The 226,609-nt window shown below is 41.1% G+C and overlaps 4 protein-coding genes and 1 pseudogene across 9 annotated transcripts; 3 read left to right on the forward strand and 2 right to left on the reverse strand.

Moving 5' to 3' along the window:
- The first annotated feature begins 506 nt into the window (after nucleotides 1-506).
- LOC137877951 (uncharacterized) lies at nucleotides 507-1,787 on the forward strand. Its single transcript, XM_068718137.1, has 4 exons — nucleotides 507-554; nucleotides 713-949; nucleotides 1,060-1,411; nucleotides 1,504-1,787. Exons 1-4 carry the CDS (start codon nucleotides 507-509, stop codon nucleotides 1,614-1,616), a joined length of 750 nt encoding a protein of 249 aa, XP_068574238.1. The 3' UTR covers nucleotides 1,617-1,787.
- Nucleotides 1,788-10,298: 8,511 nt separating this feature from the next.
- Nucleotides 10,299-10,931, reverse strand: LOC137877952 (piggyBac transposable element-derived protein 4-like; annotated as a pseudogene).
- A 3,882-nt stretch (nucleotides 10,932-14,813) lies between these two features.
- Nucleotides 14,814-22,026, forward strand: hhipl1 (HHIP-like 1). The gene is made up of 9 exons (XM_068717649.1): nucleotides 14,814-15,253; nucleotides 16,398-17,044; nucleotides 17,129-17,272; nucleotides 17,490-17,818; nucleotides 19,084-19,210; nucleotides 19,537-19,682; nucleotides 19,807-19,888; nucleotides 20,695-20,777; nucleotides 20,895-22,026. The coding sequence occupies exons 1-9, from the start codon at nucleotides 14,960-14,962 to the stop codon at nucleotides 21,452-21,454; spliced, it is 2,412 nt and encodes an 803-aa protein (XP_068573750.1). The 5' UTR covers nucleotides 14,814-14,959; the 3' UTR covers nucleotides 21,455-22,026.
- An 11,188-nt stretch (nucleotides 22,027-33,214) lies between these two features.
- Nucleotides 33,215-38,066, forward strand: dio2 (iodothyronine deiodinase 2). Its single transcript, XM_068717656.1, has 2 exons — nucleotides 33,215-33,448; nucleotides 35,111-38,066. The coding sequence occupies exons 1-2, from the start codon at nucleotides 33,215-33,217 to the stop codon at nucleotides 35,750-35,752; spliced, it is 876 nt and encodes a 291-aa protein (XP_068573757.1). The 3' UTR covers nucleotides 35,753-38,066.
- A 14,916-nt stretch (nucleotides 38,067-52,982) lies between these two features.
- Nucleotides 52,983-207,341, reverse strand: nrxn3a (neurexin 3a). Of its 6 annotated transcripts, none has more exons than XR_011103564.1 (26): nucleotides 207,156-207,341; nucleotides 200,190-200,343; nucleotides 186,176-187,351; nucleotides 177,053-177,073; nucleotides 176,126-176,152; nucleotides 174,316-174,327; nucleotides 128,112-128,413; nucleotides 122,604-122,765; nucleotides 105,499-105,792; nucleotides 104,632-104,779; nucleotides 102,372-102,755; nucleotides 93,100-93,303; nucleotides 91,121-91,147; nucleotides 87,340-87,459; nucleotides 86,931-87,051; nucleotides 86,052-86,312; nucleotides 84,603-84,793; nucleotides 83,650-83,823; nucleotides 79,473-79,592; nucleotides 74,149-74,330; nucleotides 72,140-72,311; nucleotides 70,295-70,384; nucleotides 69,063-69,370; nucleotides 66,768-66,849; nucleotides 58,600-59,144; nucleotides 55,685-55,774 (listed from the first exon to the last, which is right to left on the reverse strand). XR_011103564.1 is itself a non-coding variant. In XM_068717646.1 (25 exons), exons 3-25 carry the CDS (start codon nucleotides 186,858-186,860, stop codon nucleotides 54,832-54,834), a joined length of 4,392 nt encoding a protein of 1,463 aa, XP_068573747.1. In that variant the 5' UTR covers nucleotides 186,861-187,351; nucleotides 200,190-200,343; nucleotides 207,156-207,341; the 3' UTR covers nucleotides 52,983-54,831. The 6 variants fall into 6 exon arrangements, 4 of the variants coding, with proteins under 4 accessions (XP_068573747.1, XP_068573745.1, XP_068573746.1 ...); XR_011103563.1 differs by having other exon boundaries at nucleotides 66,759-66,849; XM_068717646.1 differs by lacking the exons at nucleotides 55,685-55,774; nucleotides 58,600-59,144 and adding an exon at nucleotides 52,983-55,136.
- Between the last annotated feature and the right edge of the window lie 19,268 nt (nucleotides 207,342-226,609).

Genomic DNA, 226,609 nt, shown 5'->3' on the forward strand with positions numbered 1-226,609 from the left:
AAAGAGCGACACATAGATCATTAAATAATAATCCTTGTTACTACTGCATCCTTGTGAAGCACTTTATTTTTTCTTTCAAACATTCATCTGATCCTGAATTATGTTTGTAAAAATGGCTAACTGTAATACGATGTCTTTGTCGAGCACTAGTCCGTAAAAAGTGTCCAGCAGTTGGGAGATGGACATGCTCCACAATTGATCATCCCATTCAAGTGGATGCAACTTCATGTGGCGTGTTTGTGTGTAAGGTAACAATGTGATGTCATTATTAAAAAAAAAAAAAAAAAAAGGAAAAGAAATCGGACTAAACTTATTGGACTTTTTAGCTGTAGATTGTATTAAATAAAAAAAACTCAGTACCCTGTGGACCATGAGGGGGTGGCCAAGTTGAGACTGGACATTGCAGTGACTGCTGAATAACTCGGGTATACATGACTAACAGGTATACATAAATGTTGTTTCTGTGTCGGCATTAACCGACATTAACAGCTGTATTATTTTTACAGATGACCTATCCCAGCTGTGTTGGGCGTGGGGCTGAGATTGACGAGTGGGTAAGAAGAAGAAGAAGGTCCAGGCTGCCAAGGCGGAAAATCAATCCCCCGCAGACGACTGCTTCGTCATCTGTGTACGTACCAGGTTCTACGCTCAAGTGCCTCATCAACTGTGTGATTTATTTGAAATGTTTGATGTTGTTTTCTGAGTATTGCAGGTCAGTGGACACAAGACAAATAAGGACTTTGGGCTAGCCCAGATCTACCTCACGCCAGAGGAGTTTGCCTGGCTGGAGCTGCGGGCCCTCTGCCACCAGAAGAACAATAGGGTTCTGTTAACAGCCGGCCACGGGCCCGTCAAGAATTTTGTCCGCTACATGCAGACGGCGTGGGTGGAGATGAGCATGTCTGGGAGACCTACCTTCACTGACATAAGAACAGCTGTGTCGGGACATGCAAGTTTATTTTTTCAGTCACTCTCCCCGTGGTGCTTTATGTAATAACACTTGGCTGTCTTTACTAACAAGTACAAACATTTTGTACACCTTTTTTTTGCTGTGTCCAGGCAAAGAATCACCATGACGACCATGTGCGGCATAAGATAGCAAAGTTTATGTGCCACAGTACGAACACTGCCGACAAATTTTATGCCCTGGCACTGGACAATGTGAAGGCCAGAGAAATGAGGGAACAATTTCAGGCTGTGATTGCCTCCTCCTCCTCCACCACCACCACACCTGCCCCAACCTCTGCCAGCAAGTCAAGCTCACCAAAAACAAAGGCAAAGAGGGTGGAACCAGAAGAAAGTGAGGATGAGACGGAGGACATTTATTTCCAGGAGTCAGGAAGCTCAAACTCAGAGGAGGAGATGGCTGACCAGGAAGGCGAGGACTTCACCAATCCGGTGGAACGTGCAAGTAAAGCTATGTTCTTTAAAGTACATGACAGTTGTGTGAAAACCAAGCCTCCAATGATAAGACTAAATGGGTTTTTGTTTGTGCTTCCTCAGACTCCAGAGAAGAAAGCGCCGGCTGTGAAACGGCTCACAGCCATGATCAAGCTGAGCCCATTGCAGATGTATGCAAGAGCTTCCCGGCAGACAGAGGGCCAGGCAACGGCTGACATGGGCAGCAATTGCAAGGATGAAAAAAAAAAAAAAAAAAAAGATGCGGCAGAATGAAAACAGTAAATAGTTCTTTAGATATTTTGTTTTTATATTACAATGTAGTTATGATGTTCTATTATGCAATTTGTTAATCGTTTTGTTCAATTTTTTTCAATAGTTGTGTTTTGTGTAAGTATGTTAATGATAATGTTTGTTAAATAAATAATTTCGATAATGCTAATCACTGTCCTGTTTATTCACACAAATAAGGCATTTAGTCAAAATGGCAGTGTTTGGGATGTTAGGGAACGGGCCTTTTTGGAGAAGTTATTTGAGATTCAGTCTTTAGAGTTAAGAGGGTCATGACATTGCCTTAACAGAGGACACTCTTTAAGGTTCAATTGGTCTCAACTCATTAGCATGCTGTTAATAGAAGATAAGCTCCTCAGAGGGTGTAGAGATAGGGTTCTGAAGGAGCAAGTTCAGTACCTGGGTGCAATTTCCAGACTGTTTATTTATTCAGTTATTATGCATGTTGTAGAAATGGAGGAAAATTTGGGGCAATTACTGCCATTTGGGTTGGGATTATTGCCCTACATGAGAGCCCCTTAAAATGTAGTTAAAATTACACTTTGAGTTATAAGGATTAATTCCCTTTAACTCAAGTGTAATTTCAACTGGCCAGCCAGCGTTTCTCAGGTTTGAGTGAGAAAAGGTGATGTCGTGATCTTCGCAATAAAACATCTTTGATGTGTCGAGTCTTGGTCACACGTCTTTCATTTCCCTCCGTTAAAGTTACATTATGTTCGGTTACAGTTCAGACTTGCTGGGTTAAGGCTAACTTCCACTGCATGCAGAGACAGAGAGCCAATCACACCAAATATTAATAAATAATCTATTAAATTCACATTTTAAGTATGGAAACAGAAAAAAAAAAAAAAAAAGTTAAGGAGAATTTTGTAACATGAGAATGGAGCTTGCACAATCTGACATCGGAGACGAACAATAGCCTCAGTGGTGGGAAGAAATCAGTGCTGTCCATCCTAAATTAAGAGGGGTAGGTTAGGTAGGACACCATGGGGGTGCTCGACCTGATTAAAGAAAACTGGACTAAAGTTCTGACTGGGCACTGCGCGTTTTACGACACTGGATTTGACCAAGGGCTATTGGCAGATTCCTCTGTTGCCAGAGTCCAAGGAAAAATTGGCCTTCTCCACTCCATTAGGTTTGTACCAATTCACCACACTTCCCTTTGGGCTGTTCGGGGCCCCAGCCACGGTCCAACGCCTCACGGACCAGGTGCTGCGTCCTCACGCTGCCTCCTACTTGGATGATGTGATGGTCCACAGCACCACCTGGGCGGAGCAAGTGCAGCAGGTGCTGGAGTACCTGAGGCAGGCGGGGCTCACCGCCAACCCAGGGAAGTGTGCAGTTGGATGGAGGGGAGGTGCGCCAAAAACTGGACAAAACGGCTGCTATCGCAGCCTGTTTAATTATTGTTCAACTCTTTCAAGTAACAGAGCCATTTGAGTGGGTTGGAATGGATCTTATGAAGCTCACTGTAACAGAGGGTGGGAATCAATACATTTGTGTAATGGTTGATTATTTCAGTGGGCAGAGGCCTACCCTCAGAAGAATAAATCTGCAGAGCTGGTGACCAATTGTATTATTGATTTTGTATACAAATTTGGTGCAACTCAGAGACTTACAGACCAGGGGACAGAGTTTAAAAATCAGGTAAAGTAATGACAAATGTTAGTTATTAAGCCATACTGTAAATGCTGACTTGTTTTCTGCTAAATGCAATTTAAGGTGAACGCTAGACTCTGTGAAGCCCTTAGCACTAAAATAAGCTTCTGGTCAGCTTATCATCCACAAACAAATGGTTTGGTTGAGAAGCTTAATGGCACCATACAGAAGTAAGTTGCATATTCTGAAATTGACATACTTTGAATGCATTAGAATAAATTGTTGACATGAAATGGCTGATGTCAACTGTCATTTTTCAGGTCTCTCAGCAAACTTGCCAGAAAAAAAATCCCAAAAAATGGGATTAATACCTTCAGGCAACAATGTTTGGACTTAAAATGAAAAAGCAATTAAAAACCCAACACAGTCCATACCATTTAATGTTTGGAAGAGAGGCAAGGTATCAACCGGAGGTGCCAAAAGAGTATGAGGTAAGTGGCTCCATTTCTTTTGGAATGAAGGGGTTGTGGTTACTTGGATAAATGGCTTGGAATATAACTTGTCTGTCTGTCACCTGAAGTAAAAAAAAAAAAAAAAAAAAAAAACAAGTGGAGAGTTTAGTTTTGAGGGAGGACATTTTTGAAAAGGACTGATGCACCAACAAAAGGTTTACGCAACATTGCAACAAAATTTGCAGAAAAGTAAGGAGAAGATTCGGAAGCGCTAGCTGGAAAGTGGTTGGGAGGACTATTTTAATGTAAAGCAAAGAAAAAGGGGGGAAAATAAAGAGTGACATGCTGGGTCCATTCACAGCAATACAAGGGAAAGTTGTTCATTAGGCCAACAATAGCACCAAAGTCATGGCCAACATCGACCAATTAACTGATTTTAAAGAACCACAGGAGAGGATTCCATCAACGTTAACGAAAGTTAGCGACTCCCTTTTGTTCCCCCGTCCCCACTACCACTGTCCAGCCCTGACAACCTTGCTCCTCTCTACAGGTCTGACCCTCCACCAGCCAAATTTCAAGGAGAGAGTCAACACATTCATGGTAATGTAGCCCATTCAGTAATATGATATAAAGTATTAAAATGCTACTCTTTTAAATGACAAAAATGTTCTGTATTTCCAGCTCTCCCGGATATCTGTCGTACAAAATAATGGTCTCTTTTAAAGGGTGTCGGTTACAGTTGTACAATCTTATAAACTATTATGTCACTTTGCAGCTTGATGTAAGTGAGTGGGATACTCTCATTGGAGCTGTCTGCAAGAACCACCATTGGACTCTAGTGGTAAGTGCACTTAAACCAATGCAATTAATGCAACTAAATATCAAACTCATAGAATCTTGCACATTAAACTATCCTTCCTGTATAAGGCCATGTATCCAAAGGAAGGGTGGGCTCCGTTTGTGGATCCATTTGGAGCCACTTCCACTCAACTGAAACATTGTAAAGATTCTACAAGGTAAGCATATCACGATTTATTCTCATTGGTCTCATGTATGTTAAGTAACAATGATTTTTGCTTTAGGGCTTTCATACGGAAAAAAAAGTAAATTTATCAAGATGGATGTGCGACACAGTCTCACATCTCCTTGTGCAGGATTCCACATCCTGTGGAGTGCCTAAGGTAGCCGAGCTGCTGTTAAATGGAGGCAGCATTGACTTCACTGTGGACGAGGTTGCCATCAACCCTATGCAAAGAGAAATGACTAGACTGTTGGATGACTCTGGTAAGCGTCAATCAACTGTATCTAACCCTCACTGAACATTTTCCTATACTTAACCCACTAAATTGGAATATCTTTTAAAAGACAACCTGACAGAACTTTGCCGTGTGTGTGTGTGTGTGTGTGTGTGTGTGTGTGTGTGTGTGTGTGTGTGTGTGTGTGTGTGTTGAAAAGAACTCTGCAGACACCTCGGAGCCACCTGTTGATCACTAGGGAGGAAGCGTTAAAGTTCTGTAGATAGAGAGTGCATCTATTTAAAAAAAATAAATAATAATAATAATAATAATAATAATAATAATAATAATAATATCTATGTCTTTCAGATTTAATGCACATCGTGTCCCCGATGGTTCCACTGGGTGTGTAGCCCAGCACAGACAAGACTATTTGTGTCCAGCTTGGTCATATAAAATTATGCAAAACTTTTTGTATCAAATGCTATTCGTTAACCTTGAGTGTACCCACCATGTATTGCATATTGCGATGCTATGAGAGTCAAATTGAATGAGATTATGTCTTTCACTTATTAAACTCAATTTGACATATTTGCGTTGTTGGCTTGTTGAATTCTTAAATTTTATGGCTTTTCTTTTCTTTATTATTGTCCACATTGTATGACAACGTCACAAACCTCTGCCTCATTAATTTGCAGCGCTACAAAGATTTGTTTCGGAAACCAACTGTATTCAAAAGTGCTGCAGAGTACACGTCAAAATGCTGCATGGTAAATACACAGTGTGGTCACAAGTTGATCTGGTTTCCCTCTGCTCTTAGAAGCGACTGTCACGAAGTGGTTCTGAAGCCATCACACCAGTAAGTGAGATGCAGACAGCTGGCAAAAGTAAGCGGTTTATTAAACGTAATACAACATCGAACTCAGTGTGGTGGTGGTGGTGGTGGTGGTGGTGAACGAGCTGTCCTCGTTGCTCCACGGAGTGTAAAGAGAACACTGGCATGTTGCTGGGAAGGCGGAGCTTTATACTGGAGCATCGGGCCCAGGTGTCTCCATTTAGTGATTACCACCTCCGGGTAACCTGCTGGCTTAAAGGAACACACGCGAACAAGTAACCAAAGCAGGGAACCAGTGTTGCCAACTTGGTGACTTTCTCGCTAAATCTGGTGACTTTTTTTGACAAAAGCTTCTAGCGATACATCTAGCGACTTTTTCTGGTGTTCTGAAGACTTTTCTGGTGTTTTGACTGTCGTGAAAGCACGTAGGCTACTGTTTTACAGTTACTGTTGTGAATGAGCGGCAGGCATTACTGTGGGCTGGTCATTCACTTCTAATGAATCGCACATGTGCCGCCGATCCCACTATGGCTTACGGAGCGGGAGAATATTTTTAAAAACAGAGAAACTCCGGGGTATACGGATTGACAAAGCCTCTGTTATGACGGTGATTAACAATGGGCTCCATAAGAAGTGATGGCCTAATTCAATGGCAAAAAAAAGAATCGACAGAAGAAAGTACATTTGTAGTTTTAAACATATTTAGGGTGTTTTTTTACTCACTTTTTACAATTATGCAAATTAGGCAATGATGTCATTTAGCGACTTCTAACGATTTTTAGGACAGCCAATAGCTACTTTCTTACTGAGGAGTTGGCAACACTGCAGGGAACCGTCACACTGTTTTACTTTATATTGTGTGGCGTAGTGGTACTGCCTCTCATCGCTAATTATTTTTCCACTAAATGATATGAGTTCGAATTCCGTATATACATTTTTATTTTTTTTTATTTTCACTGTGCTACAGAGTTCTTCTACGTAACACATGTTTTCACAAAACACGCTCCAAAGACGATTATATGGGGGGTTTTTTATCAACTTTATTATTTCAAAGGAAGGGCCTTCCTGTTTCAACATAAACAACAAGCGACGTTTCAAACTTGAGTGGACTTGTTTCCTCAAAAGACTCCAATGTGGAATCCGGTATGTTTTTAACAAAGACTGTAAATGAGAAGGTTTGACACTGTATTGCAAAATGAAACAATGTGGCATTCACGAGGACAGCGTGTTCTCTTCCCATTTTCAATGGCAGCCACTGAGTTATTACCGTGAGCGTTTAACAACACGTTTGTTAAAATGATCGGTTAAGTATCGTGACATTTGTAGTTGACAAGCTAGCTAACGTTACCGGCAGCTCGTCTGTCTGCATCTGACCATAGTTTGTAAAGTAACTTTTAATGCCTTCACTTTTAAACGTCAGAGGTTAATTAATATCTTACTAAGATTATGACGATTTTACAGATAATTTATACTTCATATTATGTCCATAAACGGACCAACAGGAGCTCGGGTAGACAGGTTGTGAACCTGAAATGTCGCTTCAAGTCCGGTATCGTATACACACATGGACAAAGTTGTTGGTACTCCTCCGTTAAAGAAGGATAAACCCACAGTGGTCACTGAAGATTAACTACACGAATAAACTGAATTTGGTTAAAAAAAAAGGGACAACGTATAGAAAAAATATAAAGTGTGTATATGTGTTACTGCAATTAATGAACATGTTTGCTGACATTTGTTGTGACATATATATATATATGTATATATATATATATATATATATATATATATATATATACACACGCACCCATGGAAAATTGTTGGTACCCTTCCATTAAAGAAGGAAAGACCCACAATGGTCACTGAAATAACTTGAAACTGACAAAAGTAATAATAAATAAAAATGTACTAAAATCAGACATTGCTTTTGAATTGCGGTTCAACAGAATCATTTTAAAAAACAAACTAATGAAAATGGCCTGGACAAAAATGTATAATAAATTAGTTTTTAGCTCAAAGTAAATATTGTGTAACTGTCAAAGAGACATGAGTGATTGTGTAATCAATTGAGTTTACAGTTGAGGCCAAAATTATTAGCCCCCCAGGAATTATGGAACATTTTCCTAAAATTCTCCCCAATGTTTGCAGCATTGATAAAACTTGATATAATCAAACATTCACCAGTGCTATTTAGTAGCTTTAGTAAATTTTGGAATATAAAATACATTTTTAGGCTTGCTATATCAAATATAGTGAAAAACGGGGTGGTCAATAATATTACCCCCCCCCCCATGTGAATTTCTGCTTTCAAACACACCTAATTAACCAATCAGCTTACAAGCCACACCTGTGCAGTCAATTAGCTTCCTAACAATACCTGAGCATTCAATCAGGATAAAAAGACTCCAAAAAACAGAACACTTGAACACATTATTGAGAGGGACTACTTTTACTCACCATGCCAAAGACAAAGGAAATCAGTCTTGAGCTCAGAAAGAAGATAGTGGAGGCTCATGATAAGGGGGAAGGCTATACTGCCATTTCCAAGCGTTTCACAGTGTCTAGACCCGCTGTACGTTGCATCATTGCCAAGTACAAGGAAACAAATTCTGTAAGAAACAAACCTGGGCGTGGACGTAAGCGCAAGATTTCAAGAACTCTTGAGAGGAAAATAGTCAGAGATGTCAGCAAGAAGCCCCGGACATCTGCCAAGATGATTGTTGCTGACCTGGCCTCTTCTGGAGTTGATGTTTCAAGGAACACAGTTGTGAGGGCACCAGAATGCTACATTTTAAAGCTCATATTAAAATAAATATGATGTCCAATAAAATACTGCTACTTTACTACAATTTATTACATATTTGAGGGTTTGATCATTATTTCATTTAAATTACTTTTTTCACATCTTCCTCTTATTATCTTTCCTTTATCTTTAATTATTAACTTTTATCATATTATCTTTATTTTGTTATTATCTGACCTCGTTCTTTGGTTTTTGTGTATTTCATCATTTCTTGGGCTAGACACTACTTCCTCATTAAGGACATCAACAGGCATGATTGAGACATTTGTGACCTCCAAGGATGACTTCATGAGACTGGAGGAATGTGTATGGTAGGCAAGCATGAACTGGTGTTTAACAGTAAGTGAACGTGGTATATTCTTAAAGCAATTAGTATAACGTGCAACCTGCTTGAAGAAGCTATGTTTAGCCTGAAATCTCATAGACCACGGTGCAATTAGAGGTCTGAAACAACGAATCATTTGCGGATAGTGCTCTAAGTAGTGATGTTTTGGTAGGAGTTCTAGATAGTGCTGTCTGTGATTATGGATCTTGGCCTCAAGGTGAACAATGGTCTCTTTTGTGTGAACTGGGGCCACAACCAACTAAACTATGTCCTTATGATCACCTACCATGCTGGCTCATCTACTGGTAAAATTGTCCCAATCACAAAGGGAAGCAATCTTAGCAATTGCTAGATGGTTGTGAGATGTGTTGCAAGATGGGAAAGAACGTGGTATGGCATGGGGGCGATTGGTTTTGTCCCCCCATTTGTATGGAAATGTCTGGATCAATGTGTTAAGGCCATCACGAGTGAAGATTCTTTTTGGAGATCAATAGACGGCATGCAAGTTCAACTGGAACAACACCCTCAAAGCGATCATGCACAATGTCAGGAGGATAACCAGTGCTAACTTGATAATACGAAAGGTGCTCTGTTAAAACACATTGGGTTTTTTTACACCACAGCAAATAGTTGCATTCTCCTGAGCAGCCTGGACTTGAACATCATGGATGTCTCTTATTCGAAGTTGGAAAGCACCTGATTTGACATCCTTAGTCTGAAATTCCGATTTATCTCCAGTACAAAACCTGCATATTGACCCACCAGAAAAACTCTCAACAAATCCACCTGTCCCATGGGCTCCAAGATTGTCAGCTATTTCACACTGGACAGACCCTTCAACAAACTGACCAAGTTAAGAATAAAGACACCATGCTGTTCTAATATAATTAAGTCTTGCAAATTACCTTAAACCCAGTAGACACCACAGAGTTTGTGCTTCTTCCGAGATGTCCCAAGAGGGTTACAAATCTCAAAATCATCTACATATAGATTAACTGCTATTCTCAAACCTTCACCTGACAGAAAAGGGTTTTGTTTATAGTACTCACCATCTCTTATGGTTCTGTACTCTTGGGGACAAGACAATAGCTGGTCTTGTATTGTTGGAGTTTTAAGGTGTTCAATGACAAATTTATGAGAGAGACAATGTTGCAAAGATTGTAATGGAGGGATATATTGTGATGTCCTATTTCTCTGGGCATCTAAAATGTACTCAACCGGATTTAAGACACCAAAATGAGAAGCATAGTACCGTGTATGTTTATATGCAGTAGCAAGAGGGCCATCTGTTGCATTAGGTATTCCCAATGGATTAGATTTTGACGAGCAATTTTGGAGAGCAAGCTTTTTTAAAACCATGTCAGGTCATGGAGTTATTTCTGTTGGGACAGACATGGCACCTGCCACAATTCCTGCCTGCAGTTTGACCCACTGGAGGAGTTGGGGTGTGTGTCTCTGTTGGGATGTCCTTCACAACAGTTGCAGCAGCTGTTGATGCTCTTGGAAGGCGCCGTCTTCTCTCGATATGAGGTTTCACCAACGTGTAACTCAGCTGCTCCAGGAAAATCCTCCTTCGACTCAGTTTTCCACTGTTCCAGTCCTTGTGTATTTCACTCCATATTACAAAGGCATTGTAGGTTTGTAGGCTTGTTTTTTTCTCACTGTCCCCAACATGGTAACCTTCCTTTCCAGCAGTTCTTCACCCAGGGCGTACGATGTAAAAAAATCACATGTAATGTTATGACCATTCAGTCCTTCAGCCATGTCAAGTACCACCCTCATGCCCTGATTTTTTCAGGGGATTTACCAGTGTACACCTGCATATTCTAGGGATAGCTGGACTGTGCATAACATGTTTCCCATATTTTGATAACGTATTTGGCCAGTTTGCTCGAATGTATTGTCTGAAGGGACACCGCCCACGAAATGCAACCAGACATTCATCCACAGTCTCATGGGGGGCTTTTATTGAAAAGAAAGGGTATTGCCCCATACATCCCGTTTTGCTGCAATTTTGTCACACTCAAGTCAAGTATGTTATAAACAAAATGTACCTAAAATACTAAAACTACTTGACTACGTTGACATAATATACATCTATGAACGATTTAACTCCCTACTGTTATTAACAGCGTGTTACATTGCTCACAAACTCTGGATATGAGCTGAGGTGCTGTGTCGGCAAAGTTATTGAGTTGGAGCATTCATTGACGACAGGAAAGCATATGGTGTGTGTGTACCATAGCGCACTCTACAATCGTGGTCAAATTCAATTTGAAGCTTGAATTGCTCTCTCTCTGTTGAGGTGATGGGAACATGTGTCTGTCCAGTAAGCCATTGCAGGAAGCAACCGACAGTGACCTTGTGTTTCTCCTTGATCTCATCACCATCAGTCTCCATTCCACATCCAACTTAAAGAATACTCTCCATTGTGTTGACGGTAGTCCTCCTCTCTTCTTCCTCTGTAACAAGTTAGCATTTAAAGAAGTCAGTACAGAGACATGTTTTACTGTACCTAAGCAATGTTAATAAAATTGCATTATTTATAAATACAACTTTTTTTAAAGCATGTGGATATTTTCAAGAAGAGACGCTAATTAGGCATTGCTGCTGGAGTGCAGCATCCATTACACTGTAATGCCAGGTGACAGCAGTCACACTCTGGCCTCCACCCCTCTGCCCGTTGGAGGGGTCCCTAAGCTCCTGAAAGTAGGGTATTATTTACTACACTGTGAAGCTGACTGTTTGAATGTATTCACAGTCCCAAAGAACACCCACTGCATCCCTGTCGTCTGTTGGGTTTCACAATTGGCCTGGCAAATTACTCTTTTCAAGGAATCACATTAAGTATATCTCAGTATATAATACAAAGCAGAGATTACCTTGTATTTGTCCTTTTAAATTTCTTCCTGGCCTGTTTCATAGTTACCGTCAGGCCTGACTTGGTAACAAAGTCCCTGGGCATGACATATAACCACAGTTACACGTTGCCACTTCAATAACACATTCATTATTTCAGATTGAGACTGCACAAGGCTCCATCTCTCCCCTAGACATACACATAAAAGCTCTTTAAATCAATACTCACTCCCATCCAGTCTTGCAGGAGTAGCGCCGGCCTGTAAAATGGCTCTCGTTGGCCGCCCGCCATTCAATAAGGGCCCGGGTTTCCTCAGTTGTCCCTTAATTAAAATATTGCTTAAATGTTAGTCATAATGCACAATGATAGACAGCATAACCAGTCTGTATAATATGGATCGAGACAAGCTAACGAGTAGGTCAAAAGTTAAAAGACAGCAAGTTCAACGTTAGCGTTAAATTCATATATTAAATTATGAATCTTAACTTTGCCCTCACCTAAACTGATTTAACGTTACCTGTAAACTAACAATAGACTATTGAGTCCAAAAGATTGTTTGTTAGATTCAACCAAACCGAAGTATAGTTCATGTTAAACCGTACAACGGAGACGTCAATATCAGCGGCAAATTTCAACAAGACTTGCCAGGATGAGGCTGTTCTAGGCGGGCACCATGAGCGCTGAGCCCCCGGTGCTGGTTTACTGCCGATCACGCTAGCAACACCAAACATCTCCGACAGCAACGGAGCTAATTTTCACGTCTGCTGAATCTTGACAAACCGACCACAGATTTCATGCTTCAACAACTAACTTCTTGCCTGAAAACATCCTAAAATGACTTTCCGGGACTTAACAACAGCAGTATTTAGAACATTTAAACTTACAGTTGTGTGACTTCTCCTCCACCATTGTTTCCTCTTGCTGGAGTGAAATGTATTCTGGGATATTTGGCTGTCCCAAGTACACACAAGTCACCTTTGATGCATCCCCGGTAAAATGGGCGGAGCAAGCCACATCGGGGCATTTGGACCGTGCTTGACTCGATGCAACCTTTTGAATTGGAATAGTACCTGGGCTGAGATTGAGTCCACGAGAACAGAAGTACAGACAAGAACACATATTAAGAAAGGCCACTAGTTATTACTGCACTACTAGGCATTTCCATGGTACAACAAACCCTCCAGCTCACAAATTATATTATCCCAAATATATACAAGGAATATGAGGGCGCTAGCTGTAATATATTGTCATATTTAAGGCCAGGTCCTATAGGGCTATAGAAGTGTCTATGACCAAATAAAAAAAATGGAAACTTTTGCATATAATATGTGTCCTCTCTCTGGATTGTCGCTCTATGTGACTCTGCTCCACCATCAGGTGACCACCTGCCTGCGCTGGATAGCATGTTTTGTCTAATGTGGGACAGTTATATATGTGTTTACATATATATACATATATTTATACAGAGTGTGTGTGTGTGTGTGTGTGTGTGTGTGTGTGTGTGTGTGTGTTATTTAATTGAGAAAGTAACCATTAAGTAAAATGTTTTGCTTGTTGTGCAGCTACTGTATTTGATTGAAGATCAGGCTTCACAACCTGATTGGTCAGTTGGCTTAGCGTACCGACAAGCTAACTAGCTAGATAAGTCAAAGCATAGCTTTTATAGTCACACTGACATCAAATATAAGACGTTTTTTTTAATCTACATACCAGTTAACTATGCGAATGGAACAAATGAATTTACTTATCCATATATTGACTAACTAGATTCCTCCAAGCAATGTTTTAGCCTACAAACTACAATGGCAACGCAGAGAGACACCTTAACTACAATGTTACATTTGACTTCATCACATCTTCATTTTTATTGTTAATCCGACATATTTGTTGTAGATAATTTGTTAAATTATGTGTTTTCTATGTAGGTCATATAGTTAGACATAGACATTATATAACATACAGACTATGAGCTGTTAAGTATATCTGATAGACAGTAAAACATTCCTTTGTATAGATTAAGGTAGGCTTTTCTGAGCCTTTTAGTGTCCCAGAACTCAGCATTAACTGTCCCAGATCAAATTCTGAAAAGATTTGGCACAAGGAACACTGATATATGTGACATTTTCCCTTTGAATACAATACTGAAAAACATATTTTATTCATCAGGAAATACCAAGCAAGCGACATATGGAACATAGGACACATTTATAAACGGGATTGCAGAAGGTCACTAGTCTCAATATAGGCTTGTGATCTGTTAATGTGCACTGTTGCTCACAATATGAATGTAGTTATGTTCCACACACTACTCCATCTGTTTTTAAGCTCACAAAGACCTCCATCGGACATTCCTTTCTGTCAAATGATTTATTCACCAATTTATCTTAAAACAATATTAAATAAGTGCACTTTATCAATTAGAGGTTGAATGTAGGCCTTTGCGTGAAGAGTGCCCCGCTTCATTAAGTTAATTTATATTTTAAATACATTCATCTTCCAACTTTCCGTGACCTGGATTCAAACAATAGGCTGCCTGTAGTGTGCAGCCTTTCAGTAGCCTAGGTATTATTATCAGGATTACCATCATTTATATAACCGTTATGGCGACGATCCAGGAGGGAAGAGATTCACACTGGGTAAGGTCGCCCTCTGCTGGGCAGCAGGAGATGACATGCATGAGTATTCAACAATAATATGTTGCGAAAGATAAAAGCTTATGACAAGAAACTACAATAACAGAAGAACCCACTGTCCCACAATGCACGCGCGCTCTAATTATGATGGAGCAGACTGGACTCTCAATGAAAACAAATGTCAAGGCAATATAATACTGGGCTTATTCTTGTAGATTGTAACGTCACTGTTATTATAACATTACTGGTGATGCTGTCAGTGTTATTAGCGGTGTTACACAGAGAGCAGCCTCTCCGCGTGTCCTGTAGCTGCTGAGCAGCCTCCGTCGTCGGCTTCCTCCCCTTTTTTAGTGCGCTACGTTCCGGGACAGCGGACACACACACACACACACACACACACACACACAGCCCGGGTTCACCACGTCAGAGAGCCACATAACGCGGACGACTGAGGCAGAGCAAAGTGCACATAGGAAGTCGCTTCTGCACAACTTCACCTTCCATGAGCTCCAACCAACGCACGCCATAATGCAGCGGCGTTACGGCAAAGTCCCGGGTCGACCGTGGGTCTCGCCGATTGGCGTTTGGTGCATTTTTGCGGTGTGCGTCGCACCTGTAACGTTACACCCGCAGTGTTTGGACTTTAAGCCGCCCTTCCGACCGCTAAGGGAGCTCGAGTTTTGCGTAATGTACAAGGAGTTCGGCTGCTGTGATTACCAGAGGGACCAGGAGCTGAAGACAAAGTACTACCAGATTATGGATCATTTTGATTATAATGGATATGCCAACTGTGCTGGGTTCGTGCTGGAGCTGCTCTGCCAGGTAGGCAATGCATGGACAAAGGTCGTCCAAACAAACGTCTCCATCATGCGCCAATAGTCTGACCGAACAGTTTAAATCACTGACTGAGCAGAAGAAGGCATATGATCACTAACCAGTTCAACATAATGATTTGATCTTACAGTAAATGTACAAAATGTCAAGGCGTCCTCTTTTCCTGTAGTTAACTGAAGCGCTGAATGAAGGTACCGATGACCGATCTCTCTGTAAACTCCTACAGCAGTCACACACATGAGATGCAGAGACAGAGAGAAGGGTTTAAAGCTGTGAGACCTCTGAGATGTTGATTATGCAACTGGGCCTGCAATTTATTATCAGGCAGATGTACCCAGTGTTACACATTCCCTTTTATTTCTGGCATCATCTGATCCCACAACAGGCTCCCACTGTGGGCTCCTTACCATGTTTCTCTCTCTCTCTCTCTCTCTCTCTCTCTCTCTCTCTCTCTCTCTCTCTCTCTCTCTCTCTCTGTTCATTACTGAGGAAGATTTGGGACGTCCTTGTTTTTATTTATGCACGTTTCTCCGTCGGGGCAAAGACCAATCAACCGGAAATTGCTTGTCACGTCACCAATGTCTATTTGTCTTGATGATGCTTTGGCATAGCATACACTTAGAAAAAGGGAACTTCCCCTTCATATGTAAAGGAGTTTCACAGAAAGGTTTGTCAGAAATATGCCTTAATTACTACATTTATCTGCAGGGAAATTGACACCAACATATTGCAATAACTTTACCTCAGTATTCTGTGTAATTCAAACTTTAAAATGTAAACATGTCAGGATGACAAATAAACTAAAAACAACTAATTCTATTGTCTATTTTGAGGGTGACAAACAACATTGCTTTCTGCAACTTCCACCATGATGTCATGCATGCTTATCATATGATAAGCATGCATGCACTTAAATGTGATATTCATCAGGTGGACAGAAACATGACTTCAAATGAATACAAATGTAGATCTTGCTGGATGTGTAATCAGACCATCGTGTGCTACAAAGTTTCAACTTGGTAGGCGATGAAACAGGCCAAAAAACAGTTAATGCGGGTTTAATGAAATCTCTACTACACATCATACTCGGTCTTCCTCTGTATTGCCTCACCTCTCTTCTTCATCTGCTCAGGAATGCTCTCCATATGCAGCGCACCTCTTTGATGCTGAGGACCCAAGCACCTCAGTCAGGACCATTCCTGGCCTCTGTCCTGACTACTGCTCCCAGTTTTGGAGCAAGTGCAGCTCTACAATCCCTTTCCTGTCTGACGACCCACACACAGCCGAAGTCAAAGAAGACCAGACGCGTCTCTGCCAGCATCTGCAGCTTGCCGATGTGGACTACTGCTACCCTCACCTGCTCAGCAGCCAGAAGCTCACCCAGAACCTGGGCCGGGTTCAGTCAGACTCCGACGGCTGCCTGCAGCTGTGCCTGGAAGAAGTTGCGAACGGGCTGCGGAACCCGCTTGCCATGGTGCATGCCAACGATGGCACGCATCGGTTCTTCGTGGCGGAACAGGTAGGCCTGGTGTGGACGTACCTTCCTGAGCGGTCCAAGCTGGAGAGACCATTTTTGAACATTACCAAGGCGGTGTTAACGTCCTCATGGGAAGGTGACGAGAGAGGCTTTCTGGGACTCACCTTTCACCCCAAGTACAAATACAACGGGAAGCTCTATGTGTATTACTCAGTGGAGGTGGGTTTTGATGAGAGGATCAGGATCAGTGAGTTCCATGTGTCAGCCAATGACATGAATGTGGTGGATCATGCCTCTGAGCGGTAGGTGTGGACTGATCCAGGCTAGCAAACGGCAATGGTCCAATACCAGCTCTTTGTCTTTTTCACGTCCACTTTTCATTCCAGGGTTATTCTGGAGATTGATGAACCAGCATCCAACCACAATGGAGGGCAACTTCTATTTGCAGATGATGGCTACTTGTATGTTTTCACAGGGGATGGTGGAATGGCAGGAGATCCCTTCGGGAAATTTGGGAATGCCCAGAACAAGTAAGATGTCCACAAAACTAAACACCTCAAATAATCTGAAGCAACCAAAGATACTCCTAATTCTAGAATATCTGGCAAAGAACCTTATAGAGCTACGGTCTGATCCATATTTTAGTCAAACTATAGAAAGTCAGTGTAGTTTTTTTAAAAGTAATTGCATGTTTCTTTGCATTTGAGATGAAATATGACTTTTTCCATATCACCACGTCTACTTTAGGTCAGCTCTGTTGGGTAAAGTTCTCCGCATCGATGTGAATGACAATGAGAGAGGCCCGTTGTACAGAATTCCTCCAGATAACCCCTTCGTACACGAGCGGGGGGCGCGACCTGAGATTTATGCTTACGGCGTCCGCAACATGTGGAGGTGTTCTGTGGATCGGGGCGACCCGCGGACCAAAGAGGGCAAAGGACGCATCTTCTGCGGGGATGTGGGCCAGAACAAGTTTGAAGAGATCGACATCATTGAGAAAGGTCGAAACTACGGATGGAGAGCCAAGGAGGGCTTCTCTTGCTACGACAAGAAGCTGTGTGCCAACAGCTCGCTAGGTAGGCATGCTCTGGTCAGTCAAATGGTTTCCTGCTTTTTTTTTCCTCCTTCGACTGCAGACACCACCTCACTCAATACATAATACACCAGATTTCATGGCTGCAAGTACACACTTTGCACACACATCACTAAGGCTTATATCATTAACAATAGGGCCACTCACACAACTCAACTATGCCCTGCAGCAGAACACACACTGCCCTCTGCCTCTCTCTCTCTAACCCGACTCACGGACCTTGGCTCAGCTTCTTCTAGTTGCCAGTCTGATATCCATGAAGAGGAGAGACAATGTCCTTCCTCAATCCAGGTTGTCATGGATCAAATTTGTCCAAAGAGTACGTTTAGGTCCACAAACAGACATGAAGACAGGCTCGCTATTCGCAACCTGTTGCGTCTCTGGCCGGCCGTGTCGTTTACGTCAGAAAATCGTATCTCGCACTCACTATTCAGAAATGCGAATAAATGTTTTGCAGTATGAATAATGAACGTTTCTGAGCATTAGGAAGCTTTTAAGAGATTTTTGTGAGAATTGCAAGTTACAATTCATTTTGCTATTGAGGCTTTCAAGGGGTCTGAAGTGTCAATCGCCCCATATTTTACACATTGACCATAACCTCTGACATGATTTACTTAACTGTAACTCCTGGCCACACTGCCTCAGGTGCCGCTTGGCTGTGTGTCGGCTGCTTCTCTTCTAGAGTTATTTTTGACAGTATACTGTCAAACATTTCTAAATTCTTCGATGTCTGTACCTGTGGATCATGTCACAGACATGAAAATAGAAAAATATTTATTTTTAATTTAATACTTCCAGTTTCTGTTCTAGAAATCAAAGCCCTCTCACGTCTTTCCGTGGACAGAATCCCTTCATATGTTAATACTCGGCTTTTCTTCTGAAATATTGGCAGGACAGTGTTGTGGAAAAAGCAGTGACTTTCACAGATCCATAAATTACAGTACAGGTTTTTAAATGTGGATTAGTTTTATTAAAATAAATATAAATTACATTGATAGTGAATGAAATGAAACATTCTGGCAATTATAAAAGACAAACTATGTGGAAGGAAGGACTGGCTGCAGCAGTTGGACGTTTAAATATTAGGTATTATCATATGGACTTATTCATTAAGATTATATTTATATTCACCTTTTAAATTTACTTACGCACACGTTTAATTAAGTAAAAAAAAAAGTAAAGAAATGGCTAAAAGTGATGAAGTAGAACCTCGACAATACTAATAATAACCCTTGGGATATTTCACAGATGACGTCCTCCCTATTTATGCCTACCCTCACAAGATGGGCAAGTCAGTGACTGGTGGCTATGTGTACCGAGGCTGTGAATACCCCAACATGAATGGCATGTACATATTTGGAGACTTCATGAGCGGGTAAGGTTGAATCCGGTGAATAGCATATTTTTCTTGAAAATAACACCAACCTCAGAAGCTTCTGTTGCTATTAAAACGCTTATTAAGAATGGTAACAACGGGATGTCAGACACAAACCTGAAGATAACTACTGATAACTAACTTTACTCACCGTAAGTAAACATAGGATCTGAATACTTCTCCCACCACTGGTCATGGTGGAGAGGAGCCGGTGTGGCTCAGGTTCTGTTTGGGGACATCTCGCTGTTTGACATCCTCCAGGATCCATTTTCTTCACATAGGTTCACGTTCTATGTATCCTCACTGTAAGTCGGTTCCTTTTGCAGGCGTTTGATGAGTCTGCGGGAGGACAGAAACACAGGGCGCTGGATCTACAACGAGATATGTATGGGGATGGGCCTAACCTGTGCCTTTCCTGGACTCATCAACAACTACCACCAGTACATCATCTCCTTTGCAGAGGATGAAGCCGGTAAAGCATGAACACATGCACACCCCCCAAAACTCAGAAAGCGTCTTGAGTTTTGCACTAGCTGTAATTTCTCTTCCTGTGTGATGTCATCTGAATGTATTGTTTTGTTTTTCTCCTCCATCAGGCGAGCTGTACTTCATGTCAACTGGGATAGCGAGTGCTACGTCACCTTCAGGAGTCATTTATAAAGTAGTGGACCCCTCCAGGTGAGTAATAGGAGCTCTGCAGCTAAGTATTGCTGCCTGCTGTTAGAAGGTGTGATGAAGAAATGTCCACGGTCTTCTCCAACAGGACTATTTCAGGTTTATTTCAGTTTTGGTATGGTTTCTTAGCGTACACCACTCAGTCAGTTCAACACCGTGGACGTGTCCGATCCATCCTGCTCACACAGACCGGGGACAAGATGGTTCAGTCCATTACTGTCACTGCTAGGGGTGACATGGACAAGTCCAAGTTGCGGCAGAGACAGGGTTCTATACAGTGAGCAACATCATCATTACTTTGCTTTTTTTTTACTCCACCACCATAACACAAAGGAAACGTGTGTAATGTGTCATGTACAGTAACTGCTCACTGCGTAGAGAGTAGGTGCAGCTCTTTGAAATGGATGTGTAAGACACACATCTGCTCCTTATTACAAGCACAGACATGTCATTCTTCTCTGTGAGCCTGAGGGATGTGCAGTATCGTGATCGTACTTGGTCTGAATGTAAGATTTCGATCAGTGTTTTTCCTCTGCTGAATGTGGAGATGTCTCTATTTCGGTACCCTAAATCTCCCTCCTCTGACACTGCTTTGGACGGCTCGAGGCTTTCTCTGACATTTCTCTCAGCAGTGCATCACCTAAATTGTATCCCAGCCAATTCAGCTCGTTTAATGGTTCCTCGCTGTTGTTGTGACCAGAGCTGCTACATATTAAAAGACTGGAATATGTTCTTTTACGCGTCCGCCTGCTTGAATTCTGTCTTTTATGTGCAACGATATTTAATTCGTTTTTTTTACTCGTTTTCAGACGTGCTCCACCGAGACAATGTCACTATGACCCTCTTCCTGTCAGAGTGAAAAGCAACCTCATCAAGTTTGTTCCCCAGGAAAGTGAGTCCACTACCTCACTACTGACTGAGTTACAAAACAAATTCAATCTGTGACATCCATGGGTAATTCATAGTTTATATTCACATTTGGTCTTGTTTTTTCATCTTTCTCTATTAGCATTAATTGGCCTTGAGCCACCAAACAAAATCATGCCTGAGCCACAACCCACAGAGTCCTTCGACTGGCTAGAAGAGCTCATTTATCGTCTAGGAGGACCAGAAGTGACCACCCCGTTACCAACAACTACCACCAAATCACCAAGACATTCGAGGCGGAAAGGCAGAGGCAGGAAGGGCAAATCCAGAACGGAGAGTGCACCCGAGCTCCAGAACGGAGTTGTGAGGCTGGTTGGAGACGAACAGGGCCGCAGCGACCGCGGACGGGTGGAGATCTACGTCAACGGGCACTGGGGCACCGTGTGTGACGACCTGTGGAACACCAAGAACGCCGCAGTGGTTTGCCGGCAGCTGGGCTTCAGGCACGCTCTGAAAGCAGCCAAGAACTCAGAGTTCGGGGAGGGGAAGGATCTGCAGATTCTTCTGGATGATGTTCAGTGCGAAGGAACCGAGTCCAGCCTGCTGGACTGCAAACATGCCGACGTGGGGACACATAACTGTGCCCATTATGAAGATGCTGGGGTGATCTGTGGCAACTCTGACTACGTTATCGAAGTCTGAATGGTTGACTGCTATGAAATCAAGACTAGTTATCAGCAACTGAACCTTTTGTCTTAAAAATCCACCCCAAATGTAAACGTTAAAAAGTGGTATTTTCAATCTGCTTTTGGTGGAGAATTTTCTCATTCCCATGAAAGAACACACCAAACATAGACCACATAACTTTGTGCCATAATATTTCCAGGTTTAGACAACTGGGAGCACCAATAAGGGCAATCTTTTCATCAAAGGGTGAACCTACAGCTGGGATACTTCTAACTCTGTAACCATATGTAAGGGTGGGCTTTTCCTTCAGTAATGTTTTGCTTGCCAGTAGTGTCTTATAGATCTTTGTCAAAGGTAAATGTTCATATCAGAGTTTATTTTTAATTTCCCATCACACACTTGAATGTTTAATATGAAGGTTGGAATTTGAAAGTCTGTTCTTTCTCAGTGATTTGTAATCCATTCGACATTTAGTATCCGAATGTTAGAATTCCTAGTGAATGTCCAATGCCCACTGACTGGATGTATGGCTGTATTATGATGTCATGATTTCAGTAAATCATTTTAATAAAAAGCTTTCTAGTCTGGACTGGCTTCCACCCACACTTGGACCAAACAGTCTGACATAACTCGACATCTGAAAGCATCATTAAAACTCATACCCATGTAGTGAAAGGACACAAGGTAACAGTTTCTCAACACCTATTGATGGAAAATAATAAGGAATCTTGAAACAGCCTCAAACAAAAAAAAAATATGAAAAATAAACATGTTAATCTTTCACAAATATACTTCAAGGGAACACAAAGCAAAAAAACATCCCGGATTAAAATATTTAATAATTTAATAAATTTAAAAGATATAAATAATCTTATCTATGGATAGTATATAATCAGTAACTAGGAATGTTTTGAATACTAATCTATTCATTATATCGCACAGGTCTTGCATAAAAGACGATATATTGAGTAAATTCAAGTTCACAGGGGCAACAAACATTTTCATATTGCATATTATAAACTCTAGTAGACATATCTTAACTGAACTCACTACAGAATTTTCTTTCTATTTTTTTCTCCACTTTTCTTCTTCCTCCTGTTTACCCACAGTCAGCTCCATATGGGCACCTTGTGGCCTTTTGCATAGCCGCAGTAAATGGATGACTGAACAGAATGGATGTTGAAACATTTTCTTTTTTAAATTGTTAATATTGCATGATAATTCAAGTCTACCTATACAATCAAAACACAACCTGAAAATAAACCTTAAAACTTCCATAACTGCAGGATGTGGTGTAAATACCAAGACCAAGCAAGTCTAAATGGCAGCTCTTTTATTCTGAGCAGTCTGGGCTTGTCCAAAGAATGCGTCCTCTGTGTTGTGATGGTCATTGACATGCTGAGCGGCAGACCTCAGGAGCTGGAGCCAGGCTTGACCAACCAGCAGCCTGCCAGTGTGTGGCCCTTGCCTCTAGTTCTCACCCTGGTTCTCTGACCATATCAGCCCCCGGATCTGCTCAGTCTCCTCATTCTGTGTCACAGTGGGACTCAGACTGCTTCATTCGCTTTATTTGGCATTACAAGACAGAGAGAATGACATCACACACACACACACACACACACACACACACCTATAACAACACCAAGGACAACACAAGAAAGTAGAAGACTTGCAATCGTAGCCCTCGATGTGAATAGAGCCCGGATGACTGGGAGAAGTCATGCTTCTAACAAAAGCAACATAATTAATAACTGTTTCATCAGCAATATGTAAACATACATAGAAATATGAACTAGGATGGGAAGCTGGATTCTCTGGCTTTATAGTGTTATCCCAACTTATCACATGAAAGACATGGAGTGATTGGTGTGTACATTCAAAATAACAATGGTCCAATGTAGCTACAGATAGAACTAAGAGTTAAGAATATGCAGCAAGGTGTGCCCCAGTAGGTCACCTGTGGGAGGAGTCCTTACCGCAGCAAACCCGGGTACGAATCCAACCCCAACACCTTTGCTTCCCCCTTTCTTGCCATATCCTATCCAATAAAGGCCAAAAGATAATGTTGAAAAATAAAGCCAATGAAAACCTCAATACAAGGAGGATATCGTCTTTGGGTCAAATTCTTGATACAGGTTGAAACCAAAGACAAACCAGGGGGACCAGCCAGCTGAGAACAAGGAAGTTGCATCACAGTCATATGAAAGCACATCCTGATATTTGGTAGAGTTTGCTACAGAAGGTGTGACACTCCACCAGATGGCAGTGTTGTTTCATCCTAAGAGAGACTTTAGCACAGTTTGTAATATGGGAAACTGGACTAATTGAAGGCGGAACAATTAGCTGTGTGTTTGCCTACAGCAAGAGGACAGAAGAAGTAGCAGATGCTTTTAAACATCTCTGTATTAATAGTTTAGTGTCAGTCTGTTACATTCTTCACAACAATGAAAAGGACATGAAATCTTAATGAAATTGGATTCTTTGTAAGCTTGTCTCTACAAATGGTCACGGTGTTGAAACACATGTCTGGCTGAAGTTGCTTTCGAGTACGACCCTGGAATCTGCAGAACTTTCTCTCTACAGGAGCTAAGAAAAACAGTCTGGTTTTTTACCTTTGCCTTAAGTAGAGCGATGGCTTGAATCGAAATGTCTTATGTCTTAGTAACTTTATTACTCCTGTAATAAATCATCAAAGTAAAATAAATGGTGAGTAATACTCAGTAATGTAAGTTCAGTGTAAACCTCCTGCATATCGTCCATCTCCTCCTAAAAATTATAGGCGCTGTACTTTAACAAACTCTTCCTAGGGAACTTATCAGATCAACTTCAAATGTGGGCAGTACAATGTAAAGACCTTTAGTGATTAAAACTCATGGAACGGCGTGGGAGTGGTGTGGCGGCCATTTTCCATGGTTCGCCATCATTCATCAAGCTGTTGTAACTCGACTGTACTTTGTCAAAACTCTCCCAAACTTGACCTGCTTGAAGAGAGTCGTGGCTTGAAGACTTCTGCATGTCAATATTAACTCATAGTCATAGCGCTACCGTAATTGGATAACAATAGTTTTCATTAATAGTACAGTGAATTTGTTTTGTTTGTTTTGGAGCCAGGCCGTAATGTAACGTAATTTAATGCAACGTGACCTTTTGTTAAATAAAATCAAACTGAATCCAGCCTAATTCATATATTATAGATTATATTACATGGGCTCACCTTATGGTTTAAATATATTTCTCTAGAAAACAATGTTTTTTTTCCCACATTTCTCCTTCACTCTTCCAGCTTTGAGTCACTCAGCAGTGATTGTCAGAGCTACCTGCACAAACAAACGAGCTGTATTTACTTTGACAGTCTGTTATGTTACAAACACTGAAGCGCATTCACACACATTCTGTTTTTTGTCGATCTTTACAGGCTTATATTTATGATTGTATTCGGAGCTACGCTCAAAACATTCAAGGCTTCAGACCTGGCAAAATGTCTGACTAAGGTGCGAGGGCCCGATCAATGCTGCTCGCAGCTTTAATATTTCACTTGTATTTGAACTATGTTTTATTGTCTTGTATTTCCATTTTTCTGGCTACTATGATGCAATAACAATGTGAGAAAGTGACCCCATGTTGACTCTGTGAGTTATAGTAAATTAATGTTATTTATATGAATCATATGATCAAATATGTTTGGTGAGGGACTGAGAAGTCTGAGGCGGTTTGCTCTTAAATTAGAGGATTTCCTCATAGATATGGCCTCAACAACTTTTCACTGCAGACGGGGTCATCATTTGCCTTGCTTTCCACTTTGAGCCATTGTGCTGGCAGCCATTCAGAGTCTGTGTTTGTGTGTGTGTGTGTGTGTGTGTGTGTGTGTGTCTAGGCTGGTTAGAATGACCTCCGCTAATCCCTCGTCTGAAGGGGAGGAGCAGGATGAAAACAAGACTTTGCCCCTGACTCATGCCCTCTGTGCCAGCATAATGCTGACCATCCAAGTGTGTTTGTCTTTGTGTCTCCATGTCTGCACATGCTATATCATCATGTTTTATCATTAATGTCAAGTTCTAAATTGGACCAAATATCAATACTAAATAACTTGTCAGTAGTCTGAAATAGAATATATATATTTTTGATTTATTGTCATCACCAGCAGCAGTAGGCTGTCAGGACAGTCACATATCTGATGATGTTACATGATGTGACGATACATTCCATTAAAGGTGATATTACACTGTCGAGTACAACAGAGAATTTTCTCCCAAACAATGACTTGCATAATGACCCTGAGGCACGTGATAGTTTGTTCATGACAAAATACTTAATGGCATTCATACTTCATTAATTTAAAAACAAAAACAAAGATTCAACCTGAAACAGAGTCTGGATTATAGATGAGGTGATGGCTCCACCCACTTCTCCATATGGCAGCAAGTTTATTGTTTCGAGGTACAGGATTGAGATGCGGCAAAATTCAATGACACATCATGATGAGCCGGGAGAGGAATGGACTCTTTGAGAATTGTTAATTGTTTAAATCTATGAAGCGATACTAAGAGAAATGGAGGTGGTTGCACCATCCCGCCGACGCTCTCTCCTCCTCACCGTTGCTTTGTTATGCTTCGCATAGATGGCGTCTAGGGTAGATGGCATTGAAACGCCCAACACAGCCAAGTTGTTTGCAGCTACAGCTAACTGTGCTCCCAGTTGTGATATTTAGAAAAAAAAACTAGGCAAAAATAGCTCGTGGAGGGGGGGGCAGCAAAGGCCCATCACGCTGCAGTGGTCATCACTGGCAGGAAGTCCCAGTGAAGAGATTACAGCAGTGGACTCACCACATTTACAAATTACATAGTTTCCCTTTAATATAATATAAATGCTTTCACTTGGGTGTGTTGGAGCCACTGCTGATACATTTTTATTCAACAATGGTATCAAATCACCAACAAGGTCAAACTGTAGCCAAACACACATCAGATAGTCGGCGGATGAACTCTTTCAATCCAACCCAGCTCTTTTGTAACATTATATAAGGTTATGCCAACGGCGCAGACTTACGCTTTGTTACATATTTGCCCAGCTGAGGGTTGGTAATAGAGCCCAGCGCACTGTGTCACACTTATTGATTCCTCCTCTTCCAAGCACAATCTCCCATATACACACTGGTCTTTTCCCACATAGTATTCTGATGGCAGAGGGGAAAACAGCACAAACACAATACAGTGAATTTCTATTCAAAAAAATTGTCCCGCGAGGTTCAAGCTCAAGTTAATTTTGAAAAAGTTAAATTGGATTAAATCGGTCATTTACCACTTCATCTGAAGCACAGTTCATAGGTGTGTGTTATTATAACCTCACAAATGGCGATAGAGTTGAAGCAACACATCTCCGTATTCAAGGATAACCTCATCTAACATTGCATAATCTCACTCTGTCAACATATCCTGCATGTTGCCTCTGGCCCTTGTGAAAGAAGACCAGTCAGTTTTAGCCCACTTGGACACGAGCAGGAGTCAGCGCATAATTATGAACTTAAAATCTTGAGGTGCTAGTCCGAATTTAAGAATATGAAAAGATTGTTTCCCAGATCCCATCAGTGAGACTATGCATTCGTACTTAAATCCAGGAGGTAACAATAGTTAAAAAGGTTATTGATGTCACACCACAGTCCTCCGATATGTGCTTTAACAAGCTGTGTGAGGTGTCCAGCTGTCTGTTAATCAATACTAATTCAACTTTAATGAGTAACAACTCCAGGTTTTTTTTAGGAGTCTGAATTTTAGGCTCTACACATTGGGTTTGTTTTCTCAATATTAAAACATATTAAATAAACCCTTTGCTTCATGTCACAAAGGGGGTTTTCACAACATCTGACCTTGTGGGACACAGTGTCCCATTTGGTGAGATGTTGGCACACAGTGCCAGTCTTCATGGTTATGGTACCTGATCTATCAACAATCTCAGACAATGTCTGCTTTCAGACTGATACGGCCTGTTTACTGAGTACACATCTGGCATTGGTATGGGGACTGGTGCTGTGGAACATTCCAGTTAATCCATTCACAGAATATATGTCATACTGAGAAGTTTGGCGATACCTGGAAAAGAAAGCTGGCACAGAGTTGAAGGATTCTCATCGTCAATATGTGGTGAATTTAAAAACATGCTATAGGCAGGGTTTTCCACCATCAAATTGGAAAGTCGTAAAGTATTGTATTTCATAAATATTTCTGGAAAAGATTCCTGAACGTCCTTTGTGGATGTAATACTTGTGTTTATTTATTGATTTATATCTGAACATGGTGATATGTGTTTTGGCAGATATAATACCCTAAAGTAGATTCTCAGAATTGGCAAATTCCAAATTTAGTTAATGGAAAACAATTAAGCCTGGCTTGGTCTCAAGACGACAAAATGGGTTCCAGTGTACACAATTTAAAAAATCCTCAAAACCGTTCAAGAAATATATAGTCATTCTGGTTATTGACTATTTTGAGAAGGTTACACAACACTTTACAAGCTGAGTGGATGAGGCTCAGATGTAGAGCGGGTCGTCCTTCAAACAGAAGATCATTCGATCCCCGGCTCCTCCAGTCCATGTCGATGTGTCCTTGGGAAAGACACTTAGTCACCTTGCATGGTAGCCCCTACCATCAGTGTCTGAATGGGGGTGAACGATGACATGTAGTGTTAAACCTTTGAGAAAGGCACAATAAGTCCATTTACCATTTACATGTTCTAGGTTGTTTTTGTGACGAAAATAAGTTACACAGTTTAAAATGAATGACTCTTTCCACCTTATGTCCACAGATTTCATCACAGGGCAAATATCTATGTAAATGAATTGATAGAGAATATTATCAGCATTACAAGAATATAAGACTGAGACCTGTGTGAAATGATGTACTAAGTACAAAACAAAACAAACCTATAATCTTTTTTTCTGTTTTTTATTTGGGAGAAACTACAGTTTCCATAAATGCAGATGATCATCTACATTTTAGCAAATGTGCACAAAGAAAAGTCATGTTTCCTTCATGAGTAGCCGTTCCTGTTTGCACTACAACCATTGATGTACAAACAATAATCTAATTATGACTAACTAACTAAAGAAAACCTCTAATCGCAGAAGAGCAATGACCGCAAGGGCGAATCAGGTTGTAACATTTCACTTCATGGGTACCAGAAGTGCAGCCGCCAGGTCTGCCAAGTCGACCTTCATCCAAGACTGGCAGCGGTAGAAAAGGACCGACATTACCTGATCTGTCTTTAAAGCCAATGAAATCTTGTGAAAAAATTCAAACAGTTGCTGTGGAGAATATTATTTTCACACAGGACAGGGCCTGGTTATGTAGATTGCGTGTGAAGTTGTGGTGGAGATGGTGGTATCAACAGGTAAGTACACTGAAGTATAAACTCAGCTTCACCTGCAGGGTAATATATTACTAGGTTCTGTGAATGAAATGCTGATCCCCACTTGCTTTGAACTTTGGCAGCCATTGCTGCTAAGGCCTAAGCTGCATGGTTAAGGGGTCAGTATACTTCAAATTGAGTTTGTCAGATCATCAAACTTTTGTAGAATGAAATTAAATCTCTTGACAATAATCACAAATAATTTAAGGATGGCTATATCATATTACACAAACGCCTGTCCCTGAAAAATAGGCAAAGATTTAACAAAGTGCTGTTTTTGGTCCAGGCTAGGGCGACATTAGGCGAAGGTATGGCAAAAAAAACGTTGCATCGATAGAAAGGAGTACAGTCTATGGAAGTAACTTGAGGACGTAAGATTAGATATAGCAGAAAAGTAATTCTGAGCACTACTCAGTCTGCAAGTCAACATTGGAGTGTGCATCGACACAGAGACTCCAAGAGGACCGGGTACTCCGAACTGCTGTTCGGTGCATCGGCACAGAGATTTCCTCTCGACTCGCATAGAGGCGACCTTCTCATTCCCCGGGGGAAACTCCAACCCAGCTAGTTGATATCGCTCCGGAGACCTAGGCACCCGACCCCAATGCCTATCCCCGCAGGTGGTGGAACCGCAGGGCGCCCCCATGAAGAATTTTCAGGGTGTGCCTGACCAAGCCCCATGTGCCAAGGCCCGGACACCAGACCGGTTTACCGGCGAGCTCTGGCTGGTAGGCTCCAGAAGGGGGCCCCAGTTTCTTATTCCTGTGCGAGACATTTCCGGCCAATTCATTAAGGGTCAGTGACTTTGTCTCTTCATGCCACTTTTAAATACTGTAAGTCAGTCGGCCAGGACAGGAGGCCTGGCTTATTCTACCACCAACTATGCGTCAGTTGGGATAACTGCATAACTTGAGCTGTGCATGCCTCTCTCGCAAGTTTCCCTCGGATGCCCTCCGTCTGTGGGTTTTGGTGGGCATTCACATACCTATTTCCTCTAGCATTTCTTCCTTGTCACTACAGTCCCAAGCATTTAAGGTGGAGGTACTTCACCACCAGTATGTATATAACTGGTGGTGGTCGTTTGGCTACACAGCTCTTGCTCTCACTGTCGCCTCACGATTTATTAGGGCCAAAGCACAAAAGTGCTCGGGCCAAACGGTCCCTGGCACTGAACTTGCAAGGAACCTTTTGTTTTTATGGGGATTCATATTTTTCTGGTGCGTAATCGCATTACTGAGGGTCTTGGGCTGCTCAAAAAGTGCTAAAAATTGGCCAATGGGCTCCATAGTGCCCCCAAACCCACGAAAGGGTTGGGATAAAGTTAATTTGATGGTCACAAAATTTTGTGTGATTATTGTTGTTATCTTTAAGAACATATTAAAAAAAAAATTACGCAACAGGTAGACGACCATGTTGGATTTTGTGCGTACATTTCCATTCTATCCCTCACTCTGGTGGCAGTCTGTCCGGCTTGCTCTGTCATCTTCGTGGAGGTTCGGCTTGACCTGGTTTTTTCCGTCTCACTCTCAGCGTGATTCTGAATCTGATGTCAAACTTCATGTATGTATCTGTATGTATGTGAAGATTCAAATAAATCATACAGTTAACATTTACATATCTCAAACATCTTTGTTTTATGCTAAACTCTAGAGATCCATTGACAATTTGAATAATCCACAGACCAATCAGTGTTTTTATCCTAGTTTGCTGAGTCATCTCATTTTATATCAAAGTATGACGACGTTTTTATTTTATGTATGCTGCCTTTCTCAGACTTAAGTCACTGATTTTATGGATACTATGGAATATTTGAATCTCAATGAGGCATTACAGCAAAGTGCAGACAGAGAGGTGGAACAAATAAAAGTATCTCATCAACAAAAAGATAATGAAGCGAGCGGTGAAGGGTTGATGAAGGGAAAGGTTGACATGGGATAGCAGAGCACAACTGATGAGATGATTGGCGAGCTGTGTGCTGATCACTGATTGTAGGCAGGAGTGTGAGCAGGGTGAAGCTGGAAGCCAGGGAGGTGACGACCGGGGACCAAATGAAAATATTCAAACAGAAACTGAAAACCCATCTATTCAGTCTGGCTTCATTATTTTATGTTTTTTATTATTGTTTGTTATTATTAAATGTGTTTTTATGCTATCATTTTAGTATGTATACATATATTATTTCTTAATTTATTGTATTAATTGTACTTCTTTACTTTTTACCATAATACATTTATTCAGTGTTTTAATATTTATATTATTTAGTTTTCTTAATTAAATTTGGTGTGAATTAGTCTCTCTACATTTCCGTCTTGTTTTCGTCGTGACAACCCTTTGTAAAGCACTTTGAATTGCATTTGATTCGTTTGAAAGGTGCCATATGAATAGAACTTGAACGACTGAACTGTGCAGAAATATAGAATGAACAGAATGAATAGACAAAAAAAAGAAGCTGTGCAGCATTCAAATGTTGATGTCAAAGTTCGGAATGATTTGAACTCTTCGGTTATTGTGTGCAAACTAAGAACATTTCTACACACATATAGTGAATGAGACTTTCCGTTGCTACGTAGATGATACACAGGTAAAGTAAAAAAAAAGTAATTCATTATTTTGTCTTCTGAAGAGGGGACTACTGTAACTCCATCCTTTCTGGCATCAACCAAAAGCAACTCTCTCACATCAAAATAGTAGAGGATGCAGAAGCAGCTGGTGTCGGCCAGACACAGGTGGCTAGATAGACTGAAAGCTGCGAGGACCTCCCAGGACCAGGAGGGTTCCCAGGGATGGGTGTGGGGCTGGAGCGGGCCCAGGACGAAGCAGCGGCGGACTTAAGAACCCAAGGCCTATGAAACGGAGTGGAGGCTGGCTGCTGGCAGGCGGGGGTCAAGGTTGGTTTCAAGACTAGCCGACTAGAGACTAGCTGGCTGGAGGCGGCAGACTGGAGATTCAGAGGTAAGAAAAACAACATTCAGCCAGTCTAGGACTATAAAATGTGTTGTGTGTCATTATACATTAAGCATCAACCTTACTAGCATTGTCATTGTTTGTGTCTTACTTTAGGAAATACTCCAAGCGGTAATACAGAAAAAAAAAAAGGAAAGAAAATAACAATTCTATCATTTTTAGAAACAGTATAATTCAAGTTAGTGGTAGAAAACAGACACATCGACAAGTCAAGTTTCTCATGTATTAGTGACACATAGCTTCTGCACAGAACGTTACCACTTCTAAATGTTGATGTATATCATATCACACCCATGCTTGAGGCTTATATCTGCATCCGTGTGCACATATTGATAGAGCACACCATACTATACAAACAACATGGTGACCCACCTGTCAAACATTGCTTTACAGCACTACCCATAGTCAAATATCCCACATGGTAATTTTAAAGTGGAATTGAATCAGCTTGGGGCAAAGAACAATACCGAAGTTTCAAGTGGAACAAGTGCAGAGTGAGAGAACTGATCTTCAGTCCTTACTAGGATAATAGGAATATGATAATATAGGATAAGGTATATACATAACCAGGTGTCTGCTGTGAAATATCCTTGTTTTTCAGTATTAAATAAGCAAACTGTTATCCAACATTAAAAGGAATATAAGACGGGTTTTATTTGGAGATACTGATGCATCATTTTAGACAAAAGCCGGAAAACGATACTCCTAAAACATGCTCATTCCATATACTTTCATACATTGCAAAAGTGTTATTCCTAATGTGTTTTGAAAGAAGAAGAATTACTGTGTGGATAATGTTCACATGCAACGTTTTTTGTTGTCTTAAGAAGAAGTTGGTGTGCAGGACTTTGACAGTGTAGACTGGGGTTTCTGTCCTGCATCCCGCTTCTGGTTATAGTTTTAAGCTACTAAAAGGCTGTGGTTTAGGTCAGGGAAAGATTGAGCTCTACATGGTATGAGTGTTTGTATTATCTTTTTCCACAGGGTTATAAAAAAAATGACAAAAAACCTCATAGAAGCCTACACACGAAATAGGAAGAAGAAGAAAAAAGAAGAAAAAAGAAAAGATGGCCTGCAGCTTTGTTCAGTCACTATGTTCAGTCGTGGGGGGGAGGAGAGGGAGGAGGGGACATAGTGACGTAAGAATCTTAATAATAAGTATAATGTTCGTCCTATTTGGAAGAGTGGTCGAGCGGCGGCAGCAGCAGCAGCAGCCTCGGGTAGTGCGCACACCACAGAAAAACGCGCATGGCAAGATACACCTGGTACACCTCCTTCATTTCTGCACAAAGTGTGGAGCAGTCCGAGGGGCAGAGCCGAAACTATGAGGGTCCGACTGAGACCTGCGGTACAGAGCTGCGCGTAATGAAGGGCAGTCTGAAGTAGTTCTGCTGCGGTCGTAAGTGCAGAATGGCAAAAATGCGAATGGCGAGTGAGGATCTGCTCGTGACGCTTCAGATACTACCTGGTTTCTTCTCAAACTGTCTCTTCCTTGCCCTGTACGACTCCGTGGTCCTCGTGAAGCGCGCTGTGTCGCTGCTCAGCTGCTCCAGGTCCGCCGGTTCCGGAGAGAGGCGCCGTATGTTGACCTCAGCTGGGCTGCGCTCGATCTGGAATAGCTTCCTCCTCGACGCCTATAAACAGGTAAAAGTGTTCAATTAATGGGGATCGCTGCTTTGAATCGACCACTGTCATTTGAATTAGTCCACTAAACTCCAACTGGAACTGTTGACATATCAGTTCCCACCTCAATATAGGACGCAGACATCTTCGGCAATGTTCCGGATGACATCTTGTCTTCACACATGTATAGCAAAATGTTTATAATCATTATAATAATGTATATTACCTTTTAGTTAGAGGGTGTGTGTGTGGGCGTGTGTGTGTGTGTGTGTGTGAGAGAGAGAGAGAGAGAGAGAGAGAGAGAGAGAGAGAGAGAGAGAGAGAGAAAGAGAGAGAGAGAGAGAGTCAGTCCCTTCCTGCTCTCTGTGATCACCCAATGGCCTAACTGTGTTTTAATGCAGCCTAACATTGTTAGTCTCATTTATTTCCACATCTTTCTGTCTCTGTTGACGGACGGCTGAACGAGTATGAAATATAGGCTCATAAACAGGCTCTGTTGTGTCGACCAGCAGATACAAATCATTATTTTATGAGGTAATCGTCAGACTAAATAAACAACAACAAAAACAGGTTAAAGAGCAGCACATGTAGATCATTTATGAGTTAGCCTTGTATTTTCCACTTTCCCCAACTTCACTATAGAGTGCGGTCTAGACCTGCTCTATAGGAAATGTGCCCCGAGATAACTCGTTTTCAGATTTGGAGCTATAAATCTGAATTGAATTGGTATGCGGAGTTCTGCTGGGAGGCGTGCAGACATTGTGCTGATCTCTACAGTTTGAAAAAAGGGATACAGTTTTCTTTGTTGGGTTCATCAGTGATGATCAAAGATCTGAAATCTATAGTTTATGAACATTTCGCAGCATCAGTATTTCATTTGACTCAATAGAAGTAGCATTTCCTTGATTGGTCTCTAAATATTTCTGACGTTTTAAGCACGTCACACAGTTATACTAAACTGTTATTCTAAAACGACGTGTCAGAATCACTCTGTCAAGTCAAAGCCCATCAAATTAAGTAAATGCAGATAACACCATTGTATTCCTATTACAGTTTAATTTGAAGTGTCCTTACTGGATAAGAGATTCAATAATATTTATATTTGATATATATATCTATATATGTACTTAGTTAGATCAATGCCAAACTGAATTTAGCAACCTCATCAAAGTCCCAGCCTCACGCTGCAGTTCTTCACTAACAGCAGAATAGCAAGAACAACAAAAACAGCTGTTATTCCTCACAGGTGTTCATGAATGGTGATTCTACCTGGACCATGCCTGACACTCACTGCTACTATTGTTATTATTATCATTAATCACATTACTATTACTGCTTTCATTATTATTTTATTATGTCCACTGCTGCTGCTATAATTTCATCATTGTCATCATTTTTCTATTACTGCTACTGCTATTACTACTCTGATTATATGTAACATTTCTCTCATATTGGTTGACTGTGTTGTCCAAGTACAGAGGATATTTAATGCTCTAAATATTGTAAAGTCATCTGAGGCCAATTTGTGATTTTGGGCTATACAAATAGATTAAAATGAATTGAATTCATATATAAAAAATACAAAAATGAGTCTGTTAGAAGACAAAGGCAAAGCCCACTTTAAATCTCCCTGATGTGTGCAGTGTGTGAGTACGATTTAATCCCTATTCATTATAACCGTAGGTGAAACTTGGCCTCGAGGCACCTAACGCTAAAGTGGTGAAGGTGCCTGACAGCCCTCGATGGAGCAGCGCTCTCAGTAATATGACTAATGTGCCGCCTGGTGCCATGACCGCAAATAAAGAGGAGTGTCGCCTTCTGGATTTTGAGTCGTCGGACCGCCCTCTGGTGGTCAACTTTGGCTCGGCCACTTGACCCCCCTTCATCAGCCATCTGCCAGCTTTCCGTGAGTTGGTGGAGGGCTTCAGTGATGTAGCTGATTTCCTGTTAGTGTACATAGATGAGGCTCACCCGTCCGATGGCTGGGTGGCACCTCCTATGGGCTCTTGCTCCTTCGACATCCCCAAACACCAGAACCTGGAAGAGAGGTTGGGAGCGGCACGCAAACTCATTGAGCACTTTTCCTTACCACCGCAGTGTCAGCTGGTGGCAGACTGCATGGACAACAATGCTAATGTCGCTTACGGTGTGTCCAATGAACGGGTGTGTATAGTGAAACAGAGAAAGATTACCTACCTGGGCGGTAAGGGGCCTTTTTTTTACAATCTGAAGGATGTGCAGCAGTGGCTGGAACAGAGCTACGGTAAGCGGTTATCAAGGACGAGTACAGAGAAGGACATGTCCCATATTTCATTAAGGAAATAATAGATCATTCAGTTTTGCGTAAGCATAAAAGCCATGATCAAAAAGGTGTATCATGGTGATAGCATCTTCCAAAAAGCTGTAATGAATTAAGTTCCCGAATTGAGGAGCAACTTCTTTACCTTTTTGAAATCAGGCCAATTTTTCACACACCAGTCCATTCAGAGTGGGCTGATCACAATTATGTAAAGGTTACATCAACTCAGTCCATTTGGGACATGGTCACGAAATGCAATCTATCGGTGTCATTAGAAAGTCAATTAGGATCGTATTTTGTGGCGGACACACAAATCAAACGCATACATAGTATCCAATATCGCCAAAGACCACTTATGGTGGGCTGGTGTGGAGGTGGATGGGTCCAACAAACTCAGGACATTCTCCCACAAGAGTGTTGTTTAACACCACATGTTCCAAAGTGTTGTGGGTTTGTTGCCAAACCTAACTGTAACATTGCTATTTTAAGCCCAACCATGATGTTTTTCCTAAACTTAAGGAAGTGGTTTTGTTGCCGAAACCTAACTTTTGTTTTGGAACGTAATGTCCTTAAAAAAAAAAAAGCAGTTCCCGAGCAACACGAAAAAAAAAACAAAGATCAGTTCACGCCCCTCTACTTTAAACCAGTCGATTGCATTTTGTGTCTATTTCACTTAGTTCTGTGAGACTTTGTTGTAACAAGGCAGCACATTGATTGGAGGCAACAGTGTGTGAGCTTCATCTGTATTTATGCCCACTTCTGCTGCTAAAATCATGTCGAAAGTGATTTTCATTGAAAAATTAAAAAAGCTCCCATTTTTTAAAAAATGTTTTATAAAATAACACATCTAAAGCGATGCTGTAATTGTTTTGTGGAGATTTTAATATTCATCTTCCTTTTCACTGTGGTCATGTTTTTATGCAATATGTCAAGAACTTAATTGTATGTGTAATGTTTATCTACCCTCCTTTCTTTTTGGATAAATGTTCTTTCATTACGTACATTGTTCTCCATTTGACAGCTTTTTTTTCTTTTCTTTTTTGCTTTATAGTGTCTTTAACCCCTTAGAAGTGTTTGTGTTTACACTGTTGAATAAAAGTAGATAGAATGTGGATTTTAACACAACAGACAGAAATACATAATCTCATGTAGAAATCAAAACTTAACCGACAAAAAGGTTTTGGCGTCGTCAGACAAGCCCCGATGTAATGAGAGCAGCTTTCTCTTTGCCACTCTCCCATAAAGCTGCAGGGTGCTTCATGGTGTAGTCAGGATACCGACGGCGTCAAAAAAGCCCCACTTAAGCTACTCTGGTGTACTTTTTCTCTGGATCTTGCCCTGACTTGCTGTTTTGGGCAGCCTGAAAGAAATACCTGTAGACATTACTCAGGGCTGAAAAAGCCCAATTCTATATACCCCTAGGCAGGGAAGATGGTTTGTATTCACAACAAAATCAGTGCCCAAACAATATCATCAGCATCACAGTTGTATTATTGTTACGCGCGGTAGGATAATTTGTATCTGGCTTTATATCCCTAACATGATAATGGCAATGTCAGCAATGCCACTGCCAGATAGCAATTACTGTTGGCATTTAGAATGAATGCATGCATTCATTATGTGGAGAGTTTCTACAGGGATGTCAGGGTTTTCAAGGACTTTTACAAATGTTCCAAAAACAGAGACCCGGTCCGAGAGTCACTCGGCTTGGGGATAATTAGACCTGATCCAGACGTGGGTTGACAGGCCTTAATAGAGAGAGAATACCAGGCCTCTGCTTGTCATGTTTTATAAAATAGATTCAATATAGATCATATTCACCTTCAAGTGTGTTATATGTCATAAAACTAAACAGCTCAAGTTCAAATCTTAGGATTTTAATAACCATTAAATATCCTTAAATATTAAAATTGTCTTAACATGTCAGAAAATGTTGAAAGTCAGTGGGTTAGTGTGGTTGAGAGGGGTGTCATCATCATCATCATCATCATCATCATCATGCTGGAGTGATAGCATTAGAACCCCGTAGGAAACACAGATGGTTTGTTCTTGTCGCAGTGACAAAGGTGTTCTAATGAAAACCTTTGACGAAAGAGTCCCCGACTCAGTCTCTGGTTGGAGAGTGAACCGCACCTGGTCAACATTACACAGAACTATTGCATCTGTTTTAACTGCCAATCTGCTAAAGGACTCATGTCTCGGTAACTGATACACACAACTCTGTTTTTTTTTTTGTTTTTTTTATGTCATTTACTGCGCTTTTTCATTACTGCTTAGGACAATGTTTCTTTTTCTAACATGTCAAAGAAGAGAAATAAAGGAGAATGTTTGCTGCTGAAACTGCTTTATATATTGTCTTTATGTCCCAAAGAAATCTTGTATGTCAGAAAGAAGAGGACAGGCTTATCAAAAGAGAGGGAATAAGTATTTTTAAAGAATAACACTCAACAAATTCCAACTACAAATCTGAAAGCTTTTCAGCCTCAATACAAAGAAATAATAATAACAACTGGTTTTTGTGTCCTGTAGTGGCATAACTACATCCAAGGGTGTAATTTCCCCCCTTACTTTTCAATACCCTGTTCCTGTCAACCCTACTTTAATATTTTGTTCAGTTGATATTCTAATTACGATCTCTCTGAACACAGAGATTTCATCTGAATCTCATTCAGCTATTGCCCTGAGCTCAAAGCAGCAAGCTGAATGAGCAGCAGTGAGTGGTACGGTGTAGGACTGCATTTAGGCTGAATACAGGCTCCCTCCATCCATTCACTCGACATGTCATGCTTACCCGTGGGCCGGGTGGCGAGGGGAGCAGACTTAGGAGGGTATTCCAGACGTCCCTCTCTCACGCAACGCTTTTCAGCTCTTCCTGGCTGCCCTACATTGTTGGTGGAGGTATTGGCGTCATATGGAGCGTGAAATGAAGACCTGCAGACATATTTCAGGGCTGAACAATACTCCTATCTCCTCTGCATGTTTTTTGGATAAAAAAAATAATTTCAATCAATATACTTCACACACATGTCAGGTTCAATTCTTCGGCCAGAACAGCAGGGCAAACATGATGCAATATGCTTATATAGGCTTTATTGTTTTTGACATTCATGCAGAGTAATTCCAAAGTGCACGAAAAGAAACTTCCAGTTTTCAGTTTCTGGTTGTGTGCTTCCAGTAATGCGATACTAAAGTAGACCTCTTCACTTTTCAGACGTAAATGGACTAGATAGTCAACCCTGTGTTCTGCATTTGGCCACTGGCTCTCATTCATATCACACCAGATGTCCTCTCTTGCAATAACACCTGCATGCTTCTGCAGATGTATCCAGACATCCAGCAGTAACTGTGACCAAGAGCGACATCCGATCATGTGTCCTCCTTCCTCCGAGGTTGAGGAACGGACGGTAGAAGGAAAAGTGACATCATCCTGGGATGGACAGTAAAAGAAGAGAACGGATCCTGCCGCCCACTTTCCCCCTTTTACTCAGGCCAGTGGTGGTGATGGTACACTGAGACGTTACACAAGGAGGTGAGGGGTTATCATTGCTGTGTCCACTCCCAGAAAGAAAAGCGTTTTTGGACACTTCTTTTCATCTTGCATTAAATGACACGTCTCAGTCGGTAGACAATTTTCAAATACTGGGGGAAACAGCAAACAAACAAATACACTACCGCTCAAAAGTTTGGGGTTATATTGAAGTTTTTTTCTGTCCTTCAATAATGACTATTTCAACAGGGACAAAAATAGTGTAATTCAGACACCAAATATGGTAAAATACAGTATTATTGAAATTATAATTACAACTTTAATTTAGTTGATTTATTACAGGCCAGAGGAGGTTAAATGGTAAAATAGTAAATGGTCTGTACTTGTATAGTTCTTTTCTAGTCTTCCGACCACTCAAAGCGCTTTAACACTACATGTCATTCATCCATTCACACCCATTCATACACTCATGGCAGAGGCGACCACGCAAGGTGCCACCTGCCCATCAGGACTATCTAACATTCATACAACATTCATACAACATTCATACACCGTAGGCTCAGCTACGGGAGGAACTTGGGGTTAAGTGTCTTGCTCAAGGACACGTCGACATGAGACTAGTGGAGCCGGGGATCGAACCGCCGATCTGCTGATTGAATGACGACCCTGCTCCTCCACTGAGCCACAGCTTCCAGTTTCTTTTACCAATGAATGCTTATTTCTTCTTTTCTTATTCAACTGTTGGTCAGAAGGATCATTGTTTCTTTCTGCTTTTTCAACTATTGTACAAAACAAACCCTTTATAAAAAATATATATTTGTAAAGACAACTTTCTGCACCCTATTAGCATTAATGACAATACAAATATATAAAGTATTTCTCTCAGCCATCTGACTAACACATCAAGCTTTTGTATCAGTTGACTTTAGCGGTGGTGTTCATTGATCACTGAACTACAGCCCATGCAAAATGGATACGACACGCAGTAGCAGCAACTATCATCCACACCAAATAAGCGGAAAAAAGACAGCATCCACAAACACTAGCAATCTTCACAATTCATAAAATGAGGCCAGTATCCGTATATAAATAAGGACAACTGATAGTAAGGTTGTTAACCTTTAAAAGGAACAATGAAATAAAACACAACTCAAGCCTTGAATTTATCCACAACTACGTCAGAATGTGGCCTGTATTACAGGGTACACAATGTCCCGAAGCACTTCAAAATGTCTGAGTACCTCATATGCTGAAGTAATTGATCTCATCACATTGCTTGAATATTATTTCCCAGCTGTGCCTTTTCTGGGAGCCAATAGTGCTTGCGTGGCTTCTGCTGCAATAAAAATCTCTGGTTTGTGGAAGATTTTTTTTCTAGAAATGTAGTCTCTCTCACAGCTCAGGTTTTGGCCTTAGAGTTCATGTGACATAGAAGTTTGTGAAAGTCTGCCCTGGCAGACCCTCTGTTCGACCAGGCTAAACTTTTGTTCATTCAGATATACCGATTAATTCAAGGAGAAAGAGCATGGCTGAAGGAGGACAGAGAGTAGTAAAGAATACATTAAGGAAATGGAGGGAGGGGTGGGTGCATTTAGTACACATGCCACATGCAAACCAACCCCTCTCCCAGTGTCAGTCCAGTTTTTAAGCTTTTCTCCCAGCACCTGTGACAAAAAATTCCTCCATACAAATTTTCCCTCATTCTTCCATTTTCCCCCCCCCCCCATTTCCACACCCTTACCTTCTCACCTTCACTTGTGTTGTGCTATTTGTGGCAACACATGTAAGATGTAGTATAGCGTGTGTGTGAAAGAAGCTTTTGTGGCACAACTCTGGGCAATCACCCTAACCCTAAATGTATTCCTGTGTCCTCTTACACTTGAAAAGCACACAAGGTCCAGCCAGACATTCAGTAATGCTAGGAAGTGCAACAGAATGTGACAGTGGAAAGGATGAAACTAATAAGTACCAAAGACAAGAAGAAGGGAGCTGGTGTGTGTGTGTGTGTGTGTGTGTGTGTGTGTGTGTGTGTGTGTGTGTGTGTGTGTGTGTGTGTGTGTGTGTGTTTTAGAGAGAGTCTAAGGGAGAAAGAGACAGGCACACAGCTTGGAAGCACATGAGAGTAGAGTGATGCAGTGGTTTTCACAAAGTTTACAGTATTATTGTCTGCTGGACAAACGTGGACTACAGTATAGTACTAGGCTTAATAGATTTATTGAGACTGGATTGAGCTTGGGTTTAAGGGCATCAAAAAGAATAGACTCATGCTATATTGGACTGACGGGACCGTCCACTCCTGACAGAGCTCAAGCTTTTGCCATGGGGACGTCGTTCCAGGGCAGCCGTTAGGAGCACTCAACAATTCCACGTCTCCTTCATCCCAAATGCTATTATTATGCTCAATAGCATGTAGCACTGTGGCTGCACTCTTTGCACTCTTTCACATTTTGACATATAGGAGAGAGAGAGCAGAGAGCACAGGATGGAATATAAGGCTTAAGGAGATCAGACAGGAATGAAGGGGCGGGCCCATTTATAATTCTGTAAATCTGTCCGCTTTCAGTAGGTCAGAAAGAAAGCCAGTTATCAACAAAACCAAATCCATGCTCACATCAATAACATACCAGTTCATTGAAGTAAACCTATATCATCATTACCCCTCACGTGTAAGGGACCAGATGCTGATCGTTCTGGCAAAGTCACTCAATCACTCTGGCTGTCTGCAGGCCAGGCCACACAACGGGTGCTTGCTGCTGCCAGACTCCCCATACCGTTTGCACAGGGATATTTTCAGTGTCGATCATTTGCCGCCAAGGCTATGCTAATGCAATTACTAAAAATCGCCGGAACAAGACTGAAAGCTGAAATCACGAAGGTAAAGAGGAGGCGTCAAGAGAGACTGGAGAAACCTCAACCTCAACAACACTAAAGATACGTGGCAGGAGATCCATAATGTCGCGGGCTATGAAAGCAGGAGCTGCCAGATGAGCTGAAGAACTTTTATGCTCGCTTTGATCTCCTCAACAAAGAGTCAGCTGTGAAGTCTGCCCTGCCTCCAGAGGACCACCCACTGTCAGTATCCCCAGAGGATGTGTTTCCTCAGGCTGTGAAACTCTTTTACTCATCCTCCACCCTCCACATGTTATAGATATTATAGATTTTTTTTTTTTTGTGTGTGTGTGTGTTTTTGTGTTTTGTTGTGTGGAAAAACGTGACTGTAATCTGCGTTCTGTTGTGCAACCCTGTTGCACAATGACAATAAAATAACCTTGTATCTTTCGAAAAAGATCACATCAGTATTCAGATTTCTTTGCAGCCATTCAAACCTTTTCAGGCAATTCTCAGATGTTCTGGGAGTTCTGGTACATCTTGTTGCCATGGTAACTCCATGTCATATAGCCTTTTGCAGTACCTGACTGATCTCATGATCTCAAGGTTTTGGTGGACCTTAATGTCCGAACCATCTGTGGGAAAGAGCTCTATCCATTCAGCTGAATTATTATTATTAGCGTCTGTTCAATAAATATGATTTTAATATTTTAAGAGTTTTCTCATCTCGGTTATTCCTTACAGGGAGGTTAAAAAGATAATTTTCCACAGTAAATGGTGACGAGGATGGGAGTGGATGAGTAATCTGGACTCTGTTGGTCGACTACTAGCTGATTCCTCCCAGAAGGTGAGAGACAGGGTTCGAGATTGCCGCTCCGATAACTGGAAAAAGAATCCCACCTGGTGAGAAATTATTTTGTGATGGAATAGACACTTTGAAGTGGTAAACGTGATTCTCGCACATAAGGGTGCTGGACATTAGAGTCCTAGTTAACTTGTATATACCGTAAACAACTAACTAGAGAAATGGGTAAAAGTCAAAGTAAGTCTGAGCCTAGGCAGCCTGAGGCCAAGGTCTTACCTCCACTAAGGAAATATACACAGTATATGTGGGACAAAGATAATCAGACGGCCAAACAATTGGAAGAATGGATAAAATTGGGGTTCCCTTAAAAAGGCAGTTTTAGTTTTTTAGCCTCAAAACGTGTTTGGAGTGGAGAGAGAGAGAGGCGAAGCAGAAAAGCATGAAAAAATGTCCAAGAGGGAAAGAAAGAAATGTAAACTGGAAAGCATATAGTATGTGGAGAGAGGAAGCACAAGTAAGAGAAAGTAAGAGATTAAGAAATGAATGTCAGAAAAGCACATTAGGGAAAGAAACAGTGAACAATAGGATAGATAAAAGAGAGATGACTGTATCCTTCTTTGTTTGAGGAACATGGTCGGGGGGATCATGATTTGGACTCGGTGCCGCCGCCATGTGCTCCTCAACCACGGAGGACCAACCACCAGTCCAAAGAAGAAAGGAATGACAGCTTGAATGAATCAACATCACCAGCTCAACCACAGGAGACCAAAGGTGAAGACAACAAAAAGAGTCGTTACAACACACGACAAACAAAGCTCAAAATGGGTGCCTATCTTTCCCCAACTGGAACTCCATCCTGTGTATTGCCCATGGTGGAGGTAGCAGGACATGATGGTCCTATGCTGGTTTTCCGTCCATGGGGAGAAAAAGACATTGAGGAAGCAATGGATCATGTGATAAGCCCAAAGATCAATTTGACAGACTTTGAAAGATCCCTCTCCTGCTTTGTCAGTGAATTCAGGCCAACCATGACTGAATTATGCCGACTGATGAGCAAAATACTCAAACATGACTTTTATAAAATTGCGGCAATGTTTACCCCCGAGGTTTCAACCCGACGATGTGCTGAACATGAACACAAACACAAGAACAACAAGCCGTACAGACACGCTGTCGCAGAGCTCATCGACCGCTGCAGAACGGCTTCCCCAACGGCTTCCCAACGGCTTCCCAACGGCCACGAGCTTGGCGAGTATTACGTCAATGCAACAGACAGCGGATGAGTCATGCAACATGCTGAACACGCTGAGGAGCAGTACAGCAACAGAGAACAAGCAAGCGTTAAAGTTCATCAGCGCAAACTCTGACGGTGTAGCAGGCCATATGATGCAGGAGACAGAGACAAAAACAGAGGAAGATGGCGTGAAGGAAGAGACAGAGGCAACAGGGGCGGTAGAGGGAGATGGAGGGAAAGAGAGTTTGAAAAACACATCAGAAAACTCTGTGTGTCATCAATGTGGCCAATCTGGACATTGGAGAAGAGACTGCCCACAAGCTCCATGGAACATCAAAAGGACTGGTGGGAGGGCTCAACATCAGCAGTCAGACTGAGGGGAGGAGCAATGAAGGACCCTTCGACACACACACACACATTTCAACACAGAGGGTGAGTCAACTTTGGATTCTGACTATGACAAACTTGTACTTGCAATACACAAATTAGAAACTGAACAAACACCACTCACACCCACATACCATGTGTATTCAAACGAAAATGAAGTCACGTTGACTATTAAAAGTAGTGGTTGACTCAGGAGCCACGCTTTCAGTTTTGCGTACGTCTGCTTTACCTGTCCCTCCCAAAAAGAGTGGAAGGTATTGTGGGACCATTGGCTCAGGAGGCATAACAATTAGTGAGCCACACACAAAGCCCTTGTCCTGCACACTAGATTATATCACGGTTAAACATTAATTTTTTGCTGTCTGCTGCCCAATAAATTTGTTAGGAAGAGATTTGATGTGTGTACTTGGAAAAATCCTCACATCGGGCCCTGATGGCCTGATAGTGAGCAGACAAGAATCATACAATCAAATGATGAAATATGACCCAACAGAGCTGTTGTACATCTACGACTGGTTTTTAGTACCATCTGTAAGCGATACCACAGCATCACACCTCACTGGTTCCACACATGCAGAATGTTACATGCAGGCTGATTCACTACATTGCACGGCACACATGTCAAAAGGACTAGATGAGAGATTTGAGGAAGTATGGTTTGGAGGAGAGAGTGAGATAGAGAAGTTATGTATGATGGACATTTATTGGACAGAAAATACTTCTGCTGCCTTTGTTTCTCTGTCTCCCACACAATCTGAGTTGTTACAGGGGTGTGTCCGCATGTATCGTTGGCACGGGGCCCAGGAATGGAGTAGAAGGGCATGTCTGACTGGCTGGGGAGGCAGACTGAACTCACTGACTTCAGTCCCACGGAGGATCCTGATACACTGCACAGTATGGAAGGCGACGTATACTAAACAAGGTGTACATCATTGCCAACGGTAAAAGAGTCACTCATCTTATGTTTGATAAGAACACACACCATGGTTTCAAATGTTCCATCTGTCAACATGGCTGAACTGTTCGAGGTGTCCTCCTATGGTCTGCAAACAAATATGACGTAGGACTGGTGAGGGGAGCGACACCTCTGGTGGTTCTCCCAAAATCTGATTTCCATCCATACATGAAGCAATATCCACTCAAACAAGAGGCTATTGATGGTATTACACCTGTTTTTGACTCTTTATTGAAGGCTGGTGTAATAGTCCAATGTGATGATTCACCGGTGCGCACACCAATTTTTCCGGTAAAGAAAATTCGAGACATGGGGGGACCGACTGAGTGGCGATTTCTTCAAGATTTGCAAGCAGTTAATGCTTCGGTGCAACCGCGAGCGCCTCGAGTTTCTAATCCACACACCATTGTGTCACTCATCCCTCCTAACACACTTGGCCAATGCATTTTTTCCAGTACCTGTGCACAAAGACAGTCAATTCTGGTTTGCTTTTTCATTTAAAGGAAGAGGCTCTACCTGGACCAGGTGTCCCCAGGGATATTCAGAAAGCCCTGGTGTATTTCACAGTGCCTTGAAAAGAGCCAAATGGTTCTGCCTTGTTACAATATGTTGATGACATCATGATTTGCAGCCCCACAGAAGAAGCATGCAGATTAGATACAGTTATCCTACTTACATTTTTGGCTGCAAATGGTCACATGGCTAGCCTGTCCAAATTGCAATTTGCTCTCCCTAAAGTTTCATATCTGGGACATGTGATCACAGCAGAGGGCAAAACCCTCTCTCCCAATTCCAAATGTGCTTAAACCTCAATGACATCATATTGTACACAATGGATCCCGAACTACTCAGAAAGAGAGGCAGCCCTCTCTTCCATGATTCATGGTAAACATCTTTCTGCGCATGACAAACTGACTGCTGCCTTTAATGACATAAAGACTACACTACTTTCAGCTCCGACACTTAGACTGCCTAAACTTGACACACCGTTCACACAGTACGTTGACCAAAGAGACGGTTACATGACATCAGTTTCGACTCAGGAACATGGGGGGATATTTCTCTGCTAAACTAGACCCTGTAGCAGCTGGTCTTCCACTGTGTCTGCATTCTGTAGCTGCTGCAGAGAAAGCAGTAGTGACATCACGTGACATTGTGGTGAGCTCACACTCATGGTTCCACATGCAGTAAGTTGGCTTCACACTTTTCTGCTCAAGCTGCAGAACTTGTGGCTCTTACAGAAGCCTGTAAGCTCGCTGCCGACAAAACAGTTAACATTTACACAGATGCACGATTTTGGCGCAACATCCGGCAAGTCCATTTCTCACCACCATCTTGTGGCCGACTTGCTAGAAGCCATACTGCTCCCTAAAACAGTCTGCGTTAAGAAATGCGATGCTCACACTAACGCTTCTGATGCTATTTCAAGGGGAAATGCTGCAGCTGATGCTGCGGCTAAACAAGTCAGGTTAGACTTTTCAGCTCACAACACTTAATGTAGGTGTGCCTACAGAAATATCCCTCACTGATGATGTTCAAGTATTGCAAACATTAGCTACCCCCGCAGAGCGAAAGTGTTGAGCCTCATCTGGTGCAGTTTACACAGATAAGGTATGGATGGGCCCAGACAATTAACAGTGTTTGCCACGCGCTCTCTTTCACTGTTACGCTAAATTTGCTCACGGGCGAGATCACGTGGGCGAGGGGGGATTATGTAATGCTATAAATTCAGTATGAGGGTTCACAATTTTTACCCATGAATTTTGTAGAAAATGTATAGTTTGTGACTTCTATGTGCAGGGACAACGCCATCTCAGTGAAGACGATGGAAAGCAGATCTCCAGTACCATGGTACCTATCCCGCGGTCCAGTCTCCTGTAGTTGGTGAGTACTTCCAGGCCTCTCCAAACTGACGAGGGTTGGCTGGTCTTTGGCTGAAAACTTTTTTTCCAGCTTTCCAGTGTAGCTCCTCTTAGCTACTTTGATCTCCCTCGCCAGTGTGTGTCTGGCCTGGTCCCCACTTCTGTAAGCCTCCTCTTTAGCCCCACAAAGCTGCCTGAGTTTTTCAGTAAACCAGGGTTTATTGCTGTTGTATGTGCAGATAATATGTCTTCACAAAAACTGATGTACGATGTCACAGTGTCAGTGAGCTCATCCAGGTCTGTAGCAGCAGCCTCAGACCTCAGCCTCCTGCTCCATTTGCAGTCCGCCCACCTACTTCACCCCTACACTCCAACGATAGATGCATGGTGGTATTGCGGCAGCACTCTCAAACCAAGCCTCCCGCTGAGATGGAGAGGCCTATGTGCCATGGTTAGACTAATCCAACCGACATTAATTGTGCCAACTGATGAGCTTAAAAACAGGGGGAGATAAAACGGGAAAAGAGGTCATTCACTGAGGACCCCAGAGTATGGATCGACTCCATAGGAGTCCCCAGAGGCATGCCTGCTGAATTCAAAGCCCGGAATGATATAGCAGCAGGCTTTGAATCTATTTCCTACCTGGTAACGATCAACACAAATGTAGCTTGGTTAAATTATATCTATTTTAATATAATGCATTACGAGATAATGTGCATATAATACTTTGTTATACTATTCCTTGTTGTTAGACCTCCGAACCATCTGTGGGAAAAGAGCTCTATCCATTCAGCTGAATTATTATTATTCGTGTCTGTTCAATAAATATGATTTTAATATTTTAAGAGGTTTATTTCTCGGTTATTTCTCACAGGGAGGTTAAAAAGATTATTTTCTATAACACTCCTTACTCTCATTGTCTTCCGTCTCGATTGCCAAGTGATGTGATGGTTCACTTTTACACTGTGATCTGTTGGCTTTAGCTACTATCTTCATCTTTTTAACCCGATGCGCTGCTGAATCAGTTTGACATTCTAGATATACCCTTCAAACACAAATTCTAACCCTTCTGTCTGCATCTCTCTGAAATCGCTTTTTGTTTCCCCCCCCAAAAAATGGATATTATTATTTAGTAAGTGCAGTTGGTGACAGTGTGGGCTCTGGTAGCTCTGACAGCTTGATGGAGAAGCAACGGGGGGCGGAGCTTAGCAAAGGGTCAATTTAAGTTCAGCCACACTTATTGCCAAGTTAAGCATATATTCATGCGGTCATGCATCTAATTAGAAAATATGTTTAAATCAGTTTTAAAGTAATGTAAACTGGTTGAGTTAATCAATTACCATCAATTAATTTAACATCTAAATGAAAACACAGATTCATTAGTGATGACAAAAAAGAACTCGGAGGTGGTGACCTCAAGCTGCACTGGGTCTGTTTGCATCTGAATGCAGAGCAGTCTGGGATCCTGGCCCTGAGGTCTGAGGCTCTGGTGCTCTGCTCCAACACAGTGGATTTGAATGAGTTGCTGCCAAGTAAAGGATTTCCGTATCTTGAGCTTTTGTCCACAAGTGAGAGCAGGCTGTAGAGTGAACTCAGGGAGACCCGGTCAAACGTAGACAATAATGAGGATGTTTTACCAGACTGTCAAGGTGAAGAGAAAGCTCTTAAGGTGAAGCTGCAAGTTTACAAGAGAATTTTAATCCCAATCCTTTCCAATAGTCAAGGAAGTCGTAAAAATTAGATCACAGTTACAGGCAGCCAATGGTGGCAGGGCTCACTCTTAGCTATAGGACAAGAAGGTTGAATATCTGGAAGCAGCTTAGTATAGAGTTTATGTTGAAGGAAGTCCATTGCAAAGGATCATGATTTAGTCCCATATATATTGAAGTAGCCTAGAAGTTGTACCACCCTATGGACATAGTCAACAACTGACTGTCAAATCAAATAAAGAAAGTTTAACTGAATAATATCTCAACAATATTTCTTGTCAGATTTATATATAATAAATACATTTTATTTTCTAATTTCAAGTAAAACAAGGGTTGGATTAAAGTTAAGTTTGATCAAAGGAGTTGTGCTTTACCTCGTAATTGCGCTTCACATTGCTGCTTTTAATAATTGTCACATCTGAACATTTGAGATGCTTTTCGGTAAACACATATTTGATTGACTGAGAAGCATCACGTGAGATAATTTACAACGCAAGTAATTGATCGGCGTGTTTCCTGGACCGCTGAACGAGTGCCTTAAAGGCTAGAAAATCTGCACCGGTTAAAATAGAAGCGCTCAGTTGAAATTTAGTAATTCTCAATTATCGATTATAGGTCTAAGTTTTGGATACAGCGCTGTCTGGTTCCAGACCCGGACAGCGGTCTGCCTATTAGTGACCCCTGTTTTAGGCGATCAAAGGAAGGGTTACAGTTGTGATGTATACATCCCAGCTGAACGTACAAAGTGATAGCGTGACTGTGTTATGTTAATCATTGTCCTGTCCTTCCGTAAACCCTCTGCTCTAAACAATTTCTATTTAATAACTCGACAAAGAGAAGAATGATATTAAATCAGCTTATTGGTTTACCAGAACTTACAATAACAAAAATAAAATCACACTTTTAGGAGTCAATTAGCCTATACTAACCTGACAAGTATCTACAAAGGTAATACAAAAATGAAAAGAATCAGACTCAGAATCATAACCGTTTAATTGCCAAAGTATGTTGCACATACAAGGAATTTGACTAGGTGGATGGTGCACAACTATCAACGCAATGCAAATTAAGAAGATTGTATTGAAAATTGTCTTGGGGATGTAAGTGTCAGAGTTAGTGGGGGGTCCCAGGCTTTGTTGATGAGCCCAACTGAAGACGGGAAGAAACTGTTCATGTGGCGTGAGGTCTTGGTCCTGATGGACCGCAGCCTCCTGCCAGAGGGAAGGGACTCCAACAGTTTGTGTCCAGGGTGAGAGGGGTCAGGGCTACAATCCTTCTTGCTCGCTTCAGGGTCGAAGAGGGACGGCAGTTTGCAGCCAATCACCCTCTCAGCAGAGCGAATGATATGCTGCAGTCTAAACTTGTCCTTGGCAGTGGCTGCAGCATACCAGACGGTGATGGAGGAGCAGAGGATGGACTCAACAATGACAGTGTAGAAGTGCACCATCATTGTCTTTGGCAGGTTGAACTTCTTCAGCTGCCTCAGGAAGTGCATCCTCTGCTGAGCCTTCTTGGTGATGAGACCACTTGAGGTCTTGGGTCATGATGGAGCCCAGGAAGCGGAAGGACTCCACAGCGTCGACGGGGGAGTCACACTGGGTGATGGGTATGGCTAAAGGAGAGGCAGGTACCCTATAAACCTGTAAACCTGACTGAAGGTAAACTTATGACGCCTTTAAACCACAACGCTTATGATATCAGTCTTTAACCTGGCAGGAAATACATAATACGTTTAAGCTGATATGAACAGTCAACAGATATAACCTCTTTTAACTAACATTAATCAACAACCACAGCAATCTACGGCATTAACTACTGGGGGCACACAAAGGAAAACAAAACTCAAAGCCGACAATAAACAAATAAAACAAGGCCTGAATGTAGCTTCGGAGCGACGAGTGTGTGTGGTAACTTAAACCGGTACCAACAGAGTCCACCTTACCAGAGACTGGCCCTGACTGCCCTTAGTGAACTTTTTGCTGAAGAGGACAGGGCCATCACCCCGATACACATGGCACAAGTACCATCATGTTCACTGACACAGAGGGAAACATGTGTTGGACTTGTATAAGAGCCAACCTGTTGTGGTGACCTAAACCAAGTAGTCTGGTGTTGGGAAAGGAAATAGACTCCACCCATCTTGTTTAACTTAAGTACTTAGAACTTGTGTTCCAATCCTCCTCAACTCCATCGCAGCAAACCTTCCCAACAGCTAAGGAAGACCATCAGTGTGGAAACGTCCTGTCTCGTACCAGAAAAAGCATATAATCTTCCTCAAAAAGAAATGCTCACATACAAACCTGTTCCTTGATATTCGTTGACCTTAAACGTCTGGGTCTTGCACACAGATACACACAAACACACACACACACACACACACACACACACACACACACACACACACACACACAGACAAGAACATTCACTCAGTAGGTATTTTTAGGGTAGGATAGTTCATACATTTTTAACTAAATGCATTTGTAGTTCGATTTTTTTATGTTGCATTAAGTCAAAATTGATGTTTTGATTACATGGACTTTATTTTCTTTTGATGTCAACATAAGCAATTAGTTAATAAGTCTATTTACATAACAAACTGAATTTGACTGTTATAAAATAAAATGTTTCCACAATAAACAAATTTACATATAGTAGAGAAAAGAGCTGTAGTAATTTATAGAAACATAGTTGGTCCAGTAATGAGGCAATGAGGTTTTTATTTGCACATATCGTAAAAAGTATCGTTGTGGTATCAGTATTGAATTTAAGGTCTCGATATTGGAAGCAGTATTGAACATTTTCAAACAATACACAACCCCAGCTAAGAGCAATCAGTTTGCCGTGTTTCTCTCTATCGCTCTGGCAACTTCTCCAACCTCTTAAACAAGTACATTATGGGGATGTAATGTTTTTTCTTTATGGAACAATCTGGGGCAACACAAATAAAAACACTCTGAGCATAAGCAGATATTCTGTCTCACATTGGGTCGCCTTTCAAACAATCTATGAACATCTTAAGTGACATGGCCTACTGTTGTCATAACTGTAGTATTTCTACTGCTATGCACATTTTAACTCTGGGGATTTACCCAGAGTCCCTACAGACCTGCTATAGAGAGTTTTGAACGGTGGGGTTTGAGCTCCATTCACACAGTTGCGTATCCTTTGATGTCAGTGAGCTTTACGGAGAATCCCCACTGATGAAGCGGTGATGCTTATTAGGGTCGAGTCTAGATAGATACCCTGCAGCATGACAAATAAACAACATCAAAATTAGCTCTGCTGCCAATACAGTAGTTTGCATCAAATGGCACATTCATACTGGTGGCGGTGCAAATTTGCAACAGTTGTAGCACTTCTCAATGAAAATTTTGAATGGATTTGCGCAGGCAGAGTACCGACTGAATAGCCACTAGCACAGGACCTCAGCTCGCAAGAAATAACTGACCTCATCTTAGATCAGATCGTCTACCTACAAGAGTTTGAAAGTACATTTACTGTAGAGTTGCAGGCAAACTAAGGGTACAGTCATGGGGTCACCCGTCTCCTAGACTGAAGCTAACTTGTGGATGGAACATTTTGAAAAAAATTCCCAGATGATGGCCTCAACCCCCGATCTGATACCAGTATGTGGTACACATTCAGTAAACTGCACTACTCCAGTATGAACAACTTCATCCAACTAATCAATAACATCAAGCCGCATATCAACTTAACTGGTGAGCAAGAACCACACCCACACAGTGCTGATGCAGCAGATAGCTCAACTTTGATTGTTGCTTATTTAATCACTAATATTGAATGTCATACAGAAGGACTAAATATTCAAAACCAATTTTTCTGGGCCTTTAAAACAGTCTCACGTTCTCTTTTCTGTTAAGTCTAGATGATTTGGTTCTTTGGTAAAAACAAATGAGGGACAAATATTAAAGTGCTAGGGCATAGCCAAAAGGAGTTGCATTACTGGATTTATCCAAGGACTACAGTATAATTTCAGAGAAAAAACAATGTTTTATTTGTTATCAAACTGATGAAAAAAGGTTATGAAAAGTAACAATTATAACACAAAAATGTGAATTTCAGGCAAGTAATAGATTGCACCTTCACATCATTAAATGACAATGGCAGATAATGGAAACACAAATAAACAGTAAAATATTGTTAACTAATGATAAAAAGGTGACAAAACAATGATTTGAGGTGACCAGTCCCACTTCAGCCCCGACCCCCACCCCCCCACCTACACACACCACCACCATTTTAGCTCTTTTGAACCGTGAAAACCCATCCATTACAGCCTCTTTGTCTTCCTGTATTTGTCATAACTCGGACTTTATTCTCTTTCCAAAAGAAATATCACTAGTGTAACCCAGAACAAGAAAGCCATGATACAGAAGGAAGGGCACCTTTGTTGGACAACTGCAAGTAGTTCAATATTCATGCAACTTTAGAAACATCTCAGGTTAGAACTCTAGGCTAACAATACATTTTATTCTTTATGAAATATCAATATGATTCTCCACATTCCAGCTTTTTCTCCATTTAAATTAACAGTTAATAGATTCTTTCATAAAATACGTCGATAAATCATGTGTTCAGTCTGTACAATAGAAGTACTAAAAATTACAACTGTCATGATATATGTACAGTTTTCTACCTACAAAGTACAACAGCTAGCATGTAATAAAATATGTAAACAAATTTTATGTTTTTGACACAGTTTACTGTGACAGCAGATAGAATTCACACTTTCAACATTTGATTTATTTCTGTATACACATTTGTTAACAGTGTTTAGTACTGCATTTATCTTTCTCCTCACTCCTCCATAGAAAATGAGAACAGCAACGGACCAACATACAGTTTTGCAAAAAGATAAAACCACCACTGGCTGTGCATCAATAATAGATTTTTTAAGAGATCATTTTTTCCATGTTTAACATTTTTGAGGGTTTCAAAAAGAGGATAGGGTCTAAGTTCTGATTGGATAATGAAGAAATTGTTTGGCATCAACGAAGAGAACATGGTCCAAGTTGAACACTGTATACTGGACTTTTACTGTACTGGACTTTACTGTAGCATTAGGATGGCATGCATTTAACAATCAGTTGCTTTTTACCTAGAGAACCAGCCACTTCTTTCCACAAGGTGAGTCTGTCAAACAATGACAAGAATTGTGGTGAATCAGATGCCAGAGCGTTCGGATTTTAGGAGATCTGTCCATGGCAATTTGCTCACTTGGTATCATTCATACACAGAAATAGTCTTTTCTTGGTGTTCTTTTTGTCTTTTTTTCCCTTTTGCTTGAAGCAAAATAAGTCAGACACCACACTTGTATTATGTATAAACCATAAAAAATGTGTCATACTCTGATGCATCAAGAGTCCTTTTTTAACTTTTACAATGACAGTGTGCCTGACCCCCTCTTGTTAAGCACTACATGTTGCTTACATGCTGAAAATGTAAAGATTATGAGCCTTTTGTAATTAACAATCTTACAAAAACAATTTTTGTTTAATGCCAAGGATCACATAGCTCTAAAAGTCACTTAGGAGAATGATGTAGCTGTGAAATATTTCTATACTGATAACGTCTCGGACCAGATAGAAGAGTAAGGTCTCTAAAGTTGCTAGTTAGCCTTGTCGTTATGCTTACAATAGTAAGTGTGCTTTATATTACAGTACATATCATCATTTCAACTACTCAGCACAGTATAAGATTATTCAAGTTCCATGTTATACCATCATTTGTCATAGCTCCTCACAAGGAAACTGATAAGTAAATGTTCTGTTAGTGCTTTCTTTCTTCACTCTCTCATGCTCACAAAAGTCTCACAGTCACACATAGTACTCCTTATCCTTATTTTTCTGTTTCTTGTTGCTGCCTTTCAAGCTCTGCTGTTTGTCCTTCATGACAGCGCCATTGCTCTGCACAGCCGAGTTGGTTATGTAGTTCCTGCTCTCGTCCACCTGGTAGGAGCCTTCATCCCTGTTCCTGTACTTATACATGGCATACAGAAGGATGAGGATGCACAGGGCAGCGGCCGCCACTATTCCGATGACCATCCCGGTGGTGCTGCTAGATTCACGGACCACTTCCGAGGGCCCTGGAACTCGCCTGACGCCCGGCTCTGTGGGGAGTGCTGTGGGTATATTACGGAACATTGGGGAGGTTATTAATGGGCCCCTCAGCTTGGTGCTGTCTACCTCAAAGGATGTGGGCAATGGAAGCAACACTAGGTCGGGCTGGGGTTTTAGCTTGCGGTTATTCATTTTGCCGGCTGTTTGGCCGGAGCATTGTTGAGGGGTGCGGTGGAGGCAGAGGTGGCGGTGGTGCGGCTCTGGTCGGCGGTTAGTAGTATGGCGGTAGTGGTAGTCCTAACGCGTCTGGAGATTGGGATTGAAGGTTTGTTAGGTCTAAAAGTCTTGGGTGCGTGAGTATTGTAGCCACCTTCAAAGCCTGACGTGGATGAGGTCTTATCTGTTACCAAGGAGAAGGTCGTGTAAAAATCTTCATCATCAGTAGGGGGCAGGTTAGACTTGAACGCTTCCCCAGAGCCATACCCCGATATCACCAAGCCATCATCATCACAATCATCGCTGCCTCGGTTCGACAAGCAAGGTACCCCCGCCTCAGTGGCCTTGGACAGGGACTCTTTGGTGGTCTCAACAATGGTGAGGAGTGAGTGGTGTGTTGAGGGAGTGGGAATGAAGGGTGCACAAGGAGCTACAGAGGGGTGCACTAATGGATCCTGAAGTACTGGGATGACTAACTCAGCTCCTGGGGTTGGAGACAGACAGGCAGTCATGTTAGAGGCCAGCATGGGGATTTTATGAAATATACTAAAATAAACACAACCGGACAAAACAACAAAACAGGCAACAACTAAACCCAAATTAATGAAAATAAACTTAGCATATCAATTTAAGACTGCTAAATCAAGAAAAAAGAAATTAAAATTGGCATATATTATATATTGCAAAAGGCTTAAGAGGATGAGCCAGAACAATTGAGTTAAATATGCATTAAATTGAATATGCTTGCTAGAGTTAAGTTTAATTGTTTTTTACTAAATATCCTTTCACAAACTTTGAAGGGAAAGTATACAATCTTCAACTGTAAACTGATAAACTGCATTACTAAATACAAAAATAATTCTGAAAAAGTATTAAGCCGAATAGTTACAGTCAAAATACTATAGTTATTCTCATCCCTTTATTCCCCCATTTATTAAATAAGAAGTAAAACTAGACTTTCATGCAGTTTAATTAAGCCAGATCAAATAAAATGTATTATCCAAACTGCAGATTGCTATCATAATGGAAATGGAAAAGGCTCTTCAATCATCTTAAACCTATTGCTTTATTCACAGAAAATTGTAGTTATAGTTCTACAAACATTTCTCAGATGCAGAGCTGTTCTGGAGGTAAAGTTATCTCAATCTTAAAGTCACCTTTCAGTGAGAAACTTCAAATAACCAGTTTGTTTGTTGTAGCCACCTTGAACAGTGAAGATGGAACTGTTTGTAAAAACTGATTTAGAGAGAAATGAATTAGATGCAAATTACTGATTTCTTCATTCTCAAGATAACAGTCTGGTTAATCACGACTGATTAGATGCATTTTCCAGGCAATTTTTCATGATATTTATGACAAATAATTCTATAAAGTCAACCGCTGTATTGCCATGTGCGAACCATTTGTGGAAACAAAAAATCTGAAAGTTTGCATATCACAACCTAGAGTTCACTACCAAGAAATGACATTTTAGTTTTGTCAATTCGTTTGTACATGCAAACTTTTCTTGTAGCTAATTTGTATAAACTATCAACAGGTCAGGATCAAATGTGTGCAAATGACATGGAAGGTATTCCAGAGAGTGGAACGCTAACAGACTAGATAGCTACTTGGATTGTAGAAAGCTTTTGTCACAGATCAGGGAGACTGATCATGGAAGTGTCATTATGCTGACATTCAAATGTTTACGGCTTTATGAACTTTCTCTTTCTTCTCCATTGCCTTTCATTGGTTTGTTGATGGCTTATTTGCGTTTCATTCAACATGGACATTGATTTTGTTGTAAAAGCAGCTCTGCGACCAAGAAAAAGCTGTGTAACTATAACGGCTTTAAGTTCATACTTTATCAATGGCAGAGCAAAGTCACCTGAATGCTCACCCTTTGTGAAATACTGGCCTGAGTGAAAGATGTCATGACATGTACCTTCATCCTTCATACCTTCATTTTGCAGTTAGCTTCTTGTTCACCAGAAGAACAGGAGACCAGGTCCCCTAACAAATGCTCTTACTTTATACTACAATAATCAAAAAAATCTTCTTAAGCACTAGTAATCGTAAAATATAAAATCAGAACAATTATTTTCAACTGTATTATATAATGTCTGAGCAAGCTCACCAGATCACTTTCTGTTGAGTTTGCTAATTATAAGCCTTTTTAGGGATGTGTTTATTTCACCATAATCCATGAATCCTTGTTCCATTTGACAATCTTGATAAATAACCCTCTCTTCTTTTTTTCAACTGTATGAACAGTCTTGGTAGAAATGACTTACTACTGAAATTAAAACTGCTATACACAATACAACAATATCTGTTGATACTTCTGAACAACTAGCACCTGGCAAACAACATTATCATAACATGTATAGTACTTTTTTTGAACAGTTTGTCAATAATCGCCAGAGTTCAATTTGTCTTGGTGTGGACTGTAAATTGTATACCGCTGCTTGTTAAACAATGAAATCTCATTGTCCTTTCTGTCAAAAACAGAGGATGTAACATAGAGCTGGGCTTACTAAGTTACCCAACACTACAATTCAATAACAACAAAAAGGCTTTAAATTACCATATTTATTACACTGTAGTAATGCTGCTCTGTATGTTTCCCTATGTGCTGTATCAGTACCGCTTCAGTCATTGCAGATTCTTTATGAAGTGTTGAACGTCTTTTTTTTTTTCTTTTTCTATCTGCATTACCTTCAGTGCTAAACAGCACATTTATGAAGTAGATGTAGATGTTCTGGTGACATGGGCCCTCCTTACTTTGAAGAAGTGCAACAAAGTTAGATGTATTCATCATGGAAATATGATCTCAAGCAGGTATTATTGGAGTGAACATTCAAAGTATCCACTGCCATCAAGCATGTGCATACTGAATCTTTGATGCACATTGCATATTCTTAAAGCAAACTGTTGAGTAAACTCACCAACTATCACAAACACCAACATATGCATTCACAAGCACAACACTCTGTGGATCAAGGCCGTTTTATTCTATCATTTTAAACTGTTAAAGATGCATTCACTTCTCAATGTTCACAACTCGATTGGAGATGCAGTGTGTAACCTTTTTGAAACCCTCTTTTAACAGATGCTGTAGTAGGTAGGTGAAAGTAAATTTAGCATTTTATATTCATATATAATAGAAGTATTGAGCTTTTAAATAATTCAGTGATGTGTAATTGCTAAAATTGCTACATGTAGCACCAACCACGTTAATTAGCACTATTCACATTTTACAGACTGCATCTTGAAAAAACAATTCAAAGAGAGTGTAGTAAACATACATACTGTATATTGTCAACTTACATCAACAAATTGCCCACATGATTTAGGCATGAAGAAAAGAATTTACAAAGGAAAAGTTGTGTAAGAATGTTGGATAGCCACTTGGTACCGTTAAAGATCATTTTTATCCATTGTAGATTGTGTTCTATCTTAAACACGACGGTACAGGGAGGCAACAACACATACATCCACAACACATAACATAAAAAATAAACACCATAATTCTGTTTTTTATGTTTTGTTTTTTCCTGGTAAATAGTTTGTTTGTATTTTTTTTTTTACAAAAAAATGTGTATCTACATTTTTTTCATTGCAATAGACTTCAATAGTATCTAAAATCTATTCATGTTACAGTTTTTGCTTTAATTGTAATTTGATCTTTAATGTAGAATGGATGGATGACATTATACTTTAATATCTCTAAAGACAAGGGAGAAGGTGAAGAGGGGGTGGGACCTATGAACATACTACATAGGATATGAGGGTGATGAGGGTGACAGTGTAAGTCAGTTGCCATGTCCATGTAAAGGCAGTACGAAGCGGTCGGGCGGCATTAGAGCTTTTGGCTGTAAGGAAGGGATGGGGATATACAAACAATGAGCAATATACATGCCCATCTACAGAAAAGAACAGAAGAACTCTAACACTGACAAGTCTGACAAACCCTAAACTGCAACTTCTTAGCCATGCAATTAATTTGTTTTTTGTCTTACAGTCAAAATATTATTCAACAAAGATTAATTTGTTTTGTCAAAAATAGATTTTTAGAAAAATCAGACAAATGGAAGATATATGTGAGAAGAGGATCGGGAACTGCTCCACCTACTAATTTGTGGGCTTTTGTATATGTTTAAAAATGCATGAAGTTGAGTTGATCGAGCAACTGTTGTTGCTTTTAACTTTCCTCTTTTAATTTAATAATTGACAGGAAAGCATACTGTAGGAAATAAAAACACACAAGTTAGTCACTGAAGTAGTTCCAAATAAAAAAAAAAAAGTCTAATTATATCAAGAAATATTTCACACTGAGATTTAAATATTATCTGATTGACAATAAAACAAACCAAACATACATAATAAGCCAAAAACCATAATCAGAACCAAAATGGCAGTGATCAATTGGATAAATACAAAAAATATGACCAGTTAAAACTGTCAAATGAAAAATGTTAAGATGAAAGAACAAAGCCAAAATATTGCACACACTACAACCAGATGCACACAATATAAAACAGACACTGTTGAGAGAGGCACTCGACTGGAGGACGAGCTCCTCTCTCATGTGTTTCTTGATGACAAGTCTATCCGTAATGTTAGTCTTTAAACATGAACCGGCCGTGCATTCTGGGTGTACATCAGAGAGAGACGGTACTGGCTGAGAATGGGTTATTATTATTCTTTGGTTTTGTTTTAGTTGTACTGCAGGATGTTGATGCATGCTTGAAGTAAGTTGCATTTAGGGAAAGTAGAAAAGAAACAACACAGCAAACTGGGAGCAGGTAAGACTGACCAATGTTAGAAAAATAGGAGACGGACACTGTGTCCCAATCCCTTACTATTAATGAATAGTGAATCAAGGTTGTACTGACAAGAAACCATATGTGATACTCATGAAACAACATGTGTGCAGACAGACGTCATTCAAAGTGCAACTTTGTAAAGCTACAGCCAATTCTTCTCTATTTCTGTTGTGCGTTGCATTGCCATGTGCATCACCACACTCAACATCAAGTGAATTCTGTATGCAAACTGACATGTTTGAGTATACATCATTTTGCCACTTTTCCAGCGTGAACACACACCCTCCCCCACCCCCCACACCAAAAAAAAACAAAAAAAAAAACTGGTTACTAGAGTGTAGTATGCAATTGGGACACAGCTCAAGATTAACTAATAGCATTGGGGAAGAGGGACAAAATAAAACCACAGAACACATATTATCAATATTTTGTTATGTACTGTATATGAAATGCAATTTATTCGGGATTCAAGTATGATAAAGAGTCAAAAGAAAAAGCTTAAAGCTGATACCCATGACATTGTGCATGTTGTCGCCCAAGTTGAAGCTGCAGTTTGTGTGAAAACGTGTAGTCTGTCTTAACCTGCCAAAGCAAAGCTTGTTCCCACTAATGAAATGAGATACTGGTGGACTTAAGCCTTTGAGTTTGTTGCATGAACATACTAACATGTTGACCAGCTCGTCAATATTTCTCATTAGCAGTTTACACAGTAGGTCCATGGATGCTTTCACACTGGCATTTAAAGCTAGGGTAGGTGATGTTAAGGGCTGAAAGTAGATTGAAGTACTAGAATGCACACACACACACCGTTATGACAGCAGAGTTACAGACGTTGCATCTATTTGACCTGCTGTCATGTTGTTGGAATGAAACTGAACATCATGAAACTTCACGTCTTATTTCGTCATTTTACTTGGGAGATTTTTTGCAAGAAACGACCGCCTGCCAAAAAACCCCACAGCACTCGCTATCAGACAGTCAGCTGCAGCAGGAGTTGACGTTTGCCACCAGTTGGCCAACTAAACAGTTTTGAAAAGGCAGCATGACACAAATGAAAAGCTGCAGATGTGTGCTGGAGATAAACACACGGGAACTCATTTGTGCAATTATTGCGAAACTACATGAATGCAGCCCAAATGACCCCTATCTAACAATGTTCATGATTGTGAAACATACTGTAATGCGTGTACAAACAAGCTGAGAATATCACCTGATTTGTGGATTTAACTATCTGTATGTTGGCCTAACGTTAGCAGATGTGTTTTGTTGTTGAAATGCGACGGTGACGGCTTGTTGTTCGTGGGTTTTGGCAGGTAGCTGCTGTCCCCTCTTCCAGGTATTGCGTACCAGCACTGAATCTTTTAATGGTAAGGAGTACTGGACCGTACCGGCCGACGGTCACCCCTGGTAACGTCTTTTAGAAAGTGTAGTTCTATTTGTTGGAACACTCTTCATATCCTGACAGCATCAATAAATCAAAAGCTCCAAAAAGTGAAAATGAAAGATTCCACCAGCTGCTAGCTTAACAGCTGTGAGTACTAACAGCAGCCATGTTGGTTGGCTACCTTCATAATGATAATGTTGGGGGCGCGGCATTGAAGGAAGACTTTAGTGTTGGTTACTTGACGACTTTCTCGGGATTCATAGCGCTACTGCTGCTAGCTACCGTCATAGGAGGAGAGTTGTCAACACTGGGTTTTTACGTTGGATTATTTTTAATATCTTACATAATATCTTGCTGGTTTCTCCAATGTTACTGACCCAAGCTTTGAGTTCAAATCATAAGGGGTTTGAAATATAGTTTTTGTTGTGTTGTTGCTAATGCTCACTAAGTAGAACTTGACTCTGCACATTACTTTTACCCAGGCAGGTAGTGAAAAAGAGGTATTTGATTTACATGTATTGGACGGTGGGGTAAATTGAGCACGCATTGCTCTGACCATACGCCAAAACAGGGGCCGACGTTTCCTCACATTTGTGTGTTTAGGAACACGTGAATATATATCAGAACAACAGTTATCCAGTGTGAAAGCATCAGTGGTCAGACTCAGATTAAGACTCAAACAATCAAACCTCGTGTGAAAACAGTGCCACTGTTTGCATGATTTACAGTGACTCCATCACTTCGAAGGATGTATAAATGCTTGACCAAAAAATATTACGGATACCAGCTTTAACCCCATAGTGTCTTTTGACTTATGATTCAATACTTTGCCTGATGCAACCCACATGGTTTTTCCATGTCGGTAAAAATAGAATCGGAGAGGAATTCCATAAGATGGCATATGTCTGACTAGTCTATGCTCAAAGGGAAATAAATGGAGACCAGACGGTCTGTTCACCAACTGTTTTTAAAACACTGGTCAGTGAACACAAAGCATACGTGGAGTATAAACATTTGGGTAAAACTGCTTTAATGGGAACTTTTCATACTTTAGATTTAATGTTTGATTTATTCAAATGGCAGGAATTGAATATAATATTCATAACTGTGTTTTTATTAATATAATGACCTGAAACTAAGAATCATTGTGTTTTTGTTAGCTTAGACAAAGCCATTTCTATCTACATAGGGAAAGTTAATACTTCATATCAATATATATTTTCAACAAGTATGAGAAACCTATTTGACTCTGCTCTGTCCTCAGTCTCTCATCCACCACCACTATGTTTACACTAACAGAACGCTAGCTAACTAATAGCACATTGTTACAAACAATCTAAAGCAAAAGCTGTCTGTCTGTAGTTTAACTGTTGTGAGACAAATCAGCCAGGAGGACAGAGGACAGAGGACAGAGGACAGGAGGACAAGAGGACAGAGGAAAGGAGGGCAGGAGAACAGAGAAAAGAAGGACAGATGACAGGCCAGAGGACAGGAGGACAGACGACAGAGGACAGGAGGAAAGAGGATAGAGGACAGGACAAGAGGACAAGAGGAAGGACCGATACTGACTGATGTCGGTGTTCTTCATTCTTTATAAACTTCACTCAGAAATGTGATTTCATTTATTGACATTTTAGATTTTTGTTTCCAGTGAGATATTAATAACTTCATATAGTGACTTTGCTGTTGTAAACATTACTGTTGCTGCTCTAGAAACTATATTTTCTTATATCTTAATCGTAAATAAATTGTATTCCTGTTCTGAATTGACTTGTTTTTGAAATTCTATTTATGTTTTTAAAATCAATTATTTAGCCATGAAGAAGAAGAGAGTAGTAGTAATAAAATCCTGAAGTTATCTATCCCTACCTGAAGGCCACCGTAGTTCTCACGCTTTGAAAGGGAGGGGGGAGCAGAGGGGTGTTCAGTTGGCTGCAACTACATCTCTCTCTCTCTCTCTCTCTCTCTCTCTCTCTCTCTCTCTCTCTCTCCCTCTCTCTCTCTCTGAACAGATGCTGTGATCATGTGTTTTACTGTATAATGGGGCTATGGAGCAGCTGTTTGGAGGAAATGTGTTCAACATGCTGGGCCGTGCAACTTGGCATCATTTGTTTGCTTTGATTATAATGGATCTTATACATATCAGGCCACAACATAATCTCATCTAATTCATATTCATTTTTAGGCCGTATCTTATAATTATACAACAAATGTTGACTATATTATAGCGCTCAACCCCTTAAACTGCCACAGAGACGATACCTGTTCACGGTTCACTCTGGCTCTGGCTCTGGCTCTGGTTCTTTCTGTGGCACCAGGCGTGAGACTCCTACAGCCTATACAATGTTGTGTATTGTCCCCATTCTTGTCACTATTAGATTAAGTGGAAAAAGAAGGACTCTGTTTCACACCAGACCAGATGCATTTCACACTTCTGAGGAGTTTTCCTAGTTTTTGCCTGGTAGTCAGTGTGGTCAGAGATCTTTAAGAATTGTGGATGTGCTTTTAAGAATAAGCTGGTTTAGTGAGGACATAATCTAAACCAGCTATAGTTCTGACTTGTGAGAAGCACATTTTGATCAAGAGAGGTCTAAGAGCTTGGCCAGACACTATCCCACCTTTCATTTGCCACTGTATTTAAAAAAAAGTATTGCATTATTAGATATGGTTGTATTTATGAGTGACACTTGCAGCTTTAAGACATTAACCTGGACATTAATAGGAACATATGCATTATTTATCATTGGCAATGGGGTGTTTTTGTAGAATCTATGGTCTCCAAGAAAAGATATCAATCCTGTTCACTTGGTCATCAAATATCTAACAGTTTACAGTATTAGGTAATCCCTCCCTAATTGCCATCTTATGAAATTAATTAAACGGAAAGGAGAACACAACAGATTTACAACAGAGAAATAACTTGATAACTTCTCCAGACACACAACAGCAACACTGACAAAATAAAGACGGGGTAAGATATTCATTGGTTTCCAATTTAAACACGAATGTAGACAAAGCAACCAAGTTAGTCTAAATATGGGGGCATGGAGTCAAGGATCAATCAAAAAGCATGCAAAGAAATGATAAAAGGTCACCCTGCAGAGAAATATTAAAGTGGAAAATACTAGAACTTGTGGCAAAAAAAAAATGTTTTTAAGCCATCCGCACTAAAATAGGTTCAAATGCAGTGTAGCAATAGGAGGGAGTTGGCAGGGAGGAATTAAGAGGGTACAACAGTATCCCAAACTGTTCTTGTTAAAGATGAAAAAGTTGATGGTAAAAAAAGATTTATTTTTTTGCCTTTTTATTTGCTTTGAAAATTGAAATAGGGATGTTTTCATTAAAAGCCACCTGGAACCCCCGAATATATATGCAGAAACAATTATCACCCACCAAAAAACATCATGCCACACATGATGAGGCCAAAATACAACTGCATGTTTTTGGATGATTGGCGAATAGACGAGAATGATGTCTCGATAACACAATTTAGAATAGACATAACAAAACAGGAAATAGCATTTACTCCCAAAATAATACAACGAAGGAAATTTGAAATAATAGCATGCAGTCAACGTCAAAGTGATGTTAGGGTTAGAATGACGTGAATTTCTGTGTAAACACATGATTGGATGACTGGGGCCCTGTCTTTGTCTTTCTTCACAAATTCCCATGAATCTCATTCTACATACTAGAGCGTTGAACCCACTTACACCTCAACCTTTCACATTCTCTTTGAAACAAAATGGGAATGACCATCAAAAGGGAGAACCCACTGGAGCACCGAAATCCATTAGGTATATGACTTAAAATATATTCCACCATATGGTGTTTGTGCTTGACAGCAAAATATAAATTTTCTTATGAAATGTCATGGAGCATCTCATTTACCCAGCTTTTTATTTGCAAGATAGCTCACCTTGATTTGTTGATCGATTCAGATATTATTGAGAAACAAGTCTGGTTGTTTGGTTGATAATAATACAATTGAATAAATATATAATGGTTTGTCTGATGATGTATTTTAAGCAAGTTTGTCAATGGGAGTCCTGTAAATCTGTAAGTAACAGAGGAGTTGAGTATGTGAATGTACTGTAACAGGAAGGGTTTTACAGGACTGGGACTGCTTCAACTAAATACTGAAGCTCAGGTACCGTTTAAACCCAGCAGCAGCACTTTAAAGGCATTCCGTTTGCTGTCTGGGTGGATATCGTCAATTGAATTACTTAAGAGTAACATTTCAACATTTCAACTACAGTGCTTTGAATGCTTCAAATAAGCACTGTAGTTGAAAGGTTGTGTTGATTTGTTTTAAATGGACTATAACTATACAGAAACATCATGTTGTGAACAGGCTCAAACTAAAAACCTTCAGAAAGGTGTGTGACAGATTATTCAGTATGGAAGTGTCAACATGACTGTTTGCTGTATCTTACTAAATTGATGTCACTTAAATATGGAAATTCCCAAATTCTTTCAAACTAATTCCCTAAGCTATCACAAGGCTCAGACGTTTCAGAATTTCTAATATTTAGATACAAAAAAGACAGAATAACGAGTACACCTGAAAGCAAATGTATGACCCAAAAAAAAAGGAAAAACTGACAGAATACACAGAAATTCAATGATATCTGTTCTCTACTACATGTACCAAAGTAAGCCAAAATGGAAAAAACACAAATGAAAAGAAAACATCACTGTAGTCTATACAACACTTTGCATTTTAGCTGAAAATAAATTGAAAATGAAGGACTGTTGTATACAAATGAAATCAGTAGAGCAGTGAATGGCAGGAGCAGTGGACTCAAACATGATGGGATATATTTTGCAGCATCAGTGCAGAGAACATGATTCACCCTCATACAAATTGTGCACATTTGTGATGTCATGTACGAACCCTTATTATTCCTCTCAGCAGGCAGAATTTGTATGCATATTAGTGACCATGTTAACCACTTCAGAAGACCCCATGTGCAAGTGTAGCTCATGCTATGAATGGCTTTCTGGGTTAGTGAATGAAACTAAACAAACGTTCTCTGTGACTGACACAGCAGTTCAATCTTTCTTTTGCAATCTCAATTTGAACTTTGCATTTCATAACTCAGCTCTCCTTGTGTTGGGTAATGTGTAGTGCAGCTATGTGTACTGTTACTACATTGGCTGTTTTTATGAAGTTACACTTTGTTTAACCATGGGGGTATGATGCTTTGAGGATACTGTGATCCTCTGGTGCAGATGAGTGAAAGCACATAAAAAGCAAGCAAATGCAAACTAACCTAGCCCACCTGCATGGCTAGTTTCACACTCCTCCAGATCTTCGTCATCGCTCGAACACTCTGCAGATGACACAATTTCATCTCCCGGATGCTTCACGGGGCAGAATGTGGTCATCAGAGGTCACAGCCCCAGCAGAGATACCCAAAACACAAAGAGCCACCAGCAAATAACAAAGAAGACACACAAAGACAAGGAAAGTATACGAAAGGAGTTAGAAGGTGAGCAAGACAGTTCATTTGACCTGGGAAACAGCAGTTTGACAAAAAGATCTGAACTCATCTGTGTCTCGCAGTCTCCCTCTTCTTATGTTTGCAGAGTTATCAAAGTGCTGATCACATGACAATGGTCATATATTGGTGGAGATGGTAGAATGACTCTGGTTTGGACTGGTCCATGACATTGGATGTTGTCAGTGGTTTTGATGTGATGTTCAAAAACAGCTGATGTCTGTTTGCAGTGTTCAATCAATCCATGTTTTTCCCGCCAACTATATTTGGTAAGTGCATAACATTGATTTCTGATTTGTTTTACGTGTAACAGAATATTTTTACACTGTGCTCCAGTATATAATTTACTATTCTTAAATTATAATTAAATCCTTGCACACCGCCCAGTTAACAATGGTGCCGGGAGCAGGGAGCTCCGTCGAAGGGAGAGAGAGCGCAGCGACCACTGAGTTCACGGCCCGACAACAGCAGAGCCGGAGCCGCGAGCCACTTCCTCTTTCTGAGCCGAACCACAGCCTGTTGCTGAGTAACACTGTGGAGGAAATACGCACTGAGAGGGGCCAGCCAGCCCACCCGTTGAGAAGTGCAAAAATATTTTCAGTTCATGTGGCGGAAGGAAATAGACTTTAGCGAGTTGCAAAAGATTTCACTTACACAATATTGGGAAATTGTCCGGAACTCAACATACACAGAGGTAAAAAAACACAGGAGATCTTGTTCCAGTCGCAGACATGTTGCTATGAAATCAAACGGTCTTACATTGGCAAATACCACATAAAACTCAACGTTAACTGGGACACAAAATCTCCAATTTTTCACAATAACATCAACAGGTTCCGAAGAGTTTTGTTTCTCGGATAATAATAATATTTTGGCAATGGTGCTTTTTGACTGGGGAGCAGGGATTTGACAGTTAATTTTGTACAAAATTCATTGTCGTCATGGTGATGTCACCACTTCAGTCTTCCTATAGGGAATTTCTAACTGAGCTATTGGTATGTCTTAGTGGGTTACACTGTGGTCTTTATGCTCCCACCAGCAACTCACATACACACCGTTGTCCACGAAAGACTGTGGTTGAAAACTTGAGAAAAAGCTAGTAATCGGACCTTGAGTTATGATTGTTTTGTCAACAAACCTGATAAGTAAAATGTAATGCATGACAAAACAATTTAAACAATAGCAATTGTACCAAAGCATGCATTTTCTAAAGCCTCCACTTGGTCTGCCAGTGGAAAGCTTCTAATGTGAAGCAGCAGCAGTTAATTTAATATAACCAAATAATAACTCCTGTACAGCCGCCATGAGTAAAGAGAAATTAATCTGATATCTAGAAGTTCCATATGTGAGCCCTGTCTCTGTCACTCATGAGCCAATCACGTGTCACTCAAGAGACCATAGAATCCAAATAATATCAACAGGTATATAATGAAATAACTAATATCATTCCCATGTCACTGTATGTCCAGGGCCCAAACCCAACTTTTCATTTTCACTAAATTCAGCATAGTTAGAAAGGAGACGCCATCAACAGGAATTGGAGAATCAGATGGGTTCACCAGATGTGGAGACTTTACACCAAGGTGACATGTAGTGTCCATGGGGCAGAATAAGAGTCAGCCACAGTACTGATGTGTGGTTGACCATTTACAAAACAAAATAAGTTGGGACGTGTGGGGATGCAATGTTATGCACTAACCAAAGGCCTATTCTCACAGGCACTGTCCTGATCCACTCCTTGGGCTGCATGCATGGATGATATAGCCTCTGATTGGTTGATTGGTTAAATTCTTCAATCAACTTTAAGCAGGCCAGTTTAAAATTCACACCGCCATATTAGATTTGTAGCACGAATAAGAATGAACTCTAATCACATGCGTCTGTCGGGTTACTAATAATTAAGTGAATCGAGTTAATATGTATTACATGTAGCACGTACATCAGTATTTATTTTGTTTAATTCTTTTTCAGCCTTTGGGTTGCATTCATTATTTGACGCAGTTATTCCTTCAGTGGATAATATGAGTTTGTCATCTGTTCCTCATATGTATCGTTATTATAGAAGTCTATCCTTACCTGTACAGTTGAGGAGGATCTGTGTTTCCGTGTGGTAGTGGTGGACATCATGGTAGTAGTCTCAATGAAGGTAGTGGACATCTCTGGAGACATGGCTGTGGTCCTGGCTGAGCCTGCTCCACTGGGTACATCACCTACCAACCTCACACTTCCATTAATCTTGATGTTGGGGTTCCCCCCAGCAGCCATGTTCAACACTTTGAGGCCATTGTAATAAAGGCCAGACAGTTGACCCTGAAAGGGCCGGCCTTGATCACTACCGCCAATTGCGACTGTTGCTTGAGTGTTGAAAATTGTTAGCTGCCGTCCTAGAAGAGACATCCAGATGTCAGACATTTTCAACAGAGAAAAAACACATTGCAACACTTCAGCAGCACTATTCATTTACAAAAAAGACCAAGAGCATTATTTTTGTGGCTGCGGAACGACGACAGAAAGCAGTACTTCAAAGTATGGTATTTCCACATTAAACTGAGAATTGTCTATTTCTAGTGCAATATCACTCCGCTGACAATTTGGTGATTGTATTACCGAGAGCAAACTCAATACTTGTAGGAAATAATGGAGTGATGCTTGAAATGTGTAAACAGTGTAAACAGGGATATATTTTGATGCAATCTGCAACCTCACTGCTTGATGCCACTAAATCCCACACGATGGTCCTCTTACATGCTCACAGACTATGCGCTGGTTGTTGCACTTGCACAATAACAACAGGAGCCTCAGAGTCTACAGCCATGCCAGTGGCTACAAACATATTTTTGAAAACATTTCATAATACTGAGAGATTTATTCTAAACTCATTACCATGATTAATTAATTTCTTTTTTTTATTATACATTGAATTATTTTACCAGTTATTGGTTTTACAGTTATTTAGTTCCTTAAGTAGATATGTATTTATCATTTTTAGCCCACAACAGGTTCCACATGTAGATGCATGCATGTGTTTACATTTATGTTCATGCTAGTGACAATCAGTTTAATGGTACCGTTAGAAATGGAAAGCATGATTTTGGACTGACAACTTCAAAGGAAAGTTTGTATGAATATCTTATGACCTGCATTAATGTGGTATCGTAGAAACAAACTCAAATCTAAAGTTTAATAAGGCTGAAATAGAGTAAATGAGCATTCATTTATTCTTCTCATTATAGTGCAGATGAGGCTTTTCACATCATATCAGTATAGTGAACACACATAAGCATAGAAACACTTTTGTTTGAAATTACCTTTCTCTTGCAGCCACTCTTCTACTGGTCTGGCGTATTTGAAAGGAATTTTCTTATTGGCCATTTGATAGCGTTCAATGTCACTGTTCCCTTTAAAGTTTAAAAGACATTTATAAAGACTTTTATTGATCATCACCATCATGTCACCGTGAGCAAAAATCACTTTCCCTCTAACATTTACAATATGTTTAAATGATTTTATCTGACGATTACATTTTTATATTAAACTAAGTTTCTTTTGTCACAGCATAACTAATTTCTCCCTCTTTGTTAACAAAAAAGATACAAAATAATAGAACAATAACCATATTATTATTAAATACATGAAGCAGACAAAATGTCAATATTTCACCACTCCAAACACAACAACAAATAGCTTTGCATCATGTCATAGCTTCAGCCTTCTCATTCATTTCATTCAGACCCTTGGTTGACACAGCAACAAAGAGGCTCGGGCAAAATAGTTAAACTTGACAACTGTTTGACTTTTACACTTTCACTGCAATGCAACACAATACTTCATTTAGGATTTGGCAGTGTGTGTGTTCAGTCTCACGTTATAAATGTTGTCATATATTGACATATTGTACTTCCTTTTTTAGTTTAAATGTGCTCTTTACTAGTTAGAATTGTATCCTTTTATCCTTTATGTATGAAAGATTGAGACCCAAATTATTAGATGTTTTGCATAAAGTCTTATCAAAAGCAAATATCACATTTACATAGTGTAGGATACTATAGTTGCAATATTTGCATTTTTTTCCCCCATATATTTAATTTATCGGCCCAAAATGTGTTCCAGCTACAACTACTACGATAAAATGAAACTTGTGGAAACTGTTGTAGCTCTGGAACAGTTTACGATGACAAGTTTATGAAGCTTGAACAAGAGGATATGACATGAGCGTGGGGTCCACTTGCTTTTTTTTTGGCTGGGACGACTGCAGAGTCTTTACCAAAGCGGCAGTATGATGGAAATATTACTTATTAAACCGTCCACATAGGATTTGATAGCAAAGACTCAGTGAGCGGCTTATTTGTCTCCTCCGACTTCCAAACATCCACATACAACACTGAGCATCAACCCCACAAAGGTTCTATATGACTTCAAGATGTGTCCAATAGTAGTATTTGTTTTTGTCCTGTTGTGGTCTATAGGCTCATGTGGAATGTTGCTCGCATTCTTCCCTGCAGTTCTTTTTTCCTATCTATATGTATATCCTCATTTTATGTTCTCTCCCATGTCTCCTTCTTCCTCCCTTTCACTCTGCAAAAACAAATTAGCTACAGACCCAATGTACATCCATTTTTCTTCTCCAACTGTCTTGAACATCACTTCCAAATTATTGTCCCACAATTCCTTATGTTCCTTGAACAAGGCCCAATGGAAATTGTACAATTCTGAATCCCATGTCAAGCCGACAACGAAGGCTGGGTCCTAGTTAAAGGAATACTTCACCCACGAAATGTATATATTGCAGTTCCTGCTGGAGACCAACAGAAGTCCACAGAGTTCAGAGATTACCTAATAACTCCTCGAGCAGCTGCAAATCTGAGTGGAATAGCTCAGAAAATGAAGAGTACCAAAAAAGTGAAGGAACAGTGGCGGTATGGACAGGTTTTTTGTGGTTGTTCTTCTGTTTGAAGCAGATGCAACCCATTGACCTTCTCAACTGTTTCAAGACTTGATCCCATTGTCTCATCATATATCCTATTGACACTAATTGTTATATTTCTAGCAGTAGGTTTTCATTGTGAACTGTCAGATTTGCTAACAATTAGGGAAGCCAACATGTTGTACAGTAAAGACGTAAAATAAAGATGATTGATTGATTAGTTTTGTACCTGTTGGGAAGTGCTCATTGATCGACCAGTTATCCACCTGCAGTGTAGCATTGCCACCATTCCTGGTGAAGCGAACAACATGATACTTCCCGTCATTCACTGGGGTACTGCTCTCCTGAACACCGATATCCACCGTGCCAATGTTGAATGTCACTCCAATTTTGCCTTGTTGCTGAAATGAGAAAACACGGTTAGTCATCTATACCGCTCAGGTCACGGCTGCACAGTAATGTGGTGGCTAGCGCCGTCGCCTCACAGCAGGAGGGCCCGGGGTTCGATTCCCAGGTTCAATGGCCCATCTGTTTGGAGTTTGCATGTTCTCCCCATGTCAGCGTGGGTTGTCTCCAGCTTAGGTTCATTGATAAGTGATTGTTGATTATTGATTGATTACTCTAAATTGCCCATAGGTGTGAATGGTTGTTTGTGTCTATGTGTCAGCCCTGTGATAGCCCCCCAGCAACCCAGAACAGGATATGCGGTTAAAAATAATGGATGGATCTTACATTTTAACTTGTCAGCCAAACACACCTCACTATCAATGTACGTGTTTACTTGAAGAAGCTGCAGTGCGTTATGATTCCGTTATTAACTATTTAGCCCGTTTAATATCGAGGTTCAGTACCTATCCCTGCCTTTAGGAAAATAAAAACGTGAGAGAATCTCTCTAGAGCCAGAGTTCAGTTTGTCCGTTCTGGGCTACTGTAGAAACATGGTGGACTCTGTGAAGAGGATGATCTCATAGATAGGGAGCTAACAAAAACACATTGATTCTTAGTTTTAGGTCATTATACACGAATGAAAACATAGTTATAAATATCATATTCCATTTCTGCCAATAAACCGTAAATGTTACAAATTGTTCCTTTAAGCTTTTCACTGCACTAACTCTGAGAGTTTTGTCTTTTTTCAGGGGGGATTGGAGGGATTTAGGGGGATTGTCAGTCAATGTGACAGTATGGCAATGATGATACATAAAAATATGTTTATTGCCTGACTATAGTATCATACATGAAAGAAAAAATTGTTGATCATGAAGATGAACATCTTTGTCATTAATTAATTAATAAAGTTGTTTATGGTTCTTTTTGATGATCAGGCCTACAGTTAATACATTTCTTGTATTTTGAACTAGATGGTGAATCAGGAAACAAATATAATCTAAACCTTGGAAGAAACACACTTTTGTTCTGTTATTTGCTATAAAACTGTGTCAAAACAGTCCAATCAGCTGCATCAAGAGACATCCAAAAAAGGAGAGTGTGCCAGTCTGGTAAAAGATTCGCTCATGTCTCCATCCTCAACAAGTTCTGGATCAAGCAAGGAACGAGGAATGATCAAATAAAGGTATTTGTTTTGGGATGTAGCCTATGACTTGAGTCTCTATCAGCTGATAAGCAGCAGCAGAGATGCTGTAGGGAAACTTTCAAGGAACTACAAACAGGTAAGCCTAAGAGAGAGCAAAGTGAAACTATAGAAATACGTTAAACCAATGTCTACAAAGGTGTCTGCAACTTCTGCAAAATGTAAACAAAGCATTCTGGGGAACAAAATATATTTTTCATTTTTTTAAACTAAAGCTGCTGTGGGAGGTGTGGAAATGGACAACGGAAAATCCCCATCCTTCTAGTCTGAAGGTTTTTAAGTGCTTGCTGTCACTGGCAGAGTATGTAGCTTTTATTGGGATCTATCTATTTATCTAACAAGGGGGAAAGTTAAAGTCGGTTGCAAATCCCACACACTGCACCTTAAGCCATGTACTTCTCTTTTGCCACTTTGTTCTTCTTTAACTACTTCTCTCTACTGCGTTTCAGAATATGTGGTCGTGAAACTCCATCCTTTCAGTCCATTAATTCTTCCCTTTTAGAGCATTTTAGCACCGCGTCAACTGATGCCCACGGCACACACAGTAAAGGTATAGTAGTTATGCTATAATAAATATATAATAAACACAGGAAAGCTAACACTACCAAACATAAAATGAGACAAGTAGTGTGTGTGTGGCAACTTACAATGTGCAGCATTAGATAGTCCCCCAGACCAGGTGCACTTTCAATCCTGACCAGGATGCCATCTTTCAGGGAGGTGCTGAAGCCGACGGTCAGCCTGTCCGTCCTGGTGCTCGGTCTCTCATTAGCTGGCCACTTGAATGTAATGAGGCCTCCACCTTTGCCAAAGATGTACGTCGTCCCAGCTGAACAGAGCAGAAGGAGTAAAATGAAGAAGCAGCTCAACTCTGAACTACTGTCATGAACTAATGTCCTGTAGTGGTAAGGTGCTGCAAAGTGAGTTAATACAAGAATAGCAGATTTAGGGGTTATGTGTCTTGCTCAAGGACACATTGACATGAGACTAGGCAGGAGCCGGGGATCGAACCGCAGACCCTCTGATTGAAAGGCGGCCCTAATGTCCACTTAGGCACAGTCACGGTATAGCATGTGGACTAACGTGCCCCTTTCTTTGTTTTAGCTCCAACAGCTGTCATCCTCCCAAAGCCCCAACCTTGACATTTTTGATTTGAACCCAATTTTTTATTTCAAATGAAATCAGGCATGTCTGCATGTCTTGGGCTATGGAGTACCATGACTACTGCTTTCATTCAGGCTTCCCTGTGAATAGGTGCTCCAAGACCTTTTTCCACACCCTCACAGTTTGGGGATTGATGTTGTCTAAGCTTGTTATGACATCAGGATGTCCCCCCCCCCCTCTAAGCTTCCAGCTTGATCACCATAACTCCTGAATGCCAGTAACAGGGGCAAGAATTTTCTTGCCCTGTTACTGTGTTCCTGTGTGAGTCCCAATTTGAATAAACTTCCAAAAATCACATTTTTGTCACATTTAGACACTAGCTGTTCAAAGGATGGTAGCATTCCATTCAACCAGGTCTTCCATTAACATTAATCCTGCTCTCACCAGATTTGTCCTCTGTCCTCTACGCTCTATCCTCTGTCCTCCATCCTCCTGTCCTCGGTCCTCCTGCCCTCTGTCTTCCTGTCCCCCTGTTCTCTGTCCTCCTGTCCTTCTTTCCTCCCTCCTCCTGTCCTCTGTCCTCCTGTCCTCCTGTCCTCTTTCCTCCTGGCTGCTTTGTCTCACAACAGTTAGACTACAGACAGACAGCTTTTGTTTGTTTGTAGTTTGTTGTAACAATATTCTATTAAATATAATATATTCATTATTAAATAAAAACATGTAACTTGAGAGCCAGTGTAAAGTTTGGCCTTTCTGGGCCGCTGTTGAAACATGGCAGTGCAACACTGTGGACTCCGTGAAAATGACCCGATACACTAATAAGAACATAGTTATAATTATTATATTATATTTCTGCCAATTAAACCCCCTAAATGTTAAACACTCTTCTGTTAACTGCCTGTTAGAGTACGAGCCTGAAACTAGTGCCACCTTTTCTATTTATTGAACAAATTGATTCTGAACCAAACCATGACACCTAGGATCAGAGCCAAATCCAATCAAATTGTAAGATTCCCAAAGATTCCCACCCCTAAAGTTAATGATTTTTAAATGTCTGTTTTTGTCAAAGCAACACAGGAAGGCAGCAAATGCCAACACTGGACAAACTGGACCCAAAGGATGTTTGGCTGTTTTTGCTAGATATAGAGAAGAGATACTCCACTCAGAAATCTGGAAACCAGAAATAAAAGACAAATAAGTAAAGACTTGGTGGCTTTGATTCAAGAAGTTGTGCATTAATCAAATTCATATCACCTCTGCAAATTTAAGGCACAATGCCCTCTGGTATTACGCCAGTCATTCCATTGTGACTTAGAACACAAGGTGGAATGTCTCATTAGTCTAATTTCAGCTGGTTTTAATTTTTGAGTAGTTGGCTGAACATCTGGGTTTTGAGAAAGTGGGGCCTGTCAGTGAAACAGGTGCACACTTTGATATGACAATTTCAATTATAGAAAGACTAATACATAACAAATGTCTTCTTCTATTCTGCTTTTATTCTAATTTTCAGCTTAAAAACTAACACGTTGTCTCAGTTCATTTTAGGTGATTTTATTTGTCAGAAACCATGTGTAAAAATGTGTATTCTCATTCAAATAAAAGGGATGTATTGTACCAGATTTTGTTATTTACATCTGCAGTCCCTGGACAAGTAGAATAATTCAGTTTTCATTGCCTTCATGTTTGTCTTTCCATAACCAAACAGTCTTTTATTTTTAGATTTTACAGAGAGAGAGAGATAGATAGAGAAAGAGAGAGAGAGAGAGAGATCGAGAGAGAGAGAGAGAGATAGAGAGAGAGAGAGAGAGAGAGAGAGAGAGAGAGAGAGAGAGAGAGAGAGAGAGCCAGGCTGAGAAGAAAGCATATTAAAGACTCTGTCGAGCAGAATTCACATTTTGAGATTATATTATTTGTTTTTGGCCAAGAACTTTGTCTGTATTGTCCTTGGTTATGTCTACATAGGTGATAAATAATCAGAGGATGTCCTCTGCTCTATAAAAACAGCTCATTCGGGGAAGGTCTAAGTCCCTGAGGTGGCTGTTACTAAACAACAGTTCCATTAAAGCGAAATTAAGCTCCACAAACATGGTGACCTTTATTTATGCAAGGCGTAACAAAAAGGTGCAAAGCTTACAACAACCTAGCCAGATGGGCAAGTGAAGGTCAACAAACACATTATCCCCTTATCAACAGTATAGCAATACTGCTCATTCCACTCTTGCATTACACAGGTACAAACCACATCCCATCAGCCTCTCCTTCTCCAACCTCACCTATCTGTGCCTCCCAGGGAAGAAATACAATAATTAGGTTTAACTCCTTCCCCTTTTCAAACTACTGCTATCCTGCCACTGAGATGCATTCCATCATAAAGAGCAGGAGTGGATGGAGAGCTAAGACAGAATTTAAGTTGGAGCCGCTGTACATAGAGAAAGACGCACGCTTTGTGGCATGCTGATGGTAGGGGAGGGGAGGTTGGGGGATCAATGGGAATGATCTAGGACACAGCAGAGCAAATACAAAGATCTATTTATATCTATTTATCTGCACACAGCAGAGCAAATATAAAGACGAGTGAAGGTGAAAAAAATAAACTCCTGTCACCCCGCCGACGGCTCTGATTGCCTGCTAGCCTGCTAGCCTGCTCGCTGGTGACCAGATGGCCTGCACCCATCAATGCCTTGTGAATACCTGTAGGACCCCCTGGACCTGGCACCTGTCTCTGTCACACACTTAACTATCTTCATATCAGGGGCCATCCGTGCATATTTTAATGCATTGGTATTAGCTAAAGTAAACCTGATGCCGCTGCTTACTTTATTTAACCAGGAGATTCATAATCTCTTCTGCATGGGAGCTGGCCTTACTATACTCTCCTGTGTTTTGTTCACTTCAGGCTGCTATTGTTACAATTTCACAGTCCTGGCCTGTTCCACGGCCAGGACTTTGGACCAGCTCTTAACCCTTGCAGGTCTGTTGGAGGGGTCATGGGAGTTTACCCATTCAGTCTACATGTGTTTTGTGGACTTGGAGAAGGCCCTCACCTATGCTCATGAGCTTTGGGTAGCGACCGAAAGAATGACATCACGAATATAAGTGGCCCAAAATTAGCTTCCTTTGTAGAGCGGCTTGGAGATTTGAGAGTTGAGCCGCTGCTCCTTTGGGTTGAAAGGGGCAAGCTTAGATGGTTCGGGCATCTGATCAGGATGCCTCCTGACCTTCTCTCTTAAGAGGTTTTCCAGGCACGTTCAACTAGTAGGAGGTCCCGGGGTAGACGCAGAACACGCTGGAGAGATTACATATCTCGTCTGGCTTGGGAACACCTCATTGTTCCCCAGGAGGAGCTGTAAAAGCGTTGCTGGGGTGAGGTCTGGAACATCCTGCTGCCCCTGCAACCTGGCCTCGGATAAGTAAATAGATGGATGGATGGATTGCGTTCCCCGTTCTGGCTATGAGAAAGAATGCAAGTTTAGGCATCGCCGCAAGGCTTCACTTTCAGACCCAAAGGTTGCGTCCTTATTTGGATTATTGTGTCACCATGTTACCCACGTCTTTAATACTGTGACCGTTACGTTTAGGTATGAGGACGTGTTGATCTTCTGCCATCGGTAGGGGCCCTAATTTAGGTAACGCTCCTGTGGGCCGTATCAATTCAAGTTTATTCCATTTTGTTCATAAAGCCCAATTTCACAAATTACTTTGGCTTTACAATCCATAAACTTTCATTGTTATGCAGATAATATCCAATTATATCTTGCAATAAAGCCAGACGAAACCAACCTTAGCTAAAGTCCAACCATGCCTGAAGGATGTAAAAACCCGGATGACCTGCAAGTTCCTGGTTTTAAACTGAGACAAAACTGTTATTCTACTAACACCTCCGAAATCAATTATCTAATGATGTAGTTATCTGGCTATGATTATGCAAACTTTTAGTGGGGGCGAATGGGTGCTTGTGATTTGATGAGAGCATTAATGAAAGAGTCCAGTAGAAGGTGGAGCCTGTTAGAAAAGTAATTATACCTTGCCAATGAACTCTCTAAGGCCTTAAAACTTCCAAGTACTGCATCCACCGATTAACATCTCAGACATGTGCACCAGCCATCACTTACCTCTCACAAGGCACATAAAATCTAAATCACATAAAGACTTGTAATCAACATTTTGCATCTTGTGTCTTCGGAGGAAATTGTGGATTATTGTGGGTGTAAATATTCAGAGATCACTGCAGATGTCTTGAATTTCAACTGCACATAAAGCTGTAGGTGCACAGCTGTAGGAGCAGGCTACAGAAGAGTGTGAGCCTAAAGTTGCAGCCTCATATAATGCAAAGATCTTTTTTGTCATGCTGAATTAATGTGGGGCTGCATGTGGTGGCTAACCCTGTCTCCTCACAGCAAGAAGGGTTCGATCCCCGGCTGAACGGGAGTTTGCATGTTCTCCCCCGTGTCGCCGTGGGTTCTTCCTCCCAAAGTCCAAAAACATGCAGCTCAAGTTAATTGATGACCGTACATTGTTGGTGAGTGTTGTCTGTCTCTATGTGTCAGCTCTGTGATAGGCTGGTGACCTGATCCCCGCGACCCTGAATAAGATAAGCGGCTAGCATAATGGATGGATGAATTAATGCGAGTTAACCTTTGGAGTCTTTGTTTTTTAGACACAAACTTCTGTCAATACAGATGTTTGCTGTGACTCTAACCTAAACTTCTGTACATTCATGAAACGCATGTTACCTTATCTTTATTATCACTTTCATCATCTAAGCACTCACTGATGGAGCAAACGAGGTGTTTAGTTGGTGGGATTTTGTCCAATCTCTGTCGTACATGTGTGACATTAGATATTTAATGGTGAGATTAATACTCACGGTCATTGCACTGTGTGCCAGTGTAGGAGGTCATGGAGCAGTCACAGGTGTAGTTCTCCCACTGCTGGATACAAATACCCATGTTGGCACAGGAGTCCTCCTGACAGGTGGTGCTAGGACCTGTAGAAATCCAGCAATCCCCAGAACCACACACACACACATACAGAGAGAGAGAGAGAAAGAGAGAGAGAGAGAACTGGGTGTAATACATAACCATAATCAGTACATGAGTGAAGTGAACCCAGAGCCTACTTTAAAAGGAACACCACTTTGTTTACAGCTCTGATAGCGTGTCTTTCCCCCACACCCAGCCCCTCCTGACTGATTCTCTAAAATATGTCATAATACAATTTGGGTTTTCATCCACATGGATGAATGTGATAAGAGCCACAGCTTGTTTGTTCTCACTCATGGCTGCTGGTTTCTAATCAGCTTTGGCTTTATAAGATATCCGCCTGTTACAGTGGTTTAATATAGATTGGACAAGAGAAGTGCATTCAGACTTCTGCATGGCAGGTCTTAACACAAAATGTGTCTATTCAGAGTGGCATACTAAAATGTAGGGACCAAATACAGCGTCTCCCTTGTCCTCTATTGGGCACTCCCCTCACCCTGATTGTCCTGAAGCCACATGACCATATATCTAACCCATCTATGTGTGGGGGGATTGGCTCTTCCAAATATGGAATTATATGACATAGCATTTGAAATGAATAAACTGGTAGGGAACTATAGGCAAATTATGAATGAGTAAAAATGGAGGGGATAGTTGCAGCACTATCTCAGGTTATGGATTTGTTATCACAAAAACACACACCAAAACAGAACAAAGAAATCTAATGGCTCCTTTAGATCACTCGAGGACCTTAAAGAACATTTAAATGAAAAGAGGGATTTTTGGAAAAATGTAGTTGAAGAGCAGCATGTAGGGTCAGTGTTCAGACTGAGAAGAGAAGGAAGAGAATAAGATTCAAGAGTTTCTAAATGCTTCCTATACCTTACACTCTGCCTCAATATTCAAACTAGAATCCGCGAAGGCCTGAAATTGACTTGGCAAAAGGATCTTGACAATGAGATTAGGGAAGATGTATGGCAAGAGATACAACTGAATGTAGGCTACAAGGGATGCAAGTTTATCCATTACACAATTGTATATATTATTGTCCACTCCTGGAACTTTTAAAAATGGGCTTAATGCAGGATAGCTAGAAGGGTGGCTCAAACGGCCTTTACCAGACTCCCCACAATTATCTCTACTAGGAGACAAATCGCTTGTGCCACCTTGCAGCTGGTGTTAAGTGTATTCTTTGTATTACTGTCTGTGAATCCAAATTTTTGTATCTATGTATGATGTTAATATGTTGGGATGTATGTTCCGTAGATGTCCCCACAGTGTTACACGTAAGGAGAAAATACTGTTGGAACCATTCTTTCCCCCCAAACAGCCAGACTGTTTTCAGTCCAGAAAAGCGTCACCGACCATCACTCAGCTGGGCTATAAGCTGTTAGTCCTTTGTCTCTGTACCCTTGCAGTCTACTCAGTGGATAGATTGAAGAGGGTTAAACTGTAATTTGTCAGCACATGTTCAGCTGATATTCTGTGATCCAGTTCCAATAGTGCTAACCCTGGTTGAACCATTGTAGTCTTGTGTTCTATGTGCACAAAACAAACCCTTCATACCAAAAAAAACATTTGTAAAGACGACGTTTTACAAACTAGAAGCATGAAAGGCGATTCAAAAATATAGAGTAGTATTCTTAGACATCTGACTGTAACAAATCACTTTTGTAGCGGTTTGAACGGCAGTGCAAATGAGGGGTTGTGTTTTATATTTTCAAATTGATTTCTGCTCCATACCTACGCTGTTTAAATGCTATTAGTAATGTCATGATGACCCTGACCCCATATGAGCCAAAACGAGTTGTATCTCTGCAGACTTTTTCCTTCTCCATGCACTTTGGAAGTAGGTGTAGTTGTGTTGGACATCTCTACTCTGACTCTACTATTGTGGTTATGTGTACATTTCTAAATATATCTGCTTTAATGTAGGTCCATAAATGGTCACAGCATGCCCAGGGTCAGTCTGCATCAACTCATTTGACTCAGGTCAATGTGTTCAGTTGAGACTTACCTGGTAAACTGATGCAAGCTTCTCTGTTAAAGAGGATGTTCAGGACCAAGTGAACTGCTGATGAGTTGGAGGAGTAGATTGAATTTTGGATTTTACGGGGACAACGCAGGAAAATCCCGCAGCTGATCCGCTGATCGGGTTCAGGTTTTAATGTATGATGTAACCACAGTGAAAAGCTTATTCATGCTACTGCTGGTACTGCTCTGCTAAATGTTTGCCAGAGTGCAGTATCACCATCTAGTGACAGTGCAACATATAGCTGACTCAACTAGCATTACTGGTCATCATGTGATAAGGGCTCACTGGCTAAAGAAACACAAAGCCATTTATGCGATGAAAGCTTGTAATGAAAAGCAGGCCGTGCATGGCAGTATAGTCAAATGACCAATCAACTGATCATGATACATAAGCAAAAAAAAAAAGAAAGAACAGAAATCACACAAGCACAAAAAAAATGAGACAGAATGCCATGGAGAAGACCAACATTGTGATTGATGACATTTTATTTTGAAAAATAAATTAGTCAACCATTACTTTCTTGCAGTGCATACAGTACAGTAAAAAGCATTGTTTTCTAAAACCCCATTCAGATTGTCACAGCGAGGAGGACATACAGTACACAACGTAATTGTCTGTTTTGATTTAAATTAAACTTAAACTAACACATGTATTTGTCTAACATGGAGCTCTGTAAGTTAATGTGAGACAAAAAAAAAACATACAGTACATTCAATGTCCAACTGAATGATATGGCAAGAATAAACATCTGTACAGAAAATGATTTCCATGCAACAGGTTGTGGACGCCCAGAACCTTAAGAGCATGACAAAAACAACTACAAAAGAATGACGACTAGCACAGGAAGATGGAAACATTTTGTCCACAGTGACGTCTACTTGCTCTAGCAAAATGTTTCAACAGCCCCTTTTGATGTAGCTACAATATGCATGAACTTTTGGAAATCAACACAAAACAAATTAAACCATTAGGCAAGTTTTGCTTTGTGAAAAAAAAGGGTATGGACTGAGTCTGGGTATGGCCTGATGAAGATTTCCAAAGCTGCTGTGATTTCATGGCCTGCTCTAAACCTGCACATCCATAGACCTTTTATGAGGTAACCATTTTTTTTTTTTATTGACATTGTTAGTTTGTTCTACTTCCCTGTAATTGACCATTTGCTAAGCCCCTACCCCAAACAGTGAGGCCAAAAGTTAAGGCTTTAGCTTTAGTTGTCTGACAGAAAAGTTACGCGTCTAACTATAAAGCAACTGTGTGTATGTGGGGGTTTCCTCTGCATGTCTCCAGAACCGTTCATGAACGGTTCTTTGTTTGAGGGATTACATCAGTACCATTGTTATCATATATGCAGTGTTGGAATGCAAAGCTTGACAAGCATAGCAACAATAACTAAGGGGGACAAGACTTAGTGGAGGGTCAATTAGATATGTAATAGAATTTTAGAATTGATTCAAGTATTTTCTTTATTTTGGAGAAATAAATACATTTTTTTTTAATTTTGCACTGAATGTGAATGTATCTCTCTACAATCAAATCAATACGGCTTTGTATCTACACACCTGAACCAGCCACTCGTAAGGACCTCTCTATTACCTTCTTTTTATATTTATGATATTGCATAAGACTCTAAACATTCACAAAATTCCAAACAAAAATGAAACTTTACAAAAGCAAAAGAGATAAAAATGGAGCTTCTGGCAGTATTGTTTGTCACTGCACTGGCAAAAACTGCTCTGACGGTGATCGCAATGACACTGTTGGGGGGGGGGGGGGGGGGGGGGGGTGGCGACCAATGTGGCCGATAACAGGTGGCAGTGTCGTGGGATTGTTTAATGTTTGGCCTGACTAGTAGTGGGTAAGTGAGGCTACAAGTACAGTTATTAGAATGGAGGGGATTCCGTATGGATGCAGGGCTGTTGAGCTACTGTTTGCATTGAGCAGGAAGAAAGGGCTGCTGGAGCTGGAGTTGGAGTTGAAGTTTGTGTTGTAGAAGTCTAATTCAGGCTCAGATTTGAGGGACGGTGTACCTTCGCATCCACGCTCTATCTGCCCGCTGCGAAACAAGGCGTCACTGAGGAGATCCGGCAGGCGACCGTTAAGGTCCACCGATGCCAAACAGCCCTGGTAGCCTTCTCTGGAAGCCACCAGTTTAGGCAGGTTGCCATACATGCCTGGACCCAGTCCTGCGATGAACAGATCACCTGGGGTGTAGACAAGAAAGGGACACTGTGGGAGGATTTCATTTCATATGTCTATGTTCTAAATCCCGTCTTTAAATATCAGGTTTTTTTTACAGATCTGTGGCATCTTCATTTGACAGGGTAGAGTATACTTTTACCAAGTATAAAGTAAATGTACAAAGTTATAATACACAACTGCAAAGCACAACCCGTAGACCCATTTTTTAGGGTGTCATGGGGTCGGAAGTTACGCTGTAAAATGCAGCAGAATGTAATCATGTGACAGTTTGGCGATCAAACTGCCCAAAGCCAGTGTTACATTGCTACCAGTTTCTAATTAGTCAGAACCAAAACACATAAGCTTCTAGGCAGCCTGTCCATAGCTATTCACTTTAGAAATCAACACAGCCAGCATCAGCGCTTGTGCTTTATTTTCATTCCTCCTAATTGATCTAATTTGCTGCTGGTTATTTTTTCTCTAAAAAGATGGATATCTCGCTCCACCTGATGCATAGAATGAGCTCTCAAAACCACTTACCATACCTTATGTCCAACATTTTGAACTTTTCCTTTAATGATATGACGGAAAAACATTTTCCATGGCAAATAACATTGTAAGAAGAATGACCTTTACCTTGTTGAAACACAAAAGAATTGGGGGAAAAAACGTTATGTGGGTTGCATGTTGTAAAATGGACCCATTTCAATGCACAGTGACAGTTTTTCAGTAGCTCAACAACATGCTGGACACACAAGAAGACGTGCACATGTAACGTGTGTACGTCATGTCATTTGCATACCTTTCAGGTCCAGATTCTTGGCCCCATTGATACTCTGACTAGTGGCTGTAGCGTCTACTTTCAGTGTGTGGGTGTTGCTGTTGTCTCGGGTGATGGCCACATTGTGCCACTGGTTGTCATTCAACGCCCTGTCACTTTTGCCCTTGATGAGGTTGGGCCCATTTCCAAGGTCAAACACATAGTGGATGTATCTGCAAGAGGAAAGTTATGAGAGTTACAGATCGCTTCAGAAAGCTTCAGCCGTCTGCTTTTAAAGCTATTCTTTGAAATGCTCACAAACTGGCAGCCCTGAACCAAAAGGTGGGACATTTTTGAAGAGTGAAATAAAATATATTAAATCAAATCGGCTGTGGCTCAGGAGGTACAGCAGGCCATCCGCTAATTAGAGGGTTGGTGGTTCCATCCCTAGCTCCTCCATTCTGCATGTTGAAATGACTTTGGGCAAAACACTGATCCCACAGATTGCTCCCAAAGGATGTGGCGTCATTGTGAGTGTCTGTGAATGAGCATAGACCTCAACAGTGAGGTTCCTGAAGTGAAAATCCCATTCATAGTTTCAATCGACCAACATGTTGGCTCGTTTGGATAGTTTCTCTTATATTACAAAAATAGTTCACCGAAATATGTTTGAGGCGAGAAGACATGTAGTTGCTGTATCTGTCTTAATTTTTGTTCGACAACGATTACTTTTGCTCCCAATCAAATGTTTTATGTTCATGATTCATCTCGTACGTTGGCTCAGTTCTATGCTTAAAACTCTTTATATAAGGATTTTCTGAAACATTAATGGAGTGATTGAATGGCAACTTCACTTCCGGCTCTAGTAGATTAGATTCTGATTAGCAGTGTGGCAGTCTGTGCCATAGGCTTAGGGTGGGTGTGTGAATGGGTGAATGTTGACATGTAGTGTAAAGCGCTTTGAATGGTTGGAAGAGTAGAAAGTCCATTTACTGTTGAAATATTCTAATAATGCATGTACCTATAAAATGGAGATTTCTCTTAACATTCCATTATGTTACAGAGCAACATGGTCATTCATTTGGTGTTTGTGTCCACCTGATGAATATATGTCCATTATTCACGCTGGTGTAAGCTCTGCTTTTGGTTGCTAACTGTGTCTGTCAACTGTTGACTTAGTGCTGAGTAAGTGGTTTTTAGAGTGTTTTCATTGGTGGCAGGCATGATGCAATGAGAGACGTGTAAAGTAGCAGACGGTCAAACCCTGAGATGAATCTCACTATAAAGCTGTGAGTAGCTGCAGATTCAGCTGAGAACTCTCTGTAGGTTCATCGCTATGAGCGACTTCTTTACATTGTCACTTCTTACATTGTTGTTCCAAAAGCATTTATGATAGCAGCTTTAAGTTGGTAATCCAATAAGGCTACTCCTAAACCGTCACGGTTCCAATGTGTAAAAGGTTAACAAGCGTCCTTTCAAAATAAGACTTACCCTTTTACCAGTTCTACAGCGATAAAATCGTTGCCGTCTCCAGAGTTGAAGATTATGAAGCCGTCTGGGGAGGTTGTCTTGAACTGGAAGAAGAGGTGCATGGATGTGTAGGCCTGCAGGGTGGCCAGGCTCAGATAGCTGCTCTTGGATTTGAAGGTGACGGGGTCGGCGATGATAGAACGAACCCCAAAGCGTGCATTGAGCTCGCAATAATCAATGTCACCATTCTTGCACAGGTCGATGTAGAGCATGCCGTTAAATCTGAGGAAAGGACAGGAACAGACACTTGACATGATCAACTTCAAAATAAGGTTCTTCTTGTCCTTCAAAGCCTGGTGAACAAATGTTGGTCAAGGATAATTAAAAGTAAGGAGAACAAAGTTTGGGGTATGGGAGACCCGTAGCTAAATAAAGCTCCAGTTTCTTTCTTGAAAAAAATAAAGCCATTTGGGGGGCAGCAGAACTCCACAACAAGCTGGCAAACAAAGTGCCTGACAAATCATATGTCTTACAAAGTAATCCAGCATATTTAAATATTTGAATTTACAGACGGCATTCATTTTGTCTTGTGTCTTAACAAACGTAAGTCTCACATTAATTAAGCAATTTGATTTGGACTCCACCAAGTCCTGAGATAAATATCTGGCTCTTTAGTTACTCAACGTTCTTCACCAGCTGCTCTCTAAATGTGCCTTATGTACAGTTGGAGAATGCTGAGACTGGAGCAAACAGTAAAACCATACCATAATTACCTAAAAGAGGCAAAATGATTCCGTAGAGCTACATCATTTTGGGTGGCAACTCTCTGTTATTAGTAAAACGTTAAGCATCTACTAGTATACATTTAAAAAGTAAAGTAAAAGTAGGTTATCGGAGTACCTAAGGCTCTGCAGATGACCAATGAAGCTGGATGGGATGCTGGAAACAAATCGACGCTCTGTCATGGTGCCTGTTTCGATGTTGTGGAACTCCAGGCGAGTGTGGTCGCCCACCATTTGGCCTGAAGACGGGGAGGGTGGAGGGGATGGGTTGAAAAGAAAGACAAAAACGAAAAGAAAAGAGAACACTGTCTGACACTAACACAAAAGGGCTGATTTAAGGAGAAAATTACATTAACAGTATTAGATGGATGCAAAGTGCCATCAAAGATTACATATCTACACGCTTTCTCTGTAGCAGGATTACATACTGATTTTCTCAGTCTCTATGGCAACACACCTCAGCATGGTGTAATACCACTGACAAGGCAACACTAAGAGCATTCCTTCAAGCATGAACCGATAAGTACCTTCTGCTACATCATCGTCAACAGTTAGCTTGTAGGTTTTGCCGCGACGCACCACTCGCACTGTATGCCATTCATTATCATTGAGCTTTTGCCCGGCATACAGGGTCTCCGGTCCCTTGCCTGAGAACAATGGTCAATCACAAAGTTAAAGACATCCTGAGGCTCAAACCAAACCGTTGTTTTCCCAACTGTCAGCCTTGAATCGTCGGCAGAATTCTACAAGCAGCTTAGCTTAGCTTGAAAATGGCTTTAAATATAGGTCAAAGTAGTTCTTATGCTTTTGGGAAACAAAGGTTTGGTTTAGTCAGTGAAATACACAGAGAAAAAAAACACACAAAATACTTGACATTTATAATTCTTATCGAATACACCTCACCACTATACTGCAGAAAAGAAAAGAGGCATGGCTCTCAAAAAGAAAGGGTAAATACAGTGGGACAAATTGCTTTTACTCATCATAGGCTTTCAGAAATTCTTCCCTTTCACTTATTCCCTTCCTTGCGTCCTTACATTTCTCTCCTCGTTGCTTTGTCTGACCACGAAATCCGAACCAAAGCCACCAAAGTAACCTCAGCCACATCAGTCTCCAGTCCAATATCAAATGTCATTCTTGCCTATTTGTTACCTATCTAATCCTTTTGATCCATGACTTGATGAAATACATCTATTACTCTCATTTAATGAGAGGTTTACCAACAGAAAACACATGTGGACGCTAGTGTATACAAGATACCAACAAGTCCTCCAAACTAAACAACAAAATATGTAGTTTTTTAGTTCCCTATAACACCTGGAAGCACAAATGAGATCCAGTGCGTGAAACTCAAACAGCCGCAGGCGCATATTACCTTTGAGAGCGCTTTCACATCACTGCATGCAGAATATCGCATGAAAAACATGCTTTGAGTGACTTCTTTCACTGCTCTTTTGCTGGCAAAACATTCACCTGCTCGCTTGCGAGTGTTTTTTTCTATTTGACAGTAAGTGCTGACCCGATCACCTTTGTATCACTAGATTTAATTGGTTACAATCCTCGTCTTTGGATTGGCCGAATATCACTCCCGACCATAGACTGTACATAAGAAGTGGACGTAGTCATCGTGACGACACCCATTGGTTTGTGGACTGCCGTTATGAAGCCTCCACTTTGACCATTTCGCCGACGCCATCTTGAATTACGGCCATCGCCATGTTGTTTTTTTCTCTCCACTGTTGCCCCAGTGGTTGCTTATGGGTGGAATGTTGGGTCTCTGTAAATGAGCACGGTCTATACTTGCTCGATATGAAAAGTGTCTCAAGACAATTTCTGTTATGATCTGATGCTATATAAAGAAATTGAATTAACCTAATCTTACCTTACCCCCAAGTTTAAACCTACAAGAGAAGTCATGCCTAATTGTAACTTCAAACAGAGATGATTTTTGTAATCATATATTTACGGAGATACACCTTAGTTGTTGCTCCTCGTACTGCTGGCACAGCTGCAACAGCGACGGACATTAAGACTAGATTTTCAAATGACTTTTACCTTAATTCTCAAACTGACCATCCTAATGTTAACCCAAAGAGCAATAACTTGACTCACTCTCACTCACATTCACACACATAACTCAACTCATACACTCACTCACCGAACAGCTAATAATAAGGTAAAAATCTCAATGGCCTCATTATGAGTAAAAGCAATCTGTATCATAATTAGAAACAACTTTATGTTGTAAAGAGAATCACCATTCCTAAACTTTGATTGGGTAGAATGTAACCTGACATAATAATACATTGGATTAGATCACATTTTGCGAACAATAAAAAACTTTCCTGCATGTTCTGCGTAATTTGGGAATTCAGTTTTGATATTCAGTTAATAATCTTTAGCAACTGTTTAAGTATAGTAATATGTCGTTTCTCTCTGCTGGGACTGTGAGGACTGTTGCATCTGTTTTGTTTCAGCCATGTTGATAAGGTTTATGTTACAACAAAGTTTTACAGCTGGAATAAAATATCTTTTATCAATTACACACACATAGACTGTGCACTGGACTCCATGTACAGTATGCTAATATAATTAATTTTTTTATTTAATTAATTAAAAAACAATTGTTAATACTGTATGTTGGCTTTTCTTCTGAATGTGTCAGCTGTCTAAACAACTGACTATGTTTACATGCACCAAATATTTTTGCCCTTATTGTGAAAAAGACAATACATATTTCACTTATGTTCTCGTTTACATGCAGCCGTTCATATCCCGACTAACGTAAAACGACCCCATGACGCACCCTCATCACCATGGGCAGGGAATCCCGCGTCAACGCCGTTCTCGGCTGTGTTTGACGGGTCGATGCCAAAACCTGTTGTTTATCACATCATAATATGAAATAAAATTAAAAGGCAGGAGCCGCTTGTGCCATTTTGCTTCTTTGCTTCAAAATCAGTTTTTTCAAAGTTTTTCTCCAGTTGAGGAAACAGCCTCCCTCTTTCACTCCTTCAAACACCTTCTTCAAAAGGTTGATGTTGCAATATTTGCCCCAAATATATGTCCCAAAAGCTGTGATATCCAAGTCCTTCATCATGCTTAAAAGCAGGTGTGTTTCTCCTTCAGACCAGAGATGTGGGCTTCTCCTTTGGACATGCATCTCTACTCCAGCTTTGCAAACTATTGGCTAGTTGGTTTGTGTTCAACGCACAGAGCTGATCATAAACAGGTAAGAAGCCGTGTGTCGCACAGAGCGGTAAAAACCTCCATTGAGACGCATATTCTGACTGCGCTGTATACGTACATGCTCCTAAAAACGGAATAATATCACACGTCTTAATCGGAAAACGCTCCATTCGAAATAACGCCTAATTCAGAATATACAAACTGAATATGGTGTTTACATGAACCATATACAATTGTCAATATTGTTCTATTCAGAATAATAGTGGAAAATGAGTGTGCATGTAAACGTAGTCATTGTGGTCGATGTTTTAGTCTAATGGAATGTGGCTTCTCATTTGAAGTGGGTTCTTGAAGCATTAAGTAAGTACTGTTGCATGCACTATAATGAAATGTACCCGTTATTAAAATGAACATTACTGGATGGAAGTAATTATGTTGTTTTGGTGTTAGAAAAAGGGAGTTCTGCAGCATTGAAGATGGGGTCAGTGTTCAGGTTATATGGCCTGTGGAGGTGCACCAAATGTTGTTGACAGTGTTGAACAGCTACATCTACATTATTAAAAATGATCAATAGACCATCCAAATTAAGTGCATCAGTTACTGGGACCAACGTGTTTCAGTACAGGCAGGATATTTGGTAAGAGGGCCTAAGTAGCACTCAGCTACAACTAAGTTCTGTTTGCAAAAACCTGCCTTTCAGATTGTAATCACATGTCATCACTTACAATAAAAAGTGATGAATCGGAAATTCCTACACTTACCTATAAGTTGTGAAGTGAAGTACAATACATGTGTATATTGTTGCTAATTGATTACAAATAACAGAATACGACCGTACACCTATAGAGTAAAGTGGTGGATTTAAACAGATGTTTAGATTTGTCTAATAATTCAAATGAATCACCACTCATTCCATTTGACTGGGGCTATTTATTTTGGTTCCTGTTGAATTATGGGTAGTCTAACCAACTGAGTGAACTCATCCTAAACACGGTAGGCTTAAAAGAAAGTGGAGGGCAGTGCAGGACTCACATTTTAAAAACACATTTCCTTAAAAAAAAAAAAACATCAACATACCATCAACATTAAAAGCAAAATGAAACTTGAGTGTTAACTTACTGGAGTTACAGTTTATCCTGATACAGTCTAGATGGGGAAGAATAAATGACAGATGAAATTGCATCCTTCAAGGTTACTGCTGCAGACATCCAAAAACAAAAAGTCCACCCTTCCGGGGACGTACACATGCAGGAAGGCAGCCATTTTATTCATTTAGTATTTAGTCAACTGTATGCTAAATTACCATGAAATAAATGATATACTTTAAATATTTCCAAAAACATCATTTAATGGTAAATAAGATAATGCATGGATTTGTCATAGAAATGTGCTGGTTGTAAAAAGCTGCTTTTCTAGAGCTTGTGCTCTTTTGTTACCCATAGTACCAGAGTTGAAATTTATTAATTGTTTCGGCAAAGTATTTACAGTAAAATGGCCACTTGTAGTACCAGCTACATGAGTTTTCCAACCCAACACTGACTTGTTCCTCTTGAGGCTTGAATGTTAAGAATAGAAAAGTCAAAGCCTCTGGCTCCAAAGCCTCCGCACCAGCAAGGTGGTAGCAGCCATCTGATTTAGAGCCACGGACCTTTGAGAAGTCAACAAATGAAGACTGATAATTTGTGAATTTGATATGCTATTAAAACAGCAAAACGATCGATTTTGTAAGTCAGTAGTGTGATAGACAGTGGAAATCCAAAGTATCTGAACAGAGGCCACAATAACCGCTGTATGCAGTTGTGAAGACAGTGAGGGTTGGTCACCATGTGGCTGGTGGTTTCATGTGTCGTCAACCGCAACAGAAAAGTGGGAGCAAACAGCCACGATCCAATCAGCACCAGCACCATGCAGAGGCACAGGAACCCCAACCATCAGATCCGGAATGCTACACTATGTGTTACTAAGGTACATCAGAGGCTAGACCTTTAAAATAGTTTTACAAACGTTCTGTAGGAAATCACACAGATTAACAAGGGCTAAGCAATCATATGAGCGCTGACCAATTGGAGCTGCGCAACAAAAACATGTCGACTAAAATCTGGGGTATGACTTACATGACACACATTCATATTAGTGAATGAGTTGTGTAAATGTGGCTTGGCAAACCAGCTGACGTCTGTTAATATTGCCATTACTCTTACGATTGTTTTTACAAGACATGTCATATGTTATATGCAACGTATAAATTGATTAGTGTGACTTATAATTCTCATACTTCTTTACAAAGTATGATTGGAAGTATTTGGGGTCGCAGCCAGCTGTAGGTTTAGCTGGGCTCTGTTCTCGGGCTGTTCGCCTGACGGGCCGCAGGCTTAAGGCCTTTGAAGGGGTGAATACCATCTTTTGACAAAGCATGATGGAAAATGGAGTTGACAGGTAAACATAAAAACGAAACACTGAAAAAAGCATCGACTTCCAGAAAAGACATCGTTAGCAAAGAAAACAACCACCCAGGAGAAGAGGAAGGTGACAGAGAAATGACTCGATGGCAGACAGAAAATGAGAGAAGGTTAGTGAGAAAGTTTTTTTCTAATATCCTGTTGGATGATGGACTGAAGATCAGTGGGCATACTTGGTGAAAGTCACCTCTTAGAAAGTCTCAGTACACTTTGGTCCTTGAAAAGATGTACTAGAAACCAGTCTTTAAAGCACGTTGTCTCTACATTACTCTACTTGTTGTGCTGTGACTGAAACGTTCTGTAAACGACGGGTATGACTTTGTCTGTTTCAAAGATGGTTCGGATGTGTAGCCTAAGATGTTAGAGTGGTTTTCAGTAAGCAGTCCATGGTTATCTGTGTGTGTAAAAACTGCATGAACACCCATGCAAAAAAAAAAAAAAAAAATCTCTTATCTATGTTCTAAAGCTGGGAAAACCTTTAAGGGACCATAGTGATGAGTAACTGATGAAAAACAAACTGTGCATAAAGACATAGAAGTGAAAGGAGAGGAGAGGCCACCGCTCAACAGTGAACTGTCTCAGGGTGAAGGTGGAGGTGTGGAGGCAGATGGGTGGGGGTGGGGGGTGGGCATACGATACCTAGGTTGACCGTGAGTTTGACGCGACCTCCGTCCAACTCCAGCCTGAGCGTGTCGGCTGATTCTCGAGAAGTGGTGGCCATGAGGAGGCCGTAGGCCCGCTGGGAGCGAAAACGCAGGGACACGTCCTCAGCCTCAGTGTGCATGATGTTGGGCATCACCACCTTCATGTACATGCTGCCATCATAGGAGAGGATGGAAGCCTCTGTGTGAGAGAGTCAGGAGCATTGACAGATGTTAGCAATAGCACTGGCAATGGCACAGCCTCCTAAGAACACTCCTAAGGAGGAGCACAATAAGTCACGTTTGGTTCAGTAAATAGAATCATTTCTTGGGTGTAATGTAAGATAAGAGAGTCTGTTATGTTTCCTATATGTGTTCATGAGGAGGAAGTGTTCATTGTAGTTCAAATTGGGGGTACTGTGTTATTTATCACCAGCTACATTATGTTTAGGCCAGCTTTAGATCACCAGTAGGTGTCAGCGTTGCTACATGAGCGGTGTCTGTGAAGGTACAGTCACAGGGAAGTCTCGCGTCAGTACGCGAGATTATGACAATCTCTGTGTGTAAAATGGAAGCAGAAAATGCTGTGTAGCAACTGTATACCTAAAGGCATATTTTTTTGTAGTTTGCAGAACACTTTCATTAAATGTGTAGCACCAGATTCAGCCTGTGTGACGTCACTCTGTGCACCGCTACAACAATATAATACATGGGATCCCAGCGTGTTATGGCAGCAGTTCTGCGGCTGACAAGAAGGCTCTGCGGAGATCCATCCACGCATCCCAGAAGATCGCCCACACCACACATGAAAGACATGTCCTGCACCTTAAAGGACCCAACTCACCCGCCCATCACTCGTTTGTCCCGCTACGAATCAGGAAAACGCTACAGCTCCATCTGAGCACACAAGCAGTTTTCTACCCAAACTCTAAAAGTAAACCCCTCCATAGACAACATCTATACTGTAAAACATCTACCTCTGTGCAGTAGTGATACATGTATTTGTGTAACACTATTCTATGCAATATCTTACATGCTGGAATTATCAGCAGAATACATAAGGGTGCTAGGCATAACGTTAAGTAGACATAATGTGTGTGTGTGTGTGTGTGTGTGTGTGTGTGTGTGTGTGTGTGACTTTAGTATGAGTAGTTTTTACTCTGTTATTGTTCATTTTTAAATCTTGTATAAGCTCCACTCAGGCATTGCGCTTTAATGTTGTTGCACCAGTGCAATTACAACAAAGAAATCCTTTATAAGTCTATATTTAGATCTGAGTGAGGGGAAATATACACAAACAAAAACAGAGACAAAGGATTTGTTTGTTTGTGTGTCTCAGTTTATTTTATTTACGGAAGAAGTGAGGAGCGATGGTTATTCTTAAATGATGTGAGAGCATTCAATAAGAGAGAGAAAAGTGAGCGTCCCTGTGAAAGCCTTTTAGTTCTGCTTCTGCAAGATAGTGGATGATAGCGGACCAGTTCCAGTTTAGAGGAACAGGGAACGTTTGGAATGGGAAGGAGAGAGATTGCTGAGAGGAGTTTTCTCTTGTCTTTTTAAAGACCAGGTGTTCATAAGAAGAAGAAAGACTATCATGCTATGAGAAATGAATGGACAAAAAAAAAAAATCAGCTATCCAGTGTTCTAAGGTAGCATATAAGGAAGCCAAGTATAAAGCTGACTTTATGTTTATAATTATATTGCACACATTTGTCTGCTGTTTTGTAGGTGTTGTGATAGAAACTGAGAAAGACAGGAAACATGTCAAAGGAGCAATCATCATCCCGTTAGTGTTTAGTTATAGTCAATTAACAAATACACATTTTAATTATGAATTATGTTTTATATTATATTTGCCAGTCGACAATTATTTGACTGTTTACATATATGTTTGGGCGTATAATGACCCTAAGATGAAATGGAGAAGATCAGTCCATAAAACTCAGTCACAAAATAGAAAAAAAACATTTAACTATAACTTTTAATGCTATATTTAAATGCTTATTAAACAATTTTAGCTGAAATAGCTTTTTAAAATCAATCAAACCACAACAATTGACCCTTCGCTAAGTCCCGCCCCTCGAACACTGACTGGCCAATTATAGCGTAGCATCGGCCCTATTCCAATTGGGATCCCTCAACTGCGTAATTATGATCCCACTGCTTTTCTTGGTAAGACACATCCTTACACCTTAGCTTCTATCTTTAGCATGTATCATATATCCGTCGAACACATATTGCTGACCCTTCTGTGAATCGCTTTTTCATTTTTCCAAATATTTGATAACATTTAGTGTGGGCTCCATGGTAGCTTTGACAGCTTGAAGGAGTAGCAGCGGGGGCGAGGACAAGAAAAGGGTCAATTATGCTACAACTATCACTACAGAGGACTATAAATACAATCATTCAGAAGCAAGTTACACACATTTTAAAATGTGTTCCCAGGACTCTTTCTTACAGTTAGGGCTTACAAGGATTGAAGATATTTTCTTTAGCGTATGCTCAGTCTCACGGCATGGACCACAATGCCTCAGCAACCGAGGATGGAATCTTCTCAATCCCTAGTGGGTGTGTGGCCATCGCAAATCTTAATCTTCCAGCCGCTGATACTTTATAATTATATCATAGCATTGACAGTGGGGAGGAGGGGCAGGGAGAGACCGGAGAGATACGGAGGTATAGGAGAGCACGGGAAAAACAAAAAGCTAAATCACAGAAAATAAAAGAAGTAAATGATAGTGGAGTTGCAGGAGGAAGAGACAGAGGCACTGTGTGGGTCTGGTCAGTGACAGAAGTAATGAGAAAAAGAAACATAACAAATTTCTCAACCGCAGGGAAGCTTTGATGGATGGCGATGTGAGGAAGAAGGTCTAGACCAGGGGTCACTAATAGACCTCAATGGACCTTCAACCGATAGATAATTAAGAATTATTACATTTTGACGGAGCACTTCTATTTTAACCGGCGCAGCTTTTCCAGCCTTTACGGCACTCGCTCAGCGGTCCAGGAAACACACCGACCAATTACATGCGTTGTGAATCATATCATGCGATGCTACTCAGCCAATCAAATGTGTGTATTCTGATAATTATCGCCCTCGACTCGAGTGAGATAAACACACACACGGCAGAGACGAGAGAGAGAGTTGTTTCACATGACGTTCTCCAAGAAGAGAAAAGTGGACAACGAGACCAGAGAGAGTCTTTAATGAAGAAGGGACGGACTCTTATATGTTCATAACCGTTCAGAGACCGTGGCGATTATTAAAAGCGTTGATGTGAAGCGTCTACTACGAGACAAAGAACAAATCTTTTCAGCAAATAAACCAAAAACAAACCTAAGAGCTCAACATGATCAGAATCCTAACATAACATGTGTAACTGTCCAACAATGATGTTAACAGAGAGGAATAGAGCTGAAACAAGTGGTTTCAATAACCACAGTCATAATCTGTGCACACAAATGTCTCTCTGTGCAAACAGCAGAGGAGACAGAGAGGAGCACATGCACATGAACACAGCGATTTACCAACCTGTTAACAACCCAGCTAAAGGGGGACTTGTGTCCATGGATGCAGTGCTTGTGCCTCAGTATCAGACATCGAGGGGAGAGACAAAGCGGCCGTATTCGCACATCCTGCACACTTTTATTGGCTCGGGGTTGAAAAAAAAATGCTGGTAAGTGGGTTTTTAGTTCACAGTTTTATGTCAAAAACATTTTAGTTCTTACTTTCACAAAATAATTAATGCTGGCTGTTACTTCACATAAAACGGCTATGTTATAATATTGTTTAATAACAAGTCATGGTAATGTAATATGTAATGCATATTTCTGCATTCAAATTCAGGGTATTGTGATATACTGCTTTTAAAGATAATTGTGATTTAAACAATGACATATTTAAATGTTGAGAATACACATAATTTAATATGGGCTGGCAGCATATGGCGGAGAAGCATAACACAACAAACGACATACGGACGTATGCATAATATGGATCTTATTTGCGCAACATAATGTTTTCTCTTACATTACTTAATGCACCCTAAAACGTTTTTTAATGACGATGAGGTGACACCATGTCTGTTGTGTGTTCACTTGTGTGTTCACATGCTGTACATGTCAGCTGCACATTAAATAAGGGACTGTGATTGGTCACACAGATGCCTAGGACTGATGTCTAATTGACAAGGTGTCAGATTACAACATGGTGTCACATACACAATTTAACTTCTCATTAAAGCTCTGGACTGGGCTGTCAGATTAACTCTGACATGTAATATTTCTTGGCTGTATCTGCGTGTGTTAGAGTGTGTGTGTGTGTGTGTGTGTGTATGTGTGTGTAATGACCTGCATGTGAGACGGTCTCAATAGAGTGTGTCCAAAGGATTTATACACTTTTATCTGACTGACCTTGCCATGTTTAAACCACCGAGAAGAAGAACTTAATGCATTTTGTTTGAGTTCCAGGAAGACACTGCCTCTCTGACCGGTTCATATTTCTTGTATTAGTGACATTCAGCTCAGTGAAGTAGCAGAAAGGTACAAGAGAATTAGACAAGTATTTGTGTTGAGTATGACGTGACTGGGTCGCTGCTCGAATGAAACACGTCCTGTGGAAATATGCATCATGATAAATTGATCATGTAAGCAATTTCAACTATTAAGGAGAGGTTCTATTTGTGTGTGTGAGCTGACCGGTGATCAGATTGACAAAAGCCTTCTTTGGAACCTTTTGGATCACATGATTTGAAGAGATTAGAATTTGTCAGGGACAAGGCAAATAAAAGCAGCACTAACACCAAAGCAAGATAACACAATGGTAGAAGCATGTTTGCTGGACATGATTATTAATCATAATCAATTATTGATAGATGACCATCAACAGCAGCAGTCAGTCCACTTGGAAGTTCCATGATACCAAGATAACATCAACTTTATTGATACCTCAAAGAAACAGTTGCTTGTTGCCCAAAATATGTTGTTGCAGCGCTAAATCATTGGAATCGTGACTTAATAAATATAAATGTATGCTCTATAGTTCCATGGTGCTGCAGAGTTATAGTTATCGTAAGAGTACTGGGAACTTAACTGAGCCAAAGGTGTGTCTACATAATTTATACGCTGACCTTTCTCTCTTCAATAAATCTATTGTAATTAGACCAACTGGTGGCTTGGCTCATGCCAAGCGTTAGAGGAGTGATGCATTTATAAAAACCTAAATATATCCTCAGTCTATTACTGACCAGTGACGACTGAGTGCTGTGGCTCTTTATCTTGCTGGACAAATTGTTTGAAGCCAGAGCCAAAGACAGATGCCAGGTAACCCCATGCAGAACAGTTAACATTAACTGGACGCATTGTTGGCAATATATAACGGCTGCACACACACGCGCACACACACACACACACACACACACACACACACACACACACACACACACACACAGTACAGTACTCAGATGTTTTTGTCCACACCTTCAGGACATTGCATCAGTTGTAATGTCTTCGTTTTCATACTATTCAAATGAACTAAAAGAACAATATTTATACATATATCTAAATATATGAAGCCAAATAGTCCCAATATCAGAGACCCACTGATGCCCGACAACTTTTCTTTTCAAAAGTAAAAATATTAGATCTAGATCTAGATTAATAGATTCAGGTTACATTATGTTACAGCGGCCCACTGAGTGAAGAAAGAGAAATGAGAGATATGATCAGAAAGCTGTTCTTTGATATGCTAAAAAGTAGTATGAGCAAAATATGGGGGTTGGGGACGTGTTTCCAACTCCTATCAGTTGTTTTTAAACTTTCAGCACATCACAATGGTCAGAAGTGGAATGTTCTCTGGCAGACAGCTGCCTATGTGTGAAGATGGTAGAAGATGTGGCAGGAGAGCAAGGACTGTCCACTCACCACCAGGTCTGGGATCTGTTCTTTCCCAAAACATCAAATGTCCCAAATCTATAATCTACAATAATAATAATAATAATGATATGAATAGGATTAGTAATAATGATAACACATACATTTTGTGTTGCCCTTTTCCAGAACTCAAACTCATTTTACACTGAGGAGCGCTGAAGAGACAAACAACAGACAATGTGACTCAGATATACAAGGACATTGTAGTTGATACGGTTGGAGACAGGAAGACAGTATGTGATGATCAGACAAAAGACTAATAGCAAGGATCACACGAGAATAAAGTGAAGTACAAAAATCCAAAAGTTTACTGAGAGCTTTGAGTCACAAAAGACAAAACAGGCAGTCAGCGGAATAGTCACGCTGCATACAAAAAGAAAATCCATAAATAAAAACCTAAAGATCTCACTAAGAACAAGGCAAAACAAAGAAGCAGGCTACAATTAAAATCCAGAAACAGGCTGAGGTAAATCACTAGGGATGTACAAACGCGCTAGTCTTGTACAAGGAACTGAGACATTCTGGCTAATGGGTAGTGAACAGCTGGGGTATAAGTACTGGGAGGTCTGATGAGCTAATGGAACACATGTGAGGAATAAAACAGGTGGGAAACTAAACAATGGCAGGAAGTAAAGCAACCTAAGAAGCATGGGTAAGTGAATACAAAATAGAACAGGAAGTGAAACTAACCAGAGTCCAAATGAGTCGTCACACGGCGGAGGTCTTTAATGAGTGGTGGCTGGATTTGGTGTGATAAGTTGCAGTCTGTGGATGGAGCTAGCACTGATGCCGTAGATGGGGTGACTTGCAATGATCAAAATGGCAGGAAATGAAAGTGTGGATAAGTGCGTCATCAGCAGGGCATGCGAGAGAAAGCCGGAACTCCAAGTTGATAAAAGGGGGATTAGACAATTTGATGGATTCGAGGGAGTTTGTGGAGTCAGTGATCATGCTAAGCTTGCGTGCCTGGGAGGAAAGGGGAGCCAGTGGGGCCTTCAAGGGTGAGGATGGGGTCTTTGATTTTGTTGTGGGAGCAGTTTGTGAGTGTGACGAAGTGAACAGGGAGAGGTGTTTTTTTGTTTTTGTTTAGTTTTTTTGGGGTGGGGGGGCATGGAGGGGTAGGACTGGCAGGAGTGGGGGCTGCTGGGTCAGGCACAGGGGGCAGTGATGTATTAATAGCGGTGATTTTGTAAAATGAGTTGCATTGTTATAGAGGTGTAGAGGCATAAAGGTACATCAGCACAGGGCTCGAGAAGCTTGTTGACTGTAGATAAGAGGGCTTGGGGGTTATGGCTGAATTCATTGATGGGGATGGAGACGTAGGCAGACTTGGCAGTGAGGACATCTTTGTGAGCAGAGAGGAGTTTGTAGGCTTCTTGGTGGACAGTGAATGTTTTCGTTGCCACTCATTCCAGTTGGGGGCCAGTCTATTTCATTGTGTGGAGTTTAGCTTCATGTTTCTTTGGAGCATCAGGATCTAAAAAGTCCACTGACGCTGAGAGGAGACAATAATGTCCTGCTGTTGAGGTTATTTACGAGATCATCAGGTGAGGTGAGGGCTGATTCCAGGGGGAGAGCACTCGAAAGCATATCTCAGTGTTGGAGGAGATTGATGGATTTAGTGTATTGGAAGGTTATTTCTCTGATGAGTTGTGGACAAAGGGTTGGGGATGCAATAGTGAACTGGATGTGATTATGATCAGACAAGAAAATTGGGACAGGTGGATGTTGTGTACCGGTAATGCACCAGTACGTCTCTCACTAATGCAACAATGACCTCCCAGAAATGGCCACTGTCCTTCCTTAGCAACTGTAACTAGGTGCAGGAGGCCTGTCAAGCTTTAAGCGGTATGTATGGAACCTGCAAGTCTTACAGCAGTTAGTTTAACGGAGAGTGTTGTAGCAACAGGATGACGGATATAGATTGGTAAAGGGTCAAAAAAGACAAACTCTCACACAAGTCGTGCAGCATAATCTCATTTATCCCATCGTATGCTCAGGCATCTTCACTAAAACCTCAATATTTAAAATACTTCCACATAAACAGCACTCGCACATACATGCCTATGTGAGAATTTTCTGCTTTTTGCAAGAAAATTGTTTTCTTCATGCATTCCAGGTAACACAGGGTGAGCAAGTGGTATACAATTGATCATTTTGCGGGTGAAGTATTTCTTTAAATTGGACACAGTTGGTATCTATCTCCTACTACCAGAACCAGTCTGTACAAAGCATGCAATCTAGACTTCCTTTATTATTGCTGCAATGACTGCTTCCCCCTTGCTGCTCCAGTCCTCTGGGGTGTCTGGCGTTTTTTAAACACTATTGCCTCTGCCTTTGAGATATTTGAGATAGTATCAGAATGGTCTAAGGCAGGGGTATTCAATTAACATTCCAGAAGGTCCGGATTGAGAAAATCTCCTCGGGCAAAGATCCATAACATTACAATAATATGTAACTTGCGCTATTTAGTGCCATATATATATATATATTCAAGAAGCCTAGTAGTAGTAACAATGTCTCTGTGTAGCCAACAACTGTCAAATCAAATAAAGACAGTACACATCAATTATATTTTAACAATTATTATTCTCAAATTTAACTGGATGGATTATAAATAATACATATAAATACATAAATACATGTTCTTCTCACTTCAAGTAAAATAAGGGCTGGATTAAAGAATAACTGACATAACAGAAAGCTTTTGAAAAATGTGTATCTTAAAATAAAGCTCTTAGGTTTATTTTCTGTAACTTAATTTCAGATGTGAGTTGGTACGTTTGCTCAAAAGAGTTGTGCTTTGTCACATAGTGGCGCTTCACTTTACCGCTTTTAATAATTGCCACGGTCTCTGAACATATGAGACATATTGGTTTTAAACTGTCCGTGGGAAGAATTGACCTATAAGAGTCTGTTGATTGTTGGTTAAAGGTTCTGGTCTCTCTGGTCTCTCTGACCACTTCTCTCTCTTTGGAGAACGTCATGTGAAATAACTTCTCTGACTCACGTAATAATTCTCCTCCTCCATGTTCTCTTTCCTCGTCTCCCCCGTGTGTCTACATCTCACTCGAGTCAGGAAACTTGTCAGAACACCCATATTTGATTGGCTGAGCTGCATCACGTGATGTGATTTACGCTGCTGAACAAGTGCTGTAAAGGCTGGAAAAGCTGCGCCGGTTAAAATAAAAGCACTCCGTCAAAATTTTATAATTTTCAATTATCTATCGGTTTTAGGTCCTGGGTCCGGATACAACGGCATCTGGGTCCGGATCCGGACTGCGATCCGCCTATTAGTGACCCCTGGTCTAAGGTTTATGAAAGAGAAAAATGCCTTACCTCTCTCACAGGTGCGTGACCAGTAGCCAGTGCCAGTACAGTCACAGATGAATCTATTCCAGCCTTCTTTGCAGACTCCTCGGTTCTTGCATGGGTAGCTCTCACACTGCTTGCCAGGTTGCTTGTTGCACGAGGGTTTGATGCCAGCGCCATTTTGTGCCTCAGCAATCTGACGGATGTCTTTGCTTCGACCGTCAATGAAAAGGTCACGGATACAGCCCACATAGCCATAGTTGAGCATCGCTGTCCAGAGCTCAGTGGGCAGGATGAGGTTGGTGCGGTCACTGGGAAGCCCCCCCAAATACATGTCGCCCTCCAAGTCCAGAATCTCACTCTCACCACTGGCTGTGAATGGGGTCCTTCTGCTGTTTACGGAGATAGTCCCTGTGGTGGGGATGAAGGGAGTAGAGATCGGGTACAGAGCTGAATGGATAGCAACAGTGGCACAAGATAGAATGGTGTTAACCAGGGAAGAAATCAATTCAATTTTCAATTCAATTTATTTTGTATAGCCCAAAATCACAAATCACAAATTTGCCTATGAGAGAAATCATACTGTATACACAATGATGGAAGCAATAAACTATTATAAAGTCAGTTGTTGCATTGTATAATTTAAAGGGGACATAATATGGTAATTTTGTCATTTTGTTGCTAAAAAAACCCAAATATTGTTCTCAAACTGTCTGTCTGAATATACCTGTATTCCCTTTTTGTCTGAAACGCTCAGTTTTAGTGCCCTCCCTAAAAAGCCCAAACCAATCAGAGCCCTCTGCTCTGATTGGTTTGGGAGAAAAGTATGGCGCACCTTTGTAAAGATAGTTCTCAAGCTGGAGATTGCCAGATGGGGGGGGCAACATATTCTAATACATCTGTTTGTGAATTAGGAAATCAAAGCTGCCCTGAAACTAGAAAGAATTCTAGAAATAGACGCAAATACAGAAAAGGATGAGGAGGCAACAGGAAATATGTAATAATGTAATGATGAGTAAACTTACAGTGTGAACTCAAAAAACAGGCAGGAACACAGATAAACTCAGAAACTGTCTGGACAAGGTTAGACGACCAACTAACACAGAAACAAGGAAAGCACACACCGACGGGACACAAGGAGCAGGTTGGACTGCCTCATGACACGAGGAACAGGCTTGATGTCCGGATGCTGGGCATCGATCATGGTACTGAGAAACAGAGAAACAAACTGGGCATCTTGGAGGATCGATGTCCCCTAGACCCACACTTCCCTCTAGGGACTGACAGGAGGGTACCCAATTGGAGTCTAGCATGCCAAGATGCAGGCTGAGATTGAGACTAGGGTGCAGACCGGAGGATAGCTGGGAGAAGGCAAGCAGACTAGAAGCTATCAAGACCTCCCAAGGCCAGGCCGGTTCCCAGAAAAGGGTCTGGGGCTAAAGCAGGCTCAGGATACAGGGACAGCAGACTCAGGAACCCAAGGTCAATAGACTGGTATAGGGGCTGGTTGCTAGCAGGCTGGAGGTTAGCAAACTGGGGTGTAGACTGGGGGCTAGCTAGCTGGGAGACAGGCAGCGAATCAGGGGTGTTTATTAAATCCAAAAGCCAAAAGCCATAAACCAGTTAACAAAGCTCATCATCAAATAAATCTGCTGGGTCCATTATTGGTCAGTTGGTACTGTCAAGGTTCAAGTATGGACCCAAACACAGAAAAGGATAAGAGGGCAGCAGGACCTGACGTCCAAAATCAGGTAGGAAACTGAGGCAAAAGCTAAATAAACCAGGAACACTGAGAAACTGGCTGGACAAGGTAAGACGATGAATTGACAAAGAAACAGGGGAAGCACACAGAATGAATGCACAAGGACAACAGGGTGATTACACACAGGTGGAAAAAATCAGGGCACAAAGGCAGGAAAACACACAGAGGCAAGTAAGTCAAACCAGACATGACAAGAAAGTTAACTTACAAAAAGTTTGTGAATTGGTCGACACTCAAGATACCCAAATGTATATACGCAAGCACTGGAATCCTGAGTTTTCATTATATGACCCCTTTAAATGTGTTTTAATATCATAGTCAGTTTATTATTTTTTTTGCTATGTGAGGGTAGTCAACAAATGTACAGGATAATTAATTAAAAGTACAGTGTTTGTTTTTTTGTATTTTGTAAAGACAAGTACTGAAGAACTTTAAAATGCACTTCACATAGGGACTTTTATAGAAAAAAGTTATTTAAATTTTATTAGAGGTAGTAAACCTCACTGATTCACAAACACAACTGACCTGAGCGTCCGTCTCTCTGGATGTCCACGTGATACCATGCACCGTCATTGACCTTTGTCTGGGTGGCCTTTACCTTGATGGTCCCTGAGCCCATGTCCAACAGAAGGTACAGGCTGCCATCCAGCAGCTCTACTGCAAAGAAATCCACCTGGAGAAGGTCAAAGGAACACATCAACAGATGTTTAGCAATCAATCAAAGTCATTTCACTGAAAAAGGGAACGTAAGTTGTGGTTCTTATCTGTGAATATTTGACTTGCAATGAAACGGCAGGATATGTATCAAATACACAATACAGTTTAGTTACACATATTAGGATGTCGCATGTTGTAAATCCCTCTGAGGCAACTTTGTGATTTGTGATTTGGGGCTATACAAAATAAATTTAATTGAATAGAAGAGGTTATGTTTTACGTCATGTGTGTGACTGAGTGAGTCTGTGCACCTCTGTGTTTTTCCACTGCTAATCTTGCATTCTGCTGCATCAATCTGCACAATATTGTGAGTGCCCAATTCATACAGTTAATTTAGAAAAAAAGAGGTGAAAACCCACACCCCTGTCTATATCAATGGAGCTGAGGTGGACCAAGTGAACAGTTTTAAGTTGCTGGGAATCAGCATCACATCCAACCAGATGTGGTCTTCACACATCAATCAATAAATAATGTGTAATCTTACACCCTTGTAAGGTTCTCAGTCATTCAGGTCATAGGACGTCAGGAAGTAAAAAGTCAAATGCTGTTTTGTCGTAAAGACATTTTGCCAGTCATCCAAAAGGATTCATCTGTCCACCTTCCAAACAACAAGTGTGGTTGATTTTTACCTTAAGAGTTAAAATCAGCCAGTGATCTTGGGGATTATGGACTGACCTTGGTGTTCTTCTGGCTGCGAGCAGCGTCTTTGCGTTCCTGAGGTTTGCCATGGGTGAAGAGGATGAGGCCGTTGGGCTCGGTTGTGCGGAAATCGAAAGAGATGGATCCCATCCGCTTGGTGTTCCACTTTGGAAGGCTGATGTAGGCCTCGGGAGTCTCGAAAGAAATGGGGTCCAGAGTGGCCACATTCTCACACTTGTAGGACACCTCACCCTGGATTTTCATCTTTGGGTCCACAATGCGAGCCAGGCGGGACAACTCAAGACGGATGTCATTGTTCTTATACACCACCTGTGATAGGGCAAGGATAGCATTACAGTTAATCTTCTGTTGTGGTATTGTGGATATATTTACTCTTTTCACTTAACCAAGTAAGTACCTCTAGACAATTTAATAAGGTGAGGATTAATACAACAAGCTGCTTTGTCACGTTTCTCTTCAAACTGAAGATGTTCCCTGACAGAGAACATCAAAATGTTCCCTGTCAGTGTTTTACTCTGGACCCCCTCTCCTAAGGATGAGCCAGATCGCTAAGGGCGCTTACTTTTCTGGTGTGTCACACCATAAGAATAATCCCAGACTTGTTGTGTCACAAAAACTGGGTCAGATCCAGAGGGAAGTGGGAGCTCCTCGGAAACCTAAAGGAGTTTCTTGTCAAAACAGAAATCAGAAATTCCCCAGTAAATGCTGGTCGACTGCATCAATGAGGCCGTTTTGAATTTTTTGAAAAACATATTTTTGACATCTCCCCCAAACCATGGGGTCTATTTTTGTGTGGAACATTATTGGACGAAGCTTATCAAATACAATCAGAATCTTAGTTTGTTTTCAAGATATTGAGCAATGAACTTCAAAATGGCCTGGTTCAGCACACACTGTACCTAGACCAAAGTCAAGAACCGTTGCAGGAGAAACCCCAAATATACCCTGAAGGTTATATTGACATTGACCACTAGGATTAATTCAGACTTCAAATCACTAAATTGTTTGTTCAATCAATACCAAACTTGCAGGATATGTTTCATGATATAGTTGAACCACATTTGTAAAAGTATTTGGAAATTGCTCAATAGGGGGCCCCACTAGTTTCAATAATTTCATTCTTTGATTTTGGAAATTGAGCTGCTTCCTTCTTTTTAGCCAAAAAGGGTTTGAATATACATGTATATTTACACCTGTGTTTTGTCTGCAATGACATGTCAAAATGACTGCTGTGAAAAGTGCCTATAACACCGGTTTTAGCTTCCCTTCATTGGCTAACTATCCATGTCAGAGCAGACTTTAAATTGTAAATGACACGCCCCTCCTACCTGCCTACTCTCCTTTAACCTTATACTCCAATCAGGGCGCTCTGCTCTCAGAATACCGGGGCCTTCTGCCTAGCGTATCCCTTTTTGGTGGGATAACCTACCTATGGACGTCAAAAGGTCTGATTCTGCAGGATTTTTTTCCAAACATCTCTTCATACCTCAAATCCAACCTCAACTTCATCGACCCGGGTACGCACTACTGTGAGTCCATTAGACGACAGCCTGAAGGACGACACAGTTGTGGCACCCAGTCGCAAGCGGCGCTTTCATCACCTCGCCATTGCGGACTCTGTGTTTAAAAGACCAAACCCCTCGAGCTCCCCAGCTCCCTGTCAGAGTTGCTCTTTATGTCGGAGGATTTCACAGTCTGCAGCGGCATCCTTGACCTGAACGTTCACATGGTTGAAGATTGCCCCCCCCGCAAATCGCCGTGGAGCTGTATGTGAAGTACTAACCTCTCATTCACGCTGATTGACTGCAACACCATTAGTGATGTCAATATGTGAAGAATTATCAGGATCAAAGTGTGTGTTTCTCACAAAAAAAGAAAAAATATATATATTCTTCGCTTCATCATGATTCTCTCTCAAAAGCCTCAATGCAGAAATATATCTTAATATATTTTTCACCATTATGATCGCCTGTAATAATTCTGTTATGCCGGCCTATGAACACCGTAACCTTGCACTTTATAACAGTATGTATTGTTCTACCACATGTTTCAGAGAAAGCATTCTTAGAATGACTAATCGATGAATCAGCTTATTCCTTGGACATTGAGGAAACATGGAATAATTGTTTAGTTTGCATTAACGGCAAATTAAAACACAAGTAGCCCGGAAAACAGAACGTTTTCTTACTTAAATAGATGTATGCCTGTTTTATTTAATTAAAAAAAACTGGGATGGATTAAAAGAAAGGGGCGGTCTCTAATCTAAAACTCCCTAGTTTTCATGTGCAGTTGTATCTTTAGTAAAATCATGTCTAAATTTGGCAATTCTACTTTGAAACATGGGATGGCACTGCTGCTCTATCCAATGAAGCGTTTTGTAAAATACGTCATACAAAATGTAAGAATGTGTTGGTGCACAGTATCAGCCTCCATCTTCCTTCTCCTACAGTCTACTGAATTAACCCCACAGACAAAGCACAGACCTGTCTGTGCTGCATTCATACCCACATACACAGTTTACATGCCTCGCCACCACAGACAGTCCTGTGTGAGCGAGCGTCCTGCAAAATGATAGCAAAGAAATGAAAACACTAAGTGGCCAATCTTTTATCACAGCCGCCCTAAATGCTATCAATAATAACGGGAGGATGGAGTCACAGAGGGGGATGTGTGTGTAAATTGAAATCTGCTCAAGTGGAAAATTGTGAAGGCCTTTTTTCAAATTTTCTGGGCAGAGAAACACCCTCTTGTCTTTATTTTGGGCACATGCATACACAAAACAAACACACCTTCTCCTCCATTCCACTCTCTTTTAAATGAGTGTGTCTGCTCCTGCTGCTCGCCCAGGGTTCTGTCTAAGCGATGGTTGAACGGGTAGATTAAGGGGCGTGGCTGAGATTATCGATAATCCTCCATCAGATTTGACAGTAAATCAACTCATCCCTTAAGGTGCTCGGGGACAGGAGGGAAAGTGTCTTTTCCTCTTCTCTCTTTGTTGCCTTTACTTCTCTATTTGTTACACCCATCCCCTCCTCGCCTTCTCAATCACTTCTCTCATTCCTCTGAATGTGGAGATTGGAATTTTATAATTTTTGCGCTACACACCTGGGCCTGCTTCATTATGTGTTGGGAATAAAAGAAAATATCTAATATTAAAATTATATTTGAATGCAATGTGAAGTTATTAATATATTTCAAGTTGTTAAAAAAAAGCAAACTCAGCTGAAGGCTGTGTATCTACTTAAATTATCGTTATGTAAAGCCCCAGGGCTGACAAATAAATGGTTGAGCCCACATCTTCACAGAGACCTGACTCCACCGTTCATCCCGGATCAAGCTGAACAGCGGGACAGAGAGCAGGGCTGCGATCGAAAAGTCCAAAAATGACCTAACGTCTATTCCTAACCACTTTTCCTTGACCTCAATGGAAAACGTCATGGAGTCAAGGAACGATGTGAAGGAGAGTTCATGAGGAGTTAGGAAAAGACAACCGTGGTGTTGAGAGAATCCGACTCCACTTTCACTAAGCTACGTAATTACAATGTGACGGAGGATGTCACTGGCGGCGGTCTGCCAATGAAACTACAACAAAGGACTACAAAAAGTGCAACTAAACCGTGACCCCGTGGCATCTATTACTCAATAGCATGCAGGCTCTTTAAAGAGCTTCTGAACTATTATTTAATTAGATACAATTAGAACATTATGGTGGCAGTATATGATGCCATTCCCATGCTCACTTTAAAGTCTTTAAAGATGTTGCAGCAATTTGTGGTTTAATACCATTTACTGCACAGATTTAGGGCTAAAGGAATAAAATAAAGTCCACTTTAAGACACCAAGACCTCGAGGAACAGCAATGCTAGCATGACATGGTTGGTACCAATGCATCCCAAGGTCGTCTAGTTTCATCAGATTTATCTTCTAAAACTGAGCCTGCTCTGCCTCTGAAAGACAGTGATGTGTTACCAAATCCTAAGCCTAACCCTGCCTAAAATATATTATTCCCAAAACACTGAGGCAAGAAAGAACTGAACAGGATTCATGAGGATTTGATGGTGTTTTTGTTAACTTGACATAGATTTTTCTAAAATATAATATTGTTACCAAAAACAGCATGGTCTCTTTTGTGGTATTATGACTATGAGAATATGCTGCATGGACACAAATGGTTACTGTACACATTTTCCGCTGTGACATGCTTGTTGATAAAAGAAAGCATAAATCATATGAAATTTGGTTTTAGAAGAAAAGGAGAAGGGGGAGATGGCAGCGAGGTGGGAACGGCGGGTGTAGCTGACAATTTGACAAGTCACTTTGAGGGCCCTGCCACCTCTGAACAATAGCAAAAGAGTCTTTCAACATGCAAAGGGAGCTTTATCAGCACGCTGCAGACGCAGACCGCAAGTTAACATGAGAATGAAGCATTAGCAGAGACCGATAGCAGGCTGAGGGATACCCAACACACACAAGGTATACATACATATACACACACTGCATATAGACAAGTATGTTGGTGTGTGAGTGAGTTTGCGCAGAAAGCGATTGAAAATGTTTGACAATGGACAGTTGATAGAAATCCATCACTGCCTTATCTCTACAACCAGGCATCCACGACACACACCATTACACACACACACACACACACACACACACACACACACACACACACACACACACACACACACACACACACACTCTCTCTCTCTCTTATCAGTGTGTGAGAATGAGCAATGTAACACAATACGACTCAGGCTTGAAATTACCTTTTTAGATTGCCAGTCAAACAGACAGAATCAAACTGATTTAGGAAAAAAAAAAGAAAAAGCATTTGCATTCATAGAGCCTAACAATCAGAGGGGCCATACTCTGCTCCGTCTACTTATTGGATATTTCTTGTGAGGAAGTGAGGATTTTCACATGGCGCAGTTAAGCAGATCAGCTATTCAACCACACAGATGTAAAGTAATTAATTATACCGTTTGTATGCATTTCATATGTTTTCTGCCAAAGTATCTGAGCTTGGAACACAAAGTGTCTCACAGAGACATATAACATTATTAAACTTGTTTATGATAATATTCAGGCACTGGTAGTACTTGGTTTTGGCTACGAAAACATCATGGTTTGCTTTTAATACAGAACAAGTAACAAAACGTGTGTGTGTGTGTGTGTGTGTGTGTGTGTGTGTGTGTGTGTGTAGGCGCTGACGGACACAAACATTTGTCATGCCGAGATATCTGCCTTGCCCATAAATCTCTGCCTACTGAGAGCGTATAGAGAGTGTGTGTGTGTGTGTGTGTGTGTGTGTGTGTGTGTGTGTGTGTGTGTGTGTGTGTGTGTGTGTGTGTGTGAGACTATCAGCCGGGTTGCAGAGAAGGATCGATCAAATTCTACAGAAGGATGACATTGACTGTCAGTAACACCACAGACTAGAGGTTTTCCATTCACTCTGGCAACACACAAGCACATATTTTACACACACACACACACACACACACACACACACACACACACACACACACACACACACGTCATACAAGAGACATTGAACACCGTTGAAGGCTGGCAATAGTTGTTCACAGTGTATATCCATTTTGGTGTAAGCCTCATGTAGACACGCCCACAATGAGCACACTCAATTGGGTTGTATCAGTCACATGGTCTTGCCACGAGACACTTTTAGACACTACCTGGTCTTGTCCACAGGGTGGCATAATTTGCTTTGCAGAAAACACAGTATGTGCTGGGATCTTAATCTTTAAGTCAGTGTAGTGAAATCTGTGAAGGGATCCTCTGAGGCTGATGGTGCTTTTATACACTGATCCATTAGATAAAGTCTACAGACATGTCAGTGAGCAATGTGTGGTGAGCTGAGCGGCTCTTTATTTTAAGGACAACTTTCATATAACACAGGCTCAGTGTATGCTTTATTTTGAGTTTAAGAAATTACTATATAGACATGACCTGATGAAAATTGCTTCTCTATGTTACAAATAAAAAGTGAGGCCTGGAATTTGCACGTGTGTTGATACAATATAAGTAAATTAGACGGCTCCTTATGCTGTCAGAAGGAGCGGTCTAGTGAGGGGCTTTGATAAGCAGTGGTGGATCGTAATGTGTTACTTTTCTTTTTTTGCTAACGCTTTTGCAGTGTGTTTTTTTTGTCTGAAATTGACGACCTCACTTTGTGTCAATCACGTTCACACACCGACTACAAAACTTCCACCCGTCTCTCAACAGTCGTGTTGCACGGCGCTCAAAACGAGACATCTCCACTATCAAGAAGTCCACGTTAAATCTGAGAAAGCATGTGAGGATCTACTTGAACATAATAATGCAATGTAATGAAATTATTCACTATTTGAGTGTTTTTCTTACGAGATACTTCTTTTATGAGTACTTTTACAAAGCAACAATACTTATATTTGTCTCTATTCTGCAACGCTAAGATGCCAAAGAAAGACATCTAATGGTTGGATATGACTTTTAGATAGATAGCAGAATGGGTTATTGGGTTTTGGTAAAAAAAAAAAAAAAAAAAAAAAAGAAACTAGTATAATAACTAGGAGTACTTTAGAATGAAGAATATGCAGCATCGACTTTAAGCAGTGTTCCATCATCAGACATTAAAGGAAAAAAACATAACTTCATCTTACAGCTTCTGGGGTAACCGGGTATGAAGGAAATCATTTAAATAATCTACATAAGAAGGCCCCGCTTTCAATTCATTCAATTATCCAAATGGGTATACGACACACTTCCAGCATAAAACATTGGATTTATTAAAAAGCTCCAAGATAGAAACAACACATACATTGTCCAAGTTACTATTGCTGTTAAACAAATACAGTGGAGTAAAGCGGCAGAATACTTCCCTCATGATGTATCGTAGAAGTAGGGGACCTCTTTTTTAAACTGTATTGGAAGAGAATGCAGACAGAGTACTTCTAATAATTGCTACAAATGCTGTGAAAATATTTAATTACAGTAACAAAGTACTGTTACTACTGGAGAATCCCAAACAGCACTCAGTTCTATTTTGTTCATGCTCTGTCTGCTACAGTAATACAGGCACAGTCAGGCTCCATATGAGTGCTTGATGGAGGTGTAATGACAATGCAGTTATAGCAATTATGTGTTATTGTAGGCCATTATGTATTTTGTAGGTCTTGAGATGTAGGCTTTCGCTATAATTGCTGGCTTATGAAAGGCGTAATAATCATGGGCCAGCCAGCCACAGGGGCTGCCCAGGGCGACCAGTACCTGGTGCCATGGTAACAAAACATTTATCCATAATGCCGCTCTGTGGATGGCGAGGACAAGAGCATTGGCAGCAGGCAAATTAGCCCTAATGGCAGCGAGTGGAGGACGAGAGGGTGCTGGACTACAGGCAGAGGGAGAGCTGGTGGGTGCTGCAGATGGGTGGGTGGGAGGGTGGGCCTGTGTTTAGGAAGGAGAAGGAATGATGACAATCTTTCACACACTGTGTTTGTGACCAAAGAACGCCTGTGTGTATGTGTGTGTACTATGTTGTCCATGGACAATGAAAGGCAGTGCGTTTTTCAGATTTTGAAGATTTGATGTGTCAGCTTTATAATCAACTAATCAGTGTGTGAACAGATAATGCGCTCTCACCAGATTAGTTCCTACTCATTTTACCTGCAGAGGTGGGTAGTAATGAGTTACATGTACTCAAGTAGCTTTTATGAGTACATTTTACTGGATACTGGTATCAGGTCAGATACTGTGCTCACATACTCATACTCGTAAAACTACTCTGATACATATCTGAATATACACTTAATACTCATTGCTATATTGATCATATACGTTTATATATATGTATTTTTTTCCTATTCTTATATTATTATTATTATTATTATATTAAATTATTAATCTTTGATCAAACTCCTTGGGATCAATAAAGTTATCTTATCTTTTTCTACGGTGTCAGATCTCTCTCAATACAAATACACACAGAAGGATTAACACATGTAATATTTTGTGATTCATATATAAATGACTCTCGACAAAAAATATTTCTCAATTTACACAAAAAATAGTCATAAATTAAAACAGAATCCACACTTCAAACACATTTATAAATGCATTTCTTCAACAGGAAATTATCAGTTTACTCTTCTGTTTACCCTGTCTTACTGTGTTTGTGAGTCATATGTCTGCGTGTGTGTGTATGTGTGTGTGTGTGTGTGTGTGTGTGTGTGTGTGTGTGTGTGTGTGTGTGTGTGTCTGGGCGTGGACCTCAGAGCGCTGCTGGTACACCTGTAGCTCATTCTCCTCATCAAGCTGTATATAAACCTCGCTCTTCTCTCCTCTCTCTGCTCTCCAGTCTCACTCAGTCTGCCCACTCACCATCCTCTCCTCTCCTCTCCTCTCCTCTCCTCTCCTCTCCTAGCTTTCTCTCATCTCCTGCCTGCTCGCTCACTCCCGGGAACTCCCTCTCCTCCTTGCACATTCTCCACTGGTGTTTGTATAATCTGTTTAAAACGTCCCTTTGTCTCCAGCCTGTGTCTGCTCTCGGGTCCTGTTCTCCTGGGACATCACATCGGCACATCTGCCTCCTCGCAAAAAGCAACCAAAGTGCAGTAAATCACATCTCTGAACTCACTGAGTGGCGACTGTGGCTCAGAGCGGGTCGTCCCTCAATCAGAATCGAGTCCATGTCGATGTGTCCTTTGGCAAGACACTTAACTCCAAATTGCTCCCGAAAGCTGTGCCATTGTTTTGTGAATGGGTGCGAATGGGTTAGTCCTGATGAGCAGGTGACACCTGCATGGTAGCCTGCCATCAGTGTATGAATGGCTGAATGACATGTAGTGGTCAGAAGACTAGAACAATCCATTTGTCTGCTGGATAACTGCCATGGCTTCGTCCTGCAATGATCCATGGTTGTTTTCTGACAATCAATCCAAGGTGCTAAACACTATGGCCTCATTAAGAGGAAGGGCGCTGGCTTGGGCAAGCAGCCTCTTCATTCCAGTCGTTCAATGAATGCTGATTCAGATGAAGATTCTATTTCCAAAATGAGAACTGTTTTTAATCATCCTGACCACATTGGTTGTGCTTCTAACCACATGCTTGGCCTTTATCAGGGCAACAGGAGTGCGGACGATTATTCTGTGGATTTCTGGACCTTCTTATATGTTTTAAGGCTCATCCCACCAAACTAACTGTGATTCTTCCAAATTGGTGGAACGCCAAATCCTTTCAAGTTTCCTGATGTTTACTTAAATTTCCGGTTTTGATGGTTATACCATGAAGCATGAGGCAATCGAGTGTCATTCTCAGTGAACCAGTAGCACTAAGGACAAGATGATCGATCTGGGACTGAAGTCAACACAGGAGACCATAAACATGTCATCACTGGTCAGGTTTGGGAGGGGGCCAGAGAAATCTTCGGATTCCAACATTGTCTTTGCATATGAACACATCGACTCAACATTAGCTTGAGTGAGCTCCGATTGCTGTAGTCGGTTGTCACTACAGCTGAAAGAATGAGATCGCAGATACAAGCGGCAAAAATGAGCTTCCTTTGTAGGGCGGCTGGGCTCAGCCTTAGAGATAGGATGAGGAGCTCAGACATCCAGAGGGAGCTGGGAGTAGAGCCGCTGCTCCTTCGTGTCGAAAGGGGCCAGTTGAGGTGGTTCGGGCATCTGATCAGGATGCCTTCTGGACCCCTCCCATTAGAGGTTTTCTGGGTAAGTCCAGTGACACGTCCCGTGGCAGACCCAAAACACGCTAGAGACTATATATCTCGTCTTGCCTCGGGTTTTTGCAGGAAGAGCTGGAAAGCGTTGCTGAGAAGAGCTACGTCTGAAACACCCTCCTAAGCCTGCTGCCTCGGATACGTGGAAGAGAATAGATGGATGGATGTTTTCTGATGTAGGCAGCTCACAAACGACTGACTGAGTCGTCTTATTTCACAGTCTGTAGGTTAATAGGCTCTCCTGATACATCAAAATTTGACATTGTCCATCAACGTTGACTAACTTACTACTACAGCATATGTGAAAACCGTTTTTGTAGCTGCAGAGGGACCTGCATGAAGTCTAATTGATTGATTGAAGTGATGTCACTCTGCTGCATCAGAATTGATCCTTCTTTTTTTTTTAAACTGTCCACAGACTGTCAGACATAGTGTAGTTTAGGAGTGTAATGCTAAATCAATGCAGTAGTCTGTTCAGCAGTAAGCTGGGAGTGAACAATGTCTTTGTTCAGATGATGTGAATTCACTTCTGATGACACAAAGACTGCAGCTGTAATGTGAACAATAATGTAATTCACTGTGGAGAAAAATTAATTCTCAATCAAGTCAAAGCAAAGTATGAAATGATAAATCCTCTTTATTTACATACAAACAATGTACACAGTTCATAAAAGAGGAACCTTTTATCAACATGGTTGACAGGCAGATAAATCACGAGTCAGCTACACTGCTTTAGTAGCAAACATTATTTGAAAATGAAGAATGCATATGTGACATACGCTGCAGCACTGCTTTCATATGCCTTTGCTGCTTGATTTGCAGATTACTGAGTTCATAAATCAATACTTGTGTTGTGCAGTATTTTTGACCTGAGTGATTGTGTGTCAAAAGCCAAATGAAAATGTGTTTGTGTGTCTTGGGTCTGTTATGTAACGTCATGTTTATTCTTGATATCTCTGTATGTCATGATGAGAGAATAAAGGACTTAAACCTAATGTGCATGCCTGGGTGTGCATGTGTCATATTTGTATTAAATTTTTTGTATATGTGTGTGTGTGTGTGTGTGTGTGTGTGTGTGTGTGTGTGAGGGCTGGTTGGTATCACAAACCTGCCCAGCATGGCACAGAGCAGGAAGTGGGCCAGAGGGGGATTAAATGGCTACTGCGCCACTTCCTCACCCTCCCTGCGGGCCATATGATGTGTGTGTGTGTGTGTGTGTGTGTGTGTGTTTGTGTGTGTGTGTGTGTGTGTGTGTGTGTGTGTGTGTGTGTGGGTGTGTGGGTGGGTGGGTGTGTGTGCGCGTCGTTGTCAACCAGTGACAGAGAAAGCCAGGTCCCTGCTGCCACGCGCAGCAGCAGGCAAGTGCAAAGATATGACATCATCAGCTTGAGGGAACAACAGATTTGTGTGTGTGTGAGTGTGTGCGTGTGTGTGTGTGCGTGTGTGTGTGTATGTGTGTGAGTGTGTGCGTGTGTGTGTGTGTGTGCGTGTGTGTGTGTGTGTATGGGTTGACTCAATGGGTCAGCTCTTACACTCCGAAAGTTGGTATAAGCAAAGCAACTGAAAACTAATTATCTTAGAAGTAACTTGATAATCTGCTGCAGAGGCTCCACTGAGATGACATGAATCACATCCGCATTCACTGAAGCAAAGGAAAAACAGCAAAGAATACTTTAAATACCCTTTAAATGCCCAGTTTTACGTCTGTTCTACAAACTTTTACACTAATGTTGATTCATGTGAGCATGATACATTTGATCTGGGGGTTATTGTGGAGGTCATACAAATATGTATTAAAAAAAAATATATATATAATTATATATATATATATATATATATATATATATATATATATATATATATATATATATGGTATAAATTGTATATAAATACATGAATAACGGAAAGTATTATGAAGTGAAATGTATTTCTGAGCTTTAATTGTGTAAATTGTTTTCTTTGCTTGTGAAATGTTGCATGGGGATATTGAACAACTGATGCAGTGTGATTTGAAGCTGGAGCAATGAAAGAGTTAAATGTCATTGGAAAGAATTGACTCGAGTCAGTATGCTGTCAAGTCATTTTCTAGATTTCAATATATAGTCAAATAGTAAAAAAAAAGATATTCCAATATGAAAATTGTTATTAGATTGTGAAAAAAACGGCAGCACTTCTAAAGCTGTCTGCCTCTGACTGAAAATAAAATGAGACATTAGTTCAAGCTGAATATAACAGTCAGTTTCTTCAACATGAATGAAGTGATGATGGAATTTACGCTGTAGAGTTACTGGAAGTCAGAAACAATCCCACTGGAATCTAATTCTACTCAAAGTATAATATTCATACTGATCTTTATCTGACACAGTGTACAAATACAAGGGTTAAACAGAATGTGGATTACTCTTTCTGACTGAGGACGAATAGCATATATATTTATGTCATATTAAATATAATAGTTTAGTTTTATGTACAGATTTTGAATAAATTATGCAGTAAGTGTGTTACTATGATTTAAGTTATGCATGTGCAAATTAGGGCAGTCACAATAATACATTTTGATTATTGTCAGAGGAGGCATTAAGGTTTTCACAATTATTTACAAGAATATTTCTAATAGGCCTACAGCTAATAAACTAAAATATTTATTATGAACTTTTTCTTTTCCTGTTATTATTTAATTAATGATAATAATAAAAACACCATTAAAGTGATATGAGAATTGAAAAAAAAGTTTATTAAGTAAAAATGTGTGACATAAGTCATTTTAATAATGTAAAAGAAGTTGATTAGAGCTTGTGTGAGGAAGTTAAACAAGTAATGCATTCCATCTCTAATATCTATTACCTCTGAGATGTAGTGAAGTAAAAAGTACAATATTTACCTCTGAGATGTAGTGAAGTAAAAAGTACAATATTTACCTCTGAGATGTAGAGAAGTAAAAAGTACAATATTTACCTCTGAGATGTAGTGAAGTAAAAAGTACAATATTTACCTCTGAGATGTAGTGGAGTAAAAAGTACAATATTTACCTCTGAGATGTAGTGAAGTAAAAAGTACAATATTTACCTCTGAGATGTAGTGGAGTAAAAAGTACAATATTTACCTCTGAGATGTAGTGAAGTGAAAAGTACAATATTTACCTCTGAGATGTAGTGAAGTGAAAAGTACAATATTTACCTCTGAGATGTAGTGAAGTGAAAAGTACAATATTTACCTCTGAAATGTAGTGAAGTAAAAAGTACAATATTTACCTCTGAGATGTAGTGGAGTAAAAAGTACAATATTTACCTCTGAGATGTAGTGGAGGAAAAAGTACAATATTTACCTCTGAGATGTAGTGAAGTAAAAAGTACAATATTTACCTCTGAGATGTAGTGAAGTAAAAAGTACAATATTTACCTCTGAGATGTAGTGAAGTGAAAAGTACAATATTTACCTCTGAGATGTAGTGAAGTGAAAAGTACAATATTTACCTCTGAGATGTAGTGGAGTAAAAAGTACAATATTTACCTCTGAGATGTAGTGGAGTAAAAAGTACATTATTTACCTCTGAGATGTAGTGGAGTAAAAAGTACAATATTTACCTCTGAGATGTAGTGGAGTAAAAAGTACAATATTTACCTCTGAGATGTAGTGAAGTAAAAAGTACAATATTTACCTCTGAGATGTAGTGAAGTAAAAAGTACAATATTTACCTCTGAGATGTAGTGAAGTAAAAAGTACAATATTTACCTCTGAGATGTAGTGAAGTAAAAAGTACAATATTTACCTCTGAGATGTAGTGAAGGGAAAAGTACAATATTTACCTCTGAGATGTAGTGGAGTAAAAAGTACATTATTTACCTCTGAGATGTAGTTGAGTAAAAAGTACAATATTTACCTCTGAGATGTAGTGAAGTAAAAAGTACAATATTTACCTCTGAGATGTAGTGGAGTAAAAAGTACAATATTTACCTCTGAGATGTAGTGAAGTAAAAAGTACAATATTTACCTCTGAGATGTAGTGAAGTGAAAAGTACAATATTTACCTCTGAGATGTAGTGAAGTAAAAAGTACAATATTTACCTCTGAGATGTAGTGGAGTAAAAAGTACAATATTTACCTCTGAGATGTAGTGGAGTAAAAAGTACAATATTTACCTCTGAGATGTAGTGGAGTAAAAAGTACAATATTTACCTCTGAGATGTAGTGAAGTAAAAAGTACAATATTTACCTCTGAGATGTAGTGGAGTAAAAAGTACAATATTTACCTCTGAGATGTAGTGGAGTAAAAAGTACAATATTTACCTCTGAGATGTAGTGGAGTAAAAAGTACAATATTTACCTCTGAGATGTAGTGAAGTAAAAAGTACAATATTTACCTCTGAGATGTAGTGGAGGAAAAAGTAGAAGCCAGGCGCAGCATGTTTTTCTCCTCGCAGGCTCCAATTTTTCTCGTGCGAGTAGAAATATTCTGCACGCAGTGATGTAAAAAGCGCTCACAATAGTAATATGCGTGCCTTCATGCGCACGCGTTGATCTCATTTGTCCTCGCGGATATTGACATTGATTTACCCTCACAGCCCCTCTAAAGCGGAACTACTGTTCTCACCGCAAGTGCCACATCACGTCATGTAAACAAACCACATCCCTATCAGATGTGAGCTCCGGATCCGACTGGAGACGTAACCAGTTAAAAGATGGGCGAGTTGCTATTTTTAAACAGAATACACTTGTTTCATATTGTGATATATACTGGAAATGATGTACAATATAGTCAACAGCAAGTAGGACACCTTCACAAGATCTCCCTTCCAGTCAGCTGCCTCCTTATTAAGGTTTTTGTAGTGAAATGAGGAGGTTTCCTTTAGAAAACTCCTCCTTTCTACTTCACCAATCAGACATTGCCCATCCATCGCAGCGCTTTCAAAGCGAGGAACAGGAATAATTAGAAACAGGATGTCCGACTGCGCAGAGCTGCATCGCTCGCAGCCAGTTGTAAGCTATGAAAGCAGTTCGAAATTACTTGAAGTGAAGGAATGGTAAATGGACTGTACTTGTGTCGCGCTTTTCTAGTGATCCGACCACTGGAAGCGCTTTAACGCTCACATTCACGCTCATTCATACACCGATGACAGGGGCTACCAAGGGCTAACTCACAGTCATACAACATTCACACCAAAGCTACAGAGCCTGCGGGAGCAGTTTGGGGTTAAGTGTCTTGCCCAAGGACACGTTGACATGGACTAGCGGAGCCGGGGATCGAACCGCCGAACTGATTTGAATTTGAATACTGATACAAGACGATGTAAGTACCGCAAGAAGATACGGTGTATGCACTGTACGCAGCTGAAATGTCAGCTGGACTGCTGAGCGGACAGAAGAAGAAGCACAATTTGAAGAGATGAAACAATAACATGCAACTGTGGTCGTGTAAGTGCTGACAGCAGTTGAAATGTCAGTTAAAGTGTTAGCATTGAATGCTATTAGCCTGTCTATTGGTATAGAAGTGCTAAGCAGTTCTGTCAGGAATGTCCAACTGCATGTGACTGTACAGTGGATAATTACCCAGCATCCACTCTGCCATGTCATAGCAGGGCAGACACAGGAGTCCTTCATTATGGCCCATGCTCTTTAGTGTTGCAGTCATTCCAGTGAGCCTTTAGCTACACTAGCAAGGCCGAAATGCAACAGGGCCATAATTAATGCTATTAATTACAACTTATTAATGGCTGCTCTGTAAAGAGTCTTTACACACACCTTGATAATTGCCAATAAGTCTTACTGACTGGGATTTGAGTGACAGAACAATAAGCCGAATGCAATGGTGTGAAATACACATTGTTCAAATATTAGTGGTATTAGCATATTAAAAGGTTCCTTAATTTTTGTTTTGCTGAGGAGATTCGTGAGTTTGTTAACATCGGTGGTAATGGAAAAGTTGAGAGCTTTGAAGCTCATAACTCAGGAAGTGAGTTGTAGTGGTTAGATACTGTATTTCCACTGTTTGACGAAACTATGTCATTTTCACTGTACAAGTTTTTTAAACTTTCATTAATATTTCATGTAAACAAAGGCTCATCTTTTGTGATTTTAATGCATAGTAATAAAAAAGGGGAGATTTACATGGGGGATTTTTCTTATTCACAGGAACATTTAAGGGAAATTTCTTCAGAGACCGGATTAACTAGTGAAGAACACGGGGGGCAGATTAAACTCCAAGGTTGGATGTGAACACTAATAACATATGGTGTCCCCCTAGAGAACACGCTCTCTCTCTCTCTCTCTCTCTCTCTCTCTCTCTCTCTCTCTCTCTCTCTCTCTCTCTCTATCAGAGCTTCTCCATGCTTTGCTGACATAGCCGGTTCGTGGATGTGAGCGTGCTCCACTGGTTAGCTCACGGTCGCTGCTCTGCACTGCTCTCATACGGCGGTTACAGCTGATAACGCCGTCCTGGCCAACGGCATGGTCGTAGAAGCGTAGCTTCCACCCTTTGTTTGGGATTATCAGAAGTGTGGTTATATGTGGTACTTCTCCATAGTCAGTATACAGACAGGAAAACCAGCACAGGAGCAAAGCATTGTACTGCTGAAGATAGGGGCAGAAGCAAATTGTGTTTTGTCAACTGGGTCTGGTGGCTTTTAAGAGAGCATAGATAAGTTTCACTTTCAGTTCAGTTCCCCATTGGAAACTATTCTAAATATAGCGGACACTTAATGAATAATGATCCACTGCACTTTTAGCAGTACATCGCATTACTCCTGTTTGTTTCTCCAAACTCTATCTACAGAAGGTAATACACTGACTATGGAGAAGTACCTCATACAACCACACTTCATATAATGCAAACTTCCCTCTAACACCACAGAAACGATTTAACATTAAGTTTAGGTAACACAATTACTTAACATCGAGTTTTGGTTTCACACAGGACACGGACACTAATCTCCTGATTTTGACCCATACATCAGTCCTGACCTCCACCCTTTGTAGATTAGTGATCCAGACTTATTTCTGCTGAACCAGGGAATTTGTGTATCCACCATGAAAAAGGATCCTAAATGTCTGTCCATCAGCATTGTTCCTGTAGCGCTGGCACGTCATTTTAACACATTAGGTGCCTGCACCACCCGATACGCTGTGAAGAGGTTGTGGTCATTTCATTTGTTTCCGTGAGATCAGGCACACTGTTTTGTTTTTATGGCATGTAGATTTATTAAATGGTTCATGACACTGCTCTCATCAATCCCATTGGCAGACACGGCAGCAAAAAAAGCTCTAATAAACCCAAAGACTAGCTGGTAAAGGAAGTGGAACATCTAGCAGCTAAACAGCCAAGGTTTTGTCTCAGAGACGGTATGGACAGCTAGACATGAGCTGTTTAGTCATGATCACAAGCCAGGTACTTTACCTCCTTGAGACAACCCATGAAGTTGTTGCTGACTGGAGATCCAGGTAGGTCAGCAGTGCTGGGGCTTCCACCCACATAGAAGAAGTCATCAGAGCCCAACATGGTGTAGTCCTCCTGGGTGTAACCCGTGGTGGTCAGAATCCCATCCACTGATATTGTCACCTGACAGAGAGAAATGAACAGTGAGCTTGAAATATTATGTTTTTCTCTGATTTTCAGGATCGAAGATTGTCTCGTGTTTTAGAACTCACTCGGGTCTGTGTAAATTATAAATCTCAGACCTGATGTGTTTGTATGTGTTATGGACCAGACAGGACAGATATAAAGATAATCTGACAGCCCATCATTTTCTTCATTTTTGATGTAAATTAGTAGATGCTATTTGTAGAAGTTGAAACTTTTAATAGGTATACAAGGTTAGTAAAATGTCAAAATAAAAATGTAAACAGGGTGAATTTAGCTCCAGACACTCACAAACATGCATTGGTATTTGTCATCATGTAGTTCTACTAATACACAACTATGTGGCTTTTACTGTTCTTATTGATCTCCTTTTGTATCTAAATATGTGATGAGGTACTGAAACTAATAAAGACAACAGAAGTAGCATGCAGGGGCAGACGAAAAACACTCACAAACCAACGGAGAGGAGGGAGGAGTTAGTGTCAAGCCACACAAAATGGAACGCAAACATGCAGACAGGACACACAGAATGCAGAGGACACACCAACACTGCAGGGCATCAGTCATGTAGTAAAAACCTATTAATAATCTCATTGGTCTACTTGTGTTAATGTCAATGTATTCTGCTACGTGTCAGTTTGTTGTTCGATAGCCGATGCTGCCTCAACGCGGTTAAAGCTTTGTCTGTGTTATTGTCGCATTGAATGAACACGTGCACCAAAACACCAGCTTGTTCCATTATCCACTTTCAATAATGAAAAATGAGTAAAGGAAGTCGAGAGCCGTAAACAAGACAGCTCGCCTTCAAAGTAAAAGCTGCGCGTATTCAAACGTGTTGTAATTAAAGGAGAGCTAAATCAAATACATAAACAAATATTCTAAATAGAAAACATAATATATGACTGTTATGAAGTCATATTCCTCCTACTTTCCCACAGTTGAACCTGAATAAACTGCCAATGGGCGCAAACACTGAATTATTTGTACGTAATGATTCATTATATTATCAATGTATTTATTTAATAAAGGCTTCTTAAACTACTTAATTCTTAGCATTCACTTGCTGCTTAGCTTACCAAGTGCTGTACTGAAACTACACTTTCAATCTTCATTGTCATCCACGGTTGTAAGTTTATATTGTAATTACCTACCATCTAAACATTTATTTCCAACAGTAAATGTCCTCTCCTAGTACTTTGTGGACTTCCCAAGTGTGTCAAATCTGTGTATAATTATTGTTCAGTCAAAATGCTTGTGGTGTAAGTGGATAGGGCTCCAAATACCACGTGCAAATCCACAGTAGTGCATGATACATTTTATCTGTGCTCATACAGTATTTCTCTGCTCTACATGCACCAGTGGACGGAACTCAGGGCTGCCAACTGTCACGCACTGACCCCCTCTCTCTCTCGCCCCCTTTCCTGACTATCACTGTCCAATAAAGGCAGAAAGCCCCCCCAAAAAAATTGGTCAAGTCAGCCAAAACTACTTGGTTAAGGTTAGACAAACATCATGGTCTGTATTAAAATAATAACCTAACAATGTAATAACATAACTAGTGTAAATAATTAAAAAACACCCTTGGCAGATTGTCTTGCGCAACGTTATATAATGTTACTTAAAAAACACAATGCTGTTGCATGACAAGGGTAAAGTCAACGTTGACTTTTGGTTTCACACGGGACATGGTTGACCCAACCATCCCTACAATCTCCACCTCCCTCCCACCCCTCAGTCGACTTTCTGGCCTGTTATACTCATCATTATACCAAGTAACTTTCAATAACGAGTACTAAAACACTGCTCCGACCAAATGCAAAAAACAAACAAAAAACAGCCTCATTTAACGTATCCGCGATTAACAGAAACATACAATGTCAACATTTTTACCTGGCTGCACAGCGGTCGATTTGGGATTTCTTTTGGATCCGGCCACAGTGATAGTGCCGGGAAATAAGGACAAGTACACTAAACAAAATTTTTGATGCGAGTAATTTAAAAAGTTTCATGCACCAGTGCATGTACACAGAAAACTTGTATTTCGAGCCCTGGTGGAATTGGTGGCTATCAAGTTTTCCAATGCAATGTTAGTTATCTCTAGTTTTCACTTGTTCAGGAGTGTGATTGAAAATGTGAGTCGGGTGCAAGGTGGATTTAGTCCATGTCAGGTCATGCACATATACTGTAGTGCACAGGAAACAATTTTCAGACTTTCAGTGTGGATTTTGACTCTCTCTAATTTCGGTTGTAATATGCTTCTTAACAGTTATCTAAACACCCTATTACGGAAATCTGCAATGAAACAGTTTCAGTCAAACCCTAGAGGAGCAAATGTTATGTCTGACTAAAGAAGAGGATGACAATAAAAAGGAAAGCAGAAAAGCAACCAGGAGAACGACAGAAGGACAAGAAAAACAAACATGAAAGCTGGAAAATACCATTGCTTTTTTTCGTGGGGTAATGGTATCTCTATGTACTAAAGTCCAAGTAGATGAAGAGGAAAAGCACAGCAAACTAAAAAAGGATAATAATAATGATATCTACCATACAATGGAGTGTGTTTACCATAGCGCGTCCAATGCCTGTTTGCCCTGTTTGCTTTTCAAAAAGGTGGGGTGGGTAAGAAACGAATTTACACAGTTGACCAGAGGGTTTGTTAATACATTAAAACAAATGAAAAACAAATGATGAATAGTGAATGAGTTAGTACACATATTAGTAAAAACAATGGTTCATTTCATTCCGTAAGTCACTACTTACTTACAGACAAGGGTTGAGGTTAACAGGTGGAAACCGAGGCAACGTTAAAAGGATTTGAAAAGCATCCAGAGGTAAAGATGTTTGTGGTCTGTCTCCTTACCAAGGTTCTACCATGTGTGCAAAAAGTATTTTAAAGGATGTGTGTGTTGTAGAAAAGTCCAGACCTATCAAGGCATGTTCAATGAAATTTGTACAGGGTAAAATAAAGTCAACTCTTCTGTGTTTTGTACACTACAACCAGCTAAGGTTACAAAGCTGCTACAATTACCTGTCTACTTACCTACCTACCTACCTGCCTGCTTACCTGTCTACTTGCCTACCTATCTGTTAACTTACCTACCTACCTGTTGACTTTCCTACATGTCTACTTACCCTCCAACCTACCTACCTACCTACCTACCTGTGTACCTGCCTGCCAGCCTACCTACCCACATGTCTTCTTACCTACCTGTCTATTTTCCTACCTACCTACCCACTTGTCTTCTTACCTGTCTACTTAGGTACCTACCTACCCACCTACCTAGCTGTGTTCTTACTTACCTACCTACCTACCTACCTACCTACCTACCTGTCTACTCAGGTACCTACCTACCTACCTACCTACCTAGCTGTGTTCTTACCTACCTACCTACCTACCTACCTACCTACCTACCTACCTACCTGTCTACTTAGGTACCTACCTACCTACCTAGCTGTGTTCTTACCTACCTACCTACCTACCTACCTACTTAGCTGTGTTCTTACCTACAGTTGTGGTCAAAAGTTTACATACACTTGTAAAGAACATAATGTCATGGCTCTCTTGAGTTTCCAGTTATTTCTACAACTCTGATTTTTCTCTGATAGAGTGATTGGAACAGATACTTCTTTGTCACAAAAAACATTCATGAAGTTTGGTTCTTTCATGACTTTATTATGGGTTAACAGAAAAAGTGACAAAATCTGCTGGGTCAAAAATATACATACAGCAACATGAATTAGCAATTTTGGTGACTTAGAAAGTTGTGTCAATGAAATGAGCTTCATAGCATGGCCTCTTAACTTCTTGTGAGTGATTATGAGTGACTACAACTGGTGACTTCTCTGAAGCCATTTAAATAGGGCTCATTGGATACAAACGCCCACAAACGCTACAATGGGAAAGTCAAAGGAGCTCAGCATGGATCTGAAAAAGCGAATCATTGACTTGAACAAGTCAGGAAAGTCACTTGGAGCCATTTCAAAGCAGCTGCAGGTCCCAAGAGCAACAGTGCAAACAACTGTTTGTAAGTATAAAGTGCATGGCACTGTTTTGTCACTGCCACGATCAGGAAGAAAACGCAAGCTATCACCTGCTGCTGAGAGAAAATTGGTCAGGAGGGTGAAGAGTCAACCGAGAACCACCAAAAAGCAGATCTGCCAAGAATTAGAAGCTGCTGGAACACAGGTGTCAGTGTCCACAGTCAAGCGTGTTTTGCATCTCCATGGACTGAGAGGCTGCCGTGCAAGAAGGAAGCCCTTGCTCCAAAAGCGGCATCTTAAGGCTCGACTGAAGTTTGCTGCTGATCACATGGACAAAGATAAGACCTTCTGGAGGAAAGTTCTGTGGTCAGACGAAACAAAAATCGAGCTGTTTGGCCACAATGCCCAGCAATATGTTTGGAGGAGAAAAGGTGAGGCCTTTAACCCCAAGAACACCATGCCTACCGTCAAGCACGGTGGTGGTAGTATTATGCTGTGGGGCTGTTTTGCTGCCAATGGAACTGGTGCTTTACAGAGAGTAAATGGGATAATGAAGAAGGAGGATTACCTTCAAATTCTTCAAGATAACCTAAAATCATCAGCCCGAAGGTTGGGTCTTGGGCGCAGTTGGGTGTTCCAACAGGACAATGACCCCAAACACACATCAAAAGTGGTAATGGAATGGCTAAATCAGGCTAGAATTAGGGTTTTAGAATGGCCTTCCCAAAGTCCTGACTTAAAATCCCATTGAGAACATGTGGACAATGCTGAAGAAACAAGTCCATGTCAGAAAGCCATCAAATTTAACTGAACTGCACCAATTCTGTCAAGAGGAGTGGTCAAAGATTCAACGAGAAGCTTGCCAGAAGCTTGTGGATGGCTACCAAAAGCGCCTAATTGAAGTGAAAATGGCCAAGGGACATGTAACCAAATATTAGCACTGCTGTATGTATATTTTTGACCCAGCAGATTTGATCACTTTTTCTGTTAACCCATAATAAAGTCATGACAGAACCAAACTTCATGAATGTTTTTTGTGACAAAGAAGTATCTGTTCCAATCACTCTATCAGAGAAAAATCAGAGTTGTAGAAATAACTGGAAACTCAAGAGAGCCATGACATTATGTTCTTTACAAGTGTATGTAAACTTTTGACCACAACTGTACCTACCTACCTACCTACCTACCTACCTACCTACCTACCTAGCTGTGTTCTCACCTACCTACCTACCTACCTACCTACCTACCTACCTTCCTATCTACCTGTGAACCTACTTACCAACCAACCAAATCTCAATAGGATGAGATTTAAGAAAGCTTTGCTTAACCATCCCTATGCCTTACCTGCCGGAGGTTGCGGGTCACTTTGACATCATGCCACGAGTTGTCGTTGAACTTCCCATTGACTGGCTCCACGATGGCCTCAAAGGCTCCGGAGCCCAGATTGATAACGAGGGAGACTGCGCCGTCCTTCAGTGCCAGGTTGACGTAATCAGCTGACTTGCCGGTGTGGAGGATAAGGCCGTTGCGCTGCCATGTCTTGAAGGAGAGCGTAATCTCATCGTTGCTGCTCTGGATGGGGTTCTGGGAGAGATCGTAGCAGAAGTACTCTGAGCCACGGAAAGTGGCTACATTCTCTTCCCTGGCTGTGGTGAGAAGAAAAAACAGGAAAGGACAGATTTGAATAAAGCCCATATTTAGCAGTAAAAACATAGCAGTTTAGATTTAAATACTTTCCTCATGATCATAGCTTAAATTAGATGTAAGAACCAGAGCTCTTCTTAAATCAGATTGATGAAAGTCCAGTGCCCCGTACTAGAAGGTGAGTTCAACGTACCGAGGGTATCTTCTGGTTATCTGGCTTCACTAACCCTAACAACCGCGATTCCACTAAGCAGTCACACAAAGCTGGATATTAACTCGGTAAATCAACCCAGGGTTTCTCAATCTGCCTCTGAGCTTCACATAAAGGGGCGGTGTTAGCAGTATCTGACCAATCACAAACATGGACCAGTACAAAGATGCTAAACACATTATTCAGAATAAAAGTAACTGTGTGAATGTGTAAACTAACAGAATTATCATATCGCTGAACATCTAGAGCATGATAGATCTGACTATAATTACATCTGTGTATTCAGTTAGGTTAATGTATTTTAAAAGAATAGAAGATACTCTATTCATCCCCTTAAGTAAATTATGGTGCGTATGACAATATTTTAGCCTAATTCCTTCAGCTGCAAATCCGGCAGTGTGAAACGAACTTGGGAAGAAATACAAAATAAACATAAAAACATAAACCACAGTAGTAAGAAGGTTTCCTTCGATAACTTATAATCAACCACAGCATACATAAAAGTAACCGGAGCAGAGTAACGCAGGGCAATGCATCCAGTCTACAGAACCACACGATTCCAACACATCACACTACAACACACGGCTCAAGAAGCTGACACACATAACTGAATATATGATATGAATATATGATAAGAGAATCCATAGTGACTTTTTTTATTTGCCCTCAAGTCTGTTTCACTCCACCAGGGTTATAGATGAAAGAATAAAGCTATAATATTGTCATCACATTCACACAGTCAGCGATTTAGTACCAGCTGTCTATTCTGTATTTATTAGTTTAAACTGTGTTACTTTCAGTCAGAATTATGACTTTCCCTTTTTCATATTTGTGTAATATTATCTTATGATCCATGAACCGAGAACTGATCAGTAGGCGATGCTTTGATAGGACTTGATCTGTGTCTCCAACATAACCATAACAGCAGGTTAAGTGTTCAGCATAAGTTACCATGACAATCTTGGTAAGAAGTGAACCAGAGTCGTAGGACTATAAACACAGAGTTAACCCTGAAGTTACCTCACTAACCCAAAATCCTGCTTCATAGTACAGGCCTCAGGTCAAGACTCAAATCCTGTCAAAGCAAGTATCAAATCAAATCTCAAGTTCTTGAGGACAAGTCCAAGTCAAGTCACAAGTCTTTATATGACAATTGCCAGTCATTGTCAAGTCAAATTTCAAGTCTGGGAATGCTTTGATTCAAACCATATAGCAATTAAACATGTTTTTATTTAAATTTCTTTACATAGCTGATACATTATTATTACATTATTAGGCTGGTAAATGAAAGGACGTGATCTTTTCATTTATTAGCCTAATAATTAAATAATCAAGGTGTGTGGCCATTTTGATTGTTTCTGAATTTAACCATAACATGACTGTGGACATTGAAAGGATAAACAACAGGTTCATGAGGCCGAAGAGGAATGCAGGCAATGGGAGAAGTAAAGGGAGCTCGCAGATAGCTATCATGTAACAACATCAAAGGCCTAATCCTCCCAGTAAAATTGCCATTTCCTGTCAAATAGCTTGCTCGTGACACAGTGGTTATGCTTGTGATGAGACAGAGAGAAGCGAAGACGGAAGAAATGATTGTAATCTTGATAAAAGTGAAATATAGAAGAGAAGCAGGGAAGTGGTGAAAGAAAGAGAGAAACGGGCCCAGTAGAGCTGAGGGATAACACAGAGAAATGGTCCAGTCAGGACTCGTTATCTGTGAGATCATCTTCAATTAACTCACTGTTGTTTAAGACTGTGGGCTCAGTCACAACACAATCCATCAGCCACTACGACACTACCAGGATCTGCACGAGTGCAGCTTCACCACACACACACACACACACACACACACACACACACACACACACACACACACACACACACACACACACACACACACACACGCACACACACTAACACTGAAAAGGGTGAGGTGGGGAAATTAAACAAAATGGTCACTGCTTTCATCTCTTTAACACAGACACCTCAGGCATCATTTCCTCAAAGTAGACTCATCCAACACACATAGATCACTGATGATGATGATGATAATGATGAGAGTCAACCTCTCAGTCTTACCTGCCCTGCCTGTTCTAGTTATTGCTGACATTGAAAATGAGCAAACATACCTCCTTAAAAAGTATGACACAGGCATAAGAGAGACTATCTGGTAGAGGTCTAAATGTAAAACGGAGTTTGTTTGCCCTTGGTTAATAAGCAGTATAGAAATGTAGATTATAATCATAAGCCACGTATCTCAGAAAGCACAGCTCACCCAAATTCCCTTGAGAGCGCATCCACATTCCCTCTAACCGCAGTGAGATATCTTATCTCACTGTTGGTACGACAATCTGACATTGCAGTTGGTCTTACTCCCAAAACACCTTCAATGATAGGACAAAAATCAAGTATTAAATAACAGGACTGCTATTTCACAAAGCGCTCTTCCAGACATTTTCCCACCAGCTTTTTTAATGCGTTACGAACTGGAGAATACACTTAGTGAGTAAGCTTCAAACTATGATGCTCTACGTTCCCCTCCAGTGTCAGTTTTGGACGTGTCAGAAAAGGCGTGTCAACCATACACTTGTAACATGCATAGTGACTTTTCAGACGTACACTTCTGTCTTCACAGGAAGTTAGGGACAACAAAACCATTTAGTAAGGTTTAGGAAAAAAAGCGTGGTTGACTTTAACTTGACTGATTAACGACTCACACGATTAGCGACTCATGTGAGTCACGTGCCTAACGACACTAACGACTCACAGACCTAACGACTGACAGAACGAATCATTTTCACATGGGACAAGAACAGCGGTCTCCTGAATGAAAGTCCTGTGTTTGTTTGACCCATCCATCTCCCCTCCCACCGGCCCTGTGTGGACCATCTCTCACTTATACTCAGTGACTCTGTGTGTGTAATAATGACACGGGTGGGTTTACAGTTGCTTATGCTAATGCAAGTTTTCACATCACGCTACTCACGAAAGTTTGACCGTGGGATCATTTGCATTTATTTGTTCACTCGCGCTAGAGAGGAGGACGGCCTTACCACCATGTAGACAATCATTCATCAATCATGGTCGAAATAACCACAATTGCTGCTTTGTACCTGGGAAACCGTATTCACAGGGAAGTGGTGAAAGAAAGAGAGAAACGGGCCCAGTAGAGCTGAGGGATAACACAGAGAAATGGTCCAGTCAGGACTCGTTATCTGTGAGATCATCTTCAATTAACTCACTGTTGTTTAAGACTGTGGGCTCAGTCACAACACAATCCATCAGCCACTACAACACTACCAGGATCTGCATAAGTGCAGCTTCACCCCCCCAACACACACACACACACACACACACACACACACACACACACACACACTGAAAAGGGTGAGGTGGGGAAATTAAACAAAATGGTCACTGCTTTCATCTCTTTCACACAGACACCTCAGGCATCATTTCCTCAAAGTAGACTCATCCAACACACATAGATCACTGATGATGATGATGATGATGAGGGAGTAGAGTATATGCTACAGTGTGTTGTTCTGGAGAATTTCACATTAAGTTATGAACATGAATTGATGATTATCTCTGCAAGACCTACTGAGAGTCGACCTCACAGTCTTACCTGCCCTGACTTTTCTAGTTATTACTGACATTGAAAATGAGCACACATACCCCTCTTGCCGCTTTGAACCTTGGAAACCGAACGCCGTGTTCACGGTATCTAGCGAGCCACATGTCAGCTGTAAAAACCCTAAATAAACAGATTTTTTTTGTAATTTAAAAGCAATAACAGGATAAAAAGGATGCTGAAATAAAATGTCTGAATTCATAGTTACACACTTACAGTTATTGAATCTGTTTATACAGCAGGAAGTCCTTGTATGTTAATATGTTGGTAGGATGAGGCTGGAAGTAAAGCAGAGCCTCTCTCCGGTTAAACACTACGGAGTGATTTTTCACCTGCCTAGTGATTCGTGCAGTCCACTTAGAAGTGATAAGCTATCTATACACGGACTCCTCCTACTCCTGACTTACTCCTCTTGACAACAAAAATAGTCATGCCACCAGTACTCCTGCTGATGCTGGACACAAGTGCAACATATTACAGACTCTTTTTGGAAGAGATGGATAAGTGAGTATCTTTTGCTTATGCCAGAGAGAAGTATTAAGCTGATCATAAAAAGTAACCTCACCAAAGGTGACCTATAGTCCTAATCACAGACAGCACTTGAAACTCCGGACTACTTGAGCCGGTCGTTTAAACCTTTTCTGGATCAAACGATGTTGGTTAAGACTAAAAGAAGAACTTTGGAGACACCAGTGGGTAAGCCATGTCTTCTCATGGAAGATGAATATTAAATATCCAAGGACTGAGGTAAGGTCACCTCAAATTTGAAGAAGTCAAGAACATCAGAACCTGACACCTACTTGTAAAAAGGATTTAGTTCATTAACTGGCTTGATTTTGTTTTGTATAATTGTTCTCCTATACAGCTAACAATTAGGGGTTAGTCGCTGTAAAATCTGTGTCCCGGATGTACAGTGCTGTTGTGATCTTCGTAGACAGTACAGAGAAAGTGAATCAGCGGCTTGAGAGCAAAGTAGTGATTCAAGGCACTTTCACATCTATGTTGTCACTTGTAAACCCTGCTTAAAAGGCGATTATTTCTAGCGTCTCCCTGTTCCTAAGGAATGCGCTGTAGGAGAAAGAGCTGGCTCGACACAGTTACACAGTTAGTCTCTCTGATAAAAATGATCCCATCAGCTGTAAATCTCCTAATCATAAGCAAATCAAGTTTTCATTGTTCTTAAAAACAGTGCAGAGGATCAGTATTTAGTGTTAATGTTGAGTTTGTTTTGTGCATGTAACCTAAAAATGAAATGCTTCGGCTGTCAAACCAATGGGCATCTGATTGGTTTGTGCCCGGAGAGAGCAGGTGAGAGCTGGTCAGCTTCTTCAGCCTCCACAGGAGAAGGGAACATTTTAAAGAAACAAGTCATCTCTGTCCGACCTGCTTGGTGCTCTGGTTTGCTCTTGGTTTCAGAATGTTGCCAACATTGATGCTCCCTCTCATTTTGTCTTTGGCCCTGAAAGTATGGACAAAAAGAATGGACAGCGAAGACTCATGCATCCCTACTCCTGCAGTTGCTTTTTATGAGAAGCTTTTCAAAAAGGAGTTCCAGGAGAGACCAGAGATGGAGCAGTCGTTCTACGAGGGCCTGCTCGGGGTCACAGTGGAGGCCAGTGCAAAGCTGGAGGCCCATCTCTGCTGAGAAGCTGCAGATTCTAAAAAGTGCAAGGCTCCTGGCATTGATGGCCTCCCTGCAGACTTTTACAAGACTTTCTGGCCCTTATTGGTCAAGAATTGTTTAGTGTTCTGAGTGATAGTCTAAAGAAAGGGCAACTGCTTTTGAGCTGCAGGAGAGCCGTCCTCACCCTTACCCCAAGAAAGGAAACCTGCAGGTGATCAAGAACGGGAACTACAAACATCTGTCCAAAGCGTTGGCCAGGAAACTGAGAAAAGTGTTGGAGCAGGCCATTCATGTAGACCAGACTTATTGTGTACCCACCAGGCTAATAACTCACTTTTTTGGGGGGGGATATTTTGGACCTCTCTGGACTGTGAACTTGGTCTGATTTCTATAGATCAAGAAAACCGTGTTGAACTCCAGTACTTGGAATGGAAGCTTTTAGGTTCAGCTCTGGTCTTATAGCCAATATTCAGGTCTTGTATAGTGACACTGGAAGTGTGCTAAAGATTAACTGGGGTTTAAGTGCTCCCTTTAAAGTTCAGAGGGTAGTCAGACAGAGCTGCTCCTTATCTGGCATTCTGTACTCCCTGATCATAGAGCTGCAGCAGCATGAGCTGAGATCACATCTCTCAGGTAAAAACCTCCCTACTTGTCAACAAGCTTTTCAATTGTCTGCTTATGCTGATGACATTGTTCTCCTTGTTAAAAAAGCAAGCCGATAGATGAAATTGTTAAATAGTTCGGTGCTTCATCGTCTGCTAGAGTTAACTGGGTGAAAGTGAAGCCTGAGCAGTAGGTGATGAGCTGAGCAGCTTGTTTTACCTGGGAGGCTGACATGGAAGAAGACAGCATTTCAATATGTTGGTGATGATTCTTTTGTGTGTACAAAGCAGTATGATTTATTAGAGAAGGTTGAGGACGACTCAAAACATGGATCTTGCCAAATATGTCATTAAAAGGCAGCATGTTAGAGACTGACAACTTGGTGTCTTCTGTGCTGTGGCATTGACTAGCGTGTGCGGAGCCCCCATCGCACCTGCTGGCCAAGATGCAAGCAGTGCTGGTGGACTTTTTCTGGGTCCGTCTGGTCTGGATACCGCAAAGCGTGCTGTTGCTGACAAAGGAGGAAGGAGGGCAGCGGCTCAGTCCCCCGGCCAGCGGAGGAGCAGCCTACCGACTAATGTGAATCCATAGGTTCTTGCAGACCTCGTCTGGAGACCCATACTAAAGCGGGGCGGGAGCTTGGATCTCGCTGAACCTAATTTCCTGACGGACCTGAGTGCTTGTAAACTGTGCAGTCTCCCACAGTTCTATCATGGACTATTTACTGTGTGGGTGTTGTTCTACAAAAAGAGACTATTGGCTTTTGAAGGAGCCAGTAGTGAATGGGTCCTGCTTTTTTCAGGCTGAATATCATAAATGGCAAAGCAATGCGTGAACTGTTAGTTAAAGTTAAAGTAAGTAAAGTTAGTTTTTGTTTGGCTGATAAAGGCCAGGTTAAAAATGACAACAGTTTCTACAACAGCCAGCAATGTGGAGGAATTCATTGTCTCTGTCTGACTCTTTTAAAATACATCATCTTTGTTATTTTAGTAATTACTTTTGAGCAAATAAAGATGTTTTAGAATTTCAAGCAAAGCCAGAGTATAGCAATTTAAGAAGTCCCCCAACTGTATTAGTTCAATGCTACATCAATGGAATACCCTGTTAAAGTGAAATTACAGTTAATGGTCTCTGTACCAATACTTCATCTACATCTCTCCTGTAATCATTGAACAGTATATACTCGCACCCTTGTCTAGTAGCTATAGTCCAAATCTACACAAAGTGACCAAAAAGCCACTCAGAGGGTCCACATAAAGCTGTATTCCTGCAGATGTAGTTGTACGATACAAATGTAGTTGCTTCAGGAAAAGAAAAAGAAACCGCCTACACTGTCAGAGTCACTATTGATCAATATATACAAATAAGGGATATAGTGAATAGCATGACAGTTTAAGCAGCATACATCCTGATGCTTTTTTGTTTTGTTTTTCTTATTGTCAAGATGAAAAAACCAAAACCGACAATGTGTCGGTCTTACTGAAGAAGTAAATATTTTAAAATAGTTCACAAATATCTAGGTTCAATAATTTCCCAAAACAGTTGTTGACTGTAGTTTTTAAAAGTGCATAATAAGAGATCGGTAGCACTTTGCCTCTCAACGGCTCTCAACATGGCGACGCCTGAGTCGGCGGCTCGTAGCTAACAGCGCTAACAGTACAAACTACGGCAAACATGCTGACGGGGTTCACAGCGTTTACCTGAGTGGGAACCAGAGGGTGGGCGCTACGCTTCCATAAGGACGCTGTCGGTCAGAACGGTGTTATCAGCTGTGACTGCCACACGAGAGCAGTGCAGAGCGGCGGCCGTGAGCTAACGAGTGGGGCACGCTCACATGCACGCAAGAAGCAAAGCAAGGAGAAGCTCTGATAACAGCACACACAGAGGGAGAGAGGATTCATTCTCTGCTCAGGTAGACATTACTCCTCTCTATCTTTACATATATTATAGTTGTTTGATGAACGTTGTATAACAAAATGTACTATAACAGTTGGAAAAAGAGCATTTGTTGGGGACTATTTTCTGTGACTAATTTGGTGCTCTGATAGAGAGGCCGTAACAGGTTGTAGTAGTGAAAATAAACTTGCATTAAGCCAAATCTGGCCTTTGAGAAAACAAAAAAACTGGAACCAGCAAACAATATAGAGAGAAATCCAAGTGAGACTGAGAGCAGAGCTGGATCAGTTCCAACACATGCCATATTCAGCAGCTTTGCATTGAATGATGATGATGTAGATCAATACAGTCATGTAGCCAGCTTTCTGTATGTATATATACACACACACACACACACACACACACACACACACACACACACACACACACACACACACACACACACACACACACTAGGCGTGGACACACACCAAATAAGTTATTACGCGCCCCAGTGAGTGCATTATGATCTCACACCTACTGCATAATGGCCGCTGGGGCTCAGATGGCAAAAAAAAGAAAAGAAAAGACGCTACGAAGCAAGAGATGTCGACGCACACACTGCTTCCTCATGTGCATATGCACTCACAAACAAACACACGGCGGTTATGAAATGAATGTGAGAATATGAAGTGAAATTTGTAAATTTGTAAGCTTTGTAAAGTTTATTATAATTTATGAGACTACATTATTCGGCTATTATTTTACTTTTGTTAAGAAAAGTGGTGAACCAAGGTGATTTAATGTAAATTAAATCATATTTAATAAAATGTATAATTATTTGGGGAAATTAATCATTTTTGAATGCCTTTTTGAGAAACTGCATCATTTTTGTGCCCGATATGTATTATTATTTTATTCATGTTAATACATATATTTAATATTTGCTAATGACACCTGCTTCCCCCCACATTTTAATAGACTACAGCCATTGTATTTCTGAGGCCCACCATTGGACACTGGCCCAGTGGTTGAGAACATGTGGACTAAATGAAATTAACTATTTGAATGAAAATTATTAAATGAAATTGAATAAGAACAATTTTAAGATTGTATAGTAACAAATAAACCAAATACCCTCTCTAATATATGTTTTTTGTTTTTCAAATATTATATTATTAAAGAAATCATTTAAATAATAAGTCATGCAATCACTATCACGCAAGCACAGTCATGTGAATATTATCTGTCAACATAGGCACATGATCACAAAATGCTCGAAAATGTTATTTAAGAAGGCAGAGACACGGTAACTTCTGTGTTGTTTAGTTTAGCTTACTGTGTGTGTGGGGCTCTTTAAGTAGCTAAATTATTACAATGGCGTTTAGATTATCCACCAGCCATTGTGTGGGTTGTAATGAACATACCAGCGACTGCATATTTGGTTACATTTCGGCTAATAAGGGAGGCTGCACCCGTTCCTTTTAATAACTGTTTGATCTAGTTTGATCCTCTGTGCATCTCTATTGTGAACGCACAGCCTTTGGATGGAAGATAAATGGAGAGAGGGACTGAGAAGACAGTAATCTGAGTGGAGGCTGCGTGATGGAGGATGGCTGAAGGAGACAGAGGCACAAGGGAAGGGGCTGAAGATAGGGAGTCAGTGAAAATGGTGGTGGTGTTGGGGGGGGGGGGGGGGGGGGGGGGGCGTACAGGAGATAACCATCAGTAATTTCAGCATGCTGGCGGATTTCCATTTGTTTGGTGGCTTGACCAATGATGCGTTGAGATGTCTGCACCTAACGGCGGTGTGTAGCCGAAAACAGAAAGGCGGGTAGGGGGATGGAGCCACTGAGGCATTAGCTCTGAGGAAGAAAGGGAAGACGTGCTACCATTTTGATGGTTTCAAGAGAGTGGAGGCTGACACACACACACACACTCACTCACACATACAGGGATAAAGATCGATAAACTGAGTCAGTTATTAGCGTCCATTGGTATTGGATGTCAGCAGTGAGAGGGGCCCCGTCCTGCTCCACGGTCTCTTCAGCAAAATGACCAATACTGACACCATCGTTTCATTGTGTGGGGATAATCCCACATGGAACATGAATAAAATGACCAGTAAAGACAAACAGCATGGATTAAAACACTGCTGGAATGATCTGTACAGTAGAAGAGAACATGGGCTCATACAAACTTCCCAACACCGGGTCATTTTGTTGAGGCCTAAGCCACAGATGTTTAGCCCCAAATATACGTTTAAATGTAAACCTGTGTGAAGCTCAAGAAAAACAAAACATAATATGTTCTCAAATCTTCCTACTAAAGTCAGGTTAGTGAGAAATAGTGTCATCAAAAATCACATGGTCACAGAAAAGACCCAGTGCTTTAAGTGCTTTCATTCCTCTAAACCAGCAGCCTAAATGGTAGAACATGCAGCATTGTTGGTATACATTGTGCACACCAATTATTAAATCGAGTCATATGAAATACTAATAATCCATACAATAGTGTACGGACCATTTATAGAGCGAGGATTTGTAGGGGCGAGCGTCTCAGCCAGAATTTCTCCGACACAACGACACCACCAACACTTCACACAGCTGCACGGTTCTGCCTGCTTCAGGCCCGACAACACTTTACTTTAATTAGGACTTTAGTTAAATGTTAAGTGTAGTGGGAGTTCATTCCAGTTTTACAGCATTGCTTTTAGGCAAAACTAACATGAAGGCACACGAGCACTCATTAGAAAGTCCCAGCATCGATTCATAAGTTACATTGTTGCATTAGTGATTAATGAATCATTGCCATGAGCACTGCACATCTGTAGGTATAGATAAAGTGTACCGGGATGTTTGTTCAGGCATTTATGGCCTATTTCGGAGCCATCTGTATATGCACATGTATAGCCATTAATAGCTGTTCAAACATTCCAGCACACTGTGTCTCAGCACCAGTAAAACATGTTGTGGTTCACCTCTGTACTTGACAATGTTCACACTCTGTTCCTCGTTCCCATACATGTCAAATACTGCTCCATATTTCCTACCCCGTGGTCCATATTCACTTCTTTCTACTTACTCTTCCAGCACTAGCTCTTTTTCTCATTGTCCTTTGCCTCACTTTGCTAAAATGTTCCTAATTGGAAGTGTCTTTAAATGTGTTTTTGTTTTTCCTCTTTGTTACACTGGCACTGTCTATGGAGACTTTAACTACTCATTGCAGTGTAAACTGTACTGTTGGGTGGTTGAGTGTAAACCTCTACATAGGCCTCAGTCAATCCCTCCTCACAGGGGTGTGTGTGTGTGTGTGTGTGTGTGTGTGTGTGTGTGTGTGTGTGTGTGCATGCATATGTACATGAGGCATGTGTGCATGTTCACATGTGCACATCTTCCCACATATGCAGAAGTGAAGGATGACCCCATCTACTCTTACAGGACTCTCTGAGGCATGACAGCGAGGTTGGCTTCATCCCTGGGGGCTTTAATTTACTGCCACATCCCAATCCCCCCCAGCCCCATCCCGAACACACACACACACACACACACACACACACACACACACACACACACACACACACACACACACACACTCCTTATGGCTATTATCTGGGCTGTTGGAGCCTATTTTGATACCTAATGAAGGGCCACGGTTGCCATTTCTCAGTTGACGGTCACCATGGTTACAGGAGGAGGAGGAAGGAATTAGTGTATTTAAATGAGAGAAAAGTCAAATGTGATGGGGAGAATGTGAGATGAGGGCTGAATCTGATTTGATGCATTTGTTTTAAGTGCTTGTCCAACTGAAGGCTAATAACATGTCAACGTGTTAACAAAGACTGAGTGATAGAAGAGGACTACTGGGAAGATTCACGGTGTTTTAAAAAAAGTTAACCAGAAAATGGGTTTACTTTAAAGAATGGTTCAGATTTAATACAACATGGGGGTTATTTTCCTAGTTTAGAATCATGTGTATCTGCTAATAGTTGAGATTTAGACATGTTTATTATAAAAGGATTTAAGAGACAGAGTTTGCCTTTGCTTTTTGCTTGAAATTGAAAATCATAAACACTATTTGGCCTCTGAAGATTATTGTTTTCTTCTCCTTTTTTCTCTCTTTCACTGTTCCGTTTGTTCTTTCTTTGTCTTTCTTCCTGCCACATTCCCCTCTGTCTGTCTTGTGATCCCTCCAGCTCCTCTTCCATTGCCAGTCACTATTTCTTTCTCATTTGTTATCGGCCTCGTCTGATGAACGGTTTGTCCTTTAACTCAAAGACATAATTGCGTTTTGAGAGGGACAGATGGCATGAAGGGCCAGATTAATCACAACACTAAACTCATTTCTGAAGGACAGTTGTAAGGTGGTGGGCAATGATTCCACACACTGTCTCCGAGCAGAAGTGTACGTCTCCAACAATGAGATGTGGCAGGGCTAATACTGCATGAACACTGTGGCCTAATGAGAGGACACTCAGGTCGGTATGATGAGACGCCTGTCAGCCTCCACAGAAAACTGTAGCCTCCTCTGAACAGCAGGCTCTATCAGGGTGTGTGTATGTGTGTGTGTGGTCTGTCTGGGTTTTGGGTTCTTGATTATTGTGGCAGGATTTCAAATAAAGCAATGTGTTCTTTATCTTTAACTTCCTATTTATTCATTCTATAGTGTAACTTCCCCACTTTGATGGACTTACTGTTTATCAGACAACAAATGAGACAAGAATTACATTTCCACTGCATGTTAGGCCCGGCTCGTCTCCACCACTCCAGATGTTCTTTTTTGGTTTTCCATTAGCAAAGGTTGTGTATGGTACCTTGCTACTTTTTTTCTACCGCCTCCATCCAGGTTGCAAGCATAGACTGTACATAAGAAGTAGACACAGTCATCATGATGTCACCCATTGGTTTTTGGACTGCCGTAATGAAGCCTTGAGTTCGGCGATTTGGCCGTCGCCATCTTGACATTTTGCAGCCAGTGAACGGAAGTGAGCATATTTGAAATTCAGAGGTGTGACGTAGAGATGCCGTAAACGACTCTGGTAGCGTCAGCGACCTGTCAATCACAGTAAGCCCGCCCTAAAGCATACTCTACTTTAGACTTCCATACAAGTTGACTTATTTTTGCAACCAGAGGAGTCGCCCCCTGCTGCTCAGTAGAGAGAATGCACGTTTTAAGACACCTCTGCATTGGCTTCACTCGGCAGAACCGGAGGTTGCCGCATGGTTCCAAGCGAGCTGAGCCAATGCTAGAAGGTGAAATTAAAACACTGCAGGCCACTGATTGGTCAGAGAATCGTCACCAGAATCGTCACTTGTGCGATAAGGTGTCCTGCACAAACCCGTCATTCTTAAATAGCCAAGCTACCATCAAAAGTCAGCGTGATTTTTTTTTAACTTTAACAAACGGCAGCCCACAAAACCAAGCCGTGTTCAGTTGACGAGGTGCAGACGTTCCCGTGTTTGACTGCCGATGAACGGATCCAGTGAGAGCTCTGTCGTATTGAAGATGATGACATCATGGCAGTCGCTTTGCTAATATGCTATCTGCAGTGGAAAATGAAATCTAGAAATGTGCCTGGTACAAACAGTGAGTTGTGCCGAACCATGCAGTGGAAATGAGGCATTAGACAAAACACTTCTCACAAACTGATGATGAACACAACTGCATTCCACTGCAAGCCTTTTTACAACCTTGTTTATTCACGTACATGTGAGCCTTTGTGTCAACATGAAGCTGACAGACGGGCGTATGATGGGTTGAAGAAAATAGTAAGTGATTTTGGATCACAGCGGGGAAGCCCATCCCTCACACACACCCGCGGGCTGCACACACACACACACACACACACACACACACACACACAATAGGCCTCTGCAGGCCTTCCTGAGGCTAAGTGGCGTTAACCTCTTTCTCTCATGGGACCCAGACAAAAGCCCCAGAGGAGCGCAAATAATCACCTCGCTATCTGCCCCCTCCCCCACAACACACCAGCCCCAGCCCTCATGTCTGCGCTCTAAAAGACAGCATCATCCCACAGCATGTTAGCAAAACCAAAAATTAGCCCATATATTTTTGTGAAGTAAGCAAAAATCTGAAAATGAGCTACTGTGGGAATACATTTTATGAAAACAGCTTTTCTCCACCAAATACGGTTAAATAAGGTTAGTTATTGTTATGTTAGGCATGATCAAATTATTCAAACTTAAGTCTTTGGTTTGTTCAGATTTAAAAGTCACATGTGAAACCCCAAAACAGACAGAGGCTTGGAGAGTGTACACAGATCATCCTCTTCTCCAACCACAATCAGAATCAGATTTATTTGCCAGAAGTATGTGAAATCATAAAAGGAAATTGGCTCTGTTTTTTTCTCTTTTGCATCTCCCTTGATTTATTTAGACACAAATAGAAATAAGACGTAGGAAAAATGAAACGAAGCAGGACAGATAAAGGTAAAGAATAGACAGGACTGTCATGTACACGAGTAGTGTTCACGTAAATATCATATTCTTATATTTAAAAAGCAACAATGACCAACGGTAAAATAAAAAATAAAATGTCTTCATACAGGCCGAGGCGTCAGTACATGGCCTGAATGATTACGAACAGCATGGACAAGTAAAGATGTCTACAGTATATGCAGCCTGTAGCATTAATATTGACAGTGACAGATGATATTCACATATTATGAACTGTAAAATGATAATATATATACCAGCAGCAGTGGATATGTAGGTGTTAAAGAGTTATTGACAGTGTCTGACTGATGATAGTGTTCTTCAGACTGCAGGAGGAATACAGTGTTCTGTCGCCGCCACAGACTCACAGTGTGAGTGTCTGATACCCACACTATATGGTAGTATAGTATGGTAGTCTGGCTGATATATGAAGCATACTGTGTGTGTGTGTGTGTGGCAGGCAACTGAACAGCTGAGGTTGGGGGAGGTATTAAAGTGGGAGTCATTGGTGTGTAACGGCACACACGCCCAACCTTGATTGGCTCGGTTTTCACCCCCACCCCTCCGCCAGCATCATTTTCCCCACAATTCTCTTTATTCCTCTTGAAACGATGCTTTCATTTCCACTCCTCTGCTTTCCTGTACCGATGTGAAGCTCCTGGGACAGAGGATGTCGTATGTGTACAGATTGTAAAGCCCTCTGAGGCTAATTTGTGATTTTTGGCTTTATAAAATAAATTGAATAGAATTGAATTTAATTGAAAAAGGAGTCAAACACACATTTCAATGGTAGATGTAAAACAGATGATGATACACATATCTATTTATATGTCTGCATCTATCTACATATGTATGTATCATTGCAGCTTAAAGTTACATTTAAAATGGCCAGCCGGAGAAGGTTATATTTACTTGAAATGTGTTGTGAATAAAATATGGACTCCTACAGATTTATAGTAAAGCAATCCTGCAATGAAGATAAAAGTGAAAGAGGTGGGGGGAGAGAGAGAGAGAAAAGAAAATCACTGTGTAGGGGCAGGAGGGGTGAGGGGGGTGAGGGGGGTGAGGGTGCAGGGTCTGGTGGGAGAGAGATAACAGCCGAGTTGTCATGTGAGAGGCGTGTCACAGCGAGCGACTGGCCGACAGAGATAGGGCCAGGGCCCACCACAATAATCTGCTCTACAAACACACACACTCAAATCCACAAAAACACACGTTATCAATGATCAAATTTACTCAGGCGAGGTGCTCATCAAAACCTGTATGCTCAGTAAACCTCCACTATAAATCCCACAAAGTACCTGTGTGTGTGTGTGTGTGTGTGTGTGTGTGTGTGTGTGTGTGTGTGTGTGTGTGTGTGTGTGTGTGTGTCGGCATATATGTTTGTATGGAAGTTAGTGCAGGTAAATGGTAAATGCACTGCCCCTACAGAGCACTTCTCTATCTTAACGATGGCATTTGGCGCCTCACAGTTCTCAATTCATCCACACACTCACACTGATGACTCTGGCAAGTCCATCGGGAGCCATTCAAGGTGCGGGGTCTTGCTCAAGGACACTTGGACATGTGGACAGGAGGAACCAGGGGACAAAACCACTGAGCTCTGCAATTAATGGACATCCCAATCTACCTCCTGAGCCACAGTCCAGGTACTTGCAGTATGAGGAGAACACAGGGGATCTACACTGCTTTATTATAATGGCTGCTGCTTATCAACCCCTGTCCAGAGCTACATGGGATCTATGTAGATCTGTTTCATCCCTGTAGGCATTTGACAGACCAAAGAATGCACATATGCAGGTAAAAAAGATGGTGTGCTCTTTTGCCACCCCAACAGCAGGACCTGGGAATAGTGATGTCAGGTCATTAGTTATCTAACAGGGAAGGATATGCGGCCATCTTCACATCTTGCTTGCTTTCTGCTGACTTCCTGAGAGTCCGCTGTGGATGCTGACGCGATTCACCTGAGTTTGTTTGGAAGATTATTCCTAATCATGCATGTTGTACCTGTTAAAGACATGCCTGGAAGGGGCTGAATATTGGGCCTGTGGGGTTGCTGCTTGCAACTTTCTTGAAAATCGCTGAAGCGCTCCCTTGAGTCGTGAGCCCTTCATCAGCCATGATATATTTGCAGCTACTCACGCTCAGACACACCGGTGAAATACACTCTGGTTCATGGGAAAGAACAACCCCCCGTCCTGGCTAGCGACGGTCAGATACACCGCTAAAATAAACGTAGCAGATCTATTCATTTCCTTGCTTTGACATTACCATCGCGGTATTAAAGTAGAGCAGTCGGCAGTAACGTTGTAAGTGTTATATGTTAGTACATGTACATAATTTAAGTAGCAATGGCACAGCTCATTGACTCCAGGGAAGTGAAGAATAGTCTAGCTGTAACATTAGTATATCAAGCATTTAGCAGCAACAGTGAACTGCCCGCTGCAGACGACATGCAAAGCCCTGAAGCTCCGCCCCCATTGTTGCACAGAGCGACATTCTCTTATGTCCAAATTCCACCAACGTCGACAAAGTCCCTTCTTGGGTCCCCAGCAATACACTCACCAAGTGTGAAGTAGATTCATTGTTTTATAATTTGATAATATAGTTCAATAAATGTATTTATCACGGGTTATTTTTTGTGGGAAATAATTTGTCTTCGTTCTCAACATATTATAGATTTAAAGATTGTAAATTAAATGTTAACAAAGTGTCGGCAGAGTTCATTATTGACCTTGGAAAAAGTGGTTTGAAAAAATAATCAAGGCTCAAGAAAAATTGTTCTCTGCTATTACTGCGTTTCCAGAGCTTTTAACAGCATCTCAGAGTCTTCTTTAGAAGTTTTCTTTTAATCAGAAAACATCAGCTGTCCATGAAGACCAGGTCCAGGAGGACACCCCCATCTGACACCAGAGACCACCTTTGAACAAAGACAGAAGTTTACCCCCTCCACCCACACGCAACCAAAGTTCCATTTTTGGGAAACTTGATGAGATGAGCCAAATCCAGCTGCTGATGAAGACCGTGGGTTGGGGCAGAGAGCTAAAATATGAATAAGAATAAAGAATAAAAATGAAAAAATGCCAATTCATAGAATCTCAGTAAAAACATGTCCCAGGTTTAAATTATTATATCTATTTTAGTGTTTTACAATAAACAGTACATGTGACACTGTCACACAGTGTGGAGTAGCACCCCAACTTAGCAACCCAACCTACCTCAACACACACACACGCACGCACGCACACACGCACGCACGCACACACACGCACACGCACACACACACAAGTACAGCCAGCCTTGCAGCATCATGACGTGCAGATAACGTCTGCACAGCGTCGACTCCTGCCGCTGCTCCCTGACTGCGGGCCTTGACACTAGATGAAGCCACTGATACAGCCCTAAGAGTTCCCACTCGACCTGACACTGCATGTCTGTCATATATACACGACGGAAGATGTGAGTCCAGAATAAACATCAAACTACAAATGTTGGAAGTCGTGGAAGTCACTGACTGGGCAAAATGTCCAGAGCCATAACATTACAGCCGGCACAGCTGCAGCGTTCTCCCTCAATACTGGATCAATTTCAGAAACTAAGACATAATCATGAGAAATAGGGTCTTGGTTTCCCTTTAATATTGTAATACTCCATTCATAGGAAAACTAATGTTGCTTTGTTCATTGGTAAACCACGCTATCTGACAGATTTTACAACAGTCAACTGTTTTGTTTTTTTCCACCACAATCAAAGGATGAGCCAGTGTCAGTGCAGTGTGTTGTAGGCTAGTCTTTACTGACACATTCAGCCTGAGGGCACGTTTTGTGCATACACAATATGACATGTGTCAGACCATTAGTCACGAGTAATGAGTTACTTCCAAACCGTTCCAGTGTTCAGTGTGAAGATCCAGGCTGTGGAACATAAAGCTGGTTTCCCTCTGAACTGGTCAACAAGGTGATTTTTAAAAAGAGAATCCTACTCATGTTGATTTGAACATGGTGCAGTTGTTGGCTCTGCCCTGGGCTCTGCATGTGGTTATGTCTCACCTCTAGCCTCACTTTGCATCATGTCAGAGTGAAAACAGCCTGAAGCGGCCACAATCAAGGTCTAAAGAAAATGCTCCAAAAAGCACTGGTGACCCATCCCATATCCCACAAGTACTACCAACGCGTCAAATAACGCAGCTCAGTCAGCGCTCCTCTGCGTCTGACAACTACGCTTATTTAGTGTGTGTATAGCTAAACCAACGAAAAAGAATGAGCCGTAATTTGTAGATATCCCTCAAAATCTTTTCGTAGCTTAAATGCACAACAGGAAAGTACTACTGTTTATGTTTTGGTTGTCATTTTTTTCTTGTGTTGAAAATGGGCTACAACTGAATTTCGTTGTGCATCCCTGTGCTGCATAATGACAATAAATGATCCTTGAATCCTTGAAGTAATCTATGAATAACACATTATCTAACTGCAGATGAACAGACAGTGCACTTTGTTCATCCATGTGACTCATTAACATTGAAGCCATGCGCACAAATAGCATCACACCACTATAAGAAAAAAAATTCTATTAGAAGCCAGCAAACACAGTGCTGCCAGACATGGAGAGTCTATTCATCACTCGCCTACCTCCTCAAATGTTGTACCGGGGAGAGTGCGAAAAATCTCAGCCTCTTAGGAAAGCCTATGTAGGAAGAAGATACTGCCAACGAGGAAAGCGAGGAAACATGAGGGCATTAAATGAGCCATTTGTTTTCATCCCTCTGAAGGAATGAAGAAATATGCAGCATGTTTTCAGCAGCAGCTGTTTTTATTACAAAAGAATTGCGCAGATGGTAAATCTAAAAACCTCTAGTACCACCTAGAGGCTGCTACATTAGATTCAAAGCACTTTACACTTCATGTCAACATTCACATATTCATCCACTGATGGCAGAGGCTGCCATACAAGGTGCCACCTGCTCATCAGAATCTGATCTAAATGTTACTTCACACACACACACACTCACACGCTGATGGCACTTCATGAGCAACTTGGCGTTCAGGGTTTCAAGGTTACAAGGTTTATAGTTTTCATCGTAGCAACAGGGTTTCACAACAAAATTTAGATTGGTGTCCCAATTTGCTACATAAAAAAGAAAACAAAATAAAAAAATACCCATATATTATATATGGAGGGTGGAGGGTGAATTAAGGAGTCTCACAGCCAGGGGAAAGAAGCTGTTTTGAAGGCTGGTGGTTCAGCAGCTGATTCTTCTGTATCTCCTTCCAGAGGGCAGCAGGTGAACATCTTGTGTCTGGGTGGGTTTTGTCTTTTAATATCCCTTCAGCTCTTCTCAGGTTCCCCTTCTCACCGATATCACTGATGCTCAGTAGATGGTGCCAACGATGTTCTGGGTGCTTTTAATCACTCGCTGTAGAGCCCTTCTGTACCGTACACATCCCATACCAGTTTGTAATGTTTGCAGTCAGGATCCTCTGTAAAAGTTGACAAAAACCTGGCATGGGAATTTTGCCTTCCTGAGTTTCTTTAAGAAATACAGCCGTATATGTGTGCTTTCTTCACCAGGATGGAGATGTGTGAGGATCATGTCAGGTTGTTTGTGATGCTGATTTCAGGAACTTAAAGCTGCTAACTTGCTCCACCTCATCTCCATTGATGTAGACAGGGATGTGTGTCTTCGCCTCCTTTTTTTCTAAAATCAACAATCAGCTCCTTGGTTTTACTGACATTTTCTGAGCTCCACTCTAAAGATTGATGATTTCCTCTCTCTATGAAGTCTCATTGTCATTTGTAATCCGGCCAATGATGGTAGTGTCCTCTGCAAACTTCACAACAGAGTTCTCTTCATGTTTGGGGTAGCAGTCGTGGGTGTACAGTGTGAACAGAAGGGGGCTGTGTGCTAAGTTTACCATCAGTTTTATGGGGGAGATTGAATTCATGTCCCATTAATGGCGATAGTCATTCAGACTGGACACTGCAGACTTTTTAGGTACAGGGACGATGGTGTCTGTCTTGAAGCAGGTGGGAACTCTCTCCTCTGACAATGATATGTTAAAAATATCAGTGATGACATCAGTAAGCTGGTTGGTACATGTTCTTAGTACACGAGCAGGGATGTTATCAGGCCCAGCAGCTTAACTCATATTCACTGTCATCAGGGTTTTCCTTACATCCTCTGAGGATGCTGACAGTGGGCGGTCCTCTGGAGACGGGGCAGACTTGACAGCTGACTCTTTGTTGAGGAGATCAAAATGACCATAAAAGGTGTTCAGCTCATCTGGCAACGTGGCCACACACATGATGGGGGCGCTCCTGCTTTTATAGCCTGTGACATTATGGATCTCCTGCCACGTATCTTTAGTGTTGTTGGTGTTGAGGTCTCTCCTTGATTTCAGCTTTCAGTCTTGCTCTGGCGATGCTGTATGCACTCTTGTCACCTGTTTTTTTTTTTGGCTTTTGATGGTGCCATCACCTCCCCACTCATCAAGGCTTTAATGGCTTTAGTGGGGCATTAATTGTACTGTCTTTGTGATCAACACATCTTTAACACATTTGCTGAGGTCACTGTTGATGTATATTCCTCCAGATTGATGTCATTCTTCTGGGTGGCAGCATCCCTGAAAATGTGCCACTCTGTACATTCAAAACAGTCCTTTAGAGCAGCTGTAGCTTCATCCGTCCACCCTTTAACTGTTTTTTCTGATGGTTTAGCCCGTTTAATTAGCTGGGCGTATGTGGGCAGAATGTACAGGGAAATATGATCTGATTGTCCAAAGTGGGGGTGGGGGAGGGCTTTGTAGCTGCCAGGAATATTTGTGATAACATTGCCAGTGTATTGTTTCCTCTGGTGGAGATTTAGGTCAAACAGATCTGAGATTTGTTTGATTAAAATCACCAGCTAAAATAAAAATACCATCTGTTTATTTTTGTGTCTGCTGATGACGTCATACAATTCCTGGAGTGCATTTTTTAAATTTGCATCGGGAGGAATGTAAACAACAGCAACAAAAAACACTAGTGACTTCTCTGGGCAGATAATATGGACGGCATCTTAGCATTATAAAATTAGACATCAAGAGAACATTGTCCATCGACATTGACTACGTTTGAGCACCAAGCATCATTGATGTAAACACACAGTCCCTCTTCTTACCGGAGTCTTGTGTTCTGTCTGCACGGTATACAGTCCACCGTCAAGTGCAATGGCTTGATCCGGGATGTTATGATGAAGCCAGGTTTCTATAAAGATGTATGCACAACAGTCTCTGATCTCCTGTTTCTGACTCTTATTTCATCCATATTATTTTCTAGTGACCGGACAGGAGCAGGCTGGGTAGTGGAATAACCTTAGGTCCAAGCTGTTTAGTCCTTTTCCCGGGTCTCTTCTACCTTTTTCTGGGTCGTTTACACCACCTCCGATGGCATTTTGATGGCCAGTCTGGCTGAGTGGTCGGAAGATTTTGTGAGTGATGATCGTCCCAAGAGCAGCTGCCCTTAATCCGATCCTCGTATTTTCTGCGGTGTGGTATTCCAACTATGCTGACACAGTGGTAAAATAGTAGATTTGTTCCAGTTTATTGAATATTAAGAAAGGTTGGAGTATACATTGATAATTTTGATAACTTCATTGAGTGATGTATTAGATCATTTTGTAGAAATATTAATATGTCATCAGCATAAAGACTGACTTTGTGCGTTATGTTGTTGTTGGTGATGCAGCTGTTTTGGCTATTGGTTCAATGAACAGGACAAATAGTTATGGTGAGAGACATCCTTAACTGGTCTTGTACAGGACAAGTTAATCCATTTGTTGTGACGTTGTGACATGGGTGTGCTGGAGAGAATTTGGATCCATTGATTGAATGATTTTCCTAAGCCAACTTTTCAAGAGTTTTTGATTATGAATGTTCAGTTTACTCTTTCAAATGCCTTTTCTGCATCTAATGACAGGATAACTGTATTGATTTTTGTTTCAATGGGATATGTTCATCAGATTGAAGAGGCAGTGTGTGTTATTTGACTAATGTCTGCCTTTAATATATCTTGTCTGATCTGGATTTTTGACAGATTAAATGATTGATTCATTTCAAATTGTTCATACTTTATGATTTATTTTCTTCAACATTTTTATATAATTAATAGTAGTATATTTGGAAAATATTATTAATGGTTTCTGGGTGATGATGTGATTGATTTTTGTTATTGTGTTTCAGTTGGATTGCTAGGTGTCCAGATTTATCATTAAGTTTCTTAACAAGAACCATGTTTTTTTTGGTAGCAATGTTGTCAAATGGAAATTTTGATTTTCAGATATCTTAGTTCGTTCAGTTGGTTTGGCTGCAAAGGAATTGTATAATTGTTTGATTTTCTCCTTGATTTTGTTATTCAACTTTGACTGTGTTTGAGCACCAAGCATCATGATTTTTCTCCATGCTCATCATCCTCCCTACCTCATGACATGTCAGTATCTTGCCCAAGAACTCTTTGGCATGCATGCTAACTGGAGGAGTCAGGAATCTAACCTGCCTAACTTCCAATTAGTGGACGACCTGCAGTAGGTATGATGTTCAGTATCTTGTGTGACAAGTTGACATGTTGTCCTGACCTTTTACCTCTATGATTAAAGCTGCTCAAGTCAATGTTCGTATACAAACAATGAATCACGTGAGTTTTTGTAAAGTGAACCGTGTGACTGCTAGTGATCAACCCACAGGCAATTCTAAGCAGCTCTGTAGTTCAACTCAGCTCGAAAGGGCACATTGGCATCTTTCAGCTCACTGTTTTGGTTTGACAGCCCATCAGACTTGTTTCCATAAGTTCAGTGAAAAAGCCCTGCAGCAAACAGTAGACAGACAAAGTTATTGACTGGCTGGTCAACATAGTGGAGCATTTAGCAGCTGAAGAACCAGATATTTTTCTCAGTTGGAGACAAAAAACAGAGTTAAAAGGCAAGTTAATTTTGGACATACGTATATTCATTAGGGGATCAGCAACTTAACTGCTAGCTTCTGTGAGTAGAGACCTCCACTGTCAAAGGTGTTCTGTTGTATTATGTCACGCTACTTCCACCGTTGCTACTTAGTGAGGACAATAGTTACTCTTAGATGTAAACGATGATATGGGCAGTTGTGTATCTGGGTAGGAAAGTCTCATTGATATACAATATTATAAAATATTGAAAATTGTGTGAGAAGTTTCCTCCAAGACAGAGGACACAGAGATACTGATCACACTCTGATTCTACACTGACCTCTGACAAAATAATCCCTCACAGTGTTTGAGACATCAAAGCCAGTGTCTCACTGTAATAAGCATTCTGCATGAGACATAATGGACTTTCTCTTATCTAAGCCTATACATTTTTAAAAGCTTAGTGGGCCCAGTGCACAGCCCTGAGGTATGTCACAAAATAGCAATCCCATTTCCAATAACACTACACAACGCAAATGTTTTCCACTCATCTTTGGCATTATGGCTAAAGGGAATATTTAGTGGGTTGAATTATGCTGACGGGGAATTACATGAGACAGAGGTAATCTAGGAGCGAGATCAATCAGTGATAGGCATTCACCTCCTACGTATGTTCAGCCAGCCTGATTATCCGCTTAGCCTTCCTCTATCTGATAGCAGCAACGACTTGCCAAGCAATGAAGCTAAAAGATCGGAGGTCACCTTCAACACTGCTTCTTCAGTTTTTCTCTTCATTTGCCAATTTCCAAAGGGATAATTCCTCTCTGGGGTTGAATGCTTTCAATAGCAGCCAGTCAGACTTTAGAATATCAAAGAGCAGGGAAACACAAAAGCATTTCTCTTGTCAAAAAATGCCAGCATTCTCTGTCATAACTTTATGATTGCTGCAGGTAATGTTGAGTATAAGCGACCGGATCATTATTGGAAGTCAGCCATGTGGAACAATACGAAAGCTGAAAAAGATGGAGATGGCACACTGACTGTCAAGTAATGAGCAAAGAAAGAACATGTATGTAAACCATATGTTGGTGTATTGGCATCAAATGAGGCAGCTTTCAATCTCTGATGACTACGCCCTTAGTGTAAATAAACTATAGCTGAAAGACAGCAAATGTTCTCTTTCCCTCTCACTGACAAATGAAGACACTCCAAGAATTGATCCAATCTTTCATCTCGGATACAATCATCTTCTCCCACATAACATATTGATAGATCTCTTTTACAGTTATTGCAGCCATGGTGAAAAGCAAAGATTCTGTTATGAACTGGTGAATACACTGGAGCACATTTTATGCAGAATTCTGAGGTCCAATACTGCACTTATCAAACCGGGGAGTGTTACATAATTCCACACTGCTTAAAAGACGAGCCTGCCGGCAGATATGGCTATGAAACGATAATGAATCCATTCCTTAGAGCACAGCAAAACATTTCAAGCGGGAGCTGTTAAGGCAAGGAAGTACAGATGTTAATACATGCCCTGGGGTTGGTGGTTATACTACAGAGAATGCATAAAAAGGTGGTCAGGGTCAACACATTCCCACACCAATGCGTCAAATAATGCAGCTTGGACCAAGTTACAAACTATGACACTCCTTCGTTCCCCTCTAGTGTCAGTTTTGCAATTGTGTCAGTATACTCTCATTACATGCATAGTGTCTTTGCAAAATAAACTTCCATTCTTCAGAGGAAGTTAGGTTTAGGCAACACAACCTCTTAGGTTAAGGAAAAGTGTGTGGTTGACGTTTACTTGACTGGCTAACAAGTCATGTGAATAGCGACTCAAGTGAGTCACGTGACTAATGACGCTAAGGACTCACGTGACTAACAACTGACATGACAAAAAGTCAACATTCAGTTTTATTTTCATGGGAGACAAACAGCGGTTTCAGGGTGGATGTGCAAAAGTTCAGGAAAAGATGGTGGTTTTGGTCAAAACGTTCCATCTCATGCACCAAGTAATGTTGTCTTTCTCAACATCAGAATTGTTTTTTGGGAGCAGGTCCTAGTTAAGTCCTAAAGTTGGGGTGACCGTGGCTGTTGGGGTGATTGTGGCTAAGTGGAGAGCAGGAAAGGGTCGGCGGTTTGATCCCCGGCTCCTGCTCTACTAGTCTCATGTCAATGTGTCCTTGAACAAGACACTTAACACCAAAATTGCTCCCGTAGCTGCGTCTACGGTGTGTAGATAGATACTGAATTGTAAGTCGCTTTGGATAAAAGCGTCTGCTAAAATAACCGTAATGTAAAGTAGAAGTCCAAGTCAAAAGGCGCAAACCTTTTTTCTAAATCGGGGACTAGCCGGTGTCTCACTGCTCCTTGGTTTATTGTTTTTAGCAGATTTTAAAGTTTGTTTTTTATTGTGTTCCATTGTCATATGGATTTATTGTTTTATTTTCAACCACCATTAACCTCTCTGCTGATTGTGTCATGCAGGCAGTTTTATTGACTATACCTGGAGGTATCGAAGTGTAGCCGAACCAGTCCCCCATTATTACCTATTCCCGTCTTACCCTCCAGCTGCCTTACAAAGGGAGGGAAGAAAAGTTAAGAAGAGAGGTTCCAGAGAAGGAATTAGAAAACGGATAAGGAGGCAGGAAAGCCATCACCCTCTCCTGAATCAATTTATCGCGCATGAGATCCCTTAACAACAGGCTGGAAACAGTAATACTATGCATCAAATACAAGGAGGATTTTAGACAAAGTAATCTTATCTGTTTTATTGATGGTTATACCGGGACTCTAACATGAACGTTAATGGATATACTACAATCAGAGCAGAGAGTCTCTCACGGATTAAGCCCCACAAAGCACCTGGAGCTGAAGGTCTTCGTGGACGTGTCTGAAGGTGTGTTCCATCCAGCCAAGGACAGTTTTAAGTGGCAATCCATAAGATTTCCGTCCTGCTTGATTTAGAATTTTATTTGAGTGAAAACTATAGAATTGTGCTTAGAGCTTATCATTGTGGAGTCTTGAGCTGCATCCAACGTTCCATACTTTTCGGAATTGTGTGCATAGTTCCATTGTTTTATGTATTCAATTGAGAAAAACTTTGATACAACACTTTTTCCAGGAATCTTACCCCATTGCCTTTTTAACTGAGTCTGAGTAAAAGAAGAACTTTCAGATGAGGTTGTTGTAAACACAGGGGCACCTCAGGGTTGCATTTTATCAATGTTATTGTTTTCTGTGTACATGGGACGAAACTGCAAGACAGCCACTTTAAGATATTCAAATATGCTGATGACAAAGTTAGTCTTCTTAATGAGACTGATAATGTCTCTGACTACCTTGCCCAGGTTTCCAAGCTGGAACACTGGTACAAAATCCAGCTTCCTGCTAATCAATGCTAAAACAACCAAAGAGATGATTTTGAAACCATGCAGACTCACATCACTTCTCTCAGACCAATCTATTACAAATAGAAAAATATTAAAATTTACAATAAAATATGGTAAACAAACAAAAGAAATAACAGTATGTTAAAACAAGTATATTATTAAAGTGTCAAGTGTATATATATTAAAAGAGAAAAGATGAGCAAAAGTATGAAATTGTCCTAGGGATGTAGTGTCTAAGTCAGTGGGAGTCTCGGGCTTTATTGATGAACCCAACAGCAGATGGGAATGCATGTGTGGCGTGAGGTCTTGGTCCTGATAGACTGCAGCCTCCTGCCTGAGGGAAGGGACTCAAAGAGTTTTCATATCTGCTAATAACCAAACATGCTCCTGCCAGATCCTGAGTTGCTCCCCTCAGGGTGACGCAAACTCAAAGATCTACAAAGGATCTTTCATTACTAGTGCAATAAATTCCATGAACAAAGTGCATTTATCTGCACTCTTCTGCTTTGAAAGTATGTTGTACACTGTGTGTATGTTGTACAATTGTTGTGATGTGATCAAATTTACTGTATTGATGTAATGTGATGTTTTTATTGTAACTGGTGAAACCAAAGGTGATTTTGTGGTCTAGGCTGGACAATAAAGTTGTATTTTATTCTATAAGCAAATTGCAAATGAGAATAAAGTCTGTCAGGTCTGTGAATGCTCACTACAATTTCAGGATTCATTCGTCGGGGGAACATGAATATCTGTATAAAATTGAGCGTTATTTGTCGAGATATTTCAGTCTAGACTAAATCCTTAGAACATCGTCGTCCTTTGAACCCCAAAAACAATCTATCAATCAAACAACTATTACAAATACAAATACCGCAATGCTTTTAAACACAAGATAATAGGTTGTTGCTGTCATCCAGTGTCTCTAACCTTTAACACAGAGCTGCATACATGCCTCTAACAGATGCTCCATACAAGTGTATTTTAGCCCACTACCACATGTCAAACCTAAAAACGCATAAATTCAGTGAATAAAGTGACATGACTTTGGCTGCTGCCCAGTGCTCCCTAACCGCTCATAAAAGACCATTTCCTTCAAAGACCAGTCCTCATTGAGCGAAGGCCATTAAAAGCCCATTAAAATGTCATTTCTCTCTGAAATATGAATTGGCTATACATAGACACCAACAAGAGTTATCACACACACACACACACACAAGCAAAAACAAAAGTAAAAGTGTGTGTGTGAACACAATGTTTACAAATCAATAACTATGCATACTAAATATAATATACAGAAATGAAAATACACTTCCACATATTCCCCCTGGATACATTAAACAAGGCAGGGTCCTTTGTTTCTGTCTTTTTATTTTTCTGTCTCTAAAAGTGTGAGTGAATTCACACCATGCAATCATCAACTCAAAAGATCACACACACCATGTGAGCCCAGCCAGAGAGAGGATTGTAGCATTTGTCATATTACGCGGCGGTTTGGGAGGGAAAGTCTCTGGATACGACAGGGTGAAGGCATGAAGGAGTGTAAGTCATTCCCAGACTACTCAAACACATTTTCTTTTCTAGACTGGCAGGTGTCTTTCACCTGTGGGGAACTCCATTTGGTCATATACTCCCATTGCTCCCACTTTCAGGGATTTATAATAATGCACTCCACCACTTTATGTGATTTGGGATTAAGAGAATTATTCGTATTTTGTTTTATTTACATCTGCAGGCTTTTCTGTCCAGACCTGCAGCCCTTCAATCACACAAGACTCATCAACATGGAAGCTGAACCAGAGCAGGAAATCAGTGTCACATCCACCATCAGCCTGTAGGATGTAGTTTGTGACTTTTTACTACGCACTAACAACACTTATCTGCTCCTGTTAAAGGGTCTTCTGACACGGAGCAGTCAAACACACTGAAGTATATGTCATGAAAGAAATAGACACTGAATCCCAGATTGCTCCTGATGGTTGCATGGTATCATGTGTGTGTGTGTGTGTGTGTGTGTGTGTGTGTGTGTGTGTGTGTGTGTGTGTGTGTGTGTGTGTGTGTGTGTGTGTGTGTGTGTGAATGAGAGGCACATTTTAAAGCACTATCAATGCAGTCCATCTACCATGTGACTACAGCCAGCCGGTTCAAGGCCATACACACTATGCAACACAAGCAATCTTTGGGGTAGTGCTTGAACTCTTCCCCTATGAAATGGGACAACCCTTCGAGACCCTGACACTTCATCGGCCAGCAACCCGGGCTCCTACACTGCCAGAGGAACAAGTGCTGCAACTTCGCTGCTGGACTGAAATTAAATTCTGGGCATCATGTGGCATCAAGAGGGAAAAATGAGACATGGAAATATGTCTGGATTGTCATTCGCAAATAAGCTTTGGACCATTGCTGTAATGTTAGCTAGCTAGAGACATACACAGCGCTACGTGGTAGGGGCAAGGGTTGTTTCAGGATCGGACCACTGTGTCACAATCAGCCAGTGTATTTAGCACCATATACTGCCATAGTTTAATTTGTATTCAAAGGTGTTGTTTCAACTTCATGATCATTTTGGAGGATGTAGTTTGTGGTCCTGATGAACTGTATTGCATTAAACTGAGAGGTTTTGTCCACCACATTAATATCAATGAGGGTAGGCTAAATACCAGAAATACCTCTCTGTATACTGTCAATCAAACATGGTCACCATGTCAACAGGGATAATTAGATATGGAGAGCAAGATATTGCAAAAGGAGCCAGGTTTGAAACAAAGGACGTAAAGGTAGAGGGACAGATAAAGGGAGAGAGGTGTTGAGAGAGAGAGAGAGAGAGAGAGAGAGAGAGAGAGAGCTGGGGCCCAAAGTGGGAAAGATGAATGATGGAGTCTAAATGAGATGTCATTCCCATTAATGGGAAAAAGTACCTGCCAGAAAGCAGGTCACTTAAATTGCAAAAGATATACATAAGCAGTGTCGCCTGGAGCGCAAGCAAAACTGTTAACATTGACTTTTCAAAATCAAAATGAATGGAGAAGGACAGAAGGGGAGGAAAGGGAAATCAAAACGCATTGCATGTCTGCGACCTGTGCAGCCTGGCTGCTGTCAGATACAAATGGCAAATACAATGTTTAAAGGTGACACTGACACACACACACACACACACACACACACACACACACACACACACAGTCAAAAAGGCATCCATGCAAACAAACAACTTTGCAAATATGTGCTCTCTCACACATTTAATATGTTATCTATTTGTACATGTGCCAAATGGAGAGTGGCAGCTGTACATTGTTTCTTAGAGCTAGGCTTTGTTGTTCATTTAAATGACTATCTCAATAGTTTGTTGCCTGCAATAGTCACGTCTGCCATGACTAAAAAAATACAGCCTCCAAACCAGCATTACAGAACAGACCTTCCCTTTGAAGCACACACACTGCCCCTGGCAGAAATCAATAGGAGGAGGATAAAATGCACTTCCATTTAATTAAGATAACCAGCACATTCTCACTCATAATCTCTCTTTCCTTCTCCATTTCTCTCTCCCTCCGTCTTTCTTTCTGTGCCGCTACCCGTGCCATTCCCCTGAGGGGGGGGGGGTAATGTTGTCGGTAGGAATCTGGATTTAATCGTTTCCCAGATCGACGCCATGTTTTTCTTCTCCTGAGGCATGTTCTCACTCCCCCACCCCCACAACCTCCTCTTTAAAATGCCGTCTAGGGAGTGTTCTGCCGCCGAAATGTGTTCGCTCTGGGGCAAATGGACTACTGGGGTTGACATCTTGAGCTGAACGGGTGACAACAATGGTTTTCAGCTGCATTTTGTAGCAAATAAGCGCTGCTTTGGCTTCTGAAGAGGAAAGGGTTAGGACATCTTAGACCAAAGAATTAAGAATCCAAAGGACGGTGCTTATCTCACTGTTCCTGCTATTCATGAAGCATTTTATAGACACATTTCCTTCTGGTAACTGTTGAAAAACATAAACTGGTGAGTTGAGTTTTTAGCCTATACACTGCTTTAAAAGATTAAAACTATAGACTATAGGAAGTGGACGTAGTCACAGTGACGTCACCCATTGGTTTGCAGCGGTTTTGAAGCATTGAGGCCACACTACTACGTTTCCATTTTAAAAGGCATCTTTTGCTACATTTACACTGAGCGTCCACACTAGGCTGGAGTTTCAGAGCACAGAAAACGGATACGTTTAGAAATGCTCCTGAGGACAGATGCGTTTGAAAACCCAGAGGTTACCTCCTAGTGTGGAGCGTAAACGCATACGTTTGGAAATGATGACGTAGAAACCCGCGTTCACTACTCGATTGGTTCTTAGCAGTCACAACGTGTCCTTCTCTGATTCGTCACATGACCCTTTCCTGGAAGATCACAAACAACAACAGCCTTGATTATCGATCGACTACCAGGTTAATTCAACATGGACAACTGATTACAGGTGTTGACCACATTTATGGACCCATAATCTAGTAAACCTTTATGTGTAAGTCTTAATGTTAAAGTAAATTTGATGTGTGAGAGAGAGAGAGAGAGAGAGAGAGAGAGACAGCCCGACCTTTCATTATTAAAGAGACTACTATATTACTCTGTCATATTTTTTTAACCAAGCAACCAATCTACTTCCTATTTACACCAGCACCCACCCGCATTGCCCAGTGTACGTGAAGAGTCGCGTGATAATTGTTTTCAGGCGTGTTAGTCTGGACGTTGATCATTTAGAAAACGATGCTGAAACGCCGTGTGGACATATTAGTGTGGATGCAGCCTGTGTTTGGTGTCGCCATCCAGAAGCGCCAAAAGAGGTAGGAGCTAAGTACAACCAAAGGCTGAATAAGACATATTTAGGCAACCAAAATGTTAGAGTTAACTTGCACAAAGTGAAAGTACATTGTGGAAGGGTTAAAAAACATTTCTGGAACAGTCAGAAGATCCCTTTTTCCACTACTTAAAACTGGTGGAATACTTTCTCTACCATTCACTATCATGACAACAAACACCATGCCAAAATTAAGGGTCAGCTGAAGTCCAAGATCACACTTGATTCCAGTGAGAGCAGAGATTTACTAGATATAGAACATTAATGGGACATTGTGCCTCTGGTCTTCCACTGCTCCCCTGGGTCCACTGACAAAGGAACAGGCTATCCCCTGCTATTAATAACAGCATTTAACTTAGAAAGTTGGAAGGTATTTCCAGACAGCAGAGTGGCTTTGCTTCTTCCCAGTGAGATCACTCGCTTCCAATTTGACAGCTCAACTAGCACAGACAGACAAGACACCACTGCAGTTGGATTGTAAACAATTGAAGTCAACTCTATAACATGTCAGATATAGAGCACAAACTAACGTAGCATATTTTCAAGTACATTTTTGTTGTTGTCCGGGTTGAACGTAATGAACTGAACAGATCAAATACTGATCTAAAATGAATCCTTGGGAACCACTGAAGATGTATTCACATTTATACCTATTGCCACAAGAAACACATTCAATGTGCATTTTAACTTTGTGGGAGGCAGAAATCCGTCAGTTCTTTATGACGAGTGTGAGATTTAGAGTCTGCTGTTTTGCTCTATGTGTGTGCTCTTTAATGTGGGTCATGATATTCCTTGTGATAAAGAGATGGAGTAGACCCTGCAGTAGAAGCACTGCAGGCCTACGGGATAACACACGGAGAGCAGAGCATACACACACAAGTCCACTACATTCTCAGATCTCAACCCAACTGAACACCACCATTCTCATCAATTTACCCAATAATAGAATATATGAATAAATCTAAATCATTTCATGAAAGCACAAACATTCTGACTATAAATACTAGGTGCTGAACGGAAAAACATGTTAAAAACAGAATAAATAGAGTCGACACACTAGATAATGCTCCCATGGACATATATTTATAACCACAAAGTGACGTTTCGAGCTTCAAGCTGTTCTTTAGACAATGCATGACAAATGAATACATTATCACTGCTGTTCATCCTTCCAGTAAGTAATTGCCAAAGTTTCCCTTGAATTAATTACACGTCAGCAGAATGAACCGCATTTTTACTCGGGCTTGTCTCGGTTTCAGAACAAAGCACTTTTTAACAGCAAAATGTCACAAAGTGCTTCACAAAAGAAGCTAAAAAGGTGCAATCAGTAGAGTGCAGACAGTTGTGTTTGCAACACTCATTTTGAAAGTACACAAAAATACAACATTTAATATACAGTGTATAAATGAAAATTCAGGCGGTCTCCGTGTTTTGGTCATATTTACCGTTTACATGTTGTTTACTAGGAGTTTGACGTTAAAGCAAAAGTTTCAGCCTAAATGGTGCTTTACACCTATTCCAGCTGATCTGTGTGGCTTTCTGGTGGATTATAATCGCTGCAGACATGTAGGTAACTCAAATCTGCTGATTTGGGCTAAAACAACATAGACCTTGGAGAAATACTTTGACAAGAACATCGATTTATGTCAGTGTGATGGTAAACTGTGAATTTTGACTGCTTCATTTTGGGCGGGTGGGCCCCCGTGCATGCTATTATGACGTGCAGCCACTATGACGGGCCCCGGTGCGAGCTAGTTTTTTAGTTATGAAACACTTGAACAAGCTACTGTATATTGTATTGTCTCGTCACATTATCAAAAACAGTCTTGACAACATCAACATACATATTATCCTGCAATCATCATTGCATATCTATGGATCTGATCTTTTTTTTTTTTTCTAAAAAGTTCAGAGACAACTTACAGCGCTAGGAGCGGCAGCACAAATAATATGGAGTGCTTAGAAAAAAGACGCTCCTCATTGGGAACAATTGAAAAAAGACGCTGGCCCTCAGAAAAGGCGGTATACGGACACAGGGCCTAATTGTTTTTCATAGTTTATGTAAAATAAGCATATAATGTTGTTGAGGTTGCTACTGACAATTTTACCCCCCAAAGATGAAAACCATGATGGAGATGGGTTGGCCTTTATGAGGGGGTATATAGCAAATTCATTATGCTCATATACATCAGTGGCGGGCCGTGCATTTTATACCTGGGCCTTCTGTGCTGTCCTACTACAGTTGAATAACCTAATTATGAGCCACAGCTATGGTTATTTGTTTCTAGGGGTTTAACAATATACATATTCGTATTAAACCGTTCGGTACGAGGCTCACGAACCAAATACGTTTGAATAATACTAGTGCATTTGGAAAATGCAGAAGCTTAAATTGCGGGAAATATAATGTTTTCGGTGGACTGTGCTCACATAGGAGACAACGGGCTGTGACTTCTGAACCCGGAACAATAACAAAAAACAAAAACAAAAACAGCTGAAGGACCGCACGTGTTATGTGAGGCACCGCTAAACTAGCTTAACGGAAAACAACCGCGGCAAACCCTAGTCAGAATCAATGTAATTAACATAATAACAAGAACAAACTCACATGAACCAGTCACATATATTTATATGATAACAAAGCATGACAAATCATTCCAGCAACACTGCAGCACTAAAACACTATTCCACCGCACACTGAAGAGCACGAGCCATTAAAATATTATTCACATCAGAGGGAACAATATCAACCATATCATAAAAACGACACCATAGAAAATCTAACAGTAGTAACGCTACTGCAGATGTAAAACAAAAGCACTTCACTTACCAAAGCTGCTGTTCACTTAAAGACAAGGTCCATCCTCCTCTCTTTGATTACAAAGAGTTTAATAGAAAATAGAATCTACACCAAGCAAAACGCTAAAAATGTCATAACTTCTCTTACATATGTTTCAACCTGAACTCTTAGTAAACACTAGATCTGCTAGCTAGCTTTCTGTTTGACAAAAGCCACGCTGGCCCACTGACCAATCACGGCGCACCTTAATGCTGACGTACTGGCACGTCAAAGAATACGCCCAACATGTCAAATTAAAGATCTGATTGGTTGAACACTATGACAATCAACACTATCGTCCCCATATACTTTAATCTGCTAAATCTACCTAGAGGGCATCGGGCCTATCTTCTTAACTAGAGACATAGAGGCTGAATCTGATTGGATAAAAGCTCTACTTAAAACAAGCTGAGCTGGAAGCAGCGCTGCAGGCTGGAAGCAGAGCAACTGAGGAAGACAGGAGCTGTGCAATGAGAAAATAAGCTAATGGGAAAAAAAATTATAATACATGTGCATTTAATAAAAATTATAAAATTATAAAATAGCTATAACTTTGTGATTCTGTTTAGGCCAGCAATGAAGGCTTAGCTGGCACTGATGGCCCACCACTGATATACATACAGGTACATACTTGAAATTTGTTGGAGAGTCTGCTCTCTCTGTCTATTTCAGTGCCTGAAGTAGTTCAGCATATTTGATGAATCGGATGTACTTGCGTGATTCCTGCAATTTTTGTTGTTGTGACTGCATGGTAAATTTGAAGTTGTGTTGGACAAAAGCAGCAAATTAATAAATGGCCCCTTCCCCATCTTCCATCTTCTTACTTCCTTGCTCGGACCACAGCCATCTTTGAACTCTATCTTGATTTTGGTCCCAACACACCTGTAAGTGTCACGACTGCATCTTGCACAGTTGTGACACGATAATGGTGACAAAATCTGTCCGCAGATAGCCAGACAGAAATATAAATACCTGGCAAAGTACTAAAAATGGACCCTTTACAGTGGGTGTCTTCAGTACTACATTTTGCCTGAAAGTAGCATTGAACGACTGCCATCTTGTTTTTTACCGGGTAGCTAGCATCGCTAAAAAACAAATATCCTGGTAGATAGCTAACTAGCTTTCTCCCACATAAAAACAATGACAAAAATACAGATAAAAACACAGACCATGATGGTGATATTGCCGGAAACATAGACAGCCTCATCTGTGATATTATCCACTGGTTGTTTGTTCTGTAGCTAGTGTTTCACAGTTTTAGCTAGCTATCCCGGCAGCTAACTAGTTAAAACTGTCAAAGGAGAAATGTATTAATTAATAATTAGTTTTATATATTAGTATATGAGAGCAACGTTTTCACACGCTTACTACAGCGATGCCAGTCGTATGCCACTCTCAGAAATCGCACTCGCTGTATCTTCAGCATTAGCAAACATTGGCTAACATTTGCGTAGAGAGAGGGTGAGGGGGAGAGAGAGAGAGAGAGAGAGGGTGAGGGAGCGACAGAGAAAGAGAGGGGGGTGTTGATGGTTAGGGTTAGGGTTCATCATCTCCAGATTATCAATGTCTCCTCAAGGTTAGCAAGAATATACACCTCTGTAGTGCAATCAAACCTGAACAGCTGATTAGCATACTACTTACATAATGTCACCACAATTCATTAGTCATTGAGTTAGCTCATCATCGCTCCCCAGGAAATATTGATCCTTCCCTCCACACACTCGTGGACACACAACGACACACCGTACCAAAGATCAATTCAATTCAATGCGGCTTTATTGGCATGAAAGTAAATAAAAACAGTGTTACCAAAATTATTAACATAAATAATAAAAAAGGGCAGTTAGCATCAGCCCCAACTGACATAGGGGACTCTTTTCTGGGCTCAGTTCTTGGGTTTGGATAAGTTAACTCTCAATGGGTATCTACCTAATTCTACTCAACATGCTATCCCAAGGGGCCACATGAGAAACAGGGAGTGTTGTGGAAAGCCGGACCAATAGACTGATCTCAATCCTGCTCTATATTATTCCACCTCTTTATAAAAAGCAGTAAATTGTATGGATTTGATAAGCTGCAAGTGGTTAGAGTAAATATTATGATCAGTGGTGGAATATAACTAAGTATATTTGATTAAGTACTGTACTTAACTACAAATTCAAGGTACTGTACTTGAGTATTTCCATTTTATTGAACTTTGTACTTCCACTCCACTACATCTCATAGGGAAATATTGTACTTTGTACTCCACTACATTTGTCTGGCAGCTTTAGTTACTAGTTACTTTGCACATTATAATTTTTCAAGTGAACAAAAGTGTATAAAGGAGTTAAAATAATCTCCACCTTAAACATCTGCAGCTGGAATAATGATCCAAACAAATATACATGTAATATCCATATATAATAGTCAAACACTGACAAGGATCATTGTATTACTATTGTCTGCAGTCCAATTACCAAATTCTCAGTTTTTCAGTTCAGTGATGAAATCTAGTCCGTGTTGGGAAGCTTAAATTGTGGGAAATATAATGTTCTCTCGGTGGAGCCACTGCGCTCAACCTGGCAACCCACCCAACGTAACAGACAACGTGCTGTCTGACACACCCACCACGGAAGAACAACATTGTACCCTGTTGAGGGGCGTGTGTTCTGGGAGGCGCGATATGCAAAACGAGCTTAGCAGGAAAACCAACAGCAGGACACACGCTAAAAACTCTCCCAGCAGCGGAGAAACAGAGCTAAAGCAATTGCCACACAATCCCCATTTCTCCAGACCATAATTCCTGCTTTGTAAAAGAAAACAAAAGACCAAACAGAGAACCAAATGTCCGAACCCTAACCCCTACAGGTTATTATTTGTTTTGTGTAAAAATTAAGCTCAACACCTACAAATACACTAACTGCAGAGTGCAGATACATGAATACGCGCATGACGGGATGCTTCGTCATTAACGGACAATGCATACAGCCATAATCAATGTAATTAACATAATAACAAGAACAAACTCACAAGAACCAGTCACATATATTTATATGACAACAAAGCATGACAAATCAATCTAGAAACACTGCAGCACTACAACACACATTCCGCCGCACACTAAAGAGCACGAGCCATTAAAATATTATTCACATCAGAGGGAACAATATTAACCATATCATAAACGACACGATAGACAAATGAACACAGTAGTAACGCTACTGCAGATGTAAAACAAAAGCAGTTCACTTACCAAAGCTGCTGTTCACTTAAAGACAACGTCCATCCTCTTCTCTTTGTTTACAAAGAGTTCAATGACGTGATTGTACAGAACATCGGTGCGGTTCAGTTCCAGCCAGAAGTTCTCCTGCGAACGTGTTCGTTGAGTGGTAGATCCACTCGGGTCTCAGCAAAAGTTTTCAAAAGCACCGTAGCTTGTAAGTGTCCTGTCGTGCTATGGTGTCTTGTTGCTGCCTTGCTTAGCAAATCCAGAGTAGCTCCAAACACTGATCCAGCTTTTCTTGAAATGTCCTTCTCGAGAAATCCGTTTCTCCTCCTTCAGCCATTGAGCGTTAAAAAAACAAAGCTCGGTTTAAAAAAAAAAAAAAAAAATCTACACCAAGCAAAACGCTAAAAATATCATGTCAATGTCAGAACTTCTTACATATCTTTCATCTTGAACTCTTACTACTACTACTACAAAGTTCTGCTAGCTAGCTTCAGCTTCACAACAGTCATGCTAGCCCACTGACCAATCACACCACACTTTACCCTGACGGCCCACCACTGCATTGCAGTGCCGCTCGCACACATTCACGAACGTACTAACTTACGTAAATTGAGAAAAAAACAGCAACAAAATAAAAGCAATGCAGCTGTATTCCGTGCATGATGTACACTTATTTACGTTTTATTCCTAATATCTCATTGACATCCCGCGAGCCGGTCGGCGACAGCCAAAGGGCCAGGTATGGCCCGCAGGCCGTCCAATGCCCTGGTCTGAACTAGAGGATTTTTCATACATGGTGATGTCTGATAAAAATGTATTCAAGATATTGAAGTAGACAGAAACTGAAGAAAACCCCGATTTTTGAATGATGAATTTAAAATTTGAACCACCATTTTTACCATTCACAGCTGCCTTCACGTGTTAGTATTATTGGTCCAAAAGCAACACATTGTAATTATCTACAATCATCTATCAACCATAAGCAATATAGCCACATTCATGGTGTCAGTTCTCTAACAGTCAGAATGGTGATGCTAACTTCCTCAACTACTGGCAGCATTGTTTGGTCCATCCACCAAAGCTTGAACCAAAGAAAGACTAGCTGGAAGCTATAAAGATGAGATAAATATTATTTCCACCAACTTGCACAGATTTCTTAGTCATTGACAGTCAGGAAGAACAATAAACTTTAAAACTGAGTAAACACACAAGTAAAGACACCACTGGAGTTCAGACCCGCAAATCCTGCGAGAGGTGAGGGAACGCAACAAAGCTAACTTCAGTTTGGGTAAGCTGTTTATTTACCTGCATGTCTGCCTCACACACATCAGCAGCGAATATCTCAACGATTATCTCAACATGTTTAAAGAAATTTTGCTCTGTAATTCTCAACTGACAGAATCTTTGATTTCTAAAGCTGCATTTGTCAGTGAACGTGACACACCGAGCTGTTGACAACCAAACTATTCTCCAGTTTTGTCTGGGTTAGCCTAAAATCAAACGGTGTATATAGGTATAGACATAGTGTTGAAGTTTCCTGAATGCAACTCCAATTCTATGAGTATGCGTTTACTCCATACTTAGCTTGCCCCGCATAGAGTTCACTGAGTTCATAGAGAGATGAGTGACGACCTGACTGCTTAATTGTAGAAGATTCCACCACTTTGATCAGTGAAGGCATCTTTCTTAGGGTTCCAAGAAGGAACCTCTTAAAGCCACAATGAGACTAACACAACAATAATCCTTCTCGATCATCAATTATGACCCACTAGAACTGAGTGGTGTTATCTGTATCTGCAGACACTGACCTCTGCCTGGATTTTGTCTTTTCTGTTTATTATGTTGCATTCGGGACATTGCTAGGCGTTTCTCTGCTGCTCACTCTGCCTCTGCCTCCAGCTGTCACTCCTCAGCCTCTTCTCAATGAGCTCGGGAAGCTCTGCTAAATTCTCTTCTCTGGACACAAATACCATTCAAGGATTCAAGGATCATTTATTCTAATTATGCAACACACATCGAAATGTAGCCAAGTGTCAACACAAGAAAAACATGACAAACAAAACAAAAACAGTTATTTTTGATTTGCATTATAAGCCAACTCTGCCCATTAGCGTATGGAAGGAGGAGCCAACTTTAAATGTTGTGTTTACAAACTGGAACAGCCAACTCCTACTCATTAAGCCTTTAAGGGGAACCAAGAGGGGAGACCATTAGTGGGTGCTAACTAGAACCATGTAGGACCATATATTCCTCTGCTTGTCCTCATAGAAAAACAACTTTTGATTCCTTGAAGGAGGACTCTTTTATATTTCAAAGATTTCATCTACAACCCTGCCATGGGGGGAATACGGAGAACCTTTTTGCATATTTAAAGGCTTTTAAACTAGAACCCAGCCAGGGGTTTTTACCCCTGGGTTTTATATACAGAGAATCATGTTATATTCCTTTGTATTTACCATTGATCATTCTCCACCCTAACCATGGCTTTAGTTCAGCCGGTTAACCTGGGGCTATGGGACTCACATCCAGCAGCCTTGGGCCTCATGCAGCTCCTAAAGGGCTAAAAACACTGATGTGTTGCAGTGTAGGCCACAACAATCATGGTTCACAATCACAGTTTGATACACATCACACGAAAAGGCTTCTTAATGGACCCCTTAGTGTTAGAAGGAACCCTTGAAAAGCCCTTTCTTCAAAAAAAGGGTTCTTCAGAAGCAAATGGTTCTGGGTAGAACCTCAGCTCTTCAACAAAAAAGCCTATTGCAACCTTTATTTCGAAGAGGGACACACACACTGATAGAAGTGAAATCATACCCAGAATAACTTCTGTTGTTGAAAATAACACTTGGCAACATACTTATTAATCATCACCATAATGTTATATTTGTATAAAAATTGTCATTTTAATTAATAGATTAAATCAACCCAAAAAGCATCCGCCTTCAGAAGCACTAACAGTCAAATTATTAAATTGTGTAGCTAAGAAAAATAGAAAATGAGTGAAACAGAGAGGTAGACAGGGAAGGACATGGGGATCACATTGAGAGAGTGGTTCAGGGCTGTGCTCTCTCTGTTTTGTCTGGGTCTGTTGTTTTCGTTGCCACTGCTGTTTGTTGGCATATGATCTCTGCCAGCACAGGGCACAGCACAGTATGGGACCGCATGAACAGCTCGGGTGTGAGCAGCTCGCCAAAAGCGGCTTTGGTTTGAATCACGTCACAAGGTGTTAGCGTATTGTATTTTCTCCATCCTCTCTGTCATATTTAGATACAGTAGTATACTGACTACAGTGAATCACGGATGCACAGCACAAATAGTATATATCCCCTTGTATCTCTGAACATTGATGCATCCATGCAAACATCCACTTACGCCTACAAGAATGTGACAACTACACTATAGTCAACCACTGTACACATACACTCATGTGTCAGCACATGTGGCTCTGGTGGGAAGTCTGAATTAAAATAAAAACAGTGATTATATTATAAACTGTGGCTGTGGAGTTTCATAGACATTTGAAGGCATTTAACAGTCTATGGTGGATGCAACCCAACATGAATGCACGAATCATGCGCTCTGAACAGGTAAAAAAAACAAACACACATTTTGAACTAATATTCGCCCCCTGAATTGCAGTATATTTTTGTCAGTCGCTTTCTTTCTTTTGAAACCAACTTTACGGTCTTCTGAGCCTCCTCCCAATATAAATATGTAACTGCCAGTTTTTGAAGGAAGTAATGCAATAGGGCCCAAGAAATTCTGACTTGTTTATTTTACTTTTAACAGTTATACGTTTATTTAGACTCAGTTTAGACTTTTGCTTCATAAATAAATACATCTTGTTATTTATTCAGTTACATGGTTAAAATGTTATGTCATACACTTGTATAAGAAAAAAATGAAGCAGACTGAACAAAGGTATAAATCCCACCCCTTCCCATATAATCCCAATACAGATACGAAATGTATTTTTGTGACAAATAGATACAGAAGCAGATTTGTAGCTTTTCTTGCATAATATTTGACTCACCAGTTTGACTGCTGAAACGTGTGAATGCAGCTACGTAATTACACTCAAATACCTTTAATTAAATTAAATCGGTTCCAAGCAAACCCTCAGTTACCAAATTAAATAAAGAAATCAAACTCCTATAACTTGTCCTACTAGTATACGTATGTGAGGTCGCTGTACTAGCAGATCTCAAATATAGTTGGTAATTAAATTAAATTAAATTACATTTATTTTGTACAGGGTTACTTGTGGTTCCTAGAGTCTTAAAAGTAGGTTTGGAGCCAGAGCCTTCAGTTATCAAGCTCCTCTTCTGTGGAACCAGCTTCCAGTTTCTGTCCAGGAGGCAGACACACTCACCACATTTAAAAGTAGACTGCAGACTTTACTTTTACTCTCATAGTTAGGGCTGGCTCAGGTTTAAAATTAGGGCTGGCTTAGGTGTATGGTTAGGGCTGGCTCAGGTGTATGGTTAGGGCTGGCTCAGGTTCATAGTTAGGGCTGGCTCAGGTTCATAGTTAGGGCTGGTTCAGGTTTATAGTTAGGGCTGGTTCAGGTTTATAGTTAGGGCTGGTTCAGGTTCATAGTTAGGGCTGGCTCAGGTTTATAATTAGGGCTGGCTCAGGTTCATAGTTAGGGCTGGTTCAGGTTTATAGTTAGGGCTGGCTCAGGTTTATAGTTAGGGCTGGTTCAGGTTTATAGTTAGGGCTGGCTCAGGTTTATAATTAGGGCTGGCTCAGGTTCATAGTTAGGGCTGGTTCAGGTTTATAGTTAGGGCTGGCTCAGGTTTATAGTTAGGGCTGGCTCAGGTTTATAGTTAGGGCTGGCTCAGGTTTATAGTTAGGGCTGGCTCAGGTTTATAGTTAGGGCTGGTTCAGGTTTATAGTTAGGGCTGGCTCAGGTTTGTCTTGGACCAGCCCCATGATATGCTACTATAGGCCTAGACTGCTGGAGGACTTCCTAGGATATACTGAGCTCCTCTCTCCTCTTCTTTCTCTCCTTCTGTATGAATTCATGTCCCATTAACGCTCATTACTAACGTTGCTTCTTCACCGGTGTCTTTGTGCTTTCTCTCCTCACAGGTTTAATTGGATCATGGTTATATCTGGACCCTGGTCCTGCCTGAAACCAACTGCTACTATTATTATTATTATTATTATTATAAGTCACTTTTTTATTACTATTACCGGTACAATTAATATTTTTATTATCATTACCATACTATTATATCCACTGCTGCAGTTATTATTAGTAGTCATAATTTTTCCATTATTAGACTTAAATCATATGCATTGAATGTGTTGTAACTCTGTTATGTTGTTCATTCTGTACACATGACATCTAACACACTTCTGTCCATCCTGATAGAGGATCCCTCCTCTGTTGCTCTCTCCGAGGTCTCTTCCTTTCTTCCATGTTAAAGGTGTTTTTTGGGGGAGTTTTTCCTGTTCCAATGTGAGGGTCCCGGGACAGAGGATGTCGTATATGTACAGATTGTAAAGCCCTCTGAGGACAATTTGTGATTTGTGATTTTGGGCTTTACAAAATAAATTGAATTGATTTTAATTGAACTGTCAGAAAAGATGATTAATGGTGTGTAGCTAATGGTGCGCTTACACAAAATGCTTTGCTACCGGGCGTTCAGGCATAAGAAATAAGTACTGGTTTGACGGTTTGACTAACATCCCTGAGAATGAAGGTTTATCAGATGCCAAAACACTATTTCACAGCGGACAATCACTTTAGCCAATAGAAATACTCTGTTCACATTACAAAGTCATCTTCCAGGAAAAGGAATGTGTAATTGCACATAATTGATTGGCCATTGCGCTGCAGCTCAAGTTAAGCCAGGTGCAATGACTTTGGCTTCCGTGTTGGTGCTATTGCTCTGTCAAGAATCATAGATGGATCCAAACTAAAATGGTAGGTTGAAAAAACTGCTTAAGACAGTGAGCATAAACAAAGAATGAAGGTAATAAAAAATGACAAGATTGGAAAGTGGTAGTGACTTTTGAAAGAGAAGATAGAGGTCAGATAAAGGCAAAAAAGATGGAAAGGTAATTAGGGAGTAGATGAAGAGTGAAAGTGAAGAAGACAACAGAGACAGCAGGGAGATAGACCAAGAGAATATTCAAGTAGAGAAAGAGTCTAACAAAAGGAATGAAAATGAGAAGAGACGCACTCTGTATGAGCCCAGGACAGTAAAATAGGACTCCTCGACGGCAGCGACACACTTTCCTGTCTCTTTGTGTCTTTCTCCCTGCCACCAGTGAGCCGCCATCCAAATAGAGCCAGAATGGAGCCTCTCGTCTGCCTAACAGGAGGCGACAGGGAGCCTGATGCCTAATAATGTCTACCACCTCGCTCAGGGATTAGACACAGCAACAAGCAAGAGAGACAGGTGTATGGAGAGAGGAATCTCCAGGAGCTTATACAAGCTTGGTTCTGTGAATTGGGGAAGCCATTACAGGTGATTGCAGCAGGCAAATGATATGGAACTAGAGGTGAGCCCGAATAGTCGGCAATTTGACGGATATATCCTGATTCAAGCCAATCTAAAAATGGTGTTATGGGACAAAGATCATTCCATTCTGGCTATATCGGGGTGCTGAATAAATTATTTTGGATTGAATTGCTTGGTTTCTCCTAATAAATCATGATATATAGACTATTTGGGTATAAATAATAACAATACTTTTAATAAAAATGAGAAAATAAGTCAATCAGTCTTGTGGGGAGGCACATATAAACCAATGCAATGTATCCTATAGCATAATCTCATCACATGTTCTCTAAGTAAAACCATGATTTGCAAATTATCTTATATTATATTATAGCTGTATCTGTAGGGAATTAGTATTGTTATCTGTTGCAACCCTACTGTTAAAACATGTGGAAAGTATGTGGTAAAATGTGGTAAAGTAAAAACAACATTTGCCTCCAAGTGTAGTAGAATAGATGTATGAAGTACCATTCAATGCTTCAGTGCTTGCATTCAGCTCTGTCGCTGCCTCTCTATTCAATAAATAATACTTAATCTGTATACCAACTAGCTTATAATGGCCTCACAAAGACGCCCAACAAACACCAAACCAAAACATACAAAAGAAAAGGTTACCAGTCAGTTTGTGTAATTTCTAAAAATTTAAAATGGTACTAGTAATAATATTTGAAGGAATATTTTTAACAGTTTGCCTGGCAAATATCTCAATACATAGAATATCACACATGACTTTACAGTCAGTTGAACTGGTTGTGTGTTTTAAAGATGCTAAATTGAACATTGTGAACAACTATTATCTATGTAAAGATATAGAGGAGTAATGTCTACCTGAGCAGAGACTGAAGGTGTTGAAATGTTAGTATTTCTACACACTGTAAAGACTACTTGCAAGTCAAAATGGACATGAGGCCTGGAACTATTAACATTCTTGTTTTTAGTTTATTTTATACTTTTTCTCATTTAATCAGAGTTTTTCTCTACTTTATTCTGGTGTCTGCAACTGTACCTGCCAGTTTTTAAGTTGTTACAATATTTAATCTATCTGACCGACGGGCAGTGCTCCAAATCTACGCACAGCACAGCAATTGTTGCTTGTAGGGTGAACATCTCTCTGCAGTCCAGATGCAAGTCCTCAGATCTAAAAGGTGTGTTGTTCAGTAAGTGAGCTTCCTGAAGTCACACCTGTAGCTCCAGGACACCCTGCTCCCCTCCAAACCATCTCAGGCAGGTCATTCGTTTGACTGGCAGCATAAATGAATCAAATACTAAATGCACCAAGTTATGTCACACCACCAACAAGCAGGTTGGGTGTGAACATGGCTTTAGATTATAGAGTTTAAGACAGCACTTGTCAACAGAAAGCCTGCCCCTCACAGCTTCCATCAGCCAGCAGAGAGAATGTCGTTTGAACGAGTAGAAACCCCGATTTACTGAGGAAGAGGGTGGAGAGGCTTGTTCTTGTGAAAAGCGATCCACAGCGACTGTAGCTCATAAATCTGTTTGACGCCGTCCCTGTATACACTGTACGGCATTCTAGCAAATTACTAAACACACACAGGCACAGTAAGAAAACACAAAGCGACGCGCTCTCTCTTTTCTTTCTCCTTCTATTCAGGTTGGCTTAATTACTCGCTTGATCCAAGCACCCTCAGTGAGAAACCATTACAGAGGGGACACTGAACACAGACAAGTAAACACATTAGAGCATCAAACACATTGCACCACACTTCTCTCAAACACTCACAGAGCGAGCGTCGTTTTTCATATTGGCGGAAAAGGAAAGATTTCGAAAAAGCTGTACCTTTGCTTTTAGCTAGAGGAGCAGGAGGAGGCGGAGACAGAAGAGAGGATCCACAGCCGAGACAACCCAGGCAGGGAGGAAGAAGAGGAGGAGAGGTGAGACTGACACCAAGCACATCAATGTATATATGAATACATGGCATGAGGATAAATCAATGTACAATAGCAGCTGTACATCACAAAACACTTGAAACATGCACCCACAACAGGATTCCAGGATCTATGAATGTCACACCAACTCTGCCCTGCAAAGGCAGAGAACGACACACACGCTGGAGTTTTGAGGCTGCTCAGGTAAACGGGATGTCAATAATAAAGCCTTCATTTTAGGACCATATTGTTGCTGAACATATTAGCATAGTATATAATACCTAAGATGCAGATATTGCATTCTGCCTTTGAATCATCTTCAGAGGCTGTGAGGAATTTTAAGTTTTAAAGCATTCCTAGTGCTGGATATTATGTGTCACAGTGTGTTTACTTAGGAAGTGTTAAACCAAGGAGTGTGGTCATTGAATGTATATTGAGTGACTGTGATGGGGGTTTGAGGAATGTCAGAAGGTGTAAATCTGCGGGGGAAGTGGGTAGTTCACTGAGGTGTCTGCCCAGGACAATGGGTCAGGATCCAAGGAGGAGCCCATTGGACTTCAGCCAATCGTGGAGCTGATCGATAGGTTGAGGAATGCAACTCTGGGGGGGCAAAGGAGCTGTTTGTCCCCTGAGAGAATCAGACTTCCTTCGTACCATGGGGCAGATACATCTGTCCTGTGGTATGAACGGGGTCTCATATTTCTTGAAATATTTGACTATCGGTAGTGTAATTTGGTTTGTGATTGTTTTGGCTTCTGTTAACAATATTAAATACTTTTGATTTTGACCTGGACCTGCTGACTCCTGCCCTGCTTGCTGATGAAACAAAGAGTGCGAAAGGGGGGGCTGCTGCTTCTTCTCTTCAGTGGCCTTCTTCTCCACTATGGCCTTCTTCCTCTCTGTTTGAGAAATTTCTGAACATTACAAGGCTAAAAGAGGAAAATGTAAGGACTTTCCAGCTTTCTTGCCTTTTTCTAGTTTGTTTATGATAAATAAACTTCATTTTGAATATTTATATTTCATAAGAATTACTCTTCATATTGAGATTGTTGTATCATTCATCATATCATTTCATATTTTGAGATATTCGATTAATATTGGAAAATAATCATGTTTTTTTGTGTTGTAAGTACAATATTTCTTTCTGAATTGTAGTGGCGTAGAAATGGAAGTACTGAAGAAGTACAACTACCTCAAAATTGTACTTCAGAACAGTACTTGGTACATACAGTAGGTACTTTCCCCACGGCGGCTGGACTGCAAACCGATGTAGTCTGTGTTGGCAGGTGCTACTACTCTGCTAAGTAAGGTTACGCTAGTTAGCTTTTAACCTTACTGTCAGCAGAAACTACTTAGGCTCCATCAGAACTGCATTTAGTTACTACCAGTTTCTATACTGTATTTAAATGTAGTTACATAAAAGAAAATGCTTGTGAAAACAGTGAGCACTAGTAAAGGCTGTTGGTAGTTATCTCAGTTACTAGCTTCACCTTTAAACAGCTCTCTTGTTTAGCTGGAGGCCAGTGACCCTGAGCCACTTCCTAGCGGTTGTGTAGTGCGTTCTGGCTTCGTAGGGCAATAAAGCAGAATGATCAAAAAAATCACACTGTATTTTAAAAAATGCACTTTCATTTTCTACAGCGCGAAAACATGCAGCTCCACACTACACTCACACACACAAAGCACAGACATAAGAGAGAAGAGGTGAAGGAGAGGCATACCTTGTTCTGCCATCATATGTGCAAGGCCTTGAGAACAGAAAAGAGAAGGAAGGGGAAGAAGCACAAAGAACTCTTAAGCACAGAGCACACTTAGTTTCAATACTCAATGGTATTGTGATGATACATGTTTTCCCAGGAGAGAAAGCATGGCATCAGATCACACAAAGTTTCCAGTGGCTTTCCTCATTAGAAATACCAGCATGTTAGCAGAAGTGATAGCCTGCAGGAAAAAAACCATTGTACCTCTTCTCTGTCTTGGGTTCAATAACAGAGCTCACATTCTCTGAGCTGCTGTCTGGACTTAAACCTGCAGTAACCCCCCCCCCCCCCCATCAGAAGATAATGGATGGATGGAATCACCCCCATCAGTTCCTACAGATATTAAAGCTGACCACATGAATCATAACTAAATCTAAGGCCACCTTAGGCTACCTGTCATGCGCATTTTCAATTTGCACATAAATTAAAATGATTGCAAAACTAGAATTAGCACCTCGCGGTTGTATGCCTCCGCCAACCAGGGCGGTTCACATCCATGTCTGTCCAAAATGTCAGCACTTCATCATTTTATCCTATTAGACATTTGTGTGAAATTGTCATAATTAGCATATGAATTATTGAGTTATGGCCAAATACATGTTTTGAGAGGTCAAAGTGACCTTTGAAAAAATTCTCTCAAGGTGTTATTCCTGAGATCTTGTGTTCACAACAATGGACCGGACGGACAACCAGGAAACCTAATGCCTCCGGCCACGCTGTCCGCGTTGTGGAGGCATACCAACACTATGCTTGCTCATATTATAGACTCACCGAGCCGATGCAATGTTTGTATTGGCCTAGCCTGTCTGGATATCTGCAGCTATACTAATGATTGCTATGGCTGTCATATACTTAATTCATTTCTCTTTTTTTTTTATTCAAACTCACCTGGCATATTGTTCTTGACTTCTGGAATACAAGGGGAGAGAGAAAACAAGCAAACAAAGCCAGTATTAGAAACACTCTTATTACTTGCATGCTATATATCATGCAAAAATATTATACACTTCATAGTCCATACAAAGGGCCGGCAGAGGGCACAGCCATGTGCATGTCATTTACAATGCAGAAAGTTTTAGCAACAAGGTGTTAAAGCAGCAACATTTGGTCTGGAAGCATTCAGTGTCATTAGATCACATATCCAGCGTGAGGCAGAAGGCATCTTTTCCTCCACGAGACACACAGACTTTTGGTATCTCCATTGTCTTTCAGTGCAGACATATCACCCTACTTGATGAGCATCCTCAGGTGCTGTTGTTAAAGTCTAAAGACATAATAAAAACCCAAAATAAGGTCATCCTTTAAGTGAAGCTCCAGTCCCACGTTCCGGTAAAGTGTGAGACAGATTAAACAGCATACTGATGATTTTGCTATTCTTGGAGCCACTGCAGAGTAAAAGTGTCAGGGTTGATACAGCCACGGGGCCACAAACATAATGATCCAGGATTCCCCTGGAAACAATACGTATCCAGAGTGAAACTCTTGGAATAATGGCTTTTAGTGCTAGTCAAGTGAAAACGTAGACCTGAAGGTAGCAACAGGTAAACAGTGTGGGGCTCTCTGAATAGTGTCCATTTCTACACAGCTGCTTCCACTAGCAATATTGCCTTCTGGGAAAACTGAAAATAATGGCAAAGCAATGTCATGTCTGTTATGTGCTTCAAAGAAAGTAGTGGTCATTACCAACACAAACAAGGAGAGTAACTTAGAAACCGAATGATTGAAACACCATCATAGCACAGTAGAAACAATGCAATAAACCCTCTATGTCTATAGCTAAATCCTGCAGTGATAAACGGATGAGATCAAATAAAAAATGAAATCAGGGAGTTGGCACGGTTGAATCATCTTCAGAGAGACATGAATATTGCTGACAGATTCTGTTTGTCTGAAGATAACTCGACCAAATATTGGACGGAGCAGGGAGTTGATATTTCCCCTCTAAAGGCCCAACACCAAAACCAGACAAAGTTCATCATCAAAACCACTGCTCTTCTTTGATTATTGAAATACATGGAGCCCTATAGTGAGGCCACTCACAGAAATGAAGCAGCTGGAAAATGAAGTTAAAGGTAATTGAACAGAGATGCAGTGAATGTTCTTCGCAGGAACTAATTGAGCCAATCAGAAGAAGAAGAAGTCAATCAGATATGTATTAGATACTAATTCAGTTTAAACTGAGGACTGTTAGCTGTGCTCCAACTAGCAAAGGAGCGCTGTGTGTGTGTGTGTGTGTGTGTGTGTGTGTGTGTGTGTGTGTGTGTGTGTGTGTGTGTGTGTGTGTGTTAGGATGACCGTGTGTTCTTTCTTACCAGAGCACATTACATGTGGCTTGTATTGCTACCGTTGTGACAGAGTCAGAACTTTTCTTTATTGCAGTTGTGACGTCAGTTAGAATTGATTTATTCAGAGCTGTGGAATATTTAATCATCCATGTTTGCTCACTGCATCCGAGCCTTCCTTACCCTCAGCTACAGGTTGTATCAACTTCTTTTTAAAATACAACATTTTTAATTACCGGTTATCTTATCAGTATTGGCCATGAGAAGCAGGTAATTATCGGTTATCACACCGGCTGAAAAATTTCATATTGCGCATCCCTAAATATTATCAATCAGCAGGTTAAATAAAAAATGGTCTGTTAGACTTCCATCTGAAAACAATCCTGCAAAAACATTAGATTTGTAAATAGTTTGTATAGCAGGAGATCACTATATTACATATATTTTGACATTGTTTTACAGTATGTTTTCGTTACACAAGCATGTAAGTACATGCATCTATGTACAAAAACCTGCATGTGTCAGAAAGTATGTGGCCTGTGTTGAATAAATCACCTCAAGCGTACTATACTATGTCCCACGTACAGTTGCTGCATCTCTAGCTTGATATTGTTAAATGTGTGGAGTCCAGCTTTAAACAACCTTTGTGAATGTACTGTCTTTTATAGAATCCTGATTGACGCTCAAGTCTGCCATCATTATGCAGCACATTTTGGATGACGGTCTGACTGGTCAAACAATCCTGTTTTGGCTTTTGATGGATGCGAAAAAATGCAAAAAAAACAGAACCTGTTCTGAAAACTTTAATAACGAGTCGGTGTGTAAATGTTGAGGTGCAGAATTGTCCAATATGGATGTACTTCTTAGGATACTGGACTGCGGAGTCACAATGGGAATGTTTGCTCCTGATAGACTGAAAATGTAAATATAGGTTGCATGTAGGCACTCATTTCCACTGCATGGCTCGGCTACATTCCACTCAACTCACTTTTGCTACCCGTGCTTTTCTCGATCTTGTTTTCAACTGCAGATAATACCCCGTCTCCCCTTTGATGGAGGCAGGAGTCTCAGTTGATTGCCGTAGCATGAATCAGCCGCGACATCATTTTCGACGCCACACTTACTGAATCCTTTCATCGGCACTCAAGCAAAGGAATAATAATGTAAAGCAAAAGCGAGGCAATGCCACATCAGAAAGCCCAACAAAACCACGACAAACTAAAGGTCAAACATAGCACTGATAAAACAGCACAATAGATGAAATACAAAACAACCAATTGTACATCGTATTGTAGTAGTGTCGTATAGTTTTTATTCTATTTTTTTAAATCTGGGGAAAGTGAATAAAAACTCTCAGTCCCAAATGTGACGTGAGGTAATGAAGTGGTGATTCTCTCTGATCAGTGGTCTGCAGTGTTTTAACTTCACCTTCTAGTATCAGCTCAGCTCACCTGGAACCTCGACCGAGGTTGTACCAGAAAAACTAACAACAACACTTTTGCTGTATCAAAAGCAAAAAAAGAGCGAGCCGAGCGTAGCATGCAGTGGAAATGCAGCATTAGTGTCCTTTATGGAGGAACAGCAAGCTGGGGAGAGAGTAGATTAACAATTTCATCTTTCAGTTCCCTCTCCCATTCCAGTTTGATTTTCTGCTCTAATCCATCATTAGAAGCTCAATCTCTCTGTCCCGACCCTCCTGCTCTATCATTATTTTGTTCTCTATCTTGACCTACTTCCTTTGAAAATCTACTTCCCCTGTATTGTGCCTCTGATTCTGTCACCACTAGGCTTTGGTGCATGTGCGTGTGCGTGTGCGTGTGCGTGTGCATGTGCGTGTGCATGGACAGAGAGAGGCCTGCAAACACATACATATTTAATGTGGTACCAGTCAACACTCACAGGTACAACTCCCAGTGGCAAGCTAGCCAGCATTGAACTCAATACAATTACTGTACAAGGGAGCTCTGAAATATGTCCTCCTCTCTGTTATGAATGTATAAATCTATATCCTCCAGCTCTCCTCAGAAATTTCTCCCAAATATAAAATCCAAACCGATCACCATTCTTTGGGGATGACTCAGCGGTGCTTTGAAAAACGTATTTAGTCATCAGTGGAAACATAATCTAGGTAAGAGCATGACTCTCTCTTTAATTCAATAGCCAAAAGGTGACGCGAGGATAGCGGGGGTTTAGAGCTCAAAGTGGATTACTTAAAGGGATGATTCATGATGTGTTGGATAAAGTAGGAAAGCACAGTGATTAATGAGGTATTTCAAATGCTGCTTTCTCTCATCAGTGCTGGCTTAACTGATGTTTCCTTCATGTTATTAACATGGAAGGTATGTGTACACACACACACACACACACACACACACACACACACAACATTCCCACAGGATAAATGATAGTCCTAACATTGTAGCGGGCTTGATTATTACTGTTTTCATCATCATTATTGTAACAGCCATCATCTCCTCACCAGCAGCCATGTTTCATGTTGATATGAACATACGGGTGGCTGGAGAAACAGACAGGGAGGGCTGCTGAAGCCATCTGCTCGTGATGGGGTATACAGCTGGTGGACCGTGGGCCGGGTGACACAGGGCTGAGATCCGTTAGAGAGGGAACCTCAGACTGGAAGCCGCTGTGTTTCCTAGTTTCTGCTCGACAGACAGAGGGCTTCTTTTGCGTGAGTTCAATTTACACCTCATTTTGTGTTCTTTGTCAGGAATACTTCCTCAGAGAACGCAAATATTACTTGGCTGAAAAGTGTTTTTTTTTCAGATTAAGGTTTCTTTTTCTGAGGCATCAACCAATATGTGTCTGTATTTTTGAATCAACAAAATGGAGCCTCCATAGTTCGAGCCCTGACAAAGACCGCGCAGACCAGATCCTCTCCTTCTGTTCTTACCTTCCACAATAAAAGATCAAGGCACATTTTGCATGTGTGTAAAAGCCTTTAGAAAGTTTACCAAAACCACGATCTTTTTTATTTTTGTTGTCTAAACCTTACCAAGTAGTTTTTTCGCTGAAGTTATCATACTTTGGAAGTGTATTTTGAAAAAAATGATGCATCTTACGAGTGGAAACTGACAAACTGCTTCTTAGTTTGAAGCTTAGGACCACTGAACAAGTGGTGGCATTTTATGAGATGGGAGTGAGAACGGTTTGTCACTGCCCCATCAGATAAGATGACCACTCCGTTCAAAGGACTGTACAGGATACACCTTCAGCTCCTCTCTCTGACCTCCTCAGGGAACGCTCTCTCTCCTCATCTCCTCAAAGACACATTTAAGGTATTGTAACATCCTCAATGACGCCGGTCCTCGATCAATATCTGGGTCACTGGCTGGAGGACAAAGGACAGGAGGAAGCTGAATTAGCAGAGCGCAAAGCACCCTGTGTGTCGTTGTAGATTACATGGACCAACCAGGTCTTTTGTCGTTTAATTTGAAGGACTTTTGGTTGGATCTTTATGTCAGGAACAACAAAAAGACATTTTCTTTTTCTAAATAATAAAGAGAGTAACTGACGACACAGTGCTGGTGAGTGATATGATTCTTTAGAGCTGTGTTACTTCCTCCACATCATTCAGATACATGTCATGTTTGTGTAAACAATTAAAATAAAGTGCATTAGGATATGTGTCAGACATTTGATGATCAGTAATCATGGGCTGACACATTCTCTCCCTGATGTATTCAAAAAACAAGCGAACCACCATTCCACCTCACCCAGCCTCATTAAGCCCGTTAACAATCAGCGTTCCCTGCTTCCCTTTCACCTGTCTGCCTGGCAGGAGGCAGCCAGGCAGACAGGCGAGAGAGGCAGAGCCAGACATAACTCACCACTGGGAACAGGTCCCAATGTGGAGGCCGTAAATCAAGGTTGGGAAAGGCGGCCTATCAGCCTACAAGGGTCACCAGTGCCCTCGCATCGATGGCTCAGTGAGTCACGCATCACAGTGCTGAGCGGCTGGAGGGCGGTGAGAGGTGGTGTGTGTGTGTGTGTGTGTGTGTGTGTGTGTGTGTGTGTGTGTGTGTGTGTGTGTGTTTTGAGGGGAGAACTGTGAGAGGATAAGGGAGTCGGGAGAGGGAGGATGTGAAGCGCTGCCTACAGATGTAAGAGCTGGCACACCAGTTCTAGGAATGACTGAGAACACCACATTCAAACACTTCTTCACTTCCAAAATAGTGCCATAAAACGTTAGACCTGTAAACTTGTGAAGGACAGAGGTTTTCCATTTTCTTTACTTCCTCGAGTCAAAATATCCGCTGAAACAAAAGTCGATCTAATAAGGACACGATAAATGGATAAATGGACGGACGTGTTTAGCCCCACTATTAGTAGGACCAAGCGAAGCAAGATCATCAGTATGCCATCGACTCTGTCAAAACACTTTAGTAACTTCGGGTTATAAGAACCTGCCATCCTCATTTTAGACTTTTCCGGCCCTTGGCCAGTGCTGTGTGTTGGCAGGAAGGTGTGGCCGGCTGGAGAGAGCCTGAAAAGATGGAGCTAATTAAAACCAGTGATCTTTGTGGGTTGTTCCTCTGCCATCTCAGATAGCATCAATCTCATCACAGTTAACATCACATTTAAATATAAAAAAAGGTTCAATTCTGTATGGATTATGCCAAATATATTTCATGAAGGCAATTGGATGGTTCGCAATCACATTCATTACTTGAATGACGCAACAAATGGGAGCAATTTGGGGTTCGATGTCTCGTCAAAGGACACTTCGACCTGCAGCCGGGGATCATACCACCGGTCACGGAGTCAGGCATCAACGTGTTCGAAGCCAATGTGTCTGAGAGAAAAGCACCGCCGCCGGGTTACGTGGATCCTGGGTCTGGATGTAGCGCCTGCACTCTGCGATCCTGGTTTTTAGAGCTCTTTGTGTTTTTCCCATGCTAAGCCACTTGGGCGTTTGATAAGACAGATTACATTTCTTGTGGAACGAGATATAGCGCCTCTTCGTTTCAGTGTTTTTCCTTATCGGTGGGTGTGTGTGAGGATCAAGGAAAGCAGTGTTTTAAGCAGTGATGAGATCAGATTTTACAAGCAGTTGCCTCAAGTTTTGGGGAGACGTTTGTACACTACTTTTGGAAGAAATTTAAATTCATTTGAAGTAGTGGATCAGAGCTCAAAATGAGCCAATGTTCAAACTCTTTAGCTGATTATTTTACATAGCACCATCATTTCAGTGGAGGTTTTTCCTTTTTGATAAGGCACTCTTCCTGTGTAACAGTGCTGAACATGTTACTTCTACACTCTTTCCTGGAATCTGTATTCTAATTCATCTGCTTGTTTCTTTAGTTTGTTTAGTGCAGATTCTCCTGATACGACTAAACTGGCTGATTGGGAGGCTTTTTTCAGATGGTGTAGATGGAAAGATTAAATGTTAAATGTCCGACCCTAACATTGAATAATATAATATGAATAATATGAATTTTTGGAAATGATTTCATTCCACTCCATATCCCCTTGCCGCCTTGTCACACCATGTGACTTAATTTATCATACAGAGACATACTGTGTGTCTTTTATTATAGGACGTGTCGCTGTGTGCACCATGCACCCTGTCCAGAAGCTCTCCAGATAAGGGAGAACACACACTGCTGTGAAACTAGAGGCCTTAGCCTCGTTTCGGTTCTCACAGATGTCGAACCGAAGAACACGGAAAGATTGAAACAAATGTACACCAAGTTAAACGAGACTTGTGATGTTGTAGGACGTTTATGCCAAATTTGAAGAAATTCCCTCTCGAGATAGCATGTTCAGGAGAATGGGACAGACGAAAAGCCTCCGGAGGCCTGAAAACGTCATTCAGTGGAACACGCCAAACTAATCGAGACTCACAGACCAAGGTCAAATAATGGGTCTGAAGTATTAACAGTGATGAGAGAGATGCTAAACTATTCAGCAGATTAGTGGATCTGAGCGGCCTGGATGATGGGGCAAACATAATCAGATCCCAGACCTGTACTAACAAGAACAGAGAGCACTCTCTCATACATCTGACTGGTACTCAGAGCAGAGGAAGTGTGTCACCTCCAGCTACAGTGAGTCCTCCCCCCCCGTCTGATGTCGTGACAAAGCAAATTTTCTTTAATACTTAACACGCAAGTCTTCTGCTTCTAGACAATAAAAAGAGAAAAACATTTCTACCTTTGGAGCCCACACCTTTCACCTAAATGCCACCAAGTCAAAGCAGCTCAAAGCAGCCCCCCCCCCCCCCCCCCCCCCACACACACACACACCCTCCCTCCCTCCCTTTACTTCAAACTCCGGGAGAGATAGATTAAAAAAACCCTAATCTTTAAATTCCAGATTCCCTGGCCTTTTGTCTGTATGCAGGGGATTTGGCGTCAGCACAAATGAGATGTAAATTCCATATTTGTGAGAGGTTAAGAAGAGCGCTCGAATTCAGAGATGGGGGGAAAAAATAGCTAAACAAATATATTACAACAAATTACCTCTGATTGGAATTAATTCAATGGAAAAGACTTTCTCATCGAAGTGGTATTGATTATCTCATAAGGAGTCAGATTATTGTGTACTCCTCAGCTGCTGGGAGCAGCCGGAGAATGTGTATTGATTGTGAATAATTAAGTACATGACAAGAGTTTCTTCAGAGCCCAGAAAAAGAGCAGAGCTTCCGGGATCCATTTCATGTGCTGACTGCATGTTCACCAATTACCACAACAAAACAGGCATTATCACAGAATGTTAAGTGCTCAGGATTTATCAAATCACAGGAAATCCAGTTTCTACATGAAGCAAGTGAAAGTGCCTTTTATTTGGCCTGCAGGGAGGAAATACTGGGGGGAAGGGGGAATGAGTAAAGGGCTCTTTTTTTAATAGAAATCCATTTTGGTCTTGGTACAGCCAGCTGTGGAGCGATTGAAACACAGCTCTGGTAAAATTCTCGGCACAAAAGAATGTGATATAAAACACCTGCCATCTTGTGATTGGGTGAAGAAAGGGGCTCAGGAGGCCCCATTCTCTCTATAGGCGTCCTTATCACTGCCTGCAGGACCGACACCATTAACCTGTGCCTCGCTGGCTAACCGTGCGTGGATTAGCTTTCTGATTTCAAAGCTCAGTCACACACACACACACACACACACACACACACACACACACACACACACTGTATATAGGATAATAGTAATCATTGGGTGAGTTAAGCAAGCCCACGCAGACAGACTGCCTCAGAGCCCAAGATGACTGGTGTAATAGCAGAGACAATCCTTAGACTAGAGCGATACAAAAAACAAGTAATGCTTCAAGGGTCATGATGTTGGTCATTAACCTTCCTGTAAAGTAACATGACAAATTCATTTAAGCTGTGCGGGTGAAATCAGCTGGATTCATGCCCGTGAAAAACAAACGGGACAGGTGCAGCTCTCCAAATGTGAAAGAACAATCAATTAAGCCAGGTCTTCTATTTGATAGATTATGTAGATGATTTTCACCTAATACTTCAATGCTCTGAATTATTGGCCACATTTCTAATTTGTTCAGCGAGTCAAACCAAGCCCTCAGGAATAGCAGTGGGCTGTGAGGCATATTTGGCATAATGCCTTCAAAAAGTAAAATGGTTAGAATACAAAATAAGAAATTAGTTAAATTTGAAGTTGAAGTGAGAGAATCTGTTTCACAGTTGGAGTCCTGCCAAAGTCTATCAAGGTGAATGAGAGTGTCATGTGTCATGCGTTACCTTCACTGCAGAAGCGGCCCTTGAATTCGGTTTTGGAGCAGTCACAGACCGGCTCTCCATCCACCACGGAGCACGTACCTCCATTCTCACATGGGTTCACCGTGCACCACCCTTCTGACTCCAGGGGCACATTAAGGCTTCCCAGGAACAGGGGCTGTGAGATGCCATATTTGAGGTCCGTAATTGAGCCCCTGAAGGGCTGCATGTTTCGCACCGTAGGCAGTGTGAGCGCACCGTTGCGGATATCCTGAGGCACTCCACCCAGGAACAGATCGCTGACGATTTTCATGAACTGACGCTGCGGCCGCACCTCATCTGCTTTGGCCTGGCCATCCAGTACCAGCACCGAGCGCAGGTTATACCTGCTCAGACTGGCAGAGTGCCAGCTGCCGTCATCCACCCGTCTGTCAGACACGACCGTGGTCTCGGCGCAGTCGATGCTGAATCTAAGCTGCAGTCGGCCCTCCACCACCGACAGCTGCAGAAAGTCACAGTAGCCGCCATCGTCAAAGTACAGCAGAAGCGCCTCCGAGGCTTCCGTCTTGAACTGGAAGCTGAGGTCACCGCGGGTGCTGGCATCCCAGCGGAGGTAGCGGGCCCACTGACCTGGTGTGCCTAAAAATTCCAGTCCCAGACACGTGCTGAGGAACACTTGCAGAGTGATGGAAAAACCTACAGGACCCATAGCTGCAAAGAATGTTTTACTCCAAGGTGTCTGAGGGAAAGTCAATCTGAAGGAAATCTTAGGATGGTCAGACTGAATTTAAGGGATCCAAAGTGTCATCAACAATATGTGTAGAGATATATTCTGATAAATATTTCTTATAAAAATATGTTTTCAAAGGGAAAAGGGCAGTAGTAGGAGAACAGTCGTTGTAGTTAACAGTCTTAGGGTCAGTATGTTCACATCAGTAAATTGTCCAGTAGTTGCAGGGCAGTGGTCGTACGGAGGAATCGTTGTTTTCCTCCGTAGGGTTAAAGAGAGGACCGGCAGGGGGACGGGATGTTTTAATAAGTTTCTTTTACACTTCAGAACAGATGCTATCGAGACTCGTGGTGCTAGGTCTGATGGAATGGACTTCTCTGGCTATCAGGGTGAGATGAATCTCCTCCTTCATGTTGTCCGTTGGGAGATGGAGCTGTCAAGGGATCCACTGGCCTCTCTTACTTCCATCACTGTCAAAAAAGAGAGGCAGAGGGTTATGATGGGTCACTCATCATTGATTTTACTACAGCACACATCCTTAGGTGCTTTCTTGCATCCAAATCTCATCACAGCACATGACATGAATGTGTACAATCTAATGAAGTTACATAAGCGCAGGTAGCCTTAGATAAACAAAAAGCCAGAAACATCAGCACTGTTACTATGGTTACCTGGGGTTTAACATCTTGTACTCAGTGGTAATAACTAAGCACATTTACTCAAGTACTGAACTGAGGTATAAGTAACTTGAGCATCCTAAACAGGGGAACTGCCCAGGGGCCTAACAGCTACACATGTATTATGATGTTCATATACAAACAGATACAATGGTGGTACTGGTTCCCATTTACAGTGTCACAACATATACAATGCCCCCAATGTGCTTAATGTATCATCATGTTCATTATACTCTGTAGGCTACTTGGACAGTTTCATTCATAACGATGTATGCTATTTAATCGGTTGATATATTTCTTTGTCGAAAAGCGTATTCTGCAAATCTTGGGTGCGTTCGTAAATCCAATCTGACGAGCGCTGCTGTCTGAAGACACAGAGCGTTCTATTTCTACATGAATTAAGGAACGGGTCGGTTCAAACCTATGAAAGAAAGACTTTCCTATGAATACTTCTTATGCAAAATACAGCCTCCTGTGCAAGAGCTGGTCACCAGTGAGGACGACAGTGATTATGATGAGATTAGACTGCAATGAAAAGAAGTTAGAGAACGTAGGCTACAGATAACACTAGTGAGAATGTAACCTAGTTAGCTGAACCTTTCATAAAATAGTATGGCAAATAACTTTCAGATGTGTCGGTGTCCACAGAACGCTCTGCGTCTCCTCGGACAGAGTGTCCACAGAGGCGTTTTCCTACAAAGCCTGCAATACATGTCAATTTCATCTTGTTACATGCATACAGTCTTTTCAAAATAAACTTCTGTCTTCACAAGAAACAATAGTTGCCCACAGTGTGGTGCTCTGAATAACCCAACGATACTTTCTAACAGCACTCAGAATTTACAAAAAGGTCCAGTTTGTGCCAGAGTGCAAATGTAACATAATCAATGATGCAACAGTATTACAAATCTAACATTGTATGTATGATTAGGTATTGCTCGGGATCCGGGACATTTTTTTTAAGTTAATTTGCTGACAATACTTCCGTAATTTGAGTTACATTTTGAATGAGAGACTCCTGGAGTATTTTTACACTGTTGTATCATCAAAGTGTGTCTGATTTAACATTGTATGTCAATGTAATTTCCCAACAGGAATGTCCCTTTCCTCTGAAAACCATGCTTCTCCAAAATGTCGAATAAATCCGTTTTTTATTTTTTTTTCTCTCTAATGATAGTTTAGATACCAAGTCTGGGAATCTGTAAGATATCTTTTATTTTCTGAGAAAGGCAAAAATAATGACTCTTTTATTTAAGAAGAAGAGCATACAGAATAAAATGTCCAGAAATGTTGAATGTGAACTCCATGACATCAATGTCCTCAGAGGTAGCATCAGCACAGATGGATGGTACAATCAACACAAATGACATGAAGGAAGTTGTTGAAATGAGGACAATGTGCATCTTTAACACATGTAGAGCCTGTATTTGAGTGGACTGTTCACAGCTGGCATGTACTTTACTGTTAGCAGACACCAATCCTAATTAAAAGGGCCTCTGATATTGCTGCATTTCTTCCCCCTCCACAAAGGTTGTTTGGAGTTATCGGTCATCTGCTGGGTAAATTAGTCTCATTATTCTCATGGCAGTGCATGACTATCCGTCAGCCAGGCAGACCGCCTTTATCTGATCAGCAGCCGGGAGAGGAAGCTTTCTGCTGAATCCTGTTAAATACTAAAAAGGAACAGAGAAACACAAGCAGATACTGATGCAATGTGAAACCTACTTTGGCGATAATTCAGAGTATTTCACTGCAAGTGACCCCTTTTATTTTAAAGTCATTTGACATAGTGTGTATATCAAATATTGATTAGAGCAGCTTTAATCAAAGTGTTAAACCTGACAGCATGTGAGACATAAAATAATCACTGGGTTGGCATTCACCAACGACAGCTTCCATGAACTTTTTATAAACGCATACATGATCACCAGCTCCCATGAGCTGCCAGTCCTCAGCTCTACTGTTGAATGTGAATTAAACAGTAATGCCTCCTTTCCTATAAAAACACAAATGAAAGGGTTGTGTGACTCAGTACAGTAGCAGATACCGATTTAGAATAGGGTATGGACAGAATTTTGTCCCTTGTGCTTTCGGTACCATGTTGCAGCTTTTCAGAACGACCAATGAAATCAACTTTGTGCGAAAGAACTTTGAGGAACAAAGGCTACTGCAACACATGCTAACCCTGAACTCACAGGAACATTCTAGAAATAAATGTGATTTGGAAGTCAGATAGAATATATAGAATTCTCTAATCTCCTATGTTATATATTGGCAGTCTAACAGCATATCATGGCACAGCTGATTCTAGATGCTGACTTGTAAGTGTTCTGCAGAGCTAATAATCTACTGCTGCACAAAGTCAAGTGCCACAACATGCTGGATCAGCACTAATAGCTACCAAGTGACTTTTTTGGTTGTTTTTTTCGTTAGGAAGCAAGAGAGTCACTATTATTTTGGCACAGTTACACTTTTGGCAATATTGTTATAATTTGATACAATATTGTGTTTACACTGGGGTACTACAACTGTAGCGTTTACCATTCATAGAATTTACTTTGACAGCCGACCAAAACAGATTTGGCCTTTCAAATGTATATTCATATTTTCCCCTTTCAAAATACAAAATGATATGCAGCTGCCATTTTACCATGCGTGCAGCCATTCCAGAGTTCAATTCATGCATTTGTAATTGTAGCAGGTAGCAAAGTCCCTTAAATCACAAATATTTAGCCTTAAAATATGGTACGTGTTCTTTTAGAAATAGGATTCTACTTAATTATTAGTAGTTCTGCTGTTAAAAAGACAAAAAACAATTATTGACACGGCATATTTATTAAGCCGTTCAGCTGCCATCCTATGCAGAGCACCAATGAGATGTGATCATATTCAATTTAAACCTCTAATAGCTGGTATTGTTCGTCTTCTTAGGGGCAGTTGAAACAAGTTGTGGACATTGACATATCTCCTTTTAAGTTGATATGATGAACAGGAATACAGTTGATAATTTACACATCCAGCAGACAGAGAGAAATATTAGAATTCATTTGGAGTGGACCACCTGTGTCGATCTGCTGTTTAGTGTTGTTCCTCTGAAAGAGATTTGTTATAGTAAAAATATCAATTATAGCTACTTTTAAGCTCACCAGGGTTCAGGTAAGGCCTGCATCCTGTCATTTTCCTCGGGTTTTGTTTTAGTTTAGTTTGTTTCCTGTTTTATATTGTATTTATGTTTTATTATATATTTTATCTTGTGTCCTGTGTTTGGTTATACTTCCTGTCTTTGTCTTTTCCTGTGCTCCATTATAGTTGAGTAGCCTCTTGCGTAATTAGTCCCTGTGTTTCTCTCTTTCAGTGTCAGGTCGTCTGCCTTGGTTTGCTGACGTCTGCGTTTGTTGCTTGTTCAGTGTCGGACTTCCTGCCTGACCTCCTCGTTGCAGACTGGTTTGTTAATTTTTTGGTGTTTATTCCTTTGTACTTTGTTTTCTTCAGCCTGTTCCCTTAGTTGTTTCTTGTTGGTTTTGCCTTTTGTAATAGCTTTTGTTCTTAAAACTCACTTTCTGTTTAATTCAATTTGGGTCCTTTGAACTAACACATCCTTTCTTGTTGCAATCAAGGCATTCAGTGTGTGTTTTGGTCTGTTAGTAGTTGGTACCTCCAAAAAGCATAAATGGTAACCAATTCTAATCTGATATTTTGTGCTGCTTTCGTTATTGACGGCTACGGAAGAGGAATTTTGTACTCATCATTGCTCTCTGTATCACAAGCTTGGATGGACTTCCTTACGGTCAGGAAGAAACAATGATCTCATGATATTCACCAATTATTCCTTTTGAATGCAAACTGCACAGTGTACAGTACAGCATAAAATTGTTCTGCAGTAAAATATGTAAATGTGACTAAGTTTGAGAGCTGAACAGCCACGAGGGCAGAGCAAACAAACATCAGAAATGGATCAAGCTTTATTCAAACATGCCTGGATTAGTCCTAATCTGGATCCTGTGGATTGGATCTTTGAACATGGCATTACTGAGATTTTACTCAACTTTCACAATGCTTGAAAAATGGCCGAATGGCGATCCAATTCCGCCTTACAGCCTTCAATTGATATTACTTAATAAAGCCGGAGTTTAGTAGCACAGGCCACTCAGCTCAGAGGGAGGAAATAATCAAGGAAAGGTTGTAGTTATGGATGACACACAATGAGATGTCTATGCAGATAGATGGGGGCTCCTTAACAAAGGCTTACAGTGCTGGCTTGCACTTTATATGGACAAACATGCTGACTACCATCAGCAGGACACAGTGATGCTTAACAATATTACTGGGTGTCATTTAGTCAAGGTGTGGACATATGTTTTCAAAACAGAACAGGAGAGAATGAACTAACAGAGTATCACTTTGCTGGACTGACACTGCTAACCAACGGCAACATGAAAAATCTGAGTCAGTGGATCAGTTTGAAATACTGAAATAAGAGGTATGACCTCAGTTAGCTGTTAAATGAGGATAGTAAACTGTTACTGACTTTTGTCCAAAACTGTAACCACACCGGCTCACAGCACAGCTCAGTGTGAATATCCCGGCTTTATGGAAAAAGGCTCCTAGTACTAAGGAGCAACTGCTGGTCAGTGATTGCCACTGTGAATAGCATACATGTTTGTGAATGATTAGTTTGACTAATTTTAACTTAGCTAACCTACCACAACATTTTAGACAGCTGTAATAAGTTTTGAGCCACAGCTTTACAGTTACTGTAGAACTCTCGAGCAACATCAACAGAAAAAGTCTTTGTATACGCTTAATTCATCTCTGAGGTGACAGATGCTGAGGTTTAATCAGGAGCAAAGCTGGTTTTCTCCTCTTTAAAAAGCCTGTTACTCCAAGTATACAGGTGAATAGTGGGTTATCTACAATGATATGTCCATTTGCTATATTGCAAATACAGGGCTCCATGTAGAGGGAATTTTCCTTAACTATAAAGCAAGGAATCTCTGTCTGTCCGTCCGACTGTATGTCCTTTTCATATCTTGTGAACCACTCATCCAATCTACATGGTGGGTGGCTTGCTGGTAACCCAAGAAAGTGCCGTGTCCAATATAGTGCAATTTGGACACTTTTTGTGTTGTATAAAACAAACTTTGAATATTTAAACAGCGCTCAGTGCAACAGCGGGGGCAGAGCTTCAGGGCTCTGTAGAGCCAAGCATGTCATCCACAGCAGGCCTTTACAGGTTGTGGTTCATTGACTGCAGTTTTCTTCTACTGCTGGATGCTGGCTAAACTAACGTTACAACCAAACTTCTTCACTTCCCTGGAGCTTACAAGCAATAAGCGGTCTCAACAACGCTGCAAGCAGCACTTCCGGGAGCCAAGCCATTGGCCCGCTCTGATGGCCACATGCTCTGAATGGGCCACTGCACTAGTTGTCTAACCCTAATGGTGGTCTAATGGTGGCTGGACATGAGCAATTTCAAAACAACAAGGTTTAAGACTTTCTCTGAAAACCTCACCCCACCTTGTTAAAGTGATAAGCAGCATATGTTGATATGTTTTGATGGTGGACAGCAGTCACTCTGGTGGACAATAATGTTGTATTCTTTTCTAATATTAATAGATATTGTATTCATAATACTGTAGAATTGTTGTTCTTAAATTAGCTATGCTCCATCCATCTATTCATCATCTTCTGCTTATCCAGAGATGGTTGGAGGGGCCTCAAAGGCTGAGTCCAGTCACCCTAAAAAAGGAATCTCATTTTGTCCTTTGGGGTACACAATCGCATTCTTCCGGTCACAACCCAAATCGGGAGCTTTGCCTTCCGGCTCACCTCCCTCTTCACCACAACTGTTCGGTACAAAGACAGCAGCACTGCTGACCCCACACTGAACTGCCAGTCCATCTCACACTCCATTTTACCCTCACTTGTGAATAAGACTCCTCATTTGGGGCTGTGACTCACTCCCAACCCAGAGGGTGCAAAATCCACCATTTTCCGGCAGAGAACCATAGCCTCAGATTTGGAAGGTAAGGCAAGTTTATTTGTATAGCACATTTCAACAACAAGCCAATTCAAAGTGCTTCACATAAAACCATTAAAAGCATCAAAACATAATGCAAAAGAAAAGGAGATTTAAAAACAATTAAGAACATTCATTGAAACATTAAAAACAGTCATTAAAACACTAAAAACAGAAGTACTGACTCTCATCCCGACTGTTTCACACTTGGCTGCAAACAGCCCCAATGTGGTCTAAAGGTTACAATCTGAAGGAGCCAACAGAACCACCAGCGGCAACAACAGTGGCTCCAAACTTGCAAAACATCGGATTTTTTAAAACCAAAATACTTCCAAACAGCAGACACAGCTCCTCTCTTGGGCACAGACTCTATTGGTGCATCTCCGGTCTCTCTTTGTTCCTCCTGCATCGCTCTTTTCTGTTCTTTAAGTAACGCGACGGAGCCTCTCCCAGCTGTTAGCAGACTGTTGTGCTAACACCTAGCTACCGAGCTGTACCCAGCATGCTGTTCGGCGGTGAAATTTTATAAATGTACAATTATTAGTGTCACAAATTGTTTATGTGTCACAAACTGTTGTATGCCGTGGTGTTGCCCTGTTAAAAAGCGTTAGTTGTGGGTTATTAATTGTTGTGTTATAATTTAGGGGTCCCTCTCACTACATAAGTAGCTCCAACCGTAGCGCTCTTCGCGGCGAACAATATATTTTGCTTGCTGTTGAAGAGTGGCAGCAGTTGTTTCGGCTATACCGGTATGACGCTATATGAAAAATTCATATCATACGGGAAATTAAAAACGTTATACTGCCCAGCCCTATAAGGGACAACCCTGGCAGAGGCCAAAACGCACTGGAAACGTGTTCAACTTTATGTCGACAATACGGACACAGCTCTCACCCAGGTACCCCGTAGTCCCGCAGTACCCCCCACAGACTTGGAGAAGGCCTACGACAGCCTTCTCCAAGTCCACATAACACATGTAGACTGGATGGGCAACCTCTCATGACCCCTCCAACAGACCTGCAAAGATAATGATCTGGTCCACTGTTCCACAGCCAGAACAGAATCTACATTGCTTTCCAGCACCCTGAAATACATTTTTCCAGGGTAGGCTGAGCAGTGTGATACCAGAATAATTGGACCACACTCTCCCTTTTTAAAAATGAGAACCAGCACCCCTCTTTGCCACTCCACAGGCACTGTCCCCAACCTCCACGCAACACTGAAGATGCCTGCAGGCAAGACAGCACAACAATGTCCAGAGCCTTCAGCATCTGAGGGCCAATCCATGGAGCCTTGCCGCTGGGGAGCTTTTTGACTACCTCAGCAACTTCTTCCAGGCATATGGATGGATCTTGTCCCGAGTTATCAAACTCTACTACTTCACGGAAGACATGTCAGTCAGGTTCAAGAGGTCCTCAAAGTGCTCTTTCCACCCCTCTACAATATCCCCAATCCGGGTCCGCAGTTCTCTTCCTCTGCTGAACACAGCCTGAGCCAAGTCCTGCTTTCCCTTTCTGAGTTGTCTAACGGTTGGCCAGAACTTCGATGAGACCAACCGAAAGTCCTTTTCCATAGTCTCCCAGAACTCCTCCCACACTCAGGTTTTTGCTTTGGCAACAGCCGCAGCTGCAGCCCATAATTGAGGCTTTTAACATTGCTCACTCGGATTCCATGACCCTAGCCTCTCCTGGGATGCACGAAGTTGGGAGTTGAAGACCTCGCAGACAGAGGCCTCAGCCAGACGGTCTCAGTTCACCCTCACTACACACTTAGGTACATTTAAGTCCCTTGGCAGAACTATAGAGTCCCCAGTTGGCTGTCTTTCCAGCATCCAGAGACTCCAAGAAGGTTGGTTACTCCAAACTGCTCTTAAATTCATAAGCATAATCAACTGGTCTGGCCCATCCCCTGGGACCACTTTGCTTCAGGAGACCCTACCAGGAGCCATTGTCCCTGACTACGCAGCTCCAATTTGAGAAAATTGTCATCGGCCGATGCCTGCACTCACAAGGCTGATTACAAATCAGGGCTGCGGCGATTCGTCAAGGACTTCATAGATTACACAAACATGTCTATTTGCATAACGTGCATCTGCAAGTTGCAAGAATGGCTGCGCCTGGAGAAAGCATGCATGACTCTGGCATGCATTCCCCGGAGTCTTCCTTTGTTTTATATTAAAGTTTAATTGTGCAGTAATTACATAATTTAATCGGTTTCTTTTTATTAATTCTTTTGTTGCTTCACATTGTTGTAAAGCACTTTGAACGACTCCCCTTGTATGAAAGGTGCTAAATTAATAAAGTTTATTTTTTATTATAAAACAAGATGCAGCTAAAAACCTTGCACACAATCCTCTAATGTTTGGAAGCATTTTAGACCGAGACCAAACTGTAAATCCTTTCAATTATTTCTGTTGCCCCACACTGAAAATAAAATACATTTGATTATCTTAATTGCACATTACTCCAGTGATGAAATAAATCCATGTCATAACTTTTTTTAAAGTTTTAAGTGAAGTGCTTCAGTAAAAATATTGATTCTCCAGTTCAGAGAACATTTGTTTGTTTTCAGGAGATGATTGAATAATCAAATATTCAAGTATCAAATCAGAAATGTTTCTGATATTTATTTTGGACAAATCGTTAAGCAAGAATTAAAAAAAATAGAGTCTGTGTCAATGCTGAATGTAATGCTACCTGTGAGAAATGGTAAGGCTTAAACTCCTAAATTTCAAAGCTCATTATATATGACTGGCCCCTCTTAGTAACATGTACAATGTTTACTCCCTCACTGACAAGGTTAATGGACAACCAGCGGCGCACAGCTAGTTAGCTAGCCAGCTGTTAGCAGCCAGTGCTTAGCAGAAGAAAGAAGCTTGAATAATAGCTATATGGGACACTGAATTTGATGGACTTACGGTTGATAATGAGACAAGAATTACACCCCACCAGCTCATATTGGTCAACCGACCAGTGCTGCTGTCATTACACACTGCTGTGGCTATCTATATCTCTCGCACCACTACTTCATCACATTTAAGCAAACCATCAACCAGTACCATCTCAATAATCATTAAACTTCAGAAGGATGATCAGTCATTCCTTAATAGTGTTCTTGTTGAAACTTTACAAAGTTAACAATTCACGACAAAGCTAAGCAATCATTAAAAAGGGAGATGATGGCTCAAATGTAAACGGAAAGAAATATGAAACTCATCACTCAAATAATTTCACATTAAATGCGCTTGACATTTTACAGAATGCTGTGTTGGATGCAAAAAACGAATAACACAACCAGTGAAATTGGCAATCAACCTAAAAACAATGTCAACCGTTTCTCAAGTTATACTTAATTTCCTCCTTATCATATCATCCACAGCTATCTCTGGTAAACCATGTGTGCCTGGCCTAAAGTCGGTGTGAGGTGTGCGTACACATCGTTCGTACATCTGGCCCCTGGTCATTAATGAGCATTCCAACTTAGCATAGTTTACATTTCACTTTAATTTATTAAATCCAACAATATCATTGTGCTATTTTCCACACTTTGTTGCTCAGGATTAGTCATCTTAAGTGTTTTTGTCCTTTTTCAGTCACTGGGTGAATGTGTATTTATAAACCAGCCAAATCGTATTGTGTAGCAATGTACAAGCACCACAAAGCGTCAGCAGCTACTCTTGAGGTACCATATGGGAACACGGAATTTTCCATGCACATTCCTGCAAATGTTTCACAATAAAAGCCTTAAGATATCAAGGGATTTTGTCCATTGAAATAAAGACTGACTTTTAACTTGAAACAAATACAATTTTTTTGTATAAAAAGCATAATGCAATAACAAACATTTAACAGGAAAACGGGAGCAGATCAGAAATGAAAGAAGCTTCATACTGAAATATGACTGAATATACTATTCAAAACAGAGGGAATCTGAAATAGAGGCCTGTATCTCATATATGCCTGCTACATAAAAACCTCTCACTCTACAATAGCCAATTAGAAAAGCTGGATGGAAGTGAGCTCATGCCACAAATAGACGATGGAAATGTGTTTGTTCAATAAATAATGATGTAACGAGATCAGCAGTTTGGTCCGATTACATTGCACAACAGTTCTAAACATAGATGTTTCGCTACAGGAGTGGCTTAGAGGTTAAATGAAAGTTTAAACATACTAAAAGCAGCAAAGAACTGTCTGTAATTACTTAACTGTCCCCGATCAGAATAATTAATCCATTCTGGCTTCCAACTCGTCAAATACAGACGCTTGGTCAGTGGCCCTATGCTTCAAACTATGACGCTCTACATTCCCCTCTAACATCCGTTTTGGACGCGTCAGGGACAGCGTGTCAGTATTTTCATAATAAACTTTAGTCTTCACAGGAAGTTACGTTTAGGCAAATAAAACAAAACTGAGGTTTGGGGAAAAGAGCGTAGTTGATGCGACTGTGAGTGACAAACGAGTCACATGACTAGTGACTCAAGTGTCAACTTTACTTTTAGTTTCACATGGGACAAAAACAGCAGTGTCATATTATTCTGGTCGTAATATAAACACTACAGTATACAAACACTAACTTTGATCTTAACACAAGATCCCTCTTGACGAAATCCTTTTTCTGTCATGACATTATTCGTTCAAATAATATTGACTTTTTTTCTGTTCACTGAAATCTGGCTCACAGAAGGTGACTTTTTTTAAATAAACCTAGATTTTCAGGTCGAAGTGGGGAGCTGGCAGACATTTATAGGAACTCTTTAAATACTCTCTTGTCTCTTTTGGTGACTTCATATGCTTTGAGCTGCAGAGTTTTGTTATAAATATTTTATTGCTTGGAATTGTGATCTATAAACCTTCCAAGTCCAATGCTTACTTTATCACAGCATTTCAGGGCTGCTGTCTGAATATGACCGAGTTTTGATACCGGGCGGTTTTAATATTCATGTTTGTTGTCCCTCAGATCCTCTCTCCACTGACTTCATTCATCTGATTGACTCATTTACTCTTACACAGTCAGTCAAAGGGGCCTACACACTTAAAAAGACACACACTGGACTTGTTCTTTCATCCGATATGTGTTTGGATAAAACCTGTGCTTCCATTCTGGATTGTATTGCTCCTTTTAAACTTAATCCAAATGTTTATGGCTTAATGAGCACACTCCCTCCTTAAAAAGACAGTGTTGTAGAGCAGAGCGAAAGTGAAGATCTGATAAACAACTGTCACCTCTTGACCGTCTTAAAAATCTGATGCGTGCCTATCAAGTAGCAGTTAAGAATGTAAGAATGGCTTTCTTTGCAAATTGTGTTGCAGACCATCACCATAACGCTAGGGTCAGAATCTGCCATTCAGTTCAATAAATTGTGTTGTTAGTCCTTCACATTCTGGACTTCAGTGCAGCCCTTATGAAGAACTTATTTTCATAACAAGATCACAGATGTCAGAGCTTATTTTGCTCAATGGCTATCTCTGTTATACCCTTGGTTTTCACTCATTTTGAGAAATATCTTTGATAAATCTCAACGAATCAGTAAAAGGAATGAAATCAACAACTTGTACTAAAAAGTTGTGTTGGGATTACATCTAAAGAGGTCATCGGCACTATGGGTACCCCCATTATTACGATCATAAATAGCTCATTGGAAACTTTCCGTCAGGTTTTTAACATTCTGTCATACAATCTCTCTCTAAAAAGATCAAAGCCTTCACCAAAGAGGCCTATGCCACCTATAGGCCTATTTCTAAATTGTCATTTTCATCAAAGGTTTTAGAGAAAAAAAAAACTTTTTTTAACCTTTTTAAATGACAAAAGCATTTTAGATAAATTCAAATCAGACTTTTTAAATACACAGTACAGAGACAGCTCACCTAAAACTGACTAATGACCCTCTTTTTTTAAAAAGTAGATGCAGCACTCTGTTCTATTTTCAGCCTTCTTGCTATCAATGTGGCCTTCAACAAAATAGATCATGAAATTATTTTCAACTGTCAGAGGGAGTGGGTCAGTATCACAGGTCCTGTTTATAACTGGCACATCACTTGCGGAGTCCCACAAGGTTCTATTCTGGGTCCAGTCCTCTTCTCACTTCACATGCTTCTATTGAGTCACATAATGCAAAAACACATCATGTCTTCTCACTGTTGGCAAAGGAACCCTGCTGTATTTGCCCACCATTCCTAACGACCCCAATAGCCTCATCACCCTGCATAATTGCCTAAATTAAATATAAGACTACCCGCAGCTACACAATAACAAAACAGATGTTTTACTGATTGCTCCACCCGGCACTACTGAAGCACTTAAACACCAGCTGAGTTCCTTAGCTCCTTATACGACACATTCTGCCAGAAACTTGGGAGTCCTATTTGACCCAACCTTACTATTGGGTATCCACACACTTCAATCTTTGCAGAGAACTCCGCATAGATTTAAGTGTGCGGATACCCATTCCTGCCTCAGTCAAATGCAACTTCCACGGCTACAACTGGTTGAGAACTTGGCTGCCAGGCTTTTAATGGGCATTTACAAAAGGGAACACATCACACCTGTCCTAGCATCTTTGCACTGGTTCCCCTACATTTTAGAATCACTTTTTAAAATTGTACTACTCACTTTTAAAGCACAACTTGGAGTGGCCCCAGAGTACATAATGGTTCTCTTAACACCCGAGATCTGCTGGTCAGCTACTTCTTGCTGTTCCCAGGTCCAAATTTGTGACTCGAGGTATCAAGCATGTTCAGCTCTCCCAAGCTCTGGACTGCACTTCCTGTGGAGATACAATCATCTACATCAACTTTTAAAACGTTTTGTATATAAAGCACTTTTTTTAGGATGGCATTCTTAAAAGGTCTAAATGAAATGTGTCTGTATAAGTATGTTATGTTAGGTAATATGTGAGGTGAAACATATGTATAGGTACACGTTTATATTCATACACATGTATGTACATATTTATTTACTATTGTTGATATGTTCTGTGATGTCCGGTTTTAAGTTAAGTTATTGTTTTTTATTAATGTCCTGTAAAGCATTTTGTAAAAGTTGTTTGAAAAGTGCTATATACATACATTTATTATGATTACTTCTGCCTATAACAACACTGTTGATGAATAAATATATATATATATATATATATATATATATATATATATATATATATATATATATATATATATATATATATATATATATATATATATATATATATATATATATATATTGTTTTTTTACAGCAAAAAGCCACACTGTTTCTTCAAATAAGGCAAGAGAGGAATGCTTTGAGAACATAACTGTGTATATTCATAAGTGAATGTATTTATTTTACCACTCATTATGCACCCTTAACATGACGGCTGCTAATTCTACACACCTCTTTAAGTTTAAACTTGATTCTGCAGATTTAAACGTTATATAAAGAACAGCATTTATGTGTGACGTAGAAATCAAAGTGAAATAAATTGTATTGATTCAACATTATCTGTGATGAATATCAATGGACTAATCCATTTTCTAATTTACACAAGTAAAATGGACTTCAGCATCCAAAATGGGAACGTTATGGTTGGAAGGAACAGAATAAATAACATAACAAGCTAAGCTTCATTTTTTCCTCATGTAGAGTATATTTACCCAACTGACGGAAAAACACCAAATTCACTTTCTATTTGTTGCAGCATTTTGAACATGGCCTTAAAATGCCCTTGATTGTGGAATCTAACGATTGAGAAAATGATCACACTCGGATCAAATAATCATAATCAGGCGATCATGGAATAATTGCCACAGGCCCGGAAGCAAGCACGCGTAGTTTTCAGAATATTTACTTCTTCAAGCCTAATTTTTCCATGGATCGTTTTTGTAAGCATCATCAAACATTGGATTTCAGTTTTGGATAGTTTCTTAGCAACACCAACATAAGGAGTCATCAACCAGTAAGAAAGAAAGCCTTGGCCATGCAGGTGCTTTGGACAGCCTCTCATCTTTCGGTCAAATGCATCTTCCCTTTGCCTGCATTCTACGTCTTTCTTCAGACGTCTGCAACGTGGGGACGCACTAAAGCTAGCAATTACATCATTTTGGAATATTTAAAACATTTTCTTTTAGATACAACAACACAGACTGTTGCCCTGATGGTTGTATAAGAATATATTAAAGCTTTTTTTTCCTTCCAAAAAATGTATGATACATTTTTGGCAATCCAGGCAAATATGTAAAAATAGATATAACTGGTTCATAATAATAATAATAATAATAACAACAATAATAATAATGTCATACAAACATTACGTAGTCAACTATTTACTGGTCAATATTAACTAATTTGGGTATGCGTGTTGCTGTGTATTTCTACTCTAAGCCATTAATTATACATTCTTACTGAAATAAACAAAAAGATTTGGCGATATGCCTTTTTATCTTACAGTGTCCACATATTAGAAATGTATCTCCTATATGTTTTTGTATCTTACAGTGTTCATATACTGTATTAGAAATGTATCTCCTCCAAAAACAAACAATTTAAACCATGATATTTATTTTTTCTTTATTCTGAGCCGTTACCAAATTTCAGCAAAACCTTCTCACGAGATCCTCTCTTATTAACCGTCATGTTCATATTTTATTCTTCTTTTATTTCATTAAATACTGACCATTTTTACACTAAAATATATTTTTTTAAATCAGGCCGTTTTGTTTATTTTCAAACACAACATGTTGTAAACTGAACAGATTGTTCTTCCTAAAAAATACATTTTGATAAATTACAAAAAGCAGGTTTTCTTTTCTTGTTTTAATTTTGTATTTATTGGTGTGTTTCTCTGCAACAGAGGCAGTATCTGCATTACGTATATTGAGTATTTTCTGTTGATTGGTGTCAGCTAATATGAATCACTACCTTGGTATACAAACAAGCTCTTGTCCTACTCTGCATTCACACTTAAGAGTATAAATACTGCACTCATGTTTACAAATGCAGACTTATTCTGGCATTACCAGTGTGTGTGTGTGTGTGTGTGTGTGTGTGTGTGTGTGTGTGTGTGTGTGTGTGTGTGTGTGTGTGTGTGTGTGTGTGTGTGTGTCTCTTTTGTTGCTGTGTAGGGAGCGTCAGGGGTTAAAAGGCTAAACGGCATGGATCATTGTTCTCGGTGAAAGGCTCCTTTGACGAACCCCACAGGGACGAGTCCACATACACACACTGACAAAAGGCAGCAGCACTCTGGATCCTATTAACAACCGCACGGACTGGGACGGAGGGCGTGTGTGTGTAAATGCAAATAAAAGCAGCCCACCGGTAGGCCCATTGCGTTTAAATGGATGCCACTTGCCAGTAATTTTACAGCAGGTGCCCTGATCACACACACACTAGTCTCACAAAAACACATAAGCGCACACGCTGTCCAGACGCAAGTGACAAAATGTCCTCCACAGCTTGCCGATGATATCTCAAAAGGGACAGGCGGCAATTTTTCGGATTTGCTCGAATCGTTCAGTGTGAAGCCGATGCACACAGACACCAACGCTGCATGTGACATCTCCCAATAGATTCAAAGAGGTGCCATTTTCTTTTGCCCGTCTTTGTTGCTGCAGGGATACATTTGACCAGGACATGCAACATGACAGTGGAGGGGAGGAGAGACAGCAGAAGGCGAGATTAGTGGAAACGCAGAGAGAGGGAGTGATGTTCCACCTCATCCACTCCCACTCATGCATCGCATGAAACACCCTGACTCCACTTCTTCCTCCTCTCTCTTCATCGCGATGCAGACACACACTTCATCACAATTCAGCCACAAACCTTAGTGGGTAAATAGAACAGCAGGTACCCACCATCTTAGGCTGGTATCTCTACTATGAAAGGCGGAGCTAAGGGCATGTGAATAACATTCTCATGCATGGTAGATACTCTTTTTCTATTCAAATACTGTGATATAGTAAAGGCTCTGGAGACTCGCTTTGTGGATAAATAATGTCTACAACGGTCTCACGCACTCAGAGATTTTAAATACAGTGTGGATCATCTCCGACAGTACTCGCGTATATCATCCTACTGTAAAAGAACTCTGTATACCGTGTTGAGTCTGGCCAAAAACACCTCAGCACCAACATGCAATAGATCTTTAAAGACACAATGGCATTCATCAGCAAAGGGACAGTAATACAGAGACTCATTTTTCAAATGAAAATGAAAGAAATCCTTGTGTAAAATTAGGGGAATTTTCCTTTGGTTTGTTTGCAAAATGATTATAACTATTTTTAAATACGTCCTCATTTTAGTATTGAGCCCGTCTGTCTGTGTACAGCCTCTGCTGCTCATTTTAAACAGACAGAAATAAAAACAGACATATAAAAGGCAGTGAAATGTGAAATGGGAGGTTGAGTGAAAGTGAGAGATGAGGGATGAAGGGTGTGTGATTTTGGGTGGGGGGGGGGGGCGATATTGTGGCTTTGGTTTGGGGGATGGGGGGGAGGGGGGGGGGGGGGGGTGCAGCGTGGGCACCGTGTTGTTATTCAGCTACTCTGCAGGCTGGACACGCCTTCTCTGGGCTCTGTGGTTCTGCTGCAGCACCCTTCATGGCATTACATCACCGAGTTAGAGAGCAGCCCACAAACCTACACACACACACACACACACACACACACACACACACACACACACCGCAAAATGATATACACACACACACACCGTAAAATGAAACGCACCCCACACTGACTGTACACACATGCACAATGACTGCAAACACACAAAATATATTACACAACCATAGCGTGGATATAGACCTCTCCATCACTCCACCACAGTCCACCAGAGAACACACCCACAAACACCTCACCAGCAGCAGCAGCAGGTCAGAGAACATCACGTTGTGGCACTGACTTCTGAATTATGACTGATTAATTCCTGCTGTTGGACCACTTAGGATTGTGAAAAAATATGAAAAGCCAAACGCTATATATTATTTCATGCCTGTGCTTTTGCAGGCCTGGATAAATCTGAGATATTTACAAAAGAGGGAGAATTATTTTCCTTTCTGTTTCATATTTATTTGAACCCCTTATTTGAAAGGATAACTATAATGACGGCACAACAGATATTTTCGATACGGAATAGAAAACATTCATGGTCCAGCAATGTCACACACTGTTACACTTTTAAAGAATAAAAAAAGCGAAAAAGAGCAGTGAGTGAGACACACCGTCTGAACGCAGAAAAACGACCGAATTAAAGAAAAGAGCATTCTCCAAAATCCTGCGTAATATTTGACTCTCCCCGCCCAGAGGGATTAGTGTTACCTTGAGAGCCCTTGGCTTTTTGCGCCTGATTTGTCAGCGCAGTTAATCGGCTGCCAACCAGAACAAAAAAGCAGGACAGCCAAATTACCCAAAACAGCCTCCATCCTACCCGAACAACCCCCACCCAACACCCGAAATAGAGGGGGGGGGGGGGCAGAAAAACGAGAAGGAACATTAAATCGAGAGAGGGGTTCATGTTTTGCCAAAAAAATACGCACCGTCCATGTCGAAGACATTACACTCGAAGAGGATTATTAGAAGTATTTTGCGTGTAAAATAGCAAATCTAATATTCATAACCGATCACACATTTAATCTAGCCTGATTTATTTTACCTCCTAGCAATGCAGTAAAAAGTATTTTTTATAGGACGGTGAATTAATAAACATAATCGTGTGTACCAATTGAAGGCACACATTGTTTTCTTTCTCGAAACATAGAACATGAAAGTGTTTTCGTTTGTAAATGATTATCTAAACAGTTGTGGAGCAGGTGATGAAGCACCTTTGGGCCCTTTGCGGGGAAAAGAGACGCATTCCCTGGGTGGGTCACGCCCGTTATGAAGCCTGTTTTGGAAAAAGCCTGATTAGGAATTCCCCCTGCATAAATGCCCAAGATGCATCTAATCCTATTAACTCTTAAAATCATACACGTCGAAAATATGTGCTGCAGCGACGAATACAAACTGGAATTTCCTTGTGAATTAGCACAAATTTAGTCTCTGTTCCATCACTTCAAATGGTCCTTCTTTTTTTTACACCGTGTGTAGGTATTCCAGTAAAAGGCGTGAGACAGACAGGAGGCCCGCACACCGTGCGGCTCATTTAAAGGCAGGTGGTGGATTCTATGGCGCACTGCAATAAGGCCTCGCGCTTCCTGCAATGGAAAGGACCCGACCTGCTGTATTACGAGACATCGTGTATTCGTCGCAGTAAAGCGTAAATGAAGAACGAAAAATGCAGTACTCAATTAAATCTGAAGTCCCGAATGGGTTGGAGGCTGATCTACATCGCAGGCCCAGATTGGCTTTAAAAAATGCGGATGGATGACGGGAGCGCAGCTCAACGTGCAGCATAAAATGCAGTTTATTGGAGGCAGAGCAGTCCCATTTCAGCCACCCTCCCTGCGGACCCCGCGACGCCATTCGATCCACCGGGGAACTGAAATAATCAAAATCATCATAATCATGCTTTCCTAAAAAAAAAAAAAAAAAAATCCCCTCACTCAATCATTCGAAGGACACCTTTTTTTTAAAAATACTAACTTCGGTTTAATTTATTTCGATGTTTCGAGGCCATTTTAATATGAAGCAGTCGTGTTTCAATTATTAATTTTGGAACCTTGACGTTTTAGTTTGATGGGAGTTTCGCAAATGTCGATATCAGTGACACCCGTTCGACCAGTCTGTAGAAACAGCAGGCTGCAGCTGGATTTGGGAATCCAGACGCATGAGAGGAAGAGGGATAATGGAGGAATGTGATGGTTATTAGCCTGCATGGCGAGGAAGTGAGCAGCCTGCTGCTGCGTGCCGTCCATCTCCGTTCACACAGAAGGTCACGTATCAAACGGCATGTCATACTGCTCCAATTCCATCCAAATATGCATCTCTGTTTAAAGAGGGCGTTCGCCGTGTTTGCTGTGCGCTGCGTGTCAGGGTGCATTTGTTTGACATTTGAACATGAAGCTGTAGACGAGAACAATGCGTGGACATCGGACACCTGGCGTTCATGCCATTTATTATTCATCATTCTAAAAACAAGGTGAAGGAAATATGTTTCGTGGTTTAAGTCTCTTTTTTTTCCAGGGTTGATGCTCTTCCTATTTGATACAAACGCGTGGTTAAAACACCGCATGGTCGAATGTGCAAGATAAAATAGAAATGCAAATAAAATGGATCTTTCATATAGAAAACATCGCCTCGGGGAGGGGAGAGGACGTGTGTAATTCTAAACCCGCCTGCCACGGTGCCTCTGTTCCTCAGCGAGGGGATTCAGAGGCCAACATCGCAGATATTCCCATTTCGAATCCCTCAAAAGCCGCTTTTCCTTCAAGGAGACTCACACCTGCTTCAGCTCCGCCATATTCAACGTTCCGTTGCGCACAAAACTGGAAAAGTCCTGTTAAAGTGTCAAGTTGCGCGATACCTGTGCGTCAGGAGAGGAAACCTGCCTTTTATTCTGCCTCATATTTTCTGTGGCACCTGCTCCCGTTTCACTACATTTAATGCCCACGGGGTTTGTACGCGGACCAGCAACATGAACAGGTTAGGGTAAAAGACGACGCTACTGACCTTAGTTAAGCATTTCGCCAAGAGTATCCAACTGTTAAAATCCAGCTGTAAAACTCCTCACGCCGTGGTTAATAAAATCCAGGATCCCGTTTAAAGCAGCTGTGTTTCCGCTGCTGGCAGGGCGGTGAGCACCAGGCGGTACCGGGCTGGGTTTATTGCTCCTCACAGGTGCGTCGACCACGGTGCATCACACGCTCAAAGGCGGCTGTAAGCTCCGTGCGACTCACAGCGGCTGCCGGCAAGAGGCGCACGCACGCACACACGCGCCACTCGGGTCCGCCCTCTACTCAGCATACGACATTTAAAGGCGTACAGGCTCGTAGCAAAGCCTACGCACGCGCGCACGCGCGCACACGCACACGCACACGCACACGCACACACACACACACACACACACACACACACACGTGACTATTTCAGTGCACATTAGGCTCTTATGAAACGGAAGGTCCCATGATGTGCGCAGAGAGGGTCAGTTTATCACGGAGGCGTGTGAGAGTTTATTTCAGCCCTAGAAATAAGAAATCAACTTGGAACCATGAAACCAAAAGGTCAACTGTGGGAGGATCATCAAAAAGGTGAAGGTGGGCAGAGCAGCTGCCTTTCTGAAAGCTGACTCAATAGCAACCTCTGAGGTTCTAGTGGGAAGCAATCCCAAATGAATGGTAGACGGGCTTATTGGTCACCATTCCTAAAAGAGGAAAAGCTCAGCGAGCGTAACAACTAGAGAGGCATAATGCTGTTGTCCAGTCCCAGGACAGGACACAATCAGACCTGGATGAGCTGTTCAGGAAGAAACAAACTGGAAGGACGAATCATGCACTGACCAAACACAGAATCATTGTGGAACAGTGTATTAAACAAAAAGCCAATGTTCAACAATGATTATGATATATAAGTGGCCCAATAAATGAACAAATATTCCATTAAATGTACCAAAACAAATATTACAAATAATTATAGGAATTAATAATTGATCAAATTTTATAAATGGACATAAATAGATTGTTCTCTTTTAATTTGTTCTTCTTTATTTTCCTTTGTATTTATTCCCCGATTTATTTATTTATTTTCTTATTTATTTTTTCCTTTTATGTAGTAATTATTTATACTTATGTATTAGATTTTTTTGTTGATTGTTTACTTCTTTTTTTTAAATGTATGTATTTATTTTTGTATTCATTTAGTTCTGTATTATTTTTCCATTGCATGTTTCATTTTATTTTTCATGTAATTTGTATTTATTGATGTATTATTTTCTTTATACATTACTTTTGTAATGCATTTCCTCAGCATTATACAAATGAGGGGGCTGTCATAAGTGTGTCATCTGAGACATGCAGGCCGATCTATGAATAGGCAACATTAAGTGTAAATTATTTAGAATTTCAGCTTTTGTGAGTTTCTCCAAATTTGTTATATCTAGTATTTTGTCATAAGGCCTCTTGGTGGCTTGTTATTGTAATAATAACTAAAACAATTCATTAATAGAATAAACAAAACTATGTTTGTTTCCCAGATTCAGATACGAGTCAGGGTTTATTATTCTATTGTCACTGCTGCTGTTATCATTAGTAGTAATAATTATTTTATTACTCCTATTATTACTACTTCAATTATATGTATAATTTCTGTCAATCCATATTAATTTATGTTGTTTAATCTGTACACATGACGTCTATTGCTCTGTTGCTCTCCCTGAGATTTCTTCCTTTTTTTCTGTTAAATGTTTTTTTGGGGACTTTTTCCTTTTCCGATGAAGACGGTGCCCATTATACAAACAATGTCACAAATATTGAATATATCAGCGATTTCATTATCATCTTCATTAATTCATTTGACACATAGTATGATACAATATAATACTATAATAATGCTGTACTGTAATAAAATATCACAGCACAACATACAATGTAGTGAGTCAAGTGTTTGAGACCAATGAACACTCATATGTAAATGATTGGATACTAGAGCAACTAGTTAAGAGTAAAAGTTTGCTGTCTTACTCAATGTGCCTGAAGTTGTGAATATTCAGAAGTTAATGTTTTGGTATAGCTTGTTTGCAATCACGTGACTGTTATGACGTGCAAAATGGAAATGGAGCAAAGTGAATACATAAAAGGGTTGGTTGAACCAGTTATGAAGCAGTTATCACCAGAAAATAGAAACACGTATTGGATGTGATCCCTACAAAAGAGTGATTTTTGCCACAACTTGACCGATTTGCCTGGTGTGGAGTCGATCGTCATTACAAATTACCTCATCCTCCAGACCTCCTACTACACGGCTTGCCAGATGAAGGCGTACAAGAGTCTAGAAGCTTACAACTATTTCTTGAGTGGCTGGGTCCACAACGTCGGAACCAAAGTAGTATTGAACGACTTCCGTCTTGTTTTTACCCGGGTAGCGAGCAAAGTGAAAAACGAATCTCTCGGTAGATAGCAAACTAGCTTTTACTCGCTAGCATCGCTAAAAACAAATCTACCGGTAGATAGCTAGTATTAAATAGCTTTCTCCCGCATAAAAATGACAAAAACACAGACAAAAAACACAGACCATGGTGGTGATATCACCAGAAACATAGCCAGACACATCTGTGACAATATTGCAGGTTTGTTTGAGGGTGTTGTTGAAACGTTCTACGAGGCCATCCGTCTGTGGGTGGTACACTGAGGTTCTTATCTGGCTCACCTTCAACAACTTGCACATCTCCTTCATTACCCGAGACATGAAGCAGCTTCCCTGGTTAGTTCGAACTTCTTTTATAATGCCAACTCGACTAAAGAGGAGGAATAATTCTCTGGCAACCGCCTTAGCACTTGCAATGCAAAACGAGACTACCTCTGGGTAGCGGGTGCCATAATCCATGATGACTAGGATGTAACGGTGCCCCCTACTGGACTTTGGCAGGGGTCCTACTATATCCATGGCCACTCTCTGAAAGGGGATGTCAATTAAGGGTAAAGGGATTAAGGGTATTCTGATAGTGTACCTTTGGAGCTGTCTTCTGCCATTTTTGGAACATAGCATTTAGGGACTAGCAACTGTTCAACAACAAGTTCCACCAGCTTAGTTACCCTATATACTAAGAGGCCATTTTTCACCGAAAAGTGGCAACACTCACCCCCTCTACCGGTTTCCCCTTGACAACCCCCAAATTCTGTCTGGCTTGTTCCAGATTACGTTCTTTTAAATAGGTCCCCAAATCAGAAAAAAAATTATTTTACGAGGCCTCGTCCGACCGTGGATCCTCCCTTGCCAGGGCGTCCTCATCTGTCTCCACTCCAGATGAAAGGGTTGGACTGATGGTCCTGCACAGGTATGTACCAACTTGGCTTTCCAGTTGCTCCGAGGTTTCTTCCTGGTACTGCTTGTCTTGTGGCCAGCCATCCTGTGGGCCCACAATTTCCAAAATATAAGGCAGTCCCGCCTAATCAGCACTGCTACCGGCAAATTTTCTACCACCCCCGCCATGACCTCAAAAGTGCCCCATGTGGTTTGAACCTTAATGTGGGTGGTGGGGTAACTCCGCGAATCCCCAGAGACTGGGATAGGGGGCCCACTGGGACCAGTTGTCAGTCCTGGCAGTAGGTAGTGACAGCACTACCAGAGTCCAGTAGGGCTTCTGCATCCCGGGCCCCTGTTCTGATGGTAGGCTTTGGGGCTCTTGTGTCTTCATGGCCCCAGCAAGTGGTAAGTTAGCTGCTGGCCTTCTGTTGGCCCTGCCGTAGGCATCAGTACATCATTCACCGGACAATTCCAAGCACAGGTGAAGCACTTCTGACGATCCTGATCCTGAAGGGGTCGACGCTGGAGGGGTGACCTGGGCTATCCCACCTGGGGGGTCTGGCAGTAGGATGGTGCCTGCAGGTCACACTTTCTCAACCTTGGCTCGGTCGTAAGTTCTCCAGTCGACTGCTCTGCATCAGCTCCACTGTGACCTGGTGATTTTCCAATAGCGCCACCAGGTCATCCACTGTCTCTGTGCTACTTTGGGAGGCGTGTCATTTGGCATCCCCTGGTAGCGCTCTAATGCAACGGTCCATTACAATTCTGTCAAGGGCTGGGGGTCTATCCCCAGTGGTTAACCAACTGTGTATCAGATGCATCATGGCTGCAACCTGTGGTCAAACTGGGGCGGTAGAGTAATAGGTCCAGGAGTGGAACCGTTGAGCCCTTGTCTGGAGGTTGTGACCATAATGGACTAAAATGACTGCTTTAAATGCATCATAATTATTCACTTCTGTGAGGGGACAGGCTTTTTGAGCTGAAAAAGGGGCTAGTATACCTGTCCACTCTGCTTTAGGTCACCGCTCCCTCTCTGCTGTACTCTCAAATACCTCTAGGTAAGCTTCAATGTCATCTTCAACAGTCTGTTTGGTCGGCACTTTACTGGGTTTGGTAGGCCTCTTTGGTTTTATTAGATGTTGACCCAATAGACATTGCACCCAGCAGGCCCAGAGCCTTGATTTGGTTTGGTTCTGAACATTCAATTAGAAGGATCTATAACAACAACTCCCTTATAAGTGTTGTTCAAACCCATGGAAGCAGTAAGAAGCAGTAAGAAGCAGTGCAGTGCTGCAGTTTCGCCTCACGGCTCGGGACTGCCTCTTCCTTTTTTCCTGTTTTCTCAGGTTAATGACATGTAAAGTACACAAAACACCACATAATAATAATATAATTGTCGTTCCTTAAACTTTTAGCATGGGGAAATAATTTATTATGGTAGGCAATATCAATTTCTATTGCTCTTTAAAACTACACTTCATTGTGAACTTAGTGCTTTTGTCCCTATCAGGATCTTGGAGGAATGATGATATTTTTTTGGTAAATGAACTTGTACTTGTGTAGCCTTGTCTTAACAAGGACACATCAACGTGGGCTGGAGGAGCCTGGGATCGAAACGCCGGTCTTCTGATTGAGAGACGACCCGCTCTACCTTCTGAGCCACAGTCGGCCCACTTTTTGTAATCTGATTGGTCAGCAGTCGGGCTGTCGGCATGTTTTGATCTGATCCTCTGCCCCCCCATCAAGATTCACACAGACTGCCAATTCCCCTCTTGCCCACACTGCAGGTGTCACTGGTGAAGCATCTTAATCATAATTTCAATATCATTTTGATCAAAGAAGAGTCTACAAATATTTAATGAATAATAATAGCTTATTACAACCACTTACTCGTTTTACATTTTAATCTCCATCTTGCCTCTCAAAAATAGAGGAGGAGCCACCTCTTCTGCCTCTATGGACCAGACTCCTCTGAACTTGTCCTGAATAGTCAAACTTGAATCTTTCATTCATAAAGTCAAGATGTCCACAGCATACTGTCAATTAAATTTTATTTTATTTGTAAAACCCAATATCACAAATAACAATTCTTTCTTAGAGGGCTTTACAATCTGTGCAAAATACGAAATCCTCGAAGGAGGACTTCGCAACAAAACCCTGCCCCCCGCACAGAAAATGAAAGCTGGTTCCACAGAGGAGGAGCTTGATAGCTGAAGGTTCTGGCTCCCATCCTACGTTTTGAGACTCGAGGAACCACAAGTAACCCTGAATTCTGGGAGCGCAGCTCTCTAGTAGGGTAATATGGTACTATAAGCTCCTTAAGATATGACCTCGCCATTAAGGGCTTTGTAGGTGAGAAGAAGGATTTTAGATTCTATTCTTGATTTTACAGGGATCCAGTGCAAAGAAGCTAATACAGGAGTGATATGATCTCTTTTCTTAGTTTTGGTTAGTACAGGTGCTGCAGCATTTTAGGTCATTCCAGAGACTCATTAGAGCAGCCTGATAATAAGGACTTGCAGTAATCTAGTCTAGAGGTAACAAACTAATTTTCGATTTGAGACAGACAATTTTTGAAGTGTTACGTAGATGAAAAAAGCCAGTCCTTGATGTTTGTTTTATCTGGGAGTTAAAGGACATATGCTGATCAAATAAATATAAAGTGAATAGAATTGGTCCAAGCACAGAACCTTGTGGAACTCCTTGACGAACTCTAGCGTGCATGAAGGATTCATTGTTTACATATACAAACGAAGATGGATCTGATAAATTGGACTTAAACCAACGTGCGGTTCTTTTAATGCCAAATAAATGTTCCAGTCTCTATAATATGATGTGACGGTCAATGATGTTGAATGCAGCACTAAGGTCTAACAAGACAAGTACAAAGACCAGTCCTTCAAACTTATTGTGTTGTGTTGACTGACACACATTGCCCAAAATTTGATTTAGCCAAAAGTCAAACCCAACCCCTCATGTCAGACTTGTATTCCATTCCTCATTGTCAGTAACTGTGATTTCTATTGTATTTAGCTCAGCTTTGAAGGAAGCAAGAGCTAATTTATATTCTGTTGAGAGGGACAGGAAAAACAGACAATAAGCAGAATTGTCACTCTACATACAAAAAGGCAAATACAAAAGTCAAACAGGGAAACAAACAAAAGATCCCAAAACAGGGTGAAGTAAATCACGGAATAATCAAAAACACTACAGCGCCAGTCTTATGAGACAATCTGGCAAATGGATAGTGAACAGCTGGGGTATAAGTACTGGGAGGTCTGATGAGCTAATGGAACACAGGTGAGGACTAAAACAGGCGGGAAACTAAACAAAGGCAGGAAGTAAAGCAACCTGGGAAGCATGGGTAAGTGAATACAAAAGAGAACAGGAAGTGAACTTGACCAGAGTTCATGTGAGTCGTCACACGAGGCATGCAAGTCTTCTTCAGGTTGGAGACTTGGAGACTGTGTGGTGTACAGACTTGATGGTTCCAGTATATGTCTTATGTTTGTTATGAGCGTATTTGTTTTTTTCAGAGTTATAGTAATTAAAGATAACTAACACAACGAGCCATGAAAATCATCACCCATGTCCTCCACCCTGAACACCAGCTTCTTCGCTCAGGAAGACGCTTCAGAGTCCCCAAGTGCAGACTCAACCGCTTTAAGAACTCCTGTGTCCCCCTGTCCATCAAAGCCCTAAATGGCAAGCTAGCCAGAGCCTAAGCCCTGTAATAAAGATTTTAATTTATTATTTTTTATCTTAGCTATACACTACAGGTGTGTTGTATGATGGGCAGTGTGACATGTATTTGTTGGCGGGTGAGTGGCAGTCTGTGCATGCAATGTATGCAATATGTTATTTTGTATTGTTTTAACAGCAGACACCGTATGTATGTTTCCAAGACAAATTTCCTTCGGGACTATAAAGTCTATCTTATCTTATCTTAACTCATACAGACAAAGATCATAACCAGCGATAACCTTCAAAGCCTATAGCTTACATAGGCTCCGTAGGAGAGAAAAATGGTAGCTATAAAGGAGCTTCCCTGGTTCATCAGCTTTGTGCAACACACACCTGCTGTGTTGCAGAGCTGACAACTGACATGTCATGCAGAAAGAAGGAGCAGTCTGAACACAGAAGAGTGGTTTTTTTTTTCTTTCCGTATGACATAAGCACTGCGACAAGTTGTCTTAGAACAGCAGCTTACCTTAGACTTACCCAGCTTTACTTAGACAACTCTATCCATGTGAAGGATGAAGGGAGCATTAAGACCGTAGTGTACAGGAAACCCACTCACACAGACCAATATCTTCATTTGAACTCTAACCACCACTTGCATGGGATTAAAGATGTACCCAGTTATAGAGCGCATTTTGAAATTCCACTTTGCATCATACGCGTTTCCTTCAATGAATTATACCGAACTTAATGTGAAAAAAGTTGGGAAAGAGATTTGGTCAAGGGCATCCCAAGAGACTCCTGGAAGTCACAGACACATGGCGGGGGACTGTCCTTCTGCCTACACAAACATTCTGTTACAATCAGTTGTATTACTATTTAATGATTCTGGTAGAGTTGAATTGTATTGCTCAACAATGGATTCCACTAAACTAAATTCCTGTTTGACAATGAAGATTTTTGCAGAACATTGTGAGGATGGAACTGTCTACTGTCAATATGGGGTTTACAATACGCAACAAATTATTTTTGTCCTGGTTGATTTGGCGACACCCTATTTATTTGCGATAACAGCAAACGTTGCTTTATACTACAGATCCCAAAATACCGTGTGCAAAACAAATGGTCGTCAATTTAAAATAGAAGTCAGGCAAAAATGGGCTTTTCCATAATTTTGTGAGCAACGGTGATCAGACTTTAAGCTGCATGTAGGTATCGAACAGCAAAAGTGAAAGTAGTAACCTTGCTGAGAAGTTGGAGCTGTGCTAACCAACCACTATGGCTGCTCCTGACTGTACCATTACACACACACACACACACACACACACACACACACACACACACACACACACACACACACACACACACACACACACACACACACACACACACACTGCATTTCATGTGACTACACAATGAAAGCCAGGTAAATGATTTGAACGTGCAGCTGCAGCAGTAGGAGATGTTTGGTTTGTATTAGCAGTAACTTAATACAGCATTTTTTCTGGAAATATTGCTACCGACCCCAGGTTCATAATACTGCTAGAAATATGGCAATACTGTCATCAGTAGGCCATAGACTCAATCACCAGTGTCTTACCTCATTTGGTGATAGTGAAATTCAAGCTTTTTTTTTTTTTTTTTTTTTTTTTTTTTACAAACGTGTACCACATCACCTGCATAGCTTCTTTAATCGTCCAATAATGCCTTTCCGAATACCACACACACACACACACACACACACACACACACACACACACACACACACACACACACACACACACATCTTTCCACCTCATCCATGCGTTCTCATATCTTGTGTGATTGGCTCATTATTTCCTCTGTCACCATGAGTACACGACAGCCTTCCAGTGAACAGTTTCTCCTGTTATCTTCCGAGCTGATAAGCCTGCTAATAAACCTTGTTGTGGCACTTCCTGTCTGCCTCGATGGCCTTTATCTCTCCTTAAACACTTCCAGGTTTCTCACTCATCTGTCACTGTATCACTTATTAAAGCTTTCATGTAATGTTGCCTGCTTCACAGATTGTATTCTGTTCAACAACATCTATAGAGTTTTGACGGTTTGTATTCATGGAAGTCACACAAAACTACATCTTACAAAGGTTTTTTTTATGGCAAGTGCCAACACTAGTTTTCATTTAACTTGTTATGTGCCTTACACATCACACTGGGCCACCCTGTGTCACGTAACCAACGCAGCGCCACAGAGATTTCCTGCATAAATTCTGGTATTTCGCATGTTTAGGAGCACAGGTACAGAAAGAGAGACCAGAATGCAATTAATGGACTATGTATTGTCCTCTACAGGTTATAATTTTCACTGTCTTTGTTTAACCACCCCACCCCACCCCACCCACCCCTTTACTTTGGTCACCAGGTGTCACTGTTTTTCTTCTTTTATAAACATTTTTATGCTTTTGAGAAGATGTGTTATAATTTTGGTTAGATGTTTTCCTGTCAATTTGAATAGCTCTCTTCTAATAATGTACTACACACTAATGTAATATAGTAAGCTGAGTACATACTGTAATGCAAAAATGTGTATTTCAAGAAAAAAAAAAAGTCATTCAGTGTTGTTTTGGATATCTGAGTGAGCAAAGGTGCAGAAAGAGAGACTAGAAGACAGTGTATACTGTCTTCTGCAGGAGAAACTAAATACTGGACAACAATCTTTTGAGTTGTCTCCTTCCATGTCCTTTCCACATCTGTTCCACATGCACAAAGTCAGGGGGACTGGAGTCGTTTAATTAGACACGTTAGTGATGGGGCAGAGGAGAATATTCTGAACATGGTTCTCTAACTGTGTTGAGGGACAACTTTAGAGCCTCCAAAACATCTGATTGACAATGTCAATGGGTTCTGGCCCGGCCTGTGTGCTGTATGTATGTTGGGGAACTGCCAAGGGAGAAACCGTACAAGAAAAAAAATGAAGCGTTTTTTTACTTGACAGGCTGAACCAGAGTTTTCAAGTTTGTTTGGCACCTTCAAAAATCCAAATTATAGAGCATGATATGAAGGTGGGACAACAGCACTCTGTTTTACTGGTTGTTTGCTGATAAGTGTAATTTTTTTTTAGACGCCACCATCAAGTATACTTGAAAATATTATTGCTGGACCGTCACCTTCTCGCTGAGCCTCCCCATGCCTGCTTGTCCCTTCTGCACCGTAACTAACATTTCTCTGTCAAGTAAATGTAGTACTATGTTTTAGTTACAATGTTTTCCTCTGAAGTAGAAGAACACAGTAGCATACAGAGCTAAATATTGAGGGATATAATGAGAAAATATATGAATAAATGCATCTGCAGAGTTGTTCATTTATAACATATTTGCACATCTTTGATTGCAGATGTATTATTATTATTATTATTATTATTAATAATAAAAAAGCCAACCCTGACTTGAAGTATGGGACACTGCCACCCAACACATTTGTGTGTGCGATGTCGGCATATGTGTCCACCGCCTCCGTGTCCAGAAGATCTCATGCTCCGCTCTTTTCCCTGCTATTTTTACACACCAGTCTATTTTTTGCAGAAGCAGCTCCCGTCTCCGACGACACGTTATCACTCCAACTCTGCAAACACTTCCGCTTGGTCAGTGTTCCTCGGCGTCTGATACAAACAGAGAGACGTAACAAACGTAGTTATTCAAACCCAAACCACGATCTTTTCCGAAACCTAACCAAGCAGTTTTGTTGCATAATTAAACCTTATCACAAAGTAAACCTACATTGGAAGTGTTATTTGGATAGACACCATGCATGGAAACTGACATGGTTCTCTCTATACACATCTAAAACTGACACTGTGGGAACGGGCCACTGACCAGGTGTCGACATTTGACATGTCGGGATTGAGAAAGTGACGTCTCTGAAGCGTGAAATGTACCGTGAATGTATATAAAGGCCTGTACCCAATGTAGTTGACACATTTTTAATGATGCAATTCATTTGTTTTAGATTAATGCTTGAAAAAGTGGGAAAAAAACCCTCTAAACTATAATTAATGTGGCTACCAAAGGACAGACGCTCTGCTTCTGAAACCTCTCCAAAGTACATTGACTCTCTAAAGCACCCATAACAAAACACTCTCTGTCCTTGGTTTGTCCACGTCTCATATATCCATTAAGTTCTTTTCAATGGCACAAAAAAAATCTAATTTGTTTATACCTATTCATTCCAGTGTCCCAAAAATAGTGCGAAATGTTTATTGCCTAAAATGCACATGAATCACCTTTTTAATGAAGAGCTTCGTGCTTCATCATATCCCTGGGGTATGGAATTCAAGACGTCCTTGTTGTGAGACAACAGCGCTGGCCACGGAGCTGCCGTGCAGCCCTGCAGCCTTGCTAATCTCTGCTTCACGTATGCTGGAATGGGTCCAAAACTGGCTCAGATACGAATTTGGACGAAATGATGGTGGGCGTTCTGATTTTGAGAACTGAGAGTGGCATGAGTGATGGAGCCGTTTATGGTTTATGGTGTAGAAGGATGGAAAAGGTAGGTCGTGAGAGGTATGCGAGGATTTGAAACTGCCCGATCCTGAGAAGTTCGATGGATGGTTAGATGAATGGGGGTTTGAATCTGCTGACAAGAATTTGAATTTCGAATGAGAGACAGGAGAGGGAGTCAGCGATGGAGTTTTGGTACCCTGGAACGTGTGCGGTGCGGATAATGAATTGGTGTTGGGCTGAGATTAAAGTGAGTTTGCGGACGAACTTCATGATGTCTAGTGATTGTGAGCCTTTGTTCATGACGACGGCGGTTGTCAGAATGGATGAGGATGATAGGCCAAGTGGAGGCGAACCATCTTCCGCCGTAGTAACACCCGAATCTGGTGGAGGGTGCTGTGTCGACAAAATGCAGGTGTCCGAGCAGGGAAAGAAGCTGGCACTTGGTGTAGCGGGGGCGGTCTTGTTAGACCGGAGAAATAAGGGCAGTGAAGTTGGATCCGAGACATGGGGGCGATCACGTTAGATCGGAGAAATGAGACTGGGGTCACATTAGACTGGGGATAAAGAGACAAGGGGTAGATGGGATGGGATATGGTCATGTGGCTGGAAGGGGACAAATGGGGGGAATGGCGGAGGCAAAAGTAAAATGGCTGGTGGTCATGGGGCTTATGGTGAAATGGGGGGGCAATGTAGTGTGATGTGTGGGGAAGGACGGGGAAGGGATGGGGAGAGGAACAGGGATAGATAGAGGAAGGGGAGCACCGTTGGTAGTGTTTGCTGCAAAAGAGAAAGGTGGAGGATGTGGGAGCAGGCAGAGCCGAAAGGGTTACTTTAGTAGCAGCTGAAGGAAGGGAAGAAGAAAGTCTGTTGGTATGGAGGGATGAGTGTGCTGGAGTCAGAAGCACAGCCTGCAAACATAAGGATGTAATGAAAGAGGATAAAACGTTAGACACATCAGACGCAGAGGTAGCAGGCACAAGGGGAGATACGACCTGGCCATGAACGAGGGCTGGAACGGATTGCTGCGCCCATGTACAGTTGTGGTCAAAAGTTTACATACACTTGTAAAGAACATAATGTCATGGCTCTCTTGAGTTTCCAGTTATTTCTACAACTCTGATTTTTCTCTGATAGAGTGATTGGAACAGATACTTCTTTGTCACAAAAAACATTCATGAAGTTTGGTTCTTTCATGACTTTATTATGGGTTAACAGAAAAAGTGACAAAATCTGCTGGGTCAAAAATATACATACAGCAACATGAATTAGCAATTTTGGTGACTTAGAAAGTTGTGTCAATGAAATGAGCTTCATAGCATGGCCTCTTAACTTCTTGTGAGTGATTATGAGTGACTACAGCCGGTGACTTCTCTGAGGCCATTTAAATAGGGCTCATTGGATACAAACGCCCTCAAACGCTACAATGGGAAAGTCAAAGGAGCTCAGCATGGATCTGAAAAAGCGAATCACTGACTTGAACAAGTCAGGAAAGTTGCTTGGAGTCACTTGGAGCCATTTCAAAGCAGCTGCAGGTCCCAAGAGCAACAGTGCAAACAATTGTTTGTAAGTATAAAGTGCATGGCACTGTTTTGTCACTGCCACGATCAGGAAGAAAACGCAAGCTATCACCTGCTGCTGAGAGAAAATTGGTCAGGAGGGTGAAGAGTCAACCGAGAACTACCAAAAAGCAGATCTGCCAAGAATTAGAAGCTGCTGGAACACAGGTGTCAGTGTCCACAGTCAAGCGTGTTTTGCATCTCCATGGACTGAGAGGCTGCCGTGCAAGAAGGAAGCCCTCGCTCCAAAAGCGGCACCTTAAGGCTCGACTGAAGTTTGCTGCTGATCACTTGGACAAAGATAAGACCTTCTGGAGGAAAGTTCTGTGGTCAAACGAAACAAAAATCGAGCTGTTTGGCCACAATGCCCAGCAATATGTTTGGAGGAGAAAAGGTGAGGCCTTTAACCCCAAGAACACCATGCCTACCGTCAAGCACGGTGGTGGTAGTATTATGCTGTGGGGCTGTTTTGCTGCCAATGGAACTGGTGCTTTACAGAGAGTAAATGGGATAATGAAGAAGGAGGATTACCTTCAAATTCTTCAAGATAACCTAAAATCATCAGCCCGAAGGTTGGGTCTTGGGCGCAGTTGGGTGTTCCAACAGGACAATGACCCCAAACACACATCAAAAGTGGTAATGGAATGGCTAAATCAGGCTAGAATTAGGGTTTTAGAATGGCCTTCCCAAAGTCCTGACTTAAATCCCATTGAGAACATGTGGACAATGCTGAAGAAACAAGTCCATGTCAGAAAGCCATCAAATTTAACTGAACTGCACCAATTCTGTCAAGAGGAGTGGTCAAAGATTCAACGAGAAGCTTGCCAGAAGCTTGTGGATGGCTACCAAAAGCGCCTAATTGAAGTGAAAATGGCCAAGGGACATGTAACCAAATATTAGCACTGCTGTATGTATATTTTTGACCCAGCAGATTTGATCACTTTTTCTGTTAACCCATAATAAAGTCATGAAAGAACCAAACTTCATGAATGTTTTTTGTGACAAAGAAGTATCTGTTCCAATCACTCTATCAGAGAAAAATCTGAGTTGTAGAAATAACTGGAAACTCAAGAGAGCCATGACATTATGTTCTTTACAAGTGTATGTAAACTTTTGACCACAACTGTAGTTGGCTGCGTCGTGACATCATCAGCCGGCGTCGAGCAGGTGGCACTGTGTGAAGAACCCGGAAGCGAACAGCTGGCCAGAGCGCTGGAATTGGATGCCGGGAAGGGCTGGGAGAGCCTGGCTTACTGGTGCCGAGGGACGTGGATGACGGACCACAGCCAGGATGGCTGGGAGGCTGGCGTCAGAATAGAGCACCCATGGGTGAAAGAGATTCTGAATCCACAAATTGATCGTCAAAGACAACGCAGTCCGAGGGGTTGAGAACCAGCTCTTAGTGAATGGTGGTAAGCAATCTAAACTATTACATAACTCAAAAAATCGATATATTTATTTTTCTTTATGTTTTTTGCGTCCCCCCGAACGAACGGTTGTGAGAACTGAGACAAGTGGGAGAGAAAGGGGTTAGACACGCGGATATAGTCCTGCACAGGTGATTGAGTTGAGTAAATTGAATTAGGGGATACTAGAAGCGTGGTCTTGCTCCCGAACCTTAGTTATGATAACATCATTTAAAATGAATCATTGATTAGAATAGGCTCCACATGCACAAGGTTCTCCATACAGAATTCACAGCATTTCCATTGCTTCCACTGTGGCTCTGTGTTAGAGTGGAATCAGAGGCTCCACTAGTCCATGTTGATGTGTCCTTGGGCAAGACACTTAATCCCAAATTGATTGTTCCCGTAGGCTGTGCCTGTGGTGTATGAATGGGCGTGAACGATCAGATAGTCCTGATGTGCAGGTGGCACCTTGAATGGCTCCGACAGGCTACATTGAACACGTAACATATGTGGAAAGCTTGCAGAGCGGCCAATGCAAGGCTACACTTCCACTATCATCAATGAAACTGGCAACACCAGATGTGAGAGAAGCACGTATTCATATTTCTATGGTGTGTGTAGCCTTTTTACACAAAAATAGGTCATAAAGTGAATACATTTCGCGCCAGGCACAAAATATTGCAGCCGTAGGTGGGCACCCACAGCTCTACGATATCTCATATTAGTAGAGGCCAGACGAAATGTGTATAAATGTGTGTGTATAAACCATATGGTACAAACAATGAAAAAGACGCTGAATGAATTCAGACTTTTTACAAATCAGCATCATTACGTTGTTATTTCGGCATCCCTTTTTGTCCATTTATTGCAATTAAATCACAGCAAAATCAGTTTATTTTGGGTTCATGCAGCTGTAGCAAACAGCCGATATGTGGCTTGCTAGACACAGTGAATACAGCTCGATGAAATCCACGGAGCTCCTCGGGATGATGTCATGAACACAGACAAGAAGGCGTTTAGTTTCCCAAGATATCTGGGACTTCCACAATCAGTACTACGCAAAAATTGTGGTTTTTTCTGCCATGGTTGATGGCGGGAATAAATGGCTGAGTTGATAACGGCTTCCATGGAGATAAGCCACTCCCGCTCTCCGGCGCCTCTAGCGCAAATGAAGTGAATGACGCGCACAAATGGTCCAGAGTAAGGCTTTGCGTTTGCTGTGAACGCACCTTTAGTCCTGTGATAGACTGAGAGCCTGTGAGAGTTGTTTCTCTGACTTGGAAATGAGACCACAGTGAAAATGGATGGATGGTGGATAGAGGATTCAGCCTGAAAATGTTCAAATTGATTTAATTTATTGTAGTATAAATGTCTTCACATAGGTTTTTCTCCCGCTTACTCTTATCTCCTATTTCAATTATCTAACCACATACATGCTGACGCATCTATAGTCCCAAGCTGTTACATAAACTCAGAGCTCTGAGTGGATGTTTTTTGGAGGATGGAAACATCTTCTTTGCAAAGAATAGTTGCCCTTAGATAGACAGATATTTTACAGCAGGGGATGGAGCACTGAGGGACAGCGATAGCAATAAAGATAAGCTGAAAGAAAGAGAAAAGAGACAGGCTGGATCCATTAGGATTTTTACTGGCCTCAAACATATCCTAAAGGCAAAGGGGTAGGGAGTGGACGCCAACAAAGTGCTATTGATCACATCACTGTGTTATCTTCTCCACTTCAGAGTATATAGGTCATGCCTGCCTGCAGGAAGTATAGGTGTGTGTTATAATGGGTATCAGCTGCACGCACGTGTGTGTGCGTGAAGCACATATCGACAAAAGCAGCTTGCCAGTGCCATGCCAGTGACCTGTAGTGTCAAATTATTGAGCTGGTCCAACATGCAGAGTGATTACACAGCAATGTTAATTCACTCCTTCACAAGTCTGACAATAACAGTGTCACCCTGGACACACACACACACACACACACACACACACACACACACACACACACACACACACACACACACACACACACACACACACACACACACACACACACACACACACACACCTACAATGGCTCAGAGACAGATCAGAGACAAATTGCTCGGAAACAGCACAAGACATATGTTGAGGGAAAACTTGGTGGAATTCATTTTACATGGACATGACAGAGAATCCGAGGGTGCTATGTTCAAAGCCTCCATTGTAGAGGCGGTAGCTTGGACTTGTGGTCAGACGGTGACAGGAGGCAGAATTTTGAGATCTGGGGGAAGCTTCACCCATGTCCTGAAGGCTCAGTGAGTGATTGGATGTGAATGGGTGAATGATGTGTAGAGATAAAGCCCTTTGAGTGGACGGAAGACTGGAAAAGCGCTTTACAAGTACAAGTCCTTTTACCATTTACCATCCAATCATCAGGCGGGAATTTAAAATGTACACGCCATTTTGGAAACAGACAAAACTGACGAAAATGTTGTCTTGTGCAGACAAAAGGATGTGTTTAACCAGTTTAATTTAACCGGTTTACTCTGTGTAGTACATACTACTACAACACATGCCCAGATAAAGTTCTTGCTCACCACTGTAGAGATGCAGGGTTCATGGGAAGCCAGTGAGGGTTGGCATCCTCTCACGACTGCAGAAACCAACTCATATTAGTTTGGGTGTCTTCTCAGTGAAGCTCATTGCAGGCATGTGGCAAGAAATAGCCGACAACTCCATGTGCCTATATAGCAACGATGGTATGATAGAACTGTGAAAATTGAGCATTTCCAATTTTCCAAAAGAACATTTTTCACAGTGTATGATAGTTAAGACAAATTAATGTTATGTTCATGTCACTGTAGATCTAAAGCCACTGATGAGAATGTCCCAGATATATGGGAGCTCCCCACCAGCTCAGATGGATTTAAGACAGAGATAACAAGAGAGGAAGAGCAAAAGAAAGGCAGATCGATTTCCTTTGTCCCATTATATACAGTAAGTCTCTGGCAAAGACCTCTGTCTCAGCATATTTGTTCCGTCTCCTACGACAGGCACACATGCACACACCAAATGAGATACACACTATTGAGTCTCCTGCTAGTGCTGCAGTTTAGTGGCCTCTAGTGGCAGATACATGTGTGCGGTCTCCTGTGTATAGACTCACTTTTGCTAAAAACCTATCCATCGCTCTAGCCTTGCTTGTCGCAGTCATGCTGCAGCCGTCATGTGCCAAGTTGAGCTGTCAGGGCGGAGACGCACTGACGAGGTGGTTGCCTGCACGTCCAAACCAAAACCAGCGGAAAGATATGTCAAGAAGATCAACTTCAACCGACCAAAGAGACATCTCTCAGAGTTTCCCTGATTACACGCACCAACACCCCAGAATATTCCAGGTCGACAAGAGCGTTTTAAAATGAAAACGATCTCCGTCCACACGGCGTTTCAGCATTGTTTTCGAAATGATCTCCGTCCAGACTAACACGACTGAAAACGAATATCACATGACTCTTCACGTACACTGGGCATGCGGGTGGGTGCCGGTGTAAACAGGAAGTAGATTGGTTGCTTAGTTAAAAAAATACGACCGAGTAATGAAGTAGTCTTTAGTAATGAAAGGTCGCGCTTGATACTTAAAATCTTCCTCTATAATCTTCTTTTATAATCAGACACATAAAAGTTTACTAGATTATGGGTCCATAAATGGTCAGCACACGTCTCTCACTCGTTTCCTCGGCTTCGTTGTTGTCTGTTTTCACTCATAGCTCTGCTGGTGGCTGAAGTCTCTGTTGTACTGGAGAGCAATTACTGCTTTTGTTCCTTTATAGTTTATGTGCGGACTTCACAATAGTTGTGCAGAACAAAATAAGCATTAATAAGAAAAGGAAAGTCCTCCGTTTTGTGTCCGTCGCCCTCCTCAAAGCCTCAAACGTGAACCTTTAAACGTCCTCTCCGTATGTCTGATAACGCCGCTGGACATGCCGCTCGCGAAACGCTCCAATGACAGCAGCTTCCTCCGCAAAAACAGCTGCTAGTAAAGAAAACACGGTCAGCAACGCCTGTAATCAGTTGTCCATGTTAAATTAACCTGGTAGTCGATCGGTTGTTGTTTGTGAGCTTCCAGGTAAGGGTCAGGTGACATGGGTGTGACGAATCAGGGAAGGACACGTTGTGACTGCTAAGAACCAATCAAGTATCGAACGCGTGATCGTTTCCAAACTTATGCGTTTACGAGCGTCCACACGAAGAGGCAACTCCGGAGTTTTCAAACGTATCCGTCCTCTAGAGCGTTTCCAAACTCCTCCGTTTTCGGTGTTCGAAAACTCCAGCGTAGTGTAGACGCTCAGTGTAAACGTAGCAAACATATGCGTTTTCAAATGGGAAACGTAGTAGTGTGGACATGGCCTGAATTTCAATGCATTCTTGTTATTGTCCAGCATGAAGTCTAGAAGAACATGAGTAATTCAAAATGACTAATTCTCACTTGATTTATTCCCTCAGTAAACATTGTGAACATGACTTTATGGTCTCAATCTCTAGTTTCCAGTCTTCTTCAATACAGCTTAATGTTCATTTAGTAAATTCTGGTCCATTTAGAGTCAAATAGACCATAAGGTGGAGTATGCTTTAGGGCTTGGCGACCTTCTGATTGACAGATCGCTACCACTGGTGTTGTCCGGTCTGGGAGTTGTCCGTGTTTCCCCTTACAACTCAAACCCTTTCACAGTTTTTGGTCGCCAAAAAAAAGTCTCATTTGGTTGTACTTAGCTCCGCCCTCTCATGTCACTTCTAACTGCAAAGAAGATGGCGACGCCACAGACCCCTAAAGCAAAGCTTCAGAACCATAATCCACAAACCAATGGGTGACATCACTGGGACTACGTCTACTTCTTATATACAGTCTATGATCTGAACAAAACCAAGCTCTTAAACAATAATGACATCCATTAAGCCACTGATTATTATTATATATTTAATAATTACATAATAATAATACAATCCACCGATTCACATACTCGCGCACTGATGGCAGCAAGCTAACATGCTAGCTACCCT

This window comes from Cebidichthys violaceus, unplaced genomic scaffold (genome assembly GCF_023349555.1).
Source record: "Cebidichthys violaceus isolate CVI_PGR_0920_01 unplaced genomic scaffold, fCebVio1.0.p SCAF_22, whole genome shotgun sequence".
NCBI lineage: Eukaryota > Metazoa > Chordata > Actinopteri > Perciformes > Stichaeidae > Cebidichthys > Cebidichthys violaceus.

Coding starts and splice junctions, on each gene's coding strand:
- LOC137877951 (XM_068718137.1), top strand. CDS start 507: ATGACCTATCCCAGCTGTGTTGGGCGTGGGGCTGAGATTGACGAGTGG. Junction 950..1,059: donor GAACAGCTGTGTCGGGACAT/GCAAGTTTATTT, acceptor TGCTGTGTCCAG/GCAAAGAATCACCATGACGA. Junction 1,412..1,503: donor CAATCCGGTGGAACGTGCAA/GTAAAGCTATGT, acceptor GTGCTTCCTCAG/ACTCCAGAGAAGAAAGCGCC.
- hhipl1 (XM_068717649.1), top strand. CDS start 14,960: ATGCAGCGGCGTTACGGCAAAGTCCCGGGTCGACCGTGGGTCTCGCCG. Junction 17,045..17,128: donor GTGGATCATGCCTCTGAGCG/GTAGGTGTGGAC, acceptor TTTTCATTCCAG/GGTTATTCTGGAGATTGATG. Junction 19,211..19,536: donor TTTGGAGACTTCATGAGCGG/GTAAGGTTGAAT, acceptor TTCCTTTTGCAG/GCGTTTGATGAGTCTGCGGG.
- nrxn3a (XM_068717645.1), bottom strand. CDS start 186,860: ATGGGTCCTGTAGGTTTTTCCATCACTCTGCAAGTGTTCCTCAGCACG. Junction 72,312..74,148: donor ACTATCTAATGCTGCACATT/GTAAGTTGCCAC, acceptor TTCTCATTTCAG/CAACAAGGCAAAATTGGAGT. Junction 66,850..69,062: donor GATCCTCCTCAACTGTACAG/GTAAGGATAGAC, acceptor TGCCCCGTGAAG/CATCCGGGAGATGAAATTGT.